The sequence below is a fragment of the Panthera leo genome, chromosome D3, assembly GCF_018350215.1.
Source record: "Panthera leo isolate Ple1 chromosome D3, P.leo_Ple1_pat1.1, whole genome shotgun sequence".
Lineage (NCBI taxonomy): Eukaryota > Metazoa > Chordata > Mammalia > Carnivora > Felidae > Panthera > Panthera leo.
In genome coordinates, this window is record NC_056690.1 from 38,755,698 (window position 1) to 39,008,052 (window position 252,355).

General features: G+C 43.1%; 1 protein-coding gene and 1 long non-coding RNA gene across 11 annotated transcripts; one reads left to right on the forward strand and one right to left on the reverse strand.

Moving 5' to 3' along the window:
- Positions 1-79,057: 79,057 nt before the first annotated feature.
- LOC122203272 lies at positions 79,058-92,993 on the reverse strand. Its single transcript, XR_006195110.1, has 3 exons — positions 92,848-92,993; positions 80,227-80,375; positions 79,058-79,578 (listed from the first exon to the last, which is right to left on the reverse strand). It is a non-coding gene; the product is annotated as an uncharacterized LOC122203272 (long non-coding RNA).
- On the forward strand, positions 90,012-237,381 carry EPB41L3 (erythrocyte membrane protein band 4.1 like 3). Of its 10 annotated transcripts, none has more exons than XM_042909903.1 (23): positions 90,012-90,092; positions 145,175-145,368; positions 149,783-149,980; positions 185,920-186,024; positions 187,197-187,239; positions 195,082-195,157; positions 197,486-197,704; positions 198,039-198,126; positions 203,189-203,341; positions 207,181-207,278; positions 208,159-208,334; positions 211,914-212,134; positions 220,983-221,036; positions 224,594-224,785; positions 229,341-229,415; positions 229,787-229,876; positions 232,074-232,196; positions 232,821-233,204; positions 234,018-234,149; positions 234,649-234,747; positions 235,174-235,254; positions 235,525-235,641; positions 236,856-237,381. In XM_042909903.1, the coding sequence occupies exons 2-22, from the start codon at positions 145,186-145,188 to the stop codon at positions 235,633-235,635; spliced, it is 2,901 nt and encodes a 966-aa protein (XP_042765837.1). In that variant the 5' UTR covers positions 90,012-90,092; positions 145,175-145,185; the 3' UTR covers positions 235,636-235,641; positions 236,856-237,381. The 10 variants fall into 10 exon arrangements, with proteins under 10 accessions (XP_042765837.1, XP_042765846.1, XP_042765841.1 ...); XM_042909912.1 differs by lacking the exons at positions 90,012-90,092; positions 229,341-229,415; positions 229,787-229,876 and adding exons at positions 93,089-93,199; positions 215,538-216,101; positions 223,813-223,848; XM_042909902.1 differs by lacking the exon at positions 90,012-90,092 and adding an exon at positions 93,091-93,199.
- Positions 237,382-252,355: the final 14,974 nt, after the last annotated feature.

Sequence of the window (252,355 nt, forward strand, 5' to 3'; positions counted from 1 at the left end):
TCTTTTAATTAGTCCTTTTTGCTCCAAGAGGCTTCTGTTTCACAAAAGGGAAGTGTCTAAAATTCTTTTAATAGACCACACGATTTTAAAGAATAGGTTTGGAAATATTTGTAGAACTTTGAATTGTAAGGCCTGGTGATAGGTCATCTAGTCATTTGGTCAACAAACATTCAGTTCAAACCTAACAACACTTTTCTCCAGATTGCCTACTTTACCTTATATTCATCAAACACGGTCTTTTTTTTCCTGTCTTTATGTTTTTGATAACCTCTTACTACACTCTGCCTTCAGTGTCTATGAGACCTTTTAAGTTAAACTACGTGGCTTCAATCTTTTCAGTGGCATTGGCAACCCTTAGCATGTGGGTGTATCTATAGTTAGTCGTAAATGTATTTATGTGCTTTTGTAATTTCATCCATTCATTTAACAAATATTTATTGAGGGTTTATCGCATACCACCTTCTGATATAGGTACTGGGGACGTAGCAGTAAACAAAAGAGGCTAAAATCCCCCTTTCCCTGGAGCTTCTAGTCAAGGCAGCTGGAAGGGGCCGACTGTATATAAATAAACACAACATCTACTATGTAGGGTTGTAACCCATGCTATAGAGAAAAATCAAGCAGTGAGAGAGGGGCTGTGGGTGGGAAGAAGGAAGAGCAATTTTAAATATGGTACCCCAAGAAGTCTTCATGGAGGTAGACACATTTGAGCAAAGACCTAGAGGTGGCGGGAGTTACAGAGATACTCAAAGAGTGTCTCCGGTACAGGGAGGAAGATGCCTGGAGTGTTCTAGGAGCAGCACGGAAGCCAGTGTGCCTAGAGTTGGGTGCGGAAGGTGGAGAGCAGCAGGAGATGGGAGACACCGTGGCCAAAGAGGCAGCTCTATTAGGATTTGGGCTTTGTATTTCTACAAGGTAGAAGCAGATGAGCAAGGGAGCAAAATATGACTTATATTTTTTAAAGTTCTTATTTAGGCTGCTGGGCTGGCCGATGGTAGTCTTTAGGAGAGGAAGGACCAACACCGGGGACAAATTAGGAAGGTATTACGATAATCAAGACAAGAGATAACGTTGACCTGAACCAGGGTCGCAATGGCAGAGGTGGTGTAAAAGAGTTGGATTTTGGACCTAGCTAAAGGTAGAACAAATAGAATTTATGACATATTAGATAGGGGACGTGAGAGAAAGGGTATTATTAAGGCTGACTTCGAGGTTTTGACCTGAGCACCTGCAAGGACAGAAATTGTACTGGTGAGGTACAGGCAGAAGTTGACAGCAGCAGCAGGGACCCAGGAGACTGGAAAAAGAAGAGGCTGGGGAGGGAGGGGGAGCCAGGAGCCCAGGAGGCAGCAAGTGCAATGGGGCAGCAGCTAGGGCAGGGTGCCGGAGGCGACTGGTGCGGTCAGAAGATTGTTACATAAGGCAGCTGGAGCAAATTAGTCAATACACTGAGGGTAACGGGAGTCAGGTTTCCTTCTATCAGAGAAGAGATTTATAAATATAGAAAAGTCAGAGGCTATAAAGAATCCTGATACGTAGGATTAGAATTGGAGGCATTGGCATGAACACACGATATAGATGTAGATAGAGGTATAGACACAGATACGGAGAGAGAGAAATGTTTACATGGTTATGCATTTATAGGTGGATACATAGAGAAAGAGATACATAGATATACACATAGAAATAGACATACATGTGTGTGTTTGTGCTTGTGTGTGCACATGTATTATTTATCTTCTTGTTCTATCCACTGAGAGAGCTTAGAGGTTACGACAGGCTGGTAGTGGTGAGCATGTTGGGTGCCCAGATCTTGTTTCTAAATGTCATCCTCCGTCAAAAGGAACCAGGGCTTCTTGGAGAGCTGACTGATTCCAGGGCTGGGGCAGGGAAAGTACAAAATGAGCTGGAACATTTTGATATGCCAGAACGTAAGAAGATGCCCAAGAATAATGGGGACAGAGGGACCTAAGAGCCAGCTTGAAGAGACACCCTCTGGCCAAATCTGGGACCATTTGAGCATCAAAATAAATAATGAAAGTAGCAGAATAAAGCTCACTGAATAAAATAGGAATGAACGAGGCTACACTGACATAAATCAATACATTCAGGGAAGGGAAAGATTTTTTTACAGAAGAATGCCAATTCATAAATGCGGATGGAATGATGCACACGGAAGATTGTCTTTTGAAAATCATCATCGTGGTGGTGGATTCAGGTGAGAGTCATCAATGTCTCTCATAAGGCTCGCTGAGTACAGATTCAATGAGGAACAGAATATTGGTGTAACCTCAGAGTATATTCTTACAAATACCAAGGGGATTGATTACCAATGGGGAAATGGTGACATTATACAGGACAATTCCAGTACCTAACAATCCAGGTGACCAAGGTGAACATCACAATGGTGGGATGGTTCAAAATCGTGTGCCTTTTAATGGAAGTGTATGGTGAACACAGAGTCCTTTCTTTGATATTCCCAACAAGAATGCACGACCTGGTTTAGATATGAAGAAACATCAGATGGATCCAGACTGAAATCTATGAAATCTAGAGGAGGAAATTCATCTGGTTTTTTTAAGCTGTCAAGGAAGAGCAAGAAAGACTTGGAAAGACTAAAAAACTGTAGCAGATTAAAGGAGAACAAAGAGACATGTCAGCGAAATGTAATGTGTGATCTTGGATTGGATTCTGAACCAGAAATGGAAAAGAAACGTTGTGGGGAAAGTTGGTGAAATTTGAGTGGGTTCCATGGATTGGTTGTACACGTGGTGCTTATGTGGGAGAGAATCCTGGCTTGGGAGAGATATATACACTGGAGTATTTAAGGATGATGGGAATCATGTCTACACTTGTTCCTAAATGGTTCAGAGGGAGAATACAGATCATGAGTCGCTATCTGTCTGTCTGTCTAGAGAAAGTGCAAGAGAGATCGAATGCAATATGATAACAATCGGGAAAGCCAGGAGAGAAGGACATAGGAGTTCTCTGTGCTATTTTTCCATGTTTTTGTAAGTTCGGGGTTATTTCAAAATAAATCGTTAAAAAGTGATTTCATTGGTCACGGAGCCTAATCCTATCCTACAGAAAGGAAAAAGTGAATGATGACACTCTGAGCCCCCAAAGTTCTGAACCAACAGTAACCTCTAAAGATTTATGGGTTTTACTTAACAGGCAACTCAGTAGCATCCAGAGTTAATTGCTCATTCAAAACATGTATCTAAGAAGTGCAGGCTGCACCACCAGCAGCACTTGGAAAAAAGGGTGTGTTTTGTTTGTTGGAAGGACTGGGCTGGAGAGCTACATTCTCCTGTTAAAGAGGTCAGAGGCAATTTGGAAGGTTAGATGGCGAAACGTTGTGAAACCACAGCATTGTGTGGAGAGCCTGAAGGGGCAGGGCATGGTTAGCCCCGGCAAAACGAGTCACATGGGGGAACTGTTATTTGTCTTAAGCAATTTGGAGGGCTTCCTTGTGAAATAGGTGGCAGACATTTGTATGACAACCATGGATAAAAACAGAACCAACCAGAGGAAAAAAAACGTAGTGCCACTCACCTCGTCTTCAAGTAAGGAAGACGAGATGGGTTCGGGGTTAGTGAGGTTCTTACCGCAGGGAATGCACAGGCAGCAGGAGCGCTTGATAGAAATGTTCCATCAGAAACAAATATCAAAAGTATTAGGGGATCATGTAGCTCCTTTTGAGCACTGCTTACCATAGGAGCTACTACTTGGTGAATGCCTACTACATGCAAAACGTCACAGTGCCAAGCGGTACAGGTGCATTGCCTCAGTTCACCCTTACGACAGCTCTACCGGGAAGGTGCCCTTCTGCCCTGTTCACAGATGAGGAAAATAAAGCTCACATGCAAATCAAGCATGTCACACACGGAAGTGTTGGAACCAAGATTCAGCCCTCTGTCTGCTGAAACCATAAGCCACTCCAGGATTCTCAGCCTCGAGTCATTGGTACATCCAATGGACCAGAGTCCCTGGATTTCTTTCACTGTCAAAAGACTCTGCAATGTTCTCTTTTTTTTTTTCTTCCAGGTAATTTATTTTTTGAGAGAGAGAGAGAGTGCACATGAACAGGGGAGGGGCAGAGGGAGAGAGAGAGAGAGAGAGAGAGAGAGAGAGAGAATCTTAAGCAGGCTCCACACTTGCTTAGCTTGGGGCTCAATACCGCGACCCTGAAGTCGTGACCTGAGCCAAAATCAAGAGTCAGTTGCTCAACCGACTGAGCCACCCAGGTGCCCCCGGTAACTTTCTCTTTCAAGTCTTTCTCACTCCTCTTCCTACACGATGTTTTCTCACTTGAGTCCCAGCTCCTTCTATTAGGAAAATGTACCTTTTCCAGTTGTTCATGCCTCACCTGACTGTCAACACATCAGATACGTATCTGGGTTAAGGACCATTACTGCCCCCATCTCCACCCCTACCCCCAATTTTTATCAGGTAATCCCCCTGTTATTGAGGCCACTTACACTCAAATCTGAACAAGCCACACCTTCAGTCTACTCATTGTTTCACCCAGTCCAGGTCAAAGTGCAATTCATTAAGCAAGCACTTTATCTGGAGTATTGAAATACCTCTATGAATGTTTTGCCTCTGAACCGTGCTACCTGGTTACGGGAGGGGTAGTTTGCTACTAGTCCCCAAAGTGGACCTAAGGTGTTAGGATCTGGACAGGGGCTATAAAGCAGCTTTCCAAGTTGCTTAGCAACAGTTGACAGATTATGGCTTCTTGACTGGTTCCAACCGTCCCAAACACGCCCTATGAAGAGCCACGTCCGTCTTCCTTTTCCTCCTGCCTCACCCTGCTGAGGATTCTACAAGGCGCCGTTAGACAAGAGTGTGCACGTGCATGCTTTATCGCAGGTAACAGTGCCACCCCCTGCACTCACAAAACATAGATGTTTCCCCAATGGGCTATAAAATGTGCTATTTGGGAAGTTAATTTTGAAATGTTGTTCAACTAATAGGTACTTGGCAATGTACCTCTTTCACATAGATACTCCAGGAGTGCGACGTTTCTGGTTGATGGCATGGCTTTCCAGAGAAGTACTTTTCATATTTTTATAGTTTTTCTCCTCTGTAAGACTTTACCAAGTCAGCTTCCCAGAAAGCATGATTTCAGGTCCTACTGAAGAGGCAGAACGGAGCGCACTTGGATGAGAGGAAGAAGAAAGAACAGTAACGTTCCTTTTGTTTACTTAAAAGGCCCAAGAGTTGTGCAAAACACAGGCTTCCCATGTGCTCCGGCGTGAGTTTTCGTGGCCTGGACAGGAGGCCCCAGGATCAAGCAAGCTGGCACACAGGCACGCTGGCTCTTCAGGACTGCTGCCTCCATAGGCAACAGGAGGGATAGGTGGCTTTCTGGATGCTGGAACCCTAGGTTCCTCCAGGGCAGTCGCGCAAATTGGGTGAGAAAAGACAGGATCCCAGGACTTAAGTTCACATTTTGGCTACTTCGAGTGAACTTTAAGCAAACACAACGCCCAAACCGCTTTCTAGCTCACATCGCAGCACACAGATTGCGCTGTGACGTTAACTCTTTTCAGAGATTGCATACCAGCAAAAACAAAAAACAAACAAACAAAAAACCCCCACAAGTATCCAGGTCCCCCTAACGCACACGGAGGGCATTTCTCATATCCTCTCTCTTTCCTCCAGTCCCCAACCTACAGAAAATTGGGTGTGTGCGTGTTCATGTGCGTGACGGATTCTTCCCCTGCTTGCAAAGCCGAAGCCTAAGCTTCCAGACCTCGCGGCTTCTAAAGCCCAGGGAGGCCTGGAAGGAGACCCGCTCTCAGCGAACCGGCCGCACGGAGGCGGGGAGCGGGGCGGGGCCGAGCGCCGGGACCGCCCAGGCGCGGGGCACAGCCAACCAACGCGCGGGGAGGGCCGGCCGGCGCGGGCTGAGAGGCGCGGGCTGTCACAGGCGCCCGACGCGCGCTGCAGGTGGCAACTTGGAGGTGCCGCCGCCACCGCTGCAGGAGCAGCCCGGGTCTGGCGGCCCCTTCCAGCCTCCGACAGCCCTTTCCCGCCGCCGAGCCCGACACTGGACCCGGGAGAATCCGGAGGAAAAAGCCGCTGCGCAGGGACCTGTAAGCAGCCCTACCTCTCTTCTGCCCTTGCGCTACTTTTTTTCTTCGAGGAAGGTTGTGCCTGGGGGCTGCGAACAGGCTCCAGGAGAGGCTGGAGAGGAAGGCTTCGGGTGACTCAGGTGAGCGCTTCTTCTTTCCGGTACCCCATCCCTGTTCGCAGCCGGGCGCTGGCTGGGACATCGGCTCGCCCAGTGGGCAGGAGCCGGGGCGCGGGCGCCTGCCCTTGGCTCGAGGTCGATGAGGGAGAAAGCGAGGAAGGGGCGAGGCTGGTCCGGCCGGGGGCTGTCTGCCCGGGCCCGCCCAGAATCGGCAGGGACTCTCGGGCGGGCACCCCAAGGCGGGTGGACAGGCAGAGAGATGCTCTGAAATGGCCAGAGGGCTTGCACCCTGGTTCAAGCTGGCGGGGATCGCCCCCGTGCGCGCCGTTCGGGAGCCGCAGCGGAGCCGGGCGCGGCGCCTTTGCGAAGCCCTGGAGAGAGCGCGTTGGGCCGGGCGAGCGCAGGAATCTTCAATCCCCGCGAGCCAGAGGCGCTGGAGGACGTCATCCCTCTCGGCCCCGGCAACTCCTCCTCCGCCCCTTTCGCCTCCACCCCTCCGCGCCGGCGGTTCAGCCTATTCGGAGATTCCGTGCCTTTGCCAACGCGCGAAGTGGCTGCTGCTGTCACTACCCTCCCTGCCCTCGCTGGAATTGGAACGCCCCGGGGTCCGGCTCTCCGGCCTTGGCCGCCTAGTTGTGCTCCAGAGACGAGTGGGGCTGGCCAGTTCTCCGCGCGGAGGGCGGAGGTGAGCGCGGACTCGCTTTCCAGTGCTCCCGCTAGCCATCCCGCCCCCCCCTCCTCCCCTGCAGCTTGAAGCGCTAGCTCAGGAAGCAGAATCTCAGAAGCAAGACCTTTCTTGCTCTGGGAAATTGGGGGGTGCCAGTGGTGAAGGTGGAGGGGAGCTCCTAGGATGGTGCAAGCTTGGAGGAGAGGCGAGAGCCTCTGCCTCCATCTGGGCGTTTCAGCCCCTGCCTTAAAGTGGCCAGGGGCTCCGACCTCCGCGTCCCGGCTCACGGGGTGAGGGTGCTGGTGGCAGTGTGTGTGTGTGTGTGTGTGTGTGTGTGTGTGTGTGTGCGCGCGCGCGCGCGCGCGCCAGGGTGAGCGTGTGCGATCCTCCGCGAGGCAGAGGCACAGGAGCCCGCTCCCCCTCCTCAGAGGAGCCGAGCCGCAGGGCCCTTCAGCCCCTCGCCGCAAGTGGCGCGCAACTGCATCCCAGCAACTCAGCGCTGCTGCCTCCTTTCCTCCCGCTCCAGTTCCCAGGCCCCTCCACCTGGGCGCGTCCCAGGGTGGAAAACATCTGGCCAGAGGTTGCGGGTAGAGGATCGAGGCGTCCTCCCAGGCCAATGAAGCGGTTTCTCAAAACCCAGGGGAGCGCCCCGCGCAGGGCATTTCATTTTCCCGCGGCGGGGCTGTAAGGACCTCGCGTGGAGGCTGGTGGAGGCTGGCAGAGGCAGGCGCGCGCTCGAGGGAGGGCGTCGTGTCACTTGGGAAGCCGAAGTTGGGGCCGCTGAGCAGCCGAACGTCCCTGGGCGCATCTTGCTCCGAGGCCAGGGAGCTAGGCCCGCGCGGGCAGGCTGGAGGCGTGCTGCTCCGGAGGTGGGGTGGCCGGGGACCCGCTGCCGGAGGGCGCCACTGGGTCGCGTTGCCGGGGAGAAGGGGGCGGGGGGTGGGCGGGTCTGGGCAGGCCGGCGAGGGCTCGTCCGGGCTGCGGCAGTGTCGGCGGCACCGGAGTTGCGCTGAAAGTTGAGGACGGGGGTCTTCACTGTGTGGTTAACAGCCCTCGCGGCCACTGCGGATTCAGGAGCAGCAGCCGCGCGGCGTGTTGGGCCTCCCCTTTGGCCCGCGGGCCACGGCTTTCGCTTTTCTTTCTGTCTCTGAGCCGGGAAAGCCTGGGTGCAGGTGGCGAAATCCTCTCAGGAACGGGAGGCGGCGTCCAATAAACGCGGAAAGGGGAAACGCCGGGATCCGGCGCGTAGTGCAGTCTCTGTAGGGCGGCGGTGAGCGCCAAAATCCCGGGGCAAGGCAAGGCTGACCCAGTCGAGAGGTCTCCGGAGGGGCCCCAGCGTTAGCGCCCCCTTCACCCCCACCCCCAGGCTCGGCGACAACTCCTGTGTAATTCCTTCCGAAGTGCATTGGATTAAGACTAGGCCGATAGAGAGAGCTGGAATCCACGAAATGAATGAAAATAGAAATGACTGTTAAGTCCCAAATCTAATTCCGGTTTAAACCTAAATTCCATTTGATTAGAAACAGACTCTAATCTTGTACAGCAGGGTCTAGGTGGAGGCCCCTATATTGCATTTCTCCGAATGACAGTTACTAAGGGGCCCAGCAAGGTTTGCTCTTCCCACGTTGCAATTGTGTTGCCTTTGGAGGTGGGAGTGGATGTGGGGTGAGGGTGAAGGTGTACACATCTCTACCCTTAATTTATAGCCAGGAGGGGTTCGAGTTCAGGTTGGTTTTGAAATGACCTTGCAGGCCTCCTTCTTCCCCTTCCTTTTTCTGCCATAGGCATTTCCCAGCTGGATCATTCACAGTAGAGACTTGAGTCACCTCAGGGGTTAAAGATCCTCTCTCCTAACGTTAGTTTCCGAAGAGGACTTTCAAACAGGCTTCTTTTAAAGGGAAGTAACCCAAAGAAAACATTCTCTGTGCTGAGGAGCAGAGGTACAAAATAAAATTATATAACTAGACTGTGACCTCTCAATCCCAATAATGGAGATAACCCTTCACTAGAATGTAAATGATTGAAGGCAGGGCTCGGTGTTTCTTATCCTTTTATCCCTAGGGTCTGAGATATATAGTAGGTGCGGTGTTCAATTAACATTTATACACCCGCGCTTGTGATTAAAAACTTTAGCCTGAAGACATTTAATAATTTCTATGATCCATCATTATTACAATCAGAATATTAAACTAATTGTAATAGTCACTTTGAGGACTAGTATGTATTATGTAGTTGTATATATTTGTAAACTTTAAACTTATTTTTACATATATTGTTAAATTTGGGGTTGGTGCCACCCCTTTAAATAAGAATGCTCTGGGTGCCTGGATGGCCTAGTCAGTTAAGCATCTTGATTTTGGCTCAGGTCATGATCTCATGATTCATGGGTTCCAGCCCCGAATTGGGCTCTGTGCTAACAGGGTGGAGCCTGCTTGGAATTCTCTCTCTCCCTCTCTCTCTTCCCCTTCCTCACTCGTGCACTCTCTCTCTGTCTCTCTCCCTCTCTCTCTCTCTCTCTCTCTCTGTCACACACACACACACACACACACGAATGCCCTTAAGATATTAGGGATTTTATAAATGACAGAATGACAGCGGCATGGCTGAAGTCCCTCTATAATAGTCTGGTTGAATACTTCTAGAAACGGGGATCTCACTACTTTCACAAGTATTCTATTTTAGATATATTCATTATTCAAAGGCTAGGATGACAAAGGTAAGCATGACACGGCATCTGCCTCCATATTCTAGTTGGTGAGCTAAAAAGGAGTCATAATTTTGTTGCTATTGTATAGGCAGGTGAGAAAGGTAATAGGTCTTAGCAAAGTGAGCCCCAGCTTAGCGCAGCAACAGCAAAGGAAACTTCACTCAGGAGGGGTCTTGTGGTTTGGATTTGAAGAAGTTCACCCCTAGGACCGTATGTAAACAGACTAAAAAGAAGTTCCCTGAAGGTCAGCCTGCCTAGTTACTGATTCTTTCCTGCTCTCTCTTTTGACCTGTAACACTCCACGTCCTTTCTCCTCTATGCCCACCATTTTATTCAAGAAGTCTCCATGTCTGTTTCTTCTCTTCTTGAGGCCGGGGCAGTTGACTGTGAACGGTTCATTAAAAAGACCCAGGGAGCCGAATGAGTCACAGTCCACTCCGACTAGCCACTTCCTCCTCTAGAAGGAGAATAATAATTTTCACCTGCCACCCTGTGAGAATCCCTTTATGACTTCAGAGTTATCCGAGGTACAGAGAAGGAAAGTGTGAGACGTAGCACAGGGAACATAGAATTTTCTGATTCAGAGCAAGTTAACCAAGAATCACAAGACACACAACTGATTAGAAAATATAACTTTCAGTGTAGAGCTGGGGGCTGGAGATTTGAAAGCCGCTTTAGCATGACCTCTGTAGTACAGATGGAGAAATACAGAGAGCTGTTAGAAAGTTTAGGATTTGTCATTTCGCCAGGGCGAAAAAGAAATCAAAGGTAGCTACCAAGTTGCTGGGGAGAAGAAAATTATTTATATTTGGTTGAGTAGCATGTGAAACTTTCGATTGGGAGCAGCTGATGCCGTAATGACATGTCCCATTAAAAAAAAGCAGCTCTGAGGGATGTCTAGCATGTGTTCTGAAGTTCATGTGTTCTGGGAGGGGGCCCCTGGCTGGCTCAGCTGGTGGAGTGTCCGACTCTTGATCTCAGGGTCATGAGTTCAAGTCCCACGTTAGGTACAGAGATTAATAAAATCTTCAAAGAAAAAATAAGATCTTAAGAAAAAGAAAGAAAGAATGGACAGCAAACGTTGAGGAGCTGTGGGTTACATAGCCCAAAGTTTATCCAGGGGGTCGTACCCTGGTGGGAATGTGGACAGAGCTCAAGGCACAGGGGCCGAAAGTATAGTATCTTGGAATCCTCTATAATGAGCAAGTTTGAGCAGCTAACTAGGTTAAGAACAGTGATGGGATGGGGAGTGGCTCTGGATATAATTGGGGCTGATCAGGAGAGAGCAGGAAAATAGATATTAGTGGGCAAAGGATTGCGTGCTAGTCCTTACATTGGGAGCCCTGAAATAAAAGGAGGAAGAGGCAAGCATTTCTTAGTGTGGACGTGGAACTTGCAAACAAAGATGTGAATCAGAACTCGGCTCCCTTGCTGCTGACTCCGGCACATGATGTAAAGTCTCTGAGCTGCAGCGTCCCCACCAGTAAAATGGAGTTAGGAATGCAACCTGGGGAGGGGTCCGGAACAGGTAAAACCCATGGCGCCCATCTTGCATTATAGGTTAGCTGCCCTGGCAACCAGCTTCTGGTTTTCTAGAAGCAGGAGTGGAGGTTGGCTGGGCGGGGTATTTGCAGATTTTAAGTCTTCAGCCTCCATTAGAAACCTATGCATTTCTTGCATTTCCACCTGCCACGTGGATATCTTTACCCAGCTGTTCCATGGTCACCTCAATCTGACTATGTCTAAAACTCATTTGTCAGTTTTATGCTTTCCTTCTTTATCCCGGGGCAACGGTGAATCACCAGGGGGAAGCTAGTTTATGGTTTCCTCTTCTCACATGGCTCCCCCACAGACACACACCTCAGAAATGTCAGTGGCCATGTTGTGGTGGCTCCTGGACTTCTAACCCTTCAGATTTGCCACCTGTTCTGCCCCAGGCCCTTGTCACTTCCTGCTTGGATTTTTGTGCTAATAAGCTTAGCCCTGTCTCCTCCCTCCTCCCCTAACTTCTGCTTGCACTTCAATCCTTTCACAGTAGCATTTTAACTACATCACTCCCCAGCGCCAAACCTCAAGTCCCTCCTGTTTTCCTAAAATCCTTAGATCTGTATTCAGAACACTGTGTTCTGTCTCCTAGCTCTCCAACGTTATATCCCACTGGTCCCAACAGGAAACCTCGCACCTGTCACCACTTCTGATGCATCTTTTTAGCTGTGTGTGTGTGTGTGTGTGTGTGTGTGTGTGTGTGTGCGCGCGCGTGTATGTTTTATCACCCAATTCCTTCAACCGAAATGCGTCTCCTCACCCTAGATCTTGAAATCCTACCGGTTTTTCAAGGCTCAGCCCAAACACTACCTTCCTCAGGAAGTTTTTCTTGGTTGCGCTCGGAAGGTCCCTCTCCCTGATCTTTTCTTCTGTAGCTCTTTGCTTTTTCTTCTCACATGGCACATCCCTTGTATTTATTCTCCAGTGTGCTCCTGTTGATTGAGAGCTCATTCATCTCTGAATTCACCACCAAGGGGTGCCCAGAGTGGGGGCTCAAGGACTTTTCATTGTGTGGACAATCATACGGAGCCTGAGAAGGGGCGACACAGGAGAAAGATGTTCTAAACCCAAGGCAAAGGCAGTATGAGAAGGAAGCAGCCAATGCTTGATCAGGTCTTTATAGGCAAAGCGGAGAAGAGACAGTCACCTGGAACCTTCACAAACCACCCTTTACCTCATTTGTGTTTCATTACACAAATAGTTTAAGCTTTGGTAGCTGGAAGGATCCATATAATTTTTAATATCCTTCATAGTAGAGAGGCGAAAAAGCAGACTTGAATGTGGAGAACCAAGCCGGTAGTAACCGGGCTGAAAGAAAAATGAGGCATGCTTGCTTGGCAAGATGCCTGCAAACTGCTGGAGCATCTGGAAATATGTGAGAGAGTTCTTGGTTTGGGGCTTATGACTTCATCTGCTCTAGAATCTCTTTTACAGAGCCTTTTGTCCGATTCCTAGCACGGCTCCCTGATTCACAAGGTAGAATCATGGCGCGTTAATTAGCATGGGTAGTCGTTCCAATGTTTCTGATCCAGAAGAACGAAAAGACAGCCCTGCCTCTGGTGTATACGACATGTTTGAGGACAGGTGGAGAAACAAATTATCGTAAAAGGCTTGCCAGCTTCCGGATTCCGGGAATGGAAATGCTTCCAAACAGTCTTAAATATACCACCTTCACACTTGAGAGTATAAACCCATCCTCATCAAATAGTTAGAAAGTGCCCATAGCTCAGGAAATGAGTCAGTAGAACAAAACAGGTCATGATCAGGTACTGAGGTTTTGAATAGTTGGGAATTACACACTTTGTCGTAATGTAAGAATTATATACTCAGATCTCTTCTGGAATATGAGAAAGTGGATGAGCTGTGTTATGTAGATTTTGACACATCGTGTTCATAAAGCTTACAGACATATGTTTCAAACTGGAAAATACGTTGGTCAGCCACTATATGAAAACATTTGGCCCATACATGTGATTTCTATCCGGACACTCTTCCAAACTTACTTCCTCTGACAGCTTGTTCAGCCTTTCTCTGCTGCAGCTTTCTCACTGGTAAGTGGAAATATTGGAGGATTAGTATCTCTACATTCCACCGGGGATGAAAAAGAACTTAATGTGATAAAGTGAGATATAATATTTTAATTACCAGCCTGATAGTTTTTTAAAAATCGGCAAATCTCCCCATCTCTGTCACCTCTTCCATATAAAAGCAGATCGTGGAAAATTCACAAGAACAAGTTCAAATGCAAGCAAATATTTAACCAGAGACTCATATTCACCTTTACCTAGAGAACTTATTTTTTTCCCCAAAAAAATAAGAGCTGAATCATCAAACCAGGAGTCCCTGTAGCCAAAGACCATTTGGATAAGCTAGTGGTCTGATTTAAAACAGATTAAGATACAGGGTGCTGGGTGGCTCAGTCGGTTAAGCGTCCAACTTTGGCTCAGCTCATGATCTCACAGTTAGTGTGTTCAAGCCCTGAGTCGGGCTCTGTGCTGACAGCTCAGAGCCTGGAGCCTGCTTGGGATTGTGTGTCTCCCTCTCTCTCTGTTCCTCCCCTGATCTCTCTCTCTCTCTCTCTCTCTCAAAAATAAATAGAGATTTTAAAAAGTGTTTAAACAGATTAAGACACATTTGCATTCCACCTAAAATCATTGTGTCTTTGAATGCTGGGTGCCCTTTTTCATTTGCATTATAAATAAGAAAATATCAACACAATGTGAGAATGTTTAAAGAGATGTAGGGGTGGCTGGGTGGTTTAGTTGGTTAAGCTTTTGACTCTTGGTTTCCACTCAGGTGACGATCTCATGGTTTGTGAGATCGAGCCCCGCAACTGGCTCTGCCCTGACAGTTCAGAGCTTGCTGAGGTTTCTCTCTCTCTCTGCCCCAACCTCCCCCCACCAAATAAATAAACAGACATTAAAAAAATTAAAAAGACGTAGCTACAAACCCTAAAAAATAGAATAAACATGGCGATCTGATACACAATGAGCAAATAGCCTGATATTATATTCAGAACCCATCCCAATGTGTAAGGAGTCGAAGTGAAGTATCTTTTTGAGGAAAGAGGAAGATGTTCATATGTGGGTGGATGCTGGGGTGGGAACAAAGAAAAGATGCCACCTTTTGCCTCTTTCTTTCTCTGTATCTCAGCGTTTTGCTTCCATGCCAATTTCACAAATTCCCTTTTATCATGGTCTTAACGATGACTTTTCGCATAGATCCTTAAGAATTGTTTAAATATGGTCGATTTTGGAGAATGTTCTCCCTTCCTTCACCTACGTTTACACTTCTGTGAGCTAAGCTTCTGTCCCCCAGACACGCACACACACACCTCAGTGTCTGTGTTGTTTTAGTCTGGATTCTCTTGGAAACAGACCTTGAGATAAAGATTTGGGTGCAGGAGTGAGACAGTCAAGCTGCCGTAATTATCCAACCGCTCCAGTACAAGTGGGTTCTAGCAGAGTGTCTGGGGACAGACAAATCACCTAAGTTTTCTGAGTCTTTGTTTCTTCTTCTGCGGAACCGGTTCAGTAATGCTCCCCTAGCAGAATTGTTATAAGAAATGGAAATAACAGTTATAAAATGTCTGGCACATGGTAAGTGCTCCAACAAATACACCCATTCGTTTGTGTCATATGATGCACGTTTTGTAACAGTTAATTCAAATGTGACAATTTATATTTAAACAATCAACTTTTACTCTCAATATCTGTGTTTCAAGCTTTTGGTCCTGACGATGTTTGTTTATTTTTTAGTCATTTAAAAAAAAAATAACCTTGAGGGGCGCCTGGGTGACTCAGTCAGTTAAGCCTCCGACTTCAGCTCAGGTCATGATCTCACGGTTCGTGGGTTCGAGCCCCATGTCGGGCTCTGGGCTGACCACTCAGAGCCTGGAGCCTGCTTCGGATTCTGTGTCTCCCTCTCTCTCTGCCCCTCCCCACTCACGCTCTGCCTCTCTCTGTCTCTCAAAAAATGTATACACATTAAAAAATAACCTTTAATCCTGAGTATATTTAAATGTAATCTCTTTGCCACTTTTCAAGTTTTTTTTTTTTTTTAAATAGTAACCAAAGCAAAACGCAATTAGGAAGATAAACCTGATAATCCTACTGCAAAATGTTTCTGCATTTCAAAATCAAATAGAAATTATTATTTTTAGTCTACCCCCTCTGTATCTGCATCATGCGTGTTGGAAAAATAATGAGCATCAGGGACATTTATCTCTGCCTACACTAAAATAATATGTGGCAGATTTATTTAGGCTCCTTGATCTTGAAGGCATCTACACTGATGGTTTAATTACCAAGATAATTAGGTAAAACTGCTGTACCGCATTTTTTTTTTCAAGTGGACAGAGCTGATCTGTTTTTTTTGTTTTGTTTTGTCTTGTTTGTTTTGAAAGAGCTCTCTAATTGATAGTGGATGTAAGAGTAACCCATGTTTCCAAGGCCAAACAGCTTAATAAACTGTGGCACAACCGTACTTCTTGGACTTTGTCACCACCTTGCAGCAATGGTAATTCTAACCATAGTCCCCTTTCTCCCGACTGGCCTTTAGGAAGCCTGGAGGATCCCCTGCTTGCAAAACCAAGCCTTCTCTGTGCTGGGCGCCCCCCACCATTTTTATTTGTTCTTGTTCTGGCCACCATGCTGACATTTCACCTCAAAGATCCCCAAGGCACCACGGATGCTCCTAAACTCGCTGTGGCCTGAACCTAACACAGAGCCACCAGGACTGCCGGCATGTGATGCGTTCCTCGGCCCGCCTCGAGTCTGGACCGGGTGCAGGTCGTGGGTCACTGCTCAGGGCGCTGTTACCCCTGTGGCCCCGTGAGGTCCACTAGTCACCCCTTGCCTTGACGACACCACCACATAGCAATGCCATTCAGTGGACTCTGTGATCGCACAGACGCGGCTCTTACCCCTGGGATTCAGGCGCAAGCATCTGGGTTCTAGAATGGAGGACAGAGCAAGACATACTCTGTATCGCACTCCGAGTCTGTTACAACTTCTGTGTTTTCCTATACAATGCTTGGTACATGGTAAATCTGAGCAAGTATACCCAACTTGTAAGCTTATGAAATTGTGGAATTTATCAGATAGGCTTCCTGGGGAAACAAGGCAGGATTTTATGCCAAAGCGTAATATGAGGGGGTTAGATATAGAAAGATTACCACGACTGTGAGTGGGGAAGTCTAATGGCACAAGAGGACGGGAAGTTAGAGGGGCAGCTGGAAGGTTTTGCATTTCCTGTCGCGTCCACACTGGCCTCGGGCCAAGATTTGCCCCTTGGTTATTTTCTCCCTTGACCTGGGTCCTTTCTCAGGAGGCTCTTTGCTTTTTCTCTTATGGTTAGATATTGGAAACACATAAGATCTTTTTTTTTTTTTTTCAACGTTTTTTATTTATTTTTGGGACAGAGAGAGACAGAGCATGAACGGGGGAGGGGCAGAGAGAGAGGGAGACACACAATCGGAAACAGGCTCCAGGCTCCGAGCCATCAGCCCAGAGCCCGACGCGGGGCTCGAACTCACAGACCGCGAGATCGTGACCTGGCTGAAGTCGGACGCTTAACCGACTGCACCACCCAGGCGCCCCAAGATCTTATTTTTTAAAAGGCGGGATGACTTAGATACTTTTCTGCCACAAAATTTATGAATTCCGGGGAATATTATCATGTTGCAACATCGTCTGCATTGTATTTATAAGGGATGAGTAATTTGTGCTATTCTTAGCCATTTGAAAAGCATATGAAAGATGAAAATTAATTAGGTAATGCACCAATGAGTAATGCTGTACATGTGACCCGGTTGTCAGACCTTTTCCCTGAGTAAAAAACTATCATGATGTTTTGTTTTATGTCCTGTACTTTTAGCACACGAATATACTCTTGCATTTCAGCTGACTTCATGTCCTATTTTGCCTTAAGTGTAGCTTTGCTCTCCCTACGATACGGTTAGGAGATAACTAAATGTGTTTCAGGAAAAATAAACATTGGTGTAATTTTCCAGATTGTGGGTTCATCGTCACTTAATTTCCCTGGATGACAGTTTACTCATCTTTATGATGGAGTTACAGCTGCTTCAGCTTTCAAATCTACGATCCTAAAGCGTCATGATAGGTTAAAAACCTTTTGTTTTTTAAACCTGATAACACAGCACAAGTACCGTGACAGTTTTTACGGGTCAGTGTTACCGAGACAGTTTGACACAAGGAAATGGAAATAGCACTTTGCTATATAAAAGTCCTAAAGAATTCTTTAACAAGAATGGCATTATTGTTATCAGCCCAAGTAATCTCACTTTAAGTCTCTGGATAATTGGTAATGTTAGCCTGATGACAGTTAATCTACTGTTTTTCTGAACCAGCTCAGCATTTCCCCTGCTTGACCGTGTTACCCGGAATCTCATTTTATTTCCCTCTTCTTCTAACTCTCCTCACAAATTTAAAGATGTTCTGGGTAGGTTTTTGTCCCGCTATGCCAGAGAATCCCAGGGCTGGGAACACGAGGCCAAGGAGTGTGAGGTGGGCTGGAGGGAGGCTGTAATTTGGGGGGTCAAGAGCGGGCTGCGGGAAGCATCGATGGCCAAGGAATGAGAACAGGATCACTCCCTCCTTCCGGTTTTCTCCTCTGAACATTAGTTAGCCTCTGCCATTTGCTTGGCCACATTCTTCAGATAACTGGCTGTCAGCAGACAGAGCATGTGCAGAAAAGATAGAGCTCCCTGGGGGAGCCGCTCCAGGGGCGGGGGATCAACTCCAGGCATAGGAGGGGCTAGGCAGGTGGTTTTTAACTAAAGGAGTGAGCGAATGAATGAATAAATAAATTACTCTGAGTACAATCTTTCCAAAGCCTAGCAAGATGCTTTCTCCGTGCAGTTTCCATTGAAATCTACTGATAGGATAAACACAAGCTAACGTGTAGCCCATCTTTCAAAATGCTTTCTCCTGACTCCGTGGAAAGTCAGTGTTGGTTACATCTGACTAGCTGTTAGTCTAGTGGAAGATGAAAGTCCACCAGGCAGGGCTTGGAAAGTAGCAAGTGGCCTTTACTGTGAGCTGCTCATATGATACTCTCTGGAACAGCTGGGCTGAACCCCCGGTGACTTTCCATGGGAATGCAGTTAACTTCCTACTTGGAAATGAGTTGATTTGAGAGAAAGTGCCTGACCCATCAAGTTATTCCTCCGACCGGAAGTATAATTTCAGCAAGATTGAGGAAAAAGAGTTGAGAATTGAAAAACACATGTCAGAGGGAAAAAGCATCATTTCCTCATGCTACACCTCACGGTGCTGGACGTGGAGGAGAGTGAATGCTGCGTATCCAATTGTGTTGCGTTCACAGAAAATTAACCCGAGTCAACCCCCGAACATCATCCTAGCGCTTCCCACCACCCCCCCCCCCCAAACCCAAACTCTCTTAATACCCAAGAGCCAGATTTTGTGACATAGGAGGTGGTCAATAAATGCAAATCGCTACAGTGCCTCAGCATTGTGAACTAGGACGAAAATTAAAGCACAGCGGTTCATGGATTTTCGGAAACAGTTGAGGTGTCAGAGTTAATCAGAGTAATATTTTAAAGACCTCTATTAAACCTTTCCCTGTAACTTCAGCAAGCATTGGCTATCCCCTTGACACCAAATAGAGTGCGGTGAGCATGTGCATTCTACCAGGGCTGAAAACACTGAGTTCTGTTCCAAATGCATTTCTTTTTTGATGGTTGGATGGTTTTGTTGTTGTAGAGACAGGCGGAATTGCGCCTGTGTGGGGTTGCTGGCTTGAGATTTATGGTGTAGTTCTTACCCACTTTTTATTGACTCGTCTCTGTTCACAAATAGACCTACTGAATTCAGGAATTTGTTTTTAGGCATTGACCTACTAAAGTATCAGTTTGCACATGATGTGAAAGCCAGCATCAAAGATGTGAGCAGGACAAGGTCAATGACCTCGGGATGTTTTGAAGCCTTTTATTGTCAATTGCCTTCACGTGGGGGTTTCAGGAGTCTCTTGTGCCCTTTAGACACAGGTTGAGTAATGCTGCTGACATAGTCTTCCTCTTTTTTGAGCCAGTGGCTTCTTTTCAATTTCTTACATTTACCCCATAAGGAATGCCTGCCTATCTCCTACTTGGGGAGGTTTGGGTACTCCTTTTCTGAGTGAATTTTCAAAGCGGAAGACAAGCAGTGATCAAAGTGTAGTTTAATGGATGTTGTGTGTTTTGTTTTTAAGAGCACAGAAATGCTTCTTTTCTTTAGCCTCTGGCTTCTTTGGCCCTCGGGGTGAAGAGATTGGAGTGATAAAAGGCAGAGACCTACTTTCTGAATATAGGCATTCCCCATTTTACAGATGAGTCATTTTTCCAAAAGTGTGTTTGTCAGTAGTTGTTCAGAATTTTTGAGTTCTTTACCCTGAGAGAAAATGTTAAAAGTTATGGTTAGGTTTCCAGGCTAGCCCAGACGACCACATTCAATCTATATTATAAAAAAATTTTGAAGTTCAAGCCCTGCGCTGGGCTCTGTGCTGACAGCTCAGAGCCTGGAGCCTGCTTCGGATTCTGTGTCTCCCTCTCTCTCTGCCCCTCCCCTGCTCGTGCCCTGCCCCTCTCTGTCTCTTGAAATATAAAAACGTTAATTTTTTTTTTTTTTTTTTTGGAAATATTAGCATCAGTTGTGAGAGTTTGGGTCAGGAAGCCACATGGAGAACCTCAGGTGAAAATCTTTGGCTGAGTATGAAGTGTTTTGTGATTCCCTTCCCGAACCCCTTATTTATCTCCTAGTGCTCATCTCTCTGGGCTCTAGTGTCCACATCCTGAGTCACACTCTTTAGGCTCTTCTTTCCAAAATGTATTTCTTGCTTCAAATGTAGTACCTTCTCTCTTTCTCAAATGAAACCATCATTTTCTTAGTTCTGCTGAGCTAATAGGAAAGCAATCTGATTGGATTAATCGTTTTGTGCAAACGATTGATAATACCATAACCTTTCCATGGTGTTTGCATTAAAAAGCAGAAAGTCGGGGCGCCCGGGTGGCTCAGTGGGTTAAGTGTACGACATTGATTTCAGCTCAGGTCGTGATCTCATGGTTCATGAGTGTGAGCCCCACGTCGGGCTCTGCTGGCAAAGATGCGAGGATTCTCTCTCTTCCTCTCTCTCTGTCCCCCCGCCCCCGACTCATGCCTTCTCTCTCTCTCTCTCAAAATAAGTAAATATACTTAAAAAAAAAAAAAAGCAAAAGTCTTGTAACTCAAATCAAATACAGGTTGTTGTATTTATTCCAGTTTGGTATTCATTTATCATTTTTAGAAGTATTTTTTATAACTGATGCAGGCCATGGGGATAAACAAGAATAAAATATGATATTTATCATCTCATAGGGAGATGAGTATTTATATACCACCAAGCATGGTATAAAGTGTGATAGTGATGAGTTTCAAAAGACAATTTTATGAAAATATCAAATCTTATACATTGGGGGGAGTGGGTAATCTGACGCAACAATACGGGAAAACAATTATGCATTATGTTATAAAGATATATACACTGCCAGCGTAGTATTTCTGCATATCATCTTATTAATTTAATATTGAATGAATAAGATATTGACTATCTCAAGAAACCATTGAAAAATTGTCCCACATACACAGTATAAAATGTTTCAAAATATCCATATTAGCAAGAAATTGGAAACGACACAAATATCTATGCACAGGAGACTGGATAAGTAAATTATGGCATAGTCACAAAATGAGATATTATACGGCCACAAAAGCGAATGAACTACAGGTGTCAACCAACCACGTGGAAGAATCTTTAACACAGTTGATGAAAAAAAAAGTTGCAGAAGGTTGAATGATATAATACCATTTTTCTAAGGCTCAAGTTTTCCATGGAAAACTGAACAGCATCCTTTAGGAAAACCTATGTGGGGGGGCGGGGGGCAGGAGGATTGAATTGTAGATGCAATGATATTGATAATATTCTTCTTATTAAGATAGGTGCTAGGCTCACAGATGTGCATTTTATTATTATGCCTCATAGCTTACACTAGGTATGAAATTATTGCACAATAAAACATTTTATGTGCATTTTTAAGTGGCCACCCCGGTTATGGGGAAACACCAAAGAGGAGCGGTTAATTCTGACAGGGAGAGCAGGAAGGTTTCCCAGGAGAGGTGATGTTCACCTTGGACTTGAAGGGAAAGTAAGGCTTTGGGGGTCAGGCAAATGTTGAGCGGTGGAAAGTGATGAGAGAGAGGGAGGAGGAGACACATACACAGAGGACTTGAGGCAGAGCCGCATCAGCGGGCTTCACGGGAGCTGTAGGTATAAAAACTGACGTGAGGAGAGGATGGGGTGAGGAAAGGGATCTGTCATAGTATTTCTATGCAAGGCAACCAAGTGACCACGATGCCTATAACCCTCCTCAAAGACCTATAAGCTTACCCATGCCTGGAAGGAAAAAAGAAGCCACATATAGATCAGAGGATAGGGAAGGGTAGTGTGGGGAAGGCGAAAACCCAGGTAAAGAAAACCAGAGGGACCCCCTCAAAGGAACGGGTGAGACGCTGGAGGAGAACTGGAGGTCAGAGAACCAGGACATCCCAGGCAGAAATGGATTTTGCCCCATGGAGGAAGGGATTCCGTAGCACAGAAAAGGGGTTGTCTTTGGCAAAAATGGAGTAAGGAGAAGCCTTCAGAAGAGGAGGGTAAATGAAATCTCAGCAAGATTCTAGACAAACGTTAATGTTAAAGAAGTTACAGGATCTACACCTATTCAGTTACCACATCCGGTGTCAGATATCCACGGATACAGGATTGTATTTTTAATATATTCATTACCAGCATCCGTCTTCACAATATATACACATTTGCTCTCTTTCTATTTTTTTGTCTGTTAAAAAACATCTATGTGTATACATATGCATCATAGCTATCTGGGATGCCAGCTGAGAAAGTAAGAAAAAAGGGAAAGAGCCAGAGAAAAAAAGAGCTGCCCTTTGCTGAGCGCCTACTATGTGCCGAGCATTCTGCTCTAAGAGCTGGTGGTGTCTTCATTCCTGGCCTTTGCCACACCTCTGCAGTGTGTGATGTTAAGAGAGAGCAAAATCAAGGCTTACGCAGGCCGAGTGACTCACCCAAACCAAAGTCGATTCAAAAAAGACAGACTGTGTCTGTGAAATCATAGGTTCCCTCCTTCTTTACAACCCCTCCAAAAAAAGAAAAAAAAATGAAAACAAAAAAAAGAAGCACCTTTAAATATTTTTTGCAACTAGATACCCTGCAAAGTTTAATCCCATGCATGTTGTGCTTAGATGGCTAGCAATTTTAAAGATCTGCCCCCCGGTCTTGGTGCTTTACTGCCCCACTCTTCAAAAAAAAAAAAAAAAAAGTTTATTTATTTCTTTTGAGAGAGAGTAAGCATGGGTGGGGGAGGGGCGGAGAGAGAGAGAGAGAGAGAGAGAGAGAGAGAGAGAAAATCCCAAGCATGCCTGCACTGTCCGTGCCCAGAGCTTCATGCCAGGTTTGAACTCACAAACCATGAGATCATGACCTGAGCCAAAGTCAGACGCTCAACCCACTGAGCCACTCAGGCACCCTTCTGTTGCCCTAGTCTCGATGGAGGTTCCAACGCCTTATCTGTTGCTCCCTTTAAGGTACAGGCTGTCTCCTTAGTCATGCTGTTCTAACAGACGTCCCTGGAGAATGTACTTTGATAACATTTTTTGCTGTAACAAGCCTTGTCTCCTGGCTACGTTCCATAGTCCCTCTTCATACACATTCCCTTGCCTTGACATGGCTTAGATCTGTCTTTTCTCACTGACTTCACTAATATACAATTATTTTCTTGTTATTGAAAATCAGAATCATGCTTTTAGTTGCTATTTATTCCTGGAAACTGCATGTTAAGATAATTATTTTTATCCTGCCGACACTCAAGTTACAACTCATAAATTTTATAGTCATGGCGCATGGCTAATGACTCCATAACTTCCTGCCTGTAGCTTCTCAGTGAAGAGAGAAGGGAGGTTATTTCCTAAGAGTGGAGGGAATGCAGAAGGGACTTGACATGGATACAGTTCACAACAGCTTCGGAGGGGAGAGGGGTAAAAGAGCCCAGGAGGCTGAGCAGAGATGGTTCCAAGTCGAACAAGAGGGCCTCCCCATGTGAGGAAGGGCCATTTCCTTCCACCCCAGGGCACATGGCCAGAATGGGAGTTCTGCCCCAGAGTCTGGCTCCACTGGAATGTGGGCTACCTACTGATTATTGGGAGATAAAAGTAAGCTCATCTATAAACACTTCCCGCTTCCAGATTAACCATACAGTTGGTTTTAAGTGGTGAGCATGGTGAAAACACTGCATCTGACCGTGTAGGGGAAGTTATTCTTTTAGAAAGCAGCCCCAGGCCGCCTGGGTGGCTCAGTGGGTTAAGCATCTGACTCTTGATTTCGGCTCAGGTCATGATCTCACTGTTCATGGGTTCAAGCCCTCCGTCGGGCTCCACACTAATAGCGTGTGGGGTCGGCTTGGGAACCTCTCTCTCTCTCTGCCCCTCCCCTGCTTGTACTCTCTCTCTCTGTCTCTCAAAATAAAGAAATAAACTTAAAGAAAGAAAAGACGTTAGAAAGCAACCTGGAGATTGATTATAGGGTGATGGAACTTTCTTTAAAAAAAATTTTTTTTTAACGTTTATTTACTTTTGAGAGAAAGAGAGAGAGAGAGACAGAGCACGAGTCAGAAAGGAGCAGAGAGAGAGGGAGCCACAGAATTGGAAGCAGACTCCAGGCTCTGAGCTGTCAGCACAGAGCCCGACGTGGGGCCCGAACTCACGGGCAGTGAGATCATGACCTGAGCTGACGCCCAACCTACTGGACCGGACGCCCAACCTACCAAGCCACCCAAGCGGCCCTAGGGTGATGTAGCTTTCTGATGGAGCTTTAAGAATCCATTTTTTATAGCAAATCGTTATAGGGTGGAAAAGTAAATTGAACCATGAGTAACTCTGTACAACTATCACATACAGAGAAAGGGACATTAATTGCCACCTCCTACATGTATGGAATAGCCTGACATTGCTCTGACGTGAAGACTAGAATCCGTCACGTGGCCACTGGAGTATGTTCCTGCTTCTTGATCTGCTCCTGTATCCTTCTTCAGCCTGCCTTATATTATTCGCCCTCCTGCTGTCTGCTCTAGACACAGCGGTTCTCAAATATTTCCATCTCAGGACCTCTGTACTTCCTTTAAAGTAATTGACAAATGCAATGAACTTCTATTTATATGTGTTGTATCTATAGGCATGTATTGCATTAGAAATGAAAACTGAGGGGCACCTGGCTGGCTCAGTCAGAAGAGAATGCTACTCTTGATCTTAGGGTTGCGAGTTTGAGCCCCATGTTAGGTGCAGAGATTACTGAACATGGATGAATGAATGAATAAATGGACTTTAAAAATAATAATGTGTGTAAGAAATGACAACGAAGACATTTTTAAATACTTTTAATTCACTTAAAAATAACAATAAAAGTCCATTCCATGTTAACATAAATATTTTCATGACCGTTAACTATATTTTCCAAAACAAAAATAATTTAGGGTTAAGAGTGCCACGGCAATCTCTTTAATGTCTGGCTTAAGAAGAGAATGGATTCTTATGTTTGTTCCGGTATGAGAAACTGAGGGTGTGATATACATCCTGTAGCTTCTGGAAACTTCCACTGTTCACTCCTGAGAGATTGAGAGTGAAAAGACCAATAATATCTTGGTATGAGTAGGAAAAAGGTTTTGATCTCATCAGCCTCCTAGAAAAGTCTTAGGGAACTCCCAGGGATCCCGGACTATAAGAACCATGACTCTAGACTCATGGGCCTTCGTTTGGTTGGAAATAAGTCAATAGGGTGACTGCCAGATAATGGAAAATAAGGTTGAAAAGTTAAGTTGAGACTGAAGCCTATACTGTCTTATATGGACATTCCTCACCTTCTGGGAAAGAACTGAGCCTTCCTGCCAAGAGGCAGACCACAAGTAGGGACATCCCAAAGCCTCCCCGCCCCCCACTCCCACCACTGCCAAATTTCCACAGATTTGTATTTCCCAAAGGTCTTTTTCAATCATCATTTTGTTTGATCTGTACCATAACTATGAGAAAATCATCACAACTGTGATTTCCACTCAAGGAGAAAGGTGTTTAGTGGCTTTCTCAAGATCATCCAGTTCCTTCAAAGACCGTACCGTACTTCGACTCCCTAAGGACTTCCCTATGCAAGTTGTCTTCCCTCATTGCAAGGTCAACCCATGTTCACGGAGGGCCGGTGACAGAAATCATGGGCAGAAAGTGATGCAAAACAGATATTTAAGCTTACTTCTGTTATAGTGACTCAGGGATGCACCATTATATTCTCTTTTCTGATTCTTTAGCAAACAAAAATGGTTTATGTATGCGAGAGGATCCGTTAGACCCTTTGGTCGGTACTATTAAAGTGCGCATGTCTACAACGAGAAGAATTCACCATTCACTACCAGGACCAGTGAGAGGAGATTAAACACACACTATCCATGAGCCAATTACTAAACTTTTAAAATATATTAAGAATGCTAGGAAGACCTTGCATGGACTCTTTTCAAAGTGTCTTAGACTTGCATAGGAAGGGAGGGGGCTATGTGCTGACGGACTGGCTCATCTCTGTTCTTCACAGGCCTATCTGTCATGATTTCTGCTATAACTCCGAGAAGACCACAGCCCTTTACGTGACAACTGTCATCCTATCATCTGCTGAGAGGAAGACCAAATTTCTTGAATTCATGCTAGGCCGCCTTTGTTCTATTACAGATTACAGTCTTTTTAACACTCTACACTGAGTGTTGACTTACACGCTTGTCTTCCTTCTTTCCTTTGGAGACTGGATCTAGCAAGAGCAGCCAAGTAGTTCCAAAGTACCATTCTAACACTGGCTTTTTTGTTTTGAATTGTAGTAAATTACGTATCACCTAAAATTGACCCTCTTAACCATTAAAATTTTTTTTTAATGTTTATTTTTGGGAGATAGTATGAGCAGGCGGTGGGGGGGCAGAGAAAGAGGGAGACCCAGAATCCGAAGCAGGCTCTAGGCCCTGAGCTCTCAGCACAGAGCCCTACGTGGTGAGGCTTGAACATCACGGACCGCGAGATCATGACCTGAGCTGGTGTTGGCCGCTTAACCGACCAAACTACCCAGGTGCTCCTGCCACCTTAACCATTTTTAAGTGTGCAATTCAGTAGTATTACACACATTCACATTGGCGTACAACCAACCAGCAAAACACTCTTTGTCTTCTCATTGAACAACAACTCTCAACTTCTCCATCACCCCCCGCCCCCCGTGCCTAGTACTTTCTTTCTGTCTCTACGAACTTCACTCCTCTAAGTACCTCGTGTAAGTGGAATCATGCAATATTTGTCTTCTTCTGTCTGGCCTGTTTTATTAAGCATGATGTCCTCAGGGTTCTTCCAGGTTGTGACACGTGTTGGAATTTCCTTCTTTAAAGGTGAACAGCATTCCGTCACATGCGGTATATCGCGTCTTGTGTCTCCGTTCGTGCGCCAGTGCACATCTGGGTTGCTTCCACTCTTTGGCTATTGCGTACAGTATTTCTGTGAATGTGGGTGTACAAATAACGCTCTGAGTCCTTGCTTTCAATTCTTTTGAGTTAACGGTAGCTGGTGATGGAATGGATTAGTAGTGGAAGGCCCCAGCATACCCCAGGATCACAGAATTCCTCTAGCATGACCTTGGCCCGGCCTGGTTTTCCAAAGTGACTGCTCATGTGGAAAGCCTGTGACACATGAGCTGTTTTCAATGAAGACTCAGCAACGGGGGGCTCCATCTACTTGAAAATACGTTTTATGTGATTTAATACTGTAAATTTTCTTCCCTAATAAAGCAACCATCATGGCTTGTAGGGTTGAAAAACAATGTGTACTAGAAGTTTTTATGCCACGTACAAATTTTTTCTGCGCCTTTATAAAAGGAAATAAATAACTTATTTCCTTGGTCCTTTCTTTGAAAAATCCAAATTCTATTCTCTGACTCTGACCTGTAGCACATCTGAAACGGGTTATAATTGATATTCCTTGAGAATATAGAATTAGAATGATTTTAGTCAAGGGCTTGTTGGGATGTGTAAATAATTTTACTGGGTTTTCTGATGGTGATTTTGAGTCTGCTGAGTCTTTGCCTTGCAGCCATCCTCCCCTCCCCATCCTAGTTCAGGCTTGCTTTCATTATTTTTATGTCCCTATATGTTCATACAGCTCTTTTCATAGTCTCCTTCTGGAAACATCTATTACATATTCAAAAGTGGCTTGCATGTGTTTTCTCTTATTTGCAACTGCTAAATGAAAATGTTAATGAGAGATCCCTTTGGCTCTCTCATGAATTATCTACCTTGTTTTTCTACAGCAACTTTCCCCTTAATCCGCAGTATCTTGGCAGTGGGCAGTTTTCAGGAAAGGAGAGAACTCTAATTATCATGCTTAGTATGGGGGTAAGTTGCCGCCAGCTTTTGAATTATTCCTAATTTTTCTTCTCTTTTCTGCCCACCCTTCCTGTCTCGCTGCCTCTCGGAACGTGGAACGTGGATCTGCCCATCGTCTGGAAAAATGTCCTCTCTGCGCAATGGGACGTTGATTATGTGGGTGAGTCCCTGAAATTAATGTTTAAGTTGTTGGTTTTTCCCTTTGTGTGTGGAAGAAGAAAACTGCCAAATGAGATTGTTTGATGGGAAAATACCTCCAGCATCTCAGCGCCCATGTACGTGCACCCCATGTGCCTTCAGTTAGAGTTAATCTGCCTGCGGTAAAGATGGAGAAATCTTGATGTGTCTTATTAGGAGTACCCAAATTCAAATGAAACAAGGATGAATCATATTCAGTGACAAGAGTTGGTATTTAAAATTTTGTTCTTGGTATTCTGTTTGGGGAGGTTAATACAATCTTGAATAATAGTTTTTTATAACAAAGCAATTCAAAAATATCTCATATAGTTTGAAATGGACTTTTCTAAGGCTCTTGTTCAGTCGTCTCTGTCAATCACACACCTCAAATATTCATTGGTACCAATTATGGCAGATACAAATGTATTTATTTTTGTGGTGCTGGCATCGTTTCTGATATAAATGCATTGGAAAACAACACAGTGGAAATTTTCATTGTCGATGTACTTACGTTAAATGAGTCATGAATCTTGACGTGAAAACTTGCCACTTCAGTTGGTCCTTAAGTAGATGGACAAAGTCAAAGTCGCCAAACTGTTAAATATCAAACTCTAATTTCGTTGTTCCAAAGCTGGGTGATAAGGATATATAACAGGCACTCAGCCATTCTGCGCGCAGGACCACGACTGGGGGAGAGGGTGTAAGTCTGTTGGTGGATTTCTTGCTATGGAATGGAGACTAGAAAGCAGTCAGATTTTAAATACAAAAAATAAACTTTTAAGTACATTTTTTTTTCTAGTTTTGAAGCCTGTGGGAAGCGGGATTCCGAGAAAAGTCTTTGATTAGCAAGATATTATAGAAGCGGCTGGTCTCATAGCTCCTATACCTTTCTTAAAGTGCTCGGCATGGCCGATTCCTGGGGAAGAAAAGAAATCAGTTGAGGTATACCTCTGTAGGAAAATCATTGTCTTGCTTATCAATTCCACTTTAATCCTGAGTCTCCCACTAAGCAAATTTCAAACTGCCATGTCACTGTCTTAGCCAGTTGAAGTAACAGGATTTCACTTGCTGGGAGCGAACACGTTTGTTGTTGCAATCTGTTATTTCTGAAATTTCTAAAATTATATTGAGTGTGAGCATGAAATTTGGCATCAAGGTTTGTAAGATTTTCTATTCTGGTGTAAGCAATTTGTGAATCTTTCTCTTAGATGATTTAGTTGTCCATAAATAGCCTTAGGAATATGTGTCATTTGAGTTTAATCTGTGAGCTGTGAGTAGTTAATTTGACACAATTAGCACCTAATCAGCTGTTTTGCCTGTTGGGTTATGTTATGACTCTTTGCTCCGTATTAAAATTTCCTTCTGGAATTCACATTGCTTGTTTTCCTCTTTGTATCTCTCCAGGTCTTTTCATCTCCCTCCTTCTCAGAAACAATAACCAGCTAGACAATCATCCTTAAAATCTCATTTTCTCTTCCAGTAATGATCAGTAGCCAGAACTTACTTATTCTAAATTGATCATGAGCTAAATCTTGTGAATTCTTTTGTCTGAGACCTTGAATGCCTTCTGAAGATAATGCTTTATTTGTGAGAAGCTCAGAAAATCTTCAGAAATCTCTGATCCTAAAAGTAGCAAAGTGTAAGCAAGGCTGTTTTCCTATTATTTTTCAACTGCCTCTGTAACCGTCCTTGCGTGTTCTCCCCACCAGCATCTCCCTCTCCTTTTCCTAAGGCCTCCTTCTACTGAGGGACTCTTTTGTTTTTGTTTTTGTTTTCGTTTTTTTTTCTTCAGTATATGAAATTTGTTGTCAAATTGGTTTCCATACAACACCCAGTGCTCCTCCCAAAAGGTGCCCTCCTCAATACCCATCACCCACCCTCCCCTCCCTCCCACCCCGCATCAACCTTCAGTTTGTTCTCAGTTTTTAAGAGTCTCTTATGCTTTGGCTCTCTTCTACTCTAACCTCTTTTTTTTCCTTCCCCACCCCATGGGTTTCTGTTAAGTTTCTCAGGATCCACATAAGAGTGAACACATATGGTATCTGTCTTTCTCCGAGGGACTCTTTTGAATTGGGGGTCGTTTGGGGTTTTTAATCTGTTTTTGGTGTACTTACTGGGAGGGAGATAGGCTAACTCTGCAGCCTAAAGAATTATTGGTTTGGCCAATTAGGGACCATTTTCTAAAACAAAACAAAACAAAAACAAAAACAAAACACACACACGAAGAAACAGGTGGTAGATTTGCACCCTGACCGTGATGTGCACGATCACCTGTCATTACCACCTTCACATTCAGCGGCACATCCTCACTTCCTCTCCCCCAGGCGCTGGGTTATGGATTTTGCGTGAGTCCCGTTTCATTTCATAGCAACTTTATGATACAGGAACACTCTATCACCTAATTCTATGGGTTGCGCAAGCTGAGGTACTACATAACCTGCCCAGTGCCACGAGGGTCATTGATTCATAAAGTGTTTTCCCTAGACATGTTATCTTTTAACCAGTTTAATATACTGTTTGATTCTTCTGTGCCCCCAAAGATGGAATTTTGGTGCATCTCAGGCAATAATATGTCATGTACAACTAAATGTGTCTTTCATCTGGCAGTTCTATAAAGCTCGTTCGTGAGTCAAAAGTGACAATCCTGTGGTGGCAGGGCCTTGGGGCAAGAGCGATTATAGTAAAAGACATCTTAGGGTGATTTGCCCTGTGTAAGTGATTTCTGTTTCTAGAGAAGTTGATGTTTTTCCATCTGACAGTATGATCGTATTTTAATAGAACTAAGTAGTTTTGGTGGAAAATCAGAGGCTAACTTTTTTTCGAGTGCACATAAACCTCGTACCTACAAATTCCATTTGGATTTCCAATTCTTGTTTTTGAGGGTGATCGAACTCCTTAATCTAACTATGAGTACATCTTTTTTTTTTATTTAAAAAAAATTTTTTTTAACGTTTATTTATTTTTGAGACAGAGAGAGACAGAGCATGAACGGGGGAGGGTCAGAGAGAGGGAGACACAGAATCTGAAACAGGCTCCAGGCTCTGAGCTGTCAGCACAGAGCCCGACGCGGGGCTCGAACTCACGGACCGCGAGATCATGACCTGAGCCGAAGTCGGCGGCTTAACCGACTGAGCCACCCAGGCGCCCCATGAGTACATCTTTGATAGCTGATTTTCTGCTTTATTAGGCGGGGTAATAAGGCCTTCTCAAAATCAGAGAGACATGAAAAGCAAAAAGTTATCTTGGTCAGCTAGCTCACCTTGCTTGAATCTTTCAAGGTACTCCATTGACAGTGTGGGGGTTAATGGAGCCAAAGTATGGAAGTGTTTGGCCGGAATGCTCATACTTCTGTTGCTGAAGGTGTGCTAAAGGTGTGCATCCGCTATCTTGCTTGAGTTTTACAACAGCTCGCTCAGCCCTTCTTTTCACCTTTATTCTATCTTCCATCTGGCTTCAGAGAGACCTATCCAAACTGTAAACCTAATCGTGTTTCACCTTTGCTTTAACCACCCCAGTGGTTCCATATTGCTTCTTGTGGTGCCTCTCCGTAGGATTACAGGGCCTGCTGGCTGTTGGTCACTTGTGTGGGTGACACAGGTCAGGCGTTACTCATAAATCAAGTATTAATGTTTAAAAGGCATGTATGTTCTAAAGCATTGTTTTAATGCTTATTTATTTATTTTGAGAGAGAAAGAGAGAGAGAGTGCATGGGACTGCACGAGCAGGGTAGGTTTGGGGTGGGGGGAGGGGGGGAGAATCCTAAGCAGGTTCTGTGTGGTCTGTGTGGAGCCCCAACACAGGCCTCAATCCCACCAACCACAAGATAATGACCTGAACCAAAATCAAGAGTCTGACACTCAACTGACTGAGCCTCCCAGATGCCCCTAAAAGGTATATATTTTTTTTAAAGGAAAATAGACTGGATTCAAGTTTACCTCTATGGAAAGATTGTTTATACTTGCTCTTATTCTGTATTATTTTTTTGTGGGGGAGAGAGAGAAAGAGAGAGAGAGGATGCCATGGCTGGCCAGGTACTAGGGGTTGTGTAAAATCATCAGCCTTGCTTATCGGTCCCATCACTCAATTGTACCCAGTGTCCAGGTAATCATTCTGTTTATCAAGAGTTTCAGTAGCACCTGTGAGTTGTGATTTTGTAGTTATGAACTTTGTCTATGTAATTTTGCTCATAGATGATTTGTAGGTAAGAAGGAAGGCAAGGGCAGATGACCAAAGCTCCAACAATTGCATTGGATGTAATGATGTTGTGAACATTCTCACCCCAAGAAACAATGGTTTATGATTACCAAATAAGCAGCAAAATGATGATAAATGTAAAACTTGCAATGGGATGTCATATAAATAAAAGGCTCATTTGTTTCAATAATAATAAATAACATTTATTCTCCAATAGCCCATATTTATTTACCTTTTTAATATTAGCCATATAATGGAGGTCTGAAAAAAAAGTCTTTTTGCAAAATAAAGCAAGATATTTTGAAGCATTTTATGCGTTGAACGTTTTTCTTATAAAATGACTGATTTTGTGTATAACAGATAATGTCGTCACTTATGTGTTGACACCCGTGTTGTTGGCACTGTGCTTAGTCACCCAAAGTGTCTCTTTGCTTTAGTAGAGGGCAAGAGTTGGAAAAATCTAGAAGTACAGGTTGTATGGAAATGTCCTCTGTCTTGTGTTTCAGTCTGAAAAGGGGAAGTCACAACAAAAGTTCATTAGGATTACTGGCAAGGTTTTCCCTGATCTGATTACGGCTGCATTTTGCCATTTCACTCGTGAGCCCCCCCTGGTCTCCCACTGCTATGTCTTTAGTATCCCAGAACCCTCATATGTCTGTGAGTTTTCTCGTATCTTCTTTCTGACTCCAACTCCTTGCCTCATCTTTCTCTAGCACATCTTGCTTCTCTTTTACATACAGCTCTTACAGGAAGTCTATCTTGATAACCTCCTCCCCGCTTCTCTGGGGTCTAAGAACCCTTTGGCCTCGTGTAGCAGCCTGCATGTGCCTCTGCCACATCTTTGCGCGTTGGGCGGGAGTGAGGGACTTACCTGCAAATCTCCCCCCATGTTTTCTAAAATGAGAAAGAACTGGACTGCATTCTCTCAATATTTCTTTATGCCTAACACCTAAAATTTGGTAGGCTGTCACGGGTTGTGTCTCCTGAGAAGTAGGCTATGAAATGGCCATTGGTTGGCCAGTGCGTTTCTTAGGAAGTACTCCTGGGATCAACACCAAGCAAGAAAGCAGGGCGGGGCAGAGGGAGGAGTTGAGTTTACTTATGTTCCCCACAAAGGCATTACCCACCCCCCATGGGAGCTCTGGAGTTAGGGTGACCTTCGAGTTGTTTCTAGCTAGAGCAAGAGTGCCCCGGCATTTTTACTCGCACATAGACTGGACATTTGGGGTATTGGCTGCTCTTGACAGGAGGTGTGACTGGAGCAAGGCAATTGTCTTCAGTCGAGACGGCCCACAAAGAGGACTGACAGCTGAGGGCTGCCCTCTGGCAGCACTTCCGGCGGCTGGAGGATTATAAACTCTTCCTTCCTGTCAGGGGATCTGGACCATACGTTATACCATAAGGTCCACCATAATGCAAAAAAAAAAAAAAAAAGTCCTAATATTAGGTCCTAATAATAGGACACCGTACCTATTTTTGTGATATTAACTGAAGAACAGAATACCTATGAATTACAGCAACCGGGAGAGCAAAGGAAATGAAACAGTGGACAACTCCTATCAGCTCTATTGATAGAAATGGTTTTAATCACATGGATTTCTTTCTGGATGGTAGTTAATAACAATGTATCATCATTAGTTCATTAATTATGACAATACTGTAATAATAAGAGATGGTATGAAGGTTGGAAACTGATCTGGTCTACTTGTGGAATCCTGTACCATCTTGGCAATTTACAAAACATCTGGAGCTATTTCAAAAGAAAAATCTATGAAACCCCACTTTATATTTTTAATACATGTTATTTTTGAATTATTTTAAAATTATTTTAATACAAATTATTTTTAAAAATTTTTAATGTTTTTATTTATTTTTGAGACAGAGAGAGACAGAGCATAAGCAGGGGAGGGGCAGAGAGGGCGGGAGACACAGAATCCGAAACAGGCAACAGGCTCTGAGCTGCCAGCACAGAGCCTGACGCGGAGCTCGAAGTTACAGACTGTGAGATCATGACCTGAGCCATAGTTGGACACTCAACTGACTGAGCCACCCAGGCGCCCCTATACAAATTCTTTTTAAATTGTAGTATTATTTTTAAATACTAGATATTACTGTTAATTTCCCCACCACCTAGTTCTATTTCCGTTTTAAAGCTAGGATTTATGACCCGGAGAGGTAAATAACTCAGGATAATACATAAGTTCCAATAACACCTACTCTACATATCTCATATAAAATTAATGCACATACATATTTATTTATTACATATTATGTTATTTGAGAGTATTTTTTGGTTGTTATCACTTTATTGATCTGCCTATGACCTGGGTTCGCTCTCTAAAAAGTTTGTCACCATAGATGTAGGTCAAGATTAAGACTTTAGTGAGTCTATTATTTCACCCCATGGGTAAACATATTCAGAAGGTTGGTTTGTAAAAAAAAATAATAATGATAAAAAGATGAATAATTCAAAACAATGGATTTCTTTCTGAATAAGGAGATACGATTTTCAAAGACCCCTTACGCTTTAAGCCTTCCAACTGTAAAAGCAGCAAATGCATTGTTTGTGACGATTCCAAGTATTTAAACATCTGCTACTCTTTCCGTAAACATTTATTGACTGCCCCAAAGGCACATAGCACTGTAGTAGTTGGTGTGGGACCAGAATAAAAGAAGTCAGATATCAAGGAGATTTCAGACCATCGGTGGATGAGGACATTGAGACAAATTGATCAGAATACAGAGTAGAAGGAAACTTTGGAACGCGATGTCATATGAGCTAAACCTTGAAACCTCCGGAGACCTGAGTCTGATTCTTCCAGGAAACGTTAGCTTTTACTTTTCTGCCCGAAATAATATCTCATTCAACTTTTATCGCTCCCCGACTGCTGACCTCTATGTAGTGGAAGGAGGAACACTCTTACCAGAACCTACGGTGGCCACCGAAATGACTCATGGCTGTTCCTTCTCCATTTCACTCCCAGATTCCAAATAAAAAGACCCTCATGCCTCTCAGGTTTGGTTCCTGGAGGGGAACAAGGTCCCCAAACATGGAGCTGTATTTCAATTCCAAGATCGGGCCTGCAGTCTCACAGGTCTGCCTTCTGACATTATCTTGTAATCACTTCCCCAAGTCCACTGTGGCCCTTGTCCCCTGGGTGACTGGGAGCCCTGTGCAGGTCGGAGATGTGTCTCAGCTCATTTCCACTGTATCTGGAAGAAAGGGCCTTTGTTCACTCTCTTTTCCCTTAAGGAGGCCTCCTTCCTTTTCGTGGCTTCTGTGCATATGCAGTTCCTTTGTTTTCTCTACATTATCTTTAATTGCCAGGATGATGAAGGTGCTGATGAATAAGACATTATATGTCTCTCTCCCATAGGTTTACTAAAAAGGGGAAAAAAGGAGACGCGTATGGAATTCCAATAGCAAAGTTCTAAATAATGCTTATGAGGCAGTGTTGATGATAAGGAAGTGGTTAAACATTACTTTGCTCAGGAAGAAATTGTTCTCAGGACCAATACTGAGTGTCAGCAAAATGAAAAACAATTGATTCATCAATTTCTTCCCTCCTTGGCATATAGAGAATGAGATTATTAGCTAGACAAAGTTATTCCTACATCTATTTTAGTCTGTAGCTTTCTTAATCATCCATTTTCCCTGTCAGTCCTGAAGTCCTATTTTTAAACATTTTAAAACATCACTTACCCATTCTGTTCTTCTAACCCTTCTGAAGATATTATTTTGGAGCTAAAGAGGGGAGGGCAGAAGGACTATAAATCTGTCAGGTCCGTACTGAACCTTCCCGCTAGTTTTGACATCACCTCTCTTGCATCATGCCGGGAGTAGATATGAGGTATCTGGCTCCCCTTTATCTTTTAGAGAACAATTTGAATACAAGCTTTACTCTGGAAGTCTCCATTCCCATATTATTGATGCTGGCTACAAGGCTGGCAGGAAAGATGGAGAGACAGTGCAGTGTTGGGGGGAAAACATGTAGGCGTGCGTTTTCTAGTCTCCGGGATAGGTGCCAGCCCCCACCACACCACCTCCCACCCACCTTCCTCCCCATTTGAGAAACGAATTGGAAGACTCCATTATATTGTAGCAGAAGGACAAACTGCTTTGCCATCAACATGACAACTTGGAATGAAAATATATTTAGTGACTAATTTTCCGTGGAGACCTCTGTCATTTTTAAAGGTATTGAATAAAGCTCTCTTTCAAATATAGTTTGTTCCAGGGGCGCCTGGGTGGCTCAGTCTGTTAAGCGTCCAACTTGGGCTCAGGTGACGATCTCACGGTTTGTGAGTTCGAGCCCCGCGTGGGGCTCTGCGCTGACAGCTCAGAGCCTGGAGCCCATCTCCCCCTCTCTCTGACTCTGCTCCACTCACGTTCTGTGTCTCTTTCCTTCAAAAATTAATAAACATTAAAAAATAAAAATGAAATAACCATAGTTTGTCCAATTCATCTCATCTTTATTTTAGCCAAATGGCTTGGGAACCCAAAGCTCACTTTCTTTTCTTTATTAAAAAAAAGCACCCCTGTCATCAAAGAAGATGATCCACTCCTAAGTGCTATTCTCTATTCCTACTAGTTTTTTTTCTATAAATCATTTCCGGTAGCAGAACAATAATTTGAATTTAGTAAAAAGCTCCCAAAGGGGAAAAAATCAGCTTGCCAATGGGAAATATGAGGCAAACATCAAAGAATACTTGTTTTTCGTAAGTGTTCTGGTTAAACAGGTATAAATCCCACTATGTTAGGACTGGATTCTTGCCATAATGTTAACTGCCTCCGTGTCTATCTGACCCTGATTCAACCAGTTTCTTGGACTTTCTGGAGAAGAATTTATGTGCGGTCAATGATTTGTACTTGTTCAAAGGTTACTCTGCCACATTATTCAGCTGTCAGCAGAACTATGTCTTGCCTGCTCCAAGATTTTGTATAAATCTGAAGAGAAAAAAAAAAAGAGTCCACAAAATTTATTGTCCAGGAAACTGACAGCTCCCCGTTGGCTATGTCAGCACAAGGGTTTGGGAATTGGGCAAGGGTTCTCCTTGCTGCTGATCTCAACTTTGCATTTCAAGCACGTTGGGTTGGAAGGCCAGCCCTGAGACAGCACAGAGGGAGCCAACCTAGCAACGGTGGACAGAGATAGCTGTAGGGAGATAGTGATGCTTTTATCCTGCAGCAATGAGCGATCACTAAGTTTGGCCGGTTATCTCACAAGGCTTATCTCCTCCAGCGAGAGTCCACTGTGAGGCCCCAGAGTCCTGTCAGAGACTATTTTTAACTGCAAGTCCTAGGAACCCATAATTAAACATTGGTTGGTTCAGTTCAGAAGCCCCTCCCTCCGCAGACACCCTGAGATATCTGATTAGGGCTTTCTGGATTTCTGCATCATGGAACACTGGAAGTATTTTGGATGTTCAGCCTTTTGCTTCGGGTCTGGCGTTTTCAAGTCTCTCGTTTGCTTTTAATGACAATGTATCTCTAATTGGAATGTCGTGAAGCGTCTGAGTACCATGCAGGCTCTAGACACAGGAGAACGTTAACCTTGTTAAAAATATCTTTACGAGCATCCAGAAAAGATTTGATGCCCCCATGCCCTGGATAGATACCTCCCTTCCAAATGAAATTTAATGGTTTCATTGAATTCAGAACCTTATGGCTGTTGACTCTGTGGCAGCTGCTTTGCAACTAACTAGTGCCTCTCTGTAGCAAATGTTAGCGGTCCTATCAGTGTCAAGGTCTTAATTATTAGAAAGCAAAATTCTTTTCTGGTGGTGCTGTAAGTTCTGAGGATACATTTAATTTTTTTTTTTAATTTTTTAAGTTTTATGTAAGTAATCTCTATACCCAACATGGGGCTCAAACTCATGACCCAGAGTCACATGTTCTTCCGACTGAGTCGACCAGGCACCCCAAATTTTGAGGAAACATTTTAAAAATGAAAGAATAAAAATGCTTTTTTGGTTTGGCTTCAGTTGTTAATTTTTTTCTTAACTTTTTAAAAAAATCACTCCAAATCTTGGACAAGGGGCTCCACCTAGTGTAAGTTCAAGGATAAAAAAAAAAAAAAAAAAAAAAAAAAAAAAAAAAAAAAAAACCGAAAAACCAGTATAGACATAAAGAAAGGGCAAAACTTCCTCCTTTTAAAAAGAATATAGCCCTTTATGATAAGTATGCAAAACACAAGAGTGATATATTTCATAAAAAGCTTTTGGGGTTCAGATGCTTCCTGTAACTTAGCGAGATAGAAACATTCTTTCTCATTGCCTCATTTTCTGCAAATTCTTACTTTTATACTTATTTTTAAAAGGCAAAATTACATTATATATGTGTGTAAATGCAGTTTTAAATTATAAACATTTGCTTGGCCTACGGTAAATGGATTCAGATTCAACCGTCTTGTGGTGTAACAAAACAAGAATCTTAAATGAAAGTTTGGGATGTCTTCACGGTCAGTAAACTCAAGAGTTACTGCCCGAAATCACATTTTTTGGTTGTTTTCTTGTCTTTTTGTTTTGCTAAACAGGAGCTTGAATTTTCGGTTGACATTTTTATTTAATACTTTTCAGAACATCATCTACTTACATTTTTTTTTTTTAAATGTTTATATTGCTTCCAACTTGAAGGTTTGGATTTTCCACTCAGCAACCACTAAGTGGAGTTGTACTACTGTTGATAATGTAATCTTTTTATAACATTGAAAATAGCACCATAGTGTGGTATTCAGTGTCTTTTTTTTTTTTTCTCATAGAGGGGTATTTCCAGTTTTTATATCTATTGCCAGTGAGTTCCAAGAACAGAAAATATATGTATCTCTAAAGGAGTAAACCCTAGACTGAAGGGACACATACAGGAAAATGACCAAACTTAATGATGACATCAATAGCCAAGAAATGGAGAGAGTTGAGAAATTCACCTGAGAAAAATGTCCTCTCAAGCGTTTGGACTTTTGGATACGCAGTCTTTGCCCTGGAACTGACCCATCATTTTCTAACTGGAGTAGTATTTCTTGTATGCCTACTGGATGACAGATGTTGTATGCATATGATACATTTACTCCTCCTAACACCCTGTGAATTAAGGACTGAGATAAGGAAACTGAGGCTCAGGGGCGCCTGGGTGGCCTAGTCGGTGGAGCATCCGACTTCTTCGGCTCAGGTCATGATCTCGCGGTTTGTGAGTTCAAGCCCCGCGTCGGGCTCTGTGCTGACAGCTCGGAGCCTGGAGCCTGCTTCCTGTTCTGTGTCTCCTTTGCCCCTCCCCTGCTCGTGCTCTGCCTCTGTCTCTCTCTCTCTCTCTCTCTCTCTCTCAAAAATAAATAAACATAAAAAAAAAAAAAGGAAACTGAGGCTCAGAGAAATCCAATAGCTTCTCAAAAGTGTGTCTGGATTTGAACTAAATATGTCTCTCCATTGTATGTGCTTTTTGCTCTGCACCATATTACTCACGGACACAAGACTTACAAAGTCCTTCGTGATACCACCTCTTTATGTTTCCAATTAATCACTATCTTTTTAAGTTTATTTGTTTATTTTCGAGAGAAAGAGTGCAAAAGGGGGAGGGTGAGAGAGAGAGAGAGAGAGACAGACAGAGAGACAGAGAATCCCAAGTAGGCTCCACACTGCCCATGCAGAGCTGGATATGGGTTCGAACTCATGACCCATGACATCGTGACCTGAGCCGAAAGCAAGAGGCCGACGTTTAACTGAGCCACCCAGGCGCCGCCGATTAATCATTATTTGTGTTCAAGACTCCATCTGTGTTAGACTCCAAGGGAGTTAATACTATTCATGTCCTCAGGAAGCGTTCAGTTTAACCGAAGAGACTGAGTACGAGTGTGTTTCCGAGGATTACATATTCGCTTGTACATTTAGCTAAGTGCCAGATGTATGGTATTAATAATGGGTGCAATAGGAGTTCTGATTTCTAAAAGCAGGGGTGTTTCTTTTCCACCTACCCATCCCCAGCAATGAGAACTTTTCTTCTGGAATGGAGGTGATACGATGAATGAAAGTTGTATTACCTGAGAACAGTGTTCTCAAACTTTTTGAAATCGATACCCCCTTGTGCTCTTAAAAATCATTGAGGATCTGCAAAAAGCTTTTGTTGAGATAAGCTATACTGTTGGTATTTACTATTTGAGACATCAAAACCAGTAACATGTAAACATATGTGTTAATCCATTTAAAAATAACATTAGTAGTGGTGCCTGGGTGGCTCAGTCAGTTGGGCGTCTGACTTGGGGTCAGGTCATGATCTCGCGGTTTGTGGGTTCGAGCCCCGCGTCGGGCTCTGTGCTGACAGCTCAGAGCCTGGAGCCTGTTTCGCATCCTGTGCCTCCCTCTCAGTCTGCCCCTCCCCTGTTCATGCTATGTCTCTCTCTCTCAAAAATGAATAAACATTAAAAAAAATTTTTAATAACAACATTAGTCAACACGTTATATATTAACATAAGGGACGTATTTTTTAATGAAAAAAAAAAACCCCATATTTTCCAAAAGAAAAAAAATTTAGTGAGAAGCATACCATTGCTTTACATTTTTTTTTCAAACCTCCTTAATGTCTGATGGAATTGAAGACATTCTCATCTGTGTCTGCTTTCAGTTTGTGGCCATATGTTGTTTTGGTTGGAAGATAGTCAGAAAATCCAGCTCTATGCCAAAATATTGTTGGAAGCAGAGGGAGCCTTTCAGTAGCCTTTCCAGATAATTCTTTGACCTTGCTGACCCATGAAAGGGGGTTGAGGAATCTCAAGGGGTTCCTGGACCTCACTGTGAGAACTGCTGGACGAAGTCGTCTGAGACCTACTTTCAGATCTCAGCTCTTTCATATCCCACGTGTGAAGCCCTGGGGAGAACTGTTGCGAAAATTAGAAAGAATGCACGTACAGGATCTGGCGCACAGAAGGCCCTCAAAGAAATGTTTACGATGCCGATATGATATTGGTGGTAAGGTGCTGCTGTTCCGCTGGTCTGGGGTGGTGTTCAGGCCAAGTCAGAAAATGAAGCCCCACATCCAGTTGGGGGGTGTCTACGAGCAAAACCATGTACAAGTGACAGGGAAGGACTCATCTCCTTCCTAGGTATATGGCTTTAGTCTGTCCGATCTTCAAATGAGGCTGATAGGTAGCAGCTGCACGGCCTTCCTCTATTTTGACTACACTACATTAGACAGCCAATTATGGTGGTGATTGTTGGAAGAAATGTAATGGGGTTTCTATGGGGTTCGGTATTATGTATTTCTATTTAATATGAAATGTGTCGTTTAATGCATAATTAATAACGGCAATGTTTCATTAAAGAAACGGTAGAAACTTATGTCCACGATATTGAAAGAGTAAAAAAACACACACACACACATTCTGGGATGTCTTTATAAATGCTTTTAAGTCGTTTAATGCAATGTGATGTTGGATAAAGCCCATGTCATCTATGACACGCGTTGCGCTCACTTTTCCCATAACACTTTGGAAACCATTCGGTCACTCTGACATGTGACGTGAAAGGGCTGTCGTCAGGATGAAGTAGGAAAATGGCGGCCATTTCTAAGGGAGGGTCCTGAACCAAGTCATATTACAGGGGGATGGTTTTTTGTGCTCCGAGTCAGAAAGGGGGTTCTGAGACAAGTCCAGAATATAGGTCGGAGATCTGAGAAGCAGGGAAGACCAACATGTGAAAACCCGATGGGGCTTGGGGAGGGTCTGATGCCATTGGAGGGAAGGTCAGAAACAAATATGAGCCTGAAGCTAGAGACCGGAATAGTCTGGGATGGGGCAAGGCAAGAGTTTGAAAAGTTTTGGTTGAAACCAAATCTTGTAGAGTGTGCTTTTACCTAGGGTCTTGCTTAGTTGTGGAGCTAGCTGGGAGAGAGATTTCAAAATGCTGGAAAATATACTCTGTAAAGAGAACTTTTAAAAACTTACCAAAATATTTATGAAAGAATATGACATTATTAGAACACCACGGACATGACCCCCTGACAGGAATCTTGTTATTGCATTGTCAGAAGGATGACATAATGTTTTTGCTTCAAAAGAACATTTTAGGCACAACAATAAAACGGCCATAAGAGATTCATCATTTAGACGAAGGGAAAAAGGTCCTCTTTCTCAACTCTTGTCTTGGGATGAACAGAGAGATTCCTTTCTCTTCATATCCTCAGTGGTTTCGGGTAAAACGTATTGCTAAGTAGTTTGAATGTCTCTAACTGCGATACATTTTTGAGTCTGTTGTGGTCACCTACAAGGTTCGGAGACTCAAATGTGACTCCCTTTTGAGGACCCTGCTGATCATAGAGTGTGGTTAGAACCCAGGGTTCTGACTTAGCTATGTTGCTTTGGGTAGGCCACACCCAGCTGCTGAAGGTCTCAGTCTACTCACTTATCACATGAGGAAATAATATTAGAGCGGTGATTCTCAAAGTGTGGTCCGTGGATCAGCACCATCAACGTCACCTAGAATTGCTTCGGAGTATGTTCCTAGGCCCCATCCCGGACCTACTGAAGCCTAAGCTGTCAGGAGCGGGACCCGGCAGTCGGGGTCCTGACATGCTGTCCTCATGATTCTGTGCATTCCGCAGTCTGAGAGCCACTGGACGAGGTGATCTCTGATCACCCTCTAGTTCAAATGCTACCATATTCTAAGAGTCCTGTGGCTCAGTCTCCCCTTCAGGCACGTTGTTGTCTGGAGCAATCAGAATAGAGAATCGTTCTTTTTTCAATACCCAGAGGATGGAGGCTGACTTAGGTGGCTCATTTCATTGTTCAATCATTGCAGGAAGCTCTCATACCTTATTGTTTATACAAAAACATATTCAGGGCAGTGATGTTTTTCTTTTCTTTTTCTTTTTTTTTTTAAGTTTTTATTTATTTTTGGGACAGAGAGAGACAGAGCATGAACGGGGGAGGGGCAGAGAGAGAAGGAGATACAGAATCTGAAACAGGCTCCAGGCTCCGAGCTGTCAGCACAGAGCCCGACGCGGGGCTCGAACTCACAGACCGCGAGATCGTGACCTGAGCCGAAGTCGGCCGCTCAACCGACTGAGCCACCCAGGCACCCCAGTGATGTTTTTCAAATTGAGTTTTGGATTACAGTTACCTTGAAGACTTAAAAAGAGCTGTAAAGATTCTCAAGGCTCTGTGTGGTAGCGGGTCGGGGGGACATACTTTATATATAATTTCAAGAGGTTCATAGATTCTGTAATGGTCCTTACGGGCTTGGTTAAGAAGAAGTAAGAAATTTGTTGGCAAATTGTTCAAGTGAGCACATTTCCAGGGGTTCTAAAGCATCCTAAACATTTTCTCCAGTTTCCATTTGTTCAGACACTCAGTGTTGGGGCAAGTGCTGTTTTATAGGCTCCTACTTCCTACGAGCGTTCACACAGTTATCTGCGAAAGTGGACCGAACAAGTACCAAACGAGCCAGAGGATTGCTTCTGCCAGAGAATATCTGGGGGAAAATTCTCAAAAGAGATGGCACCTGAGTTGGTCTTTGGGGATGAGCTAGAGGAGCATTTGAAGCTAAGAGGATGGTTGTGAGGAAAGGCCAGAGATGAAGAAGTGTTCCGGAGGCCCAAGTGATGGCGGAGCTCCCCACGAGGAAGCTGTGTCTCCCTTCCAGAGCCACATAGAAGTCTTTAAAAGAAGGGGCGCCCAGGTGGCTCAGTGGGTTGAGCATCTGACTCTTGATTTGGCTCACGTCTTGATCCTGGGGTCATGGGATCGAGCCCAGCATCAGGCTCCACGCTCAGTGTGGAACCTGCTTAAGATTCTCTCTCCTCCTCCTCCTCCTCCTCCTCCTCCTCCTCCTCCTCCTCCTCCTCCTCCTCCTCCTCTCCCCCACTTGTACTCTCCCTCTCTCTCTTAAAATAAAATAAATCTTAAAAAAAAGAATTTTGAAGGAGGTGAAGTGGGTCCCTTTCTTCCCACACATACAGAGCTCTCAGGTGTATGCTCTAACTCCAAGGATTCTCTTGGAAACAAAAAATTTCTGCCAACTAAGGGTATTGGATCTTAAACAATTAGGTCGTTCTTACAGAGAAGGTTATAATCTTATGCCCGCAAGATGTTTCCTAGTGTTCAAGCTAGTCCTTTTCTTCAACTGTAAAGAAGCCAAAAATGGGTCATTTTGGAGAGCTAGTAATGAGGCTGCTTGCTCTCAATGTGCCTAGCGTGAATTGATTAATTCCATACACTTAATAGGCGATCGTAAGACATTGCCTGTTAGTGTTTTAACAAGATTTTAATTAATTCTTATAGAAGAGATAATTTTCTACTTATTTTCTAGACCTTTCCAATTATAATTACAATAGTTCTGTCTTCACCTCATGTAGCCCAACATTTGGTCTTGGTTGTTTAATTTCAGAAGAAAGAAGGCGGTCTAAAGGCATTTTCTGATTCAGTAGAATCTTTTTTTTTGGTATTTAGGATGTCACTACTGATAGAGGCTGCCTCTGTTCACCAGGAGGGGAATCAGCAATTCACAGGCTGGCTTTCGAGGCTACCTCCTGGCAAGTTGGGTAAAGGAAAATGAAGCTACTGCCTAGTCTGAAGGTGAAAGATACAGAGTCCGCGGTCAGCATTTAGGATGTCATCATTAGAAGTTAAATAGCCCGTGTTAAAGTCATCTGTGAACTGAACTTTTACGAAAAACACAAATTATATCGTTTTGTACGTTTTGTGACAGTGTAAGGCCCCGAGACAAAGCCTTTTCCTCTCTGCTTGATAGTGATACTAGACCGGACAGAATGCACGCAGACAGTCCAACACCCTCACTCTGGGTGCATTGCAAGTAAGCAAAAGGTCTCCCCTGGTAAAGAATTAGCACCGACTAATTTAAAAGTGGGCACCAGATGTTGAGGGTATAGTGGGGGTCAATGATGCATTGGAGCCATATCTATACAACGCTGAAACGTCGAACGGTATTGCTCCCCGACCCCCTCCACGAAGTCAGTACCTCTGGAGAATGGGCCCAGGTGTTGGTGTTTGAACGCTCCCAGGTGATTCTCGAGTGCAGTTAGCATCGAGGCGCCCTGGCCTTCATGACACCTGCGTGGTCATGACATTTGGCAGCGATGTGATTGAGGAGAAGATGCCAACGGGTACAGCTAGAAAAATACACATACACTGTATCTTCCCAGAGACGTGACTTTTCAGGCCCCCCGAGTTCCCCGTGGCGGTTTACAGCTGTGGTTGATGAAGCCTGTGTGGAACGAGGGTCTCCCAGGGACGGGTAGCATCGCTGGCCACTCTGAGCTCTTGCCTCCCCATCCCTCTGGCGCCCCCCCTCTCCCTCTGTTCTGAGGAACCTGGTTACCTGTTTGCCACTTACAGGGTGCAAAGTAGCCTTTGTGACACCCACCCCCGGACATCCCGGAGTATATAGTGCAAGATTGAGGGAAGGACTTCTGGAGGCATCCAGCCAGAACCCCCAACCGGCTAAGGACCATTTCCACAAAGGCCAGTTAGTGGTTAATCTAACTTCTATGCTAAGGATCGGGATCATTTTTCTAATTAGTTTTGCTGCGGCATGACTTTTGAGGTAATAGTTGATGAGCTCCTCGTTTCCTATTTTCCGAAGATGAGAGACACTAAGAAAGTTCACCGTTGTCTAAAGCATTTGTGTTTAAGTCTAGAGCGTGCTTAGCTCGGTATTCTTCCATAGGAAAGAAATCTGGAGCGCCCTCCCAACAGCAGGTGGCCTAGTGGAGACTTGGCAGTTATTTCATTTTTCTGGGAACGGTGTGGCTGTAAAGGATTACATCACACATCTATTTTGTGATGTTCTCCCTTTCCTGCAAACCATATATTGAAATACTTGGAGAGCTTTTGCTTGATTTCACTCTTCTTTCCCTCCTGACGTTTCTTTTTTTTTTTTTTTTACCCTATACTCAGGGGTCAGAATAAAGGTGACATTCCCACACATGTTCTACGAAAGAATGACGCACCCAAAATTTTGGCAGTCATTGCCATGCCATTGGAAATTTTATTTTCCTAATATTTTCCTGCCTTTCCTCCCTCCCAGGAAATGATATTTTCCCTTCCTAAGTCTGAAAAGTAAGGCATCAGAGTGTATAGATTCCATGAATATTTATGAAACGGTAAAGGAGAGAGAACATGATGGATGGACAGTGTTTTCACATTTGATTTTTTGTTTACTGATTCCAGGCTTGGGATTCTCTGTGTGTGTGTGTGTGTGTGTGTGTGTGTGTGTGTCTGTCTGTCTGTCTTTAAAGCTCTTTTTATTTATTTATTTATTTATTTATTTATTTATTTATTTTAAATTGTCATACAACCAATTTGAATTTTGGTTTGTATCCGTTTCGTATGTTTAGACTCATGTAACCAACACCACAATCAGGAGATGGAACACTCCACCACCATAAAAAAAAACTCCCTTGTGCTGCCCCTTGGAAATCACTTTCTTCCCCCACACATCACCCTGACAACCTCTGATCTTTTCCCCATCACTGTATTTTTTGTGTTTTCTAAAATGTCATATAAATGGAGTCATTTACATGACATCATACGTAACCATGCGGGAGTGGCTTCTTTCACTCAGCCTAATGCCTCTGAAATCCATGCAAGTTGTTGCCTGCATTCATTATTTGTTCCCGTTTATTGCTGAGTGAATATTATTTCGTTGTATGGATACAACTCATACAATTTCACTGTACGGACAAACCACACTGTGTTTATCCATTTTCCCCTTAAAGGACATTTAAATTGTTTCTAGCTTTTGGTGATTATGAATAGAGCTGCTATAAACGTTTGTGTACTACTTTGTGTGTGTGTGTGTGTGTGTGTGAACATAAATTTTTCATCCCTGAGGGCAAACACCCAGGAGTATAAGATTGCTGGGTCATTTGGTAAGAACTTCATAAGGAACTGTCCGACTTCCCAGAGTGGCTCTCCCATTTTGCATCCCCACCAGCAATGCATGAGGCCGTCAGGTGCTCCGCATCCTTGTCAGCCTTGGTATGGTGGGTACTTTGGATTTAGCCATTCTAATAGACATGGGGTGGCCCAGCTGTGGATTTTATGGGAGAGGGGAGGAGCGGGCTCTTGGTACTCCCTGAGCTCTGCATCACTCTGCAGAATCAGAAGTGCATTGGTCTTGGGGAATTGCTCTGCTGGTCACTCCATCAGGGATGCCCGCCCTGGTCTCCTCCTGGCCAAGCTTTGTAAGCCCAGGAAGAATGGGAAAGGAAAAGGGAGGGACAGTGGGAGAGGCAACTTCAAAGGAATGGAGCAGTTGGTGTTAGCCCTCTTCCTTCTCTGTTCTTTGGTGCCTTCTTTCTGCCATGTCCCCACCCCCTTTCCCCCGCCGTGGAAAATAAATGGGTGTTGCAAGTTGCTCCTTTTAATTCAAATTGATGCCTACCCTGAGGAAGACAAAACACATTTTACTTCAGTGAACAGCGACAGAAGAAAAAAAATTCTAGCAAAAATAAGTTGAAATAATCAAAGGATCTCTGTGTTTTCATCTTGCTCACGGTGCCACCAGCTGTGAATCTGATTAATGTCCTTGAAGCATCAGAGAGTGACTGTCCTGGCAGGAATCCTCATTTAGAACAGCAGCAGCCCCTCAAAAGCCCCCAAACCAAACAAAGTGTGTATAGAATTGAGGAGAGATATACCTATTTTGGGAAACTTTTTTTCCCCCAAAGCATTGGAAGAAAACATTGGCAAAATTTAGGACTTGGGAAATCGGAAATTAAAACACAGAGAAACTGGGGAATATACAAACTATAGAAAGGTTTTTGTTCTCATTGTTCAAATACAGTTCCTTTTTATAACGACTTTGGATGAGACTACGCAGAGCTAAGGAATCATCTAAACATAATTAAATGTGCCTAATGGAGCTCCGTGTCTTGGTATCTTTTACGGCCACATGATCCAAAAAGATATATTACATTACTTGCTATATAGCTATATTTTATACCATCAAGTCATGATCACCTTGAATAAGAGATAAAATAACAATATTATTATAAACCAAACACCGTCCTTACTAACCTTTTACAAGAGACTCAAGTATGTTTACAGTAAGTTTTTTTATGGGTGGGGTAGGCTGGGAGGGTCTGACAGGGAAGGAAGTCTGATGTGGATTGCTGAAGATTTTAATGGTTTCCCAGAATCATTAGCATTTATAAGAGTACAGTGTGTAATGAGTTGACACCATAAAATCAGCTTTGAATTCTCCTCAATAGATATAGGGATATATTCTTTTTATGTCTTTACCTATAGTAAATCCCTAGTATCACCTGTCTACTCATTTAATTATTTATGGGAACATAGTGTGTCTACATCCCTCTAAGTGCAATATAGGACAAGTATTTAAATACCCATCTCTCGGGGCGCCTGGGTGGCTCAGTCGGTTGGGCGGCCGACTTCGGCTCAGGTCATGATCTCGCGGTCCGTGAGTTCGAGCCCTGCGTCGGGCTCTGTGCTGACAGCTCGGAGCCTGGAGCCTGTTTCGGATTCTGTGTCTCCCTCTCTCTGATCCTCCCCCATTCACACTCTGTCTCTCTCTGTCTCAAAAATAAATAAACATTTAAAAAAAAGATTTAAATACCCATCTCTCAAATTAAATACACTTTCTCGTCTACAGAGTTAGAAACTTTTTATTGAACAAAGAAGCCATAAATACTTGGGTGCCTAGAAGCACACCTTGTAATGACTTTCCTACCCTTCATTTTCTTCAAAAAATAAAGTCAACAGATTTGTTGATGAATTCCACTTTGCAAGTTTCAAGATTTTATTCAGCTATCCATTCTTTTCCAACCCATCACAAAGCCTATGGAAATAGGAACCTATTGCTTTAATTCTAGTGCAGAGGTAATACTTTGCTGTAGGAAGCTGAGTATCAGTAACAGCCTCCTGACATTTGCTCACCCCTGAAACCTGTGTGACCTTGGCCAATGTGCTTAACTTGGAAATGTTCATGACACATGAACATGAGACGAGTACTTAAATCTCAGGGATGTGAGAAAGTAGTAGGCATTTAACAAATACTTATAGAATAAGTGAGTGGTTCTACTATCTTACTTCAACTGTTTGGACTCAAAACTGCTTTACAGATAATGTGTATAGTTACAGAGTATGTGTGTAGTTTGTGTATTTCAAATGTATAATTATTTGATCATAGCAACATATCATTCTTAACTTACTTATAACTGGGAAAAGGCCATTCCCACACTATTGAAGTCTTGTTAAAAACATACATACAATTCGCACATACAACTTTTTGTCCTTTTGAGGTGCATCTTAGGGTACTGATTCTAAAGCTGGAGTTATTAGGTCCCAGGTCGTGGTCAGTGTTTGACCCTTGTTGACTGTGGTTGTTCTCCAAGTTCATTGCACTCGTTTGCAGGAATCTGTATGAATCCTTGTGACTCCTGCCAACATTAGATTTATTATTTTCATTTGTGTTTCTTAGTTCTGTAGGTATGAGATGGTACTTTGTATTGATTTAAACATGTGTTCCGTTCATTCTCTGTAAAGCTGAATATTGTTTCAACGTGTGTTATGTTAGTGCTCCTTTGTGCGAACTGCATTTTACTCTTGTCAGGTTGAGGATGGGAATGACCTTATGGTATTTCTTAAGGGCAGGTATTTCTTTTTTAAATTTTTTTTTAACATTTTATTTATTTTTGAGACAGAGAGAGACAGAGCATGAACGGGGGAGGGGCAGAGAGAGAGGGAGACACAGAATCGGAAGCAGGCTCCAGGCTCCGAGCCATCAGCCCAGAGCCCGACGCGGGGCTCGAACTCACGGACCGTGAGATCGTGACCTGAGCTGAAGTTGGCCGCCCAACCGACTGAGCCACCCAGGCGCCCCAGGGGCAGGTATTTCTAACAGGCTTGCATTCATAATATGGGAGGAATTACTGTGAGAATTGTAGCTATTTTTATTTTCATCTTTGTTGGCTGCTTTTACATCATATGGAGATTTCTATGGATGTCATGTGAGGAAATAGACGCAGAAAGGGAAAAAAGGAAGACTTTGGCTGTCTGGGTCTGCTTCACCAGTGCCCCTTCTCCAGGATAGTCTTTTTCCAATTATAAGGCCCACAGTCACGTAATTAATTTCTACCCTTCCCTGCTTCTTCCTGATTATCGCTGTTTCCTCAAAGTTGCATGAAATTATTCTCCTTGCTAATTAATTTCTGACAGGGATAGTGACTTACGTGGGTTAAATTTCATTTCCAAGATACATATCGAAACCTATTTTAATGAACTTTTAAGTGTTCTAAGCCAAAATATGTAATTCATTCATATTTACTTGAGGATAGTTTGATGAGTTAAGGTCTTACTTCTGCTTCTCGTGCAGGTAAAGGACAAAATAATTGTGAGGGTTCTGAACAGATGAAGAAATGATGTCCAAAACGACCTGTGACACCAAAAGTTCGAATATCGGCTCTGTTTTTATAATGTGTCCTATAAATGTGTCCTGTTGTCAGGCTTCATGGAGCACATTGAACACACTGAATAGCCAAGCTGCCAAATAATTATCTTTGGAAATAAGTTAAATTACCATACACAGAACCCTGTTTATCTTAAAGAGTGCCATGGCACCACACGCAGAAAAACATAATGCAATAAAATTCACTGATATTTTTAAAATATTTAGACTACTTGCGTGTACCATATGATCCCTCAATCTTTTAGCTTCTCTGTCTAGTGTGGCTTGGCCAAATAAATGAATCTTTTTTTTAAAAAGGGCATATGCTAAACTATAGAATGTTGCTCTAACTGAATTATTGAGTGGAAGGAACAAATTTTGGTGTCCGTTAGCTTGATTTGTGGGCGTATCAACCAGGAGCATCACAGGGAAGCAGGAGGCACAGCCAGCTGTGAGTTTTAGAGACTGTTAAGCAAGGAATTTTACAGAAACCAACAAGGGACGTTGAGTCACCAGGACCAGAATAGTGGGAAGCCATTACCACCCCTCGGCTGAAATGGTAAGGAGAGGAAAGTGTGAACAGAGCCCACTGGGAGCTGAAATTGTAAGAGGGAGACCATCTAACGAGAATTGTACTGGGGACAGACTCAGCCACTGGCAGCCACTGAAATAGAGAGGAAGCCTGGGGAAAATACCCCCATCTCTCTTTCCTCCGCTGCTTCCCTCCCGATGGCAAAAGCCAACCCAAGTAAGTGGGTCAGGCGGCCTGAATGATGCGGTTCATAGGGGTAGACCCTCCTGACCAACTCCCTAGTACCGAGCAGAGCAAAAACCAAATGGAAAGTGGATCTGGGTCCTTAACAGAGAAGAGTTAGCATGGTAGAATTTTGAGGTTCCCTTTGAGGAAATCTATGGATGAACACAGTCAGAAGAGAGTGTACAGCAGAATCATTTATAATTTAAATAAATCTATGTGTGCAATCCCTTGTTTCAAGGATCTTGGTTCGAGATCTTTCTGTGTGGTTTGAGTAGCGGGGACAAGTAGTAGAGATACTTTCACCACAACTAACTGGCAGAGTCTACTCTCCGTAAATGACAGTTGCGGACTCCAATTGGGAGAAATTGCCAGCACCGGAAAAGAATAAAAGCTAAAATGTAACCGCTGCATCTAGCGTATGTATTTATTTTCCTCGTTCAAATTTCCGTTCGTGAGTCTTCTTTCTTGAAAAGTTACACACAATTCCTGAAGGCATGAAAGGATCATTCTATTAATTTGGGGAAATCTCACCCTTCCCCACACAAGGCAACCATTGACTGGTACAGTAAGTCACACGGGCCTGGAGTCCAATTTTCTGAGTCATCGTCTCATGCTGGACTTAGTGTTACATTCATTTTTTTTTTTTTTCCATTCAAGTCAGCCTTGTCTTTGAAACTGTATACCTTTTGTGTGGATTTGCTACAGATTTTCGCTTGACAGATTTCGAAGCAAATTGAAAGACTTTGATATTTCGGGGGTGTCTCACCATTGATGCTTGCAGGATATTTTCAGATGTTTGTCGATTTGGGTGGTGAGATTTTCCTCTTTGTGTTAGGAAGAAGCATAAAAGATTACTCGGGGAAGGCAGCTAACATTTATTGAACATCTATTACGTGCCACCATCTTTCTACTTTTTGTTCTTCCTTTTATTTCACCAAGAGGTTTGGAATAATGTTTTATTAGCAGGCAACAATCTTTACAGTAGCTATTAATTCCACGTAACAGATGGGGAAAAGAAGATCAAGAGAGCTGAAGTAATTTTGTAAAACTATGAAGTGAACCAAATATTTAAGTTAGACTTTGATGTCTCCCTGGTGAAAATTAGCTTATCTGCTAGTCTTAAATTCAATACCACTGACAACAAAGTATGCCTTACACCACATATTCAATGCCTTCCGATCACGCCTGTATCAAATGCAGTGACATTGTCCTGTGGCAGAGCCACTAGAGGAACTTTGGGTTTGCCACACGTAGGCCCTAGCTGATCCTTAGTGACTGAATGTAGGTAATAAAGGCCCCAGAGCTTCATCACTTTCCGTCGTACTGTCATTTCCGGTTGCCTTATGGAGAGAAAGCCAATGTAGGAAAGGTCAGAAACATGTTAGGTAAGCATTTAAGAATTATGGTCCAGGACCCCATACTTTAAAATGGTTCATCTGAAATTTTCCAAGGCATTTATCGCTAACAACAAATAACACAGCTCTTTGAATTCTCAGTTGCTGTATGATCACCCCACCAATTTAAATGTTTGTTTATTTCGAGAGACAGGGAGAGAGCAGAGCCCTGCGCAGGGCTTGATCTCACAACCCTGCGATCATGACCTGAGATGAAATCAAGAGACAGTGGCTTAACCGACTGGACCACCCAGGCACCCCTACCCCACCCATTGAATAACAGCTTTTCAGGGGAGAAAACACGATCACATCGAATATATGAATCAGTTTCACATCCTGATTTCAGAAATGTTGAAATGTTCAGAGAAAAGCACAGTTAGAAATGAAGGAAATAAGGAGCTACTTGGGACATAATTTTCTTAAAGTAAACTTTTTCTCCTATGGTCGGCTGCATCCAGATGATATTCTGAAAACAAGGAGGAAGGAAAATGCGTGTTGATTCTGAATTGTGCTATTCTGGATGACCCATTTAGATAGGGATTCGGGAAAATGGGTCAGGACGGAGCAGTGCCCCTCCCCTCTAGGTGGCTCCCGAGTTAGCCGACTCAGGATAAAACTGTAACTCTGCCAAGAGTCTCAAAACTTCTCCAGGCTTCACTGATTCAGTGGGCAGTCGAAAGCCTGTCTGGTGAGGCTGGTGGAAGCCCGGCAGAGCTAATGTGTGCCGGCCACCTTGCTCAGCGTCAGGGGCGTGGTCGGAACTGTTGCTATGTGTTTGCCACGATGCTTCTGTCATCTGTTGGTGTCAGCCATCCTGCCTGGAGTGAAACAATAAACTAAAAACACAGTCAGAAAGCATTACTCCCCTGAGCCTTCTCTCTGGCTGTATCTCAGGAATTGAGAAGCCTTTCAGGTTCTCCCCTCTCTATTCACCAGCTTATGTCTGGAGTATGTCAGGTGCGGCTCATTGTCATGGCGTTCTTCGTTACCTTATGGTGTCTGCACCTTCCTCTCTGCTGCTCTCTCTCCCAGCCAGGGTGTCTGCAGGGGCTCCCCATTCCTGGGAGATGCCAGCAACTTCCCCAGCAAAGTCTTCACTGGCCCTGCTGAAATCCCAGCGTCAGTGCTGCTCAAGCTCATGTCCCTCGGAGATCCCTGGGAAATGCTTTTAGTTTGCACTTACACTTTCTTAACAGCTCCTGCAATGCCATGGGACATTTAAGTTTTTATGAGGTTAAAATATTTAAAGTGAAAATCTCCATCCAGGTCCTACTTCCCGCTCAGTTGCAGACTATTTGTGTCCAATCGATAAGTTGCTTACCTGTCTGGCACTCAGTTTCCTCTTTCCCAAAATGAGGGCTGGAAGAGCTCGTGTCTTTGGTCCTCTCCAGCACTAATACTCTGTTAGAACCGTGTTGGCCATTGTGAAAAAAAAATACCAAGTTGCACTTGTTGTGTTTAGAAAATGTTAGTTTTAGAATATATTCAAGCAAATACTGGGTAGCATCTAAAAAGTAAGCATCTGTTTAGCGTTGGGAGAAATTAAGTGGTGGGTTCCAGATGTGTTTCAGTTCTCTGTGGAAATATGTGCTTAAATCATAGCTCTCACAGCTGCCTGGAGGCAGCTGCCAAGACTTCCGTCCTCCCCACCTGTTTCCCTCTACCTGCCTTCGACTCTTTGTGGGATGAGGATCTGTGAAGCTCTGGCTCCGTTGGCTTCTCTGTCTCTTCTGTGTTTAACACTTTTTCTAGCCTGGTTTCCTATTACAGCCTCCCACTGCCTTCCCTCTCTGATGTCTGAGCAAAATGTAATGACTCTGGAGCCCCACTGCCTTGGGATTCAATTTGAGAGCCAACCCGGTGGCCCTTGGATTTGAAATCCCTGGGGGGGTTCGGGGGGGGGTTTTTCCACGGAGACACCAGAAAGCAAATTTTTCTAGTTTGATATAAAACCCAGCATTCTGAATCTTTATTCTCCTTTTCTTTTCCTTTTCTCCCTTTTGCGTGAAAGGTACAGGTGAAGCCGCAGTGTCTTAGTCTTTTCAAAAGTTAAATTTTTGTGCTTGGAAGACCTGAGTGGAGTTTGATGGAAGGTGGAGGAACTCAGTCAGGGAACGTGGGTGCAAGTGGGGGAGAGGGAGCCTTGTTCGCTTTTCCCCTGGTAACAAGTATCCCTGGGTCTCACATATATGAGAGGTTCAGAGTTTGTAGAGGGTGGGTTTTTTTTTTTTTTATTTCTGTATCCCACTTTCAACTCCTATACCCATTTCACTTACTTACATCAACAGAAAACACTGAAAGTTGGGACCCATTTACCGTTTCATAATTCTCCAGGGTCCCAAGCCTCTTAAAATGCAATTTGTGCTTGTAACTGAACTTAAAATCACTGAAGAACTTCATATCTAGACACTAGACAACCCCAGAATTCAGATATCAGAAACCAAACAAGGGAAACTGGATTCTTTGTAAGTAATAATAGCGAGTGTTATTTTTTTATGATGACAGTTGCTATCATTTGTTAAGCACTGGTAACTTTCCAGACTCCATCCTCTGAGATGTCAATCTAAGTAAAACTAGATTTATGTTCCATTGGGTTGTACCACACCAGGAAGGCTTGATGGATTTTCCCCAATTTTGAGGCACGGATTACAAATATTGATTAGTTCGCTCCCACTTGGTTTTCTCTGAGGTCAGTCATAGATATGGGCCTTTCCCTCCGGAGGAGCAGAGTGAGGTCCGACCCGAGACTCCTGTGCCCACTAACATGGAGGGAGAGACCATGCTGGGAAGCATATGCTGAAAATGTGAACGACGGCTACACCTAGGAGCCCCTGGATGAAAGTCACGAGACCAGGTGCCCCAAGGGAAATACATCTATGTTGAGTCAAGTCGCTTCTCACGTGGATGACTGTGTGTGATATGTGCTGGAGGGAGAAGGAACAGGGAGTCTTTAACATCAGTTCATCTCGCGAGCAGTGCAAGGAAGGCTAGGCAACATTGTGTGTGTGTGTGCACACATGTGTGTGCATGAGTGTGTGTCTACACATACGTGTGCATGAGTGTGTATATATTATGTGTGCACATACATATGTGCATCTGTACCTGTGTGTTGGAGTACGTATGTCTGTATAGAGCATGTATGTGTGTTTGACTGTGTGTCTATACTTTCGTGTAAGGAATGTGTCTATACGTGTATGTTACATGTGTGTATACACGTATCTATGTACATGTGGGTCTATCCATATGAGTATTATGTGTATTAAGCATACTTATTCATGTACGAGTGTTTGTGTTTATATATATGTGGTGTCTATACATATACATATGTGTGTATACCTTAGCTGTTAGGAGCTGAGGCGACTGAACCGTCAGAGCTGGGTTCATTACTCTTGCATCATAGTTGCATGACCTTGGGGACATTTCTTATTTTTTTTTTAGCTGAGATATAATGGCTGTATATATATATGAGGGAGTTTCTTAACCTCTTTTTCTTTCAATCACTTCATCTTTATATTGGGAATAATAATTCATGCCTCGTAGACCGTAGTGAGGATCATAATAAACAATGTTGGCCAAACTGTGGCTTATAAGCAACAGAAAGGATTAGTCGCTATAATCATCACCTTTGCCGTCATCCCCAATCCTCATATCCCGAGGAAACTGAGGCTGGGCAAATGAAGCATTTCCCTCCGGTGACCCCGGCAGTACCGAGTAGGTCCGGGATTCCAGCCGAGGAGAGTCTGTATATTGCCCAGAAGTATCTGGAAGACTGGTAATATCTTTCCTGCCTTTCTGTCCTGTCTGTTTCTATCCTGATCAGTTCTTGTTATGATCCGTAGACAAGGTCATTCCATCACTGTGGGCGAATGGGAGGAACTCACTCTATTTTTGTGCCTCTAGTTGAGAAAGAAAGAGTGGCCCCTTGGGGCGCCTGGGTGGCTCTCTCTCTGCCCCTCCCCTGCTCACCCTCTGTCTGTCTGTCTCTCAAAAATAAACATTAAAAAAAAAAATTAAAGAGTGGCCCCTTCCTGGTGGCAGCACAGGCTCTGAAGTCTGACAGACCTGAATTTGAGCCTTTCATAGATTCGCTGTATGATCTGGGCCTAGTGTTTGTTTATTTGTTGTTGTTTTTCTTGGTTCTTCGGGTGCTTCGGGAAGTCAGATATACAAAGCTGGACTACCAATAATCCTTAGCTAATGAGACATTCTCATCAGTGTTCCTTCTTTATTTATTTGGTTATTAGTCAGACACTTTAAATAATGCATTGAATCCCCACGTGACCACCTCCCAAACAAAATCTAGGATTTTGGTAATCACTTGGGTCTTCCCTCATTTCATCCTGTCTCCACCTACATTGACCTCATCCTGAGTCTCGTGTTTGTTGTTCCTTTATCTTCCTTTATATGCTATCTTATTCCACTCATTAGTATTCTGAAAAGGAAACTTTCAATGATAATTATTTTTCCTAAAAGGACCTAATGTTGCATGTACTCCTTTGAGACTTTTTATTGAGAAGATTCATCTCTGCTGTGATATGCTGCACTACATTTGTTCTGTTCTATCTAACATTCTAATGCGTAAAATATACTTTATGCGTATCCTCTCTTGTCGATGGGCATGTGGGTATTTTTTAGGATTTTACTGTTGCGGAAAGAGCTGTTTTGGCATTATTGAGCGTAACTCTTCATGTCCACGTGCAAGAATCTCTCTTGGGGTAGGAGCAGAACTACTGGACGAGTGTTCAATATTAGGAGATGGTTCCCAATTGTTCTCCAAAGTTGGTTGCACCCATTTTAACTCTCACTGGAATGTGGATTCACCGTCTTTCAACGCTTAGAGTTGTTTGATTTTTCATTTTTCCTAGTTGAATGGGCATGAAATGGTCATGTCCGTGGGGTTTTCATTTGCATTGCTCTGACCACTAATGATGCCGAACGCCAGTTCTCACACCGATTGGCACACGCGTTGTCCGGCCATGGAATGTGTCTTCATGTCTTTCGGTCGGTTTTCCGTGAGGTCGCTTGTGATTTTCTTATGGGTTTTTAGGAGATGTCAGGCAAATTACTTGATCGTTTTGGGGACATTCCTGCATCTGTAAAAGTGGGGATGATAATACAGCGTTCATGGGGTCAGTGTGTTAATGGGGTTCTGTAAATATGGCACATGATGTGATAGATGATCCCAAAAATGTTAGTTCTCATTCCCTTCTCGGTCTCCCTTGCTCTGAAGCTTCCGTTTGGCTTTGTCAGACTTTGCTCGGTTTGCTCAGTGGAGAATCTTTGCTTATTGGTGTGGCCAGCGTGGTCCTGCTCATGCTTTACTCGAGGGAATAAAGCAAGTTAGATGAACTCAGAAAGTGGAAGGGAAGTGCTTCAGTGGGGCCCTCGGCAAAATGAAGGGGAACAGTCAGGATAATCATCACGTTCCTCTCAACAGCTGTGTCTGTAGGTGTTTGAAGTGTGTATTCGTAGGGCAATTGGGAAAACGAAGGATTTTAAAAATATCCACGTGCATCACTGAACTGAAAACTCTCACCAAGCAAAAGATCCTATGACGATGCTTGGGAGCCAGTGGTCAAGGAGCCCTATGCCGCTTTCTGCCTGCCTGCTGCTGGGAGCTGCTTCCATAGCACTTTCGAGACTGCTGCACAGTCATGCGGAGAAGCCACGCTGGGAACCGGGGAAAATACCGGGAGAGGAATCTGAAGGGCAGCGTAAAATGCCGTGCAGTTACTGCTTCCTGTTCCCGGCTCGTCTTTCTGAGTGTTGAATTCAAGGAGAGTGCCTGGCTGTGATAGTAAAACAATTGCTTGTACCCCCCGCCCTGGATCTTGGCGTGCCTCACGGAGAATATTCCTGGAGGCACAGAAGCCCGAATGTCAGCGCCCCGGTAACTTCGGAATTTGCTGCAATGCCATCTTTCATCTGTCTCTATCTGTGTTCAAAGTCCCTCCTAGGATTTGGAGGTAAAGTTTTTGTATTCCTAACATGAAGTATACTTAGGAGAAGTGACCGCTTTTAGTGGTTATAGCTCTGAATTTGATAAATATTTAAGCAATACCACGTGTAAATTCAACCAGGGAGACGTGGAAATTATTCTTTGTGCAGGAGGCTTCTTAAAATGTTTGCTCATTCAAGGCTATGCTAATGGTTCTCTGGGTTGTTTTTTTTTTTTTTTTTTTCTTTTCCAGCTTGAATGCTCTGCTTTTCAGGGTTTAGTAGGAAAATCTGGAATTGAGAACAGGTGGACGTTAGCTACAATGTCATCTCACCTTTCCCTGTGTCCTTGGTACACGCCAGTCTGACCGATTCATCTGAAACGCTTTGCTTTTTAAGGCCTCACACTTAAGAGTTTGGGAACACCGTTTAGCTTGATGACAACTTCAATTTAGGAAGTGGTTAAGGGAAAAGTTTGAATGCTCTCCAAAGACAAGAATGCCCTGTACTTATGCTTAGCCTTTGCAGTTCACAAATGATCACGTCTTTTCCTTTGTGCCAAAAATTACACAGAAGAATAATGAAATAGAATTTAAATTTCTTGGGGCGCCTGGGTGGCTCAGTCGGTTGAGCGTCCGACTCTGGCTCAGGTCACGATCTCGCGGTCTGTGGGTTCGAGCCCCGTGTCGGGCTCTGTGCTGACAGCTCAGAGCCTGGAGCCTGTTTTGGATTCTGCATCTCCCTCTCTCTCTGACCCTCCCCTTTTCATGCTCTCTCTCTGTCTCAAAAATAAATAAATGTTAAAAAAAATTAAAAATAAGAATTTAAATTTCTTTTGTAAGTAATTATCAAAACAACTTCAATAAAACATGAACAGGGAGCAGGGAGGATACCTCGGAAGGATGGAACCACTCATTTGACTAACCTAGGAACACATTTCGGGCTTCAGTTCTTTTTCAAGTTTTTTTTTTTTTTTTCATGTTTTTATTTTTGAGAGAGACAGAGACAGAGACAGAGCATGAGTGGGGGAAGGGCAGAGAGAGAGGGAGACACAGAATCTGAAGCACGCCTCAGGCTCTGAGTTGTCAGCACAGAGCCTGATGCGGGGCTTGAACTCATGAATTAGGAGACCATGACCTGAGCTGAAGTCAGACACTTAACCGACTGAGCCACCCAGGCGCCCCGGACTTGAGATTCTTTTGTATGGTCCCCTCCGTGGCTTTTGTAAGCCGTTTGTTGATCACTGGGAAATAAATTTCAATAATTGGTATTAGAAGTGAGTAATGAGCAAGGGGTATATGCAAACATACCAGTTAATGCGGAGAGATTTTTCAGGGGGCTCTTGTTGAAGCCTTCTGATCTTGATGGTTTTCACAAAGGGAGTCCTTAATGTTTACGAAAGAGCTGTTTCTTATCTGTCGACTGCCTCAGCCTGAGGGACATGGGGCCCTGGCTGAACAGAAATCCGCCCCTTTCCTGCCAGCTACTGGCTTGCTAATTTCTCTTAATTCTTTTCTTTTCTGATAGTAACGTTCAAAAACAATACCATTACCCAGGAGATTATGGCCTGATATTTTGAGTATCATTCCTATTTTTGTAGTATGTTATATTTTCCTTTAAATGTCTAATTCTGAATTGTTTCTCACATTTTTGCCGGTGCATCCAGAAATTTTTGCAGAACTGCACAAAAATGGCTTTGCATAGTTGGACGGTACAGAGAAAATAGGCCTGCCTTCACAGTGCAGTTTTGTTTTACAATACACTCTGATTGAATGTACCTTTAGCTGCAAATCAATAAGAAATCATTTATACAGAGAGCCAAAATCTTGCACCCAGATATTATATGTATCTGTAGTTTTATTCATATTGTATGTGTAAGGATATTAAGACCTAGAGAGGTTGTGAATTACTCCCAATTAAATAGGAAATAGTAGGACAAACTGAGAGAACTAAGAACGGAAACCAGGTGCCTTCACACCTGAGAACTTGCCTTACACACTTCCATCTCTCCTGCGCCGATGATGGTCTACCTGAAGTACAGGGTCCACCTTGGAATCTGGCGGAAGCTTCTGGAGAAGTAACGTCACGGCAGGTTCTGAAGGGCTCAGAAGAGGCTAGACGTGATGTAGCAGGCCATACGAGTTGTGTCGAGAGTCCTAGGTGCGGTGGTTTGCTAAGAGGACGCACAGGATTCAACCTACCATGGTACTCACAGCGAAGGTTTCTTGCACTGAAACGATACACGGCCAAATCAGCAAAGGGAAAAGGCACAGGGGACAAAGGCCAATGTAGGACCCGCGACACAACTCATATGGCTACGGAGGGAACTGCAAGCTTCCAAGAGTCCTTTCCCAGGACAGTCACCTAGGATGTGCTTCCTTCCTCCGGCAACAAACTGTGACAACACATAGAAAATACTGTCCACCCAGGAAGCTTATTATAGACTCAGTGCCCAGGATTTTTCCTGGGGGCTGGTCACATAGATAGCCTCTGCCTCGCACCTATCAAAATTCCAGACTTCCAGAGAAAAGCATGTGTTTGGCATAAACCGCATTGTTTTGTACTACCGGTTTGGGCACAGTGAGCCACCCTGATTAGTTGGGGAGTAAGTTTCCAGACTCCAGACGAGGGTCAACCTTGCAAGGAGGCCTTTCTAAGGACAGCATCTCAGGCTTGCTATGGTACCTCTGTTGCACAGGGTCTAGGGTGGTTTACTGAACAGCTACAGTAACATTGAAAACAATTATTTCAAAGAGTTTATCAGATCCCATCAGAGAGAGCTGACAGGAAGAATAAACAGATTGGAGGTAAGTAATGAAGGAATAAGAAGATACTTTCAAGTCTGGGAGATGAAATACATGGAAAGGGTGTGTGTGTGTGTGTGTGTGTGTGTGTGTGTGCACGTGTGCACACATATGCATTTCCCCTGGCAGAAGAGGATTATTTAGGAGTGGCTGGATGGGAGAGGGAAACAGTCTACATTCTGGATATATTAACTTTGAGATGACAGAGGAATCAAATTAGAATTTTTTTTTTTTACCACAAATGAAATACATTCAAGATATTGGTAGATTACTTAAAAAAAAAAAAAACTGATTCTAAAATGAAGTTGATGTCCATGGTACGTTCCCATGTCATGTTTACAGACACATCCCACCATTAAAGAATTTGGGACTCCTGGGTGGCTCTGTTGGTTAAACATCCGACTTTGGGTCGGGTCATGATCTCATGGTTCGTGGGTTCAAGCCCTGCATCAGGCTTTGTGCTGGCAGCTCAGAGCCTGGAGCCTGCTTCAGATTCTGTACCTCCCTCTGTCTCTGCCCCTACCCTGCTTGTGCTCTGTCTCTTTGTCTGTCTCTCTCTCAAAGATAAATAAACATTAAAAAAAAATTGGTAATAAGAGGGAATTTTGACCTTGTATTACCTGTGAGGAACGCACTGTTAACAGACGTAATTTTAACATGAAAATACTATTTTTTTTAATTTTTTTAACGTTTATTTATTTTTTTGAGACAGAGAGAGACAGAGCATGAACAGAGGAGGGTCAGAGAGAGGGAGACACAGAATCTGAAACAGGCTCCAGGCTCTGAGCTGTCAGCACAGAGCCCGACGCAGGACTTGAACTCACTGACCGCGAGATCATGACCTGAGCTGAAGTCGGCCGCTTAACCGACTGAGCCACCCAGGCGCTCCAACATGAAAATACTATTAATGTTATTAAAAGTATGTATGTTAGGCATTTTTTTCTAAGGACCTGAATTAGCTTCCACTTACTACTCATTGAAATTAAGTAATTCTTTACCTGAGCTGTCTAACCTGACCTTGCTATAAAACAAAACAAAACAAAACACCACACAAGTAGCTAATTTTTCCTTATTTGTTTATGAGGACTATGTGAATAATAAGAATTATAATAAGAATTCCCTAGAGGGTTGTGTTTTTTTTTTCCCCTTGGAGAAAGGTCCTGATGGGTGTAGATTTAGCACAAGAACATAGGAACTGACACCCTGAAGGGTAATGTGAAATACTGTGGAACCTGCTAATTTGCACCAAACTGGTGAAACAGTGTGTGTGTACAGGCTTCTGAACATTCTAACATAAAATCTCTTTCTCGCTGATTCACCATACAATCTGGGCAAGTTTCAGCCCCGTAGGAGTATCCACGCCATACCCCATAGTGCCTTCCGAGACTCCCATCGTTATATTTCCTTCCTCTAGTGCTTCAATTAAGTATTCAAATCCTGTTTTTTTGCTCTTGATCAGAACTGGCACAGTTTTCTTTAGCCACGACAACTTCTCTACATACCTCTTATGTGTGTGTGTTTTAAATGAAGCTTGTCTCTTATTTGTGGGGGTGGACAAGCTCGTAACAGGTTTGGGGTAATTTTTAAAATTGCATATGCGTGTGGGACAAATCAGGATGTGATGGTTGTACAGCATAGGAACATAACCACTTCATAAATATGTATTGTGGAGATGACATTCTTATGTTATACAAATTGGATGCGTCAGGACTTTAAATGTCACCTTTGGATTTAATGCACCAAGTTCCTGACTGGCATTTTCTTGACTTTCCTTGGAAGGGACCCTGTAGCCACAGAAACTTCTTTTCGGTTCCTTGCTGCCAAAGAGGGAGGTTTCTCTCCCTCTCTCTTCTGTGCCCTCCCGGCTCCCACCTGCTCCTGTTCCCCTGAACTCACGCCTTCTCTCTGGATGTCAGGACTCACAACAAGCGGGGGGATGGCACGGGAGAAACCCTTCATTCTGCTTGGAGTCACAAAATGGAAGACCAAAGACATAGTAAGAGGATTGTCTTCTCTCTCTTCCATTGACTACCTTATTTGTGGTTAGTTTTTAAAAGTTGCACACTGCATTGCTCTAAAGGACACTTGAGGTAGGCATCCCCGTCTTTAAAATAGGATAAACGAGGGGCACCTGGTGGCTCAGTCGGGTAAGCGTCCAACTCTTGATTTCTGCCCAGGTCATGATCTCACGGTTCGTGAATTCGAGCCCTGTGTTGGGCTCTGCACTGATATCATGGAGTCTGCTTGGGATTCTTTCTCTCTCTCCCTCTCTCGCTGCCCCTCCCCTGCCCCTCTCTCTCTCAAAATAACCAAATAACTATTTAAAAAAAAAAAAATAGAATAAACGGTTGGAGAAGTCAGAGTTAAAAGACAATATAAGAGAGGAAAATAAAGGCAGGGCAAGATGTGTGTGACAGATGCCTGCCTCCGTGCCTGGTGCAGTGGAGACAGGTGGGTTGCAGATTCGATTCTCAGGTCCTGAGCGGTGAAAGTGAAGAGGGAAACATGGTCAGTTACAGATCTGAAACATCTGTAAGATACAACCCAAGGTTTTCTTTTTTTTTTTTTTTTTTTTTTAACATTTATTTATTTTTGAGACAGAGAGAGACAGAGCATGAACGGGGGAGGTGCAGAGAGAGAGGGAGACACAGAATCGGAAGCAGGCTCCAGGCTCCGAGCCATCAGCCCAGAGCCCGACGTGGGGCTCGAACTCCGGGACCGCGAGATCGTGACCTGAGCCGAAGTCGGACGCTCAACCGACTGAGCCACCCAGGCGCCCCATAACCCAAGGTTTTCTAATGCTAAAACCTAAGCGGACCTTCTTCCGCGGGTACTCTCACAGGGTGACGGAAAGGACAAGGACTTCACCAACACCCTTTTAACAGAGATAGGGAGGCTCCCATGGCTATGACAATGATGCCACAAGCAGGGATAGAAATCTTCCTCCAGAAATAATTCTGGATCCACTTCAGACCAACATGGATTGTGATTCTGATTCAGGTTGTCTCACCTTTATAGCAGTAATTTGGAAAAAATTAAAAATTCAGGCTAGGAGTCATGGAACAACCACATTGCCTAGAAAGGAAATGTCATTAAAGCATATGTTAGGCCCACTGGAAAAGAAATCTTAAAATGCATCATGCTGAAATGTAATCAACTATCCGAGAGCTACGAATCCTTAGGGGCCTAGCATTTGGTACACAACGGACTGAAAAAAAATACACCCCAGAGATGATGCTTAAATTTTGATCACATTCTTTCTCATTTCAGAATAGACCAACGAACCTATAGAACATTTTGCATTCCATTCTCTAAAGAACAATTTTTTTGAGAGAGAGAGAGAGAGAGAACAAGCAGGGGAGAGGAGCAGGGGGAGAAAGAGAGAGAATCTTAATCAGGCTCCACACTCAGTGCAGAGCCTGATGTGGGGCTCAATCTCATGACCCTGGGATCACGTCCTGAGCCGATCAGATACTCAGAGCCATCGAGGCGCTCCCAAAGAGTATTTTTTACTAGGCAGGCTAATGGGGTTGAAAATGGCATATTATTTAACGTTAACTAGTGGTTCAAACTGAGTAAATGTAGAGCCTATTTATATTTCTCTTTTTTAATTTTTTTAATGTTTATTTATTTTTTGAGTGAGAGAGAGAGAGACAGAGAGAGACACAGCATTAGCAGGGAAGGGGCAGAGAGAGAGGGAGACATAGAATCCGGAGCAGGCTCCAGGCTCCAAGCTGTCAGTACAGAACCTGACACGAGGCTTGAACTCATGAACTGCAAGATCGCTACCTGCGCCAAAGTCGGACACTTAACCGACTGAGCCATCCACGCACCCCGAGCCAATGTATATTTCTGATACCTCTTGGAATGCTTCCAAACGTGTCCGCAACCACTTTGCACACAGGACATGACTTCAGAAAGCCAGAAGTTTTTCACTTTAACCTTTGAAGTGTGCTAGGGTAATACAGAAGCCCATTACAGAGCAATGTGCATATTAAAATTCTGCCTGGGACTGGGCTTATATTCAGAAAGAAAAGTCTCTAAAAGACTTGGCATTTGATAAGAAACGAAATACAGACTACTCAATACAATGAAACCTATTGAATTTCAAGGGTTACAAAGCTAGATGGAAAAGGCTGATAAGGCTCGCTTTCCATAATGACTTTAGTCTGCTCTTTAACCTCTGACATCTTTTGCCACATCACTGTTGCCAGGCAACGGCACAGCAATAAAACCTGTGTGAGTAAAGAAAGTTCCCGACATAAGAATGAATTGTATTCTAGAAGCCGGTAAGCCACTTATTTAGAATTTTAAATATATTGTTTTCACGTTGAACATATCATACATGGTAGTTGAGTACCCAAAGCAGCCACTGGAAGCCTATCTAACTCCCAATGCTCTTGACGTATTGAAAGGCGGCACCTTTCCTATCCAGAATGAATCATTTTTTGATTCTCTTTCTCCAAAATGCCAAATTCCAGGAAATGAGAAAATGCCACTGAACAGCTAAAATAGATGTTACAAAGCCCTTGTATTAGAGCATATTCTTAGAGGAACATTTTGATGAATCTGTAGCCATGTACAAGAATGTCATGTATTCTTACTTCCAATATAATTTTAACAGATCTTTCTCTTTGATTTGAAGAGTGAAAAAGGATGGTATAAGGCAGAACAGAGACAAAATTAAGAAGCGATTGCTGGGGCGCCTGGGTGGCTCATTCAGTTGGGCGTTCGACTTCGGCTCAGGTCATGATCTCGTGGTTCCTGGGTTCGAGTCCCGCGTCGGGCTCTGTGCTGACAGCTCGGAGCCTGGAGCCTGCTTCAGATTCTGTCTCCATTGCTCTCTGCCCCTCCCTGTTCACTCTCTGTCTCTCTCTCTCCACTATAAATAAACATTAAAAAAAAAAAAAAGAACCGATTGCCGACAACCTGAATGCAGAGGAAGATACAGAAAATCTTAGACAACTCAAAGCATAGCTTTCGACTGCCTTGCACAAGAAGGTGGCAAGCTGCATCTACCACCAGACATCTTGCACTGTTATACCTCCTTGTAAGAATTATAATAACCATCCCACAACCAACAAAATAATGCTCCTTTTAAAGAGGAATCTGTGCATTTTAGAAAGTTTGAATCATAAATAGCTAACGTTTGGAAGAAAGCACCACAGACTACAAGTTTTGAAGGGGTATGTCTTTAGCTCTTAAACAAAGCTCATTTAGAGTAACAAAAACCTGAGATTTCTGTACATCCGACTTTACTATAGAAATGCAGCAATGTAATTAGACATCTGATTTATGAGATGTTGCCATGGGGAAACATATTATGAATTCCAACTAGGGACACCAGATAAACATCCCCCATTCAGAGGCGCTGAAATTTAGCTATAGAAAACTATCTGCTCTTGGGAAATACACAGAAAAGAGAAGAAATGTTCTCACCTTTCTGTAAGGGAAATACATGTCTCTAGGTTAGTCACCGGGGTGTTGTGAACTATGTAGAAAACGCATTTGCCCCTGAAGACTCCAGGAGCCTGCTATCCCCGTCATCTCTCAGCTGGGCTGCTCATGCACAATGGGAATATCCCCAATCTGAGGACTAATTTATATATTACACCTCAGCGACGTTTTAATCTAATTGTTCAGGAGCCCTGCTGATTCTTAATTGTTGTTTTGGTCATGCACACAGCAGTGACAGTAATTCCGAATTAAAAGGTGAGTGATTGGTATTAAGCGTTGGGTTAACTTCCCAGAGTAAGCGCCGATACCTGCTAAACATATCTGGAGGCAGCCCACTACCTCTTTAAGATGCAACCATCTAACTAAAAATGTTCGGCTTACCCAAATGGAGCCCGCTGTTACTGTTCTGTTTCATTCTTGCTTCTTCTAGTGGACTGCTATAGCTGGAGGACTAATTTTGAGTTATTCCCATTCCAGATTACTGAAAATTGTTCCAAAATGCCGTGCAGCCTTGTTGAAAGGCAATGTTGCCCAATCAAATCTACAGATTATAATCAAGATACATTTTGTAAAACCGCATTTATGGAAATGTTCCCTTAGGAGATTCCATAGCCCGCGCTGAATTTAATCTTTACACAGTTCCTCCCGTTTTGATAACTGCACGTCTTGATTTCCTTTCCCGATTTTTCAGTTTGAGTTTCTTATAGAATTCCTTAAGTTCAAAGCATGTTGGGGCTACGCCAGGGCTCTTGGAAGTACCTGATAAGAAGTGGGCAGTGCACAACATTTTCAGTAACAACTTCTTAATTTGGAAAGTCAGGGGTCTGAAAGTGTGGACACGGAGAGTAGAATGTTTACCATGCTTCCTCCATTGTGGAGCCAGGGAGTGGTTTGAATACACCAGCGGCCAGAAGATGCCTTGGGGGAAATTAACTGCAACTAATTCAGCCCCTCCTGTTGTCAGTATCACCCAAGGGTGTTTTGCCTTTAATCAAGGCTTGGGTGTGGGGGCAGCTCCAGTTGTGGCGATACCTCTGAGAAATCTGCATCCATATTTCACATTTAGTGTTTCAGAAACATTCTTTGATACCTCAACAAAGCCTTTCTTTTCTCATACCTGATTTTTTTTTTCTTTTTAATGATTCGGAGGAATTGATAGAAGCCATAGTGGAGACAGAAGGGAAGCTCCTGGATGTGGATTGGGATGGTGCTCCACTGAGGACCGGTGGCCTTCACACTTTTTGCTTCGTACCACTTAAAAAAGTGAAAAACTATGTATCTCTTGCACATTTTCAAGCTCACATCTAAAATCGTTATCTTAAACTTAAATGGCTTCAGATAAAATTTCAGATCTCATGCACATATTGGGCTTTTTATAATCCAATAAATACATCACTTCTTCATAGATACCTTTTAAATATCACAGCAACTGGCTACCCATCATCATCTATTTCACAAGCACAGGAACAGACTTTTCTTTTACAGACATTTTGCATCATTTCTTTTCCTCCTTAAACTTTTATTTCCATTCTACTTCCTGCACAGAGTACTATCCTAATGTAATATTTTTACGCTTGGAAGTATCTTATTGATTACCTATCAAAATTCCCTGCAATAAAATGGGTGTACAAATTGAAATTTGAGCTTCATTTTTCATTTTATGTGGCCATGATGTTCTAAGTCTTAGAACTATTTTCTGGATTAAGTGATGATTATAATTATTAACAGTAGACACTTTAGTGCGAACAACACACATATATTACAAACTATGATAAATATTACACATAAAAAGTAATCTGTTATTGGAAATTAATCTCTTAGTAAAACGAAGAGAGCATTTTTTCCATGAGTTCGTGCATTTGTGGGTAAATATTATGGGTCGCTAAAGTGAGCCATGGCTCAGCGTCCTCTTCTTTCCTTCCCCCTCCCTTCTTTCCTGCCTTCCTCCTTGCCTCCTTCCAACCCATGTTTGTTTCTTTCTTTCTCTCTCTCTTTCTTTTCTTGTCTTTCTTTCTTTCTTTCTTTCTTTCCTTTCTTCTTAGATAAGTACAAACAAAAGTATTGAGGCACAAAGGTAGATGCAAAAAGGGGCAACTGGGTGGCTCAGTCGGTTAAGTGTCCAACTTCGGCTCAGGACATGATCTCGCAGTCTGTGGGGTCGAGCCCTGCGTCAGGTTCTGTGCTGACAGCTCAGAGCCTGGAGCCTGCTTTGGATTCTGTGTCTCCCTCTGTTTCTCTCTGCCCCTTCCCTACTCATGCTCTGTCTCTCTCTGTCTCTCAAAAATAAAAAACATTGAAAAAAAATTTGAAAAAAAGGTGGATGCACAGGGAAGAAAAACCATATTACAGCAAATATCCCCTAATTCTTGGAGCTAATCTATTAGCTACTTCATTTTGTCCTTCAGTTTGGTTGAAAGGAAAAAAATAGAGTTTACTTGAGCTGGGAAATATGTGGGAATCAGTTACCGAAGCGATTCCAGTCCCAGAAGAAATTTTTATCCGTCTTCTAGCTCTTCGTTTCTTGCCTTGCAAATGTTTGCTGTCCTGGGACAATGCATTGTGGAGATTGGGCCTGGGGATTGGTTTGCCTTTTGCGTTGCCTAGTGGGAGGAAGGGCGTGCTAAATGGGACGGAAGAAAGGAGAACCTCAGTTGACTGTTGCTTTCTCAGGCAGATCAGTTTTAGGATCTAGAAATTGAGAATCTGGAAACCGAGTCCCTTAACACTAGACAAGTGCCAGCATATTCCTTAAAAAAAAAAAAAAAAAAAAGTTGTGTGCTCCCAGAGGTAGCCATATTCCAGTCTGAACACCATTGTGGCAGATAATGAATATTTTGCTACGTGATGGTTGGTTTGAGGGAAAAGTTCGGATTCTCAATTTAGCTGCCCTGTAGATGTTACCATTATTGGGGAAAAAAAGAAAAGCCCTATGTCTGTGTCCCACCCCACATTGTCTGATGTCTCCCCTCTTCCCTTACGACACAAGCCCTGATAGAGGCTGTGGGTGGCTACAGGGGACGGGGCACCACTGGTGGCAGGAAATTCAGTAGGCGTGGAGCAGCTAAGGAAAGACGGGAGAATTTTTATTTCCTTGGGGACTTAGGTGAAGCACAGAGGTGATAAAGGTGAGCTAGCTCCACTTCCCGGACCCGTCGCTCCCAAGCTTATTTGTAACTAAGCTCATCTTCCGGTCCTTCCTTCTCGTTTCCGAGAGTGGGAGGTCCTTCCTGTGCCACTTGTGCTCACGACCCCACCTCCTCCAGTGCTTCGCCCAGAGACCCACCATCTGTTCCACATTCCCTCCTCCCCTCTTTCCCCTTTAGGTATGATTACACTCAAAACTAGATCCATTGCAGACCCTTTCATAGTGAGTTAATTCAGTCAAAATTTGGACGTTGCGTGCAAACTGGGTCAAGAAACGGGACATCAAGTCCTGCTGGGTTTTTCTCTGCCTCTTTCTAAATCCATCTCACTTTTTCCCACCCCTACTATTCGTGCCCTACTGACAACTTAATGTCCTGGTAATAATAATCATAATTGATTTGTTAGTATCAGTCATTATTTCTTGTTTAAAGGATAGCAGAAGTCTTCTACCTGGTGTCTTTCTAATCCATCCTGTGTCTTTCTAATCCTTTCTCCTGAATGCTGTCAGAACAATAGCCCTAAAATACAAATCTAACTGTGTTGCCCCCCTCGCTACAAACCATCGCCCACAGGTTAAAATTCAAGGAGTTACCTTGATATACATAGTCACCAATCAATGAGACCTTATCTACCTCTGTTCAATTTTTTCCCTTCTTCTGTTTTCACAGTGCTTCCCATTCCCTTGGCTATTTCAAGGATCCTGTGGCTTTTATGATTTAGCTGTTTCTTGTGCCTGGAATGCCCTTTCCCCACCCTCCTCTCCTCCTTCCTTGCTGTCGAAACTCCTGTTCATCCAGAAAGCCTCCACTCAGGCTGTGTAAGGTGCTCTTGCAATAGTACCTTGGCCCACCTCCAGCAGAACGCTCCCTGCATTCAGTGAAATGATTTGTTCACATCTGTTCTCCCATCAGACAAGTAGCATGTCAATTTTTTCCCTCCAAAGCAAGAGATCAGCTCTCTTTTATCTATTTCTGCTCTTCTAACATAGTCCTAAGTCACACAGTGAGTGTTCAACAAACATCTGAACAAAACTGGGTAGGAACAGGGCCAGGACGGTTTCAGGGGGTCTCTGAGAGAATCCAAATTGGTGGTATCCAGACCAGAGCTTTGGCGACTTCTGTGGCTGAGGGGTGTGGATGGGAGATCCTCAGGGGCTTTACGGAGGGAGAAGATGTGTGCCAGTGGCCGGTCATGGGTGTTCATCCGATGTTGTTGCCATCATCTCCAGCAGTATGGCTAACACCGATTGGATTTATACAATGTGCTGGGGATGCTACTCTCCTTATATGGTGATTTCATTTAGTCATTATTTCTAGCTCCATGAGATAGGTATCCGGCCTTGTCCCTTACTTATTGATGAAGAAACTGAGCTTTAGAGAAATTGAGTAACTTGCCCAAGGTCACACAGCTCATAGTTGGTTGCATGAGAAGTGGAACCAGGTCATATGATTAATTCTTATCTTATCTAAGGTAGTTATGATTCCCATTTTAGTTACCGAACCCCAAGTTTGGCTGTCCATCACTTGAAAGGTCGATACTCAAGAGACGAGTGTTGACTGGAAAGGAATATAAGCTTTATTCAGGAGGCTGGTCACCTGGGGGGAAGGAGGACTCTTGTCTAAAAGCCAACTCCGTGGTTTCTGACTAGACAAGAGGACTTTAATAGGTCAGGGGGTCGTTGATCAGTAAGGGTATGTAGTGACCTACAACATCTCCAGATTCTGTGTAGATTTTGTGGTGCCTGTTTACAGCTTTCAGTGCTTGAGGGTTTTGCAAGAAGTCAAATTCCTGTTCTAATTCCTGCAGGGGCTTTCTATTCTCCTCCTAGAAAGGAATGTAAGATTTCTAGATATGCAAGGAGGGTTAGGAACTCAGTGAACTTAAGAACACCTATTAAAGATCACCATGCTAGTTAGGAAGATCAAGGTGGCCTCATTTTCATGTTTAATTCCTGTTCATACCTCAAGATACAACTCCGTTTAGATGCAGAGGAAGCAGTGAAGCAGTTTTTCAATCATTTATTTCAGTTTTAACTTTTTATTTTGAAATAACTTCCAACTTAACAGAGGAGTTGTAAAAGTAATAGAGTATAGCCCTCACCCAGCTACCCCTAGTTTTAACAACTTACAGAGACATAGGACAATGATCAAAACCAAGAAGTTGACATTGGCACAATACTATAAACTACAGACTTTGTTTATATTTAGCAATTTCTCCACTAATGTTGTTTTTCTGTTCCAAGATCTATTCCGGAATCGCTTGCATGTTAGTTGACTTCCTGGAATCTCCTTAGTGTCTTCTAATCTTGTTTTTCATGGTGCCGACCCTCTGAAAGAGTAAGGCATCTAAGTATTATGCAAAATGTTCCTCGATTTGGATTTGTCTCATGTTTCTCTATGATTGGATTGAGGTGATGCGTGTTGGGGAGGAATCCACATAGGCGATGTGCCCTCTCTGTGTCCATCACGACAGCTAATGACTTGGTAGTGATGATATTAACTACCTTGGTTAATATCAAGGTATATTAACTACCTTGGTTAATATCAAAGTTAAGGTAGCAGAGAAGGGTTGCTAGAGGGTTCTCTAGAGGGTTCTCTGCTAGAGGGTTGACATTTTTTTGTTGTTGTAATTAAGAAATATTTGGGGGGAGATATTTTGAAACTGTGCAACTTAAACTTTCACCGACTAACTTGAACATTCTCCAGTGACTCTTGGCTGAAGCAATTATTCCTGCGGTTTCCTAATACTGATTTTTCCGTTTCCTTCATCCATCCTACAATCATTAGTTGGAATCCTTCTGTAAGGAACAGTTGTTCCTTTTCCTCCTTGTATTTATTTATTCAGTCATGTATTTATAGAATATGGTCTCATGGATATTTACTTTATTCTTTGGGTTATAATCCAATATTATCCTTATTGAATTTTTTGCTCAAATCGTTCCATCCCTGGCCATTAGGAGCTCTTTCAGATTGGCTCCTGTGTTCTTTCTATATGCCCTTCTGCCCTGTTTAGCACTTCTTTACGTTATGGTACCACAGGATGCACCGGGCTTACCAAATGGAGCAAAGTTTAAAAATTAATTACAACTGTATTTGAAAAATAGTATTTCTCATTGGACATTCCATTCGGTGTGTCACTGGCCTTTTAGAAGTTTGGCACTTCTCATGAAGGATTTGCCTTGTATGGCCATAAGAAAACCACAGAAGATAGTAAGCTCTTTGTTTTCCTTTTCCCCCAATGTAAAGTCTTGAAAATTACTATGTAAAGTATGGAATGTAACATTCAAGTCACATAACAACGCCTGCCATTTAATTTCCTTTCAATAAATGTGCAAATGTTCCTTTTCCTGATCAATGTACCCGAACAAATGTAGATTTTTGGAATGGTGCAGCGGGGCATCCTGCAGTGTTCTCTAGAACTTTTAGGATCTGTGTGCTTAATTCCCCTATTTAGATGAATTTGTACTTTACCTGAGGCTTTGCCTTAGTTCAGCAACTGGCTGTCTCTTCCTACAAAGTGAATTAAATTTGAAAAAGTTAAAATTACAAAGTTGCTCTTAGCAGGTAGATTGTGCTGCCGAAATTGTTTAGTCTTTCTAAATGTTCCTCTGGGGGAGCTTTTTCTGAGAAATTAATTTTAAGGTAGGGATGAGAATTCTTCACTCTCAAAGCTCCAGAAATCTAGATTGGTGTGGATTGGGACGTTCTCCACCTGTCACTCATCATCGTTGCTATGCCATTAATCAAGGGAACCCATCTAATTTTAAATTTAGCTTTAATCAGCTCTTGTGCTATTTCCATTTTTATATCACCCATTTATACAAACACCTTAGATTACTTTCAGCATCTCTGTAAATCAGAATTCCAGAAAAACCTAGTCTAGCACACAGATTCTGGGAGGATTTATAGGGAAAGGAGCATTTGGGGGAAGCTCAGTGGAGTTACATCTGTTTTTTTTTTTTTAATTTTTTTTTTCAACATTTTTTATTTATTTTTGGGACAGAGAGAGACAGAGCATGAACGGGGGAGGGGCAGAGAGAGAGGGAGACACAGAATCGGAAACAGGCTCCAGGCTCCGAGCCATCAGCCCAGAGCCTGACGCTGGGCTCGAACTCACGGACCGTGAGATCGTGACCTGGCTGAAGTCGGACGCTTAACCGACTGCGCCACCCAGGCGCCCCTACATCTGTTTTTACACTGGGATGGAATCATAGTGTTTCAGCCAAAGATCACAATAAGATGAAAAGAAAAATCAATAAAAAGTTAGGCTAAATAACATATTCATGCTGTAGAACACATGAAGGCAAAATTTTATTTTATTTTTCTTTTTATTTTTTAGTTTTTGTAAGTAGGCTTCACGCCCAGCATGGAGCCTAACACAGGGCTTGAACACACAACCCTGAGATCAAGACTGGAGCTGCAATCAAGAGTTGGGTGCTTAACCAACTGAGCCACCCCCACACCCTGCCAAATTTTAAATATGATAACCATTGTCATGATAGAGATGCCATATAATGAATTTTCTCTGGTCTTAATAGAAAAATATGTCAATTATGTAGGCGAAAAACATTTTATTCGGATCGCATATAAAGAATCTGAGATAGTAATTAACTGTTAGGGATTCTGTTTAGTCTTCCCAGACTTTCCTAGCGAGGTAACCAAGTAAATGTTGCATGATTCGCATGAACCGCAAGAGGGTTTCAAATGAAACCCAGTAACTGTGAATTTATGAACATTTACATCCATGAGTTCATTTGTAGATTGATTATTTGGAACTCAGCAGACATTTTCCCACAGAAAGACTATCTTAGTGGTTGTCTTCCCAGGTAATTGGACAAAAGCCTCTTTCGTCCACGATACATTTAACGTCTGGATGAACTGTAGTATGTTAATTATACCAAATTGCCATTTTTTGTATTGCCGCTATGAAGCTTTGCCGTTAGGGTCCTACCTCTGGTGACTGTTGAGTAAGCTAGGAGTTCACAGAAAGCCCCAATGTAACATTCTCTCTCGTTCTCATTGTAAGGTGGGGGAAAAGCAGGGCTCTGATGGCAAAAGTAGAGGCTTCCTATAGTTAGGGTACATAATCCAGAATACCCATCACTCCGTCTCTCTCATTTTGTATAAAATCGGCATTCTAAATTAGGAAACCAGGGAAAATTTCCCTCTGCATTACTTTGTAAATAGGGGGGTTAATACGTCCAGATCTAATGATATGAGAACATTCCATGGTAGAAAACACTATCTATCATCTACTCTATTGATCTGCAGCTTTAGACCGACTGTGGCTGCCTCCACTTCATAAAAATGAAACTGTAGTAGGCAAATATTTTGAAGATCACAAAGTTCTCTGCAGGGAAAAGAAAGTGTTTATTCATCTTCCTAAGGAGTATATGCCAAATTATTGTTTTTTTGAAGGATTCTACAGAAATGGTCCTGGAAACGTTCCACTTTAGCAACTATCATTTAATGAATTTCAGACACTATGTAATGTTGGCAAGGAAAATCCTCCTAAAGCTCAAAAAACTCATACCTGATGTAGGGTAATTGAATTAAAGCACTATTGTGAAAGACTAAGTACACTTATAAAATATGAATGTCTGTCCTGCTGTACCCTCTCCCAGATGATGATGCTTAGAAAATTAATGTATTTTTACATAAATATGAGTAATAATAGCTAACATTTATTATGTGCCGGGCACAACCGGAAGAGCTTAACATGTTTGATTCTCATGCAACCCCACGAAAAGGGTGATGTGGTCATCCCCACTTTGCAACTAAGATACGGAAGCCCTGAAGAATAACTTACTCCAGAGCCAGCAGATTCCAGAGCCAGGTTTAAACTCAGCTCTTAAACACATCGGCTGTGCAGTTTCTATATAATTAAATATAATACATAATTATTCTATTTACTACCAGCTTAAAGTTTCCATATAAGCATAATGGTATCTGGATACGGATGTCGTTATTCGTTGCTCATTTCGAGGTTTTTATTAGGCTCATTTCTGCTTCCTCTTGGACAGGCTCTCATAATGGTTCCCCTAGGCATTGGGGATTTCTGTACATTTGCAAAGCCCTCTTCCTAGTGGTTTAGGCCCTAGGCTCCATTAATCTTGCATACTTGTTTGCAGTGTTTTTGTATCAATTAAAGGAAGCATGAGCATTACATGATAAATTAAAAAAAAAAAAACAAATATATCAGAGTGCATTCATTCAAAGGATTGGTGACTTCTTGGAAAGGAGAGATATTCAAGTAAATACCTCTATGCAGGTCAGTACAGTTCTACTGTTTACCTGGTTATGACCATGAGCAGTTACCTAACCTCTCATCTGTAAGATGGGTATAATAGACTTAAGGGTATTTTGTTTTTGTTTTTGTTTTTTGAATCTGGAGTGATAGAATGTGTGTAAAAGGGCTTAAGAGTGCCTGGCAGATAGTAAGTACCTAATAAATGATAGTTATTTTTGCAGGTGAAGATGACTGTGTTGTTCAAGATCTTTTTGGAACTACTCTTTGAACCTCCTTCCAAGTTGGCACGTTAAACTATTCCAAGAATTCTGTTGAGTGTGCTTACGGTTAAAACTCAGGGTTTTGGTTTCGTTTGGTTTGGGTCCGACGTCCGATGACCCTGACTCTAGCTGACCTCCCCATTCATTAGCTTGGTGCGAAATCATTTTGTCTCCCTCAAAAAAAAAAAAAAAAAAAAAAAGCAAAAACAAACAAAAACAAAACAACAATAATCCATTTCACCAACATGAGTACTCGCAGTTTTTGAAGCGATTGCCCCATAATGAGGCATATGCTCTTAAAAGAACTTCTCAGATAAGTGCCTTAAAAATGCTTCTCACCATGGCTGCAAGACTGGAAAGAGAAAACAAGAGAGTAGGACCCGCACACGTGTTACTGTGTAAGTTCTTTATTTGGACCCATGAGTCTGTTCCCTGCGAGCAGGTGTGGTTTCCTGCACTTACCCCTTTTCCATCGGGCAGTGTGACCAAGTCAGCAGCCCCAGCGGATTAGCTATTAAGGGCTCTCGGCTGCTTCTTTCCCAGCTCATCTGTGGAGTTACAGGTTCAACACCTGCTTCTCCCCACCACCCTGAGTGAGGGTTGAGGGCCATCCTCCTTCACTTTGTCAAGTGGGCTGGTTCTCCAAGGGCCCCGCTGCTCTGCTTCTGCATCCTGAAGTCCCCTGAGGTGCCACGAAGGGAGGCGGGGACCCCAGGGCCCTCTGGGCCTCGGGGGGGTGCTGAGGAGGGTGGCCAACAGGTATTATTGTGAGCTGCCCTCATAACTGCAATACCATTGTATGACACTTCCGTTTACTAAGTGCTTTTTAAATCAATTAGTTCATTTAATCCTCTCAATAGTCCTTGAAGCGGGTTTAGTCATTCAGTTTAGAAATGAGAAAGGAGATACACGGAGATGAAGCTACACGCTCCAAGCCGAGGTTAGGACGCTGGCGCGCGGGAGAGCCCGCAGGCTGACTCCAGGCCCCGTGCTCAGTCCCCCGCGTGGGGCCACGGGCGGACGCAGAGACTCAGGGTCTGCCCGGCTTTCCCTCAGCCCATCCCTGAGGTCTGATGTATAAACGTCTCATTTTCCTGCCCTTCAGGTTAACAGGATTAATCGCTGACATCCAGAGAGCCAATGGCATTCAGTAGTGAAGTCCAGAGGCCGACGCTCTCCTCTGAGGGAGAGTTGGGTCACCCTCCCTCCTAGACTGGCAACATTTCAGGTGTCAAATGTTCCTACTTCAGCCACGCTGCTAGGTGTGTTTCTCCATGGCAAGGTTTTTGTTTCTCCTCAGTCCCTGTTTGCAAATGATACAGATGAATATTTGAGTGCCCCCTATGAACCTTACCGAAGTGCCCAAGATCTGAAAAGCCTTGTTGATTTGGGGTCTATGCTTCTCATTTTCCTTTGTGTCACGCAGAAGTAGAGGGCCCCTCGCAACCACCTGCACAGGCAGCCACCTAAGTATATGGATTGAGGTGTTTCCAATAATGACAGTCCACTGGTGTTGATTTCTCATAGACGGTCGCTGACTGTCTCCTACGTGCCAGGAGGTGTGCTAGTTGGGGACATACTGATAAACGGAAGCAATGCCATCCTCAATCTCATGAAGGGAGACAGTGGTTCCTTCGGAAATCACACACATACATGCACACACATACACAAGCACAATGCATTGTTGCAGTGGAGGCAATGCTGGAAAACAGAGGGACTGGTGCTATCAGAGCCCCTAATGGGGATAGGTGACCTAGTTAGGGAATGGAAAAGAGGAATGGAAAAGTGGCCAGTCGGCTCAGAGCAGAGTTAGGGGTATGGTTCAGGAGCCTGGAGAGGACTCAAGGCATTGAAGCTGCATTCGTGGGTGTTGTCCTCACCCTGGAACAGTGGGATGGGAATGTTCAAAGCAGGGGGCCACAGCATCGGCCTTACATCTCTGAGAGTTTAAGCATGCTGGGGTGGGTGGGGGGAGGCTGGATTAGAAATCTGACAAGAGATTATTATAGAACGGAGGGCAAAGATGGGGCGACGTGGGCAGATCCAGGAGATGAAGGTAAAATGCAAAGGAGTTGGTAATAGATCTGATAAAGGGGTTGAAAGAGAGCAGGTGCCAGGAAGAGACCAGGGTTTCCAACTTTTGTGACTGAAGATTGGTGGTGTCATTCACTAAGCTCTCTACTACCTGGTGCTAGGAGTTTTTTCAGGTTTTTTTTTTAAAGGGTTAATGTGTCATGCTGTGCATTCTGGAAAATACAAATATGAGTAAGAGATACTCGCTGCCCCCCCCCCCCTCCAGAGCTTGCAGTATAGCACTGGGGGGCAGGGAGAGTGGTTGAGATACTCTGTCTCCTAAAACTTATTTAAATTATGGCTGTTTCATAAAGTTGGCAATGGTCACACACACAGATCTTCCTTCCAGGGGGGTGGAGGCCTTAGAACTTGGGTGCCCTGGTAGACGAAGAGCCTGGGAATGAGGAGACATTCTTGGCAGAGGAAGGAATGGCCTGATGACCTTGGAAAGGCACCGTGAATCACTGAATAAAACCTTAATGCAGACCAAATGGAAAAACACAGTACAGGCTTCAAGCTTGAAATTACAGAATTGAGAACTCATCTTTCATGGGCATGCCAAGTACAATCAAAAGAAGTGAGCCATTTATTGGGCACAAGTGGGATGAGAGTGATTTGTGAAGACAGAGGGTACGTTGCAACTTCTTTTCCTCCAGCAGCCTTTTAAAAGTATTCACTGCCCGATCGTTGCTAAATCTTTATAAGTATCACCATGGCAACCATTGATATGAAAAATAATATTAGCCTGGACACTTCCGCTTCGGTTGATCTGACATTTTCCGCCACTGATGGTCAATTTCATTGTTTGTGCAGATGAGTAAGGAGGATCCTGCTTGGATCCTGTCAGATTTTCTTTTGTCCTGGGAAGATGAATGCTGGTTAAATCCACCCGGATGTTAAGTAATGACCCAGCGCCATTTTGGGGAGGTGTGGCTTTCCCATCTTTTCATCTCTGGGGACGTGGTGGGAGGTGCAGCCGACTGCTGTCATCTGTGTTGGTTCAGGGATGAGGATGGAGAGTGCTTTAGGGTGGTTGGGAGATTTTGCCGAAATCACTTCCACCGGTGGGCGTGGAGGAGGGACGCTGCGTAGAACGATGCACACACTTCTATCATAGGCCCACTGTTCTTTCTTGTATTTAGTTTCTTCCTTCTGAAGCTCTTCCTTCTAGTGTCTAAAACCAATCTGGGGCACCTGACTCCTCAATTCTATATTTTCTATTCCTCTAATCACTCTTCTCCCCAGAGTCTCACATTTTATAATCCCTACTGCTTTCTTCATTCCTTCATCCAACAAATGCACGTTGAATGCCTTCCCTACACCAGGCACTGTTCTAGGTAGCTGGGACACCAGTGAAAAGGGGCCCAGAACCCGTCTTTGTGGGACTTAAGCTGAATGGTGGGAGACAGGCAATAAATATAATAAGGAAATGGTGAGTATGTTCGGTGATAAGGGGAACCAAGTGGATAAGGGGTAGGAGTGCTGGGGTAGCCCAGGCCAAGATTTAATAAGCTTATCGGGGTAGGCCCTTTCGAGAAAGTGATACATGAGCAGGCACGAAGGAGGTGAGGATGTTAGCACAGGACGGAGAGAAGCCTGCTCATCTGAAGAGCTGCAAGGCCAGGGTGAGTGAGACAGGCAGTGTGGATGGGAGATGTGCTCAGACGGTAGTGTGAGATAGCATGCGGTGGGATGATGCAGGTCCGGGGGCCTTTGGGGCCTTTGTACGTACGTGTATGACTGACACGATCCGGTTTGTTCTACTGGGATCACAACACCTCTTTGGAGAATGACTAGAAAGGACCCAGGTGCAGAAGAGAGAAATGCGGCGAGGCTGTTGCAAGAACCAGGCGAGGGACAATGGTGGCTTGCGTCACAGTGCTAGTGGTGGGGGTGAAGAGAAGTGGTTAGATTCTGGATAAATTTTGAAGGTAGGGCCACTAGGATTTACCGAGGGATCGGAGAATTCCCCTTTGGTCTTTTTCTCAAGCTGTAAGGAGTAGGACAATGCTCTTGCTTAGTAAAATCGATACAAATCTATATAGGAATTCCACTCATGCTGCCACTTTTTAAATTTAATATTTCCCTTCCTGTAGAGGAAATCCCAACTGAACATATATGGAATTCTGTAAGAACAATTTAGCATCATGGTTAAGAGCACAGTTTGCAGAATAAAATTGACTGGTCCCAGATGTGTGACTAAGGGCAAGTTAGTTAGCTGCTCAGTGGCCTCAGTTTTATCCTTCCTAAAATATGGACCATAAGAGCTCCTGCCTCATAAAACGGTGAGGAATGAAGAGAAAATACACATATGAAGTGCTTAAAATCATGTGGCGTATACTGTATTAAAGAAAAGTTAATAGTAATGGTTATTATTTTATTAGCATTTGCCTTATGTTCTTTCAGTAGCTTCTTAAACTATAAACGACCTGAGTATTTTTTTCTATATTAGCGTTCTTAGAGACCTGTCAGAGAACTTTTCTGTTCTCTAAAATGTCCCTGGTAGTAGAGAGTCATTCCTTAACTCAGTGCTTCTCTGCATTCACAGTGAATGCAATGTTTCTCATTGAAGTGCATTATTGTACTGTAAACTTCCCATTCTTGAAAGTCAAAAAGCACAGTTGAGTATTGGCGATTTCATGAAATCTAACTAAATATGTATGTATGTGTGTGTATTTGGTTCTCTAGTTAGAGACCTTACAGGTCCAGCTAAGGAGTCAGATCACCCAAGACCATCCTGGTCCTACTGGCCATTGTGTAACCCTGGACACGTTGAACCTGCTTCTGCCTCATTTCCCCATTCTCTAAAATAGGGGGGATCAGAGAATCTAACTCCCAAGGTTCTTGTGATGGTGAAAGGTAGTCTCATAGAACAAGAGCTTGTAAAACAGCTCTCGCACACACACACAAAAAATGATCAAAACATTTTGACTCTTAGTACAAATAATGATCCCTGGGCTGGGTGCCATGATGTACTATCCCAGTGCCTGCCTGAACCCTCCTGGGGAAAATGGCTAGCTCCCATTCATAAAACATTAGGATTATATCTATTTAGACATGATTTCCTATAGACTCCTCTAATTTTTTTCAAATATTTTTCATGAGTTTCATCAAAAAGTACATGCTGGAAACGTCTATTAATTTATCACTTAAGATAATCATGAGTGCTCATGTGTATTTTCTCTGTCTCACACAAGAACTTGGAATAAAACCATGAATGATAATTTTTTTCTTTGGAGTGTTTGAAGAGCTGTTGAAATCTTCGTCATGATATTTAGTGTGTTAGGCGTTCTTTATGCCTGTTGTTAAATATGCCATCACTTTACTGACACATTACAATGAAGTGGGCAGCCAGCTATAGTAATGGGTTTCCCCTGAAAAGTGTGAGTACCAACAAATCTGATGGTAGGCATGACCAGGAAACCAAATGTGTTCAAAAAACCAGCTAGTTTTATAGAGGATAATGGGTACATGCATGTGTAAGCCAATGGTTTTTATCAAGTACTTCAGGTAGTCTTTCAAAGGACATAAATAGGTAGCCAATATCTGCTAATTAATTATTAATAATCTATATTAATTCTATTAACATTTACTTCTATGGCACCTTTCTTTTGAAGAATTATGAATATTCAATTTTGTGATTTTTACTCCTGCTCTTCCACTCTGACTACACATAAAATTCATTTGGAAAAGGTTAAAAAAAATACTGATACCTGGGTGGTACTTTCTAAAGGTTCTGATCTAATTGGTTTAGGGTGGATCTCAGGCATCAGTATTTTAAAATTATACTTTTAATTTAAGCTTTTTATTATAAACTATGTCAAATGTACACAAAGTAAAGAGAATTGTAATAATAAGCCCATATGTATCTATCACCCAGGCATGATAGTGAACTTCGGTTGCTATCTTTTTTGGGTGCCTATGTGGCTCAGTTAGTTGAGCATGGAACTCTTGAATTTCAGCTTAGGTCATGATCCCAGGGTCGTGGGCTCAGGCCCCATGTCAGACTCTGCACTGAGTGTGGACAGTACTTGGGATTTCTCTCTCTCTCTCTCTCTCTCTCTCTCTCTCTCTCAGAAGATAAAGAAAGGAATACATGAAGCTTAGTTGCTGTTTTTTAAGTGTTCCTGTAAGTGATTCTTCTAATGTACAGGCCTGGTTGAGAACTATCACATGATTCTGTTTTTTTAATGTTTATTTATTTTGAGGGGGGATAGGGGCAGAGAGAGAGAGGGAGAGAGAGAATCCCAAGCAGGCTCTGCACTGTCAGTGCAGAACGCATGGCTCCATCTCCCAACCCCTGAGACCACGAACCGAGCTGACATCAAGAGTCGGTCACTTAAGTGACTGAGCCACCCAGGCGCCACCCCCCCCCCATCACATTCTTCTAATAAAATAGAAAATGGAAGGAATAATTTCAATGCATATTGATAACAAGAAAAGCTGAAATTTGCCCCAGGCCACATATCATGATTTTAATGTATCATCTAGTACTCTGTTCATTGAGCCCTAATGGTGTTCATGGACATATATGTAATATGGTAGGTGTATGCCTGATTTTGTTAAACAGTGGAATAATTTGGGAATGGGCATTGAAACACCTGGAAAAAATTCAGGAAAAGGCTTGAAATATAATGGTTTCCTAGGTAGAATTTTTATACCTTGACTCAGTATCATCCTCGGCCACCTAAGGTCACTCTGCAAAACCTGGCTCAGAGATAAGAAGGGTCTGATGAGTAAGGGTAGGACAAGTAGATTAAATTTATTAAGCAGAGAAAACATGTGGGAGGGGAATGGACGGTGGATACTGTCATCAGATTCGCAGAGAAAAAGCCCTAAGCCAATGGCAAATGAATCTCAACCTATAGCAAAGAAGTTTTGTCGGAAATGCCATAACATGTAAATATATATCAATCTGTGTGTTTTAATGAAGTCAACGTTTGAGGTTCTACCTCAACAGTGAGGCATTGTGGACAATTCCTGGTTTCTGAGTGGCAAACACTTGGAAAACAATTTGATCTCAGAGTTGGACATAACTTTATTTATTTTTTTTTTTTTTAATTTTTTTTTCAACGTTTTTTATTTATTTTTGGGACAGAAAGAGACAGAGCATGAACGGGGGAGGGGCAGAGAGAGAGGGAGACACAGAATCGGAAACAGGCTCCAGGCTCCGAGCCATCAGCCCAGAGCCTGACGCGGGGCTCGAACTCACAGACCGCGAGATCGTGACCTGGCTGAAGTCGGACGCTTAACCGACTGCGCCACCCAGGCGCCCCCATAACTTTAAATATGACATTGCCAAAGTGCCCACCTGACGGAGGACTCTATTCTGGGGCAATACTGACATTATGGTATCTCTTTGAACATTCTAGGCGGAGAGCCTACTGCTCATAAGATAGCCTGATGCACATTTCAATAGCAACCCTCTTTTATTGAGCTGAAATCTCCTCATTCTTTAACATCTCTTTTCATGATAGAAAATATTTCTGATGCCCCCAATGCTGTCTTGTTACCTAAATATAGGTAGATGTAGTGCTAGAATACAATTTTTCATGCTTCTAAGTCTCATCGACTATAAAATTAAAAGAACCTTACGAAGCCATATGAAAAATGTAAGACCCTTACAGTAAACCATTAATTTAATGGGATTAATGATACTGTTTTTCTGAAGCAAAATTCTTCAGGTTGTACTTAAGGGTAGAAAGATATAGCCTCTGGTCAATTTCTTTATTTATTGTTCATTAGTTTCCACTCATCAGTGCAGGGGGTGTCTGTTTGCATATGTATGTTATACCAGAATGTATTCATAATTGAAAGTCTCCCTTTGCAGGGTTTGAGATCGTCAAGTCTCACACTTAACCAAAACTGCCAGCAATTAGTTCTCCATTTCCTGTTTTAATGAGACATCCCTTGGCAACTTTGTAAAGATGTTTTGTGCACTTGGAAATTAAGGTCAGAGTTGTAGTTTTACTGCAATCTTCAATAAATGGGCATCTAATCCAATTATTGCTGGAATTGGGTACAGAACAATCTTTCACTGTTATTTATTACTATACTTACTGCTAATGAACTGCTGTTGCAGATTGATGCATACGACAGGATCCAAGCAATAACTCTTGCAAAGTGCGTGCTGACTTGCAGTGTAGACTCCCTTTAGTTCTGCTCACCTCTATGCCTGACTGAGGCTAACCTCCCACCGCTTGTCTCTGTTCCAACTTCTAGGAAACATCTGGCCTAACACTACACTAACTTTGTCACCTGCGGGATTATTGTTGTGTGCTGGTCTCCTGGGTCCTGGGACCTTGTTAAAAGTGTCCGCTCTCTGGACTCCAGAGGTTCTTTTTTTTTTTTTTACTTTTATTTTTGAGAGAGAGAAAGAGACAGAGCACGAGGTGGGGAGGGGCTAGAGAGAGAGGAAGGAGACGGGAGACACAGATCCAAAGCAGGCTCCAGGCTCTGAGCTGTCAGCACAGAGCCCGACGCAGGGCTCGAACTCACGCACCCCAAGATCATGATCTGAGCCAAAGTTGGATGCTTAACTGATTAAGCCACTCAGGCACCTCCAAAGATTCCGCTTTGCTTAGTCTAAGGCTGGACCCAAGAATGGGTGGTATTAACAAGCACTCTGAGTGATTCTAATGTAATTAGTGTGAATACTTTTATGACTCTCCAAGATTATTGTTGACATGAAAAGTATAAAATTTCAGCTCTTTCCAAACAACCTGGATTCAGAAACTCTGGCATCCTTCTCAGATTTGCCATCAGCTGCAAATAAGCCCACCTTGCATGTTCCAAGTTCACCTTGAACAGGAAAGAGTCAATAGCAGAAGCTTTTTAAAAAATGGCTTTGACCTATTAAACACCAGATTTATTTCAAGGGACACAGATATTCTAGATGATATTTTCCTTGATTCCCAGAATATTCTAGATGCTGTGGACTAGAGTGGAATCACATTTTCAGGTTGTACCCATGCAGTTAAAGTATGTAAGTACAATGAGGTAATTGGAAAAGGGGGGAAAAAAGTGCTGGAAAGCAGGAATCAAATTAAAAAGCACAGCTGACATTTTTCTTGGTGTAGTTCTAGCTGTGTACCTCTTAATTTATAAAGTTAATTATGGCATGTTTGCCTGAAGAGGGTAACATAAACCTGGAGACAAAGTTAAGTTAATAAACCAGACATATGAATGCGTCTTATTACCCGTTTTTTTTTCTTCTTCAGCTAATTCTTGTTGATTGCTGTTAGGAAAAAAATATAATAGCTGGTTAGGATTATTTACAACTTTATAGGAGACTGAGAGGCTTGCTGGCATTTATTTTATGTCCTTTGGGGCAAAGTGATTGAAATGTTAAGTGTCTTAGTATAACCCAATATAGATCATGTTTGATATATCACAGTAGTCTCAGATGGTGATAGTTTGGGAGTTGAATTTAGCAATTTTATAGGTTACCAACTTCCATTCTTTATATTTTGCCATTATATATAAACTGGCCAAATTAGTCTTAATGGATTTTTATTTTTACTTAAGGGGAGAAGAGAAGAGAATTGAGCATTTAAACTTTATAAAGAACCAAGGATTAGAATAACCTTAAATTTTTAAAAAATTATTCTATTTAAAAGTGCTGAGATTTCTAAAATTTACTTGAAATGTAAAAAGTAAAAAAAAAAAACTTAGTAAGTTTTTGTATATTTTAATACAGTGGAATTTACGCAATATGGATTGGCCCTACCTTTATGACTAATATTTTTACAAGAGGATAACATAAAGACAGAAAGGAGGCAAATATGAAATTCTGATGAATAGGAGTGATTTTTTAAAGTGATGTGTAGGCATGTCTAAACTTGCTTCTTCGCATGTGTACATATTTTTGTACATTTTATGCTGCATTTATAATTATTGGTGGTTTTTTTACTTCATTTTGCATCTGTGCTCTGCATGTATACAGACCCCAGAAATGATGTATACAAACCCTGAATGAAGACAGCATCTGGAAGCTTTAACGAGCTATAAACTTGACACTATTCTGAAACCCCAGAAATTCCTAAACAAATTTTTATTTCATTAGAATAAGCTTGTTGCTTTTGAATGAGGCATTAATCCCCATACTTCCCTCATTTGTTGTCCCTGGTAAGGCTGTGGCTGAAGACTTTGTATCCTGATTTCAAGGACTTGATATGCAATTCAGGCGCCTGACATTATCCTGAGCATACAACACGCCTTAACTAGTTACTGCAAATGTGGCTAACATTTTACTAAAGCATTCTAGCTTGAAAAACAGTCAACTTGAAGTGCTGGAGAATACGGAAATTTTAAAAAGTATCACAGTGCTTTATGTGATGGTAGTCTGAGGTTGTCAAAGAAGGCAGATGAGTGTTGTATGTCTATTAGAGTGGCCACATTCGTAGGGTTTGGTGGGTCTTTGATACTCTTCTAAGCCTCATGCTGGAGGGCAAAGTTCTGATGTATTCACTGGACAGATTCTTTGCCATTTCTTTCTGGGGTCTTGTTGATGAGGCTGACCGTAGGGCCGTGATACAATCTGCAAATTCTGCCCTTGCCGTGGCTATCGGGTTGGAGTTCTCTTTGCTCAACAGATAGCAGAGCAGAATACCGATACCAATGAGTCAGTATGCTGATGACACCCGTGGTTGGGTAGAGGTTTGGGGACATCCTGTTTCTATGGTTTGGGGTGAAGTTTCACACACATCTTTTACCAGAAGTTAGCTATACCCCTCTTCTCTGTACCATGGCTAGATATCTAGATGGCTTGTTGGCCTTCAGTAATATATTCCGTGTGGAGTAGAATAATTTATTCTACTAGATGGATGTGGCAGGGTAAGCCTTAGTATGGTGCTTGAGACCAGAACAGGCATCCTGAGACGTGGGCTGGAGTCATGGAATCCTTGCCCACGTTTCTTGGATTATTTCGGTGGATAGAGTAAACTGGGAATCTGACGGACTGGGTTTGCAGGACAAATCTCTACTAACTCTAGAACTGTGTGAAAGGTATTCCCTCAACCTAAGAGCTGCATTTCTGTAACTTACTGGAAAAGCACCAGAAGGGGTTTCATACTGGTAAGAATAAGGGCTTCTCTAGGGTTACAGGTGGCTTCATTTTTGGTAGTAAGAGGGATGCAGGAAGAAGTTAGTCTTTACGAAAGAAAGCAAATCCAACTGTAATGGGATCATCACCCTGCTTTCTACTTAATTTTGTTACTTTCCTTCTCTTTTCCATGTAGAAAAGCGCATAATTAAGTTTCCCGATAAGAGTTAAAAAAGGTTTTTCGTGATTGCTTTTGCTCAGCAGGTATTGACAAGTGATCGTGTCTTTTTATTTTATAGACCCCTAGTATTTTTGAAGCATAAGGAATGTTGGAGACAGGCTCTTATATCATACATAAGGAAACTCAGCCCTCAAATATAGTGACAGTTGAGCCCATTGGTCAACATCCATTTATTTAGCAAAAATGTTCAGGGCTTGGCTTGCAATGTGCTCAGTGAGGCACTGTGGGGAGACAGAGAGGACTATGAGGGGCTCCTGCATATTAGTAAGGTAGAAGTAAACATTTATTACAGAGATAGGAGCATGTTCCCGGTAGAGCTGAATGTTGTACATGAGTTTTTGTTTGGTATTTTTCGATCTGTGCTAGGAAAAACAAAAAAGACAAGCTGAGAGCCAAAGATTTGCATAGCAGTTGTTTCCCAGATTTACTGTTTAACTATGAAGCAGTATGGTTTTTACTCCAAAATTTGAATTCGTGGGATATTAGGATAATTAGCTAGGTACTTCTAACTTTTAAAAAAATAGTATTTAGTATTCTCACGTTTTCTCCCAAGGAAATAGACATCTGTACGTTTTTGCTGATTTTCTCCATCACCAGAAAGAATACGATTTGTGAATCAGGGAGAAAACAGTTTGCTTTCGATTTAAAAAAAAAAAAAAAAAAAACAGCAGAAATATGGCCATAAAGTGAATGAAAATACGAAGCCATCTGTGTCTGAAATGATAATGTCAACTTGGTTTTTGTTGTAAACAATACAATTTGTTCAAGTCCACTTCTAAAGGAGAGCGTTTCACACAAACATGGAAGAAAAGCCTTTCTTCATTCACAGATCTGACATGCCACAAAGCCATATACGTACAAATCTGGTATGTGTTCTCCTGTAGCCCAGACAGAAAATTAATACGGGTAGTCCCCAGATACATCTTCCAGCATTTGAACTATCACCTTTATCTGTCACTTGACACTTCAGGTCCTTGTTACCCGTGACACTTGAGGCAATGCCAACATCGCTTCCTATCAGCGTCTTGTATTTGCCTATGCATTCTCCAGGTCACCAGCTTCTTTTTCCTTTGCCAGAACTTAAGCCACATTCTCTTGCTTCGAATTTCCCAAAGCTGCACATCTCCCACAGGATGCAGGTTCGGAGACTCCATAGCAACATAGCAACCGTGATTTTCCAACCTTCTCTCCCACGCCACCTGAAAAAGGCCCCCCTCCCCCTTTCTAGTGCTTTTGCCCTGTCCTAGAAACCCAGGCCAAGTCTCCCCACCTCCAGAGCCTTCACTCACAGACCAAGCCTGTTAATCTCTGCCACAGGCTTTGATTCTGCACCACATCTTTGGCACCCAATAGTAAATGCCATAGTTTTGTGAATCCATCACCCGCCTCTCTCCCCTTAAGTGAGAGGGTGCGTCCCAGAAAGGGTGACCAGGACTATTTAAAGAGGGCCTTAAACACTTTAGTAAATATGCCTTGGCTGCTTGGCTGGAGTTCAGGTGTTGTGACCCTACTCAGAATAATTTCTTTCACTTGTAAATCAGAGCATCCGCCCCCTCCTCTCCCTTGCTGCTGAAAGCCTGGCCGATAATGACTTGCTTCCCTGAACGACTTGGAAGCTTGGGAGACCACCTGTAACTTGTGGACTTCTATGGTGGGAGGTGGGAGTCGGGAGGCGGGAGCTACCAAAAGACAGAAAACCTCTTCCGTCCCCCTTTTAATTCAAGTGTTCCCTATTAGCTTAATATTTCTTGAACACCCACCTGAGCAAAGAGGCCACCAATTTGAATTTTATCTTTAAAAAAAAAAAAAAAGGAACATTACTGCAGTCCCTGAGCCTATAAATTACTCACCTGCTGGTCGGGACACCCTCCCCCCGCTCTCACAGGGACTGTCTGGGAGGCGTGAGGAGGGGACAGAGAGCCGGGGCAGTAATCTCAAGTGGAGACCCAAAGGCTAACGCTATTGGCGACTGTCTCGAGGCGTTGTCCCCGCGTCTGCTACCCCTGCGCCAGGACGGAGGGGCCAGTTACAACCTAACTGTCCTAAAGTGCCGCGGTGGCCCCCGCCCCCGCCCCCGCAGCTGGGAGGCGAAGGCAGGACGCCGCCGGCTTGCTCTGCGCCGGCTCTGGGCGTGTGCCCCCGCCGCAGCTCCGCGGAGCCTCCGAGCCGCCTGCAAAGGGGGGCGGGGAGCGGCGGCGAGCAGCCCGCGTCTGCGGCTTCCTCCCCACGCCCGAGCCTCCTGCGCACAGCCGGGAGGACGCGAGCCCGAGCCTCGTCCCCACGCCGCGGCGCGCGGGCTCCCTGCCCAGCCGAGGTAACTTTTCTGGCCGCCGGAGCGGGGGGATCCGAGGGGGGTCTCCGGCTTGAGAGGCGCGGAGGACGAGCCGGAGGCCGGGGGCGAGGCGCGCGGGGTGCGCGGCTGACGCGTGGCTCCGGCGCCGCACGGCCGCCCGAACTGCGGGAGCCCGGCCCCGGAACCCGCCTGCCCTCCGGCCGGGACCCCCGCGGGGCCGGGCCGAGCCGGTGCGCTGCGCGCCGCGCCGGGGACGTGCCCGCTCCGCCCGCCGCTCTGCAGCATCGGCTGGGCCGGCGCGCGGAGCCTGAGCACCGGCCTCCGGCCTGGGGGCCTCCCCCGGAGCCCTGGCCGGGAGGGGCGCTCGGTCCCCGCGTCCCTTCTGCACCAATTTGCCCAGATCCCCCGTTTGGGGCGCCATGTTTTAAGTTACCCCTCGGGCCGGGGGCGAGGGAGAGGCGGGCTGCGCGGGGAGGGGCGGGGGACCGGGGGCGACACTGCGGCGCCGCCCGGGGCGGGCGGCCGGCCGGCGGGAGGGGCCCTGCGCTCAGCGCGCCGCGGTTTGCGGGCTCGTCCGGGTTGCCTGGCGCGGGCACGGCGCGGGGCCGGTAAGGTGCGCTCGCCACAAAGCATCCCCGCTCGGGAGCGGGCCGGCCGCTTTTATGTAACTTGTCGCCTTCCTGGAACTGGGGCGGCGTCCCCCGGACGGCGGCGGGGGCTGCAACCGGCCCCCTGGGGGAGGAGGAGGGAGCGTCCTAGAGAGGTTGCTTCTGGCCCGGCACCTGCGGCGCCCCCAGCCCCGGCCTGAGCTCCCCTTGCCCCCTGCGTTGGAGCCGGAGCGCGGGGAGGCCGAGGGGCGGGGACCCGCACTGCTCACCTGGCGCTCGAGGGACTGCGAGCGGCCTCGGGAGGTGTCTGCGAGGGCGGCTTTGCGGCGCGTGGGGGTGGGGAGGCCGGGGCTTCGGACCGCGCGAGTCGTGGTCTCAGCCAGTTCCGGGCGGGTGTTTCCCGGCTCCTGCCGTGGGGGCTCGCTCTCTCGGCTTTCGCCTCTCATCTCGCCCTACTTCTTCCCCTCCCCCTTTTCCCTCTCGGCTCCATCCCCCGCCAAGTTCATGGCTTCTGCAATGCGGTGGGTGTGGTTACCTAGTAAATTGTAACTGGTCCTTTGCAGTGCGAGCAGTCTGTTCTTTCGGGGGGTTTTATACCTACGAATCCAAAGTTTTCTAGGGTTTTCTCCTCCAGTTGCAGCCAGGGTTAAAGTTGGAAAGAGATTGTTGCAAACAGAATGATAAAGAAAACATGTGGTATTAATTACGTGTGGAGGCTGGGCTGGGAAATCCTGAGAGGGCCAGGCAGTCCAGCTAATGCACTGCTTCCATTACGTGTTTAAGTTGGTGTTTCAGTGTTTTTACATTAGTCTTGCAGTCCTGCAGAATTGCTTTTGCAGATATCCTGCCTGACCTTTTTGGGGGCTCCTTTCAGCCTCTCTGAGGTGGCTAGGTGTACTGGTGGTTCCCTTCGTTAACATTAACATCCCTGATGGCAGAGTCTTCACTCTTAGTCCTAAGAACATTCTTTTTAAGTTTTACTCTGATACTGAAAGTCTCAAGGGATCAAACATTATAAAATTACGCTTATACCTGGGAGCCCCGGACCCAGGGCCAATTGCTGCAAATTAAGCAGAGAAGCCCCATCAAACGGGAGCACATCAAGCTTGAGTGAACTCTGGGGAATAGGAGGTGATTTATATCTTGACTCAGAGTTTTTAAGAAATGCATCTTAATTTTGGTTTCAAACTTTAAAAAAAAACTTTAGTTGGCTTAACAAAGTTGTGAAAGGAAATAAAGGCTAGATTGAGAAACCCAACTGTAATTGGTTAATTTCACAAAGCACTGATAAAAATGTCTGAATACCAAAGACTTATTTGCATTATAATTTTCTGATGGTTTTGAAAAGCAAAATATATCAGATGCACAAGTTACTGCATCAAGTTTAGCTAATCCACTTCAGGCAAATAATTTTTTGCAAAAAAGGACGTTTTGTGAATGATTTAGCAGTAACAAAAAAAGTAGCCACTTTAATTTGTAATACCCCTTTTAGGTGAAGGATTGAGAAGATACAGGTCAAAAATCAGTGTCTCAGCAAACTGTTTACATTTAATTTTCAAGCCATTTCTTCATGAATGTGATTTAGGCAGTTTTTGTCAATTCCTTACAGTGCTTGGACTTTGGCCAGCTTTGAATTGTGTTGAAACAGAAGACCAGGGAGATAGATAGATAGATAGATAGATAGATATTTTTTTTTTTTACTTGATCAGAAGCTAGTTTATACATATGTTGGTTTTTTAAAATTGTTTGCTCAAATGCACTAGGGGCTGCCCAGATGGAAGAGGGGCAAGGCTTTGTATATCGAGAGATGTGATATTGTCATTATCTTGTGAATCTTTTCTGGATTTACTATATGTGGGATTAAAATATGGCAGGAACTTTTTGTCCAGGGTATTGTCTTACATGTTGTAATATACATATTCATCTTCTGCTTTAAAAAAGTCTTAAAATTCACAAATTAGAATTCATGACCTCTCCATGAAGTAAAACTGCAAGAGAGGCTGAAAAATATACATGTTTCTCTTCTGTGAGAATTTGACTCTAATGAAGAGAGAGGCTTCTGATTTACTCGACTGCCCTGATCCTCTTTAATTCCCATAGTGTCTTCCAAGTTTCCAACTACAGTTTCCCCCCCTGAATGTCAGCTTTATTATGGAAGATAGACTTACTATTGAAAACCACGAATCAAATTCATCTTTAGCACCACTTCCTTTTAGAGAGATCTTGGGTGGTACAGTTGCTACATCTTTCAAAAGGCGGGCTAGCTGCTAATTTGTTGGGAATTCATCAGACACTCCTGTGGGTTCTGCTGTCATTTGCCTTGGCTGCAAAGAATTGTGTGCTCAGAAGGGAGAACTGGAGCAGTGAAGTCATTGCCCTGCCTGGTGTTGTGACATCACTATGGCTCAGAGGAAACAAGGGTGGGGCAGGCAAAACCAGACGGTCTGAAGCATCTTGCTGCCTTTAACTTTGCCTGGTAAATGAATGACACTCCTTTCTCAAGTTGAACTGCGCCATAAGGTATTGTGAATTCAAGGCTGTGTAGGAAAGTATGTTCCATAGATCAAAGAAGAAGAGGGTTTTTTGTGAAATAGTAGAACCCATTGAATATTCCTTTTATGGGGGAAAATACTGTAATCTTTAAGAAGGGTCATTTCAAAAATTATCTAGAGAGCAAGAATAATGAGTCTATATAATTATGTTTATGCACAGAGCCAATGTATCTTTTTTTTTTTTTTTTTTTTTTTTTTTTTTTTTGCTATTCTTTGTACTAAAAGAGCATTCTTATTCTTGCTAAATTTTTGGTTTAGGTAATTAGCGTTGTGTTTTAAAAGTAGCTGTGGTCTATAAAGATAGTGTATTTTCTGGGTAGGCAGTATTCTGATTTATTTTTAAGTGATGTGATTGCAATTGGCAACTGGCAACGATGGAAAAAGCTAGAGATTTCACAAGCTTGCAAGATATCTGCAGTGATTTGGGGTAGTTGATTTCCATTTAAAGTTTTGTTTGGCAAATTATTTTATAATTTAACATTTTAATTCTAACTTAGATTTCTGGTGCACAGATGATCACAGACACATTTCCCCCAAATTAGTATCGAATAAATTATAAGCAGAAGTCTGAAATTCTGAAGCTGTAAAGTACATTTCGTGTTTTGATTGCTGAATGCAGTGTGCTGTGAGCATGAAGAAGTGAAGACCTATAGAATGGCTGCAGACCTTCATTGTCTTTTTTTCTGCCTCCCTGGTTAAGATGACTGTCGTGTTTTTCATGTGAGTGTATTATGCCTGTGGAGGCCCTGGGCAGTTCTTAACTGGGTAGCTATTCCAGAGCACATTTCCAAAGCAAGGGGTGGGGGGGGGGGGGGGGGGGAGGGAAGCTGGAAATGGGAAGAATAACACAAGTAGAGAAGTTGAAATTAGATACCAGGACTGCAGATCACTTGGTGGAAATGTCTTCGGTATTGCATTTTTAGACCCGGTGGTGATTGGTTAAATTGCACACTTTAGAATGGTAAGCTTCTATTAGCACCAAACCTCTAATTCTTTTGTAATTTGCAGTAGGGAGAAAAAGCTGACAACTTAATTTTTAGATTGCTGACATTTTGATACGCTGTTCTTGTAGCCCTTCCTTACAGACTTAAAACAAAAAAAGGAAAGAAGCGGAAAGGTCTGAATTGGACCTAGGAAAAAATGCAGTATGTAACCTGCTTCGCGCGTTTGTTTTTTCTCTCCAGTTTTACTTGAGTGAGCGAGTGCCTGATGTGAGTAGGATCTTCTTTTTCTTGGAGCTTCCTCCCCCAACCAAGTACAGGTCTAAACACTTATAGCGTTGAGTAAATACTCTTGGACTTGAATGAAAAATGAGGTCGCTTGTGACTTCTGCCTCCCTACAGAAAACATTTGAAAAGGCTTCAAAAGCACTGCTGCTTTATTTAAAAATGAGAATTATCGGGCCCGTGTGTGCAGTCATTATTTTTCGTGGCATGATCCTTTTCATAACAAGCTTGCTATTCTTCCCATAGCTTGAATGAGGTAGGATCTGGAGGTTTTCCCCTATCAGAGAAGAGAATACTGCAGGTACCAAGAGAAAAAAAGAATGGCTTCTTTAAACAGAAGATCTGCAGGCGGCCTGCTTCCTCTCCTGCCAGCTCTAATTGCTGTCATGCAGGACATCAGTATGGAGGGAATTCTCAGAAGACAAGGAGAGGGATCTCTCTGAGTGAAGTGTGGCAAAAGCTGAAAATGGATTAGGGCTGGGTGACGATCTTGATCCTGACGTCGGACTAAAACAGAAAAACGATTTTTCTGTTGTAGATCTCTCCTCTGCGGTCATTTTTGTACATAGCGTTTACATTGTCAAACAGGGAGTTTCTGTGTATTTCTGCGAGCCCCAAACTTCGTCATTTCTGGGACAAACTTCTATTTTGGCGTTTTGACGTGTCTGAAATGGGGATGTGACTTAACAGTTATCCTCAGCCATGTGGCAACTTATTTCAGTGATTGGAGCCTGCATCAGAAATTGGAGATTGGAGGTCAGCTGATTGGAAGAAAATCTCGGAGAAGTAATGGCCCTGGGAAGAAATAGTGCCTCACCAATGATATGTAGGAGATGGCTGTGGAAAAGCACAGACCACAGTAACTGAGCCGGCCTGCCATTCAAAGGAGTTGGAAATCTGACCCAGTAAAGAATTTGTAGGAATACCTTGGCCAGATGATTCTGTTTCTATGTATTTATTTATGCAAAGAATACCTAAATATTCTAAGAGTTCTTTAACTTAAATGAGAATTCCAACATATGAGTCACAGCTCGATTGGTGGAGTGCTGTATAATGTGATCTCTTGCAACGAAGGAGGTCCTGAATTTTACGGAAGCTGGTTTGTCACTTCGCTATGCAAAATTTTTTAAATGCTTTATAGTGCTCAGTGCTTATTGATGTGGCTCATTCTGTGTATTAGCATTATGTTTCTTACGTGTATCCCTTTATAGGAAACCTCTATCGAATGATCTTCATCTTCTGTTTTGGTCCTTGGAAGATGGTCGGACTTTGATTGAGATTTGTCATTGAGAAGACATTCCTGATTAGGACACTCCAGAAGTCAACAGGCCTAAATTTAGCTGGAGTGTGGCTTTTACACTAGGGAGTAGTGGGAGACAAGTTGAAGGAGGAAGAGTGGGGCCTGATCATGGAAGGTTTTTAGATACGAGGCTAAAGAATATTTTGGGCTTTACTGGATAGTGGGGAGCCCATGAGGGAAGTTGAGTAGGGAAGAAGAGTGTTTGGCTGGTGATGAATGTAAGGATATATTGGAAGAATAGGAGTCTGGAGATAAATGGTCTTGTGTTAATGGCCTAATCCAGAATTTTTCCGAAATGCATTGTAAGGATTTCTCTCCTCAGTGATTGATATTTTGGCAACTCCTTATATTTTTTGTGGTCACATTTAGTCGGAGATCAGTGGCCCACTTTGGGGCTGTTTAGAGTGGAAATTAGATCTATGGAAGATGGGAAGATTTTCATGCTGCTTATTTATCCTTCCAAATAAAATACCTTTGTTATTTGAGATTTTAAAAATAGTGCTTAAAATGGCTTCGAATATATTCTAAAATCCTGAAAAAGAGAAAAAAAAAACCTCGTCCTCTAAAGACAGCTGCTTTAATATTTTGGGCAAACACGCTTCTGAAGCTATCTCTTGGAATGTATAATATGCTGTAGCGGGTCCAGGAATCGGACAGACTTGAGTTGGGCTCCCAGTCTCGCCGTTGGATGGTTCTGTGACCCGGGTCAGGTCTCCCCTTGGAGTCTGTTTCCTAATTTCTAAAATGGTCTTAATGCTTACATCTCCAGGATATGAGTATTAACTGATAGAACACATGCTAAGCACGGCTCATAGTCACTGATACATAAGTGCTTAGTAAATAGCAGTAGCTTTATTTTGTGTATGTATGGATTCAGATGGGTACATGATATTTTACAAGAATAGATTTCTAGCTTACACATTAATATGTAACCATTTTCTTTTTTATGTAACAGTATGTCCTGGGAAGCTCTCTCCTGTATACAAATCTATATCTATGTCGTTATTTTTAATGGGAGATAATAATTTTCTTTGGGTCCTATGCAGTAAGGTGAAGGATCATTACCTTAATGATAGTGGTTATTTGAAGTCTTGTCATCCAGCCCCTCCTCCTCCTGCTACTTGCCTGTACTTTTCATCATTTGTCTTGTAGCACACACATCAGAGGGCTGCAGTAAAAACAGAACACTTAAGCAAAATTAAAATCTCGAATGGCAATTGTGTCCATCTCAGTGTTGTGTGTGCATATTTAGTTATACTTAAACAGTCGGACTTTAGCCATATGTTTCTTTGTCACAGACGAGGAGTCTGGAGTTCTCTCTTGTCCAGCAAGAGAGTGGATGCGGAAGTGAATACGAGAGAGGCAAATGTCCGGGAGGAGACAAGAGCCCCAGACGGGTTTCATTTCTGTATTTATTGACTACTCAAGATCTTACACACGTGGTGAACGTGAAGGAAACCATCAGACCGTAATCGTTCACTTGTGTATAAGAAGCGAAGGGTCTGGGGGGCAAATGGAGTTTGCGATCAAGGCACGTTGGCACCAGATGGAAAGTTAATTCCTGCAGGTGGTAGAACAAGTTAACTTGTGATCCCACTACAGTATCTCACTAGCTAACCGGGGGCCCTCTCGCCCTGTGGCGGCGGCTTTCCACCCTAAGCTTTTTTCTAACCCATCTATGTGAGCAGGGCCCGTTTCCCCACATTTCTTGATTTCTTTTCACCTGTAATGTGTAGTCTGTTCACAGTGATCTCCCACCAGCACAGCTTAACTTTTAGGTCCCAGGGACCCACGGTCTCCCCACATGCATTCTGGCACATTCCAACAGGCAGCAGACACCACAGCCTGTAACTGAACTAGACTCTGAGTTCAGAGTCTAGACGCTTGAGAGTCTGGGATAGTCTAGGAGGTGTGGTGGGGGCATCGGGCTTCCAGAGACAGCCTTGTTCTGACGTCTGAGCCCTCCCTTTGTCTTCAGCAGTGAGGGTTAACAAATGTCAGACTCGGTTCACGGATTTCATGCAGGTGCTCCAGGGATGTGGACCACTCTGTTGTTTTATAGACTAGCCCATGTTTTTGACCCATCTTAGGTTTACTTGAAATCCATCTGGTTTTCCCTACATTCATGTGGCTGAGGCAAATAGCTTTATGGTCTCAAGATGGCACTAACTGGAAGGGTGCACCTAGACTTCTGCTAGGTTGCCATTGTGGAGTCTGAGCTTGAGGATGGCCTGGAAGTTGCTTGGTGATTTGTATCTGGAGTTACATCGTGGGGAGAGAATTCTAGATTTTTGTTTACTTCATGCCATTATTTTGTGCTAATAGGTGCTGACTTTTATGAACTTGAGCTTAAAAGGAATACTGTTAGTGGACAAAGCATGGGGTTGGAAAAAGGATAGAACTGACTGGTTTGCTCAAGGCATTTGGAAAGCTCTTCCCCTTAAATCCTGAAGTCGAGGTAACAGTAATTCACGGGGAGGAGCTATGTTGTAGAATAAAATACAGTGAGCTGGAGTAGATATGGGTCGAAACATCTGCTCACCTTCAGCTAAGTAACTTTGGGCAGGTTGCTTCATTTCTCCGGACAATGTTTCCCAGCTGTGAAATGGCGGTGATCATGCCAACCAGAAGGTTGAAATGAGACCTATATATCCCAAGACCTCTAGAGCCATGTGCAATGAGAGTAGGCACATAGTAAACATTTTGCCATTTAAGCTACTTTGTTGTTTGCCTACTTTGCTTGCTCCTAGAGACCTGTTAGGAATTGTGAGCCTCCAAAGCTAAATCTGCAAGAGGAGTATGGAATTTGGGGAACATTCCACCTCAAACTCCATAATCCTAAAAGATGACCCTCAATGAGGCTATAGACTTTTGTCAAGTTTGCAACTCCAAATGACAGCTGTAGGCGTTTGCAAGGAATTAGCCACGGTGGCTTTCAAATTTTCATGTGTAACAACTAGTGGGGGATTTGTTAAAAAGCAACTTCTAGGGATCTGTCCATAGTTCTCACTCAGTAGATCTGGAGCTGGGTCCAGGCATCTGTATGTCCCAACGGGTGCTTCAGTGGATATTAATTCTGTGACCTCTGGACTGCATTTTGTGATTGCTATCTTACAGAATCTTTCTCAACAACCTTCTAGTTTATTGGCTTTTTTTTTCTAGTGAATATGTAATCTGGAAAGGTAATGTACTAAATAGTACTAAGGTTTGAGAGAATGCTCTGCATAGAGAGCCCTGCCTCGTTTTCACTGTGGCTGGTCTACCGCTTAATCCCTCTTGTGGCCCTAGGAAATTAACTTACAAGACTAAGGAAGTTAGGATTAAAGGTTAGTTTTCTTATCTGTTCAAACAGGATGATGGTAGTTCTGTAGCATAAATGTCGGGAATATTAACTGAGTAAGTAAAACTACGTGGCTCAGTATGTCTTCGGTTGGGTTAATTTTCTTTCTTTTAAAATAGAGTATAATCAGTGGAGAAGATATGCTTCCATGAGTAAAGGTGATTCTATTGATCAAAATCATACTTAGCTATTTGGGTTTTATAGATATTTTTAAGCTGCTATGAAGTTCTATATGTGAAAATTAAAAGCTTTGTGTGTGCAAATGTTACCATTTTTAGTGGTATCATATAAATGGTGAATGGCCCGATTACATAATGATGCATGTTAATTAGCACTATTTTTCTATATTCCTGTCCAAGAAGGACATACTTTTCACTTCTCTATGTACAGAGGCAACAAAAGTCAGTTGTGTTTCATACTTAAGTTACATCAGTTTCTCAGGATCTAAAGATGAATTCCAGAGGGAGTTTCCAGACCTTGGAGCTATAGTTACAGTGCAGCTTGAAGGGTCTTAAGGAGCTTTCCTGACAGCATGGCTCTTGGTATAGAGAGGCAGCAAGTGAGATGAGTTGTTTAACCATCTTCAGACATTGACTTTTCTCCCTCTCATCGCTATGTCTCCAGATGTCACCAAACTTGCATCTTGGAACCACCTGTAAGAGTGCCTGAACAATAAGATCATATATGGGAAGGGTAAAGGCTGGAATATACAGATATCAGTAAATTAAATTTCATAATCTCTTTTTCTACTTAATTTCCAATGAAATGTTCCTCTGAAACATTTACTAGTTTTACTGGCTCACCATCATACCTGTTATTTCCACATGCTCTTATTTAAGAGTTGGCTTTCAACCTAGTGATCTCCTTGCCCGCAACTTCCTCTGGCTAGAATCGTAAACCACCTTCTGTGGACTTCTACTGTACCAAAGAGTCCGTGTTGCTGGTCAGATCAAACACAGCCCCCTGAACGAGCCCCTCCACTCTGCCCTTGGCAGCTTTCCACACTCTCTGTCTCAGTGAATATTTTAACTGTCCTCCACGGTGAATCCAGGTCCTCTCCACCCGGGCCAGCTTCTGTCCCAACTATTCCTTCTCCAGATGACTCCGGTTCCAGTGTCTGGCAGCCTAAAGAAAGAAGCAAAACAAACCAACCCCGTCTTTTGACTCCGCTTCCTCCTCCAGCTTATTGCCCGTGTTTCTTTTCAGCTGCTTGGCGGTGAGCCAGACTTCTTTGAAATTATGATTTGTCCAAGCAGGATGCTCATTTGGCAACAGTGATAGTTAATTTTAGGACTCACTCTAACGTATACCAAAATACACATCTAGACTCTAAAGACCGGTGATATGCGCCAAAACATGGCACTTTGAGCCTTTGTAAAGTTTTGCTCCTTTATTCGTTTGTTTACTCCATAGATACTTACAGAAGGCTCCTTATGAACCTGGTACCTTGCCTGGTGCTAGGATTACAGTACTGAACAGGACAGAGCAGACCTATGCTTTCCTGTTTGCCCTGGATTTTAAGCAGGGGGACAGGCAATCAGCAAATAAGTGTGGTTACAGAGAATGATGAATGCTCTGAAGCAGGACCAGATCACAGACGGTGGGTGTAGAGGACTACTTGAGATACTATCACGTGGGGACTTTTAACATTATACAAAGTCCTTTCTGTTTGTATCCCTTCTCTTTGGGTGCGACACCAATTCTCCGTTGTAAGTGGCCCGGGGGCAGGAACCGCATCTGTAATCATCCTGTGTCGTTTCATTCAGCCATGTCAGTGCTGAATTAATAGCTTTCACTCTTGTCACACCTTTCCTGTGCGTACCTTTCCGGTGCCGTTATTTTGACTTTGAATACACATTCTCTTCTTTCTCGTTTAGTTTCTTCTCCTGTCCCACTCAGGTGTCGGCCAACTGTGAAACTAATGATGCTTGTTACTTAAGTTTGAGTTCGACATTTTATAATCTTAAAGAACGTCCCCCAAATTGTAAAAGCTTTTGCGCTTACAAAACCCACATCTGCCTCTGAGCCTAACCCACTTTCAGCTGCCCCTTTGCTGAGTTCGGACTGCAACTCTGGTTAACGGGATCCAGAACCTTGGCCGTGTCCCAACTCATTCATGTTCTGAAGTATCTCACGGGTATACACGGCAGACATTCCAAAGGCTTGTGTTTATGTGCAACTTGGCTAAAAGAAGCCCCTGAACCTCTCTGAGCAAGAGTTCTAAATTTACAGTAACCTCTTGCTTCTTCCCATAGAATTATGATGACGAGGTGTGTAATTGATGTGAAAGCACTTTTCCAGCTGCGAGGATGCATACGATAATAATCAACAGTCTTGGTAGGGAGTTAGGATGGCAAACGTTAGGGGAAGGAACATGTTTGACTTCTTTCCTGCTCTGCTCCCACAGTTCTGTGCCTTCACTTGCGCTGCTCACAGTGGAATGTGTGCTGAGTACTCACTAAAGGCCGGCACCATGCAGGTGTCAGCAATAGAGCAAGAGGGAAACGAACAGCAGTACTGACTCTCCTGGGGCTGCCTGTCCCCCAGGGCACAGAGATAAGTAATTGCCTGCTTGGCAGTTCCCATCCACCCTGACTGGTGCGTAGTAGGGGAATTGGGGCACTAAATGAGACAAAGGAACCTCACCTACGCAGACTTGGGTGTGTAGTCCTGGAAGGAGAGGACAAGATGTCAGACCTAAGACCTGAGCACCGTGACCTAGCATGGGCGTGTGATAGAAACAAGGGAGGGCTGTCAGGGTCTAGGGTAGGCTAGGAGGGGGTGTTTGAGGTGACTGGGAATCCTGTACCAAAGCCGAGAGGAAAGAGGGAGCTGAGTCACTTCAGGGAATCGAAGGAACTTGCCTCTGGCTAAGAAGCAGGATGGGATCCAGGGATAGTAGGGAGAAGATAAGATGAGCTTTGGAGGCCGCTAGGGTCAGTGTTCAGGGCCCCATGAGCCATCACCTGGTGGGTGGTACGGAGGCAGTTGCCCTGTTGGAGGATGTGGTCAAATGTGATTTTCAGAAAAGTTACTTTGGCTCTCGTAGTAACCTGGGGAATTTACTTTTTTAAGGGATGATGTATCAGGTGTAGTTAAAATTACTGTTTTTGAGTCATTTGAGTGAACAAATGAATCAATAAACTTAATAAGTCCTGACTGCACAGCAGTCTAGATTCATAACTTTGGGAAATACTTAGCCTTAAAAATTTCACTTTGGTTTTCTATAAACTAGGAATAATCACACTTCACAATAAATCAGCCCTTCCAGGAACCCTGTAAGTCCTTTACACGTAGTAAGTACTCACCGCCCAGGGAAGAGTTCAAGGTAGTTTGAAGTAAGGACATGGTCCTGGAAATGGAGGGAAGTGAGTCACTCGGGGAAAGTGTTGAGGAGGTGGGACTTAGGAGGTGGAATTGGGACGCTAGGTGATGCGTCAGGTTGGGGAGGTGGGGGAGAGGGGAGTGGCCCCACTTACTGCTCCTGAGCTTACATGCACCAGGGGGAGCCCTGGGGTGATGGTGGGGTTAGTGACGGTGGCACAGTCGTCAGGAGTTGGGCCCAAGGGTCCTGTGGGACCTCCAGGAAGAGATGTCCAGGAGCCTTTACACAGGAGTCTGCCCACTGGAGAGGTCCAGCTTCAGGGTCAAGACACGGAGTCATTAAAATAGGAAGGTCATTAAAGCCGGGGAAGATGAGTGCAGTATCCTACAGAGAGGACGTCGGGGAAATGGGTTTCAGGAAGGAGCGGTGTCCCGGGCTCCTGAGTACCCAGGAGATCCCGTTCCCGAAACAATTTTGCATTTAGTGGCCTCGAGGCTGGCCAGCTCTCAGTCAGGAGCCCAGAGAGGTGCCCATTTCCCTGCTCTCATTTCTCTCCCCGGCCCAGGGCGTCCAAGGGTGGGGTGGACTGCAGTGGGTTCAGGAGAAGAGGAAAGTAAGGAAGTAGGAGAAGCGCACACAGTTGCAGGGCTGGGTTAGCTGGGTGCTCATAGAAAGACTGGAAGCATGGGCTATGAGGTATGAGACACCCTATGAATTTCTGTCCACAGTGTTTTATTATTCTTTTTAAAGAAGTGTATTGAGAAGCAAAGGTGACATTGCTAAAAATACCACCCATGTAGAGAAGGGGCTGTATTTAAAATTGTGACAGGCAGCTTACTTTAAAGCACTGAGCATAGATTTGCCGTATTTTCTTTTATACAGCCCTATTCTGTAGACCGTGAAAGGTTCTAATTTGAGAAAAGTGCCAGAAAAGTGATGACGGCCTTTTCATTCCCTTCATTCGCCCCCTTTTCTCCTCGTGATAACAAATGATTCTACGAGGGGTAAAATATTCTTGATCATAGCTGAACACAAGTGCTGCCTTTTACTCCAAGGTGAATGTCAAGACGACCCACGGATGCTGAAGGAACCCAAGGATGCTGGGGTAGGGTTGAGGATTCTTTTCTGAAAACAGTGCAAAATATTTCGGATCCACAGAAAGGTTGAGGAATAATATGGTGACCCCCTGTGTACCCACCGTGCAGCTTAAGAAGTAGAACAGAAGTGCTGGATCTTGCCAAGCTCTCCTTCTCAGTTGTGCCTTCCTCCCTCCCCTGAGCGGCCATTTTTCTGGATTTGTGTTTAGCCTAATGATAACCGTTCTTTAGTCCTTTCCACTTATGATTTATAGTATCACCAAATTACTTGTGGTATTGTTTTTAATGTTTAAGAAACCAAATGATGTGCTGTATATATATCCTTTAGCAGCTTGCTTTTGTCAGTCAGCGTTACGTTGTGTTCGTGCACATTGACATCTGTCGTATTCTACGGTGTATTTCTTGGTGGGGATCAGATGCGTTAGCCAGTGTTCGTGGCTTCCTTACTCATCCTGGAACAGGGTCATGCTTCCACCTCAGAGATGTGGTACTTGCTGTCCCCTCAGCCTGGAACATTCTCCAGCAGCATAGTTACCCAGCTTGCTTCTGGCACGTAAGCCCCCCCACAACCTCGCATTCCATCCAACACTACCTGTTCCCTTCCTTGCTGACATTTCTTTATATTAAACATATTTTACTTATTTATGTTTCTCGTGCATCTGCCCCACCCAGAGAATATCAGCTTCGTGAGGACAGGCCTTCTAGCTGTTTTGTTCACTGACATAAACCCCAGTTCTTAGAACAGTGCTGAGCATATAACACGTGCCCAGGACGTATTTAAATGAAGGAGTTGTTTAAAATATAATGTGAGACCATCTCATGAATTTATGAAGGAGAAGCCTAAGTCAATCTTTAACATTTAGTGGCTCTGGTTTAGTTACAAGTGATTTTAACTTTAAATTGTAAGTATAACCTTAAAAAAGTGAGATCGTCTGATGAGAAAACATGCCCGTATGGCCTGCGGGATGATTCTTGGGATGTAAAAGAATTGGTATGTGTGCCAGATCAAGACATACGTCACTGAGCAGTGTCATGCTTCCAGAGTGACAGTTGGGTTCCAGTCATTTTCGATTAACTTGGACTTGGTATTCTTGATGGCTCGTTAGAATGTCGTAATTTACCCCCTCCTTAAGAATTAGCACTTGCGCGTTGTCAGTACCTTCCCAGACATACCATCTGGCCTGCCCCCTTTTTCCCCTTCCAATTTTAGCACAGTCTAAGGTAAACAGCTTTTTTTTTTTTTCCTTGCCAATGAATATTCCATTGTCTTGTAATTTAGAAAATCATTTGTACATCTCTCGTGTTCCCTCTTTGTGCTGGGAAAATCAAGGTGCAGTTGGTTTTTAATTCTGAGCTCTTCCGGGAAATATCAAGTAGATAAGTGAGGTTTTGATTAGGCATGCATTCTAATGAAAGCAAACTGAATGATAATTTTTCATTTGGAATACAGTAGGAGGTGGAAAGGTATAAAGCTATTTGTATTTTCACAGCTGGCAAAATCAGCCACAACTTAAAGAATTTCTTATCCAAAAGAAAGTTCTCATTACTGCCTGATTTCTGTTTCTTTATAGGAAACTTAATTATTCTCTAAATCTAAGTATCGTGTCTAGAGTACAGGAGGGCGGCAATCCAGAATTTCTTTCTGTCTACCTCCACATAGTCGGCATCAGTGAAGTGGAATGGGCTCTCTTCGTTCTTCAGTTTGTTTTCAATTACAGTTGACCTTTGAACAACACCGGTTTGAACGCAGGTCTACTTCATGTGGATTTTTTTCGGATAAATATAGTACAGTGTGTTCTGATTTTCTTAATATTTTCTTCTCTCTAGCTTTATTATAGGAATACAGTACGTAATATGTATTACAGAATCGTGTTAAATCACTGTTTGTTATTGGTAGGGCTTCAGTCAACAGTAGGCTATTAGAACCAAAAGTTATACACAGATATCCAGCTGTAGGGGGTGGATAACCCTCATGTTGTTCAAGGACAAACTGCATATTCCTTTTTTCTTGATGCCAAAAGTGACTTATTCCTTCATGAGGCTCTGAGATTAGTGTGAGCTGAGCATGTCCAGTTGATAAAGGACGGCTGACTGATAAGATGCCAAATTAGATATTCTGACAACTGACGATGTGGGAGTCCCACACCCCCCCATAGCCGTTCCTCGTGAGGTTCTTCAGCTGATGGCCCACAGGATTAGGTTTGCCCAAGACATCCAAGTGTTCCACCCCTTAGGGTCCATCTGCGGTTGGCTTCACAGAGTCTAGGATGCCTGATGGCCACCGCGACTCCATTTGAAGCCATTATTCTTCAGCGTGGGCTTTAGTCAGGATTCCGTCTCAGGCCCGGGTCAGCAAAGCTGGTGTTTTGAAGTTCTCTTTAAAGAGACTGTGAGGACATAGATCATTGTTTTTCTGGCTTTCTCGTGAAATGGAATGGTCTGGTGAGACAGTCTTGTTTCTTGGTGTTCTTTTATCTGATACTGAAAGGAAGATGAAGTTGAAAACATTTTAGTAGAAATACTAGCATCATTATGATCCTCATAAGCCTTAAATATGCATCGACCATTTCTCCTATAGAAAGTATCTTTTTTGGAAGAGGTAACTAGAGACACTGACTGCAACGATTTTAATGCATCTGCCTGATAGAGAAGTTGATCGAGTGGTAAAGATGTCAATTTAGGTATTCCTTAATAATGCAAGATTTAGAAGGCCTGTGTGCTTGCAGATCATTCTCTTCATGTTTTGTATTGTACATGTAATACCTATATAATAATCGTACATATGTATTGTGACTATAATATATTTATATGTGTTATAATTGTGGGAGTTTGGGATCAGATTTGTGACAGGCAGTTCATTGTCTGTATATATCATACAACGTGTATGTTTAGTCCCAGCTCAGTCACTTTTTTCTAACAGTGCAGTCATGAGCAAGTTCTTGAGTTTCTTTAACTATTTATTTATTTATTTATTTATTTATTTATTTATTGAGAGAGAGAGAGAGCGAGCACATGATCAGGGGAGCGACAGAAGAGAGAAAGGGAAACAGGATCCGAAGTAGGCTCTGGCTGACAGCAGAGAGCCCGATGCGGGGCTGGAATTCACAAACAGTAAGATCATGACCTGAGCAGAAGTCGGATGCTCAACTGACTGAGCCGCCCAGGCGCCCTCTTGAGAGTTTCTTTACCACGGTTTCTTCACCTGCCAAGTGTGAATGGTAATACTAGCCTTGGGTTTATGTGACATTTATGTGCATGTGCATATCCAAAACGGGAATTGTAGTAAAGCTGGCCTGATTGTGTTGTTATATGGGTTATTAATAGTACTAATACTTCCTAGAGTTGGATTCAAAATGTGAGTTCACGGAACAGTGCTGATCCACGTGAAAGCTTTCCTAGGCCATGCTGTTGCTCTTGGACAGACTCCTCATTGCTTTGGTTGTCTGGCTCCTACACTGACCACCCAGGCCCCTGGGCTGTCCAGCCCTGCTCTCCTTGGGCCCAGCAAGGAGCAAATGTTGAAAGGGCATCAAAGAAGGGGAACTTATGTTACTTGGCTGCTCTCATTATTTCATTTCATTTTGAATGGAATACAATGAAGTGTGGCGTATCAGTGCTAAAACTGAGTTCCCTGCAATGCATGATTAAAAGTGAAGAATTGAAATAAACTAGACAGGTGATCTCACCGTGTTAACATTTGTCGTGTGCATCTTTCAGTCTGACCAGCACCTGCTCCCTTTTGCTCCAGAGAATTGCTCCTGACTCCTTTGTTGTGATTATCTGGGACTGCCAATCCAGGCTGCCTGCTCCCTGGCTACAGCGGTAGGCTGGGTACCCAGGCCTTGTCTGTCACGCTCCTCCGTTCCAGCCATGTGATCGGGCCAGCTCAGCAGATCCTCCCAGGACGTGTCCACAGATAGAGTGAAGGGGCCTTAATTTTCCGAGCGGTGGAGATAGAACAATGTGGCCTCCTTGCGTGGCCCAAAGGGCATCGAGTCAGAAGGAGACATGAGATTCTATTTTAGCAGCATAGAATCCCTGATCTGCCCTGTTTCCTGAAAATGACCGAAGGAAGTAGTTTGTTTATATTTGTTAATTAAGGATGGCAGGAAAGCAGCTGTCAGCAGTATAATATTGTAGTTAAGAGCCCAGCCAATTACTGTCTGTATGACCAGAGGAAAGTTAAATAACCTCTCTGTGCTTCAGTTTCTTCATTTGGGAATAGTGATAATACCCACTCCATAGGTTTGTTGTAAGAGTTAAGTAAGCAAATATATTTAGAGATATCTGTATATATACACATACACATATGTATTTGTAGGGCATTATAAAAATATATACATATTTTTAAGATCCTTTTTATTTTAATCCAAAAGCTTTTAAAACAAAAAACCTAGTAAGGGCATGATCTTGGACAGCCTTTCTCAAAGAAGACAAACTGATAACCAACAGGTATTAAACTTTAAAAATTGAATATATCTTGAAAATTAAATGGGGAAGAATTGCATTTTATTTTGCAAAAAGATTGTACCTAACCCTTTTAGGCACAAATTTACGTATACATTTATCTATAGCAGTTTGAGAGTATCAGTATGTTTGACTTGGAGTGTTGGTTTATTGTTTTGATTGACAAAAAACCCGACTCAAATAGTTTGAGGAAGGAAAAAGAGAATTCATCAGGAGGAGGCTGTGGTGGTCTAGAATCGGAGGAAGGCATGGGGGCAAAACGGAACTTGGAGAGATCCACTTTAAATAGCTTCTGTCCAGAAACCACTGTGGGTGATGTTTGGCCTAGTAGCCACATCCAGTGCCATTTCATGTTCTGTGATGTCCGTTTACCAGTTTGTGAAATCGGAATATATGGAAACCGTTGCCTTCGTGGTCATTGTGGCCCGTGTAGAACGTACACAGACCTGGCCTCGTGGAAATTTTAGTGGGTATCACTCCTTCTGTATATCCCTGCTGGCTTGACCTGTGATGCTTTTGAGATTGGGTCCTTGTTCTTTCAGTCTTGAAATACAGTCTGTGTAATGTGATTTGTGGTGCACTGAAGTAAAATGGAAAACCTGTCTATTGTGTCTACGGCTTTGCTTTGTTATGTTTCATTGTTTACTATTTGGCTCCTCGTGGGATGACTTTTAGGAGCGATGTTAGTTTTTCATGGTTTCAAATCACTGAATGTAAACGTGGGTCAGAAACCAGGGGAATAGATGTGTTCTAAAGGCTTTGAACTCTAATGACATTTTATGGTGAGCAGGCTGATGAAAGCACTTACGTGTTTTTGAAGTCGAGCACAAAACAATGAAACCTACAGCCTCGAAAAGAGAGTCTATCGAGTATGACTTGCATGAAAAATACCTTTTATCCAGATCACCATTTACGTCCACAGATATTACATTGTTTGTGTTATTATACTGTAACTATAAACTTCTGTTTGGTATTGAAAGGAGTAAATGTTTCTGTTCTACAAAGATAACCCTTTTAATTACGGTCAACAACCTCCTGAGATGCATTGTTGGATAATGTTTAATTGTGTTCTTGCTACAAGTTAAATTTTTGTTTATATTGTATATTATGTTTAAGGCTTTTAATGGCTGATGTTGAGACTAGGTGTCAATATTTCAACATCTTGTGACTAAGGTAATCACAGTGATATTGAGTGCCAGCTGAATTGTTTATACTCATCCACTTATTCACCATATTTTTTCATGAGAACCTATTATATGCCATGCACTTTAGTACCTAGTGGTGAGCGGAAACCAGAAAATTTCTGCCCACATGGAGCTTATATTCTAGTCAGATTTTCTGCTATCTCCTCTGAGCCTGCAAAATCCTTGTTAGGTAGGTATTATGCCCAGTCTCTAAGTTCTGAGTGCAGGTTTGCGCTTTAAACTCTTTGAACCTGGGAGGTGAGGGAGGGAGGCATGGGTGACATTACCTGGAAGAGAAATAATACAAAAGCTAATGAGTGTCGCATTTTCTAATTGTGTTCCCCTAAGTGATGAATGTCAATAAGGGTGTTATTCTGTGTAACACAGATGGGGAGACACTAGTTTAAAGTGTTACTGTTTTATTATTTAAAAAAATGTTTTAATGTTTATTTTTGAGAGAGCGAGAGAGAGAGAAGGAGGGAGGGAGGAAGAGGAAGAGAGGAGGGACAGAGAGAGAGGGAGACACAGAATCCAAAGCAGGCTGCAGACTCTGAGCTGTCAGCACAGAGCCTGCTACGGGGCTCGAACTCACAAACCGTGAGATCATGACCTGAGCTGAAGCCAGACACTTAATCGGCTGAGCCACCCAGGCGTCCCTCTGTTTTATTATTAATCAGATTTCACATATTAGTTTTTAGATATTTTTTCTTCAAATAGGATTTTTACCATGGAAACGTTGGGTTTAAATTCCTGGAAAATATTTGAAGTGAATTTATCTTTAATTTTTTTATTTGATTGGCAGTGACCTTCATAACTAATATTCATACGGAAGATAGATGATTATACTTTGGCCTTTCCTAGCCAGGAGATTTTTAACTCCTGGGGAGTTGTTTAACCATCCCGACCTCGCTCCCTTCCTTTCTCATAAGAGGCAGGCAGCTTAATTGTCTCTCCTAGATTAATAGTCTGTGACTCAGAAACATGTCCAACTGACACAACTCAGAGATAAATCTGTCAACCTAGTTGATTTGACCTTGATTATTCTTTCCATGACTTGAAGCCTGTTTCTTCTGGGGGCATGTCTGGTTTGACACCCTTGAAATGTTGTCAGTTACCGTGTCTTGCCGTTAGTTGGTATGTCGTGAAGCCCAAACAGTGAAGGCGGAGATGCGGCCACAGGTCGTGGCAAAGGCCCTTGACTCGCCTCGGAAGACCGAGAAGTCTCCTAGCGGAGCAGCACTCGCCGCTTTGATCCACGCGGATGTTCTGGGTTTTGGTTGTCCTCACCAGCGTTTGCATTGCTGTGGACAAGGAGGATATTCGTCATTCTAGTGATTTCCATTAAGATTGACCAGTGTACAGCTTGTGGGGTGACCAGCTACTGGAGGAAAAGTTATTCCTCAGCTAAATCCACCTCAAAGATGGAGGGAAGGCGTAAAGGCTTTCTATGGGGAAACAAAGCCTGTGTGTTGGATGGACCTCCCAGCTGAAAATGAAGATCCTACCTTCACCTCTGGCAGAGGTCCTACGGTGACTCAGTGAGGAGACCTTGCAAAGGTGTCTTCAGAGCCCAGTTCATGACTCCAGGGGTGGGGGACACCGAGCTGGTGGCTTCAGCACTGTCTTTTAGGAAAGGCATCCAACAGTTCCATAGGAACTGACCTTTGCTATTAAAACCTACTTGGGGGCACCTGGGTGGCTCAGTGGGTTAAGCATCCGACTTTGGCTCAGGTCACGATCTCACAACAGTTCGTGAGTTCGAGCCCCGCGTCGGGCTCTGTGCCGACAGCTTGGAGCCTGGAGCCTGCTTCGGATTCTGTGTCTCCCTCTCTCCTGCCCCTCGTCTGCTTGCACGTGCTCTCTTTGTCTCGAAGATAAATAAATATTGGGAAAAGAAAAGCATAAAACCTATTTGGCACTTTGTTTGTTGAGGCCTAGCAGTTCTTGGTTACAGGCGATGGCTAAGTGACTATTTGCCTGAGGAGTTTGGAAAAGGAGAAAAATGAGAGACGAGATGAACACATCAGAAGTAATTGAGGGGTTGGGTGGGCAGAAAAACAAGAGGGTTTTGTCGTCATCGATCTCCCCCTTCCTTTACTGGAAGTGGTGAGGAGCAGTTTGACAGGCTGGGAGGACATCCTCGCACGTGTCTGCACCTGTACAGGGCGGAAGAGCGGGCCCGCGCCACGTGGACCGTGTTCGCTGGGAACGTGATGTGTGCTTTCACCGCAGAACAACTGTTGAGGATTTGTTGTTGTTTCGGTCATGTTTTCTTCTCCTCAAAGCTTCGCGTGGGTCGTTTTCCCTGCAATTTTTCTCTCTTATCAACCCTATAATTTTATTGTAATAATTCACTGTGGGATGTCACTTGACACACAGCCGAGCCGACGTCTTTGCGGAGCATAACAGATTGCCTGCTAATTTGCCAAACAAACGGGTTCAGACACTTTTTCGTGAGCCGCCCCTTATTCTCTGAAACTTCTGAGATCCTCGTACCAAAAGAAAAAGTTGGAATCGTCCCATTCGAATACTCCTTTTTGTCTTCAAATACGTGTCCACGTAGAAGGACGTTTGTTGTGCCATCATCCCTCAGTTGAGAGCACAGGGAAACCCTAAACGACAGGGGGAAGCCAGTTGCCTGAGTGTTTACATCCCTACAGTGGCCACTGGTCGCTGTTAAACATTAGGGGATAGTCTCATCCATCTAGTACGGAAACTGTTAAGAAATCGTATTCACGCTATGCTGCTTATTCGTTAGTTCATTCAGCAAATATTTTCCGAGTGCCCGCCGTTGAGTGCCAGGCATCATTCTGAGAACTGAAGGTAGAGCAGCGAACGAGCCAATGAAAGTCCTTGCTGTCCCGGTGGTTGCACTGTAGCGGCGAGAAACCATACGTAAACGATACATTAACACAGAATGTGCGAGGTCTGAGAAGTGTCACGGAGCCAACAAAGCCGGGAAGAGGAATCGGAAGGGCAGGTTGAAATTCTGGAGAGCTTTAGGGGAGGCGCTGCATGGGAGCCGAGCCCTGGATTGGGGGGAGGGGAGGCCATGGGTGCCTGTCTGCGGGAGGAGCACTCCAGCCTAGGGTGTGAGGTGGAGATGGGCCTGGCGGCTTTAGTTGCTCCAAGGACGCAAATATGGCCGGAACGGAGAGAGGGAGAGTAATAAGGTGGGAGGTCAGGGAAGAAATGGGGCCGCGCGCGGCACAGCTTTGGCTTCCCCCTAGTGCGATGAGAAATGTTTGGGGGCTTCTGAGCAGAGCGGTCCCCTGACCTGAGCTTCGACCCAACCTTCTGTCTTAAGACACGAACTCTAGGGGCGCCTGGGTGGCTCAGTCGGTTAAGCGTCCGACTTCGGCTCGGGTCATGATCTCACAGTTCGTGGGTTCGAGCCCCGCATCAGGTTCTGTGCTGACAGCTCAGAGCCTGGAGCCTGTTTCATATTCTGTGTCTCCCTCTCTCTCTCTCTGACCCACCCCTGTTCATGCTCTGTCTCTCTCTGTCTCAAAAATCAATAAACGTTAAAAAAAAAAAATTTAAAGACATGAACTCTAGAAGATGTGTAAAGAATCGATTCTGTGGGGAGGAGAAAGGAAGGCCAGAGAGAACAGTTAGTTCAGTACAGTGATCCAGGAGAAGGAGACGCTGTCTAGAGCCATGAGACTGGTTAAGCTCTTCGAAGACTGAGTGTAGGTAGAGAAGAGCAGAGCTCTAAGGACTGAGCCCTGTCGTACTCCGGTGTCTACAGACCCAAGAGCAGTTGGGTAGGGGGAAAACCAGGAGCCTGGTGTCGGGAGTCCTAAAGGAGAAAGCATTTGAAGGGGGAGATGGTGCCTGTGCCCTGTGTTGCTGATAGAAAAAGCAGGGTGTGGAGCCGTGTCTAGAAGATGTTTGCCTTTTGTTTAAAACGGGAGAGCTGGGAGACATCTTTGTGCTTGACAACTGAGTATCTGGTGGGGGGGCGGTACTCAAAAACCTTGACCTTGTGTCCTCCTTAGAGGCACAGTGGGGCTCCAGTAAGGTGAGAGGGAGACTTTGAGTTTAAAAATCACAGGAGCGGCGCCTGGGTAGCTCAGTCGGTCAAGCCTCCGACTTCGGCTCAGGTCACGATCTCACGGTCCGTGAGTTCGAGCCCTGCTTCGGGCTCTGTGCTGACAGCTCAGAGCCTGGGGCCTGTTTCAGATTCTGTGTCTCCCTCTCTCTGACCCTCCCCCGTTCATGGTCTGTCTCTCTGTCTCAAAAATAAATAAACGTTAAAAAAAAAATTTTTTTAAATCACAGGAAAGTGGGTGATGGGCATTGAGGAGGGCACCTGCTGGGATGAGCACTGGGTGTTGTACGGAGACTAATTTGACAATACATTTCCTATTAAAGAAAGAAAAATCAGTTAATTTGGGGGTACATATAAGCTGTTTCTAATTTCTAATTCTTCAAAACATTTAAGCTGAGAGCAACTACCACGTGTCCCTTCTTTTTTCTTTCCTTGGCACTTTGAGCAGATCTTCCTGTGGGACCATGACAGGCTCTCACCCGGTCAGACTCTCAGATCGTACTTGGTGCATGCTCTTCATCCATTCACGCGCTCACAAACATTGAGTGCTTAATTGTGCCAGGGATTGCTTGAAATGTTGGGCGACGGAACCGTGAACCAAACAGACAAAATGATACTGCTGGTCTTTGATACCCAGCCCTCTTCCCTCACAACTAATCCCTGCTTGATTTATGGAGCCATATGGATCTTAGAGATTCTAGTAAAATATTGTTCATACGCATCTGGCTTAAGACTCTTCCAGCTTAAGGCTTCCTTGAAGCCTAACTCTAATTTATGACACTGTTTCTGTGAAAAACAGGATTGTTGGCTCTGGACAACCATTTTATAAGTAGCATTTTAGAAATAATTAATTGGCAAGTGGGACCTCCCCTTACCCTACTTTAGCCATTCTGATCAGCAGCTTTTGTGCAATAATCAACCCTTGGTTACCTCTGCTGATAGAAATATGTAGCGTATAGTATACATCTTGACTGCCGAGTTAAAAGAAATCAAATCTGTCTCACTAATTGTTTTGCTTAGGTCAGTCTTAAAATGAGTTTACGTTCGTCAAATCAGCTGATAACCAGGACAATAATCTAGCTACACGCAGTGAAGTGGAAACTTTGGAAGTTCATGGTGTTGAGCGTTTTTGGTTTAAGGAGTCCCGGGGGGGTGAAAGGAACAGTGACCCATTATTTCCATCAGAGATGGTTTTAAAGCCCTATTTTGATTCTGGAAGAAGTAAGCCAGTTTATTGGGAAATTCACCGGGGAAATAACTGACAGTGTCAGGAACCAGCATGGACATGCTAGTCCCCTGTTGACCATGTGATTTCTGGCTGGAGAAATTCTCTCTCTCGTCAATAGAATGAGTAAGAGGAACAAGAATTCCCAGATGCTTGCTTCATATAACAGAGGGCGCAGGGAGACCTCGGGCAGGAGAGCTGGTCTTCACATCCATTCCTTAAATATTTCCCTAAAGTATCCTCTTAATTTTGTATTAACCGTGGCATTTCAAAACCCACAAAACAGATGAGCCCTTGGTCTTCGTCGCTATCCTGTGCTTTCAAGTAGCAGAACGTGTTAGTTCCCAGAGGAGGCCCGGTGTCCGTTGTGTGGGAGGAACACATGCGTAGGTTGTGTGAGCATCCACCCCGGACTGGGGCGCTGAGTGTGGTCCGCAGACCAAAGGCATCTGTAGCTTCTGGAACGTTTGTCAGTAAACACCATCTTACCATCCCAAGGAGCCTGTTCCAGTTATTAGCTCCGGAGGGATCTGACTTCTTAATGGGCCCTTGAGGGTTGGTTGATTATAACAGTCATTGTTTTGGTCCGAGAAATGGGTTTCCTGAGGTTGAGGACGACCGCTCCCTGCAAACGCAGCAGGTCCTTCTCTGTAGAGAAAATCTGCTTCTGTACATTTGTTTCTTGTGAGTACCGAGACCAGAATCAGAGGGGCGGAGGACGGGGCTGTGTGTTTTGAAAATGGTTTCATTTTCTTAAAAATCAGACTCCTTTTTGTCTCACAGACTGACTCCAATTTGAAGCGTGCTTCCTCTTTTACTTTTTCACTTGCCCCGTCTCGGACTTGTACTCTCTTTGCGGGTACTGTTGGCCTTAAGGATTTTTGAAATGGTGAGATTTTTGATGCTCTCTCCTAGTTCCTTCTTGCCACACCGTTTTGGTTAATCCTGCTGATGGTGCGTGGAAAGGAGAATTACGTAAAAAGCTGGGCGAGCTGCTGTAACTGGTTCAGTACTGATGTTCTCTGCAGCTTTGAATTAGGAAGTTTCTAGTATCATTTTGAACTTCCCATTTTTTTATGCTTAGTCTCAATTTTCCTACTCATGTAGTTGGCTCAAGAGTTCATTCTAAAGCAAACCTCGCCTGTAGAACAGACCTATTCGTTGCAAACAATTCACATTTGCTCCCCAAGCTGAATGCTGAACAGTGGTATTCCAGTGGTACCATCTCGAAGAGGACTTTTTAGGGAATGCTGTAAAGCAAAACATTCTCAGTTCCACCCAGCAGTGTATGCTGCGGCAGCTGGAAAGTCTAATTATAGGCTGGGAAGTCCCTTAGGAATTACAGAAAGTGTTAGCAGAAGGACTGCGTGTAAATGACAGCTGTTTGCCTTGGGCACCCAGGAGCCAGAGTGCATATAGACTAGATACAGTGTCCTGTCCAGCATCTGTTGGCTTTAGACATTTGCAAAAATCACCCTACTTAGTGTTAGTAATAATAAATTGATGGTCAATCACCGTAATCGTGTTGGCTTAAAAAGCCCTGTGAGGAAGAGAACGCACACCTTCCTTGTGTAGGTCAGAATTGTGTGTCTGAGAATCTGACTCTTCGGTTCATGTAGACTTAAAGATAGCACAGAAATTAAATGTGATATACCTGTAATTTGGAATAGCAGACTATGGGTGCAGCTGGGCCCTGTCTACACTAATGGATGCTAGGACCAAGGAAATCCCACCTCCCTGTCAGAAACATATGGCATGAGAAATATTCCGTCTGTTTAAAAAAAAAAAAAAAAAAAAAAAAAAAAACCCTCAAGCACCAAAGTAATACCAAGAAAGTGCTAATGATTCCTCTGAATATACTTCTCAGATAGCATTTTTTGTAAGTTCATTTGAAAATCTATGCTTTCAAACTGAGGGTTGATGGGGGGATGGGGGGAGGGGAAAGTGGGTGATGGGCATCGAGGAGGGCACCTGTTGGGATGAGCACTGGCTGTTGTATGGAAACCAGTTTGATAATACATTTCATATAAAAAATGAAAATATATGGTTTCTTTATAACTTTCATTAATGTTTTGACATTTCTTGATAAAATACATTATGTATTTTATTACCACATACATTAATAGTATTCAATGCAAATAAACTAGCTTTGTGTACTTGTCTTTGAAAGAGAAGAAAATGACACTGAAAATGAAAAATAATTATTTACAGGTGGGCGGTAATGCTTATGTGTAAATGGAGGAAGAAAATGTATTTCAAGAGTAATCATATTACCTGTATTTTCACCACTCACACAGTACAATGTCTTATTTTGGTTGTATTTTCAAATTTTTTTTTTAACGTTTATTTATTTTTGAGACAGAGAGAGACAAAGCATGAACAGGGGAGGGTCAGAGAGAGGGAGATACAGAATCTGAAACAGGCTCCAGGCTCTGAGCTGTCAGCACAGAGCCTGACGCGGGGCTCGAACTCACGGACCGCGAGATCATGACCTGAGCCGAAGTCGGCTGCTTAACCGACTGAGCCACCCAGGCACCCCCTTTTTGGTTGTATTTTCAAATTCCTCTTCTAAAGAGTACAAGAACGTGTATGCTATTTGTGATTGGCATCAGATACAAAAATGTATGTCAACTTTTTTTGTTGTTGCTCTATCCTGTAAAGGGAAAATGAACCTCACACCATAATCAATGGTGAGGATTATACTATATTAACAGCTGTTCTGGCATTCTGTTTCAGTTAGGTTGGGGCCGGAAGGAAGAATTGCTCCATACTGAAATAATCATTGCATAAGGGTTGATGTCAGCTATGTTGCTGTTGAGAGTTGTAATTTAATACAGAAGATATACTAAGGAAAATGCTCATTTTCTTCTACTTTTGTAACCTTATAATTATGCTTTTGCCTCTGTATTAACCAAGCCAAAGTCTTACTGAAGTGAATTTCAAGTTGAAAATGCAACTTTAGCGTTATCATTTTAATCATCAGCTTTCTGTTAGGAAATACATTTGACATGATTTTCTACACTGGATAAGCCGTTATTCCTGTAAGTCACTATATCCTGTACACTTTGGGTTTAGGAATCTGAATATATGGTAAATAATGGCTAATGTTTGAGTACTTAATAAGTATTTATATGTGTCAGACTGTAAATTAAATGAATTCTCTCATTTGATCTTCAACCTGGTAACAGGCCTCGGAAGTTAAGTAACTTACACAAAGTTACACAGCTCATTAACTGTGGAGCCAGTTGAACTCAAGCTCTGATTCCTACGTAGGGTTTATGCTCTTACTGTCTCTGTTGTACCATGTCTCTAGTAGAGGGAGACCAGTGAATGGTGTGAGCAGTTTCCTGACATGGCCACAGAAGAGATACCTCGTAAATATTTAAATGAGAGAAAAGTCTGTCCGGTTTTCAGGTTGCCACCTTCAATTTAATCTGGTCATCCTCCCCTTTTCTTTTTTCTAGGTGTTTCAAATGCAGCACAGACTTACTGGGGTCTCTCTTCTCATTAAATTAGATATGTGGCCTTCTCCAGTTCAGCCCATTAGGATAGGTGAGATGATGCTGCCATAACCACCCCAGATCTCTGTGGCTTAAAATAGCAGAGATTCCCTTCTTGCTTGAGCTTTATGTGCCTAGGACAAGGAGAACCCAGAAATACTTGGGAGAGACCGCTGTTAACTACCTCAATCACTAGGCATGTTTCCTGACCAGGAGAACTTCCTACACCATCCTGCAATGCCCAGGTACCCTGCTTAGTGCCCTTTACCCTGACCCACTGCCTTCAGTGGATCCCCTCTCTGTGGAATGCACTCTTGTCCCCTTGCTGGTGGCTCCAGCATTCTTATATAGATGGGACTTAGCCAGGTAGGCTATTGGGAATGGGAACCTGGAGGATCTGTCTGGCACCTGCATTTGCCCTTTTTAACTATGTTTTTGGCATGGGGGGAGGTGGTTTATGGTTTAATTTATAACTGATGGAGATAATGGGGAGCGCTACAGTCCCCGTTCTCCCTGTCTTTCAGCCCCAGGTCTGCTCTCTAACTCATTGTCTCCCTTGTAGCCAGCCCCATGTGTATAAACTACCAGTCCGACCTCACCACTCCAAGTCCTAACCCCCCTGAATTGTCCTCCAGTGTTCCCACTGTGCATGGGGTTCCTTTTGTGATTAGATTCCTGCTTGCCTCATGAGCCTCAGCTCTATCTTACCATCCCCAGCCCCCTCCCCAAACTCAGACACTCTCTCTCTCCACCGTGCTATCTTCTTTGGGCCTCACATCTTTCTTTCTCTTGAAAGGAATTCCTGGTCTGCCAAGTCGAGGCTGAGTGCCCGGTCCCTATGTCTCCTAGCATCCAGGGCTTCCCCATGCCGTGGCATTTCTCAACTCTGTTTCAGAACTATTTGCTTGTCTGTGTTCTCTCTAGATTATGAGATCTTTGAGGGTGGGAACGCATATTCATGTCTTTTTGTGCATCTTTCCATCCCTAGCATTAACACGCGGTGCTGTGTTGGTTGAAGGAACAACCAACATGGCTGTTCATAATAAAATCCACGCTAATGGCTGTCTCATTCTTCTTCCAACCTGTACCTATTTTCTTATGTTGCTGAATTTGGCCATAAAGGAAGTTCGAACTCTACCTGACCTTGTCTTCTTGAAAGCTATTCTCATATATTGCTTTGTTCCTAAAACTTTCGGAATGATGTGGGTACAGATTATTGTTTATACATTTTTAATCTCTAGCAACGTGACCCTCCTGTGATTTTTCAGCCCCATCCCTGGCCTACATTTCTAGCCAGGAGGTGTTGTGTGTGTGTCTGGAAGGTCAGGATGTTGAGGACCCTTGGAAACCAAGCACTGGGAATCACCACTTTGATGATTACTCTAATCACACTCTAAAACATTACTCTCAATGTTTTATATGATAAATGTAGAAAAGAAACAAACAAAAAAAAAAAAACCCTGCCATTTAGCATCATGAAATAGAGATTACATATTTGACCAAAACTTCTCTTGTTTGAATCACTGTGGAGAAAACAAAACAAAACACGTAAATCTGGGCCAAAGCCTAGTCTCCTCTCTTCCCATCTTTGAAGGAGCCTTTGACCACCTTTGCAAATAAGGGAACGTTGTGTGTGTAGACAAAAAGCCATAGCTATTGAAAGAATGGGATTCAGATCCTTTTAACGTCTCTTTGTATCTTTTCTTCAGCTCTATTTTTCTAAGGAGATATTGGAAGGAAGTCAAAGTGATTCACTTGAATTCCACATATTCTTTTTCTCCTTCCTTACAATGGAAGTTCTAAAGCGTATCAAACTCAACAGTAGGTCCACGGCAGGCAAGATGGAGGCACATGGTTAATAATCCATTGTCGGCCTCTCTGGGTTTATTGGGAATGTAGGTCTTTGATCAACATAGATTATTTCCATTCTTTGTACTTTCCTTGTGGGACAGGTACCCCAAAACTTCTGGAATGCTGACTGGTTTTTCTTGACTAAAGGGACAACACACAAGTATGGTTACTTCAGACACTCTTTCTTTTTTGGGAAATTGATGCCTCCAATGAACTTTTGATTCCTCATGCATTTCTCTCCTAAATTAACAGGCAAATGGAACTAGCATTTAAGTAAAAAAATATATACATATACTGTTATAAATTTAATAATTCTTAGATAAAATTTGAGGGTGATGGGGTAGACTTTAAATGAATCTAGTAGTTCTCTCTTATTCAGTATACATCTGTTGAAAAAATATGTGATCTATGTGCTAGGCACTGAAAAAGCTGAAAAAACGGCTTGCTCCCTGCTGAAGGAGACCCTGTTGTCCGTTTGGGTCCTAGGTATCACCGGGGCAGCGTGGCCTGTGTCCAAGAATGTGAGCACTGCCCCTGAGCACAGATGCTCTGTTGGAGCTCCCCAAATGCCGGGCGTTTGGTCTTGGCTTTAGTAAGGGATGCTCCACCTGGGTCCTTAAGAGAATTGCCACCTCTGGGCCCTCTTGTCCCCACGACTAAGTACGGTGTGTTGGACTACATGACATAAGGCAGGTTAGTAGACCAGCTATCCTACGGATGATAGAAGTTCTCTGGGTCCTCAATCCCAGCTTCATAACAAAATTATTCAGTACAGATGTAGTCCTATCACATTAATGGCTTTCCGGATGTGCAGAGGAGTTCTTTTTCAGAACTACAAGCCCTCAGGTATTATTTTAAAACTGATATTGCAATACTAGTTTTCCCTTTCTATGTCAAAATAACGCATCTGCAGAGTGGGGCGAATACTTGTGTTCTAGGAGTACACGTGCCTTCCGACCTGGGGCTAGGCTGGTGTTAGCTGTAAGTCACTCATTCCTGTGTACGCATTTATTTATTTTAAAGCTTTTATTCATTTTGAGAGAGTGTGCACACCCATGCACAAGCAGGGGGAGGGGCAGAGAGAGAGGGAGAGAGAGACTCTCGAGCAGGATCTGCGCTGTTAGCACAGAGCCGGATGCAGGGCTCCATCCCATGAACCATGAGATCATGACCTGAGCCAAAATCAAGATCGGATGCCCAATCAACTGAACCACCCAGATAGCTTTGTGTTTAGGTATTTTAATAATTACAGTGTACAACACGTTCAGTGGTTAAAAAAAAAAAAAAAAGCCAAGTCAAAAGTGAAATATTAGAGCCTCACATCCTTAGGACTCAGCATATAGCATATAAATCTTATTGAATGATGGGTTAAATAAGTGAATGTTTATGAATCAAGGGTGATTATAAAGAGAAAGATCGAACAATTATCTTACGTAACAAAACAGAATAATAGAAAACAACAAAAATCCTACAGGAGAAATTTACTTACAGTGCTTTGGAAAAGAAGGCAAAGCAGAACAATTTGAGGATGATTCCAATGTTTTTATGTGAGCTGGTATCTTGGGCTTAAGCATATCCGGTCAGAGGCCTACAGACTTAACTTTTTGATCTCTTTCGATTTAACCTTTTAGATTAGTGTGATTCTAAGGTAGCAAACCGTGAAATAGAAAGATTAATGTCTTCACTCTGGTTTAAATTTCCAACCGTTTCTTTCTTCCTACCACAGTTAAGTCTCTCCCCTCAGATCCCTGTTGTCCAAGGCAGCTGTCCCTGACTGATGGAGTCACCAGGAATGGGTGCTTTGGTGTGGCCCTTTAAGACTCAGTCCTGAACTCAAGGAAGTGTCACCAGGGGGCTGGTTTGGACCAGAAGAGGAGCTGAGCCCACCAGTGCTGCGGAGGCCAGCCTCTTTGGGGGATGGTCCTAATTGCCCTCTGGTTTATCTTCTCCTCTCAGAGTTAAAGCATCCTCTCAGGCGAATGCAAAACCAGTTTAAGTGTTCCTGAAGAGTTTCTCAGCATTACACAGCGTCTGATTATGAAAACTGTTGCTTTTATTACCTTCAAGTGCGTTTGCCTGACTGGCTCTGAAGTCTGGCCTCTTCTAGGTTGGTCTTTGTGACTCTCACAGGAGGGACTGCTCAGCACTCCAAGGCTGAGGGCATTGAGGAGAAGTCTCTAAATATCGTCTTTGTTCTCACAAGTAAACGCAGTATGCTTTTCTGTGTTCACATGTAATCTGTGCTTAACTGCCCTGGGTGTTGGCATCACAATTAAGTAATAAACAGATCAAGTAGCTCTGATTCGGATTAGATGCTGTTATGTATAAGAAGCAGATACGTGGTGATGGGGAATAAACGGATATGCGGAGAAAACAGAAAAATGGAAACAGAAATGAATACTTTGCAAAAGTTTCAGAAGAAATGGAAGATAGTCCAGCGGGAGGTAGATCTTCTGTGTTGGATAATGTTAATATAAAAATTATACTGCGGTTTTAATTGTGGTCTTTTTTCCCCCATCACTAGGGAGAACATAATTTAGAAAGTGGAGTATGTTGGGTTCTTTTTTTTTTTTTTTCCATTCCTTTGTTTTAGCATGCCTTTTGGAAGCTAAATGAAGAAGAGGAAATATTTATAGGATCAGATAAGGATTCAGCTGTAGTAATTATGACTTTATAGTTGTGGCTCCTTGATGCCCAGAAAATTTATTTTCATCATCTTCCTGGCTAACCAAGGGCGTCATTGTTCCATGTAACCTTTGTCTGAACTCTTTTTCCTTATCTCCCTCTTGAGAGAGCCCTGGAATAAGATCATTATCACACAAGCTCTGATTTTCAACAGAGTTCACGGAAGCACGTTACTGGTAAGCAGCAAGTCCATGGACTTGATGGATGCTGCTGTGAGTTTTCTGACAGAGTGGCAGGAGGGTTCAACCTTCCCTTTAATTTGCTTTATTAAATGTGATTATATTCACACTGGCAGCCCTTAAGGCCTATAGAGCTCTAAAGGAGGCGATAATATTTCATAAGCTTTAAGAACTTGGCCCAAGTCATCATTGGATTTTCACATAACGTTCATTTTCCCCCCTCACTAACATTAGAATAAATTCTAGCCCGGAGATAGGAGAGGACTTGCTCCACTGGTTTAAAATTAATCCCGGTCCATTTCTTGAAGGCCTCCGATGCGTGTTGTACTCTATTAAATGCTACCCTACGTGCGTGATTTTACTTAATTCTCAGCTATTGTAAGAGGTATTTTATCTGCACTTTACCCTTGATAAAAATCTATTTTCAGAGAGTTTGAGTAACTTCAATTCACAAAGCTGCTAAGTGGCAGTGAAAGTTTGAACATGGCCTGTTAGATTTTAACACTTTGTGGGAGATTGGTGACTTTTACCAGCTGGCAAAAGTGGTTGGTTAATGGCTCTTCTTAATGTCTCTTATAATGTCTTTTAAAAAAATGTCCTTTTGCCATTTACCGTTAATCCCCTTTGAAAGAGACCAGTCTTGGGCCAAACTGTCAATGCTAAATATTAGCTAGATAGGTTATCTTAGGCCGCTTGGAGCTTCCACTGATGTTTTCCATGTCCCTTGGTTGCTCTGTTACTTGACAAGCTTGGACAGGCCTTAGCAGAGCCTCCTCATACGGGGGACACTGTAAGGGACGTCAGGGTCAGGACAGGGCATGGTTGGGGCATTCTTTGAAGTGCCTTTCTGAGTTTGACTTGACGCGGAATGGAGTCCTCCTCTTTTAGGTAAATGTGGAGCAGGTGCGTTGTACTCGAAATCAGGGGTAAGTTATTAGCGTATAAGTACTTCTAATTCTGGCCACTCCCAAGGTGTGCTTGAGGCTTGGCTTTATTCAGCCCACCAGCCAAACTGCCCTGCAGATCCCATGCATTTGAGGGCCAGCCGTAGCCGTGGTTGTGAGGAGAATGGATTCCAGAAGTTCTTAAGGCCCAGGATCTGGAGACCCTAATGCTGTCCGCTTCATTCTGGACAAGCCCTAAAGGAATCCACCCCAGTCAAGGAAGCGTCTGTGACTGCAGTGTGTCTGGATGATCGGGCACTAATGGGCTGATTTCCCAGGTATCAGCACTAGAGATCACAGCGACTGCTTTCCCTGGTCAAGGACCTGCATGTGCCTTTCTCTCCTAGTGGACCGAGCCCTCTGGACTTTTGTCCTGTCTGCTGTCCTGTTGAAGAATAGTCCACATTGGGCAATGTCTCCAGAGCATTCCAGGGAATTAATAAGGGAAACAATAATAACAGTAATAATTAAGAGCTGTAGTCTATCAGGGGTCTGCTACGTGCCAGATGTTTTATATACATCATCTCCAGTCCTCAAAGCAGCCTTCTGGGGTAAGATGTTAACTCATTTAAAGACCAAAAAAAAAAAAAAGCTTAGATTTGCAAGGTCGCACTGTTCATTTACTAGGCCGAAGAGCTAGAATTCCAGCCCATGCTTGTCTGACATCAGCACCCAAGCTCCTTTCACTAGGCCACAGTGTCTTTGTGTTAAAAATGATTCTAGGAATTTGAACAAACATGTTGATTGTAGTGCCATTTTGCCTGGAATAACTAACAGCACAATTTCAAATAGCGTTTCAGGAATTCAGCAGATGGGTGTCCTAATTCAGTAAGCATCATCTAACGAGTGCCCGTTAAGTGCCTGACATTCACTGTTCAAGGGCCTGCACACCCGAAGCTGAGTCCATATGTTCGACAAATATGCACTGAGCACCTACTGTGTGCCAGCCACTCTTCTACACGATGGGGTTGCTGGGGCTTGGAGCTTCCAAGGAGGAGGCAGAGAAAAACAAGTAAGTGAAATAGTTCATAGGTTAGAGATGTGTTGTAGGAGAAGAGCAGGGAAGGAGGGTAGGTAGTGGAGGAGGTTACCAGGGATGCCTCACTGAGGTGGTGAATTTGAGCAAAGACTTTGATGAGGTGGGGGAATGAGCCAGGGGAGGACATTCCAGCTGGAATCGCAGGTCCTAGAGGGGAGGGTCCCGCTATTTCAGAGATGTGATGGAGAGGTATACCCGCTCAGAGCAGGTAAGTGGGAGAGAAGTAGAAGATGAGTAAGCATTTGTGGATCATTTTTTAGGTGGGATAAAATGACTCTACATGAAATGGGGAGTCATGGAAGGATTTGGGGTGGAGAAGTGACACGATTTGCTTTATATTCCACAAGGATCAGCCTGGCTATTGTATGGAAAACACTACAGAGAGTGCAAGGGCAGCGGTAGGGAGACTAGTTAGGAGGATAATGGAGTAACTGGCAAGCCAAGATGATGGGCTGGATGGAGCCCCAGTGGTGGAGGTGAAGGTGAGGTGTGCCAGGAGGGGTGCAGTGGCCACACTTGGATCTGTTTTGAAGGTAGAGCCACGTGATCTACTGAAAGGACTGAATGTGGGCATTTTTGTTGGTTTTTTTGTGATTGTATTTTCTTTGGCCTGAGACTTCTTGAAAGATGGCGGACTGGCCCGTGGGGTAAGAACGGGGGGACGACATGATTTGGGGGAGAAAACTCAGGAGTTTACTCCTGGGCACCTTAGGTTTGAGATAGACTTCTAGTACAGAGAGTAAAAACCATTCCTTGCCTTAAAAAAAATGTGTCTAGTAGCAGACTCTCAGAAGAAGCAAATGTTGCTACAAATACGGTGAGATCCACATAATGGTAGGAACGTGCACAAGCGCAGTGGTCGCCCCGCCGAGACTGTTTCCAGGGAGGCGGCAACTCAGCATCCGAACTGGAGGTGGGGTCAGGGCCAAGTTTTGAAGCATAAGGTTCAGCAGTGCTCGGGGAAAGTGGGTGGGCTGGAAGCTTCTAGGGGGGCAACACATTCGGCCTAGAGCTCTTGAAGAACGACATGCTATTTAGTAGGTCACGATTACTAAAGCTCATGTTGTGAGGATAAAAGTAAAGCTTGAGGGTCAGGAAGGCTTAGGATGTGGCTGCCCTTAGTGTTGAGTCAGGGAGAAGAAAGGGATGGGGAGCTATTGAAAATATTGCATAGAAAGAAATAGCTTCTCAATTCCAAACTTGTCAAGAATCCAGCTAGGGACAAATATCGGTAGAAAACAATAGCAAGTAGGTTATAATTTGCCTTTATTTTGTTACTCTGTTATACTTTTTTTCTTTTCATAACTGGTGTTTCTCAAGCTATAAAAATGCTAGGTTCCTAGTTCTTAGTTGGGGTAACAGACTGAATTTGGTGAGAAGTGCTTGAAATGTCCTTGGACCCCCTGGCCGCTCCACTCCCACGCTGATACTCAGGGGAAAGCTCAACAGGGCTGCTAGGATGAAAAGAACATAATCAAGATGTTATCAGAAAAGGGTGTGACAGGGGCGCCTGGGTGGCTCAGTCACGTAGTTAAGCGTCTGACTTTGGCTCAGGGCACGATCTCATGGTTCATGAGTTCGAGCCCTGCGTTGGGCTCTGTGCTGACTGCTCAGAGCCTGGAGCCTGCTTCAGATTCTGTGTCTCCCTCTCTCTCTCTACCCCTCCCCTACCTACGCATGCGTGTGCTATCTCTCTCTCTCTGTTATTAAATATTCTGTTGGGAAAGAGACTGAGCATGACTGAGACACAAGAATATATCTATTTTGGAGTGTAGCTTATAATGAGTGTTACAGATTATTAAAATGAAGTTCTTAAAATGCAAAAACATACACTCTGCATGCACCTTTTGCATAAACCAAAAAAAAAAAAATGTATACATCTGTGAAAGGCACAAAGCAGCAAGACTGCTGACTCGATTTGGTGGCAATAATCAGAAGAAGGACAGACAAATTGATATAGCCTTGACTGGGGCCAGTGATTTGTTATCTACTTGTCATTTCTGTCTCCAAATGCAGTGGATCCAAACAAAGCTTTGGGACTTGTAATTTCCTTATAGAGCAGTGGTTAGCAAACTTTAGTGTAAGAATCCCCTGGGTGTTCATTAAAAGTGTAGAAATGCTGTCCTGCTGTTCTCCATCCAGCCTGTATTCTAGAATCCCAGCGTAGCTTTTAAAAATTACCTACGCCTGTGACCTGCCACCTGGTTGAATTGGTGGGGGTGGAGCCCAAGGCATCTGAGGCCAGAGGTTCCCCACACCTGCAGCTAGGTCAGGAGAATATGCAGTTTTTCCAGAGCCCCAGGGGATCCGATCCGAGTGGCCTATGACTATCGTTCTCTGTAAACTTAAAGCTTCAACTGGTTTGCTCTATCTGCTGAATGGTGGCACCAAGTTATATGTAGAGGAATAATAGGTGTATTTCAGAAGTATGAAAACATTTTATTAGAATCCTTTTTTTTTCCCCCCCTGTAAACAAATTAAGTTAAAATGTGGGAAATTCACCTAGCTGAAAGAGTATTTTAAAGAAGTGATAAATAGGTCTAGGTGTGCCCAGGTGGCTCAGTTGGTTGAGCATCTGACTTCAGCTCAGGTCATGATCCCACAATCTGTGAGTTCAAGCCCCTTTTCGGGCCCTGTGCTGACAGCTCAGAGCCTGGAACCTGCTTCAGAGTCTGTGTTTCTCTTTCTCTCTGCCCCTCCCCACCTGTGCTCTGTCTGTCTGTCTGTCTCTCAAAAAATAAACTTTAAAAAATTTCTTAAAAAATAAAGAAGTGATAAATATGTCTTTATGAAGAGAGATTTGGTAGATTTGTTTTCTTCTGCTTATGAAAGTCCTACTTTTATAGAAAATCTGAAAAAGACAGGGATTCAACCCTCCATAAATGATCACTCTTATTATTTTGGTCTATCACGTAAATTTTGTCTTCTCGTGGGGAGTCTGGATGTTGAATCCACAGCCTCTCCAGAGTCCTTCCCTCTCCAACTGTACAGCCACGATTGGTTGTCACCCACCTCCTCCGTGAGGAAGAATGGCCTCCCTGCTCTCAGGGAGTAGTTTAATCTGTCCTCCTCTGTCCCTCCTAGATTAGAAACGCCAGTGGGAGTCCAGGAGACTCCTTTGCCCTGAATGTGTAGGACCCTTCCCATTAAGGATAGAGTTCCCCTGGGGCGCCTGGGTGGCTTGGTCGGTTAAGTGTCTGACTTCAGCTCAGGTCATGATCTCATGGTCCGTGAGTTCGAGCCCCGCATCAGGCTCTGTGCTGACAGCTCAGAGCCTGGAGCCTGTTTCAGATTCTGTGTCTCCCTCTCTCTGACCCTCCCCCGTTCATGCTCTGTCTCTCTCTGTCTCAAAAATAAATAAACGTTAAAAAAAAAAAAAAATAGAGTTCCCCTGGTAAACATGTCAGGACCTACATTTATCCTCTCTTCTTATTGGTCCCAATTTTGCTTTGCAACTTTTCCTTCTCTTCTGCAACTGACGAGTTTGAGGGAGCAGACTCTCTTTCCCTGGCCGTTTGAAGACCCCTCTCAACAAAAGAGTTTGAAGCAAGGAATCTTTACAGATAAAGTTTTCACCTAGACAGATTTATTTTGCTTCCATTTTAAATGGACAGGTTGAAGGGTTTAAAATGAATTTCATTGTGAAAAGTTTAGTAATTAAAAAAATTATCAACATAGGAAGTGAAGCAGGTGTTACTGTAATTAAACCTTAAAAAAAAAAAAAAACCTAGACCATGAAGAACCTATAAAACATTTCTTAAGATGAACTGCCTTTCAGCCTTTCAGTTTTTCTTCAAATTTATTTTTGTCTGTAGGGTTTTAAGTTAATCCCCACTGAGCTGGAAATATGTGGATTTAAAAATTGAAAGAGCTGTTTATTGGCTTAGTTGCCCATTAGAGGAAAAGAATATAAATGTATAAATGGAACATCACACCTGTAGCCGTTCAGTCATTTTTAGTACATTGTGTGGGAAATTCAAGCTCGGTAATCAGAATATCCGAAGGCGGCTCCAACCATGGCTGCGTTTTTATCTCCTGAGTCACCTCGGAGGCAGGAGGCAAGATGGTGGCTGAGCTGGGCCCCCGAAAGCTTTAATTACAAAGAATTGGAGCAGCCAACGAGGAACCCTTTCAGTGCTTCAGGCCCTGAGTGAACAGCCCTGGAATAAGGAGTCCTGTCTTCTCAGCACCTTCAGAGAACTCGGTGGGGCACTGTTCTCAGGCAGCTCACTCGTGTGCCAGGGAGATCTTTTAAGAACATTCTTTGTAGTCTTCATCCATTACCAGCAGAGAGATAAAAGCTGAGGCATTACAGTAAAAACAGAATAATTAAGTCCTTGGCCTCGCGTTTGAATTGAAGGATGAAAACATTCAACATTCTGTCAAAACCCCCAAAGTACAGAGGAGGATCCGGACTGCCGGAGGGGCTCCCGTTTCCTCTCTCTGTGTGACTTGCGATAAGAGTCAGCGAATGCTTGGTTAATTAATTGTGGGATGGCAGAGGCACCCTGCTGTCTAACTTTGGGGAAAGCCAGGTTCTGTTAATTTGGCTTTGGAGTACAGACAGGCCCTAGAAAATATCGGGGTTAAAAAAGGAAACTGATCAAATTGAGCGTCGTCTCCGAGGAGAAGCTGAGAGGTAATAACTTCTATTCATTTCTGTCCGGTGCGGTATTCTAGGGTACCACAAAACAGCCAAGGGCTTTGGGGGTGAGAGTGAATCGGGTGTGATTTTGCAAGACTTCATTCGTAGACTTGTGACTCGGCGCGTTTATGTTAAATGAGGCTGATGTATTCAACCATTCATTCGTTTATACATTTATACATTTAATGACCACTAGGCTGGCAATAATGGTGACTCTGTACGACTTGATAAGTATTAAATGGAAACTATAATAGAATGGCTAGAATTTCCCCGTGTAATTGGTTTCTTTTTCTTAGCAATGGAAATGCCCTCCCTCCCCCATATTTCTCTATCGATTCGATCAAATGTTACTCCTGCTGTGTGATCTCGTCTGGACTCCTCCGAAAGACTCGGATTTGTAAAGATGCAAACACTTACAGGCAGCCCACCTTTCTGGGGTTTTCTCTTTCTTGTTTTCATCACATATCCTTCTGGTGACTAGTTTTGGGTGCATGCAGGCAGCTTGCCGTGAGGAGCGAACCACAGAGATAAAAGCCTGGAGACATGCATGCAGTGACCGAAAATGGGACGGGCCAGCTCGTGCACCTGAATTTACTGGGCTCCGGGATGGAAGTGAGACCTGCTGTTCTGTCTCGTATTCGTGAAACTCAGAAACGCAAACTGTTTGTTCCTTCACGATTTATTCACCGTCTGTTTGTATGCGGCATTTCTCTGGACAGACAGGGACTTCGAGGACAGGTTATTTGTTCTTCGGTCATTTTGAGACAGCCATTCTTCTTGCTCTGGCTGTCCCCGACACCCATAAAAAGAATCCTGAAGTGTGGATTCTCGGCCAGCTAGCCCCAGATGTCAGAGGGTATATATTGCCCCTCACTAGGGTGCAAAGGTTGGAGGTTTTTTCCATAACCTTTCCCTTATTTTTAAAATGAATGGTTCCGTGGGAGAGAGACCCATTTCAGAAAAGAGTTGGAGAGCTGTTTGCTGGTAGATGACTGTATGGAATCTGACTCTGTTTTAATTTATTCACTGTCTATATGGTTCACACCTCATTTCTCACAGATGCAGAGTCAGATGTTGGGTAATAGAAAAAATATGCTCCTGCATTAAGGTGCCAAAGATACTTTTTGCTAATACGTTCTTCCCGGAGATAGTGCATTTCTTCTGCACTGTTGGCCAATTCTATCTCCTTTTCTCTCCTCTTTTCATTTTAGCTGTGAAATTCTTGAAAATCTTAAACAGTGGCATTGGACGCTTATACACTTGAAACGTGTGTTCCTGGCTTCTTGTCAGTTTGAGGCCTTCCACCCACACACTTACAAAGTGGAAACTGATTAAAACTTAGGTGTGTCCGTTGGAAGCTTAAAATTAGCCACTTATCAGTGAAAAGTTGTAAATAGGAATCTAGAAGCAGAGTGGGTATCGTTCACGTTTTCTCTAGGCGTGACAGTGATCTTTTATTTTTTGGTTTTCCAGGAATAAAATGGCAACCTGGGACAGAATCCTGAAGGGTCATACGAGATTAGAAACCTTTTTCATGAAGGAAGAAACTAGTATTGTCATTTTATATTATGTATATGTTATATATATTGTATATTATATATAATGTATATATAATATATATAAATACATAATTTAAAATAGGGAAAAGAGTAGAATTTTATACTTTATTATTGTTTGGCTTACGTTAAGTAGAAGAGTAAAATAGCATATTAGCAATATGGAATCATAGATGATCATATAAAACAATAACTTTGAGGGGTGCCTGGGTGGCTCAGTCGGTTGAGCGTCCAGCTTCAGCTCAGGTCATGATCTCACGGTCCGTGAGTTTGAGCCCCGCGTCGGGCTCTGTGCTGACAGCTCAGAGCCTGGCTCCTGCTTCAGATTCTGTGTCTCCCTCTCTCTCTGCCCCTCTCCTGCTCATGCTCTGTCTCTCTCTGTCTCAAAAAAAAAAAAAAAAAAAAAAAAAAAAAAAAATTTAAAACAATAACTTTGAAAAGTTGTCCACTTCTATAAGAGCAGATTTTATTGGTGTACCCAATAAACTTGTGTGGAAGAAAGCTTTGCTCTTGGAGGCAGAAACTAGATTTAATGCTTGGCTCTGTGTTTATTGTTACATGACTTTGGGCAAGGTCTGCGCTAACATCACTGTGCCCACCTGTCCTGTGGGTGTAACGTCGCTTCCGGGTGGTCAGGGGTGAGCTTGTAGGGGAGAACGGAAGGGAGGAGCTTAGCACCATGCACCTGTGGGTGACCTGAGACCAACCTCCCTTACTTTCTCTAATACCATACCCTGTTAATTAAAAAAGTAAATGAGGGGTGCCTGGGTGGCTCAGTCGGTTGAGTGCCGACTTCGGCTCAGGTGATGATCTCACGGTCTGTGAGTTCGAGCCCCGCGTCGGGCTCTGTGCTGTCAGCTCGGAGCCTGGAGCCTGTTTCAGATTCTGTGTCTCCCTCTCTCTCTGCCCCTCCCCCACTCAAGCTCTGTCTCTCTCTCTCTCTCTCTCTCTCTCTCTCTGTCAAAAATAAACATTTAAAAAAAAAAGTAAATGAAAGTACAAAAGGGTTATGAGAAATTATTTCAGCTGTTAATTCAACTCATGAAGGTCCTCTGCGTTTGAGAAAGTGAACTTTGCTTTTAGGAAGCCATATAAAGCAGCACTTTATAATATTTGTAGAGTGTTTAGAAGCAAAAATGCTGTTTGAATTATGATATACGTGTTGAGGACTTAATGACAGTTTCTGCCTAAGAAAGATTTATTTTTAACAGAAAGTGGAGAGAATAGTTGCTATGATTAGCATATTCTCTCCCACTTTCTAGGATTCACTTTGCCATAAGGGCTAAACACTCTGCTCTTTCTTTTGTATTTTTTTGGTGGCCTGAAGTTTCCGTTATGATTTAATTTTTTGCTTAAAAGCTCAAGAATAGTATGGGAATGCCTTTGGCTAAGGGAAATGAAGTCCTCATCCAGTCTGAACTCTATTTCAGAGATAGGGAACGCTAATGAACTGCTATAAACATAGCTATCAGGGAACTAAATTCAAATATTCATGTTAACTCCTGAAAATAGATAGATATGTGGCAATTTCCTATCCCTGGGAAAGCTCTGTAGAGTGTTTTTGCTGTATATCGAATACTACATTCAAATGCTTGTCAAAGTGACAAACATATAAACATGTTGTGGGGGAAAGCACTGCCCTGTGTTTTGAAAGGTGTTTTTTCTGTTTTGTTTTGTTTTGTTTTTCTGTGTCCGACCCAGAGCAAGATACAGTTCGTATACGGACAGTTTAGGAATTTAAATAAAACCCTTTAATAGCGCCAGCAGGGCTCTTGTGTAAAGCTCATAGACTAGAAACTCTACTGACAGTTCCTGATAATGACAGCATCTTGGTGGTAATCACGTTAAAGCTTCACGGGGACTAAGATTCTCTGCCAGATTATGTGTGAAACAAGCATATAGGTACAAATGCCATTTAGCCATTAGCTAGGTTCTCAGATGAAGTCTACAAAAGCATTCTATACCCAAAGGGCCAAAGCTTTTCAAGTTAATGCCTTTTTTTTTTTTTTTTTTTGAAACAGGAGCTGTCCCCTAGCCCATCAGAATACTTGCATTGTAAATAAAGGGAGGCATTGTTTCTCACCTGAATGAGATGTTTTTATTTTTTAACGTTTATTTATTTTTGAGACAGAGAGAGACAGAGCATGAACGGGGGAGGGTCAGAGAGAGGGAGACACAGAATCTGAAACAGGCTCCAGGCTCTGAGCCATCAGCACAGAGCCCGACGCGGGGCTCGAACTCACGGACCGCGAGATCATGACCTGAGCCGAAGTCGGCTGCGTAACCGACTGAGCCACCCAGGCGCCCCGAGATGTTTTTAAAAATGGTGTAGGGCTCACCGATGAATTCCCTTGCTGAAGGTGATGGAGTGCCGCCTAGAAGAGTCCTGGCTGACCCCTGACCTGTGACGGTTGGGGGCTCCCTCCCTACCGGAGAATGCATTCTTTGCCACCCTCTCATCTTGAGGGACCCCTGTGTTTCTGGGAGACCTAACGCTTGTAAGGGAGTTTGCCTGCCAGCGTAATCCATTCCTCCTCTCATCTCACAGCCCCAGAGTTTCAGCTGGCACTGGCAAGGTGCCCCTCCTCTCTGTCTCCTCTTCTACTGCCCTGCTCCTTGTCTGGACTGTTGCCACAGCTGCTAACTGCTCTCCCTGCTCTCACCCTTGCTCCTTCACTTGGAGGCCAGACTGTCTTCTTAAAGTATCAGTAAGACCTCATCTTGAAATGTTCCATTGTGTTTAAAATAATACCCACCTACATAAAGTGGCTTGCCAAGACCCTTACCGTCTGGCCCCGGGTCACGTTTTCTACTACGTTGGGTGCCATTCTTCCCCGCACCTGCTGAGTCCCCGCTACCTCTGCCTTCTTTTCATTTCTTGACCACCCCAAGCTCATTTTGTCCTTGCGGGCCCCAGACACTAGTCTTTTCTGGAAGGTATTATCCCAGCCCCTGTATCCTCACAGGGCAGATTATTCTCGATATTGGAATACTGACTTAAATATCTTTTTCTTGGGGCACCTGCATGGCTCCGTCGGTTAAGTGTCCAACTTTGGCTCAGGTCATGGTCTCATGGGTCGTGGGTCTGAGCCCTACATCAGGCTCTGTGCTGACAGCTCAGAGCCTGGAGCCTGCTTTGGATTCTGTGTCTCCCTCTCTCTCTGCCCCTCCCTAGCTCGTGCTCTCTCAATAAATAAATGTTAAAAAATATATATATCCTCTCCTTGGAGAAGCCTCCCTTACTGCCAATGTAAGCAGCCATCCATCTGCTTTTTTTTTCTTTTTTCTTTTCTTCTCTTTTTTTTTTTTTAAGTTTATGTATTTTGAGATAGAAAAAGAGTGCTGGGGAGAGGGAAGAGAGCGTGAATCTCAAGCAAACTCTGAACTGTCAGTGCAGAGCCTGACTCGGGACTCAAACTCATGAACCACGAACCCAGTGATCATGACCTAAGTAGAAGTCTGGAGTCAAGAGTCAGATGCTTAACGGACTGAGCCACTCAGGCGCCCCACCCGTTTACCCTAGATTGGATTATCTAATAACATCTATCTGACTCTGACAGTTTTTCTTTTTTCCAGTCAGAACAAAGGCTCCACTAAAGCAGAGACCCATTTGTCTTTATCTGATGTATCCTCAGGCCCCAGAACAGCTATTCAGGAAATGTTTGTTGAGAGAGTGTATTAATGGATGAAGAAATGATGCAGCCAGTATTTCTAACCTTAACTGATACATTTCCAACCACAAGTAAAGAAACTTGGTTCGCGTGAGCAGCTCTGTCATTGCCATGAATGTACACTTTCCTTTGCAATCTCAGAACAACCTCTCAGACCGAAGGTTCTCTTTCCCCGTCTCTAGGGTTCAGGAATCCCCATTTGGGAACTTTATTTCGTTTATCAGAGTGGTCATAATGCAAGCGTCCTAGAATGGAGCCTGAACCGGCTCCTCTACCTGTGTCCCTGTTGATTTTATTTGCAAGGGGCTTGTCCCCTCAGGAATCTGTGTCTCCTGCTTGTGCTGTCACTGAACTCTGTTCAAGGCTCTTCACTAACACGAGCCGCCATATAAATAGCAGTCAGCTGCTTCCTTGGCTTGTTGAAATGTATTCGGGCACTTCTGGGAACAATCAAATATTCTTGACACGTCAAAGATATGTGGGGTTTTGTACCCCGGCGTGTGGCACCAGTCGGATTAGCAAATATGAACCCATATCGATAAGGTGGTCACTTACATAATCATAACCATCATCTCTGTCTGTCTGCATTGGTTAATTTTTCTGCTCACACCTAGCGCTGAACGTTTTTGAGCTTTTGAAAAGCTAAAAGCCTACCAAAAACGAACCGGGTTTTCCAACGTATTACGTAAACTCTGAGTAAGTTTCCTTCAGCTTTTCCAGATTATCTGGGTAAAGCGTTGCTTCGGTGAAATGAGACCTTAATTGCCTCAGTTAACGAAGCCTTCAGCTGACCGTGCAGTGATGGGGAGGTGGGAGGTTGGCTTTCTCGCCAGTGCCTGAGATTACCTTGCCCTGTTTGCGTTCTGGCCTTTGGGACCAGTCGGTAAGCACCGTATCTGTCTTCTTTTATCTTGAAGGACAACGTTTCCTTAGATTTCATGCTGTTAATACAACAGCATCTCCGGCCCTCGGGAATCCTAGAATTTCAGAATTTTGGAACACAAGAGAAGACACATTCCATCAAGGTCAAGAGCCTGTGGCGGACTTGAAGATGGTTTGTGCCCTTCTGCCCTGGCAGGGTGCCTCTCCTGCCCTTTGGTTTATCGCTAATTTCCCTTTTATCTTCCTGAAGTAGCCTGTGATTTTTACAAAGCTTAAAACTAGTCCTTTCACTTGGGACAGGAGGTTAGTGATTATTTTTCCATCAAACTAGGGTTATTTCCTGTGTAAACCTTCTCTGCCCCCTCAGACTTGTTGAAAGCCCTCTTATTGCATCCTGGGCGCCGTGGTTGGTTTGCTTCATAGGGTCACCGTCAGAATATACACTCCTTGAAACGGGACTGTGGCCTTAGGGGCGGCGGGGTCGGGGTGGGGATGGGGGTGGTCATGTTTTTTAAATTCCCAACTCTGAATTGTAGATGTACAGTCCTGTCAAAAATCGGTCTCCATATTGATGGATCTGGGTAATCCTCTGCAGGCTTACACTGGTCATCGTGAAGTTAATTTTTGAATGATTGTGTCATCTTCATTAAAAAAAAAAAAATCCAGCTTTCTGCTTCTTTGATCTTAAAGTCAGCCAATGCCATAGGAATTTCCATATCGGCTTATAAGAGTTGAGGTTCGTATGGCCAAAAAGCTTGTTTAAAGAAAAAATATATATATCCATCGCCCCTGCTGCGAGTCAGAAACACGTAGCACCTCAGTTCTCTGTTGTCAAGTTGTTGAAGATCTTTTGTAACGACCAGTCCTTGAATTCCACTGTTTGGTGCTTTGAGGAGTAACTGGTCCACTGCTGCCCCATCAAGGCCTCCTTGCTTTGTTAATTTGGTCTGATTTTGAGGTGAAATAATGAAAAAGTCTGGCTGGCCCCTTCTGCTGTTAGTTGTCCTTGTGGCTGCCAGAGTGGTCTCTGTGTGATGCCACAAGTCTCCTTAGCGGGATCCGACAGCCTCGCAGGACCTGACTTCCTCCCCGCGTGTCTCCTCACCCCTCGCCACTCCCCACACACCCCTCATGTTCCAGCTGCAGCAGACTGCACACTCTCACACAAGTAAATGCACTTGACTTTTCACGCTGCTCTGCCCTCGACTGATGACCTCTGCATAGAACTCTCTGCTGTTTTCCTTCTTTGCACACGACTCAAGAGGTGCAGTAGCCTGCCGTGAAGCGGATTGCGTGGGGGGGCAAGGAGAGGGGTGCTGGTCCAGTCCCTGGCTTGAGCAGCTGGACAGATGGAAGCCCACCTACTACTGAGATGGGGAAGACTGCTGTGGAAGAGATGGGGGGTTGGGTGGGAATGTGGGGGCATCAGGGGTTTGGAGGGAGAAGTGCTCAGTTGGGCTGCCTCTGAGATATCCAGGGAAGGGAGGTGGGAAGTCAAGTTGCATATATGGATCTGTAGCTCAGAGAGGTCCCAAACTGATGAACTTCTATTTGGGAGTTATCATTACATTTGAAATGAAGTAGACGAGCTTTCCAAGGAAGAGGGTTGGGAGAGTGTGGCGGACTCCTAGAGAGCTATCAAGCTGAGAAAGAGAAAATCAGAAACAGGCCGTGAAGAGGCAAAGGGAGATGAGAAAGAGTAGCCAGAACAGGCAGAAGGAAAATCAAGAGAGTGTCCAAAACACAGAGAATTCAACGAGAAGGGATGTCCCCTTCACCTGGGGTCTATTGGCTTGCGGGGAGGTCATTGGTAAGGTGTGATAGAATAGCGGGGGACTCTCTGAAGACTGGGTGGGAGGGAGGCTTTGGTGACAACACGAGAGTCCAGTTCCTTCCATAAGCATGGCTCTAAAGAATGAGGAGGAGCTGGGACAATGCTGGAGGGGGAAGATGAGGCCGTAGTGGGGTGGAGTGCACGTGAGCCCAAGAGCAGGCTGATTTGCTTTCCTTGCTGTCTTGGGTTTGTTTTTTGTTTCTGAAGATGGATGGTACTAGGGCTTTTTTTTTTTTTTTTCTTTCTCCTTTTCTAATGCAAATAGGCAGGATCCAGGAGAAGGGCCTGGAGATATTACTGTCTTGTAGTCTGCTCACAGTTGATGGTGAATACTATTCTGTCATCACAAATGTTAACTTTTATACAGTTCTACTAGCTTCTCTTCTCCTATGAATTGATACTTGAAATGTAAGAGGAAAAAAACCTTGCTTTTTAAAAAAACAGTTTGTCCATTTTAGTCTTGTATCCCCGATAACAAGTAAATGGTCTGAAGGGTTGTTGTTGTTGTTGTTGTTTTGTTTTGTTTTGTTTTGTTTTGTTAACAAAGTGCTTGGTTATTCAGTAGGAATCCTGCTTTGTGCAGGTAAATGACACTGCACATTTTCCTGTCCTAAGTCCTAGCTAGGTTGCTGTCTTTTAACATGATTGAATTTTCATATCAGCAAGAGGGGGAGGTAAATTTGAATAGAGAAGCTAATTAAGCAGTCAGGAGATGGAGATTTTAAAATGCTCCTTCTAAAAGTGGGAAAGATGAGGACAGAGTGGCTTTTTTTTCTCCCCACAAATAGAAAATTAGAGCTGCGGAGGGAAGCCATGACCATTTTTTATAGGTGAAATGGAACCATGACTTCATTTATACCTGCACGCCGTCTTCTTTGAAACTCCTCACCATTTCCTTTGGTAGTCATTTCCTAAATCTGTCCCTGAGAGAGGCATAACGAATACAATCCATGTTTTCATGAAAAGATAGAGGACCCTTCTTGCCATCCCACGGGAATACTTAATGAAAGTCCTTCCCCAACTTTTAGGATGCAGAGTTTCTAGCGATCCAAGCCTTTTTTTTTTCCTTAGCTTAAGTAAAACACAGCAGATCAGGTAAATTTGGTTTAAAGAAAGGGCGGAGTGTGTCCACCAAAGAATTTTGTATCTCTTTCAATTTGGAATTGCAAGTGCTGGTGTTTACTTCCAGTAACTGAAATAATTGACAGCTACGTTTACCCCCAAGTGAATGTATCAGAAGGGAAGGGGACATTGGAAAATAGTGGCCTTTAGTGAGCTGGAAAGGGAAATGTTCAATTTTAAGTGGAAAGGGGCATCCAAGAAAGCAAGGAGTGAGTATAAGAAACATCGAAGCAATGCAAATACCCTACAAATCTGCTTTAAGAAAATGCTTTGGCATTTTGGTACAAGACTAGAAGTGCATGCTGTAAAGTTACAAAAACAATGAGTTAAAGTTAAAAGTACTGTATTTAGGGGCGCCTGGGTGGCTCGGTCAGTTGAGCGTCCAACTTCGGCTCAGGTCATGATCTCGCGGTCCGTGAGTTCGAGCCCCGCATCCGGCTCTGTGCTGACAGCTCAGAGCCCGGAGCCTGCTTCGGATTCTGTGTCTCCCTCTCTCTCTGCCCCTCCCCCACTCATGCTCGCTCGCTCGCTCTCTCTCTCTCTCTCTCTCAAAAATAAACATTAAAAAAATTTTTTAAGTACTGTATTTAGATGCTTATGTTTTTAATTGTTTGCAATTTAAAAAGCAGTTTTATCATTTGCTCATATGGGCAGGCGGGTAGGGAAGAAGACTTAAAAGTTTTGAAACCGAATTGATTGATGTAGGGTGCCGATACTGTTTACTCATATATACGGTACGAACTTACACCCTTTCAGATATGTGGAATTACATACTGACTCTAGTGAGATTCCAGAACTAAAATGCCTTGCATTTTTAAGGTTTATCACTTTACTATCTCTCAGTAGCAATGAAAATTTTATTACAATTAGTCAAGAAACAGCAATGATTTTCATTCATTATATTATGCATATAGTGCTGGCGAAAATCTTATACTTAAGAAATATTTGACAAGTGCCTAGAAGTTTATTCAAGGTTTGAGTTTCTGTGATTTGTGTGATATATGGCAGGTAAAGTATTACGTGGTAGGTAGGTAGAAAATAATGGTAGATTATTTTATAATTGAAATAGTTGATAAGTGGTTGCTGGGTTCTATCCATTTTGTATTTTTATTCAGCTTCTGTATAGCTGGCTCTCTGCCTTGGGGACAAGTCATGAAATCACAGAGAAAAGCAGGTCGCAAAATGGTTTCATGACCAGAATAATAAAACTGAAACTCAAAATTGGGATGTTTCTGTACTAATTTTTCTCTTTTAGTTCACGTATAGCAAGGAGCGAAGGCCATGCATTTGGAAAGATTCCTATTTTAACATCTATTAGACAACTTTTAAAAAAATGCTTTTTAATATTTATTTATTGAGAGAGAACACGAGCGGGGGAGGGGCAGGGAGAGAGGGAGACACAGAATCCGAAGCAGGCTCCGGACTCCGAGCTGGCAGCACAGAGCCCCACGTGGGGCCAGAGCTCACGAACCGCGAGATCATGACCTGAGCCGAAGTCAGACGCTCAACTGACTGAGCCATCCAGGTGCCCCGTGGACAACTTTTTAAAGTTGAGAGTGCACTGATACATCCACCCCAATGGAGGCTATACTACCAATACATTTTTGTAAAAACTCCTTACGTTTATAAAGACAAGGAAGCTGAAGGAAGAGATGGTGATAGAGGTGACAGACTTGTTGGCTTAAACTGTAAGAAGATCTGACGTTTGGGGCCTTTCCCTTCCCTCCACTGCCCCTTCCCCACGCCCAGCGTCCTTGGTCATCACTAATTTCTAGGCTGAACCCTTTGTTTTATGGAAGAGGAAGCAGGAGACTAAAGACATTAAGTCAGTCACCCAGTCTCCCCACATGAAAACTTACTTGCTCCTAATTATTTTCATGTATTAGATCTATAGATTATACATAGATTTATGAAATTAGCATCGTTCATGAAATGAACTAAAATGTTTATATTTTGAGATACGATTCTGGTTCTACTTCTGTAATCATTTTGACTTTTGATTATTAAGTTGTAGTTATTATTTGCTGAAACATACATAATAACAGAATCTGAAATATAATACTCATAGAAAATAGAAGAAGATACTGAAGGTATCTTTTTTTTTTAACACGCGAGTTGGGGAGAGGGGCAGAGAGAGAGAGAGTGAGAGACAATATTAAGCAGACTTTACGCTCAGCGTGGAGCCCAACTCTGGGATTGATCCCGTGGCCCTCAGATCCTGACCTGAGCCGAAATCAAGAGTCAGACGCTCAACCAACGGAGCTACCCAGGCACCCCTCAACATATGATTTATGCGCAAAAACGCCCTGTCGAGGAAGAAAATTAGGCATCTTTTTAAATGTACTTTTTTTAGTAGTTGTTTGCATCTTTTTAAAAATTTTATGATCTAGTGACTTTTTGGTTACTCTTCTAGAGATTTTCTAAGCCACCTAAACATTTTCTGTTTGAGTTTTTGAAAAACCCTTTGGTCTCCTGGTAAAAGCATTAGCGTGTGATCAGACCAATAGTGTCTATTACCTTGTAGGGAGATTTCAGTTCTGAAAGTTGTAACTGAGTTCTGTTTTCCATTAAACCTTGAAATACCTACTTTTTCATCACTTGAGAGATTTTACAATGGTTCAAGACTGTAAGGAAGAGTTATTACACATTTACATAGGTAGGTAGATATGATAATGGGGTTGGTTTTATTGTTCTCCAAAAAATTATTGAAATACCTACTCTGTCCTAAGGTACTATGTTGGAACTGGGTATATTGGGGTATAAATACACCTGTTTGCCACTCATGAGGATGTTGGAAGGAGGTCAGGGGAGGGTTTGAATAACCATTAAGTTTGATAGATAATAGGTAAGAAACCATGAGCACACGTAGAGTAACTGTGTAAAAAGGGAATGCCTCTCTCAGCTGACACTTGGGGAATGGGGAAGTTGGTCACTTGAAGGACAGGAAAGAACATTCTTGCAGAGAACAGCATACCTAAAAAATCTGGAGGCAAAAAACTTTGCTGGGCTTTGCAAATCAAAAGGCAGTCACTTGGCTGGATCATAGTGGGGGAGAGGGGTAGGCAGTGCCTCTGGGCAGGGATAGGGTGTTGAGGCCGAGGCTTGTGCTTGAAACCCATGGCAATTACGAGTTTGGATTTTTCTTTGTGCACATCGGGAAGCTATTAACAGGAGTGATATGAGTACATTTATGTTTTATGAAGATTAGAATTAGAGGTGGGTAGGAATCGGCAGGGAAGAAGAGGTTATTAAGGAGTTCAGGAAAGAAATGATAGCTTGCATGGTGGCAGGGGGCCAATTCAAGATATATTTTGGAAACATGTTTTTATGTAGCTATTTGAATATGTGCAAAATTACATATTTTGCGAAAGATGGGGAAGGTAAGGAAAAGGAAATGTCAAGGCTGACTTGTGGAATTGTGGCTTGAAGGAATGGCATTGCCATTTATTGGGGTGAGGAAGAAGAGTGAGGGGAGGAACAGATTTGGAAGAGGAAAATTGATAGATACTTGTGAACTGTTCGCAATGTCAAGTGGGCAGCTGGGTTTGAAACCTCAGAGGTTCAGACCAGAGTTACAAATGCACGAGCAGTTGGCTTCTAGGAAGTATTTAAAGCCCCGGGAAAGCGTATCATTAGCTGGGGAGCAAGCGTAAAGTGAGGAGAGAGCCAGACGGAGTTTTCCAGGAGATTCCCACATGTAGAGGTTGGATAAGAAGTTGCCCATAAAAGAGAATGAGAGGGTGTAGCCTGAGAGACTGGAGAAAGGCAGGAGGGTGTGGTGCGTTCTGAATCCCAAGAGAAGGAAACGTGCTGACAAGAAAAGTCTTACCACCCTTGCCGGGGCTGCTAACAGATCAAATGTGATGAGGATGACAAGAGTGGGTTGTCCATGGCATCGTCCACCCCAGTGGAGTCAGACTGCTGTGGTTGTAGGGAGAGGGGAAGGGAGGAAGTAGACGACGATAAGGGTCAACGATATTTTTTTGAGAAGCTAGGAGTGGAAAGCAGAGAAATCCGGTCGTAGCCGATGGAGGACGTGAGATTGAGGGAAAGCTACTTTGTTTTACTGAAATGGGAACCACTGGAGTATGACTGTATTTTAGTAGAATTTTAGTCTGAAGAATATGTATTAGATTGGCTCTGAGCTAGCAAACTCACGTTCAGAGAAGACAGAAATGGATTTCTGCCTCGTGGCACAATACAGAGCAACTGAGCTGTGCTCCATGGGTTCATCCAGGGGCCCAGGTTGGAAGGGACAGCTCTGGCATCCTTCTGAATTTGAGGTCTCCATGACTGAGTGTGTGGCAGTCATGTCCACCATTTTTTTCTAGCCAATGAGAAAAGGAAACCTAGGGCAAGGGCCCTTGCCTTTAGGAAAATGACCTAAACATTTTGAATACATATGCTCTCTTTTCTCATTGGTCCACACTTCATCACATGGCCTCAATTAATTGTGGTCTGAAGCTGGGGGGAGGAATACCAGTTAAAACAAAGTATTTATTTATTTATTTATTTATTTTAACGTTTATTTATTTTTGAGACAGAGAGACAGAGCGTGAATGGGGGAGGGTCAGAGAGAGAGGGAGACACAGAATCTGAAACAGGCTCCAGGCTCTGAGCTGTCAGCACAGAGCCCGACGCGGGGCTCGAACTCACGGCCGCGAGATCATGACCTGAGCCGAAGTCGGCCGCTTAACCGACTGAGCCACCCAGGCGCCCCCAAAGTTTAATTACTATAAGACGGAGAACATGGATTCTGAGAAGAAGTCATTTGTGCCACTCCTTGGGGTGAGGAGGGGAGTTACAAACATGTTTATTTCTAAACCATGGACAGTACTTGGCTTCTATTTGGTACTTAATAAGAGTTCAGTGAATTGAATTGACTGTTAAAATTAATCTTCCCCTTCTAAAAGGTAGACTTTGATCGTAGGCTCTGAATTACACAATACCATCACCTTTCTTCCTCCTCCACTGTCTTTTCTGTAGACTTGATGCTTTCTAGTGAAAGCACACAACAGAGAATATACTGTTTACTCTCAGATTTGCTTAAAAATCTAAAAGGTAATGTTAGAGGCAGGAAGGAAATCCGATAGTTTTATTTGGATCACTATCTTGTTCTGTGTTTGGTCTTGATCTTTACATATGCTTTGGGCAACTGCACGCTGCCAGGTTGACGTCTTTTGTGCAAGAGGGAGAATAGCTGCTGATTGTTAAAAATAAGTAAATAAATAAACAAATGAACGAACGAACCCTAAATAGAAAGCATGGATGTTGAATTCCATTTATAACATAGACTGGCATTTGTATGCTCCCTCTTCTTCTAATTATTAAACCTATTCCAGCGCATATTGTGAAGATCGGAACTTCATGGTGATTTTACTGTGGAGTAGTATTTTGTGTAATTCTGTATTTCACTAATGGCTGTGTCATTTGCTTACAGTGTTATACTAGCCCTTTGTTCCTGATATATTTTTTTTACCATGAAATTAGAATTAGGAAAGGAGATTGCAGGGTAGGCTGGGGTATTTGTTTTTGAGTTATTAACCACATGCTCAAGAAATCACCTAAAACCACATGGTAGCCACTGGCATAGCACCTCTCTTGCTCTTGAAAGCAGAAAACTGCTTTAAACACAGTGGTGTGCCCCTTAGTTAGGGGGAAGAAGTAACCACAGAAAATTAAGTTCTCTGGATACGGTCACGTTCGCTTCCCTCATTTGGTAGATGTAGAAACGAAGGCACAAAATGCTTGACTCGCAAGCCATTACGAGATGGTGGTTATATACTTTTTAACGTTTTTATTTATTTTGAGAGAGAGAACACGGACAAGCAGGGGAGGGGCAAAGAGAGAGCAGGACAGAAGATCTGAAGCCGGCTCTGTGCTGACAGCAGAGAGCCCGACGCGGGGCTCAAATACACGAACTGTGAGATCATGAACTGAGTTGAAGTTGGGTGCTTAACCCACTGAGCCACCCAAGCGCCCTGATGGTGGTTATATTTTAGTAGGGGTCTTTAGACGTAAGAGCAGATTACGATATGATAAAATCTGTTGTTTGAGTCCCCTAAAGAGCTGAGACAGACTCCTTTTTCAACGCTCAGGGGAAGGAGGAAGCCAGGAAGAAGCAGTGAATTTTCACTCATGAAGGAGGGAGAGGTGAGACTGCCCAGCCTCCCTCCAGCCCCAATCAGGGCTTGTGCAGGGTGGGACACCTTCCACGTCACCGAGGAAGCCTCTGGTGTAGTTGTCATTGTTCATTCACACGGGGATAACAGGGTTCTGAGAAATCGGAGAAAAGGCATTTGCTCATGGAAGTAATGGATAGATTCAGGGGTTCCGGAGGCAGAGCAAGGGGCCCTGTGTAGGGACAGAAAGGGAGAGGGAATGAGAAAGGATATCCACTTCCATTATTAGATCATCCTTCCCAGAGATTAAAATATAGACCCAGCTGATGGGGCAGATTCATTTTCTGAAATTAAATGTATCTCAGTTATGTAATTATTGTGACGTTACCTTAATGACATTGTACGGCCATCTGTGGCAAAAATCTAATAGGAATAAAACCTGTGATCATTACAAATAAATTTTGACTTCTAGTTAAGTGTTAATTCTGAACCATTCACAGGCACCCGTCTTTGCGGTGCATTTAGGTCGTCTGCTAGGTGCGTGCAATAGGATTGCGTTCCGATTCGATTGCAGGCCTGTTTCGCTCCTTTTGCAGAAGTGGCTCCGCGCAGCCCCTCAGGGGAGCATCCTGGCTCTCTTGCCTAGGGAAGGTAATCGCACCAAGTGATGGGACCGTGCCATTTTCTGTTTGCAGAACAATCAACCATGACGACCGAATCCGGCTCAGACTCAGAATCCAAGCCAGAGCAGGAGGCCGAGCCCCAGGAGGCAGCGGGGGCGCAGGGGCAAGCCGGGGCGCAGCAGGGGCCTGAGCCCAGCGGTGAGGACCAGCAGCAGGCTCTGGAACAGTTCGAGGGCGCGGCACACAGCACCCCCGTGAGGAAGGAGGTGAGCCCCGGGGCACAGGACGCAGGCGGCCACCGGCTCCCCCGCACCTGCTAGCATCACCCGGAAAGCCAATTAAGGAATGTTTACTGACCTTTTCTGGGGTCTGGGGGCCGACCTTGGTCTCTTAGCACTAGAGGCAACTATGAGGGGTCATCTGTTTCCCCCTTCTGGTCCCAGGCAGATGGAAAGTTTTTGCTATTTTGAGACTTTCAATGAATGACATTCCTCAGTCTTGCTTGGTAACTCCTTCATTTGATTAAAGCACTTAAACCCACTGAAATCTGCACTGCAAGTTATTGGTCTTGTCTGGATTTCCAGGAAGGACAGACCCCACACCTTCTGATTTGGCTCCTGAGTTTTATTCAGGCCTATGGGTTAGAGCTAATTTGATTCTTCCCAGGGGTCACTCTGAACCTAATGTTGCCAGCTACTTTTAATGGGTGTTCAGGTGGATCTCTTTCCCTCTCCTATGTGCACGTATGTTCAATTCTGTTACCAAAATAGACACACTTAAGTTGCCACATGTGGTGTGAATATTTCTTTTAAAAGCTTTCATACAAAATATAAAGCATGGTTTATACTGGGCTTTGAATGAATCCATTTTTAAGTTATTTTGGCTTAAAACTTCAAACCTGAAATCAGCATGTGTTAGAATACTGTCTCGTGTGGTAAGCAAACCCAGGAGTTCCTGCAAACAGTTGGCCTTTTCTAGGTTGGAAGTATATGTATCAAGCTAGAAATTCGAGATATTGAGGGAAGAGACACGAAATTCTTTGCAAGGTGCAACACATTATTATTACCTTAAACTGTGTTTGCATCCTGATTATGTTTTTTCCCATGCTATTTAAGTTCTGCCTTTAAACAGTATTAAAAATAACATTTATTGGAGCACCGGGGTGGCTCAGCCGGTTGAGTGTCTGACTTCAGCTCAGGTCGTGATCTCACAGTTCGTGGGTTCAAGCCCCACATTGGGCTCTGTGCTAACAGCTTAGAGCCTGGAGCCTGCTTCAGATTCTGTGTCTCCCTCTCTCTCTGCCCCTCCTCAGCTCACACTCTGTCTCTATCTGTCTCAAAAATAAATAAACATTAAAAAGAAATTTAAAAAACATTTATTTCCATGCTCTGTAAATAGATGCTGTGTCTAGTCTAAGCTGTTTCATGATGGGGAGCTGAGGGATATCCTTCCAACTTAAGGAGCTGTGCTTGCCCTCATGTTTTTTCTTTAATGTCTCTCTCTCTCTCTCTCTCTCTCTCTCTCTCTCTTTTGGAGATGTGATGGTGTTTTGCTTGTTTTTAAAACTTCAGAAATGTCAAATTATTAAGACTGGATTTTTTTTTCCCATTCTTTTCCTCCTAACTCTGAAACGAAATAAACGTGAGAGTGGGAAATAATTGTAGAGAAGGAAGAGTTTCTGTGCCAGGACGTGATACATGTACTTGATCTTCTGGAAGTCAGATGTTGGAAACAAACTAAGAGAGATGATACTAAGCCCTTCGAGGGAAAGGTAACTGGCGGTGGAGTCCAGAGAACTAGTAAACTCCTGCCTCTTCCCTATTTGAGTCATCTCCGAGAACTTGTCTAGCCTCTGCCCCTCGGCTTCCTCGTTCACAAAGTGAAGAGATGAGAAAAGATGGTTTCCTTGGGTTCTTCTCCCCTCGGTTTCTGTGATTCATACTAGGAGCCCAGTACACTAGAGGTGAAATGAAGCACATTTTGGTTATCAGTGATGATTAAATCATGGGCTTGGCGGGATTTGAATTCCAGGCTATTAGTTTTATGACCTGGAGGAAGTTTGTTGAGGTTGTGCCCTGCACCCCTTTCTGTCCTCAAGTGTAAATGAGGGTAAGGATACCTAGATACCTACCTCCCAGAGCTGTCATGAGAATTAAGTGAAACAGGATTTGCCTAAAGGGTTTTACTGATATTTTTAAATCGTAATGAATTATATGTGACTACAGTGGACGTTTCATTTGAGGTCCTTGGTCTGCTCGTCTGAAGTTAACGTTGTTGAAAAAATGGGCGTGAGAGACTCAATGATGGGTGCGTGGAAACGACCCCTGGAAACACCTCCCTTTGCACACTGGTGGTTTCAGGTGCGTCTGGCGTTGACTGATGAATAGCCCAGAAAGCTTTTTCTCACACAGATACTTTTATTTTATTAGAGGAAAAATGAAATTTCACCTTCCCTAATACATCGAAAAAGTTGATTCCAGGTAGTAAAATTTAAATAAAAATGTAGCTTCTGGTGACTTTGCCTGCGATGAGATGAAAATGTAAATTAAAAGTGCAAAAGTCTCATGGAAGTTATACGGGCACTTAACAAATGTGCGGTATAATATTCCAAGGTTACCAGACTTCTTCAGCTGGCCTAAGCCAAAATTAATGTTTGACTTTTCTGTGGCACTATTTTAATGCTTTGATACGGAAAGACTAACAGTCAAAAAAAAAAAAAAAAAAAAGTTGGACAAAGTCACCAGACCTGCAGGTTTTCTAATATTTACTTGTTTTAGCTACGGCTAGCCTTCTCAACTCTTTGGGCCTTTGAAGTTGGTGTTTCCATTTTTCTTGGTTTCTTCACTCAGCAAATGGGTGTCTTTTTATCCTGAAGAACTTCTCACAACTTTGCCCTGACTTCCTGTGCAAGGTAGTGGAGGAAAAGACTGTATTTACAATATTCTGGATGGAAAACCAGATGGAAGATGCCACTTTAAAAGCAGAAATCCGGGGGTGCCTGGGTAGCTCAGTCGGTTAAGCGTCGGACTCTTGATTTCAGCTCGGGTCATGAACTCATGGTTCGTGAGTTCGAGTCCCACATCAGGCTCTGCACTGACAGTGTGGAGCCTGCTTGGGATTCTCACTCCCCCCTCTCTCTCTGCCCCACTCCCTGTGCTCTCTCTCTCTCTCAAAAAATAAACTAAAAAAAAATTTTTTTAAGCAGAAATCCATACCTAAAATCCAAAATCAATACATTGAAAGAGAACTTTGTGATTAGAGTGTCGCAAAATGGTAGCCACTGAATAAAAAGACAAGTTGAAGTGATAAGCTGTCAAGACTGCCTTCCTGCCAAGGCCATGTGCTTTCAGCTACTAGTATAATAGTATGTTCATGAGAAAAGAAATTTCATGCTTACTCAAGGGGCCTAACCTGAACTTTGGAACACGTCTTTCTTTGCGTTGTCAGTGTGTATTTGCAGACTAGTGGAAATGATAGTCTGGCCCGTGAGTTGGATCAGCACTAATACCATTGGTAGTTTTTTCATAGATAGAAGAGGGCATTGGAGGGTGACAGACGGCAGCTATCCTGTGAGCACAGCATAACGTATAGAAGTGTTTAATCACTGTTGTGTGCACGTAAAACTATTGTAGCGTTGTATGTCAACTATACTTCAGTAAAACATAAGTATATAAACACACGCCCACACACATCAAGAAGAAGGCCGTAACTAGAAGAGTCGCACAGAAAGATTTCCACGGGGATTCACGGGAGAATTTCACTGTTCCATAGGATGTCCTCTGCAGTTTTGAGTCTAGCCTGGGCTACACTGTTGTGCTTTGAAAGCAGATTAAAGCTTTTGAACAGATTTGATCTGCTCTTACAGTGGCTCATTACAGTGGGGGGGAGGGGGGCTGGAACAGACTAAGGGGATTACTTTGTGATGAATTTCAGTGCCGCTGGCTGCATTGAATTGATTTAGAGCTAAATCAAATATTTTAACAATTGTAAAATTACTGAGAAGGTTAACACTTGAAGCTCTCTAGGCCTTACCTTGTATGCATATGAGGGGTCGTGGAATATAGAAGGACCCAGTGAATGAAGACAATAGGGTACAGTTAGATAAACTCTAAATGACTTAATTTTTTAATGTTTATTTTAGTTTTGAGAGACAGAGACAAAGTGTGAATGGGGGAGGGGCAGAGAGGGAGACACAGAATCCGAAGCAGACTCCATCCAGGCTGTCGGCACAGAGCCCAACACAGGGCCCGAACTCACGAACCGTGAGACGAAGCCGGACGCTTGATGGGTTGAGTCACCCAAGCACCCTTAAAGGATTTATTTTAAAGACCGGTACTATCTAATGCGTTTTGAAAAAGTCAGGAGTCCATTTGTATCGTCCTTTACTTAGTGAAGTCTTGATGCCATTTGCAAACTCAGTGTTTCTAAACTAAATCCTCGAGTCAAACTGAAATGAAGCCTTATTGGTACATTTAAATGGCAAAGTTATGTAGGTGCGACTGTTAGCAGTTTAAGCATCTGTATACGTATATGTGTCCATTCACAATATCCTCATCCAGACATCTCTCCTGCTCTTGGAAATAGGAAAACCAATGTCTGAAGGGTTCTGCTATTGCCTGAGCAATGCAATATTTATTCCCTGTCTTGCAGTGAAAACTGTTCATTGTTTGCTCTTCACAGGTCACTGACAAGGAACAGGAGTTCGCTGCCGGGGCTGCAAAACAGCTCGAATATCAGCAACTGGAAGACGATAAACTGTCTCAGAAATCATCTAGCAGTAAACTATCTCGATCTCCGTTGAAGATTGTCAAAAAGCCTAAAAGCATGCAGTGCAAAGTGATACTTCTGGATGGATCAGAATATATCTGTGACGTGGAGGTGAGTGCACGTTTTAAAACTTTTGTTGTCCCAGATATTGAGAACTGGAGAATGTTGGTGTGAAGCATCCAAGGCACTTTCTTGTTTTCAGAACTCGGGAAAATTATTCAGACCTGGTTTCTAAATACAAAATTATCTCCAAAGTCCTTAACAGATCATATTGCTAAAAATACTTATAATGTCTCCAAAATGTTACAATCAAGAGAAAAATGTGATCTTGATGAAAAAAAAAATGTATATTTTTCTAACACTTCCCATGGTAGGAAAAAAAAAATGGGGGCCTTAAATCAAGTTTTCATTAATATCTTGTGAGTTATCATTTAAATGAATTTACTTTTTCTGTTTGAATAGTTATACTTTTTAATTTGAATGATTCTATTTTTTCCTATTTTAAATTATTTAATATTTTTTGTATTTGAATAATTTCAACCGTTCATCGGTATAAACTTGTAAATTTCTGTACACAGCACTGTAGGATAGTGTGAACTGAATATGTCCTCTTAGAGTAACTTTTTTTAATGTACATCGTGGTGGGCATTGCAGTTTGAGTGTAAAAAGGCATAGTGGCTTTTGTTTGTAAAGAAAAAAAGTAAAATTCCTCTCAGAGAAGGAGCAGTGAGATGACTTTTGTCAGAGATACTTAGCAAGATCGAGTTAACAGATGGGGACAACACTACCTGTCCATAGCGGTGGAGACGGATGATTTGTTGCATTCTCCGTGTAGCACAGAGGACACACAGAGGGTGTGAACTCAGGCCACGGGAGCGGGAGTGCGTGTGCACCGGCCACAGTGCCTTCCCCCCACAGCTGGGAGGGAGCAGCTTGTTCTTTCCGCAGGTGATTCAATTTCAGATTTAACATTTTCTTTCGTTTGCTTATTTATTTATTATTTTTTTAAGTTTACTTATATTGAGATAGCGTGAGTGGGGGAGGGGCAGAGCAAGAGGGAAAGAGAGAGAATCTTAGGCCAGGCACTGACAGTGTGGGCAGTGACGACGTGGGGCTCGAACTCATGAACTGTGAGATCGTGACCTGAACTGCAATCAAGAGTCGGACGCCCCACCGACTGAGCCACCCAGGCGCCCCAGATTTAACATTTTCATTCAAAGAGCTTATTCCTCCCACCTCAGCCCCCTGCCCTTGGTCATACAAGGACCTCGCACATCCGTCTACACCAGCTCCTCCCACCGCATGCTCATGGAGTTCACGTCTTCTGCTGGGTGTGCTATAAGTCTGCCCCGAGGTCCCCTTAAGACACAGCCGGTACCAACCCCACCTGATTTGCTGTGTCCCTCATTCACTCCTCTCTGCTTCCTCTGTCCACAATGCCACATCATTCCTACTTTATTTTGCATACTGCACTGCTGTACCCAGTCCTTTTCTTGGATCAGAAGATTCAAATCCATTTCATGTTGATAATGTCATTTGTGGTGGGGATGGGGTTGGGTTACTTTGTAGGAACGTAGAGGAAAAAAGATCTTTTGAAAATAAACTCTTAGATCAAAAGTTACTTGATCACATATTAACTGATTGAATTTTTGTCATCCTGTGACCTCATAAATATTGATGGGTTGCTGGAGGGAGTGAAATACATGCTCCAAGGATCCTGCCTAAAGTTTGCCATGCACAGACCCTTTTTTTTTTTTTTTTTTTTTTTTACATTTTTATGGCTTTCATTTTGGCTAATGTCTTAGTTCGAAGTGTCCCATTATTGAGTTAGATGTTTATTCTGGGAATTGGGAGATTCAATAATGTACTCCTCCCTGGGTTTTACTCTGAAGTGTAAAGGACTCTGTAACCATGAGAGAGATTGTGTTTTTCCAGTGTGGATCCACTTTCTGGAAAAATTGACCGAAGAGAAACTTTTTTCTTAGTTTTGAGGAGAGTCTTTCTATTGACTGTATTATTAATGGAATAAATAGGGTTACCCTGCAGCCCTCTCGTCCTACCTACCAGAGCTTTCTAAAGAAGAGTCTAGAAGGAAGTTTACTGAGTTTTGTGTGGGGGTGGCGGATAAATGCTGCAGGGCTGACTGAGGTGCATGTAAGTGTTAACCATTCTGCTAAACTTAATTTATATCCCATGCTTCCAATGTGTTACAGGTAACCTGTGGTTTTGAGTTCAAAATTTTTATTTTGTGATTAACTTTGGATACAATTCAGCGTTACTGTTAATGCCCCTGTGAGCATTTTGAGTGACGTGGTCTTGTTGGTCAGTTATTTCTCTTTTATAATTATTTTAATCAATTTGACAGCTTCTTAAGAACAATTCTTTTTTTCTGGGGCACAAAATCCTTTGCCAACAGGATATTTTCAGTTTTTCCATGGACGTTGGTAGTAGAGAAGGATGTGGCCACTATGGACTGACAGCCTTGTCGAGATAATAGAGAGATTTGGGCATATGGCAGAGTGAAGTGGACTTATTTGTAGCTGACTGGTTGAAGGAGAAAAACGGATTGTGAATCAGTGATGTGGTTCTCAAGGTGGCAACAGGATTCTAGTTGAAAAAGCACATTCAAAATGCCTCCTGGTTTTAGATACGACGGCACATAAAACTTGGCTGGCAAGGTGCGTGGGATATAATAGGTAAACGGTGCTGAAAAACCTTGCCCTAAGGAAGTGTCCTTCAGTCTTGCTCTCCTCTAAACTGAGTTTTTATCCATGTATTGGTTCAAGACACTCACACACACACACACACAAAGCTGAACTATTCCTTTCCTTTTTTTTAAATTTTTTTTTTAACGTTTATTTATTTTTGAGACAGAGAGAGACACAGCATGAACGGGGGAGGGTCAGAGAGAGAGGGAGACACGGAATCGGAAACAGGCTCTAGGCTCTGAGCGGTCAGCCCAGAGCCCGACGCGGGGCTCGAACCCTCGGACCGCGAGATCATGACCTGAGCCGAAGTCGGACATGTAACCGACTGAGCCACCCAGGCGCCCCTAAACTATTCTTTTCAAGGGACACAGGCCTTTAAAAGTGACTAGTGGCCTGTGTGTCAGAATGCAGGCATCTCATGAAGCAGACAGTGTGTGACACTAAAGCAAAGTAACAGGTCAAACTTTGCTCTGTTTTGAGGGATCAGATGCAAAATGGAAATGTGTTGGAGGAAGGGGGTGGTCAGACTTCGTAACAGTTTGGGTGAAACTTATCTTTGGGTTTAAGTCGATTACAAACTCGGCATTAACCAGTTGCGTGGTGTAGCTGTCAGAAACATCCGTGCGGTCATGGTTGTCTCTGTTTAAGTGCAGCGTGTGGTTTGCCAAATGTGGCTGGCAGCCCCCTCTTCCTGGGCGGGAGAGATCCCGTCCGCAGTGTCTTGTCGATTAGCTCGTGCAGGATAGCACTTGTTGGAGCCACCAGACCCGGGTGTGAAAATAGATTTGTCTACTTGTAACCTGTGTGATTTCAGGGAACTCAAGCTTTCTGCGTGTCAGTTGACCGGAAAAAAAGGAGGTGAAAATACTTGCCTCAAAAAGCCATTATTGAGAAGATTAAGGTAGATATTTAGTTTGAACACTTTCTGCAACATGGCATATTCTTGAGAGAAACCGTGAACTCTGAACTGAGCTTATTCAGCAGAGAGTTACAGGATGGTGAGGGATCTGGAAACCTCTTCTCATGAAGGATGATTAGAGAAATAGAATGCGTTGAAGAAACAAAACATTTCCACGTGTCTCCTTCTAGATTTGGAGGGGACAGGATAGCGACTTACAGTTACTCGGAAAAGTTGGCATTGAGTGTCTGTCATAACACACAGATATTTTTTAAAGTATAGAGAGCAGAACTAAATTAGAAGTTACAGGAAGTCCAGTTTTTCAGTAAACAGAAAACGCATGTTTTAAATTATTGTTGTCAACCTGTGATCTATGTTCTGCAGTAGGATTCCAGCAGAAACTGTAGGTGCATTTATGGAAACCATCAGCTCCTCAGATGTGGTCTCAGACCAGATAACTCCCAGTACCTCTTACTACTCTCAGACTCCTGGAGAGAAGAGACACACAAAAATCTGAATTGAAAAAGCAGAATTGTTGGGGCGCCTGGGTGGCTCAGTCGGTTGAGCGTCCGACTTTGGCTCAGGTCATGATCCCGCGGTCCGTGAGTTCGAGCCCCGCGTCAGGCTCTGTGCTGACCGCTCAGAGACTGGAGACTGGTTCAGATTCTGTGTCTCCCTCTCTCTGACCCTCCCCCCATTCATGCTCTGTCTCTCTCTGTCTCAAAATAAATAAACGTTAAAGAAAAAATAAATAAAAAAAAAAAAGCAGAATTGCTTCCCTAAATCCCTGTACCTAACACATAGAGTTTCAGGTGAATTAAGAACAGGACGCAGGATGGGGCACCTGGGTGGCTCAGTCAGTTAAGCGTCCGACATCGGCTCAGGTCATGATCTCACAGCTTGTGAGTTCGAGCCCCACGTCGGGCTCTGTGCGGACAGCTCAGAGCCTGGAGCCTGCTTCAGATTTTGTGTCTCCCTCTCTCTCTGCCCCTCCCCTGCTCATGCTCTGTCTCTGTCTCTTTCAAAAATAAATAAATGTTAAAAAAAAAAAAATTAAAAGAACAGGACGCAGGAGACAATAACAGGCATAACTTTTTTTTTTTTTTTTTTTTGCATTTATTACTGCATCAAGAAAAGCATTTTATTTTACTGAAATCTCGATGCCTAAGTGTTTTCCCCCATGGCTTATTTAAAGCCTTCATTACTTTACCATCAAACTCAACAAGGCTCACCTCTGCCATGACTTTATCACTAGACTATATAGTCACATATAAAGGACCCCCGTGAGTACACTCACATCCACACACATACACACTCCCATCTTAGAATACCCTGGCCCTGTTCTCTTTTCCTTCGAAACCACAAGGTAACATTTCCCCTCTCCCCCCAGTGCTGTAGTGGTCTTCAACTCCTGCCTCCTTGTGGTCAGATGGAAACCTTTTTCGGTTGTGCTGGCTTTCTCCTATTTTCCTCAAGAGTAGTCTTAGGTCGGGGCGCCTGGGTGGCTCAGTCACGTAAGCGGCCGACTTTAGCTCAGGTCATGATCTCGCAGTCCGTGAGTCCGAGCCCCGCATCGGGCTCTGTGCTGACAGCTCAGAGCCTGGAGCTTGTTTCGGATTCTGTGTCTCCCTCTCTCTCTGACCCTCCCCTGTTCATGCTCTGTCTCTCTCTGTCTCAAAAATAAATAAACGTTAAAAAAAAGTTTAAAAAAAAAAAGAGTAGTCTTAGGTCATTGCAGCATTTGGTGTTTTTCCATTTGACTATTAATAATTTTTTCAAACTCTTAAATCTTCATTATCTAAAATATATAAAAAAAATTACTCCTAGTAAAATATAAAAACAGATCTTATCATAATAAAAGGCCTTTTAAACAACTTGGTATATATGTTGGGAAATGTTTGCATGCTAACCCTATTTTCTTGTACGCCGACAGAATAAGTACTAATAGCCATTCCCTTCCCATTTTTCTTGGACCATCAGAGAACACAAGCAACTTCCTGTAGCCAGTTTACTCTCACAACGGCTGTTTACTTCCCAGACATAAATTTTAAAAGAGAAAATAAAAATACCCCCGTCACATGCGATGAAGGAAATAGCGCTCCACCCCGCTTTCGTCCCATTGCTTCTGTGTCGTGCGGACTCATCTGAGTCTGACTGACGGGCGCGCGATGTATTTCCCAGTGACCATCCGGTTAGAAATGTTTTCTCTTGTTTGGGCGCCATTCTGATCGAGTCTGACTTGGTTTTAGGAAAGTCAGACATGATCTGAAATTTGAGTCCGTATTTCATAATACGAGTTTGCCTCCGCGTGTGTAAGACGTTGACGCCATTTTATGGTGTAGTTTGGTTCTCTACAAGAAAGCCGATGGCTGGAGGAGTCTAGTGCGTCACTGCAGAAGCTCCACGGGGTTTACCTTGCAGGTGTGACTTACAAGGACCCTGCTGTCTATGCATGGGAAACCGCAGCTTAGTCCACTTCAGCCGTAAACGCTGCTGGCCCGACGGTAAGGGGACACCTAGTGCTTCTGGGCCCAGTTAAATCCACACGGGGCTGGCACCTCCAGGGGTAACTGCCAGGGAATCAGCCACACTGGAGGGAGAGATTTCTATCCAGATTGGGGCAGATCAAAGAGAGCTACTTAGGCGCAACGCTGAAACTGTAAAAGCCTGCCCCCCAGGTTTGACCCTGTCTAGAGGGCCACTGGTTGAATGGGCTCCATGCCTGAGTATCACTCGGGTCACGCCAGGATGGTTCAGAATCACAAGCAAACACAGAAATGGGGCAGTTTGCTCCAACAAGCATTTCTTGCTGCCATCCAGAGATGCTTCTAAGGAGCCAGAGAGGGTAAGAATATTTATGGCTCCATATCCTAAATGTGCTTTCTGTTACCTTCTAACTGTTGGTCAGGAAGGGAATGTGTGAAAAACTTTCAAATGCTCTGTCTTGCCCATGATTCAGTTAACTGTCCAAGCCATTCTTCTGTTTCGTATTTTCACTTACTGGGATTTGGTTGGAAAAACAATCAGTGTCTGAATCTTCCAGTTGCTGTAGGTTATGCGACTAAAATACCTGACAGTACCTTTGGGGGTCCTCGACTGGAGGGCACATAGAATTGTCATAATCCAAAAGAGTCTGTTAGGGCACCTGTTGCTTTTCATGGATTGTAAGAAGTAATTAACTGTAAAAAGTAGAAAATAAGGATGTTTGCCAAACCAGTGCGAGTACTGTTCATTCGATGCTGCGTAAGTCACAGGGTGTTTGAGTCTGTGAAGTTGCATAAATTCCGATTTAACCTCTCAGTGGGTCTCTGCTCAGCTGAATGCCTGACCACATCGTGCCATCTGTCATGTGCTGTCACTGTGTCCTGTACAGCACGGCAGCTCCCCTGCTTGAAGATCGATGCCCCTGGGGACTCCCAGGGATGGAAGGACTTTAATTAACTTGGTTTTCTCATGTGACGACTCTTTGGTGCAGCTATGGGAACACTTACCTACAAGGCTCGTTACCACACACCCTCTCGTTCACCAGACAGAGCCAGTACTGAGTGTTTCCAAGGTGTTCAGATTTGTCCTCATTAAGGCTTGGCTAAGAAAAATGAACACTTTTTACTCAAGTTGTTAAATCTTTTCTCCTGGTTTTCATTAAAAAAAAAAAATAAACTCTCATAGTCTGTCATGAGTGTAGACAGTGATCTGTTCAACACTTTATTAAGTTTAAAATTAGGAGTATAGGGGCGCCTGGGTGGCTCAGTCGGTTAAGTGTCTGACTTCAGCTCAGGTCATGATCTCACAGTTCGTGGGTCCAAACTGCACATCGGACTCTGTGCTGATGGCTCAGAGCCTGGAGCCTGCCTCGGATTCTGTGTCTCCCTCTCTCTGTTCCTCCCCCGCTTGAGCTCTGTCTCTCTTTCTCTCTAAACAAGTAAATAAAAGCATTAAAAAAAATAAGGAGTATAAATGTGAAAACATAGAACTGGTCCCCGGGCCAGGTGGTGGTGGTTTGGAAGCTGTGTGAATTTTGGAACCTGAGCGTCTGTGCACGTTGGGTGGTCGAAGCCATAGCAAAGGTACAATCACTGAGGATTCTTGTTGCTTTGCTGCCGATGGTCACGTGGAGTTAAGGCCTGGCAGGCGATTTGTTCTGTGGATGTCAGGAGTCTGACCATGTGCTGCGGGAACACTAGGTTTGCTCTTTCCCCTTACCGTCCCCCGCGCCCTTCATGTCCCCACGGTGTTGTCCGACCGCTTCCTGTTGCTGAGTTGTTGACGTGAACTTGCCTGTTCTGCTGGCAGGCAGGTGGGAGTTGCACTTTTCACGGGCACGTGGTCCCCTGCTCCGGAGAGCGGTCTTGTTTATTTCGTGCTGCTTACTTACCATAGGGTGCTTGATTTTCAGAGATGGTCATTACCCGATTGCTTAGTGAAGGGCGTGCGTGATCTTTCAGGTTGAAAACTAATCCTCGGTTTTCTACCTCTCACCGTCCTGTGATTCAAACTTCAGGTTATATTTCACGCTGTTTGTATCTGGTTTACTTGCTTAGATGTCACCTCCTTCAGAATCTTCCCCACTTTTATCTCTGAGAGTTGTCATGTCATGTGCTCTGGACAAAATCTTTTACATTCCTTTACTCTTTGGGTGACCTTCTTGTCGCAGACCCTTCTGAGATGGCGGGTTGGCCACGGACCCCTTTCTTTGGGCTCAGGGGAGGGGTTGCTCTCTCTGCTGCTGCTTCAGAAATAATTCCCCATAGCACCCTGGCCTTTAGGCTCAACTTGAGGTTTAGGGAAAGACCACATAAAAGAAGGAATACCTGTTAGTGTAAGTGCCATTCTTGGGTGTGACAGACCCGCAGCCATCCCACCTGGCACCCATTCTGCTTCCACCTGTTAGGTGCCAGTTTAGGCCCCCCATAACTCAGTCCTGGCCCTGAAAGCCAAGGAATTGCTTCCCTATATTAGACCAAGACAGTCCCCGTTTCCCTCCTCAGGAAGAGTCTCCCAGCATGGCGGTAGCTTGTGTGGTGACCACAGCCTCCCATTCATACGGGCTGAGCTGGCGCTGTGGCCCCAGCGCATCAGGCTCCTTCCTAGCAGTGGACCTATGTCACAGCTTCAAAACATCGCTTAAGACATTGTCTCCACCAGACACCCTGTTAAAATCCTTGCATTTTCCAGAATACGTTGATCAGATTGTACAGAGTAGGCCCAACGAGAAAGTTAATCATTTGAGTTTTAATTAGCATTTGCCTTAATGCAAATTCTTTTTTGGTGTTTACAACGATTTCAATCTGTAGAACTAACGTCACACTGTGTGCACAATCTTCCCCAGGGAGTTTTACTAAGTTTGTAGAGGCTTTCCTATGAAGTATTTCTTGAGGACCTATTATGTTCTAGGCACTGAAAACTAAGTGAGTAAGACTTCAGGCTTCGACAGAGGACTGTCTTACTCATAGAGTCCCACAGTCTTAAGTCTGGAAGGGACATTGGAAATGACATTGTCTTCTGTCTCGTCTCACTGATGAGGAAATAGACCCAGAGCAGTTAATGTGAGGAAACACAGCCTGGAACCGATAGGGAAGGACTAGAACCCAGATCTCCTGCCCTCTGCTTCAGAGGTCTCATTACTATACCTCCAGAAACATCCCAAGTCTTTGCAGAAGGAGCAAACCGAAACAGAGTATTTATGTCCAGCTTGGGTTTGTGAAATAGTGGGATGAAAAGAGAAGGAGGAGGAAGATCCACTTTTCAAATTAATAATATATTAGATTCTTGAATATCTCCTTTACTGGTAATTCTGTATGCCTTTGACATCAAAATTGATCACTTTTTCTAAATTTTGTAGTTAATGGATGTAATTTGGGGGTAAGTAAGACCACCAGAGTCGCTCTTCCTTCTCTCTCTCCTTCCCTCCCCTCTGCTGGTGGCTGGAGAGCTTTGAAACCTCCTTGAAGCACATCTGCCATAGACGCTCTAAAAAGTGTCTCCTTTTAATAAACCGGCAGCTTGACTCTAAGCCTGGAGTGGCTTAATCAGGCCTCCCTGGGAACAAAAGGGCTCTGAGGTTGTAAGCAGATCCTGTCCAAGAGAGACAGGTTAAGCCAATGGAAAGAATGCCATTCTTTTAAAACTTCTTAAACCTAATTTCTAAAAGTGGTTGTCAAGTCTTTGCTTCTGGTTATACTAATCTGGTCATAGGGATCACGAGATAAGATACTATGTGAAGAGTAGAACTTAAGAAGCAACACTGTTTCATTTTGAATAAGAAGAGGAACCTAATACAGAAGCTCTTGAAACTGGTACGTGGAACAGGGTTCAGGCTTGGCTCAGCTCTTTGCCTTCATACAGAATAATTTTAGGCAAGTTCTACAGCTACCATGGTCCAGCTCCAAGTGGAAAGGCCAGTTTAAACTGAAGACCCTAGCCATCCCCCAGAGAGCAGCAGTTTTCATTATCCTGTGATTTTTTTTTTTTGTTTCAACTTTCTTGATCAATTGCCAGTTCATTTTATAATTACAGCATTTCCCCCATGAAAGACAGGTTATAATTTTCAAGATTATAGCTCATCTCCCCTTAGTTAGCACTTAAATTGATGCCTTTCTTTTCATAGAAATACTCTCGGCCCTAAAGGAAGTTTAGGAGGGAGACTCCTGGTATCAGCCATAAGATTAGAAAATCTTTTCATTAGATGGGTAATAACCTGGGACCGTTTCTGTGTGGGGTGATAGTCTCTTGATTTTGATATCACTTTTTTTTCATTAGCTTGTTTCAGCAGGTGTCTTTTGACTTTGTCTCCAAGGTCAGACATCTAAGAACAGCACCTGTGACCTCTTTTTCAATCCAGAAGTGAAGTCCAGTAGAATCCCAGTTTCTTCTAGTAGGAGGAGAACGTGAACTCTAGTTCAGTCCCCGCCTCCAGTATGGATGGATGGGTGTGTGTGTGTGTGTGTGTGTGTGTGTGTGTACGTGCGCACCCATGCAGATGTCCAGCAAAATATAGAAGTGGGGTCAGGGAAGACTGGAGTACAGTATGATAATGAAGGCCTTACTGTAGGGACAGGATAAAATATTCACGAAGAAGTAGTTTTCACTTGACTCCTGGCATCTACTCACTGATCCAGTCAGTATGACATATAGTTGAAAAAGGAAGCACCTGCTCAGGCAGTACTTGGTTTCAGGGTTTGGCTGGCACACAGGCGTTGTGGTCCTGTGTCCAATTTGCATGTGAAGGGAGGTCGACATGCTTCCATGTTACTTTAAAGAATATTTATAACCCAAAAGGAACATTAAGTTGTATTTATAAGTAAACGCCTTTTTGTCATTTATTATGTCTATGATCTTGTTAATTTTTATAGCAGAGGGAAAGGGGAGAAATCGCATAGTATGTCAGCTCATTCACATTTGCTGTTTGGGTATGGCGATTAAATAATTCAGCAGGAGACAGGAAGCATGATGAAAGAGGGGCGAAAGCTCTGCTAAAACGTTTCATAGTGATATTGAACAACTGCATATTTTTGTTAGTGACATATCCTGTGGCTAATATTTATGGCAGCCACAATTAATAAATTACAGCAGCCAAGCTTGGCACCTCTTTCAAGGCCAGTAGTGCATTCAGCTTTGAGTGTGAGCCTCATTTGGGGCTATCGTACATGAAAAATAAATTGTTCATCATTCTTGCCAGAGTTTTATATTTTTTCTTACATTTACGCCTTCTCTCAAGTTTTCCAGATCAGATAGACACGCTCAGAGAGTCCAGTGCAAGTTGCACCAGTAATAAATAGGGGGGCCATTTTAAAATTCTTATGTGAATTGAAAACTTAGATTCAGCTTTGACCTATTTTTTATTTTTTTTAAATAGCCAGAGACTTTGGCTAAGAAACTTGGCCTCTCAGTGTTGATGCTGTGCTACTCAAAATATTCAGGTTCTTTATAGACAGCCTAGTAGAAATGTTGAACTGTAGTTGTACTTTCAATGCATGCACTGAGTAGCAGAACTAGCATTTAATACTTCAGTTAAAAGGATCACTTGCAGGCAGGCTTTTAAAAGTGCGTTTATGGGGGCGCCTGGCTGGCTCACTCAGTTGAGCAACTGACTTCGGCTCAGGTCGTGATCTGATGGCTCGTGATTTCAAGCCCCACATCGGGCTCTGTGCTGACAGCTCAGAGCCTGGAGCCTGCTTCGGATTCTGTGTCTCCCTCTCTGTCTCTGCCCGTCCCCTGCTCGTGCTCTGTCTCTCTCTCTCTCAAATAAACATTACATTAAAAAAAAATTTTTTTAATAAAAATAAAACATAGAAGTGTGTTTCTGAAACTCATAATATGGAGGCACCTGGGTGGCTCATTCGGTTAAGCATCTGACTTTGGCTCAGGTCATGATCTCATGGTTTGAGAGTTCAAGTCCCACATCGGGCTTTGGACTGACAGTGCAGAGCCTGCTTGGGATTCTCTCTCCTTCTCTCTCTGCCTCTTTCCCACTTGTGCATGGTCTCTCCCTCTGTCCCTCTCTCCCTCTCTCCCTCTCTCTCTCTCTCTCTCTCTCTCTCTCTGAATAAACACACTTAAAAATTAAAAAAAAAAAAAAACTCATAATGTGTAGATGTCCTAAAAATTGCACACATGAATATCTGTGGAAGTACCATGAAACAGTCAAATCAGACCTCAGGATTGTTGTACAGTAGGATAAGCTTTCACAATTGATTCTGTAAAGAATTGAATTTGAAGCCTAAGGGGATTAAACTTTGGGAAGCAACCTGTAATAGCGACAGCCTGTGACATCTTGGCTTCACCATTTGTTTGCACATCCCCTAAGTGTTCTCAGTTTTCTCATTTGCAAACCAGAGCTCAGGGGGTGACTGCGAATGGCCAGGGGTGGATGTTAAATGCTTACAGGTGCCAGGGACCCTGTTGGACCTATAGTGGCTAGCAGATTTGAAAGCTTCCCTAACTTGATACACTTCCACCCCATAAAGTATAAAGTGTATACTTCTAGGCTTTGCCTAGAAGAATTTAAATAAAAACACTCTGTAGAGTGGAGACTTTTTAATATAAAAATGGGATCATAGCCTTTACACTGCTTAGAGATTTGCTTTTATCCTTCAGTAGGAATGGGTAAGTAAACTGTGTTGTAATCTAGACAATGGAATCTTACTCAGTGCTATGGAAAGAGCCATGAAGAGACATGGAGACTTGGAGAAGCCTCAAATGCATGTTTCTAAGTGAAAGGAGCCAGTCTGAAGGGCTACATACAGTATGGTTCTGATGATATGAGATTCTGGAAAAGGCAAAATTATGGGATAATAAAAGACTAGTGGTTGCCAGAGGATGGGGTGGGGTGAGGGGCACATAGAGATGAACAGGCAGAGAGCACACAGGATTTTTAGGGCAGTGAAAGTACTCTGCAGGGCACCGTAATGATGGATACATGTCACTACACATTTGTCCAAACCCATAGGAAGTACAACACCAAGAGTGAAACCCAATGTAATCTACGGACTGGGTGATAGTAACGATACATACGATAATAACGATAATAACGATAATAACAATGAATCTGTGTAGGTTCATTGATTGTAACAACCCTGCCATTCTTGTGGGGGCTATTGATAGTGGGGGCGGCTGTGCGTGTGTGGGGCAGGAAGGACGTGGGAAAACATTTCCCTCGACTTTGCTGTGTACCTAAAACCGCCCTAAAACAAAGTTCAGTCTTAAATAACAACAACGACAAAACCACTCACCTAGAAGCTTGTCAGGATTCAGAAATGACCTGGAAAACAGGAAATTTGCTTTTGCTCATACTGCACAGCTTGAACCTGCTGAGAGGAGACAGAAGATGTAGCTAAGGTGCTATTACTATGGTGTCAGAAATCAGGAGGTGTTTAACAAGCCTGAGTGTGTTCTAAAATAATTATACGCACTCCATTTCTGGCTTTCGGTGCCAGTCTCTTATCCTGCACTGACTCACATTTTACGGCAAGCAAGGAGGTAGTGTTCCTTGGCCTCAGTAATGAACTCTCTCAAATCATGCAGGAGAGTCCATTATGGAAGGGGCCTGACGACATCACTCTGTTCTTCCTTCATGTCTAGTCCCTTTGGAAGTTGGCGTGAAACATTCTTTCTAGTTCTACTGAGCCTCGACTCACTGTGTTTTCTGATTTCTTTTTTTTTTTTTTAACATTTATTTATTTTTGAGACAGAGAGAGAGCATGAACAGGGAAGGGTCAGAGAAAGAGGGAGACACAGAATCTGAAACAGGCTCCAGGCTCTGACCTGTCAGCACAGAGCCCGATGCAGGGCTCGAACCCACGGACCGCGAGATCAGGACCCGAGCCGAAGTCGGACGCTTAACTGACTGAGCCACCCAGGCGCCCCTGTGTTTTCTGATTTCTTACCTGGCGACTCTGAGCGATGTATTTGAAGAGGCTTCTTTATGTTCAGTTTTATTTTAAGTGTCCTTACAAATTCAGATCATCCTTTATTTGTCCTTCGGTAGCAAGTATAGGCTATGGGACGGGGTTGCTCTGTTTTGTTTTTTTTTGTTTTTTTGTTGTTTTGTTGTTTTTTTGTGTGTGTGTTTTGGTTTCGTTGCCTCTTACCATATTAGGAATTCTGTGTGGTATGCTGGGTGTTCATGAAATAGCTAGGGACCCAAGAGAAGTAGCCAGGAAAAAGGAGAGAAATGGGAACCTACCCAGCTCACTTCATTTTCGTGTTGGGGCAGGTCCTCTACTATCGGTGAGAACTTCTCTCTTGCCTAAAGAAATTCGGAGCGGCTCTTTGAGGTGTGTTTCCTGGACTTTTCTTTCTCTTTTCGGACCTAGGTTTTGAAACCAGGCTATTGACAGAAAAGCAAAAGTGCACATCTTCAGCTGGTTGTAAATACCTGCTTTGGAGTAGAGGTGTTCTCAGCCCCGGTTCATCGTGTTAAAAATGGTACACGTGTGTGTCACTATTTGGCAGGTAGACACAAATTACTCGAAAATGTCAGCTGACTCCCTGAGGTGGTGTGTAAGGCCCCCTAACGTCCAGCGGCATTCATGTATTCTATTTTATTTTGTTTTTGAATTTCCAGAGTGATTCTGCTTAGGCTCGGGATATTTACATCATTCTGCTTAGAGCTTGGGCAGGGAAGGAGACATGAAGAGCGGGCATCGAACACATTTGAAACATCAGGGGTACTTGAGGCAGACGAGGCTGGAAAGGAAGGCCAAGGACCCGTCCGAGGGGATAGGTTTGATGTGCTAACAAGGTTGGGTATCGTTTAGATACTTTGACTTTCTATCACTGAGTCCGTTACAAACTACTATAAACTTAGCAACGTGAAACCACATGTTTGTCATCACATTTTTCGGCCAGTCCTCTGCATGGGTCTCCTACAGCAGAAATCAGATTATTCACTGATTGAATCTTCATCTGGAGGCCGAATGAGGGAAAGAGCCACCTTCATGCTCCTTTGAGCTCTTGGCAAAATTCGTGTTCCCCTGGTTGTAAGCCTGGGGACCTGGCTGTCGGCTGGGGACCAGTCTTTGCTACAGTCTGCTCTCGGGGCCTTGCCACGAGGCCCCCCTCTGTCTCAGCAGCACAGAACCTCCCTCACTTTGAGTCTGGTTACCTTCGAATCTTTCTGCCTCCCCTGATGTTACCAGCCTGAAAAAACTCTGCCTTTAAGGGCTCACACAGTCAGGTCAGGCCCACCCAGATTATGTCCTGATCTTAAGGTCAGCTGTGCCATCAGAACATAATCTGACCATTGGAGTGAGATCCATTCTATTCACAGCTCCAGGGATGGGGATTGTGCAGGAAATCTTAGGGCCGTCTTAGAATTCCACCCCTCACAAGAGGTGATGGGGTTTCTGGGGCTTTACCTAGGGGAGCTCTTGGGCCATTTGTGTTTTTAAAACATACTTCTATTAAATAGTCATCGAAGAGGAAGAGACTCGAAACAGGGACGTTAGTCAGCTCTGGCAGTGAATGCGGCAAGACATGCTAAGGACCAGAACTGAGGCAGCAGCAGTGGCATAGAGGGGAGAGAATGGGTTTTCAAGAACTGTCCTGAAAAGGAGCAGAGTTGATTAATTAGATGTAGGGTGGGGATATGGGTAAGTGATAACAGACAGTAACTTATAATGACTTCCTAATTTCTGGATCAAGTGGAGTGGCTGCATAGACAGATGTAGACTACAAGGAGAAAAGTTGATAGGGGAAGATAATGAATTTAATTCAGAACGATCGAGTTTAAAGTGCCCGGAATATGAAAGTAGCAATCTGCTACTGTAAATGGATGTGTCGTTCAGCATTTGGTAGAGAGGCCGATTGGCAGGCTTCGTGGGAGCCATTATCTTCTATACTAATTCACACTTGGGAGTGGAGGAGATTGCGAGGATAGTCAGTGAATGAATAAGAAGAAGGAGGCTAGCAGAGCCCTGGGGGAACACTAGCATTTAAAGTTGGGAATGGAGCGAGCTTGGTCAAAGCTCCTCCCCACGCCTCCTGTTCTTCCCTGCACCCAATCCCCCGTCCCTTTTTGCCATTAGCTTGTGCGCTGGGTGTGCATGACCCCATGGGGACATTATAAGAGTGACTGTGGTTGGCTGAGTATCCTTCAAATAGTTCAAAGAGAGAGCCTACGTAGAAAAGCATCCCGGATATCATTTTATAAATGCCATTAAAGCATTGGTTATACTATTCGGTGTAGAAGGCAGGAAACCGGAGATTGTGTAAGGTACCATCCCCTGAGAAAAAATGAAGTGTTGGGCACAAGTCTTGTGCCCCCCTCCAGTTTGTTGTCTGTTCTCCTTTTATTTCTGTAATTTGGTTTTTTGCCATCCTTTGGGCTTTAGGCTTTCCATTACACAAAGTGGTAAGAACCGTAACATTACGCTCCTTACAAGGAATGACTGATCCCTGATTTCTTTGAACTACTTAACAACTATTAGGAGTAGTTTCACCTCAGCATACTGTATAGTTGTGATTTTTAAGGCACCATAATTATACTTTAAGCTGTGAAGGAGTGGTCTCGTTCAGAAAGCTTTCTTAAAATGTTTATCTCAAAGTTGAAAAACTAAACTCTTTATGCGTAGCGTCCCGGAGCTTTCCAGTTTGGACTATGGTGAGGACCTGCTTCTCTTTCAGGTATTAACCCCTGCCCCACCCCTGTCTCACCTTCTCCCTGGTCCAGGGAAGAAGGCATCTCATACTGAACTCTTGGTTTGCTTCCCTGTCTCTACAGCAAAGAAGCAAAGGACTCTTTTTCTCTCCAATCTCTGAGCTGTGTGGACCAGCCAGTGCACTTTAGGCTTTTTATTTGTTTTTCCTAGAAGAGGTCATGGATTCCAAGCTGTGGGAGCTCTCTTTTGGAACGCATAACATTTCCATCCATAAAGCTAGCTTCCTATAGCTTGTTGGTATGGTCTCCCTTACGTGACGACTATTAGGGATATCGTATTTCTAGATAAGTGAAATTTAGGTCTTTGTCTTGCTTCTCCTGCCAAGGCGGCTCTGTTTTGTTGGCGTTGCCTGGTGACTGTTTCCTGCGGTCTTGGTCCAGGATATCTCTACAAATGGCAAATTAAAATGGCCAGATTAGATATTAATTCATGAATTGCTTTGATCAGTGGAGGTTTCCTTCTTGTCAACAAGTAACACCTCCTTGCTGTGTGGGAATGTATTGTTTTCAGTGTGACAGACAGCTGTGTTTAACTGGTGTGTACATTTGGTGTCATTTTCTAGCAGGAGTGAAAGAAAATCCTATCTCTAAGTCCCGTTCCCACTTTGGAATGCCCCACATTTTCCCTGCTGCTGCTTATGGGAATGAGTGATGGTGTCCAGATGGACACAGCCAGTACAAGGAACTGGTTCTTATGATGGTGTTTGGAAAACTGGAAAGAATAGAGACTTGTTATTTCTTATGGAATGCCATGGTGACAGCAAATAAAGTCACTAAAGAGCCACCACATTCTTCAGGGAAATGCCATTAGACTGAGCATGTCAAGCTCATGAATGGTTTTAGATGGTTACCCCAAGCAAAATGCTTCAGTCTAATGTGCCCAGTTATTCCTTTGGGGGAAAAAAAAAAGGTATCTAAAATGCCATGATCTGCAGACCTTCTTTAATAGTACACTGGCCAAGAATTGATCAGGAGAAAGAAGCCCACCAAAATCACATTTGGAAATGCGATGCATTTCAGAAATACATATTATTTAACTTGGGGCTTCTATTCATCCCCTGCCATGTTCTAACAAGGACTTCGGGTGTTTTTATGTAAGTGCACATAATGGCATGAGAAGAAAATAAATTGATAGAGAACAGCACCAAAAGAAAATGGAAGAAGCCAGGAAGGAGGTCAGTCCCAAAACACACGTCCGGAGCTCTTTACCAGACCCTGGGGAGGAAACCTTGACTCTCAGTGTCTGCACTATAAAAACACATCAGTTTCAAAAGCTTCCAAAGAAGCACGTTTTTTCCAAGTCCAGTTGTTTGAGAAAACACTCCACTGCAGCTCTCTGCTAGCTGCTGCTTCTTTCCTGAATAGCCATCAGGAAAGTCTCCATGGCTGTTACTTCTCAGTCTAACCTTCAGTAAGCAGTAAGTAATGATCTGTCAGTTGGAGATTACATTCCTCGTTAATTATCTGAGATGCAATGCCTTTTATGTTGTCCCGTTTATTGCAGAACTGTGTTTTTTAATAGCAGAACCAGAGGGGATATAGACATCTCTCAGGAGAGGTGAGAGCTTCACAGAGACATGTTCCCAAAGACATGTTCCTTCTGGAAGGACTTGGGCCAGGACGTACTTGAGGTCAAGCAAATAGTTGGGGTTAATATTTGGATCTAGGCCATTGTAGAGACAAAAAGATGCTCCAGGTCCCAACTCTGTACTCTATAGAGCATGACTTCAATGATTTCAGCTCAGAGAAACCTGAAAGCTTCAGGAGTTTCTTGTACACTCTTCAGGATAACCTCAAAGCAAACTCTCTGCCCAGGTGTGTAAATATAAACCATCTCCTTTATACAGGATTATTAAAACTATAAGCCCATTAAATGTCGGGATTGCCACAAAAATGCTGAGTTCAGTTTTAGGACAGCTTTCAGGGGGCGGGCCGGTTGCATACTTGAGGGTGAACTCCCCAATCTGCTGTTGACGTTGATTTTGTATTGTCCTCAATTAGATGAGGGAAAAGAGACCGTTCTTCCTACTTTGCCAGAGAATCCAGAGAACTTCCCTGTCCTGTGTGTGGGTTGCCATCCACTCTCGTCGCAAGACCCTACCTAGACTGTGTGGTGTGAAAGTGCGGGTCTGTTGATCCTGGAAGATCAGGCTGATCTCATACAGTGGAGTCCAGGGAGGTCCCTGGAAACCATGATCCTCCTTACATTTTTCTGTTTCAGAGTGAGGGGTAAAGGGTGTATCAGATGGTAGTAATGGAGTGGAACCATAGCTCCTGGAGGAAAACTTGAGAAATTTATTAACAAGTTAACCTGCAACATTGGAACGAGAATTTTATTTTATTTTATTTTATTTTATTTTATTTTATTTTATTTTACTTTACTTTACTTTACTTTACTTTACTTTACTTCACTTCACTTCACTTCACTTCACTTCACTTCACTTCACTTTATTTTTTGTTAAATAGAATTTATTGCCAAATTGGTTTCCATACAACACCCAGTGCTCATCCCAACAGGTGCCCTCCTCAATGCCCATCATCCATCCTCCCTCCCTCCCACCCCTCATCAACCCTCAGTTTGTTTTCAGTTTTTAAGAGTCTCTTATGTTTTGGCTCCCTCCCTCTCTAACTTACTTATTTATTTTTCCTTCCCCTCCACCATGGTCTTCTGTTAAGTTTCTCAGGATCCACATATGAGTGAAAACATATGGTATCTCTCTTTCTCTGCCTGACTTATTTCACTTAGCATAATATCTTCCAGTTCCATACACGTTGCCGCAAATGGTCAGATTTCATCCTTTCTCATTGCCAAGTAGTATTCCATTGTATATATAAACCACATCTTCTTTATCCATCCATCAGTTGATGGACATTTTGGCTCTTTCCATAATTTGGCTATTGTTGAAAGTGCTGCTATAAACATTGGGGTACAAGTGCCCCTCTGCATCAGCACTCCTGTGTCCCTTGGGTAAATTCCTAGCAGTGCTATTGCTGGGTCATAGGGTAGGTTTATTTTTAATCTTTTGAGGAACCTCCACACTGTTTTCCAGAGTGGCTGCACCAGTTTGCATTCCCACCAACGGTGCAAGAGGTGAACAGGAATTTTAAAAACTAGCAGGTTTTTCATTTGTGGGAATACGGTGTTGCCTTCATGCAAAACATGGGAGGAAAAAAAATTTGCAACATTCTAAGATCTGGCTAGAGCAGATGATACCCACGTGGTAGGAAAATACAAGTAAATTGGTCATGAACAAATCACAAAGATCAGAGCAGTTTTTGAAGAGTTTTGAAACAAGACATCAACCCCAGATGCATGCATTTATTTAGCTTGATTTTCTTCACTAAAAAAAATCATAATTCTGCTCTATGCCAGGCCCTGTGCTAGGTGTGGGAATCCAGTCATGAGTAAAAGCTGCTTTCCTGAGCCTCAGCTGTTAGTAACACTATAGAGATCATATAGAAACCAGTGTAAAAGTGCCACCCTGACCAGTGCAGTGCAGGGGCTGTGTAAGCATGTCCTCTGGGATTTGATCCGAGTCCTGGTGCTGGAGGAGAGATCTGAAAGATGGGCAGGTAGAACGTTCCAGGATGCAAAGATGGCTTGTGCAGGTTTTTTTTTGTGTGTGGTTTTTTTTTTTTTTTTTTTTTTTTTTTTTTTGGCAGGGGGAAGCCTGGGAGGAGAAGGGGCTGAGAGAAGGCTGTCTATAGAATGTGGAAACAGGGGAGGGGCTTTGTAGTAGAAAAGCCAGAGAGGCAGGCAGGGCCTCCCAGGCTGCAGTGGTCCAACCTTCACACTTGGGCTAGCTGTGTCCCAGAGCGTCTCTTGCTACTGAATCTGACAGTGAAACACTGGTCTTCCCACATGGACCTATTCTCCCTGAGGTTTTTAACGTAAAAACAGAAGTTAAAAGAAATGTGGTAACATCCCAGAGGGGACCTCCCTGGAGTTTGACTTCACATCCCACAGTGCATCCAGGATCACAGGCATTTTGCTGCCTGGCCATCCTTGGGAGACGTGGATAGGGCTAGTTTATAGAACCAGCAGTAAAAGAAGGGGAGAAGGCATCGCCTGAGACCCTGGGAACGTCTGTAAGTCTCTCAGGCCCAGACCTCCCAGTTTAACCTGAGTGCAGGTAAGCTCCAGAAAAGATAGTTGCTTTCTCTTGAGTGCAAGATAAAGCAGACTGATCTGGACGAGCGTGTGATACTTTGCTCTTTGCTTGAAGAGAATATTTTTAATTTTCTTGTCATAAAAAAAACGTTAGGGTTGTTTCTTCAGACAAAAGCCTGGGCCTGCTTGAAAAGCAAGTTTTCTTGATTTAATTTGCTGGATCAGTTTTTATGTGATTGTTATTTACTACCATTTGCTAATGCTACTTACCGCTTTTTTTTTTTTTAACCACAAAACTTAAATAATCATCTTAGATTCAGTTAAGAGCAGTGACTAACATTCTTTTCAGGTTAAATGAGTACTTAGAACTGTTGGAGTAAGGGCGACCTTCTGCCCTTCTAACTTTTCCTAACGCTGCAGACCTGAGGAAGAGACGGGGCCTGTCTGGTCTGATTCTAGAATTAGGACCAGGCCTCCGTTTTCCTTAGCTGGGATGAGCAGCCTCCTCCCCATCCCCATTCACAGGAGGGGGGACTGACAAGCAAAGAGGATTAGTGCTGGCTTTCCAGGATTGTGAGCTCAGGCAGCATTAAGGCTGGATGCCCCCAATACAGCGGTGAAGAAAACAATACTGACCTTTGACACGTAGAGCCAACTGTACCCCAGAGTGGCCCATATGAGGCCTTAAACACGCCAGAAAAAGTTGAAGTGTATATCAAATCAAGATATTTAATGATCGAAAAGGCTTTTTCTCTCTCTCTCTACTGGATTTTAAATACTAATCTAAATTATAATATGCTCACATGAAGGCTGATAGAAGTAACACATAGAGTCAGATCATCTATCCTACTTTTTCCAGAGGTTTGTGTTTCATTCTAGGTCTTTCGTACACTGTAATATCATTTAAATTTAAAATGGTAAAATGATACAATTACGTCTTAAAATTATGTGAGTTGTTGATACCATAGCCCTGATATCCTTCCTCTTCCTGCTCTCAGCCTTGCCCTATGAATAGGCTAACATAGTTGATGGAAAGCACATAGGTTCGCTTGTTACCTATTTGTTTAAAGCAATGACAATATTATTCTTACATTTTTTGATCATCGATGCCTTATAGACTTGAAAAATGACCATGCTGCAAATTGATACTCATGAAATTGATATTAACAGAACTCATGTTTTCATTGTCAACATTTACATTGCCCACAGCTCTTTATTTGACCAAATGAATTATACATCACGATTTGAGTTTGTGCGTGCGTGCGTGCGTGTGTGTGTGTGTGTGTTTGAGAATTGTCTTAAGAAAGAGATTAAGTACTTCCTCTGACAGGAAAGAATTCTCAAAGTTCCACGTCATTCAGAATTAGACCCTGTGGTTATTTTACATTATTCAAGTTTGTTTCTCTTACAAACATTCTGCTTCCCTAGGCCTCCTTTTCTGCATTCATTTTGCACACTTTGGCTTAGTGACCTGAATCCTTAGCAGATTAACAACAGGAAATGTTGTCTGATAGTTCACTGCCAACATCTCATATGTGTGATGTGAAACTCCTTGTAAAAAAACCGAGCCCAATGTTTTTGCTGTCCAAGAAGAAGCATGCTTCACTGGAAAGCTATTATCTACCACAGTGCATGTCTCTGAGCACAAAAGTCTGATTTCAAATAGAGACTGAAATTGCTTCAACAAATGAAGGCAGAAACAGATTGTGGCTGAGTGAAAAAGGCCTCTTTTTAAAAAAAGTGGAGAGGCTTCCCGTTCAGGAAGGGACTCTTGTCGCCAATGTGCTAAAAGTAACTGTGCACTGAGTCTGAGTCAAAACATAGGACAACTCCATTGCGTTCGAACAATTCATTCTTGTTTTGCCAGGACTATATGCCATATGGATGATTCTGTAACCGTCTTCTGTTTTGGCCTGGAATGTACCAAAACAAGCCAGTGCACCCAATATATATTAACCAGTGTGTGTGTGTGTGTGTGTTTGTAAATGATAATTGAATGTACCCTCAGCTTATGGATATAATACTATTTTTCAGCAATTTCCCAGCTTTACCTACACAGTGATATTTGTTTTTCACAAGAGAAATGGGATGATTCCATTGCTGCACTATATGCTAACTAACTTGGATATAAATAAAAAAAATAAATAATTTTTAAAAAGAAAGAAATGGGGGGGCGCCTGGGTGGCTCAGTTGGTTAAGCGTCCGACTTCGGCTTAGGTCACGATCTCGCGGTCCATGAGTTCGAGCCCCACGTCAGGCTCTGGGCTGATGGCTCAGAGCCTGGAGCCTGCTTCTGATTCTGTGTCTCCCTCTCTCTCTGCCCCTCCCCCGTTCATGCTTTGTCTCTCTCTGTCTCAAAAATAAATAAACGTTAAAAAAAAATTAAAAAAAAAAAATGGGATGATTTCACTGCAGAAGGAATAGGCTTCCCACAGTATGCTGTTCTCTGCACCGAATTTCAGCATTAGAAACCCCAAATTTATTGGGCTCCCTATTGAAAGGGCCTACCCAGAGTCAGCAGCATTGATTGCCTGTGTCTTTCCATGAGCTAGGCAGTGTGCCTTCCTGTTTTATCTCAAGTATTGGTATTCTTTCCATTTGATAATGAAGGCAGTGAAGCTCAGAAAGGTTGAATAACTAGTCCAACCTCACAGAGCCAGCTAGTTATAGAACCAGGGTCCATCCTCAGGGCTGTCTTCTATTCCTCAAATAGAGCATGGAATGTTGAGAAAACAAACTTGAGTAGGTAATGATGCCCATTTTAAAGATGTTTCAGTAATGCTAGATGAATCATAATCTCTGGGTAACTGAGACATGGACGGGAATCACTATTTTGTTTAAAAACTTACCAAGACCAGGGTCGCCTGGGTGGCTCAGTTGGTTAAGCATCTGACTTTGGCTCAGGTCATGATCTCGTGTTCCATAGGTTCGAGCCCCGTGTCGGGCTCTGTGCGGACGGCTCAGAACCTGGAGCCTGCTTCGGATTCTGTGTCTCCCTCTCACTGCCCCTCCCCTGCTCGCTCTCTGTCTCTGTCTCTTTCAAATGTTTTAAAATAAACATTTAAAAATTAAAAAAAAAAACTTACCAAGACCAGAAAAGAGTTTCATATTCATATTTTAACAGAACACGCCAGATCATCACTGCTAACTTTACTGAGCACGAAGTGTGGCAGAATAATTACTAATGGGCTGATTGTGGTAGAGTCGTTCAGAAACATTGATTTGAAAGAGGTAACCACCGAGACTTTCTGAAAAGCTGATGGCTCATGGATTTAAAGAAAGGGCTGCAAGTATATGGGACATGTAGACAGAGGAAATTTCATGTCTGCCTCTCTTGTCAGCCCTGTCTAAATATACTGTCTGGATTACATGTGGGATCAGCACAAAGGCTGGAAGGTCCCATTAAATCCTGTCCCTGCAGGAACGGATTCTAGCAGTGGCAATGTGGATGATGCTGTACTGATTACTGAACTGGGTGTTGAGCTACATGTCAGCCAGGAAACCCAAAACGGAGGTAGGTCCACATAAGGCAGCTGGAGCCATTTCTTGCTTCTTAGACCTTTCCAGGCCTCAGATCTCTCAAAAGGGTTTTGTGGACTGCTGTCTCCGATCAGACACCATAAGCTTTTGTTCCTGGGTTGACCAAGGCCCCTTGGTATTTTCCAGATGTGGATTAAAAAAAACCAAAAAAATCCACTTCAATCTTAGGGCAGACAGTAGAATGTTTTTCTATCATGAGTCCAAAAGAGAAAATGGTAAACCTGGGAAAAGCTGACTGACATAGAGTCAGGGTGTCTGATTTGGGCTCAAGATCTGGCCTAGTTAGCCAAGCGTTTCAGATGTTCCTAAACTCCAGGTACGCCGTGATGCAATCATTTAGAAATAGAATTCTGATTGACCTTTGGAAATAAGGAAAATAGAAAAAGCATTCAGTGCAGACAAATGCTATCAGGGCAGGAAGCATGAAGAAAAATGATGGCATTTTGCTTGAAGGTAATGTGAGGGAAAATGATTCAGATTCATGCCATTAGTATTTATTAGGCACATATGTTGAATGCCTGCTGTATCAGGGAACACTCTATCAGGAGCATTAAAAAGATGGACAGATGGGGCGCCTGGATGGCTCAGTTGGCTAAGCGTCTGACTTTGGCTCAGGTCACGATCTCCCGATTTGTGAGTTCAAGTCCCACCTCAGGCTCTGTTGAGCACAGAGCCCACTTTGGGTCCTCTGTCCCTTGCCCCCCCCCCACCGCCCCTCCCCCACTTGCTCACGCGCGCTCTCTCTCTCTCTCTCTCTCAAATACTTAAAAAAAAAATTTTTTTTTAACTTTATTATTTTTTTAACATTTACTTATTTTTGAGACAGAGCATGAACAGGGGAGGGTCAGAGAGAGAGGGAGACACAGAATCCGAAACAGGCTCCAGGCTCTGAGCTGTCAGCACAGAGCCCGACGTGGGGCTCGAACTCATGGACCGCAAGATCATGACCTGAGCCAAAGTTTGGACACTTAACCGACTGAGCCACCCAGCTGCCACTAAAAAACAAAATTTTTTTAAAAATAGACAGTTTTCTGTCTTTGGGGAACAGAAATACAAGTTCACAACAAACAGCAGTACATAGAAGAATTTAATCTCCGGAAGAAAATCCGTGGTCTGTTCAAGGAAGATACATGAAAGAATAAACTACCTATATTGACACACCCTCAGATTTTAAAATAGCTAAAATAAGGTACAAAAGTGTCAGATTTCCTAAAATGTCATACATTTTCCCTTGTATTAACACAAGTGGTTTTAAATCGAAGCCAGTGTCACAAGAGGGTTTTTCCCCCCATTTTTCAGTATGATAGTTGAAAGAAATGTATACGTGAATAGCGAGACTTGAAACACACACGTACCCGGTGCCGGTTTGCTCCCCGTGCCCTTCCTGAGAGAGCGAGAACTGACGGTTAGCTCCTGTTCTCAGGCAAAGCAGCTTGCTCTGCCTCATTTTCCTCGTGATTGTGAAGCTTCAGGTAGATAGGAACCATAACCAGCTTCCAGAGCTAGGAGATGATATTTGGCTTTTGCAGATTTCTCTAATTTCTCCTCTTCTTTGGAGGAGAGCTTCGCTCTGGCCAAGTTCTAGCTCCGTGAGCCTGAAGAAAAAAAAAAACACAATCTACGGTTAAGTCTTGTGTCGAGACTTAGGACAGTCTGTGCTCCCTGCTTGGGCACACGTGGTCTTAAGCACAGGTTAAGAACTGATTTCCGGAGACGTGAGCATCAGGGCAGTGCACCTTTGGGGGACCCCATGCAGGGGTAGTTGTTTCCAGGTCAGCTGAAGGCCATGTACAACCAGCCCCTCACTGGGCCCTTCTCTGTGTTTGCTCCTCCCAGTCACCACCTTAACCTGATAAGGAAGCCGTTAATGCTTCTGTGCTATTGCAAAAGGGGAAACCAGGACATTTATTAACCTACCGGGGCTTATTCTTCAGTAATGTAGCAGGTTGTAGAGGACAAGTCCATATTTAGCTCTGCAAAGGCAAAACGTCATCCCTTGGAAAAGAAAAATCTCAAACTCACAAACATTTGTTTTGCATATCCGTGGCTTAAAATTTAGCAAGTTGTTTTTTTTTTTTTTTATCATGGCTTATCATTTCTCATTTGTACCATTTTATTCCGGCACTGGGCTTGTTTGTCGTTTCTTGAGAACTTATATTTCTTAAGAAAACTTGTTGGATTAGAGGCCCCTGGGTGGCTCAGACGGTTAAGCATCCGACTTTGGCTCAGGTCATGATTTCATGGTTTTTGGGTCTTGAGTCCCGAATCGGGCTCTGTGCTGACAGCTCGGAGCCTGGATCCTGTTCAGATTCTGTGTCTCCCTCTCTCTCTGCCCCTCCCCTGCTCATGCTCTGTCCCTCTCAAAAATGAATAAACATTAAATATTTTAAAAGCTCGTTGGATTACATTTTAATTATGTGTGTGCATGTACATAAATTATGTCATAATGTAGCTATGAGTGTGGGTACAAGAGTCTTAAAGGAAACTAGGTCTAAACTCATTCTGAAAAGTTACACATTTTCTTTAAAAAATGGCTTTAGAGTCCTCATATTTAAGATTTTAAGTCATAAACATAATTTAAAGTGACCCTTTCAACCGTGCCTACATGAATCACCTAGGAATCTTGAAAACGTGTAAACACCTTGGGGCCAGCTTCAGAAATTCTGGTTCGATGAGATGGGTTTCTGGGCATTGGCATTTTTAAAACATGCCCAGGATCCATGGTTGCAAACCATGGCTTTAAAATAGTGCTTTTACAACATTGGTTATGATAGGCTAATGAGTAAAATTTTACGTGAAGTTTTATCGCATCACCTCTTTGATCTCTTAATGGTGTTTGACCAAAACGAGACTCCATAAAAGATGAATGTAGGATGCTGCTGCCGGTAGGCTCATCTCTGTGGTCAGTAGGGATATAAGTTGCGTACACAGATAGGCAGCTGTGATACAAGGCAGAATATGGCAGGTGCCTTCTTGGTGCTATATAGTGCCATAATATCCAGAGGAGAGAGAGAGAGTGGCTGGGAGGACAGGAAATGCTTTAACGAAGTGCAGTAGAGAAGCGTCATGACAATGAGAGAGACTTGACATGCAGTGGGCAGAGTAAGTGGGGGACATTTAGAATGTCAGTATGGATAGTGCCTGATACGATTGAGACACATCAAACCCGATTCAATCCATGAGTTCATAGTGGTCATTTAATTGATGGTTTGGGATGATGCAGCAAGGAGCTCATTATCTTGAAACTGGGTAACGGAGCAAAGGAGCGAGCATTGATCCTAACCTACCTTTCATCATGAAACTGTGTTTATGCAGCAAATAATACTGACAGAGAAGTAGCTCCTCATAGACGTACTCCAACTAATAAATGCAGGAGGAATCATTAGGATTCATATATGCTCATCTTGCAACTTCAAATTAATGGATCTAGGGCAGTGATCATCAGGGACTGCTAATATCACAAAAAAGGCAAGTGTCACTTTTTGCCTCCTGATGAAATTGCATAGCATCACTCGATGGAAAATAGTCAAACCAGAATCAGATCAAGCTTCTCGATTTAACTGCCAAGTTACAGGAAATACAGGAGACAGAGGAACACGTGAAGTTATACCATGGAGATGCAAACAGTAAGGTCTAGACTGAGGGAACTCTACGACCTGGTCTCTTACATTAATTCCAAGGGTGAAGCCAAGATAAATGGAGAACTTGCAGATTGAGGCTAAAGAGATACGTCAGCCAATTGCAGTGTATAGACTTCTCAAACTGAAAAAGAAATAAAAATGTTTGAAACAATAGGGGAAATTAAAACACAGGCAGTCTCTGACTTACGGTGGTTAATGTAACTGGCTGTTTTTTGACTTTATGATGGTGTGAAAGTGACGCTCGTTCAGTAGAAACAGTATTTCAAATTTTGAATGTGGATCTTCTTCTAGGCTAGTGATATGTGGTAGATAACAGGCTATAGTAGCCTCTCCCAGGCAGCTGGGCCACCAATGGGGATAAATAACCCATACACTTTACACCCATTCTCTGCCCTTGCAGCCCTTCTGTTGTTCCCTAAACCACCTGAGATACTCGATGCTTGATTACAGAATGGACTTTGTGTCAGATGACTTTGCCCAACGATAGACCATTGTAAGCGTTCTGAGCACGTTTGAGTGAGACTAGTCTGAGCTATGATGTTTGGTAGGTTAGGTACATTAAATGCATTTTTAAACTTAGGGTATTTTCAACTTACCATCAGTTTGTGGAGCATAACCCATTGTAAACTGAGAAAGAAAGGTCTGTACTGACTACATATTTGATGATACCCATGACTGCTAATTTTGTTTAAATATGACAAAGGTATTGAGATTACTTTTTTAAAAAGAATAGAGGTGCCTGGGTGGCTCAGTTGGGTATCTGACTCTTGGTTTCGGTTCAGGTCATGATCTCATGGTTTGTGAATTCAAGCCCTATGCCAGGCTCTGGACTGACAGTGTGGAACCTGCTTGGGATTCTTTGTCTCCCTCTGTCACTCTACCCCTCCCCTGCTTGCTCCCTCTCCCTCTCTCTCTCTCTCTCTCTCTCTCTCTCAAAATAAATAAATTTTTAAAAATAAATAAAAGAATAGGGTTACATACTAAGACATAGAAATAAAATTATTTGCTGACATGCTTCAGAATAACCAGGGGAAGGATGAAGTGAGTGGAACTCAAGGTGACCCAAGCTCGTGGTCCTCAGAAGGCATTTGTTGAGGTTGGGTGACAAGTTTACAGGGCTTCATTATATGTCCGCTCTACTTTTGTATGTGTTTGAAATTCCCTACCCTAAAACATTTGCAAGTAATTTTTAAAAAATACTCTTCTAGGGGCACCTGGGTGGCTCAGTCGGTTAAGCGGCCGACTTTGGCTCAGGTCCTGATCTCACACTAAATGAGTTCCAGCCCTGCATAGGGCTCTCTATCAGCACAGAGCCCACTTTGGATCCTCTGTCCCCCCTTCTGTCTGCTTCTCCCTCTCCCCCTCCCCATGCACGTGTGCGCACATGCTTTCTGTCTCAAAAATACTTAAATTGCTCTTCTAATGGACAAATAAAAATAATAAATTTTATCACGGACTTGCCAGAGGATGCTGGTTGATGAGCAGTACATTTGAAAACTAATGTTTTACAGGCACTATTGTTAAAGATACTGAATGACCTTTGACTTGGGGGAAGTTTCATTGATGCTGCCGAAAATCTTATTTTGTTTGCTTGTATTTGAGTAGTGATGGCAGCTGTGTCCTCTCGAATTTAGCGCTCAAAGAAAGCAAAGCCTCTGAACCTCAGCTAATCTGCCGTTTTGTTGTTTGTAGTTTGGATTTCCTAGTTGTGCAGGGTAGCTCCTGAGCAATCACTTCGCTCCATCGCCCAGCCTGTGTTTGTTACCAGATCACGGTGGGTTTTCTTGCAGGCATTTTATTTAGACTCAGGGTTCCTGTGTGTGTGCACAGAATACAAGGAGCATGGCAGCTTTTCCTAGGATGATTTAATTTTACCATTGGCATGTGTTGTGATTAAAGTTTTTGATTTCTCTAAAATGTTTAGTCTTAATAAAAATTTCAAGTTTTCCAGTATGGAGTTTCATCAAAAACTTAAAAACAGGGGCGCCTGGGTGGCTCAGTCGGTTAAGCGTCCGACTTCAGCTCAGGTCACGATCTCGCGGTCCGTGAGTTCGAGCCCCGCGTCGGGCTCTGTGCTGACAGCTCAGAGCCTGGAGCCTGCTTCCGATTCTGTGTCTCCCTCTCTCTCTGCCCCTCCCCCGTTCATGCTCTGTCTCTCTCTGTCTCAAAAATAAATAAACGTTAAAAAAAAATAAAAATAAATAAAAAACTTAAAAACAGAACTACACTACGACCCAGCAGTTGCACTACTAGGTATTTATCCAGGGGATACAGGCGTGCCATTTCAAAGGGACACATGCACCCCAACAGCAATGCTATCGACAAAAGCCAAAATGTGGAGAGAGCCCAAATGTCCATCCACAGGTGAATGGATAAAGAAGATGTGGCGTATATATGCATATACACACACATACACAACGGGGTATTACTCGGCAATCCAAAAGAATGAAATCTTGCCATTTGCAACTACATGGATGGAACTGGAGGGTATTATGCTAAGTGAAATTAGAGAAAGACAAATATATGACTTTACTCACACGAGGACTTACAGATACAGAACAGATGAACATAAGGGAAGGGAAGCAAACATAATATAAAAACAGGGAGAGGGACAAAACATAAGAGACTTTTAAATATAGAGAACAAACAGGGTTACTGGAGAGGTTGTCGGAGGGGGATGGTCTAAATGGGTAGGGGGCATTAAGGAATCAGCTCCTGAAATCATTGTTGCACTCTATGCTAACTAACTTGGATGTAAATTTAAAAATAAAAGTAAAAAAATTAAGTTTTCATTTACTCGTGATAAAAATAAAATCATTTGGAGCTCAACTTTGTTAACCTTAAGTGTTTAATGAATTATTAACCATTTAAAATAAGGCATTAAGTATTTTTGTCCTTGTTCTTCTCCTTTTAATGAATAGAACTTTTTTGAGCAGTTTTATGTTTACAGAAAAATGAAGCAGAAAGTACAGAGACTTTTCATATAACCCCCTCAAACTCTCTTCTCCCTGTTCCCCTCTTTCCCTGGTTTTAACATTTTGTATTAGTGTGCTACATCTGTTGTAATTGATGAACCAACGTTGATACACAATTATAACTAAAGTCCATAGTTTACATTAAGGTTCACTCTGTGTGGTATAGCCTATGGGTTTGGACAAATGGGTAATGACATGTAGCCACCAACATAGTATCTATCATCCAGTGTAGTTTTACTGCCCTGACGATCCTCTGTGTTCCACCCGTTCACCCCTCCCTCCTCCCTAACCCCTGGCAACTGCTGATCTTTTTATGGTCTCCATAGTTTTGCGTTTTCCAAAATGTCATATAGCTGGAATCATACATACAACCATTTCAGATTGGTGTCTTTCACTTAGTAGTAGGCATTCGCGGTTCCTCCGTGTCTTTTCATGGCTTGATTGCTCGTTTCTTTTTAGTGCTGAATAATATTCCGATGTCTGGATTGTAACAGAATTTATCCACTCGCCCGCTGAAGGACATCTTTGTTGCTTCCAAGTTTTGACGGTTTTAAATAAAGCTTCTATAAGAATTGATGTGCAGCCTTCTGTATATAAATAAATACATGAGTATGACAGCTGGATCATATATTAAGAGTCTGTTTAGTTTTGTGCAAACTGCTAGACTGTCTTCCAAAGTGGCTGTGCCATTTTGCATTCCCACCAGCAAGGAATAAGAATTGCCGTTGCCCCACACCCTTGAAAACATTTAACGTTGTCTGTGTTTTGAATTTTAGCCATTCTCATAGGCGTGTAGGGGTATCTTGTTTTAATCTGCAATTCTCTAATGGCATATGATGATGAACATCTCTCCACATGCTTTTCTTGACATCTGGATACCTTTGGTGAAGCATCTGTTCAGATCTTTTGCCCGGCTTTTAATTTAGTTGTTTTCTTATTGTTGAATCTTACAAGTTCTTTGTGTCTTTTGGATACCAGTCCTTTATGAGATATGACTTTGCAAATATGTTCCCCCAGTCTTTGGCTTGTCTTCATTCTCTTAAAGTTTTTCTCTTTTGACGCGTTTCTCCTAATGTTCAACACTTTCATGAGTCAATTTAGAAAAAATTTAAATTAAAATAGTTAAGGGGCGCCTGGGTGGCTCAGTTGGTTAAGCGTCCGACTTCAGCTCAGGTCACGATCTCACGGTCCGTGAGTTCGAGCCCCGCGTCGGGCTCTGGGCTGATGGCTCAGAGCCTGGAGCCTGCTTCCAATTCTGTGTCTCCCTCTCTCTCTGCCCCTCCCCCATTCATGCTCTGTCTCTCTCTGTCTCAAAAATAAATAAAAACATTTAAAAAAATTTAAAAAAAAAATAAATTAAAATAGTTAAGAAGGAAAACTGTTCATATTGCTTGGGGAATTTACCATTCTTTAGATATTTAAAGTCTTTGACTCCTGGGGTGTAATATCCCCATTTACTTTATCAGAAACAGAAACCTCACTTTTTAGTGGTGAAAAGAGGACAGAAAGAAGGCAATCCACCATTGGTTTGTTACTCTAGGAGAGCAAAATCAACTTTCCTGGATGTTCGGGGGTTAATACTCAACGGTCTGAGCTATGAATGCCCTTGAGTCAGAGACATGACTTAACTCATAGGAAACAGCAAACAAGACTAAAAACTATTATCTTCTCTGGTTAGGTAAATTATCCATTAATTTAGAAAAACCTCTGTCAACATTTATTTAACCTACTCAATTCTGACTCATTATGGCTATATATAAACACACCTAATGACAGCAAAGTACCTAGATTAGATTTGATCACTTAATGAATATCATGTCTTCAGTAACTAAATATTTAATGTAAATCATTTAAAAGTTTCAGTCTGATTGTTGAGCTTTAGTTGTATTTTAGGTGTTATTACCTAAAGATACACACAAGTATCGTTAAGTAGAAATAACTGCCTTGCAAAGTTGAACAGTGTACAAAAATAATAATAATCTGAATTAGAAGAGTCAAGAATTTGGGAGAGTTGGGCGTAATCCTATCGAGGGCTGGAAAATAATCCAACTCCGTCCACTGGCAGTCTTTCTCCTCACACATGCAGGAGGGTGCTGAAGCCACATCTGGGCTCCGTGGGAAAGAGCCTCGTACCCCTTAGTAATGTTTGCCACGACACAGGGGACCCAGTCATAGCCTCGAGCCCATGGCACCCTTGCTTCACAGACTCTTGTATTCTCACTCAGGGATGAGGAAATGAGGACCCAAGTAACTTAAAATACTCTTCCAGTGTCATCTAGCTAGCTGGTGGGTTGTGGTGATAGTTAGGAGGTAGGAATTTTAGGGTTTACGATAGCCATCTCCAGTAGACCCCAGACAACTAATCTTGCTTCTTAGGGGGGACAGACAAACAAACGCCAGCGTAAAGAATGGGCCACTAGGTAATTGTCTTAAGAAGTGTTTGTAATGTTCAAAATAGGCTCACAATATTCGGTGAGAAAAAAATCCGGTCGATTCAAGAGAGAGCTATGAATCATTAATAGAAAGCAAATTGTGAGGAGCCAGAAAAGTAAGATCTAGTTAGTACAGTGGTCTGTCCTTCGGCTGATCCCCGCCACCTGCTAGACAAAGGGAAGACCACAGCAGCCAGAAGACTGCTAACTAAGACAATGCCCAAGGCAGCCTGCGGCATATCCAGAAATGATTCCACCATTGAAGGGCTGCTGGGTCAAAGAATATTGGAGGCTCTGTAGAGAAGAGTTTCTTTATTTGTTTTTGCTTTATTTCTACTTATTGAGAAAGTAGTTGGGCCAGACTGGTGTATCGGGTGGTCGGGGGAGAGCACGTGTGTGTAAATATTGTGGTCTGGGTAGTAAGCAGGCAGTTAACTATCTAAAGAAAGCGCGGGACACGTTAATACTGAACTGCCTATTGGCACCACAAGGAGCTGTCTATGTGCTCCGTCAGCAAAAATGCATACACAGTAAGTTCCACGTTCTGTACCCTGCCCTGTGTCAGTCACTTGGGCTGGAAGAGCTAATGTTTATGGAATGCTTGATACGTGCCATCACTGGCCCAAGTTTGAATTCTTTGTGTTATTTGAATGTCAGCCATCCCGAAGAAGAGGGTGGTACCACACACATTTGACAGAGGGAAAAACAGAGAGGCTCACATAGCTGCAAAGGGCCTGATGAGGAGTCAAACCCAGGTTGATCTGCTAAAGCCACTGCTCGGCCATTACATAATGCTGCCTCTCTCATCTGCCTTTCCTGAACTTGGGTTCTTGTCTGTAAACTGAAGATAATACCAGTAGAGGCATTGGAAGAAACAAATTTTTATGAAAACATTATAATTTGTTCGACGTTCAGAGATGATATGCTGTTTATTAAATAAAAGATTCAAACCAGTGAACAGCATTTCATTGTCATACCATTTATTCATATCCATGCAACAATGTAGTTTTGCTGTTTTCATGCATTATTAAACTTTTTTCAAATACATCATTGAGTATTTAGCTAGATACAATTTAGGCTTTACTTTTGTATCATAGATTTATCTTTTTTTTCCTAAATAGTCCTGCTTCAGGGGGCTGAGCAATTTACTTCCAACATAATTATAGTTGCTTAGTAATAAACAGCACTTACAGGTTTCTGAATTTTTACTATTTTGGCATACACAGTGTTTATCAATTTTCCTATCTCTCATTGTTACTGTATTAAATCTTAGAGGTAAATGTGCTTAATGTATTGGCGTGACATGTTGGCACTGTCCAAACGAAACATAATTTAATTGTTGCCAGTTAATCCATCTCTGTCTCCAAGACCAGGTTGAGAGACCTTTGAAAGATCCCATGAAAATATGATACTGGGTATCACAGTAAATTAAGCTAATAGATAGTTTTGGGTTTTTTCCCCCTCAGATGACTAACTTTTTCTCTTCTCCAAATGACTGTGTTATGGTTAAAATATATATATATTATATATATATATATATATATATATAAATATATATATTTATAATATATATAAATATATATTTATATATATATATATAAAATATATATGTATAAGTGTATAAATGATAACTAATATATATGTATAAATGATACACATTTATCATGTATATGGTAATGTACATGATTATATGTATAAATGATATGTATATGTATAAATGATAACTATATAGATGTATAACATATACACATGTATATATGTATAAATGATAACTAAAATAGTTATGTGTATGTATGTATAAATGATATGTATATGTACCTTATATGTATAATGATACCTTATACGTATAAATATATACATTTATATCTTCTATGTATAAATGATCTATGTACATCATTTATACCTTATATGTATAAACGATAACTAAAATGTTTAAACTTCATGAACATTTAATGTTTAATAGGAAGGATTTCTCAGAAAGAAATTCAGAGAAAATTGAACACTGTAATACAAAACTGAAGTTTGTGGCCAAAAAAAAAAAAAAAAACCTGTAAAAATAAACCAATGAAGTTAATGGGCTTTAGAAAGCAATCGGTAGCTAGAATTTCTAAGTAAGCATTGGAATAGGAAGTCTTAAGGGGAAGTCTGCCTAAGATAAGGGATGGGTTCGATTCTTCAAATCTGGTCCTGTGGGGACTGAGTTAGGGCATTCTGAAACACGGCTTTTGCTGGTCCTTTGTACTCTTTCACTCTCAAGATTTTTCTATTTCACAAGATAGTTGAGGCTTCTAAGCCCCACGTCATTTCCCCAGCTACTTCTATTTCGAAATCATCAGCAGGTTGCCTGAACTCACTCAGCAGTACCAGTGAGTTTTGGTTTCATTAGTTGGTTGTCAGGGCAGAGTTTTGTAGGCGTGGGCCCACGTTATTGAACGTTTTCACTAGTTAGGAGATGGTGAAGTGGTCAGACTTGAGTGTCACGTACTGAACAGTTACAGCAAGCAATATTTCAAATTTTATTGATTCTTACCCGTGGCAATTGAGAGAACTTGGTGTGTTGACTTGTTTTTGTTTTGTTTTCCACAGAAACGCTCCAGAGGCCAAGTGCTCTTTGATAAAGTATGTGAACATCTGAACTTGCTAGAAAAGGACTATTTTGGGCTTACGTATAGAGATGCCGAAAACCAGAAGGTGAGTCATTAAAAGCAATACAAAACGTATGTCTTGAGTATTGCTGCAAGAAAGGGGATGAAAACTGAACTGGTAGATCATTTTCTCCATCTCCCTCATCCTCCTACATTTACACCTTTGAGTCCCAAAATGCTGTTAATCACCTCATTTCTTTATTAAAGATATTATTGATAACTTCCTTTAATCCTGACTATTCCAGAAACAGTAAGTCGGTATTTCACACATGAGTTATTTATGGTTCCAGGAAAGCATCTTATATGGTTCTTTTCTTGGATGATGTTTTTCAGTGGATTTGAGCCCATGAAAATCAAATACGTTGATACTAACTAACATAGAAAACGTATTCCCTGACTGATGTCCTGTACTTAATTCATCTTTGTATGCTTTCATGGCCTTACAAAACCAAACTGTGACACGGGTCGTTTGCTGACCAGACCCCTGTCTAGTGTATTCAGCAGGTATTTAACATAATACTTCTATAGACTCTTACACCTGAGTAATACAGTCTATTCAGGGCTTTGTCTCACTGATTCCCACAACTACCTGAAAAATAAAAAAGAAGAAATTGTTTCTGTTGTATTCGTGCTTGAAACTAAGTCACAGAAATTTTGCTCATAGATGTTACTTTGTTTTGACGTTGTGCATTGAATCATACTTAATACCTACCCAATTCACTGAACAATGTCTAACTTCGTTACTAAACAGCTGAGTTTTCTGATGAGGAAAATAATAAATCTCAAGTGAGTGTTCATTTGTTAGAACACTGTGGCTAAGAATCTGTAACCACAGAAGTCACTCTGTGGGCAAAGGCATCAGTATGTCAACCTACATGTGTCTTTAATTTATTCTAGTAACTTCTTTGAACATAGAATCCACTATTGTATTTCTCCTCTGTTTCTGCACTGGCTCGAATCTTTGAACGTAGTGTTGTAAAAGAAAATTATCTTGTCATGCACGAATTGTGCATACACACACATTGTCTCGTCACACTGGTGCCTGAGCCCTCGCAGGGCCTGGGGAAGGGGCACCGGAGGTGGGGGAAGGTCGTAAGTCCAAGGGCCTGCCAGCAACAGTTCCCTCTCAGATAGGCTTAGTGCATGTCTCTACCTGAGCATCGTGAAGTTATTTTTATTTTTCTCTGGTTCAAATTCAAACTGTCATTTCCTTTTCAGAATTGGCTGGACCCTGCTAAGGAAATAAAAAAACAGATTCGAAGTAAGTTCTTTTGGATTATTTTACATGGAGATGCGAAATGAGATGTTCAGAGAGCATGGTTTTCTGACTTGGTGGCCCATAACACAGCTATGAGTGAGAACACTGATTTTTTTAAAAGATTAAGATCTCAAATTTTATCTTTGACAGGTTGGCCTGGCTTAAATACCCATTTTTAATCATCACAGCTCAGGAATAAAATGACTATGACATTTGACCTATTTCCCTGCTTGTGCACAGAGTGTGAAATGTGATTTAATCAGGTGATGCTGCAGTTGACAATTAACCATTTAAAAGTTCCAAACTTAATTAATGTTAATTAAGCCTAACTGCCACAAAAGTATAAAAGTCAAGTTAAAGGTAATAGTCACTGACTAGTTGAGAAATAGAGTAACAAGTCAGACTGAAGTTTACTATCTGGTAACGGCCTCTATTCTTTTTTTTTTAATGTTTGTTTATTTTTGAGAGAGAGTGAGAGAGAGAGAGTGTGTGTGTGTGTGTGTGTGTGTGTGTGTGTGTGTGAGCAGAGGAGGGGCAGAGATTAAGGGAGGCACAGAATCCAAAACTGGCTCCAGGCTCTGAGCTGTCAGCACAGAGCCCGATGCGGGGCTCGAACCCACAGATTGAGATCATGACCTGAGCCGAAGTCGAACGTTTAACCGACCGAGCCACCCAGGTGCCCCAACAACCTCTGTTCTTGGTCCCTAAAGGCAAGTTAAGAAATGCATATTTCCTAACGGACAAAACAATTGCAGGAACAGCCCACGAAACTGAAATACAGGTAGCTAGAAAGTATGAGACAAGTTGCTACATCTTACTAATAGTTAAATGCAAATTAGACATCCTTTTTCACTTACGCAGATTAACAAAGATTGTGCAAGTTTACTAACGCACTGCACTAGCAGCTACGTGCACAGCTAGTAGAGTGTGAATTGGTACAACCCTTTAAAGACGGTACTGAGTCAGTATTTATTAAAATTTAAAATGCGCTTGTTCTTTGACCCCGAATTTTACTTGTAGAAATTTATCAAGGATTTCCGGTGCCTTTGAATGTGCTGAGATATTAGAACACACCATGTTCTAATAAAAAATAATGAGTAGTGAGCCGTGTGAAATGGCTTAATAGTAGATATCTCAAAAAAGTCACTCTAATGTAGATATTAGAGAGACTAATGATTATGTATATAGCTAAACATGTTTATCATATTTTTAGGAGAAATTTGATATATTTGCTAATAAGAAACTTGGTAATCAAGTTTTTCATGGAGTTTTTTCATGAAGTTACTAAAAGCAGATGTGTTGAATGTGTATCCTAATATGTTGCCCATAAGGTCTTCTGTATTCATCTAATTAATGAAATGCTATTTCTTTCTTGGGTGATTTGTAATCACAAAAAGCCCTTTGAAAATATTTGGTAGAAATAAATTGGGATTGGGGTGCCTGGGTGGCTTAGGTGGTTAAAGTGTCCGACTCTTGATCCCGACTCGGGTCATCATGTCACAGTTTGAGTTTGAGCCCCGCGTCGGCTCTGTGCTGACAGCCTGGAGCCTGCTTAGGATTCTGTCTTTCCCTCTCGGGGCCCCTTCACTGCTTGCTCTCTCTCAAAATAAATAAACTTAAAAAAAAAAAAAAAAGGAACAAGAAGAAGAAATCGGGATTGAAACCAGGGATAGCTCCAGTTGTGAAAACACTCCTTTTCATTCCGAGTCCTAATAAAAAATGTGTGATGATGAGTGTGTCCTAGGAATTTTTTCATGAAGTTACTAAAAGCAGATGTGTTGAATATGTATCCTAATATGTTGTGCATAAAGTCTTCTATATTCATCTAATTAATGAAATGCTATTTCTTTCTTAGGTGATTTGTAATCACAAAAAAGCCCTTTGAAAATATATTAAATGTCAGGGATAAGTCACAATATTGGTAGAAGAAAAGCTGTATAAACATCTATTTTCTTCTCTCTTGCTAATGGAATTCTTTTCTTTTTCCTTAACTTCCATTTATCCTGTCCTCCTACCTTTCTTTCTGAGAGAAGAAACAGGGCAATAAGAACTGAGATTTAAAGGATATTTTCATCATGCAGCTTAGGCGATACTTGTGACTGCAACATAAAGAAAACTAAGTGATAATCCTGCAGATAGAGGAGGAAACAAGGAAAATTGGAATTTTTTTAAATTGAATCTGGTATTTTTATCTGTATTCCTTTTGGTTCCCATGCACCAACGTGCCCTCTTTCCACAAAATTTACATCCTATCAACGCAAAGAACTGTTAAATCAAATGGAATTATTGTACCATCATCTCCTTTTCATAAATATAAATGAAAGCCAGGAAATACAGATCAAAACCACAAGGAGATATGTATCACCTGTCAGAAAGGCTAATACTGGGTGGCTCAGTTGGTTGAGCATCTGACTCTTGATTTCGGCTCTGGTCATGATCTCATGGTTGTGAGATCGAGCCCTGTGTTGGGCTCTGTGCTGAGCACGGAGCCTGCTTAGGAGTCTCTCTCCTCCCCGGGTCCTCTCCCCTGCTCACGCCCTCATGCTTGCTTGCCAGCTCACTCGCTCTCGAAAATAAAAAAAAAAAACAACAACAATAAAATGTTAAAAAGGATAACGTCAGAAAGACAAACAAGTGTTTGCGAGGATGCAGAGAAAAGACACCTGTGTGCACTGTTGATGGGAATGTAAATCAGTGCAGCCGCTGTGGAAAACAGTACGGAGGTTCCTCAAAAAACTAAAAATAGGACTAACATATAACGCAGCAATTTTACTTCGGGGCATTTAGCCACAGAAAACCAAAACACTAATTTAAAAAGATATACTCACATCTGCGTTTTATCACAGCAATTATTTATTTATTTTTTATTTCTTTTAAATTTTTTTTAATGTTTATTATTTTTGAGAGAGAGACAGAGTGTGAGGGGGACAAGGGCAGAGGGAGAGGGAGACACAGAATCTGAAGCAGGCTTCAGGCTCTGAGCTATGATCACAGAGCCTGACGCAGGGCTTGAACTCCTGAGCCACGAGGTCATGACCTAAGCTGAAATCGGATGCTCAACCGACTGAGCCACCCAGGTGCCCCTATTGCAGCATTATTTATAATAGCCAAGATATGGAAGCAGCCCAAGTGTCCATGGACTAATGAATGAATAAAGAAGAGGTGGTGTGTGTGTGTGTGTGTGTGTGTGTGTGTGTGTGTGTGTGTGTGTAAAATATTACTCAGCCGTAAAAAAGAATGAGATTTGCTATTTGCAACAGCATGGATGGACCTCGAGTATGTTATGCTAAGTGAAGTAAGTCAGAAAAAGACAAATATCGTATGGTTTCACTTCTGTGTGGAATCTGAAAAACAAAATAAACAAAGCAGAAACAGATCTACAAATACAGAGAACTGATGGTGGCCAGAGGGGAGGTGGGGGGCGGGGCGGGTGGGGGGGTCATGGGCAAAAATGGGTGAAGGGGAGTGGGAGATAGGGGCTTCCGGGTGTGGAATGAATAAGTCACAGGGATGAAAGATACTACGTAAGGAATATAGTCAGTGGATTGTGATGATGATGTGTGGTGATAGATGGTAGCTGCATTTGTGAGCACAGCATAGCGTAATGTCTAGAGTTGTCCAAGCACCATGTTATACATCTGAAACTAATGTAACATTGAGTGTCAAATATACTTGAGTTAAAATGCATATACATGCATATTTTAGAATACATACACATTTATGTATGTATGTATGTATGTATTTATTTATTTATATATTTAAATGATTGAAGGAAGTTTTCTTTTCATGCTGTAGCTCCACAGTATGTCTGTAGAATTAGGTCTTCTCAGAGAAGGGCAGTCAACCTGATATGTTAAGTTACTTAAGAATTTAAGTTACAGGGGTGCCTGGGTGGCCCAGTTAGTTGGGGGACCAACTTCAGCTCCGGTCATGATCTCAAGGTCTGTGGGTTCAAGCCCCGCGTCAGGCTCTGTGCTGACAGCTCAGAGCCCGGAGCCTCCTCCAGATGCTGGGTCTCCTCTCTGTCTTCTCTTCCCCCCCTCCCTTGTGTTCTCTCTATGAAAAATAAACATTTAAATATTTTTTTAAAAAGACTTTAAGTTACTAATTGATGAGAAATAGTAAATTCTGAAACTGAAGAGTTTGTTCTTACCAAAAAATGATAATTCTAGTCATTTTAATGCAGACCAGATGTTTAAATTTCTAAAAATACTGTATTTTGTGATGTAAATATATTTATAATATAATCATTTCATGCTATACAGTATATGATCTATATAGTGTATATAGTAATTTATAGTAATTTTATGCCATGAATGCAGCATACTTAAAAATTCAAGATTTGGCAGCCATACAATACTAAGTTAGAATTTTCAATAAGAATGAACTCTTCAGTTTCATAGTTTTCTATCACAAATTTGTGATGAAATCCTGTGTCAACATTTTAGGAATATCATTTTAACACATTCAAGTGGTTTCTTGTTTCTAAGCAGGGCCATCATCTGAGCAGATTCAGGCTTGTGAGCCCATCATTACATAATCATAGTTTCCCAGTTGATTGGTTTCTATAAGATTCTTTTTTTTTTTTTTTTAACGTTTATTTATTTTTGGGACAGAGAGAGACAGAGCATGAACGGGGGAGGGGCAGAGAGAGAGGGAGACACAGAATCGGAAGCAGGCTCCAGGCTCTGAGCCATCAGCCCAGAGCCTGACGCGGGGCTCGAACTCACGCTCCGCGAGATCGTGACCTGAGCTGAAGTCGGACGCTTAACCGACTGAACCACCCAGGCGCCCCATCTATAAGATTCTTTATGGGAATATATATTCGAGCCGTAATCTGCCTCTCTCGTTAATTTCAAATCTTACGCCTCATTTAACTAGATTTTTTTTCTTGATGGGGGATAGATTGTAGTTTCCTTAAACATCCCACTTCAAAGTATGGTCCCCAAGCCCACCTGTCTTGAAACCACAAGGGGGTTTATTAAAACCACAAGTTCTGGAACACCTGGGTGGCTCAGTTGGTTAAGCGTCCCAACTCTTGATTTAGGTTCGGGTCATGATCTCACCGTTTCGTGAGTTTAGGCCCCATGTCGGGCTCTGCGCTGACAGTGTGGGGCCGGCTTGGGATTCTCTCTCCCCCTCTCCTCATGCTCTCACTCTCTCTCAAGATAACTAAACATTAAAAAAAGAAAAAAAAAAAAAAAAAACCACACACACACACAAGTTCCTGGGCCTGTACACCAAATCTTTTGAATAAAAATCTCTGGGTAGACAAGGGATACAGGAGTACTGATGCAGAGGGGCACATGTACCCCAATGTTTATAGCAGCACTCTCAACAATAGCCAAATTATGGAAAGAGCCTAAATGTCAATCAACTGATGAATGGATAAAGAAATTGTGGTTTATACACAATGGAGTACTACATGGCAATGAGAAAGAATGAAATATGGCCCTTTGTAGCAACATGGATGGAACTGGAGAGTGTGATGCTAAGTGAAATAAGCCATACAGAGAAAGACAGATACCATATGGTTTCACTCTTATGTGGATCCTGAGAAACTTAACAGGAACCCATGGGGGAGGGGTAGAAAAAAAAAAAAGAGGTTAGAGTGGGAGAGAGCCAAAGCATAAGAGACTCTTAAAAACTGCGAACAAACTAAGGGTTGATGGGGGTGGGAGGGAGGGGAGGGTGGGTGATGGGTATTGAGGAGGGCACCTTTTGGGATGAGCACTGGGTGTTGTATGGAAACCAATTTGACAATAAACTTCATATATTGAAAAAGAAATAATAAAGGCTCATTTAAAAAAAAAAAATCTCTGGGTAGAGCCTAGGAATTGCCATTTTTAGCAAGCACCTCAGGCCAACTATAGTTTGAAATTTATTTTCCCGCTGTGAGGATTTTTGCATTGAAATATCTTTCTTCTACTTTTATTATGTCTTAGTTTCCAACCTAGAATGTTTATCTTAAATTTATTATGAGATTGTTTAGTTACATTGCTAAACTATTCATTGGATTCGAGGCATACTTTGAAATGGATAAAAATTATAAAAGAGCAATAAATCCATTTCTCATAACTAATCCGTTAACTTTCCTTCCAGTTGCTTGGGGGGGAAGCCAGCTCTCATTTATGAACCTCACCACTGGCAAGCAGTGAGGAGATCCATCATAGCAGAAAATGAATAGGAATCAATAGGAAAGTAAAACCAGATCAGACCATTTTTCAAGTAACAAAAGGACTTGGAAGAATAATCACTAGAAATATATTGGATTGACCGATAGCTTATAATTCTTACTGCCCATGTTTCAGTAATATTTTCTGAGTGATTTAAAAATGATATTAAGCAGCCAGCGATACCTGGCCTTATGCCACTTCTTTAAAAGACAACTCGGGGAGTGATCCTGCCGTGTGGAATTTTAAGTATAATATGAATGGTAGCATCAAGAATATGCTAGAACTAATAAATGTACCTGTGCCGTTAAGATAGAATATAGGTATCCTCTGCAGCTAAGAGTGTTTGCCTCCTTCGCAAGAGAGTGGCCCAAAGAAAGCAGCTAGCACTTAAAATGCTACCCCTTTCTTCTGAATGTTTGCAAAGGACTTGTGGAGAAAATGGAAGTTTCCAGAAGTCAATTAATGGGGAGAAGAGGGTGTTAGGGCATCTTTGGGGAATATCTGAAACATAAGGGCTGGACTGTGAGGTCACAGAATCACAGAGTGAAAAGAGTGGCTACAGCTTGTGGTGTAGAGGAAAGGCTTCCAGCATGGAAGCCAGGGAGACTGGGAGGAATTTTTCAGGAGCACAGTCAGAATATAAGCAAGGTCTACACTGTGGCACTTCTGTGGTTACTACACGGAGGGAACAAATGTCTGGTGAAGGAACAGCCAGACTTTAATAAGGTCCTGCCTTAAAAGCCCAGAAGAGAAAAACGAAGTGAATGTGAATTAAAGGAGTGATCCGTTAGAGAGAAAGTACATGGAGAAAAGAAAAGGCTGTTTTTCCTTGTGTATAATGATAAACCACACACAGTTAGAGACAGTATTAATAAAACGGAGAGTTGAGTAGAGCTTAATAACGTTTCAAGCAGAAGTGTGGACAGTACAGAGAGTACGTGACTGTAAGCTGACACCTGGTTGATTCTTTTCCTTGCCGGAGAGGCCAAAAGTCGATGCCATAGGATAAAGACAGGCAAGACGTTAAGAGCATCAGCCCAAGTCGTGGCCTCGTAAGGAGGTGTGGAACTTAGTAAAGTACAGTTAATACATTCAGGCCTCTCTTGAACCAGGCATTTCCCCAAGTGAGAAAAGAATTTTCAGCAGCCTAGAGAGCAGCTCACAGAAATATTGACTACAAGAAACCTTCCATTAAAAAATATCTTGAACGGTTCCTTGCCATGTATTGTAATGGGATTTGACCTGCAATGGCAAAGCAAGAAGGACAAAGGAAATGGGATTGTGCCTGTACTCTTGGTCTGTGAGCTATCGAGAATGTCATAGCAATAGAACCAGTCAATTCCGGACTTGTCTGATTGAGGATTATCCGTACCACTCCTGTTTTGTCCCTCTTCCAAAGGCTTACCCTTGTCCCTGAGAAAGGGAGGAAGCCTAGTCAATTTCCAAGCTAGTTAGAAGCACCAGTACAGGATTTGGGCAAAAGACTAAAAACTCGATGAAGTTTCAGACCTATCTGGACTTCATTTGATGGAGACTTTCCGGTTTTCCACTTGGGAGCAAATGTTGCCTGGGTGTTAGTGCTTGGAGTTGAGTGAGGCAGTTCTAACTATCAGAATAAGAAATACAAAGGGCTTTTCTAAGGTTCCATTCTAATGTCTCCTCTCTGCAGGTGGTGCTTGGCACTTTTCATTTAATGTGAAATTTTACCCACCAGACCCCGCCCAGCTCTCTGAAGACATCACCAGGTATTTGAAAGTTGGCTCTGAAAAAAGGCAGGCATGTCGGGAAAGCTGCTTCTCTTTATTCTCCGGAGAAAAGCGTGCTTACGTCTGGTAACCTCACAGTCATCCCCACAGAAATGGCAAACCAAAGGCAACAGAGTGAGAACAAACATCTGATGAGAAGATTTGCCAAATCCTGTCTGTTCACAGTGAATCTTTGGTGCTAAGCTGATAGTTCCCTCTGCCTGACCGTGGCGGGAAAACACACAGCCCTGAGAAACTGTCATCCACCTGCCACGATCACAGTGGATGGGATTCAGCATTAAATGAAACAGCAATTCCTAGCAGTCCTGCTCTCAAACTCCGAGTCAAAAAAGTGTGCACGTGTGTATCATTTTTTAAATAGCTGCCGTGTATCTGATTGGTTTTATAAAAGGCATAAGCATCTAAGCAGCGATTTAAAAAAATGATACATACATGCACACGTATGATACACATAAACGTGTACATTTAAGAGTTTATTTTCCATGACCTGTCTAGACAAAATGATTAATTCATTTTGGCGAAAGAAGACCCAGAGAAAGGAATCGAATGTAAAACTATTCTTGTGCGATGACTGAGCTCCGGGTGTGAGAGGAGTTTCCTTTATGAGGCTGGCCTGGGTTTGCTGTGTGTTCTGGGCTTTTCCGCATCCTGCCTTGGAACCCCTGGCTCTCGCACCCTGGTTGGCAGTCAGTTTGCAGCCAGTCAGGGTGACGTTGTGCCATGTGTGCTGGGTTTTCTGTGTAAGCCTCACATCCTCCTTGGAGGGCTTTTCAGAAAAGGGAAAGGACTCAAAACTCTGGTGCCTTGCTATGAGTAAAAATAATTTCAGCAGGCATGTTAGGAGAAGGGCAAAAAATAGTTACAGAGGATTTCTTTTACATGTGCATGAAATCGAAGAAAATGTAGGATTTTTTATTTAAAGATAACTTTTTTTTTTAAATTTTTTTTTTCAACGTTTTTTATTTATTTTTGGGACAGAGAGAGACAGAGCATGAACGGGGGAGGGGCAGAGAGAGAGGGAGACACAGAATCTGAAACAGGCTCCAGGCTCCGAGCCATCAGCCCAGAGCCCGACGCGGGGCTCAAACTCACGGACCGCGAGATCGTGACCTGGCTGAAGTCGGACGCTTAACCGACTGCGCCACCCAGGCGCCCCTAAAAATAACTTTTTAATAATATTGAGGAACCACTTAATTGTGGCTGATTGATTGGTTATAGAGCCAAATACACCTGGATTTGAAATGCAGTGCACGCACGGTTCCCATCTATTTGTGCAATGTTTACAGAGCCTGTGAGTCTGTATTACATGGAGTTTCCTTCACATTTAGAGGGGACCTTAAGACTTTAATCATAGTCTTCAGCTTCAACCGATTGACAGTTTATCTCTTATATGAAAGGTATTTGTATATTTTATTATACCTCCATGCTGGGCCTTGAAGAGTATTTTTAAACGTCATCGATGTTAACACTTACCTTGGGGTCTTCTGCAGTTAGTATTAGATCTATAGATCTTGAAAAGCAGAGTAACAGGGGAGATAAGTCTGCTATGAATGGAGATACTTGCATGATTTCTCGGCCAAATTAGGTGGAACATGTTTTGTATTCCTTGAATAGAAAGCTGTTTACTTTTAATGAGGAGGTTCTCAGATTTTAAAGTAGTAAGTCTTCAGAGTTAATCTTCCTATCAATTGGATTCTAGAAAGTCCGCTAAATAAAAAAAAAAAAAAAAGAGAGAGAGAGAGAGAGAACTTGAAACAGGAGAAATTGTTCTCATAAAGAGACCACTGCATGAGGAATGCAGGAGGTTGAGAGCAGAGTTTATGATGGTGTAGCTGTTGAGTTACCTGAAATCTGGTCGTACGGCAGGACCTTTAACCGAGACTTTAAAATGATACTTCCTTAAGGCTGGTAGAGACCTAATAACTGCATTTAACAGCACCATTTTTGTATGATAATTCCCCCAACCAGAGATTGCAGTGAGTGTGTTGAGGGCTCATTTATTTGATTTTAAATGTTAGTTCTTGTAAAAGATGTTAAAGGAACAGGTCTTGAGGTTTCTTTTACTCTGTGCTTTAGTTATAAAAGCTTGTTTTATTATGAACATTGGCTTGCCTCTAGATGCCCTTAAATATTGTATTTTGTAGCCAAGCATTTTCCCCTGACATCCCAATCAAAATACAGATGAAGGAAAATTCTAGTGAGATTTTTCAACAGGAAGAACTCGCTTACAGTGCAGTATATATCAAGTGGCCTGCTTTTCACATGTCCTAACGCTGGCTCTTTGCCTTGTCTTTTGGTTCCTGGAAGGTACTACCTCTGCCTACAGTTGCGAGATGACATCGTGTCCGGAAGGCTGCCCTGCTCCTTTGTCACCCTGGCCCTGTTGGGCTCCTACACTGTCCAGTCAGAACTTGGAGACTATGACCCAGATGAATGCGGGAATGATTACATTAGTGAGTTCCGCTTCGCCCCAAACCACACGAAAGAACTGGAAGACAAAGTGATCGAGCTGCACAAGAGCCACAGGTCAGTGCAGAAACCCTGAAGACATGCGACTTAGCGTGTGCCTCGGTGGGTGAGCCTCACTGGCACTACCTGCTTTTCCCAGGACTGATGTCAGTGGCATGCAGGTTGGGACTGCAGCAGAGTGAAGTTCTGTACTTGGTGCAATTCTGGGTAGTTACGTTGTGGCTCCGATGCTCTTTGAGAGCCTTTTGTCTTGTTATTCTCCCCCAGCCCCTGCCGACCACAAACCTGCTAGTGCCTCTTCGGGGACTTGCTTAGTATATAGCCAGGGGCTACGTGGGAAATATTACAGAGAGCAAAGCAGCATTGTAACACGTTTTTTTTTTCTTATCAGAGGAATGACGCCAGCAGAAGCAGAGATGCATTTCTTGGAAAATGCCAAAAAGCTGTCCATGTATGGGGTCGATTTACATCATGCCAAGGTACGCATTTTTCAAACCCCAACCTTCCTATTCAGTTGTATTAAATTCAAGGTTATTATTAATACAGGCCGGTGATTTTTACTACAGGCATTATAAACAGAAACTGGGGGATTCCAATCCGTGCTTGCTTTTAAGGCCTGCTCAATGATAAAGCACATTCAGCTCTCTGATACTTGGACTGAAGGGTTTGCTCTGCATGGCTCAAACTCCCATTGCTCCTGGCCTCGGCTCCTGAAAGGTCACAGTAGGCAAAGCCTCCGATTGCCTGTTGGTTCAGTTATAAATGTATCTTCACATCGCAAGCTCCTAACTCAGCCCCCTTCCCTGTCACAGTTTTATCTCCCACTTTGTGCCAACACGTGCCCTTTGCTTCTGCCAGATCCTGTCTCTGCCTTTTCCCTGAATATGCCTATCTTTCTCTGGGCTGTCCTCCTTCCTGTCTACCTGTCCAACCTTGGCCAACTGTCCAAGACCCAATCGTCACATCTCTTATGTGCCAAGTGCTCTTTATGCCTCTGTCCTGGATGATGACCCGGCACACAGCAAATACCCATTAAATTGAAATAACTCTCTAGAACTTGGGTTCTCTGACAGACAATCAGTGCTTTGAAATAAGGTTATAATTTTGAAGTTCCACTAAAATTAACCCCCCAGGCTAAGGCTTGCCTAGTTGATTGGTGGCCGGCGAAATGTTAAAATTCTATCTTGGCTACGGAGTCTTTTGAAGAAGTTGGGACCGGGCTGTAGGAGGGTTGAGGTGGCGAAGTTGCGTAAAGCTGTTTACTTTGGGTCACACTTTTCCCAGAATCTCTGTATTTTTCAGCAGTGAGAGAATGACTGTAGGGGCTATTAGTCTATTATTTGAGCAGCTATGAACAAAGGTACTGGAGAAGAAGCACGGGAAGCCTTACGAAAACTTTCATCCAAAACATAGGAAGTTTGTTAGGATCGTGGGGGTCGATGCTGGAACTTTTAGTAGCCTTAAAAAGATGAGTGTTTGAAGTTCAGAGGCAGTTTCTTCTGACTTGGGCTGTCAGGAGACCATCACTCCCGTATGGGAGCGTGCCTTTAGTACTAACGGACTGCATAGTCACCAGTTTTGGGACCCAAGGAACACGCAGTTAACGGGCTTCCAGGCATGCAAGTATCTTACACCGTTACGGTTGGGGCCAAGAAACGAAGAGAGTTTCAGCTGGCTCGCGACAACCCAGGGGACCCGTCTGTGATCTGCAGGCTCTGTTGATGCTGGAGTGGGGCCCCTCCCTGCTTGGCTCTCAGTGAGCAGACTGATCCCCACTGAGTTTGGACAAGGAAATGGTGGCCATCCGATAAACACAGGTTTGATTGCTTCTGCCTGCAGACCATGCTGTAGATCATACAGGACAGGCACTTCCAAGGCCTGAAGGCCTGAACACTAGCAAAATCTCATAGACTCGGCTGGGGCATACCTACCTGAGGGATGTGTCGGTACATGGAATGCCGAGCTCTTTGACATTGGTGTGTAATTACAACAGCAGGTATAGCTCTGTTTACTTGCCAGTTTGTTATTCTGTTTTTTCACTTCTTTCTCACTCAGATAAGAAAATGTTGTGTATTTTATGCTATAGAAGGCAGGATGAGGATTCAAAAAAAGGGACATAAGCTAAGATTGCTTTTCTCTTCGAGCTTTTCCCTAGGTGGCTAACAGATAAGGAAACAAGAAGGAAATGAAGGTAGCCTGAAAATTCGAGCAAATTGAAAGCTTGTTTTTTGAGTTACATTACTCACGATGGTTCACTTACTGCCCAGGAAAAATAAATAAGTAAAAGATTAGGGCATACATTTGGGGCAGTACAGCTCTAGATTTATCAGTGGTCCTATCAGTACAAATAAAAATCACTTAACATCGCTATAACTACTAAATTAAAATAGATCACTGCTTTTTCATTCACTAATATGATATGAAATCACTCCAATTAAAAAGAAAGAGTTAAGGAAGCACCATTGCAGCCCATTACAGGATTTCATCTGAATATTAAGTATAACGAATGTTCAGCTGCGGACTCCCATTTTCTGGCACAGCCACACTCCATCATTTCAAGGAGGAAATTTACTGAATTAAATTAGAACTGATTTCCGGTTATAAGTGAGATGCTTCTCTTCTGTGGATGGTATAAAGCCCTGGGCTTTAGGGCCTATTTAGAATTTCTGAATTGTGATTTTGGACTCCATGGCTCTGTATAAAGAATACATAACATATTATTAGATGCGGGTCTCTAGTTTTGGAAAACCTATTCTAAATGCTTTGTCTTTTTGTCTTAGGAAGACTGCCTCTGCTTGTTTGTCATTTAATGTCAGTCTGAGTAGGTGCTGTCAGAGTCATTTATTCCACATAAGATTCTGAAATACAGATAAAACTCCTTATTGGGTAGCCCATGGACCGAGTGATAAGTGAAGGATGCAGAGTTTGAGCAGTGATTTTAAATTAAGGGAAGAGTACGCTCATTTGTTTTATTATTTTTTTTTTTAATTTTTTTTTTCAACGTTTTTTATTTATTTTTGGGACAGAGAGAGACAGAGCATGAACGGGGGAGGGGCAGAGAGAGAGGGAGACACAGAATCGGAAACAGGCTCCAGGCTCCGAGCCATCAGCCCAGAGCCTGACTCGGGGCTCGAACTCACGGACCGCGAGATCGTGACCTGGCCGAAGTCGGACGCTTAACCGACTGCACCACCCAGGCGCCCCTCATTTGTTTTAATTATGATAGACTGAGACCATCCAGATCTCCCTTCAGTGCTCCCTGCTAAAGGGAGCATCTAATGTGTTTATTGGTAGGGAAACACCCACGTCCCCAGTAAAGACTGCTGTGACAGCTTTCGGTACAAAAAAATTACCACGCTGACGTCAGGACTACGGGCTGTGGCAGAACACTTGATAATCAAACGTGTTCCTCTGTTGTTACTTCGGAGTAACGACATGGAAACGTTGGTTCAGTTTAAAACCCCACCTATTCCTGACGTTTTCTTTCTTCCCTTGCCCTCTCTTTCAACAAACGTGTGATGGCTTAATGCCTGCTAGGGAGGTGCTGTATGACCGCTGATTGGGCAAAGGTAAAACAGAGCTCCTGCCCTCAAGCAGCTTCCAGTCTTGAGGAGAGCACGGTGTGGGAGGGAGCTGATTGGAGCGCCACTTGCTTGGGGTGTGCTGGCGACGACAGCATGATACAGGGACGCGGGAGGCCTGTGTGGTGGAGAGGAGGGGTCAGAGGAGGCTTCTTCCCCCGGAAGGATTCTGGCTTCTCGTTACTCAAAGACACTAATGGGCGATTTAAAAATAATAATAACAACGAAAGAGCTTTTAAGTGTCCTTTCTTCCGTAGGTCAAAGGCCTAGTTCCCCAACTAAGCTCTGTATTTATCACCCAGAAAGCGAATCAAGGACCTTTAATCAAACAGTCCTCCCCTCTGCCTGCATTTCTGCTCCGGCGCGAGGAGTCACCTCTGAGCGGCCCTGTGAGCACATTGGCTGGTTCTGAAGGATCAATAGTGCCAGCTATTTGTCAGTATCAGGCTCTAGCTCTTCCAATTGCTCGTTCAGATGAAAGCCCCTGATAAATGGTGGACAGCTTCTGATCTTTGAGCTTCTCCTCAGAATTTAATTATGTTGTAATATCCTGCCATCAAGTATTTCCACTTCTGTAGAGTAATTTTGTACCTTAATGGAGCGATCTGTTTCCAGGGTAAAATACTTCATTTTAATCCAGTTAGATGGTATTTGTAGACTTAAGTTTCCTAGAGATGGACCGAAATATTTATTTTTGATTCTGGAAATGTTCATTTTCTGCCTTGCACTGGCAAGATTGAGGAAGTAAATGCCCACAGTGGGGATGAGTCAGACTCTCCTGTTTGGATTCTTCCGTATCCCCCTCCCCTCTTCACCGCTGCAGAGTGACTCAGTTCCAGGGACAGTCCTGCTGATTAATACGTGGCAGAAGACCTCAGCTTCACCTCCTATGTGCCCCCTGCTTCCGACATCCAGTGTGACAAGGAGATGGGGACGGAGCCTCACACACAGTCCTGCCTTCTGTCCTTTGTGTCTCCCCCACTCAGGGCCACCACATGTGTTGATTTTACCCCGTTTCACCCAAATACAACATGTAGGGGGCATAGGCTGTACACATTCGGTCTCCTGAGCTTTATATGACCTCCCTGATGACCTCCGATCTCTGAGACTTCTCATCCCACATCCCTAGGAAGTGACCTAAAGGTGAAGTAAATGTGCCAAGTAGCAGGACAACAAGCTATAAATATAGCATGCTCCCACTTAAAAAAACTATATACCTATAGAAAATGTGCTGATATTCATGTATGTGAACCGGTTTTCAAATGTGACTGCAACTGGGCAGTGTGTGTGTTCCAGGCACGTTGGGGAGTACGCTCATAATTTAAAAAATGATTTTATATTTAAATTTCACTCTGACACTAATGGTATGTAAAAAAGATTTTTTTCTAAGGTTCTCTTTTAATGGAACAAACTCCAAAACACTCTTTAGAAGGGGCAGAGCCTCTCTGTTAGTATACATAACAGCTGAACGTTCTATCTCTGCAGCCAGGCTGCTCATACTCAACTGGGAAGGACCCTTCACCTCTCCATGCCTGAAAAGTGTCCTCCTCTGTAAACTAGGAACAGTCATAGCAACTCTCTCAAAATATCACCGTGAAAATGAAAGGAGTTAATACACATTAAACGGCTGTAACCATTTTAGAAGGGCAGCGATGATTTCTTCCTGCTATTAACACATCATCTGGTCGACCTTCTCTGTGTGCGGTATTTACGTTGTAAGATACCTGAGCGTGAGCCAGTTTTACTCTGACATATCTCCATGATGATTAATATCTTCATTAGGAGCCTATTACTTTAGTGGCAGTGTTTAAAAAAAAAATGGCTGCAGTGTTCTTCGTATTTAAATTAGAGCTATAGGTAGTCAATTATAGGTTCTTTCATGGAAGCTTAAATCCCCTACTCAGCTGTCAGTGGAAAAAAGTGAAATACTGATCCATTGTTTCTTGGTGCTCTTTTCCAGGATTCTGAAGGAGTAGAAATTATGCTAGGAGTTTGTGCGAGTGGTCTGTTGATATATCGTGACCGACTGAGAATAAACAGATTTGCCTGGCCTAAGGTTCTAAAAATTTCATACAAACGGAACAACTTTTACATTAAGATCCGGCCAGGAGAGGTAAGTAGCCCCGCATTTGCATGTACCTTGAACAAAGAGGTACCTGATGGCAAACAAAAATTTAAATTGCCTGCGCCCAAGTTCTGAACATCATAGGACATGGTGATTTCTGTCTCAGTGCCAAGGAGAATTTATCGTAGACTTGTCCGATAAACAGCAATAAATAAAACATTTTCTTCTTTTCAGTGGTTTGATTCTAATTTTGTCCCAGTGCATAGGTTGAAAAAGTTTTATTTTTGGAGCTTTTAATGTAAAATCGGGATTTGTGAACAATGTTTTGTATATTTCCAACTGCGGTATAAAAGAAACTCTTAGGTGCTAAACCTTTTGTGAATCAAAAAATAGATTTCTTCCTGTTTGTCTCTGTTTTACATGTCCATGACCTGTCTTTGTACTCCAAATCTGTTGGCACCCTAACATGTATAGCTTAGCGATAATGTGATCAAAGCACAAGAAAGATTATAGCAAGAGACACCAAGGGTACATTACATAAGTGTCTCATAGCCTCGTACATTTCTGCCTTTTTCTTTCAATCAGGTAGACTGATGAGAAAATCAAAATCGTAAACTTATCGTTGCTCCTCGGGTACAACCATCCTGAACTACTTATATCCTCCAAAGTGGTTTACACATAACAGGAGATATTTACCACCTATGATCTGTTTAATAGATGATGAATAAACATCCAGTTTCTAACGAGCATGCATAATCTAATGGAGGCAGGCAGAGTTCTAAGATGGCAGCTCATCCGTGTCTCTGAACTTTTTCTGGTACGATCCAGAATGATCTCCTGTCTTCCAAGTCAGCCTCTTCATTGGTGGAAAATGTAATTTAAAAATCAGGTTATATGTGATGTAATGTGATGCATGGTGACTCCAGTTATAATGCTGTACAGTATATGTGAAAGTTGCTAGGAAAACAGATCTTAAAAGTTCTCATCACAAGAAAAAAGATCTGTAACTATGTGTGGTGATAATACACATAAACACTGAATCATGTTATACACCCAAAACTAATATAATGTTATATGTCCATTGTACCTCACTTTAAACATTTTTTTAAATCATTCTATAAAGCAAGGAATCCTGTTTAAATATAAAGTCAAACTTGTCTGTGAAGACTGAAATAATCCGGAAGCTTTTCATGTAAATACCTGAAATTAGTTTTTTTTTATTCCCTAAAATTGCATATTAAACTTATAACCGATAATATATTTGGTTCATCCAACATTTACTAAGTGAGCACCTGTTTATCGTTAAGCACGATGTTGGTCCCTATCCTTAAGGGACTTTCTGTTTGGCAAAGAATCAGTCTCGTGCACTTAGAATTCTGTCGTCATGATACGTATCGCACATAGGATAAAATTCTACATACGTGGAACAAACAGGCTGGGGTGAGGGCCCAGATGGGAATGCTGGAGAAATGCATCAGGAGACAGTAGTGAGCCATGGGAGGTTTTCAAGAGGACGTGATACGCTAGACGAATAATTTGGAATGAAACTCTGCAGGTTAGCAATGAGATGTGGTAAGACCTAAACTAGGGCAGAGGCTGTGGGAATAGAACAGAAGGAGCAGCTGTGAGGGAGGTTTCAGAAACAGAACCAGTAGGTCTTGAACACAGGGTGGAGGAAGGTGCTAAAGAGGGGAAGGAGTCCATGATGATCAGAGGCCTTCCCTTGGCATGCGTGAAGTTGATGAACGTGATATTATTAGACAAGAGGGGAAAACGGAGAATTTCAGAAAAAAAAAAAAAAATTAAATTCCTCCGAGACATTTTCAGGGGGTGATTCTTGCATAGTAAGAAATACAGGTTTGAAGGAGTCATCCACTGCATCCATTCTATTCGAGGCCTCAGGCAGGAAATAAGTTGCCCAGAGAACAAGGGAAGTTAGGGAAGAAGAGACCCTCAAACAGAAACCCTGGGTGACATCACTTTTTGAGAGGGAAGAGTAGGCAGAAGAGGACTGTAGGGGGATGAAGAAAAGCAACCAGAGAAAGAAAAGGGGCAGGAAACAGTCCCAAGTGACAAGGAGACGAGATTCTGGGCACATGATGAACCAGCGGGGCCAGATGCTATTGACAAGACGTGTGGGCTAAGAACTAAGAAAAGTGCGTCGACTTGACAAAGCTCGGTGTGACACTGAAGAGTTCGAGAAGATGGTGGGAAGACCCTGCAGGTGGCAGTGAGGTAAGGGGTGCAGTAGCCAAGGCTTCTCCTTCTTGACCTTTGTCAAGGAGCGAGATGGGGTTGTGTTTCAGGCAGAAGCAGGCTCCAAGAAAGTTGCCCCCCACCCCCGCCGCCACTTTTTTACAATCATGTAAATAGGCTGAGAAGAAGGAGTGAGGGAGAAAATGAGTGGTGGCACAAAGGCTCTGAAGAGGTTGAGAAATTGGTACAAAGCACAGAGAGAGAGAGAGAAGCATTCAAACAGCGTGAGGATAGCAGGAAAGAAAACCTTCCCGGCTTCTTGGCAGCCGCGAGCACGAGTATGGTGCCTATTTGATGCGGGATGAATAACTGAAGGATGGTTTAGTCACGATCCAGAATGCTCTGGTCTGCTGATTGGCTGCAGCTGTTGGCCAATAGCGGTTTTTACAACTTACCACTCCGTGTGAACGTCCAGAGGGAGTGAAAAATTGGGAAAGGCAGTTGTAGTTGGAATAGCTTGTGATGTATTTCCCAGCCTCCCCACCCCCAACCCCAGCTCGTCCCTCTCAAATAAGAAATCGGGGCTCCTGGGTGGCTCAGTCGGTTAAGCGTCCAACTTCAGCTCAGGTCACGATCTCGTGGTCTGTGAGTTCGAGCCCCGCGTCGGGCTCTGGGCTGATGGCTCAGAGCCTGGAGCCTGCTTCCGATTCTGTGTCTCCCTCTCTCTCTGCCCCTCCCCCGTTCATGCTGTGTCTCTCTCTGTCTCAAAAATAAATAAACGTTAAAAAAAAAAAATTAAAAAAAAAAAAAAGAAATCGAAGTCAAGCATAGTTATATCTCCTATGCCACACATAAGGCCCCTCTTCTTGGTTCTTTGCTATATAAATTACTTTTTTTCTGTTGACTATGTCAACAGTCCAGTTGTTCAATGCTCTTTTGGAAAGCTTTTACTGTTTAAAATGATTGCCCTCTGGTGGCCTGATGCATACTGTCGGCAGCAAATAAAAAAATACTGAACATTTGCAATAATAATATTAAAATACATTAGGAAGTCGGATATTTTGCCTTGAGAAATCAAATGGCTGATAGATTATCATCTGAACTATACATGCTGAAAGATAGGAAATCGTGTTCTCCCGATCTATGTTCCTATATATAATATCAAATAATCCATAGATTAGAATTCATAAACAAACTCAGCAATATCTGATACCAAGTCATCAAATACCTAGGACATATGCATATATTCCGACCAGATCCTGGGAGAAAATGTCATCCTGAAAATGCTGTAGACTCTAAACATTGTGTTTATTCCTGTATGTATATTCCAGTTGAAGTCATGGTGTCATAGAGACACCATGAAAATAAGGCTTAACAATGAGATCAGGACAAATTGGCCTCTGGAAGAAATCCAGATGCTGTCTTTTTTTGCATTCCGTTTTCATAAAATCCATACTTGGACATAAAACACGCATAATGCGATTATCTATGTCTGCAGCATTTTAAGGAGAATACAAGATTGTTTTTTTAATGAATAATATGTATAGCATGAATTCTGCAAATAGCGCTTGATTTTGTGAGTAAAGGAAAAAACTTGTGGGGGGCATGATTTGTAAATGATTTTCTTTTATTTGTAATTGCAAACCTGACTTTACTCCTCAATATGTGTTTGTTTTTTTTTTTTAATTTAGTTTGAACAGTTTGAAAGCACCATCGGGTTTAAGCTGCCAAACCATCGAGCTGCCAAACGTTTATGGAAAGTATGTGTTGAACATCACACATTTTTCAGGTAGGTCAAGATGATTTCATTTCTTCCTCAGGAAGAATTAGAACAATTAATTGGAATCACTTCTGAAAAAGTTTGTTGGGAAGAATGTGGAAGAATATCCTTTCTGTTCCTTCAAGTTCACTGTCACCAGGTTTCTTGACAAGACATCTTTATCTGCCCTGCTTCCCCTTTCTTTATTACCTTTAGTAATAATGAAAGGTCCTTTCATTATTTTTATAAGATGCCCACTTCAAGGATTCAATCCCTTCCTTAACATTTCAGTCATTTCTTAATACGCTGGGCTCCTTTGTTTACTCAGACTATCAGATTTGTTTCTACAAAATAGCAAATTTTATCACCGTCTTCTTCACCAAGATCACCTATTTAATTGTTCTTTGGGTTTATAGAACCATAAACTCTTCAGTTGCATGAGATGTTAAAGTTCAAGGAGTCCAGGCCAACTGCCATTGTATTTATAGCCTCTCTACAACTCCCTGGTTGACATGTACTGCGGCAGTTGATTTTTTTTTCCTATAAAATCACATTTGGGGCGCCTGGGTGGCTCCGTCAGTTAAGCACCCGACTCTGGCTCAGGTCATGATCTCACGGCTAGTGGGTTCGAGCCCCACATCGGGCTCTGTGCTGACAGCTCAGAGCCTGGAGCCTGCTTCGGATTCTGTGTCTCCCTCTCTGTCTGCCCCTCCCCATTCGTGCTTTGTCTGTCTGTCTGTCTCTCTCTGTCTCTCAAAAATAAATACTTAAAAAATTTTTAAACCACATTCATTTAACATGTTATATGTTAAACGCACAAAGCACTTTACCTTTGACTGAAAAAGTTGAGATAGCATTCTTAATGTTTGACTCAACAGTCTCTCTGGCATTTTTTCTTTAATATCTTTAGACTGTTGTTACCAGAAGCACCTCCAAAGAAATTCCTTACCTTGGGCTCCAAGTTTCGTTATAGTGGCAGGACGCAAGCCCAAACGAGAAGAGCCAGCGCGTTGATAGATCGTCCTGCCCCTTACTTCGAACGCTCATCCAGCAAACGCTACACCATGTCTCGCAGCTTGGATGGAGGTAGGCATCACTTCCTAACCTTTAGTAATAATAATCACGAATGGCCACCCAGAAATAGTATGAAACCATCCCAAGCTTTCAGTGAACGTAGGTCCTCTTGAGAAGAGAGTGAAATAAAAAGCACTCGGTCCGTGGCCCAGTGACAAGTTGTAACCCCCACCCTCGGGGACAAAAAAAAAGAGAAAAAAAAAAAAAGGTGCCTCGGTGAGTGTAAGGTCTGTTATTGGTAGATGTATATAAAATTACTCCATAAAAGAATGATGCTTAGGGAATGAAGAGCATAGCTTTCATCAGCCAGCACCCCAAATTTGGAGAAAGATTATCTCATTCTAAATACAGTTGTCACGTACTCTGTAAGTAACTTGGTTCTCTTATTGGCAGATCTTAAATGATTGCCGGGTTTGTTTCAGACAGTTTGTTTCAGAAGGAAGACCATAAGTTAAATTTATCTCTGTTTCTGCAAAATTTTCAGGGATAAATTGTGACTGTTTCCAGTCAGTGCATGATAGCTGATAGAAAGGACGACATTTAAATGGTAGAGCCAGAGGCTGCAAGTTAAATCCTCCTGTTAATATTAATTACTGCACCAGATGGACTGGGGGAGCATTGCCGTGTAAATGTTCTCCACCGTTAAGTCAAATGCGGAAGTTAAACAGGGAGAGGATCACGTAAATAACATTTCTAAGGAAGGACATAGTAGTGAGTTTTTAGCAGGTTTTTGTCTTGTGTGACGGTTTTGTGTTGCCGTCCATAGTTACACACAAATGTGCTTCCTTCAACAACACATGGCAGCTGGAATAATACTTAGAAAGTGATTCATGGCTAGGGTGCCTGGGTGGCTCAGTTGGGTAAGCCTCTGACTTCGACTCAGGTCATGATCTCGTGGTTCACGAGTTTAAGCCCCGCATGGGGCTCTGTGCTGACAGCTCAGAGCCTGGAGCCTGCTTCAGATTCTTTTTTTTTAACGTTTATTTATTTTTGAGACAGAGAGAGACAGAGCGTGAATGGGGGAGGGTCAGAGAGAGAGGGAGACACAGAATCGGAAGCAGGCTCCAGGCTCTGAGCTGTCAGCACAGAGCCTGACGCGGGGCTCGAACCACGGACCGTGAGATCATGACCTGAGCCGAAGTCGGACGCTTAACCGACCAAGCCACCCAGGCGCCCCATCCTGCTTCAGATTCTGTCTCCCTCTCTCTTTGCTCCTCCCCCACTTTCTCTCTCTCTCTCTCTCTCTCTCTCTCTCTCTCTCTCTCTCTCTTTCTCTCAAAAATAAGTAAACATTTAAAAAAATTAAAAAAAGAAAGTGATGCATGGCCAAGTCTCTGCTTCTAATTCCACCTGGAGATTAGTTGTTTTATAGAAAACGTATCTGTGTATATAAAAATAGTAAGTTTCTAGCATGTGTGTACAACTTTAATAATAATCAAAAACATAAAATTAAAATAGTAAAAATAGAGTAAAAACAAGTAAAAATAACGAAGTTACAAGTGCCTGGGCTCCCCTTCCTCCTTACATTTTTGGCCACCGCTCACCACAGTCCCGGCTCTCTCTTCCCTTTCCCTGTAGCCCAATGTGGCTGGTTGGGTGGCCACCTGAATCCTCTGATTTAGAGGATTGTATTTTGCTAATGGAATACTTTATAAACAGTTGGTAGAGGAAGTCAAAATTGTGTCAGTTGTGCTATATTATGTATGTTACTGGTGAAGAAGAAAAGCACTCACCTGGTAGGTAAACCCAGACTGAAGTCTATCCGAGTAGCACCTGGCAAGTGATTTAAATTTGCCAGGTCTCAGTTTTTGTCACCATCTGTAAAATGGGGGTAAGGCTATTTGCAAAGAAAGAGTGAATGAGACGTGCGAAAGCGTTCTTTCAGGTGTGATAATAATTACATTCATGATTATTCTTACAGGCTTTTGTGAGCTGGCCTATGATGTTAATTAACCATTCTGTATTTTCTAATAGTTGCCTGTTTTTCAAATCTCTAACGTGGAGCTAAACCTTGGGAATAAAGCGTTTATTGGGGCCATTTCGGGTTGAACTCAGATACTGAAATATTCACGTTAACACTGAAGCTTTTCTTACTGCTTTGTTCCATTTATCCTTTCTCCTTTAGAGAATCTCTGTAAACTCTTTGTGTATTCCATAAGTCAGTGTCGAAGGGACTTTCGTAGAATCACACCTTTTTTCCCAGGCTCTCATCCACTTTGTTCAGTGATGTGTACCCAAGGGAACACATTTGTTGTGTACGTGGTTTTCCTCATGGCCTTTCGTGTGATAATGATTGTTGACAAGCAAAAGACAATTGTGAAACAAATGTACTAATAGCATACTGTCTCTTCCTCCCTGCCCAAAAGTGATGTTAGTATGTGTTGTCTCTCACTCTTTGGGGTCCTGCCAATTCCCGTATGTTTCCTGTGCTGTTGAGCGGGGTGCCGTGGCTGCATGTTGGAACACAAGTGGCTTTTTGCAAGTTTGCATCCTATGTACAACAGCCTAACTGACCCATTGGGAAATTGTGTCTCGTATGAGCTTTCTCTCATCAGTATGAGGAAATATAAAATATCTTAGTGAAGATACCTTAACGAAATGGTTTAGCTTTTATGAAAGGATTTCAGAATATTTTCTTACGTTTACATTTTAAACTTCCTAAACTATGAAGCTGGTTACATTTTTCCAAAGATCAGCTACTGTGTATTGAAAAGCATCATTTGTAAGTTTAAATAAGTTATATACACCTACAACCTAAACTAATGAGTACCAGACTTTAAAAATGTCACTGAATTAAGCATCTTTCACTAAGACATTTCAGCAGGGCTGAAAGGCTGTGTCTTCTACCTTTTATGTTTGCATGTCTTACATCTGCATGGATTTCATTAGCAACATTTGTCTTGTCTTCCCAAAATATCCGAGATGAAGGAGTGTATGCACATCACGGTAATCTTTTTAACGTGCGGTAGAAATTAAAACGTTTCTGCACTCCAGCTGAACAGAGTTGCCGTCCAGATTCTATAATCTCTCCAAATTTTATAATCCCACGAAGATAGTTAATTTCCATTATCAGCCATGGGACTTTTGATACAGTAGGAGTGATGGGCTCTTGTAACCATTGCTAACGACTAATTAAAGCACCCAATTCGGTGCTCCTTGTCGAATGGCACTTCCCAAGATGCGTTCAGAGTCAAGTGTATGAGACCAGTTGTCCGCTGCAGATACCGCTCTTAGCTGTGGGACTCACCACCGGCGCCTGGTGCTGGAGCCAGCCAGTTACTCTGTGGGGTAACAGGCTCGCAGCAGCCCAGCCTCCCGTCCCTCCGCTGCCGCCACGCTCGCGCTTGTCCTCACCGCAGAGCCTGAGACTCACTCTGGTGGCTTCGCGACATGAGCGTTTAAGTCATTTGAAAACACTGGTATAGAAGACACACAAAGCTGTGTCTCGGAGAGCGCTTAGGTGCGGGTGCCCGCGGCGCTGACTGGAGTTTTCAGACAGACGTGGGGAGGGGTACTTTTCGCCATAACGGGACAATCGGTGGTGCTCTTCAGCCTTCAGACTTTTTTTTCTTCGGTTGTATTTGCTTTTAGCGTCAGTGAATGAAAACCATGAAATATACATGAAGGATTCTGTGTCTGCTGCAGAGGTTGGTACTGGCCAGTACGCCACAACAAAGGGCATCTCTCAGACCAACTTGATCACCACTGTGACTCCGGAGAAAAAGGCCGAGGAGGAACGGGACGAGGAAGAGGAGAGACGGAAGAAGGCAGAGGAAGCCACGCCGGTGGCCGCAGTACGGCACGAGGGAAAGGTACATCTCCCAAGCTCCCTCCGAGAGCTTGCTTAGACTTTCACGAGCTACTTAATAATTCTGAGGCTAGAAACCAGGAATGTGTTAATCAGTCAGACTTAGGGTAGTTCCAATTCCAGCAGTAGTCACGTTCATAGGGTCAATTTCTAAATTATGGTTTCCTCTGTCAACATTTGCCTTCTGGAAGATTCCTTCTTAACGTTTTGAAAATTTTTATTTGAACTGATATGCTATGTAAGACTTTCAACAGCCGTCCTGTCCGTGTATCTTAAAAATACATTTAGGGCCATATGACACTTTTCTGTTTGGGCTCACGTTTCAGAACTGTCACTAAAATTATTTTCTTTGTTTCTGGCCCCATTCTCCTACCCAAGTACTGTATATTTTTCTAGATATACAGTAATCACATTGCCATTCTTCTGAGCACAAGTTACTGAGTGACCGTAGCCTGTGTATTTATACACTATTTCCCCTCTTACCTTGTGACCATAATCTAATCATCAGAGCAGCGAGCAGACATGTTTTGAAAAGAGCTATTAAGGCAGAACTTTGCAAGGGAACATGGAAGGTGAATTTGGCAGCAATTTCTCCAAGGTGTTCTATTCATCAGATTTTTAAACTTCATTTCATCCAGTATTTCTTACGGTATGTTTATTTTTGGTCATCTGGCATTATAAAGCAACTTTTCAGAAAAATAAAAGTCAGGAAACCTGTAGACAATCTGCTTCTGCTACAGGATCCTGTAGGTAGCAGAGCAGCTCTCTAAAAGTAGAAGAAGAAGAAACTATATTGGGAGGTTTGTGGGTAATGATGATGGTAAAACAGAGTGGCTCCTGGAATGTACAGAGTGAAAAGAAATAGAATAAAAATGTTGTGCAACTCACAAGAATAAAAATGTTGTGCAACTCACAGGTATGCTAAAACTTGCCCAGATGTGACTCAAAAGTGTTCGTTTGAACTGGGGGTCTTCAAATATAGATTTCTGTCGCTGGGACTCACCTGGGTCTCTAAAGAAAAATGCTTCTTTGGACAAGAGTTACACAGGGATGGATAGATCCACAACATATTGTAGTTATGTCAGAATATTCCACGTGAAACCCTATCCATTTTTTTTCAAGGTAAGATCATTTATTTACCAAACACAAAGATAAAAACAGGATAGGAGATGACGGCAAGGATATTGGATCACTCTTGCTGTTAAAACAGGCATGCTTTGTTCTGAGTTTTGTTTCTACACTCTTACCCTCCAATTAAGTCAAGGCAGCTTGTAAATAGGACGTGAGAAAAAGGTAGTATGCCTGAAAAGCAAACGATTTCCATGATTTCCTGAAATCACCCACACCAGCCGACAATTCTCGTGGATGTATAACCGTGATTAAGTGGCACATTAAAGGAAATGACTTTTAATTTGCTCCCAAAATAGACCCAGGCCGTGTCTCTTTATCGAATTTGAAAAGACCACCAATTTGTTTATATAAAATACAGCACTGAACTATCCTCCCTCTTGCCATTTATGCTAAGGGGAAACAAAAAGACAAAAAATTGTGACTCTCCTAGTCTGAATCTCTGAGAAGCCAGCACTTTGACCCAAATGCCTTCAGAAAGGCAGTGGCCCCAACCTTGTGCTTAGGTAGGCAGATGGCAGTCTTCATTTTCCACAGTGCAAAGCTGTCCTTGAAAAACCACTTAAATAAGTGGCATGGAAAATTAAACCTTCATTTTATTCTTCTCCCTCCTCAAAAAGTAACAAAGAGGGAACTCATTTTTTAACCAAAATGAAAGTATATTACTGAAAACAGTTCTTAAAAGACGGGTCCCCTAGATTGCTTTGAGAGGAGGGATGTTTCCCAGGCTAATGATCACCCCAGGTGACTGGGCAGCTGTCCGCCACCAGGGGAACAATGGTCTGCAGGCAGAAGTCAGCTTGTATCTTTTATACATTGTTCTCGCTTGAATGAGATGTGCAGGGTCGTGTTTATTTCAAACACAGCGCTTCACGTCAAATGTGAGTTTTGAGAAAAGACCTACTTGTCTAATACCTAAAAGGAGACGCTTCTAATAGATCCGTGATACGATTTTATTTGTGCACGTTCTTACCCTCTTTTTATTTACCAAGTCAAGATTGGGAGTTACAACCCAGGGTGACTAATTTCCATGCTCTCAGGTCTCTAGGCAAAACACACGTGTACATGCACACACACGTGCACACTCACACAGAGTGTCACAGAGAGCAGTGGAAGTCTAGCTTCAGGCTCTGCGTGACCTTGAATTGAACTCCTGGGGCCCAGCAGCTTCTGAGCTGTGCCAGGTCCTGTGTGGAGCTTGCTGGCTTCCCTCCACGCACACCCACCCCCACCCGGCTCGGCAGCCCTCCACCACCTGCAGAGGAAGCCGGCTGTGGTCCTAGAGGCTGCCGGGGCCAAAGAGAGTGGAAAGGGCCTCTCTTTGCCCTGCAGAAGCCTGAACTCCCTGGGGACACTTTTGTGGGGATGCCTGCCTTTATCATTCATTCTGTTAAGGACTCAAACCAGGGGAGTTACATCTAGTGATCGCTCGCTTAAGAAAACCCTGAAGGCTGGGACATTGTACCTTTCTGTTATTTACGGACCACAAATAATACAAAGGGAAAGGCTGATGGGCCACATCACGTGAAAACACATTGTTTTTGCTAGTTAGCTTATTGAAACCCTCCTTTGAGTTTTAAGTTCTGTTTACATCCTGGAGAAAGGAGCCCAAATAGAAGTTTTCAAAGGAACCTCAATTCTGCATGGAGCATGAGCTCCTTAAAATGCTAATTGTCGAGCTCCCTGAGTGGCACTCCTGATCAGATGGGAGTGGGGCCAGAAACTTCTTGATTTGGAAACCCACCTGTTTGGGATGGAATTGACTCAGTGAGGAAAGGTAACGCTAAAGATTTTTTTCTTTAAATAATCAAATCTTGGATTCATTTTCATTTCTTAATTCAACCAAACTTTTAGTAACAGATCTATTAGCTGGAGATCAGGAGACGTTATTGAAAGTCTTGATTTTAAGTTATCTGAGAGTTATGTTTGCTTTCAAAACCCTAAAACTTTCTAGAATTGTTGGTCTAAACAGACTTTGTGGATGGTGTGAAACATGTAGACTTTGAGATTACCCACCAATATCTTCGGTGCTGACTTAAAAAAAAAAAAAAAAAAACGCAGCCTGTAATCGACAGTCTGATGGGGGAACAGTAGCCATTCGTGGTATCTTTGGCATGTGGCTTGAATACTTTAAGTACATGAACAACCATAGTGCTAAAATTCTTGTTTTACAATTTTATATCGATACCCATAAGAAAAGTAACTAATTGCAGTTTTCTTTTTGTCCTTTTGCACCTCTGTTTGCTGCTTTCTGTCTCTCTCTGTCTCTTTCACATCAGTCACCTGGGCTTGGCACTGACTCATGCCTTCCGTCCCCCCCATCAGCCCATCGTCCCCCTGCACCCCCCCCAGAGCTCCGTAGGAGGTGTAAGGAGAATGACCGCCAACCCCCGGGTGTCGAGCCGGCCCAAGGCGCCGTGCCTGTGCGCGGAGAGCCCGCCCTGGACTCTGACCACAAAGGGAGGCCGTCCTTAGGGGACCAAGATGTGGCTTTTAGCTACAAACAGCAAACCGGCAAAGGGACCACCCTGTTTTCCTTCTCCTTGCAGCTCCCAGAGTCGTTCCCTTCTCTTCTAGATGACGATGGGTACCTCTCTTTCCCCAACCTGTCGGAAACCAACCTCCTCCCCCAGAGCCTGCAGCATTACCTCCCGATTCGTTCGCCCTCCCTTGTGCCCTGTTTCCTCTTCATCTTTTTCTTTCTGCTCTCCGCCTCCTTCTCAGTGCCATATGCCCTCACTCTCTCCTTCCCTCTGGCTATGTGCCTCTGCTACCTGGAGCCCAAGGCGGCCTCCTTGAGTGCCTCACTAGACAATGACCCGAGTGACAGTTCAGAGGAAGAGGTGTGTACCTCGGCACAGAGCACACTTCCCTGTCGTGGTCGGGGCTTCGGGCCGAAACAGTGTTAGGCGTCGACCGCACTAGCGGCCCTACTTTCAGAGCCTCATTTATTGTCTGTGCCGACACGTGAGAGGTTTTTGTGTGTCGGGGCGTGCGACCCGGCCCCAGGGTTAGGCACAACGCCATGTGGATGGAGCAGCCTGCACCCAGCCCGGATTCGTTCCGCTACCCGCTGGCTTCTCCGGATGCTGAAGGACTCAGACGTCCGTTTCAAATAACCTGTCAGCTATGTTAAACAATCAGGGTTAGGTTCAAGTTCTGGTCAGTTCTCTTGTCGTAAAGGAAACGAGCCAGGAGACCGAGAGATAGGTTTAACCCAGGTTTACGGAGCGTTACCAGAATGCGTCCTGGGATAATCACACATAGTGGTGATACCAGGAGGTACGTGATACTCAAGGTGAGGTGGCAGCGAACCCCGTCGGAAGTGTGCCATCCTCATCTGGGTGGGTGGCTTCCCCAAACTGGCAGTGCCTCTCCTCCCTGGGGATTCTGAAGTGTCCCCACTCTGCCCTTCTGTGGTCATTGCCAGGCTGTCACTGTGACTCACGGAGGTGAGCCAGACCCCAAGGGTGTGTTGGGCCAGAGAAAATGCTTGGGTAGTTTCAAAGGCCCACATGACCTCCGTGGCCGGTAGGAACGCAAAGAGGACCGGAAGTAACTGCGGTTTTCACACTTAGGAAGAGATTCCTTTAAGATGTCCGCCTGCCGTAAAAATGGGCTGAAACCTCATCAGCACTAACAGTGCCAATGGATAGATTGGGTAGCTGGGGTTCTTTCAACCCCAGCAGAGGCCAAAAGATCCACACACACCGGACAGTCCGGGAAGGTCAGGGAGGCTGGATAGGCCCCTGTGGCTCTCAGCCCGGCGTGTGCTCAGTGGAGAAAGGACGGGGCCTGCAGCCTCTGTCGAGAAAACATGCCGCCTGTCTGTCTCCTGTCCCTTATCCGAGCCAGTGGGTGAGTTGACATGGCAGCCATTAGCTTTGCCTCTTAACTGCTCTCCTGTCTCACGACTCCGCAGCTGTATGAACAGCCCAGCAGTTCCCTTCAAACAGAGCGCAGGGGAAAAGAACAGAAGTTGCCAACAGAGGGCCTGGCTGCCACCCACCCCCCTGCCCACACCTTCCCCAGGCCCCTCCAGCTCTTCTGTTCTCACAAAGCAAGCCTTTTTGTGGCAGGAGACAAGCCCAGCACTCCCAGCATTAAAAAAAAAAAAAAAAAAAAAAAGTCACAAAGTCAAAGCAACACTAAAAAAAAAAAATCTGTTCAGTTTTCAGCTCAGCTAGAAATCATAATTTGAGGTACACCTGTGAGTATATAGAATTGCGAGGTATCTATATTTAGTGATATTATGACCATTTCTTAGCAGCAGAAGGGAAAAAATGGAAATGGCCTCATAGATGTTTAAATAAAAGTTTGGCCTTTTCAACCATTTTCAAGGTTCTTAGGTCGTATGGCTCCAAATCTATTTAATACAGAATTAAATTTTCATGCATGGAAAATATTCCAAGAGAATGAATCCTAGCTTTCAATATCGCTATTTCTCATAGTGGCAATGTTATCAAATAATGGAGGACTAGAACAGACAACATTGAGAACGCAAGATTATCTGCAAAGACTGTAATGTTAGCTGGATTCCAACCTGGACATGTATTTTTCCTTTAGCAATGGAGTTAGTCGTCAAGCTAACACAAAACAAAAAAGATGGCCATTTTGTGCTTTTCTGAATTCTCAAGAACTGAACTTTCCCGTAGCAAACCACACAGATCTTGTGCCTAATCCAGGGTGTACATCTTGTTGTAATCAGTGCATGAAAATTAATGTTAAATTTGGGCATGTCTGCATTACATCAGCAAAACAAATCACAGCAGTTACCCGGCGCAAGCCAGTGACCACGTGACTGGAGCCTTCCAGCAGATAACTGTCCCTGTTCTTGCAAATCTCTGAGACTGCGAGCCAGCTCTGGCTGGTGCAGTCCTTGTAGCCCTCCTCTCCGGCCTGGGTCAACCATTACAGCCCTCCTGACACAAGACTTCGCGTGTGGCCATCTGTTCAATGTCGTCTCTTAACCCTAAGTGTTAAGAGCTGTGCCCTCCGGGTCGGGCTGAGTCGGAGGGCTCCTATGTAGGTCATTCCATTTAAGAAGAAGAAAAAAAAAATTTTTGTTTACATGGCCTGTTTTAGTCGCTAGGCCTCAAGCACTTTGGCAACTAAACGATGATTTCGTGTAGCATACGGTTCAGCTATGTCACGTTCATTTTGCAAAATCACTAATGACTATAATTCTTTTCAAACATTTTATCATCCCTGCTTCAAGTTTTCACGTCTTGCAGTGTGGCTTACTTAGTTCCAGCCTTTCTCAAGAGTGAAACCCAGTGGAGAAAGGCATAATCATTTCAACTATAACGCTTGTTGAACAATCATTTTTTTCTTTTGTACCTTCGAGAATGGTCACAGAAGAAAGGGAACAGAATATTAAATCATCGGTCAAGAAACATGAGCTGAATTTAGCTCACTATACTGTAGATTGTAATTATGTGTTAATTTGTGAGGAATTTTTTTCATAATATAAAAAAGATTCAAATTTGGAGGAAAAATTAATAGATCAGCTGATTTTTAACATTTTAAGTTATGTAAACAGAATTATATGATAGTTTGCAATATGTTATACATTTCATAGTTTTGTTCAGTCATATAAAGAACGGTTGCTGTAAAAGCTGCTTTATTCAGCCTTCTTTTATGAACTATTTATTGATCATGCACTGTATTTGTTGAACAACCGATTACGTGCTCAGTAAGAATTTAAGGGACTTTAGATATGGCCTAAGCTATTTTTTTTTTTTTGGTATAGCTAGAAAAAATGGTTGTAATAATTATGTAATATCATAACGTAACTAACATTATATTAATATCATTACAATTAGCATAGGCACTTTTACGTCTGTGTATGTCAGACATTATATAAGGCACTTAGTCTCCATTACCTGATACAGTTAGGGCTGTTACTTTCTTCACTTTACCGGAAGGAAATTGGGATTAAAATGTGAAACATGCCCAGTGTGTCACAAATTTAAATGGCAAGGATTTGAACCTATGTCAGTCTGACATCAGAGCCCCCGCTCTTGACCATGACTGTAGTCTAAAGCCAAGATGCTTTAGTAAATTTTAAAGCCACGAGGGAAAGTATGTAGGAGGAGAAATACTTTCAAGCCCTTTGGAAGCGGTTCACAAAACTGGGCAGCGCAGGAAGCACAGGTCATGCTTATTTGTCCTTGAAAGCCTAAGGTTTCTTTGAGCTACTCTGTGCACTTGTGCAATAACCCGTGTCTCTCCCCCTAAGTCAAATCGGCCTTTCCCTAGGCTGGCAGTTGGTGATGCCATGCTACTGCCATAGCAGTGATCACCCTTAAGAGAAGACCAATAGTCCCCCCTCCCCCCTGCCACCAGGTGTTGCCAAGGCAGTCAGGTCATGAAAACTTGTCTGCACACATTCTTTACCAAACTCCTGGAAACTGCCTTCCACTGAAGTCATGGTAGCTGGCCGCCTCGGGCGCACGTGCCAAACATGAATTTTTAACGTATTTTCTTTTAGGAATATATACAACGAAAGCTTGGGATAGTGCCAAGAAGCCAGCCTAGCCAGAGTCAGGTTGGTGTGAACATCGCACTGCCCCTGTCGTATTTCTTGCCAGTCCTTATCGTCAGGATTGAAAGATTACTTGAAGAGGCAGGTTCACAGGTGTACAGCCCCCAGTTTTGATTTTTGTTTTCAAAATATTAATCGTTCATCTTTGCTGAAGGGAATTTTATTAACGATCAGTTGACATTAGTGGAGGGAAAGCCGGCTAATATTGTATTATGGCATTTAGGCGTCCCATTTTCAATGGCGATGGTTCTTCTATACTCCAGAGAAAATAGTTTGTTTTCGATCATAAACCTCTCTGAAGCAGCTTCAAAACCGATCCTGAAATGGCTATTCTCATTCTCCCTTAAAAACTTAGGCTCTGTCAAATGCTGTGCTTTGTTTTATTTGTTTACAAGTAGATGTCTCTCTTTCTCTGTTTTTTTTTTTTAATTATTATAATTTGCTTCATTTGAATGGTTGTTTTGGAAAGAGATGTTTACATATCTCGATACACATCTTTATATTGGAGGGTGGGGCAAAATAAACACCACATTTAGTCTATTAAAAAAAAAGCGAACACTGCTACTTGAAAATTGAGTTCTATTTTTCACGTATAAAACATATGCCTGTGAGTCACTGGCATGTGCTTTTTATAATTAATAGGTAATGCAGACAGCCTGATGGTCATAAGTGGGCGTAAATTATCAACATGATATAAATGAGGGGCTGAAAGTCCAGTGACTGTTATAGTAGCTTTTTATTTAAATTTACATCGTAATTTATCATTGAAATGTGACCCATTACAAGAATAGGAAAATATATATAAACGTCAATTTTGTTTGCATTAAACATTTTTAAGAGATCTTTCTCGGGGGTTTAGTTGAAAGGGGGGGAAAGAATGACAACTTGGTTTTCCTGAGACATGAAACCAGACAAGTCAGCTTGGCTAATGCAGTTCCTGCGGCTCCCGCAGGCTGTGCGCCTCTGGTCTTCCTCTGAGTGGCTCTGCTGAGAAAACCTAGCTCTGGCCTTTCTTTTGCTTTTGCTTGAACCTGCATCCTTGTGGGAAGGTAGTAGGATACTGATCACGTAGAAAGAGAGTGAACTGTTTGACCCGTGCCATACCTTATTTGACCAAACGGGTTTGTTTTCTATTCCCGCCTTCCCCCCGGACCCTGGTCACTTCTGTGATCAATAGACCGACAGTGAGCGCACGGACACCGCGGCCGATGGGGAAACCACCGCCACTGAGGTTGGTATCATCACTGCAGGTGTCTGATAGTCGCCTAACGAAAGTGCCTTGTGAAGGGGTCTCTGCAATCGGGAACTCGGCATATTAGCTTTTTGAGTGGAGCTAAGTTCTAACTTGGAAAGTAGGAGTTAAAGATACTCTACTGCCTAGACCAGTGGTACTCAGACTCTGGCCTGCATCGGGATAGTCCTCTGCAGGGCCCCATCTTCACATTTCTCAGTCAAGGAGAAGGTCTAGGGTGGGACTCGAGAATTTGCATTTCAGACAAGTTCCCGGGGATGTTGACTCTGCCCATTTTAGAATCACATTTTGAGAACCCTTGGATAAACCAATAATACTTAAAAAAAAAAAAAAAAAAAAAAAAAAAAAAAAATATATATATATATATATATATATATATATATATATATATATATATATATATATATTCCCCTGTCCCAAAGGCTGTTTATGTGTGATAGCCATGATGAGGGAGGAGGAGAGTTCACAATTAATTAGCTTATTTACTAGCTACAGACCTATTTTTGAAATCCCTTAAATCCCAGATGGTCAAATAATAATTATTAAAATACGCAATTTTGTAGATTGGATGGATACAACCTAGGTCACTTAAAAGAAATGGATTCTCAAATCAAAAATTGGCAAATTACTGTTTGTATTTTATTTAAAAAAGTGATCACATCGAACAGTGATAGGAAGATACTGTGCTATCATTTATCCATTATAAATTCTTTAGGATACATTTAATATGTGCACTTGTGTTTTTTAAATTTTCTCTACCAGTAATGAAAATTTCCATAAAAACAGTATCTATGGTAATGGAAGCCAAGACATTCCTTTCCTAAAGTGCTAGCAGATTTTTTTTTTTTTTTTTTACTTTGTCATATGTTCACTCTGTTTTGGTTTTTTTTTTGGTTTTTTTTGGTTTTTTTTGTTTTTTTTCCCATTATCCAGGTAGAACGGTCTTTTCTAGTTAGATATTCAGGAACTAAAAATGTGAATAGCATTTGTATAGTACTTAATTGAAAATATCTTCAGAAAAACTTTTTAAAAAGGAGTTTTGTTAAATTGCATCTTTGGGAAATGCCAGAGTTCAATTCAAAGTTTGGAAATCATAATTTTTTAAGTTAAAAAAACAGCACTGGCCTTGAAAAAAAAAAAATCATCATCACCATATTGTAGGGGCACCTAGCTGGTAAAGCATGTGACTCTTGATCTTGAGGTCATGAGTTCGAGCCCTGCTTAGTCATAGAGCCTGCTTAAAAAAAAAATTTTTTTTTTAAATAATACTGTAAAACCACTATCCAGATTCTTTTAAGCAATCACATATAAATTTATTACAAGTTAATAATTTTCGGTGCTGAACATAGCAAAATTACATCTTGATTTTATAAGAATTATTAATTACATGTTAATACATTCAGTAAACTTCACTGTAATCTTAATGTGTGCCCTAAATGGAAAATATTTTGATAATACTCTTTTATAGCCGTTTTGTAGGTTGTTAGGTAATAAATATTTCAAGCATGCAAACCCTTGCCTGCAACATAGGTGACTGTGAAGCGTAAAGATAATATAAAGATCTGTGAATGCAGGATACCCTCAAGAATTAGTGTGTTGCCAGCACCGTGTTGGTTACCTGTGCACTCTCGTGCTTTTTAAACACTTTCCCCTCCGTCCTCTCCGGAGCCAGGACAACAGTAGTGCAGGCAGTTTTATTTCCTTAGAAACAAAACTGCCAGGCAGGCAGTCTTGCCCCATTAGGAGCTAAGAAGATGGAGACCATGATGGACCGATTTGTGGCAGGGGTCTACCTCTTCTCACCTGTAATTACACTGTGGACAACTCCCGTAGCACAGAGCCCAGGCCCTGGGTCAGATGCCCCCCCCCCCCCCCCCTGCCGGGGAGAGACGCAGGCTTACTACTGCCTGCCCTTGTGGTGAGGCCTAGTTACCGGCACTCAGACGCCAGTCCGAGGATTAAGCAGGTCCTGAGATGAGAAATATAAGGATACCGAAGTGGCTTTTAGACAAATGTTGTATTTTTTAGGAACATTTTAAATGATGGTAATGTTGATGGTAGATGATTTTTTTTTTAACTTGTTGACTTACACCGTATCAGTTTTCTCCCTTCCCAAATGTGTTTTTTAAGTACATGGGTTTAAGAAATTCAAGGTTCCAAGAAATTCTTTTTTATTGTGTTTTATTTTTTAGTATCATTTTTTATTTTTTTAATTTAAAAAAATTTATTTTTTAATTATTTTTTAGGGTTCCAAGAAGCTCTTAAGTGTGGGGACCTCTGTGTTAAAGTCTTTGAGCTTCTGTTCTCTGGCCTACAAGTTGGGGAAAATAATAGCTAACCCCATGGGATTATAAAGATTCATACATTCCCAGGGAGCTCTCATTACTGGGTGATCGTAACCATTCTTGTGAATTTTAGTTGTAGTGTGGCTCCCCACACTTCCTGAACCATTTCCTAGTGTTCATTAAGGATAACAGGGCAGGCCCTAGCTGTCAACCTCCCACTTATGTGTGTGTGCTGATCTCACTTAAAAGTCTCCGGGTTAAAGTGTCAAAGACCCACTAGGCAAGGAATCTTTTGCTCCTGTCTTCCATTACATGTGAGAACGTCGTGGCTTGCATATAAGAAATAACTCTCCGTATACAAGAACAAACTAGTGCCCCCTTCTAGCAAGTTGATATAGACCATAGTTCTGCAATCCTAGAGTCAATTACATGGTAAGACTTTATTTCCCACTCTTTCTTGATGCTGGCAGTCGGACCAGGAGGAAGATGCAGAGCTCAAGGCACAGGTAGAAAATTAAAAAGAAAACAAAAGCAAAAATCAGTGTGTGATAAGTCATTGTCTGTCTACGGTGTTCCAGTCTTCCAGCATGCTCCGTAGCCGGTTACCGTGTTGTCGGTGCAATGTGGAGGACGGCATTGGTTCCCGTGACTACCGTGTCCCTTACTTTTCCCTTTCTTCTCCACTTTTTTCAGAATAGTCTGATTAAGCGAATAAAGGGTGAAAATGTGTATGTCAAACATAGTAATCTTATGTTAGAGGTTGGTATTGGTATATACCAGTGCATGTTTGTGCGTGTTGACCTTTCTTTTAGTGGCATACCTGTGGGCTCATACAATGATGCATGAACTGTGTGCTCTCACCTGTGAATAAGTGGGGATACCTTCTCAGCCTACTCTGATTCCTTCCTCTCTCCTAGATATAGATCCCTTTTTCTGTGTGTATTCATTTTAATTTTTTCTGGTTACATGTGAATTACACTCTGGTTTGCCTTTCAAAAACGCTTTTGATTTTTATGCTTGCGTGAACTGGATTTTTTTTTCTTCTCTTTTCCTTAGAAATATCACATTTTCACCAAAGTGCTTGTGGTAGTGTCATGAGCCCTGATCAGAATTCTTTTGTTTTGACTACTAATGAGATTGACATTACTTAAAACACACACACACACACACACACACACACACACACACACACACACACAGGAAGGCAAATGTAAAACGTTGACTGTTGGATTCTTTATGTTCTGAATATAGGAGCTAGATAAAACTCAAGATGACCTGATGAAACATCAAACCAATATTAGTGAGCTGAAAAGAACCTTTTTAGAAACCTCCACAGACACTGCCATCACAAACGAATGGGAGAAGAGACTCTCCACCTCCCCAGTGAGACTAGCCGCCAGGCAGGAGGACGCGCCCATGATCGAACCGCTTGTACCCGAAGAGGTCGGTATTCAGGCGCTGCGTCGCCATTGTCTTCTGTTCACTCACTAGCCTTGCCTCTCTGCAGGGTGTGCGCCTGGGGACCCGAGTTGGCAGGCTTCTGAGTAGACAGTCTCACCACCTGTCTGTGTATACCCTGAACTGACATAGTCAGGGCTGCAAAAGTAAAAGGATGTGGTGGCTGAGGAGTGAGTAGTCGCGCCACAAGGTGCTTGGAGTGAACAGGGAGGCTCCGGGGAACCACGGTGCATGCAAATGGGTTTATTCTGACTGTAAACCTAGATTTCACAGCTGGGAGAAATTGAGATACTGTCTTAATGAGCTGACGCTTTTTCTGAAAATGCTTTTTCTGCTGCACTAAGAAATGCCCCGAAACCTCACGAATGTTTCTCGTCAGTTGCAAGACGAGGTGTTACGGAGATTGTCTAATGTTTGAACGCTCATCTGAAGTTGACAGAATCTCAGGACCTCTTTTACTCTGGGGAATACCACACCAGGCTTTTACTGATGCAGTCGGTGTTTGATTGGATTTTGATTCTTAACTGATTTTTAAAAATATGCCTGATTGGTTATTTTAACTGATTTATAGTCAGTTTGCATTTGGCTTGAGAGCATAGAGCCCACAATGTGTTTTCATGTAACAGCCTTCCATATTGGAAAGCTGTCTTTAAATGTACAGCCAGCCTGGGAGGATCCAGCCGACACTACGTCTCGGCCTCCTCCGTGGGACCCACACATGACAGTGGTGCCACTGTCAGCTGTTAGACGTCATCGTGCTTGTCTTTCAAAAGAAGTCGTTTTGTAAAACTACCTTTCTAGCATTGTATCGATTACCTTCTTTCTTCTCAAGACTCCTTGACTGTAAGAGACTTGTCCAGAAACCTGAGACAGAAGAAGAGGAAAACTTAGGCCTTTAGGGGAGAAAAATTCCTTAAATGGTAGTCTGTATGCAACGCTCAGGTCCTTGCAGTGAGAAGAGGAATATCATTACACTCATTTTCATCAATTTCCAAGCTTCCCTTGAAAGCTGTTTATCAAAAGTGACCACAGTCACCATGTTCACGACAATTCCAATCCCAGCTAAAAAGTGACAAGGTATATATCCATTTGAATTACGTTGAAAAGGGCCCTTTTACGCAGAATAAATGAACTGTTGCCGGAGTATTCCTGTAGCGTTACACATCAGTTTCCTTCAGATTACTTGAGTAATCTAGAGTGAGCTAGTAGTGGTGATTATATTCTAAGAATATTATGTATGTTTGCTATAAAATGGGAATGTTATTGCCAGTGGCTTCAACTTTCCAGTATTGAGTTAATAGAGAAGTAGCAAGGATGCCCCAAAGCAGCTCCTCGTTAACGCTGGAAAGTAGACAAGCCCGTATACAGGGCCCAGCACACATAGGAAAGATAGAGGTGTGGTACGTGAGGGGTTCCAGGTATGTCTTCTGTCCTCGGATCTCTCCCTTTACAGCCTTTTATGATGCACCTAGGCTTCGTCCCTGCTACAGGTTCATTTCATTTAATCCAGCACCAACATGTATACTGATCCCAGTCACTTGAATACTAAACGTTTCCAAATCCCAACCAAAATGCAATACCCGTTAGCACCTATGCAGCATCAGTACGTTTTTTAGTGTAAGTGGTAGTTTTATAGGTATTTCAGCTTAGCGCGGCCAATCCTCCTTATTCACGGATTCCATATTTACACATTCGCCTACTTGCTGAAATTCATCGTAACCCTAAAATCAGCGTTAATGGCGCTTTCACAGCCCTCGGCAGACAGCCACAGAGTAGTGAAAACTTTGAGTTGCTCACCGTGCGCATTCCCAGCGTGGGTTGAACAAGGCAGTGTTCTGCCTTCTTGTTTCCATTCTCATACTGTAAACAAATGTGCTTTTTACGGCCTATTTAGTGCTGCATTTTCGAGGGTGATTTTGCTGTGTAATATGACCCCCAAACCTAGTGCTGAAGTGCTAGCAGGTGTTCCTAAGCACAAGAAGGCTGTGATGTGCCTTTTTGGAAAATACGTGTGTTAGAGAAGTTTCATGCAGGAATATGCTATAGTGCTGTTGACGGTGAGTTCAACGTTAATGGATCAGTAATAAGCATTAAATAACGAGTCTTGAAACAAAAGCACATATAAGGCGAGGTTATATATGGAGCAGTCGATGACAGTATCATGACCAGAGGCTCACAGAAGTCTTAACCGTGTATTTCCCACAAAATCAGTGGTTCACTAATTCACTGTTCATGGTGATTTCGTTGAACATGATTACCGGGAATAACTAGAATCGGCTCTATTTGTGCATTTGCTTGCTTTCTAGTCTACCCTTGCTACTCAGGTCTTGCATGGGCTTCGATTTGGGCCAAAAAAACAACTATACACCATGACCATCTATTTACAGATAGGGGAGAGTTCTCTTCATTCTCTGAATCTGACTTCAGTGACCCAGGCCTTGGGGGTAACTCTAAGTGCATATTAAAATTGCCCACAGGAAAATTTTAAAATACTGATGCCCAGGATCTATTAAATCAGAGTCTGGGGGCACCTGGTTGGCTCAGTTGGTGGAGCATCCTACTCTTGATCTCGAGGTCATGAGTTCAAACCCTGCTCGGGGTGTGGAGCCTACTTTAAAACAAAGGGAGGCAGGATCAGAGTCTGATTTAGTCTGAGCTGCACCCTTTATCATTTGAAACCTCTCCACGTAATTCTAACGGAAAGCCCCTTTTGAACAACCCTGGCCCAGGGAGAAATGAGGGTTATGGCTCTACAGAAATCCCTAATCCCCTCAAAGTGAGTAGCACCTCTGTACGTTTTGCACGCCAGTAAACGCCTTATTTCCCAATTATGATGTAGCGATGAATGTTTAAGTAACGAAACAAAACGTTTGGGGTACACAGCTGTGACTCTGTTCTGACCCATATTAAAAGTAAACATTTTGATTCTTTTTTTATGGGCATCTCTTCACTTGTCTTTAGCCGAACTAACTGAATTGGGGTTGACCATATATATAGGATTTTATTTTAAGGTTTATCCCCTTCATGTTACCCTTTTCTCTCAGTGGACATACACAGTCCTGAACACAGATAGTGTTGATACATTCAATTAAAGACAAAGACATTTTTGAAATTAGGTGATGTCAGATAACAGGATATGCTGAAAACCACTGTTTTCCTGCTATTATTGGGTTTTTTCAGGCTTTCATCTTAGGAAAATAATCTTTAGTTCAGTGACTATAATTAGAGGCCTAGCAGTGGTATTCTGAAAAGTACCTATAATTTTGACCTTTCCTTCCTGTTTCTTATTTCTCTATGAAAAAGAGGCTACAATTGAAAGTGAAACAAACCAGAAATCCATATTTTATGATTCCACATAGTACATTTTGTCTTTTCCAATACCTTTCTCCAAAATGGGACAGGATAGGGACTTTTTTTCCCTTTGAAAAATCTCTTACTTGTTCCTCATCGAAAAAGGAGCATAGGAGAACGGTGCTGTCAAAATCTGTCAGTAGGTCCTCCAGGAGAATATTCCAGAGGCTCCCTTACAATCTCTTATAGGCAAACTTAAATGCAGTACTGACAGATTTGTACAGACGTGGACATATTAAATAGCACTCACTAAATTATATTGTTTACAACAATAGGATTTACTTTAAAAGTTCCGTTCTCCTAAAAACTTTGAGCTTTCTGTTATTATTTGTTATATTACTCTTACTAAATACCTTTCTCTCACTGCTGCATGGGGTAGTATACGCTATGCATAGAGATAGGCTCAGTGGCTAATTCATTGCCACTTGAATTATTCCTATCTAATACTAAAGAAAGGAACAAAACGTAGATGAAAGGAAAAAGCTAGTGGCTAACATAGCCTATCACTTCAGCGTTTCTTAATGTTGTTATAGGTTAAAGAAAGCAAGATCTAAAGTACTTACTTTTTACCGAGATCTTTTGAAGTGGACTATTTAAAGTCATTCACCATCTTATAGAAGTTCCAGTCAACTTTTGAGTTCACTTTGTTTATTCGTGGAATAGTAAAGAAAGCCATGTAGGTCTGACAGGGTTTGCTCAGAGTAGTCGCTGATGCGGTGACCCATGTGCATTATTTTGCCTGGGATTAAGCAGCACTTAAATGGGGAAGACAGTCCAGGATTTGTCCGATGTAAGAGTGAGGATTTTTGTTCCTCACTTAATTTTTTTTTTTAATCTTAATACTTCCTCTCACTCCTCGCTGGTGCAGTTTTGCAGAGGACTGACCTGGACACTGTTCAGATGCCAAGGAGCTCTTTCTATTGCTTGCGCGTGTTTTGTGTTTCTAGAACTAGAAAACGTGTGAGCCCTACGCTAGTGTTTCAGAAAAGAATCTGTTACTTTTTGGAAATAATTCTTAAACTTGGAGATGGTTTCAGACCGTTTTTCAAATTCGTAAACAATGATTCGCTTCTTCAGAAAGAGATGAATATTATATGTACAACACAATCAAAGAACTCTCTTCCTAACTTGCCTTTTTTGGAAACTGTCTACTTCCTCTTCTCCAACCCAACCCCCTTTATTCAAACAGACCGAAGAAGAAAGAGAAATTTCTGAGAAAGTTATATTTTTGCAGCAAGAAAGCTCTCCATTCCTTGAGTCTCAGGTAAAAAAACAAACATAAAGGGATTTCCCAGGAGGGAATTGCTCTTCAGATTTCAGTGTCATTAAAGTGTTTTTAGTTTTTATTTTCCTTTTTAAATTGACCTTAAAACTAAGGTAGGTATATCATTTTTGCTTAGATTCTGGGGAGGGGACAAAGGAATTTTCTTACCATTTTCGTTACCAGCCATCATTTCTTTATGGCTTTTGTGCCTAGGTGATTATATCTGTGTATGGCCAGTGAAGCATTATAATTCTGCTTTCTAATGATATTATTGGGGCTTCTTACTGTCTGCTTTACCCATAGAGTGATACTAATTTAGATGACCTTGACTGATTTTGAAAGTTCTGAACTTTTATTGGTTTTCCCACTAGCCGAGTATGATAAAGAAAATGCAGGAAGGAGACGCCGCGGTTACCTCTCGTCAAATCATTTTCCAGAAAACTGTCCCATCGACCCTAGAGGTTATTTTTCAATTCATTTCATTTAATCCAGCACCAACATGTAGACTGATCTGTAATTGTTTTTTTCCTAAGGCACACACATTTCCAGATTCAAGTTTTCAGAGTAAGACAGACCAGAAAGTAGAAAACACTGTAGTTTAAAATGTAAACCAAGGTGCTCAGCTGCCCCTGGTGTGATTTTGCTTCCCTCTGTGATCTGTAAGACTAGTCAACTGCCCGGCCTCATCCTTGTAGCCTTCTCTCTTAATTTTCACTTCTTCTGTCGTATTGGAACTAAGACTAAGGAGAGTGGCAAAGAAACTATTCACACCATGAGCTTCAGTTGTAGATAAGATTGGACCACCATGACCTATTTATAAGAGGCTCCAACAATGCCCCCAACTATAGTCCCTTGACGACCGGCGCACTCAGTATTTATCGGATAGTAAGTGCTATGGTAGATTTGATCTCCTGTATATATAAGGAACTATAATTTACAAACATGAAAAATGATAATCACAGAAATTTGTGGAATGCTGGCAAGTTCTTTGTGAAAACAGCAGATACGACGCACAGTGTTCTAGTTACCATGGAAAACTGTCTTTTTGTGTCCACACAAGCTAAATAACCTGTACAACACCTTCAGTAACGTCATTCAATTTTGAAATCTAAAATGATGAGACGCTTAGCATAAGGCCCGGTATATTCTTGCAAAAATTTACCACCAAGTTATGTTCCTATTTAAAGAAACCTGAAATTGCAACTCTACGTGCAGACTGTATTCCAAGCTGAAGGTTAGAGTTTGTAAGTTTCAGATAAGAAGAGATTTGCAACCAGAATTATTAGATAATAACACCAGCCCTGTGCAGTCACATCACAATGTAGCTTTTGCCCTGGTTTCTTAAAGGATTCTTATTTTAGAAATGAGACCATCAGCATTTCTAATTTAGCTTTTATATTTCAAATATAGGGCACAGAGGATTGGGTTATTGTAGACAAAGTACCCACTGAGGTAGTTGATGGTGATTCGAAAAAGATTGTGACTTACAAGGTGGTGACCGTGAGCAGTAGAACCGGAGACATCCCAGCCGATCTGTTGAGATCTGGTACCATTGAAATGCAGAGCTTCGAGGACTTGGCCCGGGAAATGCAATTGAAAGGAGAAAGCAAACAGAAAATATACACTCTAGGAAAATCCTACGACACCATATCCGGCAAGATCGTAACCATGACTGGAAAGGCCAAGGAGGGGGAGAAGGCAGTACAGCCCTGCGGTCTGGAAGCCCTTCAGAAAGCGGACAGAGCGTTGTCGGAGTCGGTGAAGATCATCCCGGTCACGGCCGATTACGAGGTCCTGGACGTCGCCCCCGATGAGAAATCCAGGAGAGGACCCGAGGTGCACACCCCCAAGCGGAAACTGTCCGAATCGCTGGCTCCCATCAAGGAAGCCGATTCCCAGCGGCCGAGCCCTGAAGAGGACGAGCTCCAGAGAGCCCCGGGGCCGGGCCGGGACGCAGCGCCCCACGCCGGCCCGGAGGGCGCGCCCCCGGGCAGGACGGAGCCAGCGATGGAGGGCGAGGTCTTGAAAGTGGGGCTCTTTGGTCCCAGGAGGAAGAGCCTGTCCGAGTGGAGATACTCACAGGAACCGGCCTTGACCATGGCCACTGCTCATTACGTTACCGAGTCCTCCTCATCTCGAGTTGTGGTAACCAGTGCCTTTCCCTTGGACCACTGTTTCAGATTCCAGCATGACGTTTTTTTTTGAGGCACTGCCCTTCCACCCTAAACTTTTCTGTTCTTCTCGCTGTTTGGCTTTTTGTTGAGAGCAGCCAACCCAAGCTTTTTAAGTTTTGTCATGGTTAGATCAACACTGCAGTCCAACGTAGGCGTTAAAACACTTGCCGTTTTATTTCCAGCTCCCCGATCCCGAGATGTGATAGTGCTGCTGTGGCTTGCAATGAAGGGAAAATGGTCTGCTTAAACCAGCACCGCCCATGTCCTAATAACTCTCTCTGCTTTACCAAACAAGAGCTCATGGTCACCTCAATTTGCTATTTTATTTCCCATTCTTTTCTGTTTCCCAACTTTGTCTGGTAGATTCCCTCCTCCCCCCTCCCCCCTTCCTCCCTTACAGTTTTGTCTAACCGGCTGTGAATGTGAATGTGCCCGCCTATGTTCCTGTCTCTGTGCTTGACTGTCCGTTTCTTTGTTCACCCAGACTAAACAGTCTTCTGCCGAAAAGCTCATGGATGGCTCTGAAATCTTCAGTTTATTAGACTCTGCGAGAAAACCAACGGAATTCATAGGAGGGGTTACTTCTACTTCTCAAAGCTGGGTTCAGGTGGCCAGTTGCTTCCTCCTTGGTGTTCCTGACTCTGCCCATTTGCCTTTCTTTATGCCTCTTGGCTGTGTGCGTGCAGTGTGTGTGTTTTGCATCCCAGGGGCTTTGCCTTAAACGCCTCAGAGGTGTCGTCGGTTATTTTCCTTTGTGTCTGTCTGGCATAGCTGTCGTGGGCCTTTAGCCCCACCAGTAGAACATGCTTCAGGTATTCCAAAGGCAATCGTGTTGAGAAATTGTAATTTGCATTTAACTTCTTAAGCATTTTATGCTCTCTGTTAGGCCTAAGAAAGCTGCCAGAATCCATGGGAGTGTGCTGCGATGCTTTCATTTTGTTTTATTTTAATTGCATTTTATACTGCGTCCCGTTTCTTTTGCGGCTATCCGGACATAGCACAGGCTTGAGGGCGTGTGTGTGTGTGTATGTGTCGGGGGCAGGGGGCACGCATCAAAGATTCTGGCAGGAGGAATGAAAGCTAATTTATGTTTTGTATAAGCGTTTCTGGTCATAAGCACTTGACACTGGCTTTAGGCGTCCTGGCGAGTGGCTGCATTTGTTTTTATTCTGGTTTTTTGACCCTCGGTTTATGGAAAGTCACACTGACCCTGCAATCTTTTCCCGTGCAGAAAACGGAAACCAAGACGGGGCCCAGCAAAACAGAGCCGGAAACAAGCCAGCACCCCCAGTCACTTAGCACCGAGAAGGTTGTGCAGGAAACCGTGTTGGTGGAGGAAAGACATGTCATGAATGTGCATGCGAGTGGGGATGCTTCTTACGCAGCTGGAGAGGATGTGGATGCTGCGGCACAGGCAGCATCTGCTGATGCTTCTGGCTTGAAAGGGAAGGAGGGCTCTGCCCTGACAGAAGGGGCTAAAGAGGAAAAGGGGGAGGTGGCTGGCAAAGCTGTCCTCGAACAGGAAGGAACGGCCACTGCTTCCCATGAGTCAGAGGAGGAGCTGAGTGCAGCAACCCACGTTTCTGAAACTTGGGAACAAAAACCTCATTTCGAGGTAACTAGTAGTTGATGTTCCTTTCAGCACTAACATAAAACTGATAGGTGTGGGAGTCCCCGAAATTTAGTTAAGCATCAAGATGGAGCTAAGTTGAATTTTCGACCTTTTCCAAATGCAGTTTGTTTCTCCTCTTATATCCCTCTTGCATGGCAATCTCAGGAGTCTCCATGCTGGTTTCCATCTTTGGGGTCACGTGCATACACATTTAATGATTATTCATAACGTGTAGTTCCAGGAAATGGTTTCTACCTTTGCTGTAATTACTGTAATGGGCAGTAAACCTGGGGACTGCGTGGCCAACAAGAGCATAGAACATTTGATCAATCTTCTTTTTTTGGTCAGTGTACTTACCCAGAAACTGTGCTTGCCCAGGTGCCAAATGCCAGAACTTTGTTCTTTATCTCTCCCGAGATTCCTGAATTCTATGCTGTTGGAGGTTCTTAATGTCTTAGCATCCATTCCTTTTTTCTAAGACGTTATTAAACAGAGGCTGATTGATTATTTTTGATCTATCTATGCAGTAGAGGAGGGGGAACACAAAAACAGTTTTTTAAACATTTCCTTCAAAATGCCTTCCTTTACCTGGAACATCCCATGTTTAAAAAAAAAAAGAAAACTAATCCTAAAAGACTGACATCTATTTGGTGTCTGCCTCATTCCTCAACTTTCTCTCCCCATGTAATACATAAACATTTATTTCATACTAACCTGTGCTTATACATATCCACTGGGGAGCAGGGAGGGGAAAAAACCCAAAAGCGTGCCTTTGTGCAAACTGTAATAGCCACTGCCTACTTCTCATTGGTACAGTCATCGACTGTGAAGACAGAAACCATCAGCTTTGGCAGCGTTTCACCAGGAGGAGTAAAGCTAGAAATTTCTACCAAGGAAGTGCCGGTAGTTCACACAGAAACGAAAACCATAACGTATGAATCCTCACAGGTAAGACCGTCTGTCGAGGCCGGAGCCCTCCTTGTTTTGCCGCATTTACTGGCTTGCTGCGTTTAAGTATAAGTACGTGATGCTTAATGTGCCGGACTTAGAGGGCCCAGTAGCCAAGCTGTGTCTATCAGGAGCGATCATGGTGCTAAGCATAACTTTATTACCGAGCAAAAAAAACATCAGGTGACTTTAAGCAGGTCTTCCTGTATCTCACAATGTAGAACAAGGCTCAGGAGCCTATCGCCTTAGCCACAGGTCAGGGAAAATAGCAGCAGCTCAGGCAGACACGACTCACCTTTCTGAAGTCCCGGTGTTTTAAGGATGGTTCCCTCTGGCTGCCTTGGGTTGCGTCGTACCCATAGCCAGAGCTCCTGTGTGCTGACTGAACAGCGCGGTGGTCGTGAGAGAGAACTCGGTCATCCTAATACCCTGAGCTAACACAGCAGACCTCTGGAGAGGTCAGCATTTGAGTGCGGTGTCTGTTCCTCTGCTCGCACAGGTCGATCCGGGTGCCGATTTGGAGCCGGGTGTGCTGATGAGCGCACAGACGATCACATCTGAAACCACCAGTACCACAACCACCACCCACATCACCAAAGTAAGTGGGGCGGGAACAGGTAAAAGGAAGGCATTCACACGGAACTTCTTCCCGGTTGAGCTGCACAGGCCCAGCATTCTGTGAACATCAGGAGCCCGCGTTGCGCTCTCTTCACCCAGTCTCTGGGGCATTTGTCCTTAGGTGCTAGTTTCTGTTGAGGAATATGCATCCCAGTACCTTTTGCTTAACACAGAACTCCAGCGCTTAGCACGTGGTAGGTGTTCCAGAAGCACCGGCCAGCCTCACCCCCAGAACTGCATTCCAGGCTCACGTCTGAAATTAACCATTTTAAGTAATTGCCAAAGAATCGTTTCCGTCCTTAATGATGTTACTGAAAACCCTGTTAGCGTTTTCTCCCAATTCCCCCATTGAACAATGACTGTTCCTCCAGTGAGTGCATTTCTGACACTTGCCTGTCCCTTGCAGACTGTGAAAGGAGGCATTTCAGAGACGAGGATTGAGAAGCGTATAGTCATCACAGGAGATGCGGACATTGACCACGATCAGGTAGTGTGGGCGAGATGGCAGAGCCCCTGGCAGAGAAACAGAGGGGGGTCAGCCTCACTCTTCCCAGCGTTGTTCTTTTAGTCCGTCAGGCGGTCTAAACCGTTTTCGGAATTAACTTTCCAGTGTGCAGCCTACAATTCCTTTTGCAGTCATCGTACCTCATTTGTAAATGACGTATATAGATCTAGCTCCTCAGCCTCCACCTTGCTACTGATCATGCATGTTCCACCTCTTTTTTGTCTTTGCCCTTCTGTGATTTCCTGGGGATAGGCTCTGGCTCAGGCAATTAAAGAGGCCAAAGAGCAGCACCCTGACATGTCAGTGACCAAAGTAGTGGTCCATAAAGAGACCGAGATCACACCGGAAGACGGAGAGGATTGACCCCAGGTAAGAGGCGACGCTGATTTTCTAGACTTGGCCTTGGCTGGCATGTAGCATGGGACACTTCCCTCTCTCCTTCCCCTGCCTCCTCCTCTCTCTTTCTTCTCTCACTGGCATTTTGCAGGGCTGCTCACCAAGGGGATGGAGAACTGGTTTACAGGCTCTGGTTTGTTTCACATTTGGGGGCTCCATACTGTGGACATTTTGCATATTCTGCCAGTTAGAGGATCAAGAAAGAAGCAGTCTTTGCGTGCATGTCCTCGACTGGTGTTTCCTTTTCATCCATGCCCTGGACTCTTCATTATCCAAATTCGAAAGGTCAAATTTGATTTCACTTGCCATGTGGCCTAAGTAGAACTAAGGCCATTTTGTTCTGAGACGTATAATTTGTGTATTAATTTCCAAATACTCGGAAAATGTACCCCTTTCTCCTTTGGACAGAAAACTTATCCCACTTATTGTAAGCTTTCTCTGCAGCTATGTTTGCTTATGCTCCTATTTATGCTCTCGTTTTTGCTTTGTTTCTTACTTTGAAACCCAGGCATTCACTTCCATGTTGGATGTCTTGTGTTTTCTGTATTCTTTGGGATGCCTTTTTTGCTTCTTAGTATAGCATCGTGCCTCGGGAGGAGGCAAAAATGCAGTCTTGTTTCCTGCTTTTCTGCAGAGACCGTGTGCATGCCTTTTCAATGGCCGTTTGGCTCGTATCGTGAGCAGATAGCATCTTGTGCTTGCGCACAGACGTGTTAGACACACTAACCCGCCGTGCAAGGACTCCCAGGCCCCGACCATCCCCAGAGGGCTTGGAATGCCGAATGCAACAGTTGCGCTACTTGCACACTTGCTTACGTGATAGAAGTCTCTTGAACACTTCACGTGTATAAAGGAAATAAGGAGGTTCTCTACCACTGCTTTAGGGCATAGAGGTTGATGAGTGGCCTCTCAAAGAAGATAATGCAAAGGTCACTCATTACGTTCAAACGAGTCCTATGACCTGGAAGACAGAGAGCAGAAAAAGGTTTCTTCAGTGAGCTTCCGCCACGTGGGTGATGTAGTTATTTCAGAGAATGCGGGTCCGTGACTTAGGCTGGTATTTTACAGTATCTTGACAAAAAGTGCATTTAATAACCTGCCTGCACGATAGGTGTTTTGTGGCCTTCATCTGAGGAAGACTCTCGGGTGTTTTCCAGGGAGTAACTGATCAAATCTCTTTCCTACAGGAATAACTTAGCCTGCACATGAATCCAGTCATGCAAACCATTAGGAAAACCAGAGCCTATATGGAGTCCCCTCTTCTAACCCAACTGACTTGTATCTGCCCATGGAAAATTTCAATCTGGAAGAACTGACCTTGACCGTTAACAAAGACACTGGCAGAGAGATCTTCCCATAATAAAGCAATCCGAATCAGCATCACGAAACTGATATTGCATGAAGCAACGATAAAATTACAAAAAGAGTAGCATTTTTAATTTCCACCAAGTGTCTAAGTTTTCAGCTATACCTGCACGTTCATAACCAACAATATAAACCGTGAACTCATGTAACACATAAACAATCCATGCCTTTCATAGTTTATCCAAGTCTAAACAAAACTGCAGTTTCTTAGGTGACAGATCTTTTGTTTACAGACAGACGAAGATGACCCTAAAATGCTAGAAGCTGTCTAGGTCCGATGTGTCAGGTTTATCCCAGATTAGATGTGCCAATAACCGAGTTTATTCAGTAAACAACTTGGATCTTGTACTTGTTTCACCTGGTTTTATTACTCCGCCCGTAAACAGCAACGACTCCCGATCGTCTGGAAATATTTAATGCTTACAATCCTGCTTTGTGTATCTGACTTAATCCGTTACCGGGTAGTACTGATTTTAGCATATTAATGTGAAATTTCTTCCTCGTTCGCTTTGGTCTGCGTCCAATCCGGAAAGCTTCCAAGAGTTCCCTGACAAGTCCTAAATATATGTGAATTGTCACTATTTGGGGAAGAAAATCTGTATTTTTGTTAGTTTACAATATTATGAAATTTCACCCCAGAAAAACCTGTTGGGCTTCTGATGCTTCGTTTTCTTTCTTCGTTCCTTCTTCCTTGTGTTTTTTTAAGTTGATTTTTTTTTCTTTTACTTGAAAAACAGCGTTTTATTTCCAAATCTGGTCCATATTTACAATCTAGTTCAGAGCCAAGCCTTAAATTGTACAGAATTTCCACTGTAATTAAAGTATTTAGTGTTTAGTTATAAATAGCCTTCAAAAAGATATATTCTCCATTACACTGTCAACTGCATCACACAGCCCATGGTGAATGTATGTTTCTGCATAGCAAAATAAAAATGGTAAATGCATTTAAAGCTCTAATTCTCTGTGTGTAATACTTTCAGTACTGTATATATCTAGCCAAGAGGCAGCATTCGCATGACCTCAAAGGCTACTTCATCTGCATGATAGAGAGCTTGTCTTTTTACAGGACAAAAGGTGTACAGGGTGACACGAGGACGTGTGGACCCCTCCAGGTGTCAGAGATGGGAAACAAGAAACATACACATAAATGTTTGGTTGCCTACGAAGGCCTTAACGAGTACAACCGGTTACCACAGAATCTCATTTTCAAAGTTTTAGGTTTTTTATAAGAGGTTCTCCTATAAACCCCAGTGTTTCTGGGTGCCGTTAATCTACCAGAGAGAGCGAGACCTCCCTCACGCCTGCGCCATAGCTGAACAGATGAGCTGGTGCATTCTACAAGGGCCCACGCAGCGTGTTCCCAGAGTTCATCCACATCAAACTCCTTCATGCCAGGGCCTGAGAGTAAGACTTTTATCACCAACTGCCAATCTAACGCCTGAATGCACTCGCTGGCTATACGCCATCGGGTCACACTTTACCTAACTTGCTGATTTTTTTAAAAACTTCAATTAAAAAGATTTTCTGCCCCTGAAAATTGTTAGATGTGACCACGCACCTTAGTCTTCGTGAGGGGGTCAAATTCTTGTCATTTATCTATGAAGAAGTTACCATTTGTCCTTATTGTCAATACTACCTACTCATTTTAGGAACTGAAGCATCATTTTATGTTTGAAGCTAATCAAAAAATGTGTTGAGGACCATACACAAAAATACAGTGGAATGAAGACCTAAATGTGAGACCTGAAACCATAAAAGTCCAAAAGAGAACACAGGCAGTAATTTCCCTGACATGGGCTGTAGCAACATTTTTCTAGACACACCTCCAAAGGCAAGGGAAACAAAAGCAAAAATGAACATTGGAACTACATCAAAATGCTTCTGCACATCAACAAAACTAAAAGCCTACTGAATGGGAGAAGATATTTGCAAATGATGTATCTGATAAAGGGTTAGTATCCAAAATATATAAAGAACTTACACAAATCAACAGAAAAAAAAAATCAGATAATCCAATTAAAAAATGGGCAGAAAACATGAACAGACATTTCTCCAGAGACATACAGATGGCCAAAGACACATGAAAAGTTCAACATCACTCCATCGGGGAAATGCAAATCAAAATTACAATGAAATATCACCTTACACCTGTCAGAATGGCTAAACACAAGAAACAGGTGTCGGCGACAATGTGGAAAAAAAGGAACCCTCACGCACTGTTGGTGGGAATGCAAATGGGTGCAGCCATTGTGGAAGACAATATGGAGGTTCCTCCAAAAATTAAAAATAGAATTGCCCTGTGATCCAGTAATCACACTGCTGGATATTTACCCAAAGAATACAGAAACACTAATTTGAAAGTATCTATGCACCCTTATGATTATTGCCGGATTATTTAAAATAGCCACATTATGGAAGCAGCCCAAGTACCCAGCAAGAGATGAATGGGTAAAAATGTGTGTGTGTTCATGCATGTATGTATATATACATACATACATGACATCCATGCACACACACACACACACACACACAGTGGAATATTACTCAGCCACACACAAAAAAATGAAATCTTGTCATTTGCAACATGGTTGGAGCTAGAGGGCATAATGCTAAGTGAAATGAGTCAGAGAAAAACACCACATGATTTCACCCGTACGTGGAATTTAAGAAACAAAACAAATGAACAAAGGAAAAGGCAAACCCCCAAAACAGACTCTTAACTGTAGAAAACCAGCAGAGCGTTGACAGAGGGAGTGTGGGGGTGGGTGGGTGAAAGAGGCGAAGGAGAGTAAAAGTACACTTACCACGATGAGCCCTGAGTAATGTATAGATTTGTTGAATCACTACTCTATACACCTGAAACTAATGCGACACTGTGCGTTAATTATACTGGAATTAAATTGTTTTAAAAATTATAGGAAGTTGAAATTTTTGGAGAAAAATTAATACTTTTTTGATAGGAGAATGGTCCATAGCCTCCCAAAGATGACTGCACCCAGTCTGCTTAGTTTATATCCATCAAGCTGTACCCGTGTTAGCAGTTTGAATCTTAATTTTTTTACTCAAGTGCAAATGACATGACGTTGTGTTAGTTTCAGGTGAACAACATAATCATTTGACATTTGTATATATTGTGAAGTGATCATAATAAGTCTCGTCAACATGCATCACCATACATAGTTACAGAATGTTTTTCCTGGTGATGAGACCTTTTAAGATTTACCATCTTGGCCACTTTCAGAGAGTCAGTACAGTTTTAACAATAGTCGCCGTGCCGTCCGTGTTCACTGTTTAAAACCACGCCTAGTGTTTTCGTGTTCCTCTGTCCCCAGCAATAAGTGCTTATCCATTTTCGTAAGATTATACATTATTAAGGTTTCTTTTCCTTTATTATGCTCATAGTTTTTCTAGCCTGCACCCACTATTATGTGAGGGTTCCAAAAACACTCCCACATTCTGGGATATTTATGACAGCAGTGCCCCATGGCCAGTACCAAAATCAGTACCTGCTTATATTGCTTGATAACAAATCACCACACAACGAGCAGCCTAAAATAATGCGAGTTTATCATCTCTCGGTTTCTGTGGTTCAGGGGTCTGGGCATGGTTTTACTGGCTCCTCTAAAAGGCTGCAGTCGAGGTGTCAGCCAGGGCCGGGGTCTTATCTGCTAGCTCAACTGGGGAAGGATCCACTTGCAAGCTCTCTGTAGTTGTTTGCAGAATTCATTTTCCTGTGGTTGTAGGACCCTCGGAAGCTTACTTTTTTCAAAGCCAGCAAAGAAGGAGGAGGCTCTCGAGTGTATGCTAGGAAGACAAATCTATAACATAACATAATCAAGGGAGTGGTTTTTCATTACTTCTGCCGTATTCTGTTGATCAGAAGCAAATCATGATGTTCTGTCGGCAGCACCAACAAATTTAGATTCAGAGATTATTAATGACTCACATTCCTTAACTCAACAGTTTTAAAGGTAGATCCCAACTAAAATTGGCCTGTGCTCATTGCTCAACTCTCAGGTAATCTCAGAACATTTCTTAAACCATTACCTCCAATACAGAAAAATGCAGCATCGCATTGGGTGCAGAAAAGACCCTGGAGATCGCCCTTCCTGAAACTGAAGAATTCCACCTAGTTAGCAATTTCCCCCACAAAAAAAGAAACACTTTGCTTCTCAGTTTGCTCTCAGATTCAGTTTGTAAGAAAACGAGCATCTGTGGTTCTCTCAAATGAGCGGAAAAACAAATCGCAAACCTAAAAGCAATATGGTGTCGCCATTGGTAACCTGTGTTCCCAGGCTGATCACACAGGGACCTGAAGAAACTTCACTTACAGAATTGCCAACCTTAGAACAACGTGTAGGATCCTTTCTCTGGAGTCGTGGAGCGAATTGGGCCTAGTGAGTTAGATCACACACCTTGTAGAACTAGTCAGCCTTTTGTTTGTTTGCTTGTTTTACAATTACTGTAATCCATTTCCTCCGTTTTGCTGACTTCTTGCCAGCACATCTCTTAATTTAAAAACACTAACATGGACTCTGGAACATGGATCTGCGATTGCTGCTGAATTACAATGAGGGTTATACGTACCTTCCATTAAAAGCTTTTTTATTGGTCTCACTCCTGTAGATTAACCAGTGTCAGAAGCCTCTGTCTTGGATTGCCATAGAGGTGGTCTTATGTTTTAATGAGCATTTACTCTTTGAGTGAAATTGGATTACTCCATTTTTTAAAAAAAAACTATATTTTGTGGCAGGCCATTGGTGCGTGTAAAACTGTATTCTCAAAATGACATTTCATTTCAACAAGTAGTTTTTATCAGAGCCGATTAACTCTAAGGAAGGGTAAGAAAAAGAGCTAATGCTTCCCGAGTGCGGTTATGAACACACGCACACACAGTGGCTTGTCATGTTTCTTTGAGATAACTGTAATCTTTTAAGAGATTGAGCAGGTTCTTGTAGCACAAGCTTAAAGAAGAGCTTATCAGCCAAGATAATATATGGATTTTTTTTTTTAACGTTTTATTTATTTTTGAGACAGGGAGAGACAGAGCATGAACGGGGGAGGGTCAGAGAGAGGGAGACACAGAATCTGAAACAGGCTCCAGGCTCTGAGCTGTCAGCACAGAGCCCGACACGGGGCATGAACTCACGGACTGCGAGATCACGACCTGAGCTGAAGTCGGCCGCTTAACCGACTGAGCCACCCAGGCGCCCCCTGGATTTTTTTTTTTTTTTTTTTTTTTTTTTTTTTTTTTTTTTTGAGACAGAGAGTGTGAGCAAGCAGGGGAGGAGCAGACAGTGAAGGGAGGAGAGAATCTTACCCAGGCTCCACGCCCAGATAGAGCTCCGACACGATCCTGAGATCGTGACCTGAGCCGAAATCAAGGGTCAGACACTTAACCAACTGAGCCACCCAGGCACCCCTATGTGGATTTTCATAAGTGCCCTGTGCAACAGGAAGGAGCTAGAATGTTTTTTTGGCTGACTTTCAGGCTTACTCATTCCCCTTGAATAATACTGAAGTCAAAATGATCTCTAAAGACCAGCAATGACAAAGAAATGCACATTTTAACACAATATAATTTTCCAACGATCGATTGGCCAAAGCATCCTTTTAATTCCATGCCTGGTGAGGATGCAAAGCAAAAGCCATTTCTGGTGGGAGTGTAAGTTGGTAATTTGTCTGGAGTAGGATCAATAAAACATATTCTTAAATTTTTTACAAAGATTTTGACCCAGCAAATCCACTTGTGGGGATTTTTCCTAAATAAGACACAAGAGTTGTACAGGATTTAATGTACGAGGATGTTTATTTAGCTCAGTGTTGCTTCTAAACATGAAAAAGGTTTAACAGTAAATAGGAGGAAATTTGTAAGGAAATAATGGAAACGACATGAGATAGAATACTGTGGAACCACCCAAAATTGTAAAATACTGACCTTATAGAGGAAATAATCCTAACATATTAATTAGTGTAAAACCAGATAAAACAGCTTACATGTTATGGTGTTAAGCAGGTAAAAATGTTTACTCACAAAAAAATGCATAGACCTATACCAAAATGATGGCAGTGACTTCCTGTCTCTGAGGGCAGAGTATGTAATGATTTTCTTTCTTCCCTGTGCTGTTCTATTTTTCTAGTCATTGAGAGTGTCTGTAACCATTATTATATATATATTTTTAAGTTTATGAAAGAATACCAATAACTTTATTTAGAGCCTGAGAATAATGGAGAGTGAGAGTATTGTAAATGAGAAGGAGGCTGGAAAAGTGACATGTCCTTGGAACTTCAAAGCCATTATTACAGTCACCAAATGCTACAGATGCCTTTGTGAACTACTTACTTCTTTAGTCACGTACTAATTAGAATGGTGATAGATGAGTTTCTGTTATAGAGAATGAAGTTATTTATAGTAACACCCTATGCTGGATCTTTTCAAATGAATAAGCCTTGCCTTGAATGCACGTTAGCAGTTTAGGCAGCATATTTGCTTTTGAAGGGTAGTAGTTAGTAAACCATAAAAGCAATTTTCAGTGTTTCCACAGTGTAATCGAAAGATCATGCTTCTTTGGGTTTGCTTAACTTTTGCTTCCCTCTGCATAGAGCCGCCTATCACTAGCCCCATATTTAACTAAGTATGGTCTCAAAAAAAAAAAAAAAAAAAAAAAAAAAGACGACTCTGGGCTCAGCAATCCTGTGCCCTGTCACTAATTTTGTCACCATCAGCCAGTGACTTAGACACTTTGAGCTGAGTTTACTCATAGTTAAATAGGGAATGATAGCCAGCTGTAAAGACTGTAAAGGTGAAAAGCCTTTAGACCCATGACAAAGTACATGACCAAGTAGGAATGTAGGAGAACATTCTTCGTAGAATATAAAATGGAGTTTTATCCCATCTTTTCTCCCCTCAACACCGTGCATCACTTATTCTGTGCACGAGAACCCAAACTAGTTTATCACAGAAATAGCTAATTGCCTCTGTTGGAGAAAAAAAAACATCCCTCAGCTTGGGGAAAGAAGTCAGAAGCTGCAAAATCCCCTTTTCTTGTTACGATTCCTTGTGATGTCGGTGACCACAGCTAGGGTCCTTCCTGTATCGGGGCCAATTTTCACTTTGTTCCAAGGCAGAACAACGACAACAAAAAGCATGTGTATGATGACCCTTATGTAGGTGGTTCGTGCTTTTCTATGGGGGAGGCTCTAGCTAATATTGTCAGCAATACAGTGAATATAGAGCAGCTAGCTCGCCTGATATCAAGCATAGAAGTGTGCATCGAATCCAGAACCTAAGCAGGCCGCTTCCTATGATCATTGCACTGCTTGTTGGGTAAGGTGTGTATGTGTACAGGCATGTACATATTTGTGGATTAGCTATATTTACTGTATTTGTTAGGACACTTACTGTCTGAATACACAGAATTAACAGGTTGATAGCATTGCACAATTCGAAAAACCATTTGTGTGCTTGACTATGTTCATGTCATACCTTTCCTACGAATGCTTCTTTATATATATTTTTAGGCATATATATATGTATATGTATGTATATATACACACATATACATATATATGTATATATACGTATATATACACACATATACGTATATATTTATATATATACACCCATATACATATATATATGTATTTATATATACACCCATATACATATATATATGTATTTATATATACACCCATATACATATATATGTATGTATTTATATATATACACCCATATACATATATATGTATGTATTTATATATATACACCCATATACATATATATGTATGTATTTATATATATACACCCATATACATATGTATGTATGTATGTATGTATATACACCCATATACATATATATGTATGTATGTATATACACCCATATACATATATATGTATGTATATATATACACCCATATACATATATATGTATGTATGTATATATATACACCCATATACATATATATGTATTTATATATATACACCCATATACATATATATGTATGTATATATATACACCCATATACATATATATGTATGTATGTATATATATACACCCATATACATATATATGTATGTATTTATATATATACACCCATATACATATATATGTATGTATTTATATATATACACACATATACATATATATGTATATATTTAGGCAACCCTTTCTTTTTAATACTTACTTTTGAAGAAAGAGAGACCGAGCATGAGTGGGGGAGGGGCAGAGAGAGAGGGAGACACAGAATCCAAAGCAGGCTCCAGGCTCCGAACTGTCAGCACAGAGCCCGATGTGGGACTGGAACCCACAAACCACAAGATCATGACCTGAGCTGAAGTTGGATGCTAAACCGACTGAGCCACCCAGGCGCCCCACCTGGGGATGCTTCTTGAGGACCAAAGGAATTCGCAGTCAACATAGACTCTGCATCATCCAGAGCCAAGGATCTTACATCTAGTGGCACGTTACACTTGTAGATTTTTTTTTTTTTTTATTAATGATACTGAAGTCCGAGCCTCTAAAGATTCTGAGCTAATTGGTCTGGAGGTGGGGCCCTGGCATTAAAGTTGTTGTTGTTGTTGTTGTTGTTGTTGTTGTTGTTGTTGTTTAACACTTCCCAGATGAATCTAATGTACAGCCAGTGTGAAGAATCACTGGTCTTGTGAAGTGACTCTCAGACCTAAGCTTGCTTCAGAATACATGGAGGACACATTGAAACCCTGGGCCCATGGGACACCTGAGTGGCTCAGTTGGTTAAGCATCTGACTTCGGCTCGGGTCATGATCTCACAGTTCGTGAGTTTGAGCCCCGTGTTGGGCTCTGTGCAGACAGCTTAGAGCCTGGAGCCTGCTTTGGACAGTCTGTCTCTCAAAAATAAATAAACATTAAAAAAAAAATGAAACCCTGGGTCCCACTGCCAGTGTTTCTGATTCAGTAGGTCTGGGGCAAGGTCTGAGCATTAGCATTTCTGGCAAGTTCTCAGGTGCTGCTGCTGTCAAAGTGTGCAAACCGCACTTTGAGAACTATTGGCCCGGTAGAAAGAGCAATGACTTAGAATTGAGGATTGCTGGGCGGCAAGTCTCTTAACCTGTGATTCATCGTTGATAAAAGGAAATTAACTTATCCCTGGACAAATTATTGTGGGGATTTATTGAGACCATATTCTGAACGTCACACATGGAATGTTTCTAGTGCTAAATGTGCCCAGGGCAATACTGTTATCTGCCTTGCGTTGGGAGGCTGTGAGATAGAGTGGAGTGATTCCCAGGAACATTGAGAGAGACCAAGGATGGCAAAATGACAAAAGCAGCAACTGGCAATGCCACTGGTCAAGATGAAAATAAGGGCGCCAGGACAAGAGTTGTGTCTTTTTTTTTTTTTTTTTAATTTTTTAAATGTTTATTTTTGAGAGAGAGACAGAATATGATCAAGGGAGGGGCAGAGAGAAGGAGGCACAGAATCCGAAGCAGGCTCCAGGCTCTGAGCCGTCAGCACAGAGCCCGACACAGGGCTCGAACCCACAAACCATGACCTAAGCCAAAGTCAGAGGGCTTAACCGACTGAGCCACCCAGGTGCCCCAGGAGCTGCGTCGTAAAGGCACAGCTGGAATGGCCTTGCAAACACCAATAAGAATAACCAAAATGGCAGAAAGTCACAAGTTTCCAAGGAGGCACCAATAATAAAAATTATTGCAGTGAGGCCCTCAAAGTGCTTCAGCGTTTGTTTGTTGTAATCACACAAGACTGGCCTTGCACGCAGGCCCTTCAAAAAGCCTCCAAAAAGCACTGGAGAAGAAGCAATCGTGGCCACACAAAGCTGTTCACAAAGAGGCGTGCAGGCAGACAAAAGCAGCAACAACAACAGCATGCAATAGAATGTGAGGGGAGATGTAATAGTGGTGGAGGGAAATTAGAAACCCAGATGAGAAAAATCTCCTAGGTGAGATATAGGAAGTGACCCTGGAATCGATCCTTGAAAAATGTATACTGTCCAGCAAACACCAGATAAAGAAGGTGGTGGGGGACGAGGAGCAGGACTCTCAGAAAACGGAAGCCTGTCCCCCAGGAATGCTTCATAGATCTGGCACCTTATGACTCCAAACAGCTGCCATCTGCCAGTGCCACCCCCTGCTCTGGTAACTGTGGGAGCGTTAACCTAACTGACAATTTAACGGAGACAAGCAGAGGTATAAGGGTATAAGGGGGAAGGTCCCAAGAGAAACACTCCGGTGTTCATGACTGAGGTCACCACCTGCCGGTTCTGGTTGCAAATCCTGCTACCCAAGGAGCCGAGCCGAAGTCTCAAGACAGGACTGGGGGGGGGGGGGGGGGGCGGGATGAGGGAAGGATGGGGGTGACTTGGAACAGGGGATGTGGGTGGTGGGGAATCTCCTGTCTAGAGATGGTAAAGGAAAAACAAGATGGAGAGCTCATGTCTGCTTTCAGAACGGGCTTATGATATCCTGCAAGCGGTGGGGAAATGGGCTGGAGTTCTTATCAAGCGGTTCTTCCAGTTTTACGATTCCTGGTTTGTATCGTATAAGTGACACGTAAGGGAAGGTTAAAAATAGAGCAGGTGCTTCGAGCACGAGGATAACCTGAACCATTGGAAAAGATAGAACTAAGAATTCAATGGAATTTCTTTTGTATGAAACCTGTCAATTCTCAGAAATAGTTGGGGAAAACTGGTCTGATCAGTTCATACTCTGTAGTTCATACGTGACTTGACGATGTTTAAAGACTGACAATACCAGGTAATATGCTAATGCCGATGACGCTATGAATTTCTGATTTGATGATTCAGAACACCCTTCCAGGATTTCTCCATGTATCAGAGTCTTCGTATTAATATTTCTTCTCACTATACACTGTTGTGGATACAGGGGGTGAGGGAAATGGACAGGAATGTGTACTGACCTCAGGACAGAGCCTGAAAGTTGCTTTTCGGAGTAAATTCCTTGTAAAAGTCTGTTTGTTATGGGCCTTTCGCATCAAAACGTGATATAAAACTCACTTCACGTGCAAACATTAGGTGCTTTGAACTTTTAAAAACTTAGACTTAAGGTGAAGAGGAGTTTCCTGTGACCAGAAATACGGACGATCCACTGGAAGCATGAAGCATGACATCACCTCTGACATTTAGCGATTGGAGAGCCCCAGATAGATTGCCAAATAGATTATGCAAATCTGACCAACTTGGATATTTTGGGTATGATTGGGATGTTCTGACATTTCATTATTTTTTTAATGTTTATTTTCGAGAGAGAGAGAGCATGAGCAGGGGAGGGTAGGGAGAGAGGGGGCCAGAGGATCTGAAGCAGGCTCCACGCCAACAGCAGATAGCCCGACGCGGGGCTGGAACTCACGATCCGAGGTCATGACCTGAGCCGAAGTCAAACGTTCAACCAACTGAGCCACTCGGGCACCCCTCTGACATTTTTAAAATAGAAGGAATTATCCCTAAGATTGAAGACTTCCTCACACAGCCTGGCTTCCTTCTGGGAGAATAATTTCTCATGTTCCAGCTATTGCTGAGAAAGGCCAAGTTTCCCACATATCACTATCAGCAGATGGGAGTCGGTGGGGGACGGGGGCACATTGGGATCTGAGGGCCATTGGGAACAGGAGGGACCAGCCGGCACATCCACGAGTTACCTGGGCCTGAACTTCCCTGAATCACAGAGGCCAGAGTCAGGGGACAGTCACAGGTCAGAGCACATGAAGACTACAGGTCAGAACAGCAGCAAAGGTTGGCAACAGACAGGTAAGAAGACAGAGGATTGAGAGAGGAGTCGAGCATGGCTGGCAGAGTCCAGAAGCTTATCAAGGGCTTGCTCCTCTGGGCACAGATGGCTTTTTAAAACTCTCATATTAGCGTGTTGGCTTGTCATTGCCCCTTCCCCCTAAATGTGAGCTGGCAGGGAGCAGAAGATGAAGGGGACACAGAAGTCTAGTTGAGTGTCCTGGCCAGTTGGATACCTATTAATTAAGGCTTGACAATAAATGGATGTCTTTTAAGAACTAATGACTAATTTCTAGCTGTCGTTCCGTTGCCATGGCCCATGAAATGCCCCTGCTGTGCCCAGAATGGCGCCTATGGAATTTTTTGACAGGGACTGCGTATTAAAAAGAATAAACACCTGACTCCAGACCTTTTAGATACGAAAAAGGAAAAATGCTAACGCCATTTATAAGGCCATGCATGAGTCATGGTGACTTACAGCCCTCCCCTCCACACACACACACACACACACACACACACACACACACGCACATCCCTTCGGTATTTTGTTCAACTCGACCCTTCTTCCAGCTCCAGCCGTCTCCCAGTGCCCACGCTGTCCTGAGGTCCGTACCCATTCATGTCCGTTTCCTTTACCTCTCTAGGGTGGCTTTTCCAGGAGGTTCCCCCTCCTTCTTGATTTCTCTTAACCCCATTTGTAATCAATCTCTCATTACATTTCTTCCATCATCCCCTTTCGAGTGTACCATTTGTCCCTGCAAGAACACTTGATCTGTAGCTACTCACTAGCTTTGTGACATTGGGCGAGTTTTCAGCAAGTCTTTCAAATCTGTCAGGTGGGAGAATGTGTGAAGCGATAGTTTAAAACCACGTCAAAATGGCGATATTTGACCAGCCCGGACCGACAGAAATGGCAAGTTCACGTGCGCCGTGAGAACTAGTTAAGCGTTAAGCGCTTCAGGTAGCGCCCAGCATCTTGTAAGCGATGACTTCTTTCTGCTTGCGACACTCAGACCTGATGAATTCCGTGTTTGGCCAAGGAGAGCAATTCTATGCCGCCTTCTCTCCCCTCTCCGAAGTAGGTGATGCTCATTTATCGGACGTCCGACTCCTCACCGAGCCCAGAGGCAAATTCAAACCCTTTGAAGGTAAGAGGCACTGCTTCCCAACCCCTCCTCGGCTGGTCTCGCCCCACAAAGGGATTTTCACTCCCACCGGCCGGCTCGTGTAGCTCCAGAACTCTCCGCTGCCATTCCCATGGGCACGGCCCACTCCTGGCATCTCTCAGCGGGATTTTTTTCACAGAAACGTCCTTCCGTGCGATGGTTTGCTCTGCCCGGCCCTGTTAATACTTGATCCCACAGCAGTTACCTTCAAGCTTCTGTGGGCTCACCTACTTGCTCCAGAACTTCTGTGTAATTTTGTTTTTCTGGAACAGGTGTGTTCTGGATTTCAGACGTTTTATAAATAAGCGTGACTTGCGGGGCTCCGGGTGGGAGGCGGGGTGATGAGAAGCCACCTGATCGGCTGAATATGTCCCAAACAGGGCTGAAGCAGAGCTCAGGTTGTCTCTGGGCGTGTCTGGGGGTAATTTGCCGCAGGTAAGAAGATCCCAAATAAATCAGAACACACGTATGTGCCTATTTGCACGCCGCTGTCCCCGTACTAATGGCAGCCTTGTCTTCTCAGCTCAATTGAGCTTTACAGCTCAATTATCCCAGCTCTGGGCTCACCCTGTAATCTGTCCCTTCTAAATGATACCACAACATCTCAAAGGTCCTTCTTTACCTTGACGGTAAAGAGGTTTTTTGAGTTTAAATGCATTTTATTTTTAAACAACCTGCATGGCACGTTTTCTTAGAAACGATGCCTCCGCTCCAGATAAAGCAAGGTCAGAATAAATGAAGAGCTCAAGATGATGTCAGTCCCATCCGTCTTCAGTCCTGGTGTTGTGTGAATGAGCAGCGGCCAGCTGTGACGACAGGTGATAACGTCCAAAGTTAATAGCCAAATTCATCAACATTTTTCCATTTCTAAACCATCCTTAAAGAAGATCATATATGGGGTCACACCCTCCTCGCAGTAGGCCAGCGGGGCAGCCTTGCCTCCCGGATTCATGTTTTCACCAATAAAGGACTGGTAGTTTTTAAAAATAGCAAGGACGTGCTCGATTTGTCCTGCAGCCCCTGTCATAGAAGGTTTCACCCTTTCTGGCCTCTGTTCTTCAAGTCTGCCTTTGACTGATTTCACGTAATCTTTGATGTACTTCTCGTAGGCTTCCTTTGTGAAGCTGGTTTCCCGCAAGTGATGGTTTATGACAATACCCACGCCAGTGAGGACTCAAACTTTCTGAAATCCTGCTTCTCGGTCCTAGGTCCCAGCCAGGTCCAAGGTTCCTTCACCTTTGGATTGAATTTAGAACATGTTCATGCAAATAAAATACGAAGGAACCAAAGCATGCACAGAGATTTAAAGAATCAAAACAAGATAACAGGGGTAAAACATCTCCCTCCCTTCTGAAATAATATGCTCGAATACAAAGGAGGTACTAACGAGGCCAGACTTTCCTTACTTTTGTTAGGTGGATTGCCAAAGAAACGGTCCCCACCAGGAACACCGTGCAGCCTTTGGTGTGTATGCGGCAAACGTCGCTCAGAGGTCCTGCTGTTTCGGTGGAGTCAGTGGTTTCCCTGCCGCATCAGCAAACTCTATTTGACATTAACTCATACCAAGAGCAGCACCGGATTGATGTAGCATATTAATTAATTTAAAGCGGAAACACTCTTCCTGCGCTGTTGCTAAGAGATGTAAAACCCACCCACTGCTGGGTGGGGTGGAAGGAGGTGGGAACAGGCACATACTTCAGACTGCAGACCAGGATTATCCGGCTGGTTCCGGGAATGAGATCAGGGCAGATAAGACCGCTCACCCAAATGCAGTGGGGTTTTTTCCCCCCTTGTCTACTAAAATTTAAAAATTTAGTTGTCCTACTATCAACGTCTTCATTTTGCATGCGGTTATTGTGTATGTACAATTGTGATTCCTTTTTACACCGAGAGAGTCCGTGTGCATTTCCACACTATATCCTGAATGCATACACTTAGCATACTAGTACATTTTAAGGATATATAACTTTGTCTATGAAGAGTAATCCAAATAATGTTGTAATTCCTTTTCCTAACTCAGAGAAGAGAAAATACTAGTACTAGATTTTAGAGCCTCCTTAGGGTGTCTTCTGTCTGAGCCAGGTTTAGCCCATGCAAATATCACATGCGTTCTATATTTAAATGTTGCCAGAATCGTATTTCACTTTCCAGTGTATTCGCTGCAATGTTGCAAGACATTGCTATATTTCGGGGATCATTTTGCTCTGCTTTCAACGGTTTTGTCAGGCTTGAATTTATTTGGGGGAATGCTACCTAGTTTGATTTCAGAGGAGTTGTCCTTGAGGATGGAGAAGCCAACGGCCCAAGGCGGTTTTGGACACCAAGCTTGCTGCCTCCTGACTAGACGTCAGGTGCTGCCCAACTTCTCATCCACGTCTGGCCTTCCATAGAGCTCAGACTTTCAGAGTACCTCA

Coding starts and splice junctions, on each gene's coding strand:
- EPB41L3 (XM_042909912.1), top strand. CDS start 145,186: ATGACGACCGAATCCGGCTCAGACTCAGAATCCAAGCCAGAGCAGGAG. Junction 198,127..203,188: donor TCGATTTACATCATGCCAAG/GTACGCATTTTT, acceptor GCTCTTTTCCAG/GATTCTGAAGGAGTAGAAAT. Junction 235,255..235,524: donor CGGACATTGACCACGATCAG/GTAGTGTGGGCG, acceptor TCCTGGGGATAG/GCTCTGGCTCAGGCAATTAA.